Raw genomic sequence first — 242,862 nt, 5'->3', positions numbered from 1 at the left:
TGTCCAGGAGAGAACGGGGAGCCACCTCTGTGAGTGCCCACCTTAGCCAGCTTAGCTAAAATGAGAAGTCTCACCTAGTTTGGGTGACCCAACAAGGTCTTGAGAAGGATGACTTAATGGAGTCCCTACCTGAGCCAGGTTACTCTAGCACCCTCCTCCAAGCTCAGCACCTTTATGGGATTTTCAGGCAGACCCACCCCACAATGACTCGCCATGAGCCACAATGATGGGCCTGAGCTCCCCACAGCCCTTTGGGGAAGCTGAGCAGAGGGTCTCACCATATCCGTGCCCAGGTCAATGCAGAGGATGGTGATGGTTCCCAGGGGTAGGGGGATATTTGCCATGATGAACAGAAGGAAGGGGGTGATCTCTGGGATGTTGCTAGTCAGGGTGTAGGCAATGGATTTCTTCAGGTTGTCGAAGATCAGTCGGCCTGAGGAAAGGAGTTCACAGGAAGTCAGACAAAGGAGCTTGGCCTTCCTCATCCCCTTCCATCACTACCTCCTTTCCCCAATCTCCCAATTGTCCTCAAATTCTTCCAATGACCTGGCCTGAGGCCATCCCTATTCTCATGGAGGATGGGGGTGGGGGAGAGATAAGGGAGGCTCAGCCTCCTCAGCTCGTGTATAAGCACAGAGAACCCCAGAAGGGAACGGGACTTTTGGCTCATTCATATAGTCCTTCCCACTCCTTTTGACAAGGAAGGAAATCTTAGACACCCAAAGAAGGGCCCCCAAGGATTCCGAATCATAGAACATGAGAGCCAGAGAAGACCAATCTCGGAGACCACCTAACCCAACCCTTTCATTCTGCATCTGGGGAAACCCAGTGAGTCAGTTGGCAGAGCTTGGCCTCCATATCTCCAATGTCCTTACCCTCCTCCACACCCGTGACAATGGAAGCAAAGTTATCATCCAGCAAGATCATGTCCGCCGCCTGCTTGGAGACATCAGAGCCAGCAATGCCCATGGCCACGCCAATATCCGCCTTCTTAAGGGCAGGTGAGTCATTCACACCATCCCCGGTCACTGCTACAATAGCACCCTGTGGGGAATAGGGTGGGGGGGGGGAGGGAGAGGGAGGCAGGGACTCAGGCTTCCAGGGTTCAGGCCCTTGTCTCACTTCTGGACCCAGGCACCTGGACCTCCAATGCCTTCCCTCTTCAGGGACCCAAGTGTCCACTGTTGGGGTCTCTGAGGGCTTAGATACACAGTATTCAAGATGTTCTCCTCTTAGGGGTTAGGGCATTACACAACATAGCCACTATGGATTTCACTATTGACCCAACTTGTCCAGTTGCCTCAGGAATCCAGAATTCTGTTCTTCCAGCCCAAAGTAGCTAGGTTCCCACCCCCTAGTATTTAGAGCCTTTGCCTTTCTCATAGACCCAGGCATCTGGGCCCCCAGCCCATGCTCCCTTGGTGGCTCAGGCCTCCTGATCTCCCCAAGGCCCAGCTATGTAGGCTCTCACCTGTCTCTGGCAGCCTTCTACAATGATGAGTTTCTGCTGAGGGGAGGTTCGGGCAAACACAATCTCTGTGTGGTTCTGCAAGATTTCATCAATCTGTTCTGAGGAGAAATCCTTCAGGTCTGTGCCGTGGATCACACAAGCCTTGGCATCCCTGCACAGGCACAGAAGATTTGGTGAGGGATGCCCCAATCCTGGGCAAGGGCAGGAGAGGGGAGAGGGTCTGAGGAGGAGGCAGGGGGAGAGAGAAGGGTTAACAGAAACAGAATATGAGGAGGGAAGCAGAGAAAGGGAGGGAGGGAAACAGACACAGAGAGGAGGAGGTGCAGACAAAGGAAGATTGAAATTAAAAGGAAGATAAAAAGAGAGGAGGAGGGACAGGCAGATAAGGACAAAAAGGAAGAGAGTCTGACAGATCAGAGATAGAGGGAGAAAAGGATCATAAAGCTAGAGCTGGAAGTGTCCTCAATGACCATCTTATCCAACCTCATGTTCTGATAAAGAAACTGAGGCCCAAAGAGGTGACTCGTTGAAGCTTACAGTGCTATTAGGTAGTAGTATGGATTTGAGGCTAGGTCATGAGAGACAGAGAGACACAGAGACAGAGAGGAGAGAGACAGAGACAGACATAGAGACATAGAGACATAGAGAGACCAAGACAGACAGACAGACAGACACAGAGAGACAGAGAGACAAAGAAAGACAGAGACAGAGAAACAGAGAGAGACAGAGAGACAGAGACAGAGACAAAGAGTAGAGAAAGAGGAGAGAGAAAGAGATAGAAATAATGACAGAGAAAGGGGGAAAGGAGATAGAAAAATAGAGACATAGAGAGATATATACAGAGAAATATATAGAAAAGAAAGCTATGGAGAAAAAAACACTGTGTAGAGAGGAAGCAGGAGGTAGACTCAGCTGACCAAACCAAGCAGAGAGAACAGAGACATGAGGCAGATCCAACAGCAGCATCAGAATCAGTCAGAGGGGTATCAAAGGAAGATCCCAGGAGTAAAGAAAACAGGGTAGAACTGGGCAGAGGCAGTGGGTCCAGGGTAAGGGTGTTCCCTCACCTGGGATTGACTTGGCTCACGGGTATGTTGAGCCGGGCAGCAATATCTTCCACAGTCTCATTGCCTTCAGAGATGATGCCCACACCCTTGGCAATAGCTTTAGCTGTGATGGGATGGTCACCGGTTACCATGATCACCTGCATAGCAAAGGAGAGGATAGAGGTCATGGCCACACCCCTTTCCTTTTACTCTGCCCTTCACCCCAATGAACCTATCTCAGTTCCCTCCACCCTCAGCCACTGCCCCTCAGGACAGACATCCTGGCCCCACCTTGATACCAGCACTTCGGCATTTGCCCACAGCATCTGGGACAGCAGCTCTGGGCGGGTCAATCATGGACATGAGGCCAACGAAGCAGAGATTGTCAGTGGTGAAATTGACATCATCACAGTCGAAAGCAAAGCCCTTGGGGAATTGTTCCTCAGGCAAATAGTAATGGCAGAATCCTAGCAGTGGCCGGAAGAGATATTTAGAACTTAGGATCAGGCCCCACATCCCCTCCCTGAGGACCTACATCCCCAACATGCAACTTCCCACTAACCTCTCAACATCTCAACCTTCCAATCTCCTAACTCCCAATAGCCAAATTCTACAACCTTCCCACCCCCCTATCCCACTGCAGTTCTCAATATTCCTCTCTCCCATTGCTGTCTTCCAAACCTGCCTTATCTCACACTCTTGAAAGGTTTACAAGAGCTCCTTCCTCACAGCTGCCCTGTGAAACTAACTGTGTGGCTATCATCACCTTCATTTTGTAGCTGAGAAAATGGAGCATCTGAGTGATTTGTCCAGAGCAGTAAATGTCAGGACCATGATACAAAACCAGGTCTCCTGACTCCAATAGGCTAATGACCTGTCCCCTACTCCCAGGTTTCCAAATCTCTAATGCTCAACTCTTCAGTAGTCTCTTCCTCTGACTCTCAACTCCCCATCTTCTGAGTCCTACAACTATCTTATTCCTTTAGTCTACACAATTCCCCAGTCCCTTATCTCCCAACTCTGCAGCATGATCCCCTGGCCATCTCCTTAGCCCCTCAACTCTGATGCCCTCTCTCTTATTCCCCCAGATTCCCAACTCATCATTCTCAATCATTGTATTCCTCAGTTTCCTAATTTCTTATGCCTCAGGCCCCCAGCTCCCTAGCCCACCTTCCCAACTCTTCATCCATCCAGGTTTCTAATCCTTTAAATTCTAATCCCCTAGTTGCTCAACTTCCTTAGTTCCAACCCCACATTTTCCCAATTTCTCATTCACCCAGTTACCCAACACATCTCTCAATTTTCTCTCCTAGTCCCAAACTTCTCTTTCTCCAGCTTCCCAATCACTTAATTGCCAAACCCAATGATCTTTTCTCAGTCCTTGTCCTTCTCAACCTATCTGTAGTATTTGATATTGTTGACCGTTCCCTCCTTCTTGGATACTCCCTTCTCTCTGAAGTCTCACAATACTATTCTCTCCTGTTATCTGCTTAGTCTTGATCTCCTTGACTGGATTATCACTCACTAACTGTTGTTGTCCCCTAAGGCATCTCTCTCTTTTCTATGTACCATCTCTCTTTGGTGACCTCATCAACATCAATGGGTTTAATGATCATCTTTATGCAGGTGACTGACTCCCAGGTCTATGTATACAACTCTAATCTCTCCCCGCCCAGCTGAGTTTCAGTCCCACACCACTAACTACCTAATAGACATTCCAAATGGGATGTCCCAAAGACATGATAGATTCAACATATCCCAAACAGAACTCATTGTTTCACCACCACTACTGCCCATCCTTCTTCCAAACTTCCCTACTTTTTGTCAAAGGCACAACCATCTTTCTAGTCAAAGTCTTGGTGTTAGCCTTAAATCTTTACGCTGTCTCATCCCACACATCTGCCAAATCTTGTGTTTCTGCCACCACAGCATCTCCTCCCTCTCATCCCTTTTCTCCACTCACATATCCACCAACCTTGTTCAGGTCGTCAGCACCTGTCCCCTAGATTATTGAAACAACTTAAGGCTTCCCCACTTTGCCTCAGATCTCTCCCCACTCCAGTCAATCCTCCACACTGCTGCTAATGTGATTTTCCCTAATTGCAGATCTGGCCATGTAACTTCCCTACTTTACAAACTCCTGTGGCTTCCAATTGCCTCTGGAATTGAATACATCTCATTTGTTTAGCTTTTAAAGGCTTTACAATTTGCCCCCAACCTATTTTGGGGGGGGGGGGGACAATGAGGGTTAAGTGACTTTCCCAGAGTCACACAGCTAGTATCAGGTGTCTGAGACCGGATTTGAACTCTGGTCCTCCTGAATCCAGGGCAAGTGCTTTATCCACTGTGCCACCTAGCTGCCCCCCAACCTATTTTTTAACCTAATTTAACACCATTCCCTATCTCAGATTTTGCAATTCAGTCCAACTAGCCTTCCCTCTTTTCCTCATACATAGCAATACATCTCTCTTCTCCATTTTTTTGTACTAGCTGTCACTTATGCCTAGATATATTCCTTCCTCATCTTTACCTCACAGAATCTCTTTCTTCCTTCAAGATTCAGCTCAAGCATGACCTTCTACTTGAAACCTTTTTGTAAACCCCAATCTGCTTAGTACCCTCCCTCCCTAGCTACCTTGCATTTATCTCATTTGTATTTATTCTCTATATAACATGCACTTTTTTCTCCCATTAGAATGTAAGCTCCTTGAGAATCAGGGTTATTTCAATATTCATATTCCCAGCTTCTAGCATAGTCCTTGGAACATAGTAGGTGTTTGATAAAAGTTTGTTGATTGATCTTCCCAGTTTCCTAACCTCCCAACCCCTAGGCTCCCAACTTCTCATTCTATCAGTCTTCCAGTTTCCCTATTCCTCAGCCACCCAATTCTCTACTTCCTCATCCTTCTGGTCCCAAATCCCCATCCTCCCAGTCCCCCAACTTCAAAACCTCTATTTCTCTAGTCCCCCAACCTGTATCCCTCAGTCCTTTATTATCCAATTTATCCTGTTTATATCTTGTTAGTACACAGTTGTTTGCATGCTGCCCCCATTGCCTTTCCTTGCATACCCAGTGCTTTACATAGTGCCTGACACATAGTAGGTGATTAAGAAATACTGACTTGACTACAATTCACCATTCTCCCAATCCCCTATTCTAACAACCCTCCAACCCCTCTGCTCCCCAACTTCCCAGCCCCAGTTTCCCAATAATATAAAATGCATCTCCCCTGCCCCTCACCCCCAACCCCAGTCCCTTGGTGCTAAACCAGAAAGTGAAGACATGGGCTAGGCTGAGTCATACCAAGCACCCGTTCACCCAGCCCGCCCAGCTCCAAGTAGGCATTCTGGAAGGCCTCTTTGAGTTCATCATCCAAGGTCTGCTCTTTGCCCTGAAGCAGAATGGTGGAGCATCTGTCCAGGATCCTCTCAGGGGCACCCTTCATCACCAGCAGATATCGATTGTCATTGGGGTCCTCTGTCTCATGGATGGAGAGCTAGGAAGGTCCAGTGAACAAGTAAAGGATGGTACTTGGTGTACACACATTCCCCCATCACACCCTTTCCACACCTCACTCTCTTTGTGTGTCTTTCCATCCATCTACCTCTCTCTTTTTCAATATATTTTGCCTCACTCTTCATCTCCTTATCTAATTGTCTGTATCTTTCTCACTTTCTCTATCTCTCTATATCTTTGTCTCTCTTCACTTCCCTGACTTGGCACCTATCAATCTTGATCTCCCTGTCTCTGTATGTCTTTCTTGTATTTCCACCTCCCTGTCTCTGAATCTATGTGTCTCGACCCTTCTTCCTACCTCTGTCTATGTGTGTGTCTCTTTACCATCTTTGTGGAAAGAACACTGGGCTGGTGAGGGGAGAGGAAAGGGAGTCAGGACACCTGCATTTTAAGATCAGTTCTTTCCCCTTGACTCAATGTGGACTTGTTTTGTTTTGTTTTGTGGGGCAGTGAGGGTTAAGTGACTTGCCCAGGGTCACACAGCTAGTAAGTATCAAGTGTCTGAGGCCAGATTTGATTTCTTTCTTTTTTTTATTTTCTTTTTTCTTGGGCAGGGCAATGAGGGTTAAGTGACTTGCCCAGGGTCACACAGCTAGTAAGTATCAAGTGTCTGAGGTCAAATTTGAACTCAGGTTCTCCTGTAAAGCCAGATTTGAACTCAGGTCCTTCTGAATCCAGGGCTGGTGCTTTATCCACTGTACCACCTAGCTGCCCCTTCTTTATGAACTTGAATAAGATATTTCCCTTTTCTGGGTCTCTCTTTCTGTATCTATCAAATAGTTCTTAGTGGTAAACTTGAAGTAGGTTTCCCTCTTTCATTGTTGGTGAAGTTAAATGGGATTCCTGCCCCTCATTCCTGGTCACTGTTGGTGGAGTTGAAGTGGATCAATCCTCACATACCTAGTCATTGTTGGTGGAATTGAAGGAGATCCATCTTCACATACCTGGTATTTGTTAGTGGAGTTGAAAGGGATCTCAGCCACTTTTTTGTTCCTTTCCCGCATCAGTTTCACAGAGCCAGATGACAGTTCAATACACTTCAGAAGGGCTGACTCAGAAGCATCTCCTGCCACATCCCTCTGCATGAAGGGTAGGGGTGGGGGAACAGAGAAGGGGAAAGGTCATCGGAAACAGTTGCTAGGTTAGCCTGGAAGCATTGAAGATGGAAGCAAGAAATGAGGAAAGGGACTCAATCCAAGGGAAAGTGAGCAGTGCTAGGGAAAACCAGTTGTGATTGAGGGGAACTAGGTCCTTGGAGTGGAGGACACAGCTAGACAGGTATAGGTGAGCACAGCTAAAGGGGGATGGGGGGGCACATAATGGAAGGGGGTGGACACCCAGATGGACATGGGGGAGAAAAAGAATGATTGTGGAAAAATAAAGGTCATAGCCGGGAGGGAATTAGGGGCAGTGAAAGCTGTGGGAAGAACTCTGAATTGGGAATCATGGGACCTTAGTCTAAATCTCAATTCTGCCACTTACTAGCACTTCAGCAAATCACTTAACCTCTCTGGATCTCAGTTTCCTCATCTGTAAAATGAGGAAGGTTGGACAAAATGGCCTTTAAGGTCAATTCCAGTTATTTCTCTGTGAACAGTCTAAACCTAGCTATAGGGGCTGGGCTTGGGGGCTGGGTTTGAGGACCTCTAGTGAGTGGAAGAAGGTAGGGGGAGAAGATCCCTAACCCAGTCCCACCTTGAGGACAGGTATGTTGTCCTGGCCTCCCTTGAAGACGGCTCGATTGCAGAGGCCAGCAATGTGAGACAGGGCCACCCAGGTGTGGGAGCTCTTGTCGAATGAGGTTCCTGTCAAGGGTAGAAGGAGAGATGTGGAGTCAGGGTGGGGCTCAAGCCCCATTCTCCAGATTGACATTGTAGGGCCAGCCTCCCTCTAGGTGCCCTTATTCCCCCAGCTTTCTCTCTGTGTTTCCCCAGTCCCACAGCCAGAGGGTCACAATCACCAGACTGGTCCTCAGTGGTGTCTGCCTCATGGATCTGGTTGTCAAACCACATGTGGGCAACCGTCATCCGGTTCTGGGTCAGAGTTCCAGTCTTGTCTGAGCAGATGGTGGAAGTGGAGCCCAGGGTTTCCACTGCCTCTAGGTTCTTTACCAAACAGTTCTTCCGGGCCATGCGCTTAGCGGTCAGTGTCAGGCACACCTGGAGAGGAAGGAGATGCTGTGTCCAGCTGCCCAGCCCCTGCCCCTCTGGGGAGCCTAGACATCTGTTTCAGCAGCTCCTGTCCTCTCTGGGGACACTAGGGTCTGCATTCCAATGTATGCCCTTCTCGAGGACTAAGGCATTTTTTCCTCCCAAATAAGTCTTCTTATTGCAGATGCAGAATTTGCACTCTACCAAGGGACTCTGTCCCCCTTGAGAAGGGAAACGTCCTTCCTCTTCAGGAGCCAGACTGTGTGCCACTGGGGACCCAGAACACTCTATTTCCTCCCCTCCCAATCTCTTCCAATGATCAGGCATATAGTTCCCTAGACTCAGACCCTCTCAGGAATCCAGGCATCTTGTCCTCTCCAATACTATTCCCCGGAGATCCAGACTTCTAGCTGTACAATCTGACCCCTTTCAGGGACTGAGTTGTCTATTCCTCTAGTCACTCTTCTACCCAACTTCAAAGTGACCCATATGGCCTGATCCTCCAGCCCTCAATTCTCATGACTTCAGGTATTTATCTATCCCATTCTAGGTGGAATCAAGGGGACCTAGTCCTCTAGCCCCTACCCTTTCAGGAACCCAGATATCCCAGAGCCCTCAGGGAAAGCCCTTACAGTGACAGTGGCCAGCAGACCCTCAGGCACATTGGCCACAATGATGCCAATGAGGAAGATGACAGCCTCTAGCCAGGTGTAACCAAGGATTAAGGAGAGGATGAAGAAGGAAACGCCCAGGAAGACAGCCACGCCTGTGATCAGCTGGATGAAGTGTTCAATCTCAATAGCAATTGGAGTCTTGCCCACCTCCAGACCTGAGGCTAGAGTTGCAATTCGACCCATGACAGTCCGGTCACCTGTGGCCACCACCACACCTCGAGCCGTGCCTAAAGTCCAAACCAATCAGTTAGAGAATGCACGAACAGAAATAGGGACAATCCAGTGAGAAGAGAGGGCTCCACTGAAGGAGGTAGGGTCTCAGGGAAGGAAAAATTGGGAAGCTCAGGAAGGGGCAAAAGGTTTCCTGATGGAATTGGGAAGCTCAGGAAGAATACAAGAGGTTCAGGTAGAGTATGGGAGTGGGGGCATTTAGTGAAGGGGATGAAGACTCAGTTAAAAAACAGAGGATCAATGAGGGGAATGAAGCAAGGGGATTCAATATGATAATAAGCCTCCCTGAGGGCATGGAGGTCTCAGTGGGGGATGGAGGACTCAGTGAGAATATTGGAGCTCTAGTGGGCTAGGCAAGGCTCAGGAAAGACAATAGGGGCAGTGAGGATATGGAGGCTCAGTGAGGGAACTGGAGTGTTCAATGAAAAGAATGGGAATTCGGTGGGGACAGGAGGAGGCTCTGAGGTGGGCTAGAGTTTACTAAGGGGAAAGGGGGCTCAGTGAAGGGGATATGTTTCAGTGAGGTGAGGGGGTTTCAATTGGGCAACAGTGAGGCTCAGTGGTGGGCTGAGGACTTGGCAAGAGAAAGGGTGATTTGGTGAAGGATATACGGGTTCAGTGAGAGAGATGTGACCTTAGTTAAAAGATGAGGATCTGGGCAACTAGGTGGCATAGTGGATAAAGCACCAGCCCTGGATTCAGGAGGACCTGAGTTCAAATCCAGTCTCAGACACTTGACACTTATTAGTTGTATGACCTTGGGCAAGTCACTTAACCCATATTGCCCTGTCCCCCCAAAAAAGATGAGGATCAGTAAGGGGAATGGGGCAAGGGAGTTCAATGAGATGATGAGCTTTCATGAGAGCATGGAGGTCTTAATAGGGTGATGAAGACTTAGGGAGAATATTGGAGTTTGGTGAAGGAAAGGACTCAGGGAAAAGCATAGGGTACCCCGTGAGGGGGGAAGATGTTCAGTAAACAGGATGGGAGTTCAGTGGGAACATGATGAGTCTCTGAAGTGGGCTGGGGGATACAGTGGAGAAATGGGGAGTTCAGTGAAGAGGATGGAGTTCAGTGAAAGGGAGAAAGTAGGATGAGGCAGTGGTAAGGCTCAGCAGGTGAACTGGGTATTCAGTAAGGGAGATGGGGAACTCATTGAAAAGGATGTGGTTCAGTGAGGTGATGGGTAATGATGGGGCAGTGATGGGAATGATGGGTAATGATGAGGCTTGGTGGTATGCTGCAGACTTAATGAGGGAGCAGGGGTCTGGTAGTGGGCTAGGGATTTAGTAGGGGAATAGGAGATTCAGTGAAGGGGAGGGGGTTCAGTGGGATAATGGGGGGTTCAGTGAAGGCTATTGGAGTATAATGGGAAAATAGAGGATAAGTATTGGGTTGGGAACTCAGTGGGGAAGTGGGTGCTCAGTGTTGGGCTGGGGATTCAGCAGGGAAATGGGTGACTCAGTGAAGGGGATGGAGGTTCACTGAGGATGACGAGGGTTTAGTTAAAAGACTGGGGTAAGTGAGGGGAATGGAACAATGGGGTGTTAGTGGGAGGATGGGTCTTCATGAAAGTCTGAGTGGGGCTAAATAGGGGGATGGGGCTTAGTGAAGGTGTGAGACATCAGTGAGTAGGAGGTTAGCTTAATTTGAGTAACAAGGGTTCAGAGGGGGATGGTGGAGAAAGTGAGAGAGATGGATGCTCACTAGGGAGAATGGGGAACGAGTCAGAGAAGTTAGGGACTTAAGGAATAGAGAGATCAATAATAGGAAAGATTGTTTAGTGAGGAGGATAAGGGTTTAGTTAAGGCATGGGTGGAATGGATGGACAGGGGCTTAATTGAGGGATGGGGGATGAGTGAGAAGGAAAGTCATAAATAAGACAAAGTTTAGTGAGGGGACTAGAGGCTTATGAGAAGACAGGGCTTTATGAAAGCATGGGGGACCCACTGGGGAAGATGGAAGGACAATGATATGGAAGATGGGAGACCTCAGTGAAAAGTGGAGATTCAAAGGGGATGTGGTCTCCCTCAGAAGATGAAGACTCAATGAGCAGAATAAAGGTTCAGTTTATGTGTTGGGGGAGGGGTTAAGAGTAGATGAGGGGAATAGGTGACTAGGTAAGAGAATAGGCACTTAATTGTATAACTGGAGGCTCAGTAAGTGAGGAACAACTGGGGAGATGAGGGCTCAGGGAATAGGGACTCAGGAAGGAGATAGAAGCTCTGAGACTAAGATGCTAGACCAGTGGGGGTGAAGGGGTTTAGTGAGGAAGATGGAGGGCTCAGTGACATGATAGGGATATAACTCAATGGACTGAGAGTAATTTAGTGGGACATATGTCCCATGACAAGATGAGGTGTCATTGAACAGATGGAGGATTCAGTGAGAGGGATAAAGGCTCGTGTAAGGCCTCCATGAGAACATGGGGATGTAGGGATGTACACTGGGAGATTGGTAAGAGGAAGACTGGCTTAATGAGGCCATAGGAGCTCATCATGGGAGCTCAGGGAGAGGGGGAGGACTCAATGAGATGATGGGTGTTCAGTGAGGGAATGAGGCTCAAATGAAGAGCTTGGGAGCTCAGTAATGGGAATTTAGGGGTTCAATAAGAAGCATGGGAAGCCTGGTAAGAAAGGATAAGGGTAGGAGCAGCTAGGTGGTGCAGTGGATAGAGCACTGGCTCTAGAGTCAGGAGTACCTGAGTTCAAATCTGACCTCAGACACTTAACACTTACTAGCTGTGTGACCCTGGGCGAGTCACTTAACCCCAATTGCCTCACTAAAAAAAATTTTTTTAAAGAAAAAATAAGGGTTCAGTGAGGAAGATAAATTTCAGTGGAAATATGGAAGCACAGTGACAGTGATGACTACCCAACCAAGTAAATGATGGGTTCATTGAAGGCTACTGAGGTAGGGGCTGAGGAAGAGAAATGGGGACTCTCTGAAGGAATGAGGAGCTCACTGAGGAATATGGGAGTGTCAGTGAATGCATGGATCAGGCTCTTCCTCATGTCCTAGAGTAAAGTGAGGAGGACAGTGCTTCAGTGATGGGAATACAGGCTCGGTGAGTAAGATGAGGGAATAAAGCTTAGCCAGAGGGATTAGGGGCTCGCTGTGGAAATAAAGGGATCACTGATAGGGGTCAGGTTCAGTGAGGAGCCTGGGACTTCAGTGAGAGGGACAGAAAGCTCAATAAGAGAAAAGAAACTAAAGAAAGTGAATGACATCTCACTGAGAGGAGAGGGGCTCCATTAGGGGATGGGAAGCAGAGTTAGGAATTATAATGCCCTCAGTTAGGGAAGCATAGTGAATTGCATACAAGTCTATTGGGGCTTTAAGGGCCCCTTGAAGGAAATGGGTACAAAGGATGAAGTACTCAATAAGGGGTGTGATCAATGGAAGGAAGGAGGAGTAAAATGGCTGGGAGAACAGTGAGGAGGGATGGAGCATCATCATGGAGGGAGACATAATGTTGGCTCAGTGAGAATGGCAGAGGCTAATGGATAGTTGTGATTGGATGAGGGGATGGAGTCTTGGTGAAGATGATGAAGGCATAGTGATGGGAGAGTGTGACTCAGCAACTAAATAGAGGTATCCGAGAAAAATGAGTCTAGATGTGAGAGATGTAGGCTCAGTGAGGGGAACGAAGGGGTTCAGTCAGAGGGACAAATTGTTTGGTGATTGAATGACAAGAATAGTAACAGGAATAGATATTCAGTTCGAGGGATGGAAGGGCTCAACGAGCGAGATGAAAACTAAGGGAAGGGGATGTGGGCTCAGTGAAGGAAAAGTCATCTCAGTGAATAAAATTGTGGCTTAGGAAAAAGGCTAGACTTCAATTAGGTGAAGGAGAAATAATTTTGGAATCAGGACCTGGGTTCAAATTGCAACTCCAACACTTATTAAATATGTGACCTTGTAAATGTAATTTTGCCTCCCTGGGTCTCAACCTCCTCAGTGATAAAATGAGACTTGGATCTTGGCTCCTGAGATATTTTCATCACCTACGATCCCCTGTTCCTATAACTTCAGTGAATAGCATAAAGTCTTAATGAGGGGAGGTTGGAGAATCGGCGTGGGAGATGAGAGTTCAGTGAAGGAGAGCCAGGTTTAATGAGAGTTATGGGATTCTGAAGGTATTAGGATTCAGTGATTGGAATGGGGAGGCCAAATGAGAGGGATGAGAACTTTAAGAAGGCATAGGGAGGGGCAGCTAGCTAGGTGGTGCAGTGGATAGAGCACCGGCCCTGGAGTCAGGAGTACCTGAAATCAAATCTGGCCTCAGACACTTAACACTTACTAGCTGTGTGACCTTGGGCAAGTCACTTAACCCCCCATTGCCTCACAAAAAAAAAAAAAAAGAAGGCATAGGAAAGGGTTGGAGACCAAAGGAAGGTATTGGTATGGTGTTAGAATACAGGCTCAGTCAAAGCTCAGGGTGTTTATGAGGGGGATACAAATGCAGGAATGGGAAGGAAGTGTCAGGAAGTGGGGGCTAAGAGGGAGAGTGGGAGGCTCATTGATGGAGATGAGCACTTGGTAATAAGAATGGGCTTCAGTTATGGAGAGAGATTTTATGACAGGATGAGGGCTCAGTGAAAAGCACTGGGGAGCTCATTGAGGGAAATGTGGGGTTTAGTGAATGAAATAGGAATTCAAGGATGGGGATAAGGTTCATGGAGGGGGGCAGCTAGGTGGTGCAGTGGATAAAGCACTGGCCCTGGATTCAGGAGGACCTGAGTTCAAATCCGGCCTCAGACACTTGATACTTACTAGCTGTGTGACCCTGGGCAAGTCACTTAACCCCAATTGCCTCACACAAAAAAAAAGACTTCATGGATGCTTAACTGGGGTAATGGGAAGCACAGCGAAAGGATCAGAGTAGAGAGAGAAGATAGTGGTTCAGCTGGGGGATGTTTGAAAGTGGTCAAGTAAAGGAACTAGAGTTCAGTGAGGGCCATGGGGGCTAAGTGATGTCAGTAAGGAAAATAGATCAATGCCAAGAATGGAAACAGTAGGGGAAATGAGGGCTCAAGAAGAGTTATAGGGACTCACTGCGGGGATGAGAAGTAATTGATGTGGTGGGGGTTCAGTGATTGAAATAGAGGATAAATGAGGGGTAGGAAACAGTAATAGGGATGGCGATCGGTAAAGGAGTCATTGGAAAATGGGGACTCAGTGGAGGAGATAGGCTCAGTAAGGGAGATGGGGGAATATTGGGGAAGTGGGAGATCATTGGAGGCAGTAAAACTCACATAAGTGAGAGGAAAGGGGACCCAGTGATGGTAATAGGGATCAGTGAGGGGATCTGGAGTCTAAATTAGGGGGTGGGGGATTATTGAGGAAGTGGGGAGTTGGGGAGGTGATAGGGAATCAATGAGGGCATTAGAGTTCAGTGAGGTGCATGGGAACTCAATGAGGTTAAATGAGGGGGACAAGGTCTCAGTGACAGTAAGGAGAGATAAGTGAGGGAATATGTATGAGGACTCAGTGGATGAGAGAGAATCAGTAAAGGAGATGGGGCATTATTGGGGGAATGGGGGTTGGGTAAGGGAAAATGTGGATTTGCAGGGGAATGGGGGCTCAGTGAAAGGGATGGGAGTCCCGTGAGGGGGGAATAGAAGTTAAGGAATGGGGAAAGACACTCAGTGATAAACATGAAAAATCATTGAGCTGACATAGAGGCTCATTTAGGGGAATGGGAGATTATTGGGGGAATGGGAGCTTAGTGATAGTGACAGGGAGTTAGTGAAGGGATTAGAATTAATAGAGGTAGATGGGGTTCAGTGATGGAAATGGAGGTCAAGTGAAGGGGATAGGGGCCCAGTAATAGTAATAGGGGATCAGTGAAAGGGGAATGGGGGATTTATGGGGGAATGAGGACTCAGTAGGAGAGATGGGGCTGAGTTGGGGGATATGGATATTCAATGAGGAGTAAGGTATTATTTGGGGAATTGCAGCTCAGTGGTGGAGATAGGGGTCAGTAAGTGAAATGGTAGATCTGTAGAGGGAATGGGGGCTCAGTGAGGAGATAGGGGCTCAGTGATGGTTGTGGGTGCTCAGTGAGATGATGGATTAGTAGAGAATGGGGGCTCACTTAAGGAGAATTCAGTGAGAGAATATGTCTCACTGGGGGAATGGTAGCTAAATGAGGGTGAAAGGAGCTGAGTCTTGGAGATTAGACTCTGTGATCACTGTAAGAGATTAGTGAGAGAAATAATGGATTTGGGAGGGATTGGAAAACCAGTGGGGAATTTTATAGCATGAGAGAGTATGAGGTCCAGTGAAAGGAACTAAGGGAAGAAGCTAAAAGTCAGGGAGGGAGGGATGAGTATGAGGAATGATGTAAGGAGGATGAATATGAGGGAACTACGAGGAATGCAGTTCTGTAATGAGGAGTAGGGTTCAATAAAAGCATTGGAGGCTCCTTAATGAGGATGATGAAGGCTGTCTTTAGTTAGGAAGTATAAAGAATTAATTGTAATTGGTCCCCACAGAAGCCCAGTAAGGAAGATGGAGGATCAATGAAAGGAGTCCAGTGACAGGTATAGGGAACTCAATGAGGGGGCTGAAGATTAGGTATCCCTGAAGGCATGGTGGTTTTAAAGGAGGGGATGGAGTCTCAGTGAAGAGGAGAGTTCAGTGAGGGGAACACATAAAAGGAATGGGATACTCGGGAGTAAAGGAACCAAGGCCAAGGATGGGATGTTCAGGAAGGGGGCAAAGGGATCAGCGATAAGGTAAATTTTTTTTTTTGTGGGGCAATGGGGGTTACGTGACTTGCCCAGGGTCATGCAGCTAGTAAGTGTCAAGTGTCTGAGGTCAGATTCAAACTCAGGTACTCCTGAATCCAGGACCAGTGCTTTATCCACTGCACCACCTAGCTGCCCCGATAGGGTAAATGTTAAGGATAGAAGGTAGAAGAATGTTGACAATGGGGGCTCTGTGAGAGGAATGAGGACTCTGTGAATAAGAGGAGGATTGAGTAAGGATGATGAGAACTTGGTAAAGAAACATGGAGCCCGGTAAGAGGGTGGGCATTCCTTTGGGGATGTGGATAGGGAACAGAGAATTAGTGAGTGGATGGGGGCTCCAAGTAAGTAACTCTGTCAGGTGATGAACTCTCAGTTAAACATATGGGGGAATGGGGCAGCTAGATGGTGCAGTGGATAGAGCACCGGCCCTGGAGTCAGGAGTACCTGAGTTCAAATCCGGCCTCAGACACTTAACACTTACTAGCTGTGTGACCCTGGGCAAGTCACTTAACCCCAATTGCCTCACTAAAAACAAAACAAAACAAACATATGGGGGAACTAAGTGGGAAATCCTGGAGTGAGTAGGGTGGAGGTTGAGGGAGAACCCCAAGAAGGACACTGGATTAGGGCTTAGTGAGGCTTGGTGGTGGGCTGGGGACTTAGTAGGGGAATGAGGGGCTCAGTGAAGGGGATGGGGTTCAGTGAAGAGGAGGAGGTTCAGTAGGAAGTGAGGAGGATGAAGCCTCACCTATGGTGAGGCATCATGAAATAATGGCTAGAGTGCTGGACTTGGAGTCAGGAAGACCTGGGTTCAAATTTCACATCAGGCACTTCAGCTTCATGACTGAAGGATTTATTTATCCTTCAGTTTCCTTATCCATTAAATGGACATAAAAATAGTATATACCTCACAGAGTTGTTATGAGAATTAAACTAGGTCATGTATAGAAAGTGATATATAAATGAGAGTTATTACTGTTATTATCAGTGACCAGAGAGAAGGTTCAGTGAGGAAGATGAGACTTTGATTAAAGTGGGGGCTCTATAAGAGATGTAGGGTGCTTGGTGAGGGGGATGGGGCTTCAGGGAATGGGTTGGGGACTCAGAAAGGGTGATGAAATTTCAGGGAGCCAATGAGGCAGCAGTAAAGGAATAGCAAGTACAGTAGAGGTGTATGGGGGGTTAAGTGAGGGGACTAGGGCCTCAGACTGGGGCTGAAGGCTCTGTAAGTTTCAGTGAGGTGACATTCTCAGTAAAGGAGAGGAAGGTTCAGTGAGGATGCTAGGTTCAGTAAGAGAAATTGGGTCTTAGAGAGTGGTTAAGAGCTTCATGAAAGCGTAAGGATGGGGCTCAGTGATAGGCTGGCCCATCAGTAAAGGGGAATGGGGACAAGTAGATAGAATAGAGGTTCAGTTGAAGGATAGTGGCTTAGTGACGATTATGAGAGTCCAGTGAAGGACTTAGGGCTCAGTGTATTGGATGGGGGCTTGGTGTATTGGATGAAAGCTCAGTTAGGAGAACAGGAAGCTCATTGTGGGGATAGAAACTAAATGAGAGTAATGAGGGTTTATTGGGGAGATGATGGTTCCAGAAAGTGTGGGGGCTCTGCCATGAGGATGGAGGTTTGGTGGTGGGATGAGGGCTCAGTAAAGGAATTGTGAGTAGAGTAGGATGCTCAGCTTATACCAGTCCCATTTGCCTCCCCTTCCTCCCCTTATTAGTCCATGCATCAGTTTTCCCTGGAATGTTCCCACCTTCCACACAATTGGTGGAAAAGAAGGTGATATTCCTGGTCTCCAAGGGGTTGTCATGTGTACAGTCTGGGGATCGTGTCTGGGGCTCAGACTCGCCAGTCAGAGAGGAGTTATCCACCTGGAGAGAAAAGTGTAGTAAATAAGGAGGGATTAAATAGGGTCATGCCAGAACTGTTGGTGTGGGAGGTAGGCCAGCTGTCCCTGTGGACAGGAATGCCTAGAACCCTCAGGCACCAGGAAGTCTGAGTCCCTGGGTAACTAGGGGCTGGGACACTTGAATCCATGAAGGTGTTGGGAATGGGGAGAAAAGGCTTGACTCCTTGAGACTGGGGATGAGGTTCTGGCTCACCTTGCAGCCATGTGCTGAGATGATCCTGAGGTCAGCTGGGACTCGGTCCCCACCCTTGATCTCAACGAGGTCACCAACTACCACCTCCTCTGCATTCACCTGCATCTTCTCTCCCTCTCGGATCACCAGGGCTTGCTGAAGGGAGTATGGGGGGAAGGGCAGGTGAAGAGAAGTTAAAACCCTTTCCTATCTGGTCCTGCTCTTAGCTTATGGCCTCATACTGAATGCATCTCCCTCTGGGGGTCCCCAAGCCTCTATTTATAGATTCTTCCCATGTCCTCTAAGCTTCACTTCCATCTCTAGCCACCACTTCCAGGTCCCCCCATCTCTGATCAGGCTCAATTTTTAGCTTCAGCTATTCCAGACTTTCCCTTCTGTTCCCCAACCATCAAAGGCTCCAACTATCACCAAGATCAGAGCCCCTGCCCCCACTCCAGCAGACCCAACCTCAGGGGCCCCTAACCTGAGGGACCATGTTCTTGAAGGATTCCATGATTTTCGAGCTCTTAGCCTCCTGGTAGTAGGAGAAACAACCAGTGATGATAACCACAGCAGCCAACACAATGCCCAGGTACAGCTGAGGGAAGGAAGCCACCCACAGGTCACAGAGATGTCCCATTTCATATGCATGACCCATGTCCTGTGTTTGCCCCCTGAGCGTTCTATGTCTTCTGCATGAACTATATCTCTGGCAGCTCCCCACATGCGTGTGCTGTATCTTCAAGTATGTGGGCATTGTGCCTGCTTATGTCCCTCGATCATCCTGGGTCCCATTCACATCCATGTGTTATGTAAATGAACATTTCATGCTTTCTGTCCATCCTAAGTATGTCACCCCACATGTGTGAGGTACACATCATGACATTTAGAACTGGATGGGACCTAAAGGTTCCTTCTTCCAGCCCCTCATTTTAAAGATGAGGCAACTCAGGGGCAGCTAGGTGGCACAGTGGATAGAGCACCTGCCCTGGAGTCAGGAGGACCTGAGTTCAAATCCGGCCTCAGACACTTACTAGCTGTGTGACCCTGGGCAAGTCACTTAACCCCAATTGCCTCACCAAAAACAAAACAAACAAAAAAAGATGAGGCAACTCAAGCCTAGATAGTTTAAGTGAGTGACCTGTTATCACACAGTTTCTGAGTACCAGGGCTTTGCACCCAGGTCCTCAAACTCCTAATCTACTATGCCCACTTATTTTATAAGCCCACATAAGCCCATGCCCTGTCTCCTGTGCATGTGTTCTGTGTGTATACAACATACATGTAGACCACATGTATATATGCACATGTCCCATAACTTCTAGTATGCCCCACATAAGTATATGTCTCATGTCCTGTATGAGTGTCCTGATTAAGCACTTCCTAGATGTCCCCCATATCCCAAGTGCGTTACATAGCTCCAATACAGATATCTCCCCATTCCATGTGGGTTATGACTGAGTCCCATGTGTAAGCATGTTCCATGCCCACTGTCTTTTGCGTCTCTCTCGGGTCTTCCACCTTTCCTAGGCATCCCCTGTGCTAGTGTCCTGCACCTCCCTCCATTCACCTGCCACATTCCATGTTTGACCCTCAGGTGGGTCTCTTCACCCCATACAAATCTCATGTCTGTTTCATCTGCCCTGTACTCACATTGTCTCCTGCAGGGTCATCCTCAGTGCCTGCCTGGATGCCGTAGGCTAGGAAGCACAGTATAGCCCCAATCCACAGCAGGATGGAGAAGCCCCCGAAGAGCTGTCGGCAGAACTTGACCCATTCTGGGGTGGTGGGGGGAGGCGTGAGGGCATTGGGTCCATCTCGGGCCAGGATCTCCTGGGCTTTGCTATGGGTCAGACCCTAGAAGACACACATCTCAAACAGCCCAGCCCTGCCTTCAAGGACCTTCTTGTGCCCAGACCTTCAAGGCCCCAGGGTCCATACCCCAAAACACTCCATCCATTCAGGGTCCCCTAAGATCTCAATTCCAGCTTCTGCTCTACTCCCTCCCTTTCCCCACCCCGACCCCTCATGCTGTACCCAGCATCAGTCCAAGGTCTCTAAGCATCCGGGTCTTACCTGGACGCAGTCTGTGTTGTATTTTCGACAGACCTCTTCCACTGACATCTTGTGCTCTGTCTAGGGGACAGGAGAGGGCGAGGTTCCAATCAGGCCTCAATAGCCCAAGGGACACGGCCAGAGAGAAAGAGGAGGGGTCGGAGGAGGGCCAGAGGATAAGGGCGTGGCCTGGCAGGACACCAGGAAGAGCTGAACCTCATAAAGGGCGGCAGAGGTGAGGGGAAGCACAGGCTTATAGATTTAGAGCTGAACAGGACTTTAGGGACCCTCCGGTCCAAACCCCTCATTTTAGAGATGAGGAAAGTGAGGCCCAGGGAGGAAACACTTGTCCAAGGTCATATAGTTAAGTTGGTGACAGATCCGTGTCTTCTGATTCCACAGCAGCACTGGGCCAGGAATGGGGGAGACTCAGGAAGGGGAGGGCCGTGGAGGAAAGGGGGAGGGGCTCGAAGGACCGGCCTCCATGGGTCAGGGCTTACCATAGCCACCTCCTTCTTGAGGTCATCCAGGTCCCGGCGTTCCTTGGCCGCCTTACTCTTCTTGGGCGAGCCCTTGTCATCTTTCTTGTCCTGCGAGGTGGCGACACGATAGCTGTCAGAGTGGCCGCGCTGCGGGCGAGAGGAGGTGACAGGGAGGGACGCCCCCACAGCGCCCCGCGCCTCGGCTCTATCCCTCCCAGGCAGGCTTTATCTCGATCAAGATCTCTCAGATTGTCTCTTCCATCCCTTTGTCTCTCCGTGTGTGTGTTTGTGTGTGTGTGTGTGTGTGTGTGTGCGTGCGCGCGCGCTTTCTGTTCCTCTCTTTCTGTGTCCTTCTCTGTCTTTGTCTCCGATTTTGTACCTCTCTTTCTCTCTGTCTCCCTCTGTCTTTTGATCTCTCTGTCTGTGTCACTCTGTGACTCTGTGCTTCTTTGTCTCTCTTCCCCTGGTCTCCCTGTGTCTCCCTCGGAGTATCTCTGCATCTCTCCCTCTCCGTGACTCCCGTGTATGCGTGTCTCCTTTGTTTCTCCTCTCTGTGTCTCCCTCTGCCCTTTTCTCTCTACTGATGTTTTTTTCTTTCTCTCTCTGTGTCCTTTCTCCTTTCTTTCTTTCTTTCTTTCTTTCTTTCTTTCTTTCTTTCTTTCTTTCTTTCTTTCTTTCTTTCTTTCTTTCTTTCTTTCTTTCTTTCTTTCTTTCTTTCTTTCTTCCTTCCTTCCTTCCTTCCTTCCTTCCTTCCTTCCTTCCTTCCTTCTTTCTTTTCTTTTCTTTTCTTTTCTTTTCTTTTCTTTTCTTTTCTTTTCTTTTCTTTTCTTTTCTTTTCTTTTTTGTGGGGCATTGAGGGTTAAGCGACTTGCCCAGGGCCACACAGCTAGTGTCAAGTGTCTGAGGCTGGATTTGAACTCAGGTCCTCCTGAATTCAGGGCCATTGCTTTATCTACTGCACCACCTAGCTGCCCCCTGTGTGTCTCTTTAGATCCTTTTTCTCTGTGTCTGTGCCTTCCTACCTCTCAGTGTATCACTCCCTTTCAGCCTCTGTGTTTCTGTCTCTTTCTGCCTCTTTTTCTCTGTCTGTCTGTCTTCACTGTGTATTGTTCCCTTTCACTGTCTCTGTCTCTTTTACTAAGTGTCTCTGTCTCTGTCTCTCTTTTGCTGTCTCTGCCTCTAGTTGGAATACACATAAATGCCTATATTACTACCCTTTCTCTCCCAGACTAACACTTTTGGGCACATCATCCCATCTTTGTCTCTGGGCCTCTGTTTCCCCATCTGTTGGCACCCAAGCATCATTTAATGTTCTCCCCCCACCCCCAGCTCCACTGCTCGTCCTCCTTGAAAAGATATAAAGAAATATGAAAAGCTAGTCTGAGAGATAGAGACAACAGAGACATAGAGAGAGACAGGTGGTCAGAGAGACAGAGAAACAAAGAGAAAGGCAGAGGTAAAACAGAGAGGGGGTGGGGAAATAAAGGGGGGAGGGGTAGATCCTGTCTTCTCCTCTCCAGCTGGGCAGGATCCCTAAGCTGGGAGGAATCCAGCCCAGCCCAGTACTTCTCAGGCCAGCTCATCGGCTTCAGGGATGCTAATCCCTTGGTGACCTTACAGAGAGACATGGGGAGAGGGAAAGCAATCTGCCCCCCTCTACACACACACACACACACACACACACACACACACACACACACACCTAACCCTCTCCAGTCCCTCAGGTGCTGGGATGAGAGAGGCAGGTGACTCATCAGGGGCACTTCCTACTCCTGCTCTGTGCCTCAATATTCTCATCTGTGAAATGGGGTCAATGGTTGGAGGAGAAAGACTCTGACATTGTATGAGAGACATAGGATGACAAGAAAGGACATAGAAAAGGAGACACAAGGGGAGCAGAGAGATAGGTTGACAAGAAGAGGCAGAAATTCGGGAAGAAAGGGAGGGGCAAAGAAACAGAGAAAGGCAAATGGAGATACCGGGAGACAGAAAGACAGAACCAAACAAAAGAGAAACAAAAGGTAAAAAAGAAACAAGAAAAGGCAGAGATGCAGAGAAAAACAAGAAACACAAATGGTCGTGGAAAATCACAGAACCAAGAGAGATACACACAGAAGGATGCAGGGAAAGACAAAGATGGACACAGAGATAATGGAAGAGACAGAGAAAGAGGAGATAGCAATAGAAAGAAATGAAAGGGAGAACAGAGATAGATATAGAGTCAGAGAGACAGGTAGTCAGAACAACACAAAGAGAAATAGGGAGATAGAAACACACAGAAAGAAAGGAAAATGGAGACAGAGACAGACCAAGAAAGAAGAGGTCGAGATGTGATATGTTCACATTTATATAGGGCTTTACAGGAAAATGGAGACTCAGAGAGAGGCAGAGAAAGAAAAACCAGAGGGAGAAGCCAGCTGTCAGTATGCAGGGAAGAGGAGGACGAAAAGGTCCTTCCTAGAAGAAGGGGAGGTCTGGCTACTGGCCAACCCTGCAGCAATACTGCACCTTAGGAGAGTGGGGGCCCTGGAATCGGGCGTTAATGAAATCTGTGGATTCTTAGAGTCCCCACAATACACAGGGAGAGAGAGACACTGGGAAGATGAAAAGAGGGAAGGGTAAATCTCTGAAAAATGGAAAGACGGAGAGACATGGGTAGAGAGGGATTCAGACGCTGAGTGATTGTGAGAAGAAAAGACAGATACTGAAAGGCAAAGATAAAGAGAAAAGCACAAGTGAGATGGAGAGATGGAAAGGTGGAGAGAAAGACCAAGAAAGGAAAATAAACCTTGGGGATCAGAGGGACCTATAGAGAAAAAGACAAGGGCATGAGTGGTGGAAGATAGAAGACAGACACTGAATTTCAGTGTTCCATTACCTCCCAGCCCCCTAAACCTGGCCAGGATCCCTGAGGTAAAGGGGGCTGGAGGATAAGGACATCTGGAAGTCTCCTTGAACAGGGGACCCTGGAGACAAGGCTGGAGGGTAATGGGATGACTACTCAGACTGAGAAAAAGACACAGATGGAGAAACAGCAGGGTACAAGGAGAGACTGAGAAGGTGGAGGAGGGGGAGAGAGGGGGAATATGGCAAAGGACAACCCAGGGGATGCCCAGCTATACAGCTCCTGGCTCAGTGTGTGTGTGTGTGTGTGTGTGTGTGTGTGTGTGTGTGTGTGTGTATTTCTACTTGACTGCATTACTGTCTCTTCTTTCATTTTCCTCTCTGTCTCTCTATTATAACTGTCTATTGCTACAGGCCCCCACCCTGTCTCCCCACTCTCTCTGACCTTCAGATTTCCGTTTCCTGTCCTTAATCTCCTAACCTTTGTCCCTCAGTCTTTCCCTTCTCCTTGGTGGAAATGTGACTCTGGAGGCAGAGAGACTGAGAGACAGATGGTGAGAGCTGGAGAGACAAGAAAGAGGCAAGCTGATAGGTGCAGAAAGCTGGGGACTGCAGAGAAGCAATGCAGGGGGGAGGGGGAGCTATTAAGACACAAGGACACAGAGGAGGAGGAAAAGGACACTGGCCTGGAGGAAGAGAACAACAGAGACACAGGGGGACCAAGACAGGGACACACTGTGTGGTGGAGAGACTGAAGGACAGAAAAGCAAGACAGATAGAGGGGAGAGGTAGACTGAGGAATTAGATAAGAGAGACTGTGAGGTGCACAGGTACGTGTTGGGTGGTTGCTGAAGCCTGCTCTCTGTCCCTCCCACCACCCTCTATCCCAGTCTTGATCTGCATCTGTGTCTTTCTCTAGCACTTAGAGTCTCTTCCTTCTCAGTTAACCTGTCTTTCTCCCCTTGTCCCTCTGTACCTCCTGATACCTTTTCCTAAAGCCACTCTGTATCTATTTCCTCATACTCTGTCTTTGTCTAGCATTGTCTGTCTCTCTGCATCTGACTCTCTGTCTCTCTGTTTCTGTCTCTCCTTTCAGCTTCTATCCCTATCCCTAGATATATAGGGATAGATTTTATATTCTTAGATTCTGTCTCTTTCCCTGGATTTTTCTTGTAATTGTTTGTCTTTTCCTCTCAGTCTCTATCCTATGTTCTTATATCAGTCTTTTTTCTCCATTATATTTTAGTCTTATTTCATCCATCTCTGTCATTCCAGCTCTACCTACCTGTGTCTCTCTATCTTTGTCTCTCTGTATCAATGTCTCCCTCAGACCAAGCCTCTCTGAGTCTCACTTTTCTATCTCTTGTCTTTTATTTGTAGGCATCTCAGAATCACATGCCTTTGTCCCCATGTCTTCTCCAATGTCTGTCTCTAGGCCCCTCCCCAAGTATCTCTGGGATTTTCTTTCTATGTTATCTGGTCCTTCTTCCCCTCCCCACTCCTGTTTTTGTATTTCTTAAAATCCCATAATCAGTTTAATTTCTTATCCATTCTCCCGATCTCACCATATTGCCTCCCCTCCCTCAGTCCCCCCCCCCCATTTCCCTCCCCTTGTCCTGAGGTATTGGAATTCCCCAATCCAACTTACCTGGAAGTCAAAAGCTCTCATTCCCCCCCCATCCCCTAAACCCATGTTCACCTCCCATTTTGATCCTCCTCCCCACCCCCAATCCCATCTCCAAGCTCATATCCATCCTCCATCTTTAGCCCACCCTCATTCCTGTCCCCATCCTCCATCTTTATCTCAACCATGATGCAGTGGGAAAAAGACAGAATATGATGACAAATGGACCCGACTCTGCTACCTACTAGTCTTGTGACCTTGGGCCAGTCCTTTCACCTCTGTGGGCCCAGGTTTATCATCCATAACTTGAAGAGGTTGGATGAAATAGCCTCTAAATTCCCTGTTATAAATTTATGAATCTCTGATCCTCATTCAAGCTGAGCTTTTCTGCTTCCCTCCGTTTCTCTGTGCTTCTCATAGTGTCATCCACCCCCAGATTTCATCTTTACCCCATCCCCATAATTTGTCTGCATTCCCCACTAACATTGACATAGCCCTTGAGGGTGTGCAGAATGCTCTCTACACAACAACCTTGTGAGCTAGGTCATGCAGCTATTACATATTAAAGATGGGAAGACTGAGGCCCACAGAGGTGAAATGCCCAATCCAGACACACATGGTGTCAGAGTCCAGATTCAAGCCCTGGCCTCTCCTGACCCCAAGGCCAGACTCTTTCCCTTACATCATGCTGCCATTCCTTTCCTCATCCTCCATTTGTAATTCCATCCCCATCACCCTTCTTTATCCTGATGTCCATTCCAAATCCTATCCCCTGTTCCCATGCTCCATCCCTATCTCCACCCCCATCCTCCATCTTTGTCCCAGTCCTCATCCCCTTCCTCTTGAAGGCCATTTTCCCCAAAGCCCCCAGGCTGAGGATCAGACAGAATGGGATCCGGGTCTGCAGAGGGGGTCAGGAAACCGAAGAGACAGCATCTGGTGGAGAGACCCACGGACAGAGGCAAGGACAAACAGACAAGGGCACGGGGACACGAAGCTCAAGGGATCTTGGGCACAAATGCTGATCTTGCTCCTCTCCTTCCCCTTCCCTCCCTCCCCCACCCCAGGGACAGGAACTCCCCCCTCCTGTCAAGCCCCCCCCCCTCCCCCCCCCCCCCCCCCCCCCCCCCCCCCCCCCCCCCCCGGCTGGGCAGCTCAAGCACGCATGGACACACACACACACATCCCTATCAACATCGGCGCACTGCAGAGCCCCCGACCCTGACGGTCCAGGCCGCAAAGGAGAGAGGGAGGTCATCTCTGATCCTCCCCCTTAACTCCCGGACTCTGCAGTTAGAGAGAGGGATTTCACACAGATGCACACAAGGTCACCCAGACATACACAGTCACATCCGCAATCCTAGCCACAGATGTCAAAGGCACCGGCTCACATATACACAATTTCACCGAGACTCACAAATGTCTCGATGACACTATTTCACTGAATCTCACAATGCAGCACACAGATACAAAAGGATGCACAAACACACAGCATCGGGTGCAAACAACATCTCAAGGCACACAGCTCCACGGCCCCACAATGTCATACACAGACCGCCAATGACACCCAGAGACACTCGACATCACACAAGCTCACAATGTCACTCAGACCCACATCTCACGCTCAGATAACCCAGTGTCCCAGACAGGCGCACAATGTCACACAGACCTACATCTCAAACACGGGCACGCAATATCACACAGATCAGAACGTGTCACACAACATCAGACAAACAGACAATGCCACACTCAGACCCACAACATCGCACACGGTCCCAAATCCCAGGCTATGGACACATAGCCCCTCAATCAATCAATCTGTCTGTCTGTCTGTCTCTGTCTGTCTGTCTCTATCTAGCGCTCTCTCTCTCTCTCTCTCTCTCTCTCTCTCTCTCTCTCTCTCTATCTCACACACACACACACACACACACACACACACACACACCCTCCGCCCCCCACCCCGGCCCGGGCACCTACCCCCATCCTGGCGGCTTCGATGGGCCGGGGGCCGGGGAACGGGGGCGGGGATTGGGCTGGGGACTGGGGGCTCGGGACTCAGGGCTTCGGGTTCTGGGGCTGGGGCTCCGGGTGCGGGACGCGGGGCTGGGCTCGGGGCTGGGTCCGCGCGTCCGCTGCTCGGTCCGCAGTAGAGGCCGCCCGCCCCCCGCCTCCGCCTCCTCATATGGCCGGGCGCACGGGGGGGCAGGAGTCGACCAATCGGAGAACTCGGAGGAATGAGTGGCATCCCGGGCCCCGCCCCTGGCACTGCAGCTGTCGTGGCGGCCTCCGCAGGGGGGGCGGGGCGGAGGGGGACAGCTCTGCGGAGCCCCCGCCTCGGGCGTCCGGGATGCCAGGCTCCCCGTCCCCGCCTCTTCTCTCTCTCTTTCTCTCTCTCCCAACCTCACCCCCCCCTCCCCGCCCAAGGGGCAGCCCTGGGAACCCTCTGCAGTGCGGGGAGACACTGAGAACGGCCTGCCACCCACACGGGGCAGAGACAAGCACCGACACAGAGACCGCGGCAAGACATGCAGAGATACAGAGACAACTAAAGAGAGAGATGCAGGGTCAAAAAGATAAGAGATTCACAGAGACAGTGATGGAGATAAATACAGGGAAGAGGGGACTAGACAGAGGGGGACCAAGAGACACAAAGGAAGACAGAGATATAAGGAGAGAGACAGTCATGCAGAGATACAGAGACAAGACGAAACAGAATAACAAAACTGGGCTAGACAGAGACAGAGAGACACAAAGAGAATTACAGACCCAGAGAAATAAGAAAAGACAGGTAGAGCTCAGGAGACAGAGGAAGTTACAGAGATAAGAAAGGATTGGGGGGGGGGGTGTGGAGACAGACACCAAGGGAGACTAAGACTGTGAAAGAGAGAAAAGAGAGAGATGCAGAGACACAAGGACAACGAGAAGAGACCATCAGATCTCAGGAGAAAGGCACAAAGGGAGGTAGATTCAAGCAGGGGGACAGAACTTTGTAGGGTTGGGGGTAGAGAGACATGGATACATCATACAGAAACAAATCAGCACCTCAGATGATAATATCTAGCACACTTTCTCTAAAGGCCCATGATAACCTGGGGTCTGGTTCAGCACCTTGGAAAAGGGAAATGTGTGAGACTTTGTCCCTGGCCTCCTGAAGCCATCCAGTTCTAGGACACATGGGGCTAAGGCTGTGTTGTCCTTTACTGAACCACCCCCCCCCCCAGCCAGCAATGGCCTTATTCCTACTCTAGCCCTTCCCCCCAGTGTCTGTTCCTCTCCCATGAAACTTGTCATATAAGGGAAACATAGATGGCAAGGACTAGAATAGGTGTCATTGATTGATAGAACATTAGACCTGGAAGGATCTCAGAATTTAGGATATAACAGAGAATGTCAGAGCTGAGAGTGTACTTAGAACATGGGACCTTAGAACATAAAACCAGAACTTTGGAAGAGTCATTAGCAAATAAGGGGTGAGTTGGAAGGGTCCTCAGAATAAAGAATCTAGAACTTCAAACTTGGATCTCAAAGGGCATCTTAGTCCAACTCCTATCCGAATATTGAATCCTCAATATAACACCCCCACCAATGATCATCTAGCTTAAAGACATCCAAGAAGAGGGACCCAATTACCTTATGAGGCAATCCATTCCATTTTAGGAGATGTTAGGAGATTCACCCCCCCCTACATTAAGCTGAAACTTGCCCCTTTGCAACAACTTCTGCCCAGTGTTCCTGGGTAGATAGAGGACAGATAGAGCAAGTCTGGTCCTTTTTGCATACCTTTCAAGTAGGAAGAGAACCATGGGAGCTTCTCTTTCACAGGCCAAATATACCCAATTCCCTCAACCAAGCACATATGGCATGATCTCTAGGGCCTTGATCTTCTTGCCTGCATTCTGGATGCTCATCTCCTTGTCCCTTCCCTTTCCTAAAGTGCAGTGCCCAGCACTGAGCCTGGTCCTCCCAATGTGGCCTGCCTAAAGCAAAGATGCTCCTGGTCCTGATGACTCTGCCCTTCTCAATGCAGCCTGAGATCACCTTGGCTTTCTTGGCTGCCATAATGTCATTCTATGCTAAAAACAACAACAACACAAAACAAAAATCAGTGGAAAATGGAATGGAAAGGCTCATTTTTTCTATCCGAGAATCCAGATATTCTCACTGTTCTCCCTAATTCTACCAGGGAAGAGGAATGTTTGCTTTACTGGACAGGGTATGGGAGGGGTAGTGGAATCAAGTGCAGAAGCATAGACTGGAAGACGGAAGGAAATAGAGTCAGAGATAGAGACCCAGCCAGCAAAAGGCATAAAACACAGAATACACAGGAAAATGGAGAAAGACAGGCAGAAGCAGAGGCAGAGAAAGACAGGCATAGACACACAGGCTATATGGAGACATTCAGACACCCCCATCCCCAGAAAAGGCTCAGGAGCTGCTGGTTGCCCAGGTAACAGGAGGAAGGCTGCACTGAAGGGCTGGAAGATTGGGGAGGGCTGTTACTATGGAGACCAGGAGGCCTCTGTGGTCCTGTTCCAGGAGGCCTTATCACTGTCTTCCCCTAAGTGTGGGAAGGAGAGGCCAGAATCACCAACACAGTTTCTCCGGGCATTCCTGGCGTCAGGACCAACATAAATAAACACACATACAGAGTATCAAATGAATGCACATTTGGGGTTGGATTGGAAGCTTGACTCTGCTACCTGTTTACCAATGTCACTGTAGGCAAGTCAGTTCCCTTCTCTGGGCTTCAATTTATCCATTTGTTAAATAAGAGAATTATACAAAGTCTTCAAGGGCCAGCTCTAAGGTTTTTGACCCATTACACCTAAAAGGAAGAAGGGCTAGGATACACAAGTCCCTGAAAGAGTTGGGATGAGAAAGGCGAGATATCCAGGTCCTGAAGATGCTGAGGGCTAGATTGTCTACTTTCCTGAAGAGAAGAACACTGAAACATTGCTTGGAGAGACTAAAAGGCAAGAAGGCTAGGTCCCTAGGCAAGGGAAGAGGGGCAAGAAGTATAGTGTAGGGGGCGACTAGGTGGTGCAGTGGATAAAGCACTGGCCCTGGATTCAGGAGTTCCTGAGTTCAAATCCAGCCTCAGACACTTGACACTTACTAGCTGTGTGATCTTGGGCAAGTCACTTAACCCCCATTGCCCTGCAAAAAAAAACAAAAAAAACAAAAAAAACAAAACCAAAAAAAAAAAAAAAAGAAAAGAAGAAGTATAGTGTTAATGTAAGTTTGATTTCAAGTCAGAAGGATGTGGGTGCTTGACTTCAGGCAAGTCACTTCCTGAAGAGCCTGTTTCTTATCTGCAAAATGAGAGGGGGTAGACAAAGTGATCTCTATAAATCCTATGCCCCTAGAATCATCCTGGCTCCATAGAAACCATATGATTAAAATCACATGGCCCATATACTCACATGTTATTCACCTAAGATGGGATGTTCATAAAGACATACCCGTGGAACCAGGCACATGTGTAGATACACACAGTTCTATAAGAAGACACATTCAAGTTCTCACGCAATGCAGAAAACATGGTGATAACACATAGAATACAATGCCACATATACAATCACACACAGGAGCACTCACTTTCACCAAACCACAGAAGGACTGATGACTCTGCAGCTCCTGCCTCCCTATGCAGGAGCTGCGGTGGCACAGAGAAAACAGAAGGTCACAGGGACAGAACTGGGGACTTCTCGGGATCTAGAAACCCTGGGGAAAGAGACAGAGAGGAGTCACTGACCCTGAAACAGAGATAGGTATGCAAAGAGACAGTGACTGAACAAAGGAGACACACCAGAGACATAGACAAAATCCCTGCAGGATCAGACACTGGAAGAAAGCAAGGAAGACCTTGAGGTTCAGAACATGAACCTGGGTAGTGTCTGCTCAGAGGGGCGACCCAGTGTGTGTGCAGTGTCTTGTCCAATCTGGCTGAGTGTTCTAAAGCTTATAATGTTGGAGTGGAAGAGATTTATAGTAATCAGGGGGAAGCAGTGTGAGGAATGCACTGTGTGGTTGTGGTGTGTAAGGCATAAGGAATGTAGTACTCTTTTCAGAGAGGTAAGGAACACGGAGTGTTACAGGGATAGACAGTGTGCTGTGGAAGGAAGTGTGGGGTTTGTAGGACGGTAAGTGAGGCGAATCGTGTGCAGCATTCAAGAATGTATAGTTTATTGGGGGAGACATATGTCATGAGGAGTGTGTGTGGGTGATATGACACATGTAGGTTGAAGGGGCCAGATGACTAGTGAATGTCTAGTGAATAAAGGTGTCTGCTGTGGGGTTGGGGTGGGATGAAGGGTATTTATAATGTGTGTGGGTGATGGATATATAGTGGGTAATATGGGAGGTGTATAGTAGATTCACTCATTCCCAAGGTTCATATTCTCTGCAAATACTGGTCCCTGACCTGAAGCTGTGGTGCTGAATGGACAGCGACCAGAGCCTGAGCCAACATGGTTTGCCTTTTGTGTCCTTCACTCTCCCATGCTCTGTCACTGAGATTGTCCTTTCAGTCTCTCAGCTTACTCTCTATCCGACCTTTCTCTTCTTCCTCCCTGTCCCTCAGTTTACCTTCTATCCGACCTTCATCCTCTCCCTCCCTGTCCCTCAGTGTCTCCCTCTGTTCCTCAGTCTCTCCCTCCCTGTCCCTCCTTTGGTCTCTGCTCTTTTAGTTCCCCCCTTTCTCTATAATCCTTTGTGTCTCTCTGTCACTCTCTCCTTGTGTCTTAGTCTCTGCCTACATCAGTTTCTATCTTTTCACTTTTCCATGTCCCTGTCTCTCTGGTCTCTCTCTCCTTTCTTCTCGATATGACCTTCACTTGTCCTTTCTTTGCTGCAGTTAAGTTTTCACAGAAAAATACTGGCGGGTGGTGGGGATGGAGGCGGGGCCCGCTAGAGATCTCTCTCCACCCACCCCAACTGGAGAAATGATCTCTCTCCTCTTCTCCCCACCCCCTTTGCTATCAAGACACACAGAGACAGTCACACTCACACTCATGGAGTATACACGATTACACAATCTCACATCAAGCCATGTGTGGAAATACACAATACATCATCACAAAAGGAACACACACACAAATCACACCGTCACAGCTAAGTATTCATAGAGCATGGGCCAGCACATCTAGGCAATCTGGTCCACATTTTACAAATGCCTAGGTTCATAACACAAAGTCACACTCACACCAAATATCAAAAGCAGAGCACATACAGACCCACAAAAGCCATGTCACACACAATATATTACACACATCATAAAATAACAATCGTACATGTCACAAGTCAACCACATACTCTATAAACTCATGCAGTCACAGCGAATACCACAATTATGCCCAATAAATACTACACAGCCACACTCAATCACACAAAATATCATGAGCCAAGTGGACTTGAATGGACGCAAACATCTTGCCTCTAATGATTACTACCTTTGTGCCTGGTTATTTCATCTCTGGGCCTCAGTAAAAGGAGGGAATTGGACTAGATAGATTCTGAGGTCCCTTTTAGCCCTAAATCTGTGTGATCTCCCTCACTTCTCCCCTTAACATAACTCTGTTCCAACAGACACCCAGAAGAGCAGTCTATCTCTGTCTTCCTAACTCGGTCTCCCCTCCTACTGGCATGAGCCCTATCTCTCGGTGTCTCTGGGCACTCAGCACCAGGGACAGTAAAGAAGGGCGGGGCGGAAAGAGCCAGAATCTCGGTTGCCTTGGAGATGGGAGCCCCCCGCCCGTCCGTTGGTGGGAGGAAAGGCAGGTCCCATAACGCGACTGCGCAGGGAGAAGACTTGACCTGGCAACTCCGCCCCCTTTGTTTGCTTTTCTGGAGACCTAGAATATGCGACTGTGGGGGCAGCGGCGGAAGGAACCTGCATCTCATCAGCAGGAGACTCGGCCTCTAGTTCTGGCCTTGCTTCTGGCTTGACCCTGAATTAGTTTCCTCTTTTGTCCAATGACTGGAGCGGGGGAAGTGGGATGGTGTGAGGAGAGGGACAAAGTGGGTAAAGGGCTATGCGACTCTAGGGCCGAGGAAGAAGAGACAGTGACCGGAAGGGACCAGTTCTCCCTGAGCAAGTCCAGGATGGTCCTGAGCCAAGCTCCCGCTCCTCCTTCCTGGCTCCTCGGAGGACCAAGTAGCCTCATCCATCCCTTGTCCTCCATCCCCTCGGGAACCCAGGCATCCGGATCTCTCATTCTCCTCCTCCTCCGTGTCCTAGACGTCCATGTGCTCCACCACTCCCCTTCCCCCTCAGCAAAAAAGGCCCAGGCGTGTCCAGGGGTGGAAGTTTTCTTTGATTTTTTTATTCCAACGGGGACAGGGGACTCGGGAGGGGGAGGGACAGGGGAGCCACCGACCCCCTCCCTAGGGAGTGTCATAGAAATCCGGGGGCTTCTCCCCAAAAATAGAGAAAGAGACAGAGACAGAGACAGAAAGCTGGGCCGGAGGTCCTTCCCCTCCTGCCCCAGGCTAGGAGGGGCGCTCAGTTCAGAGGGCCTTTGGAAGTGGGGCCCCCGGGCGTCCCCCAGCCATGAGGAGGGATTCAAACATCCAGGCTTAGGGCCTTCCCCTCCGAGATCGGCTCCTGCTCTCCGCTATATCCTGACCAGTCCGCCAGGGGGCTCCAGAGGGCGAGACCCCACCCCCCGCTCCCATCCCGCCCACCCTCGGGCGGGTCTGGCTGCCTAAAGGGCCACTTCTTGGGAGTCCAGAGTCGGAAATTTTCTTTCCGTGATGCTCCCTTCAATGGCGAGGGGCCGGGGGCTGGGACACTTGAGTTCCTCTCCAGCCAGACCACCCGGTCGCCCGGGTCGCGTTCGCGAGAGGGGCCGATAGGCTATCCTTGATCTCCCTCTAGTTCAGCTTGCACCTCGTAGGGTCAGGGGACCGGACGCCTAGGTCCTTCTCAGTCTCGGCTGCTCATAAGCCTGAGTTCTCCCCGAAGCCTGAGTTCTCCCCGAAGCCTGAGTTCTTGAGCTGGCTACCAGCCCGCCCCATGGAATGGGGGCGGTCACTCTTGCTCGGACAGATCCCGGGGCGCCGGGGGCCCGGGTCGGGGCCTCGGGGGGCTGGTGGTCTCAGTTGGGGGAACCAAGCCCCGAGAGGGGCCCCCACCTGCAGCCCGTAGGGCCTGGATGCGCCGGCACTCGTGGCAGACGCGGACATGGGTGCAGCCGGCCGGGGCGGGAGCCGGAGGCCGGCCCGGGGGTCCAGGGTCGTCCAGGAGGCGCTGGGGGCCCCCGTGACCCCCACCCGAGTCTCCGCCACCTGCGCCCGCAGAATACAGTTTCCCGTTGCTGAGGCGCATCTCCCGGACCGCCCGCAGGGACAGAGCAGCCCGGCCCGGGACCCCCGGGTAGCGACGGCGGCGGCGGGAGCGGGAGGTCTTGCGGCAAGACACGGCGTGACGAAGTTCTTGCAGCATCTCCTGGCACACGGACACCTGCGGAGAAGTGGAGGGAGGGCCCAGCAGGAGAGGCCGGATCAGGCCTGGATCTCTCGGCTGGCCCCACCTTTCTATATTTCCTCTTCGACTATTCCGCCTCTTTGTTCGCCACCTCCTCTCCACCTCCCTTCTGCCCGCTCTCTCTCCCTTTGTCCCCCTTCGTCGGCTCTTTTCTGATTCCCCTCATCTTTCTCTGACCTCTCTCACGTCCTCTCTTTACTCTCTGAGTCCTTCATCCCTTGTTTCTCCCCAATAACCAACCTCACCTACTTCCTAGCCTCTCTGACCTCCCTCAACGCCTGCCTCTACTCCATGATACCTCTCACCTTCTGCTTCTTCTCTTCTCCTTATCTCCTCTGTAATCTGGCTGATCTTCCCCTACTGTCCTCTTCACTTTGACCCCTCAGAGCTCTTTGAAGGGAGGGACTGTCCTCATTATAACTTTATATTCTTTGGGGCAGCTAGGTGGCACAGTGGATAAAGCACCAGCCCTGGATTTAGGAGGACCTTAGTTCAAATCCGACCTCAGACCCATGACACTTACTAGCTGTGTGACCCTGGGCGAGTCACTTAACCCCATTTGCCTCACCAAAAAAACAACAAAAAAACCCCTCCAAACCCCAAACGTTGTATTCTCACTTTGTAGCACAGTGCCTGGTACAAAGTGATAAGAGTTGCTAGCATTTATATAGCATGTGCTAAGCTCTTTACAAATATCTCATGTGTTCCTCACAATGGCCCCTGGGAGGTGAGGTGCTGTGATCATCTCCATTTTACAACTGAGGAAACTGAGGCAAAGAGAGGTTAAGTGACTTGTCCAAGGTCACACAGCTAGTAAGTATGTGACCACAGGCCTTCCTGACTCCAAGCCCAGTATTTTATCCTCTATGCCAGGTAGCTGCCTTTTCTTTAACAAGATACAGAAATTATTGTTGATTGATCTTTCTGTCACCTATTTTTGGCCATGATTGTCTCTGTCATATAAAGAGTGGGATGTGATCCCAGGTTCATACATTAGAGCTGGAAGAGACCTTGTAGACAATCAGATCCATCCTTCTTTTTTTTTTAGTGAGGCAATTGGGGTAAGTGACTTGCCCAGGGTCACATAGCTAGTAAGTGTTAAGTGTCTGAGGCCGGATTTGAACTCAGGTACTCCTGACTCCAGGGCCGGTGCTCTATCCACTTCACCATCTAGCTGCCCCTCATCCTTCTTTTTTTACAGATGAGGAAACAGAGGCACCCAGAGAACCTGAGGTGCCATGCTCAGGATCCCAAAGCTAATAAGTGTAACTTGGGAGGAACTCAGGGGAACTGTGAGTGAGAAGCATGTGTCTCTGTCATTGGAGGGGGAGGGGAAGCAGCTCTTTTTTTGGAGAGGAGATAAAACTTGAGTTTTATGGGACAGTTCTTTCCACCCACTTCCACACTCTCTTGAGGATGAAGGAGGTAAAAGATTCCTTGAGATGGTAGCAAGTTTTGATGTCAAAAGCATCTGGCTATTGACCCTCAGTTTTTTCATCTGCATGAAGTTTTCTCATCAAATGAAGAGGCTAGACTATCTGATGATCTATAAGGTTCCATCTAACTCTGCAAGGTAGGAGGCACTAGGTCATTAGGCAGTTTTCTCATCATTGGCTAGAGGAGGTCTGTGTGTGTGTGTGTGTGTGTGTGTGTGTGTGTGTTGGGGGGATTGTAAAACAGATCAATGAGCTTGATCCAGAATGACCTTGGTGGCTGAATCCCCAATCAGCTGGTTGGGAATTGGAAGGAAGTTGTGGGACCACTAAAATCAGTTGTGGGGTGGGAGGCAGCTAGGTGGAGTAGTGGATAAAGCACCGGCCCTGGATTCAGGAGGACCTGAGTTCAAATCTGGCCTCAGACACTTGACACTTACTAGCTGTGTGACCCTGGGCAAGTCATTTAACCCCTATTACCCTACCAATAAAATAAAATAAAATAAAATCAGTTGGAGGGGACTCCTGGCTTGGAAAGAGTGAGTTACCTAAGCTAAGTGGAACAGTGGATAAAGAGTTGGGCTTCCAGAGAGAAAAACTTGAATTCAAATCCTGCCAAAGACACTTGCTGGTTATATGAACCTGAGCAAAATCACTTAACCTCTCTGTTTCCTCACCTGTAGAAATGGGATAATAATAGCACCTATTTCACAAGGTTTTTAGGAAAATCCTAAGACAAGGCTTTGCACTATATAAAATGTGAGTTGTTGTTACTATTATTATTTATTTGTTAGTAGCTAGATTTGGATAGAAAAGCTTAGGAAGTTTAGCTGTCACCCAAACTGTAGTGGGGGGGGGCAGCACTCCTCTAATTTGACTCTGTGACCTTGGACAAGTCATTTAATTTCCCTGGGCCTCAGCCATCCCACCTGTTAAATGAAGAGGTGGCACTTAGATAATCTCTAAAGTCTCTTCCAGGCCTAAATACTATCATTAATATATCACTAATCATTGACCCCACTTTCTGGGCCTTAGTTCCCTCATCTGTAAAGAGAAGCAGTGGAGTAAAATAGCAAGAACTTTGGACTTGTCAAGGAGACCTGAGTTCAAATCTGACCTCTGATGTTTACTGGTTGGGTGACCCTAAGCAAGGCACAACCTCTAAGTACCCCCCCGCAACTCTAAGACTATAGGCTGCAGAACAGGGGCAGGTCTTGATCAGAGCAATGTTCTCACTGTTACTTCCCTTTGTTCAGCCCCTTTTCAGTCACATTCAACTCTTTGTGACCCAATGTGAAGTTTTCTTGGCAAAGATACTGGAGTGGTTTGCCATTTCCTTCTCCAGCTCATTTTACATGAAGAAACAGGCAAACAGATCCTGTGACTAGCAGGCACAGGATCTGAGCTCAAATCCTGACTGCTCCCTGTATGAAGTTGTCCAAGTCACTTAAACTCTTCAGGATCCAATTTCCTCCTATGTAAAGTCAGGGGATTTCTAAGGTCCCTTCCAGCTCTTGATCTATGATCATAGGAATTAGTATTCCCTCTCTCTCTTCCTTTATTGAATAGAGAGCTGGTCTTGAAGCTAGGAAGACATGGATTCAAATCTTGCCCCTAATACGTGCTGGCTATGTGACCCTAGGCAAGACATATAACCTTTCAGTACTTTAGGCAACTCTCTAAGACTAATTTTCAGGGAAGATTCTGACCTGCATTGGTAGAGGGAGTTTCCTCACCTGAATGTTCCTTACCCCAACAGAATCCTAAGTGTGCTACTTATCTCTATTACTGTAAAGCATCAAGCAGATGCCACCTCCTCCAGGAAGCCTTTCCTGATCCCATCTCTCTCCCTACAGCAACGTCCTTCCCCTTGGGACCTCTTACAACACTTTGCTTGCAAGCTCTCTGGCAGTCTTTTCCTCCCTCTGTCCCCAGTTCAGACCTATGATTTCATCAGTGAAGAAAATTCTTAAGGAAACTCCCTCTTCCAATACATATGGGCAACTAGGCTGCAACTTAGAACATTGGATAACTCCCTTGAGCCCTAAGGAGTTAAGTAACTTGCCCAGGGTCACAAAGTCAGTCTGTGTCAGAAGCAGTTCTGTGTCAGAATCCAATTCATTCTGACTGTGAGGCAAGCTCTCTAGTGGATACACTGGGCTGTAACACTTGGCCAGGCAGCTAAGTAAAGCAGTGGATAAAGTATGAGGCCTCAGAGTCAGGAAGGATCTGAATTCAAATCCAGACTCAGCTACTTAGTAGCTATATGACCCTGGGTAAATCACTTAACCTCTGTTTGCCTCAGTTTCCTTAGTTGTGAAGTGAAGATAATAATAGCACCTCCTCCCAGGGTTGTTGTGAGAATCAAATGAGGTCATATTTGGAAATCACTTAGCAAAGGGCCTGCCACTATGTAAATGCTTATTCCTTTCCCCTTCTGCCTCTTGGACTTGTCATGTGACATTGTTATAGGTATCTGTCTGTGCTCCTGCACACTGAGCTCTCTGAGAGCAGGTATTGGGTCTTGCGTAAACTCTACACCTCCCCCTAGCAACTCACGGCACTGTACACAGCAGGTGCTTAATAAATGGATACCGAATGAATGATTTCCAAGGTCCAGTAACTCTCAAAAGCCCATGATCCTGAGATTCTCTCAGCACGGTTCCTTCCGTGACTGACTCAGCTCACAGCCCTCACCCTTGCCACAGTGGATGGTTTTGAGAATTCCTCGACCAAAAAACTTCTCCCCAGGAGACTATGCTCTGGTGCTGAGCCCTTCTGCCCTTAGCCAGCTTGGTCCACAGACGCCAGACGCACCATCTGTCTCTAGGCAGGTCCTCAGAGCGTATCCAGCTTGGCAGGCCCTGCTAGAGTTTCTGTTCCACGAATGTAGCCCTAAACTGCTGAAGGTCACTTCTACATCCTAAGGTATCAGATTAGGACTTCTGGGCTATTTTCTTCCCTCATCCTCTAGCCGCCTTTTTCTGTTGAATTATTTCTGACTCTGTCCCAGTGATGGAGTGGGAAGAAGCCACTCGATTTGAACAATTGCTCATAACATTTTTGTATGACCTTGGGAAAATCCCATCCCTTTTTCTAAGCCTCATTTTCCTCACCTGCAAAATGAAGTTGATTAAGGCAAAACTTACCTCCCAAGGGGGATAAGAGCTGTACTGAGGGCAACACTAATGCAAAATTAATTTATAATTAATGTAATTGATTTATGATTAGTGTAGTGCCCTACTTAAAAGTCAGCTATTATGGTTACTGTCTCTCTTCCCTGGTAAATATTTCAACCTCTTTAGGGATCTGGGATTTCATTAGTGTGAGTATTCCTCCCCTGATTCAGGTGTGAGCCCCTCCAAGCTTTAGTAAATCCCTCTTTATACTTCAGTAAATCCCTTTCAACTGGAAAATGGGGATAATAATAGTACCTACCTCCCAGAGCCAGGGTTGTTGTAGGATCAAGTGAGATAATATTTGTAAAACGCTTAGCATAGTGCCTGCTTAGTAGGTGTTTAATAAATGCTTCCTTCCTTCCTTCCTTCCTTCCTTCCTTCCTTCCTTCCTTCCTTCCTTCCTTTCTTCCTTCTTTCTTCCCTCTTTCCTTGCTTCCTCCCTCTCTTCCTTCCTTCCTTCTTTCCTTCCTTGCCAAGTCAGGGGGTCAGTTACAGTAGCATTACTAGAAATGGAGAGGTAATCAGAAGTGCAAGAGGCTGATTTCTGACTCTTGAAATACAAGCTGACTCAAGAAGAAACAGACAGATCAGGAGATTTGACCTTGAGTATGTGGGGGCATGAGAAAGGGGTGATGGCTCAAAGAAATATGTGAAAGGGGGACTCGAGGCTAAGGTACCCTGACAGCAGGATTCAGGTGTAATGATTGGAATGATGCCACCTGCTGGAGACTTACTGTAGAAAAGCTCCGCCATGAGGTGAAGGTCTCCGAGGGCAAGAATATGCGTCTTTTCTTTGGCGTCAGGAAGTGACGTTTGCTTGTGGGAGGAAGAAGGGGGAGCCTGGCGCTCTGACTCTCTTTCGTGTGGACTCTGGTAGAGAGCGGAGCTAGGAATGCTCTCTCCCTTTAATAGATAGATGAATCAGTCCTTTCTCTCTCTCTTTACCAAATTCTTATTCTCCTTAATAAATGCTTAAAAGTCTAACTCTTGCTAAAGCTTATAATTTATTGGCGACCACTCATTGGATATTTTAGACAGTATAGCTAGAATTTTAGCCCTTTACACAGGGAAGCCCAAGGAGAGAAAGATTATATCCTTGATGGAATATGAGGTAGGACTCATCAAAATGAATGGGACCTCGGTTATGGGGGCAAGGGGTGTCAAAGAGCCTGCAGCCTGGTGGGAGGAACTGGCTCTGAAGGGGAACAGAAACCAAGAGACAGGTTTAGGTAGAACTTCAAAGATAGGAAGAGAAATTGGATAGGGATCAGAGAATTTCGAGGTGAAGGTACCTTACTTCACAGGTTCAAAAATATGAATCTGCAAGAAGTCATCTAATCTAACTTCCTCTTTTTACAGGCAAGGAACTGAAGCTCAGAGGTTAAGTGACATGTCTGAGATCATATAGAGAATAGACATCAGTGGGAAGAGTTGAACCCAGGTCTTCTGCCTCCTAAGGCAGATCAGACCATGCTGCCTACTGGATCATTTAATGCCACTTCCTCATATAAAGGATGTGAGAAGTGAGGCCCAACAAGAATCAGAGAGTTCCACAGCATGTTGTAGAAGCATGAAATATCTAATCCAAAAGACATCTGAGAGACCATTTAGCCCAAACCCCTCATTTTTATTTTTATTTTTGCAGGACAATGAGGGTTAAGTGACTTGCCCAGGGTCACACAGCTAGTAAGTGTCAAGTGTCTGAGACTGGATTTGAACTCAGGTCCTCCTGAATCCAGGGCCAGAGCTTTAACCACGGCACCACCTAGCTGCCCCCTTAAACCCCTCATTTTATAGAAAGGAAAAAACTAAGGTTCAAAAGAGTAAGGACAGAATGTAAGCACCTGGAAGGCAGGACTATTTCATTTTCCCCTTGTATCTCTATTGCCTAGCACAGTACCTGGCCCAGAGTAAACACTTAGAGAGCAACTACTATTCTTTTTTTTTTTTTTTGCAAGGCAATGAGGGTTAAATGACTTGCCCAGGGTCACACAGCTAGTAAGTGTCAAGTGTCTGAGGCCAGATTTGAACTCAGGTCCTCCTGAATCCAGGGCCAGTGCTTTGTCCACTGTGCCACCTAGCTGCCCCCAGTGACTACTATTCTTCTTCTTTTTTTTTTTTTAGTGAGGCAATTGGGGTTAAGTGACTTGCCCAGGGTCACACAGCTAGTAAGTGTCAAGTGTTTGAAGCCAGATTTGAACTCAGGTCCTCCTGAATCCAGGGCCAGTGCTTTGTCCACTGTGCCACCTAGCTGCCCCCAGTGACTACTATTCTTCTTCTTTTTTTTTTTTTTTAGTGAGGCAATTGGGGTTAAGTGACTTGCCCAGGGTCACACAGCTAGTAAGTGTTAAGTGTCTGAGGACGGATTTGAACTCAGGTACTCCTGAATCCAGGGCCAGTGCTCTATCCACTGCGCCACCTAGCTGCCCCAGTGACTACTATTCTTACAAAGAAAACAGAGAGATGTGGATTTTACATTGGATGGCAGGACTCAAAGGGTAGTCATTCATTCATAGGTCAAGGGAAATGTGATGGGGGTCACTAGTAGAGGATCCCAGGGATCAAGGAATTCAACCCACTTAACATTCTTTCTAACCAATGACTTGGATCATGGCACTGATACCATGCTTATCAAATCTTTGAATGACACCAAGTTGGGAAGGAGCCGACCCACTAGAAGATATCGTTAGGATCCAAAAAAGGTCTTGACAAGCTAGTGCAGTGGGCTGAAGCAAATAAGAAGAAATTCAGTAAACTCTGGTCTTAAACTTGGCTACAAAAAAATCCGATTCACAAGTACAAAGCAAGAGAGGCTTAGTTAGGCAACAATTTGTTTGAAAAAAAGATCTGGGACATTTGATGGCCCAAAAGCTCAGTATAAGTCAGCAATGGGATGTGACCCTCCAAAATGCCCAATATGACTTTGGGCTGAATTGAGAGAAAAGCTTACAGGAATAAAGAAGTGATACATCTGTGTACTCTACCCTGGTCAGACCACACCTGGAGGATTGGGTTCAGTTCTGGGCACTGGAATTTAAAAAAAAAAAAAAAAGGACATCGACAAGCAGGATGTTGAAAGGCCTCAAGACCCTGTCATATGAAGGTTGGTTTAAGAAAGCAGGAATGCTTGTCCTGGAGAAGAGGGGCATTTGAAGGGCCATCATGTGGCCGAGAGATTAGGCTTATTCTATTTGAACTCAAAGGACAGAACTAGGGAGCAGAATCAGAATGGAAATAGCAAAGAGGAAAATATAACCCTGATGTTAAACACACCACACACACACACACACACACACACACACACCCCTAACTAGCGATGTTCAAAAGTGCAATGGGATTCCTCAGGATGTGTTCAGTTCTCCTTTGGCAGAGCTCTTTAGTCCCCTGGACGACCCCTTGCCAAATATGTAATGGTGGAAATTCTTGTCTGGTAGAGTTTGGCCAATGAGAGCTTTCCTAACCCTTAAATTCCACGATTTTGTGGATGAGGTAACTTTCCCAACGTTGCAAAGGTGATAAATGTCAGAGCTGGGATTCAAACTCAGATTCACTGAAAGGATGATTTTGTTTCCCATGGCATCACAGCTGGGCTGTGATGGGCTTTATCATCAGATCCAGGTTACTGTAGGGTGAGGTTCCTCATCTCTGTCACTCAACAATTCTGTGCCTTAACAACTTGTCTTTTTTCGGCTCCTTTCCCTTAATCACTAGTAAAAGGTCTCCTCAAAATCTCAGCCTGTGGCTTGAGGGAGACATCCTCCCAGACAACCAGGAAGGATCTATTATGGGAGATTAGAGAAGACAGAAGGTCAGGTGGCTCTAGACCTGGCTGGTCTACTTTATATCTGGGGATGGGATTCCTTCCATTCTCTTTGCTCCCCTCACTTCACCTCCATCTCCTCTCTTTCTCTTTCCCCCTCTCCTTCCCCCTCTCCTCTTCATTTAAGCTCTCTATAGTCCTTTCCTCTCTGCTCTACTCCCCACCTTTGTCTTTCCTTTTGCTCACTCAGCTCTTCTCACTACCCCCTCTGCAGCTTCCTCACTCCCCTCCTGTCTCTTTTCTACTGATTCACTTTCTGTTTCTTCTTTCCCTGTCCTTCTACTCTCACTTCTCTGTCTCTTCTTTCTATCCTCTCTTCTGCTCTACCTCTTCTCCTTGCCATTCACATTTTCTTCCTTTTCTCTCCACTTATATCTTAGTTCTCTCTTCTTGCCCTCCTTATCTTCCCACATAACTTGTCCCCCATTCTCTTGGCTCTTTGGGCCCTCACCTCCTCGGATTCTGCCGACCTCCTGGTGGACCACACAAACTCCATGACAGCGACGAAGACAGCAATGATGAGGCCACAGATGAGCACCACGAATATTCCACCAATGTTCTCCATTCCCAGCCCTGGAGGGAAATAGAGAAAGGGCAAAGGAGACACTGAGGGTTCAACAAAAGGGCAGGGTCTAGGATTGGGGTGCACTTATTGTGGATGGGGGACAGACACTGACCTTTGGCCCGATGGTCCTCCTCCTTGGGGCACCGCCCCCCCTCCCACCACTTTCGCTTTAGAATCTCCAACCGGTTGTTTTCTTGCAGTTGCAAGATAGCCAATGTGATTTCATCCCGAAATGGGGAACCTGGGAAGGGAAAGAGGTGTTTAGAGCCTTTCTGTCTTTATACACCCTCCAAGGGCTCATTCCTCTGATTCATAATCTTCTTTAACTTCAATTTCCTCCCCGGTTCCTCCCTTTTCTGTTCCCCATATCTCTAGATTCTCCTGATGCCTGATATATCCATCCCCTCCTTATGTCATATTTCTTAAACTCTCCATTCTATCCCTTTCCTTTCCTTTCCCCCATGTCTGTATTTCCCCCATCTCCCATCATTCCAATTCTCTAATACTCCATAGCTCTCTCCTCTTATAATTTCCTTTATATTCCCATTCCTTAAGTTTCTTCTCTTACTCCATCTCTCCAACCCAGATTCCTCCTGTATCCCTCATCCTTCTATTTTTCATCCCCATTCAAGTGGCATATCTACATTTTTAGTCTATAAACTATAATCTCCATCTCCATCTCCTCCATACCTCCATCCTCATATCCATATTCCCTAACCTCCCATCTCCATCCACATTCTTCCATTTTTCAATTCAACAATCACGTATTAATTATAATATGCAAGCTTCATGTGCTAGGATGTTCTATCCATGGACATCACACTTGCTATGTTATATAGAGACATTGGCTATACAGTGTCTAAGATGGCACACCCCCTTGAGAAGCTGCATGTATACTTCTCCATTTGGGAATTCCATTTTTCCACTGTTATCACATTTATTTATGGGAGACTGAATCCAAGATTTATGGGGCAGTTATTATGTTGCTATTGCTCTTACTATGTCAATTTAATAAATGTTTGTGCTTGGAGCTAATTGTGTCCCAGCTGAATAAAGTAAAGGTAAACACAGTGGTGTGGACTTGCAAGTTATATTTTTAGGTATATGGAACCACAAAGTGTCTTTAACCTGCGTTAGTCAACACTCCCCTCTCAGGACCTAACCTATGAAGGTGAGTCAGGGACTGAGGCAGACTAGAATGGAATTACAGTGTTCAGGAAGTTACAGTATCTATAAAGGAGAGTTCAAACTGTCCTCAAACATTATCACACCCACTATTATGTGGTCCTTGGATGGGTTACATATGATGAATATTACAGTACTCATCTGGCTCCCTTGACACAGAATTTCAAATCTGGAAGAAACCATACTCTCCTTCATCAAACCCACTATGACCAACATGACAAGTCAACCTCTGCTTGAAGCCCTCCATTGAGAAAGACCCCACACCCTCTTGGAGTATTGTATTCCACTTCTGGATGGCTCTAATTGGTAGGAATTTCTTTCCCTGAAACAAGACTAAAATTTCCTCTCTACAACCTCCACCCACTGCTACTGGCTCTCTCCTCTAGAGCCCAAAAGAGTAAGATCATAGATTTAGAGGCCATCTAGTCCAGAACCCTAATTTTACAGATGAATAGACTGAGGACCCCCCAAAATAAATTACTTGCTCAATATATCTTAGGTGGCAGAATTAAGATTTGAACCCAGGTCCTCTGTCCCCAAATCCATTTCTCATTCCATTATACCACCCTGTCCTTCTGCTTAACGGTCTGTGATGCTTAAGATTGCTATCTTCTTCTTCACCTCTCAGTCCTGTTACTCCTGCTAACCCCTATTCCTCCATTCCCCATGCCCTCCTCATCCATCTATCCATCTATCCATCCATCATATATCTATCTTCCACGTCTGTTTTGTAATCTCTAGCCACACCCGTCATTCATCCTCCATCTACTCTCCTTCATCTCCCCATATTTATATCTGCCCTGTCAATTCAATTCAGTTCAACATTTTTTGTTTGTTTGTTTGTTTGTTTGTTTTGTTTTTTTCATAGGGCAATGAGGATTAAGTGACTTGCTTTATCCACTGCGCCACCTAGCTGCCCCTCAGTTCAACATTTTAAAGCACCTACTATGAACTGTGCTAGGAGTGGAGAGAAGAAAGATAAAATGAAATCCAGTTCCTGTTCCCAAAGGCCTTATATTCCATTCTCAATCACCATATTCCCATTTCTCAATCCTCCATTTTCTGATCCTACATCTCTCTATTCCATGCTCTCCCCATCTTAATGTCATCCTATATCTCCTATCATTCCATTACTCATTTTCTCCCAGTAACTAATGGCTCTGCACCTGTCTTCAAATTTATCTTTGGTGAATACCACCTGTGTTATCTTAGGCGAGTCACTTAAACTCCCTGAACTCAGTTTCCTTATATGTAAAATGAGGGGGTTGCATTAAATGGCCTCTGAGTTCTAACCCTATGATCCATCTCCCCCATCCCTTCCTCATCTCCATATCCTCCTATAACTCCTATAATCTAGCTTTGCTACCTCTACATCCCCCAGAGTTCCCATCCTCAAAATCTCCATATATCCTTTTTATTTCTATCTTCAAATATCCATTTTCCCCAATATCCCTCTTCAATCCACCTCCCATCTGCGAGTACCCTATCTCCATATTCTTCTGCTTCTCCCATCCCTTAATCTCCTACCTCATCATCCCTCTATGTTCCTTATCTCCCCAACCCCATACCCCTACTTAATGCCCACATTCCTGGGTGGGTCTCCATGCTAAGGCCCATTGGGCCATGGCGCACCCAGTGGCATGCCGATGCCATAGCCCTTGGTATCGAGGAGGCCCCCAATCTGAGTGAGGTTGCAATTGAGGCGCCTGTGGTATTCATTCATGGTGGACTCCAACAAGAAAGCATATCGGGAGTTGAGGACTCGGGCGATGCCTTCCTCTGTGCTCTTCACAAATACACTGGGCTGCTTGGACTGCATGTAGTTCCACATCCGCTGGTAAGTCTGGTACCGAGAGTTCTGGATAATGTGGAAAGGTAGGGGAAAGGAACATCATGTGAATGTCATGATCCTCCATCATCTCTGCATCCCTTGTCCTGTATGAGCCCTTTCCTCTGACCCTCCTCTGCCTATCCAAGCCGCATTCAATTTCTCCACTCCACTTCTTCTCAACTAGAGGAGTCTTCTCTGATTAATCCATTCCTCTATATAACCTTTAGTGTCCATGAGCTTGTTTATATTTTGATAACTTTATTTTAATACAATTTGCTTTTTAAAAAATCCTGTGAAGGGCAGCGAGGTGGTGCAGTGGATAGAGCACTGGCCCTGGATTCATGAGGACCTGAGTTCAAATCCAGCCTCAGACACTTGACACTTACTAGCTGTGTGACCCTGGGCAAGTCACTTAACCCCAATTGCCTCACCGGAAAAAAAAATTCTTAAAAAAAATCCTGTGTATTTTATTTTATATGTTAAAAACACAAGTTGGAAAAAAAGATCCGTAGGCTTCATCAGACTGACTTCTTTTTTTTTTTTTAAAGTGAGGCACTTGGGGTTAATTGACTTGCCCAGGGTCACACAGCTAATAAGTGTTAAGTGTCTGAAGCCGGATTTGAACTCAGGCACTCCTGACTCCAGGGCCGGTGCTCTATCCACTGTGCCACCTAGCTGCCCCTAGACTGACTTCTTTTTTTTTTAAATTAATAAAGTATTTTATTTTTTTCCGTTACATGTAAAGATAGTTCTCAACTTTTGTTTATACAAGCTTTACAATTTCAGATTTTTCTCCCTCCCTCCCCTCCCTCCCCCTTCCCCTAGACAGCAGGTAATCTGATACAGGTTATATATATATAGACATAATAACATTAAACATATTTCTGCATTATAGACTGACTTCTAAAGGGGTCCCTGACTCACACAAAATAAATAAGAACCCTGCCTTATTTAGTAACCCCTTAGCAATTTGGGCTCCAGACCAGACCATTTTTTTCTCAAAATACCATACTCTGGGGGCAGGTAGGTGGCGTGGTGGATAAAGCACTAGCCCTGGATTCAGGAGGATCTGAGCCACTTGACACTAGCTGTGTGACCCTAAGCAAGTCACTTAACTCTCATTGCCATGCAAAAATAAAAATATTTAAAAATATATAAAAATCAAAATATCATACTCCTCCCAAGGACAAGGCTATATATCCCCCTAAAACTAGGGAAGCTTCCCAACAATTGTGCTACCTTTCCCTACTTCGACTGAGGGATTTCTTTCTTTCTTTCTTTTTTTTAATGTATTTTTTTTTGATGAGGCAATTGGGGTTAAGTGACTTGCCCAGGGTCACACAGCTAGTGTTAAGTGTCTGAGGCTGGATTTGAACTCAGGTCCTCCTGCCTCCAAGGTCGGGGCTCTATCCTCTGCTCCACCTAGCTGCCCCAGACTGAGGGATTTCTGAGAGCTATGATTTCCCTCTCAACCTTGGAGTTTCTGGAGAGCAAGAACCCATTCCCCACCTAAGACCCTGGAAGTCTGAGCTGTGCTGTCCTCCCTCAGGGCAAGGGTAAAGGTTTGGGCTATGTCTTCTCCTTAGATCAGAGTCTCCTTGAGAGAGGCCCTCTTTCTCAGGATGGGGAAGGGTGCTCCCTGAGGGCAGGTCCATGGTTCATTTCTTTGTCCCCCCCCTCCTGTCCCACTGGAGGTTTTCAATCCTTTCCCCACTCCTACCCCAACCCTCACCCTTGACTTATACTAGGTCCATTGTTGGCCAGGTGGGGAGGAGCTTAACCTGTCCCCAGATTCTCCAGGCATCCTCTAAGAGCTGTCCTTGGTGCTGAACCTGATCACCCAACCCAGCATTGACACAGTTCCCCTGCTCAGCCTAATTACGTTCTTTTCCAGGAGGGGCAGAAACTAACTGAAGGAAACACTGAGGAAAGGGACTGAGGATTTATGGAGAGAGAGGAGTGTAAGACATTGAGGGAAGAGACTGGGATAGTAGAAAATTAAGGACGACTAACTAGAGAGAAACTAGGGAGAGTGATGGGGACACACTGGAGGGAGATAAAGCCTAGGGAATGTTGAATTTTAAAAGTACCTGAAAAAAGGTCATGGTGGAGCCAGCATGGATGGTCCCATACTCAATATTGGTCTGGTCGGCCAAGTCATCAGCCGACTCCACTGGCACCTCCATTCGCTGCACGGTGAGAAAGGCCGCCAGGTTGGCCGTGTAGGAGGAGATGATGATGAGAGTGAAGGCCCACCTGGTGGGAGGGGGCAGTGACTCGCCCAAGTCCCCCTGGAAGCATCAGACCCCAGGCTCCTGGACTCTACTTGCTCCCTACTTGCTCTCCAATACCCTACCTAGACCCTGGAGCTTCAGGACTCATGCATAACCCATACTCTTCTCAACAGGAGTTTTCAAGAGTTGTTCCTTCACACTAACTTGGAAAGAGCTTGGGTTCTTATCCATCTGATTTTCAGATGGTTGGATGGTCTCTGCATTTCAGTTTCCTCAACACATAGTTGGATTTGATAAACTCTAAGGTCTAATCCAGCTCTGAAATTCTGTGTTCTATATTCTAAGGTCCCTTAAAATTCTGACATTCCCTGTTCTAATGGGGTATTATAAGGACCCTATCATCTTTGCCATTCTATTTCCTAAGGTTGCTTCCAACGCTAACATTTTATTTTCAAATGTCCTTCTTATCTCCAACATCCTATATTCTATATATCTTTCTCTGATCTGACATTCTCTGTTCTTAGGCCCCTCCCAATCCTAATATTATATGATGGGGAATTTTTCTAGATCCCTCTACAATATACAGGAGCAGGCTATTGGGAAGGTTGGATTCTAACCCCAGAACTGTCCCTGATATGCCATGGGTGACCTTGGGTGATTTATTCTCTCTCTTTGAGGGAAATAAACAGATTTCCCCAAATCTATAAAATGAAGATGTAGTTAATGGTCATCTCTAAGTGCCTTTCAGACTGCCAGGATCCCTCCACCCGCCTCCCACCGAGCTCCCCTGGCCCATGCCATCAGTCATGGTGATTAGTGTCCTCACCAGACCCCGCTGACACATCGAGTAGAAAGTGCCCGGGGCATGATCTCGGAGCCTTGCTGCATGAATCCCCCGACAGGGAACCATAAGCTGTTGCCAAGGGTATACTGGTTCTCCACCACATGGGGACGTGCTCGGAGGCATGGGTGAGGGTTATACCACTCATAGGGACTTAGCCTGCAGGAACATGGAGAGATGGGCCATGGCAGAGACAAGGAATAGCAGGCAGACACACAGGCAGAAAGACAGATGGGAAATAAGCAGTCAGGGGAGATGGGGGAACTGTAGAAGTGGGGAAAGGGGATAGGTGATTCTTAGTGACCCAGGGAGAGGAAAGAGACAAGAAGGGAGAGAGACAGAAGGAGATCAATAAGGAAAGAGATGAGAAGAGGGATACACAAGAGAAGGGCAGTCAGTCACAGAAACAGTAAGAGACTGAAAAGAAAGGAAAGAGCGAGAGATAGGGTGGGGAGGGAGGGAAGGAGGGAGAGGGAGAGAGAGAGAGAGGAAGAAGGATAGGGACAGAGACAGGGACTTAGGGTATGAAGTTGGAGAAGAGGGAGGCACTGAGAAGGTAGAGGCAGAGAGGAGGAAGATAAAAAGAAAGACAACAGAGAATGATTGACAGACATATGGGAAGAGAACTGAAAGGAACAAAGAAGTGGGGCTCAGGGACTGACAGAAAGAGACAAGGAAAGACCAAATCAAAAGAAATACAGGAAAAGAGAAGAAGAGACAGATAAAGATGAGAGACAGGGTCTGAGGCAGAAGAAATCAGGTTAGGGCAGAGGTAGACAGGGAGGGACTAGGAGGGACTGAGAGAGACCAGGGTAAAGGTAGAGGAATCGTATGGGGGGCAGAGGGGAGGAAAGAGGTAGATGGTGCTTGATGAGATGGGGAGGGACCAGGGAAGGGGCAGAGATGGATAGAGCCTAGGGCCAGGACAAGAGACAGAAAGTGAGGTCCAGGGAGACAGAGATACAGAAACAGGATCCAGGCCTCACCTGGCTGCCAGGAAAAGGACACAGCTAACAGCCAGGTAAGCCAAGAGCATGAAGAGCCACACAGCAGGTGAGAAGGGATCGAGGAAGGAGAAGTAGCCAGGCTTTCGACCCTGGGGCAGGGGGAGAGAGCCAGGTGTCAGTAACTCTAGTGCCCACTCCCTCAAAGATACAGGTAATTTCATCCCCAAGCACCCCACCCCACTCCCTCTAGAATACCCATTTCCCAAATCTCTCAGCTTCCATTCCCCTGGAAACTCAAGCAGCCCAACCCCCATTTTGCACCTCCTCAGAGACCCAGACACTTGATGAACTGGCCTCAGGGACCCCTACCATGTGCACTCTGTAGAGGATGCTGATCCCAAGGGTCATGAAGGGTTTAGAGAAGTCTATGACCTTCTCCCGCTCAGCTGTAATTGTGAACGCAGCCACTGCCAGGTCTGCTTTCTGCTGGGGATGTGGGGGTGAGAGACAGAGAGGAGAGGGAGTAAGGGAGAGGAGAGAAAGAAAGAGGTTGGGGGGGGGGGAAACAGGGCGAGGTGGAGACAAAGAGAGAGACAGAGGGAAAGGAGAGAGACAGAGAGATTCAAAGAGGCATGGGGAAACAGAAACATGTAAAGATATAAAAACCCAAGATGGAGAGACAAGGAAAGTTAGAAAAAAGATGTGAGGAAGGGAGACAGATACGATGTTAGACCAAGAGAAACAACCCAGGTGTTTTGGGAGGGGAGGGAGTGAAGAAGAGGATGAACAGCTCATTGGAGTCCAGGAAGCTATTTCCTTCCACATAAGCCCTAGCTCCCCCTCTGGCCTGAATTCTTGCCCCAGTCTCCCCTAATGACTTTGGTCTCTTCTCCTCCCATATCTCTGGCTCAGACAACTGGATTCTTCTCCCTACAGCTTACCTCACATTGAACTCTGTCCTTATTCAGGGACTTCCGGGGAGGTTTTTTGAATCCCTTTATAGTCATTTTCCTCATCCTGGCACTCAGGCCTCTGAGGTCACTCTCTACCCTTCTGTCAGACTCATCACCCACCTGCAATACCCTCCCCACTCTTTAAAAAAATTTCTTTTTTATTTCTTTACTTATTTATTATTATTATTATTGTTATTATTAGTATTATTATTGTTATTTGTGGGGCAATGAAGGTTAAGTGACTTGCCCAGGGTCACACAGCTAGTAAGTGTCAAGTGTCTGAGGCCAGGTTTGAACTTGGGTCTTCCTGAATCCAGGGCCGGTGCTTTATCCACTGTGCCACCTAGCTGCCCCCACCCTTCCCACTCTTGTCTGAAGCCTTGTCAAGTCATTTTCCCCTCTAAAAATGAGAAGACTGGACTTAATGGTCATCAAGATCCCTCCCAGCTCAGACATCCCCTGTTCTAAGGTCCCTGCCATCTTCAACATTCTTTGTTCCATGGCCATTTTTGCTCACTCTCTGTCCCTCTCTCCCTGTGCTCTACCCCCATTCATTGGTCCTCCCCCACCCTCCTTGGGCTCAAGAGTTCCCCCTGCCCCATACCCGGTTGATGAGTTCCCCAACCATTCCAGTCCAGGAGCCATTGGGCTCTGGGGCCCCATAAAGCCCATCTTCTACTAGCCGAAGTCGGAAGCGAAAACGGAGCAGCTCAGCCAGCTCTCGAAGCATGTCCACACAGAAGCCTTCAAACCGCTCATTTCCTGACAGAGACTGGAAGTTGGGCCTTCGCATGACGTATGGATTCTCCTGGGGAAGGGGAGGAGGAACAGGGACCTGAATGGGTAGAGCTTACAGCTCCAGGATCAAGGATTAGATAAAAGTGAGTAAGATCAGAAATGGAGAGCCCACAATTCTCAATTAAGGATTTAGGATCAGGGATCAAGGACCTAGGATCAAGGTTCAGGGACTCAAGAAAGAGCAAGGATTCCAAATAAATTATCAGGGATTGAAGATTAGAAATCACCTAATTAGAGAAATAGAAGTTAAGAGAATAGGAAAGAGCCTCAGGGGCTAGGTGGAGTCTCCCAAGGGCAGGACCTATCTCCTTCAAAGAGCAAAGAGTTCTGCAGTTTTATAGACATGCGCCCTGTTGTCCCTGGGGAACAGTTCTTAGAGATCTAAAGTTCGGTCTCTCCCAAGTTCTGTTCCTTCCCAATCAAAGTCCCCTCCCTGTCCTCTGCCTCTTACCAAGATGGTGGTGACCACCAGGGTTTTGTTGGCTAAGGTCTGGGACAGGTTGATGTCCAGGGTGGTGGCATTCATAGCCAGGGTCCGATTGGAGTACCACACCCCGATCTGGAAGGAGGAGACAAGTTCCAGCCCAACCTTGTGGAGACAGAAGTGTCCAACCCCCCCCTTCCCACCCCCAGTCCTAAATCTTCAGGGACCCAAACACCTGGGTTCCATGCCTGTTTCAGGACCCAGGCATCTAGTCCTAGCTCCACCCTTCCCAGGAATTCCAGCATCCATCTCCTCCAACCCTCCCAGTTCAGGAAACTAGGTGATCAGCCCCACTCACCTCCCGATGACCCTCCCGGGACTTCTCTAGGATCCTCAGGGTGTAGTTGGTCCGTTGACCTTTGCTGTTGAACTCAACTCGCCCAGTCAGCCCATCATACTCTACCTAGCCAGGGAGGGGAGGTCGGGGAGGGGACAGGCACGGAGGGTAGAACAGAGGAGGGCAGGAGAGATAGAGACAAATGGAGACAGAAAGACAGAAATATACCCAGAAGAAGAGTCAGAGAAACAGAAACCAGCAGGAGACAGAGAGATACCCAGAGGCGGAAAGCGAAATAGAGGGACAGAAGGGGAGGAGACAGTTCAGAGAAAGAGTTAGAGACCAACAGAAAGACAGAGATCGGTAGGGAGAGAGTGATAACAAGAGGCAAAGGGGATGGAAATGAGGCAGGGAGGAAAACCCAGAAACACATAAAGGCAAAACAGAGAGAGATGGGAGGCGGGAGAAGTGGAGAGATACCTCAAGAAAAAGACAGACACACCCAGAAGAAGCGATAAGTGAAGAAGAAAGCAGACACAGAGGCAAATGGACAGAGGAAAGAGATAGGAAAGTCCAAGCAAAAAAAATGAGAGGGACAGAGAGATGGATAGAGAAACAGAGAGACCCGCCCCCCCCCAAGAGAGAAGGCATGAGATGGAGAAGAAACAAGACCCGAAAAAGATGAAGACAGAGAACAACATAGAAATGGAGAGAGAAATGGTAAAAACAACAGAGACAGAAAGGTGTGGGCAGTTAGACCCAGACAGACCGGCAGATCCAGAGAGTAAAGTAGGCTTGACAGAGATCCTCCCCACCCCACCCCCACTCCCGCCCATAGAGATACAGAAGGAGAAGGAACCAGAGACAATCATGTAGGTGCCCACAGACTCAGAAATGTCCAGAAGGAAGTGGCAGTTTCAAAGATAGACATAGGCCAAGAGGGAGTGGAGAGTCCCCCATGGTCAAGATTAGAAATATGGATGGAGAAAAATAGAAAGAAACCCCCAAAGTGAGACATAGAGACACAGAGACAGAAGAAAAATACCCCCACATACACACATAGAGACAGAGAGGAAGTACCCAGAAAGCCCAAGATATAGGGGCTGAGGCCAGGGCAGAGAGGGGAGCAAGGATGGACACACAGTAGGTTTCCCACCCCTGAAGCCCCAGCCAAGCTTCATCCTAGTCCCCAGCCTGCCAGCTCACCATTCGAAGGTAGTTCATGAGGCTAGTCCCATGGGGCCAGATGTTGGAAGAGGTGCAGGCCAACGGTTTCACACCAATCTCCTGACTTCGATTCAGCTCTCTCACAGCACTCACAACCACATGCACAGCGTCAAACATCAGGGCTGCAGACAACTGGGGTGGGGGGGAGAAGCAATGGAGCTCAGCAAGGGCAAAGCCTGAAGAAAGCCCCCAACCCCCTGCTCATCCTCAAAGACAACAGAGCCTTTCCTTCCATCCTTCTCTTTTCCTCCTTCCCTCCATCTCTATCTCTTCTCCTCTCCTTTCATCATTCTCCCTCTATCTCTCTGTCTCCCTGTATCCTTCTTTCTTCATCTTTTTCTCTGTCTTTCCTTATAGCATCTCCTCCACCTCTGCCTCTTCCTGCCTCCATCACTTCGCATCCTTCTTTTCCCATTCCTCCTTTTGTCTGTCTGTTTCCTTGGCTTTATCTGCCTCTATCCTCCTCTTTCCCTGCATTGTCCCATCCCTCAATCTCCGCCTCTATCTCTGTCTCACCTGATATCTCTCCATCCCTCTCTTTAGTTTTATGGCTCCTCCCTTGCTTCATATCCTGGTCTCTTTCTCTCTGCCTCCATATTTTTCTAATTAATTTTTTTTCAATTAACAAGCATTTATTTTCTCTCCCTCCCCCCTCTTCTCCCTACTGGAAGAAGAAAAGGAAAAGAATGGAAACCCCTTGTAATAGATGTTCAGTCTCTGTTTCTGTCTTTCTTTCCCCGGGTCTATCAGACCAGTTGTTCTATGGTCTGAAGGGGAGGGCAGGGTTATTTCTGTGTTTCTTGGGGGTACCCATGGTGTGTATGTATGTATGTATTATGCATATTTTGTATGTTTACACCCATACATATATACATTTGGGTACATGCGTTTCATGTGGCTGGGTTCTGTCTATATTTGGGTGCATCTATTTATGTACTTCAGGAATCGTGTGTGTGTGTGTGTGTGTGTGTGTGTGTGTGTGTGTGTGTGTGTGTGTGTGTACATGCCTGCGTGTCTGTCTAGAGGCAGCAGGGAAGGCAGAGGCTCACCGCTGGACCCGGATACATGCTGGCCTCACAGTTCTCTCTCCAGGACATGTTGAGGCTCCGAACAAACTCCAGGTAGAAGGGGTGGGATGTGTTGAACATGGAGAAGCCCAGAATGTTGGATGAGTCCTCCACAATGCCATCCAGGTGGAGAATAGGAAAATCCTAGGGGCAGGGAGGGGGTGGGGGATCAGGACCCAGGGAGGGAAAGGCTCAGAGCCTGGGACAGGGAGAAGGGAGGCTCGGAGCCTGAGATGGGGAGAGGCAAGGCTCAGAGAGGGATACTTAAGACCTAGGGACAGAGAAGGGGAGGCTCAGAACCTTAGATAGGGAGAGGAAGACTCAAGCCCCATGGACAGGGAGTCTGGAAGTCATAGGAAAGGGAAAGAGGCTCAAAGTCTAAGACAGGGAAAGGTTGCTTAAGGTTTAGAATAGAGAGAAGAAACTGAGGAGCAGTGGGTAGATAACTGAGAAATGTTGGCTCAGGGGAAGAGGCAGGTGGGCAAAGGTAGGGGAAAAAAGGGGAGGACTCACCATGGTTGTGAGGATGTATTTATAAAACGCTGAGGTCATCCCCAACTCTGAGGCCTGGAGGGAAAAGAGACAGTGGGGAGGGGGGAGACAAAGACATACCAATGGAGACCCCCAAAGGGATGGAAATATAAAGACGGTAACAGAAACAAGATACAGTCAGAGAGAAAGATGGACATGGACAAAGAGATGTGGTGGCAGAGATATAGATAAAAGCAGAGACACATAGGGGAGAAATAAGAGAGAGACAAAAGCAGAGACACCGAGAGAATTAAAACCAATGACAAAATAGAGGAACCACCTATTTAGAGACAGGAACACAGGCATGGACTTAGAGGCCAGGACAGAGAGCCACACAAAAGGACAGGTAGAATTTGTCAGGGGATGGCAGAGAGAGGGTGCTAGGGCCCATGAGGCAAGTTCAACATGCTCTCTCTCCATCGCCTGTTTCCATCTCTACTCCCTGCACCCATCTGAAATTGGGAGACCAAGGAAGGAAAGCGGAATTTCAAAGCTCAAAAACCACTGGGGGCAGCTAGGTGGTGCAGTGGATGGAGCACCAGCCCTGGAGTCAGGAGGACCTGAGTTCAAATCTGGCCTCAGACACATAATACTAACTAGCTGTGTGACCCTGGGCAAGTCACTTAACCCCAATTGCCTCACCAAAAACCAAAACAAAACAAAACAAAACAAAAAAACCACCATAGAGTGTGCCGGGAGGCGAGGGGCAAAGGGGCATAGGTGGACTCACCTCTACCCCATTCCAGAAAGCCAAGATCAGCACTTACATTTGTTCCTATTTCTATTTTCCCAAGTATTCTACAGTTTGAAAAGCACCTCATCTCTCCCCTTCACGGTTCATGTCTCTCTCCCCTCCCCCTCAGGTACCCCTCTCTGCCCCTCAGTGTCCTTCTCCACAGAATCACAGCATCTCAGAATCAGAAGGAACCTGTAAGGCCATCCCCCCTAATCTGCTCCTGACCAAGAAGTCTTTCAATTCTCATTAAGTGATCATTCCGCCTCTGCTGGCAGACCTCCAAAGACAGGGAATCCACCATGCTGGGACAGCCAATTCCACTTTAGAAGAGATCTTATTGTTAGGAAATTGTTCCACCCTTCCAGCCCAAATCCATCTCAGCAATCTCCACCCGCTACTTATGGCTCTCCCCTCTGGGACCAAAAAGAGAAAGTTGTAATATCCCTTCCACACAACAATCCTTCAAGGCAGTGATCTTTGTGTACCCCCACCCCACTCTAAGTTTCACTTCTCTCATAATCAAAAGGTTTAGTGTCAAACTCAATAGAAATGTAGGACACTTAAACCCAAATAAGGACCCCTGGGGGCTGCATTTTGACTTAGAAAACTAGGTATTCGCACTTCTAAGTTCTATTGTATTTTTATTAATTTTGTTAAATATTTCCCGATTACATTTCAATCTGCTTCAGGCAGACCTCTGAAGTGTTGGAGGCTGCCAGCCTGCTGCTGCTGGAAGTGTGTTTGGCACCTCTGATCTAGAGGACTTTCACTATCCCAACCATTGCTAAGATGGCTCAGTTTATAAATGTCTTTCCTAGAATGTAGTATCTAGAACTGAGCACTTCTGACTTTCCTTCAGTTTTTTCTTTTTGGATGCTAAAATCCCTTAATCACAAAGACCCTTTATCTAGCCACAGTTTGTCCTTGAGTTCTGGACCTAGAGTTTGAAGACCCAAGTTTGAATCCAATATCAGACAGTTACTAGATTGTGACCCTGGACAAGTCACTTAACCCCTATCTGCCTCAGTTTCTTCATCTGTAAAATGGAAATAACTTACTTCCTACCTCCCAGGATTGTCATGAGGATCAAGCGAGATATTATCTGCAAAGCACTTTACAAACCTTGAAGTGCTGTATGACTGTTAGCTGTTATTATTCTTATTGATATTATCTTGATTAAATAAATCTTATAAAATTAAACTCATTATCCTAGTCTGTCTATATGTTTTTGAAGCCTATTCACTTAGCTATTGATCCTAGCTTTGAATCTTCTGCAAATTGGATGAGGATGCCAGCTATGAGTTCAGAACATTAATGGATAAAAAATAAAAATTAAGAAAAGCTAAATAGCCCAGTCTCAAGCACAGATCTCTGGGTGCCTTCATTAGAGACCTCCCTCCAAGTTGACATTGAGCACTTAAAAGCTATTTTGGGTGCCAGTCTTTAAGCAAGCTCTGAATTCCATACTTTCTTTCTCCATTCCTCTGTATTCTTCAGTCTTGCCTCTCTATACCTTATTTTCCCTAAATAGATTGTCATAAGAATAGGTAGCTACCTTTTATATTGAGCTTAGGGGGTTTGTGAAGCCCTTCACGTACATAATTTCATTTGATTCTCACAACAGCCCTGTGCTATTATAATAATACCATTTTATAGATGAGAAAACTGAGGCTGAGACAGTCACTTGACCGCTGTCATACAGCTATGTGTCTGACACAGGATCTGAACTCAGGCCCCACACTGTGCTCTGGCACCGCTTAGCTGCCCCTACTAGTAGTTCACATCTCTCCATCTTGTCCTCAAAGATATCATGACTTCATCAAATGTTTTGCTAAAATTGAAGTAAATTATTCAGCATCCCCCTATCAGTCTAGAAAACCTGTCAAAAAAACAAACAAATGAGTCTACTCTGGTGTGACCAGCTCATTATGAAACCATCGTAACTGATCACTGCTTCCTTTCCTGGGGGTGCACAAACCAACCCTTTTTACAAAACACCCTAGGATATGACCAGAAATTGAAATCAAAAGCACTAGTCAGTAATTTACAAATCCTACTCTTCCATTTTTGGAAAATCTGGACATTTGCCTTTCTCCATCTTCCAAAACTCATGGGTCACGATCTCTCCCTCTCTCTATCCTTCATCCTCCTCTCTCTCTTTCTGTTCCTTAGTCTTCCCCCTTTTTCTTTCCTTCAGTCACCCTTCTCTTGGTCTTCCTCAGTCTGTTCCCCATCTCAACTCATCATTTTTTCTACCCCATCTCACACATCAGTGATTTCATGCTCACATCAACCCTGGGAGGAAGGGGACAGCAGGCATCACTGCTCCCATTCTAAGGGAAATGAGCTTCAGAGGGGGCAGCTAGGTGGTGCAGTGGATAAAGCACTGGCCCTGGATTCAGGGGGACCTGAGTTCAAATCCGGCCTCAGACACTTGACACTTACTAGCTGTGTGACCCTGGGCAAATCACTTAACCCTCATTATCCAGCAAAAAAAAAAAAAAAAAGCAAAACAAAACAAAACAAACAAATGAGGTTCAGAAAGGGAGTGACAAAGAGAGGTAATGGGTCAATGGGCCCTGAGGGCAAAAGACCAGGATCGAAAGGGTCAGAGGGGAGAAAGTTGGAGGTTAGAGGGAGAGCACCACAGACCTTCTTGAGGATGAGGTGGGAGATGGAAGCGTTGGCATCGATGATGATGGTGGAGACCTTGTCGTCCCGGATTTCTTTGAGCAGAGGCGTAGGGTCCCGGCTTTCGTCAAGCATCCGAACTGACAAAGTCTCCTTGGAGATCAGGAAGCCTCTAACCAGCTCCTCCAATCTCAGCAGGCCTGGGGGAGAAGGGAGCAAGTTTGGGGTCAGGTTTCCTGGAGACTGGAAGAGACACTGAGGAGGTGAGAGAAGTGTCGGGAGGTAGTGGGTAGGCTGAGAACCTGAACACCTGAGTCCCCGGGGGTTGGGGGGTGGGGATGGGGACTAGAGCTCCCACGGATAGAGAGATCATAGACTGAGGAGACCGAAGCACGGCTGCCCCTCTGAGCAAGAACTCTGGACCCTTAAGAATGGTAGGAGGAGAGATCATGCTTGGGTCCCCTCCCTCACACTCCGCCTTGGCACAGATGAGGCTGGCTGAGGGGTAGTTGAAGGACTTGAGAATTCGGGAGACAGCCAGACTGACGTCCTCGTTGCTGGGGTAGAGACTGACAGAAGCAAATCGAAGGTACTGGAGTCGGGGGGTCTCCTCTGGACCCACCTTAATGTGGGGGATCTGGAAAAGGGGACAGAGAAAGGACTGTAGCCCTCCGTATTTGGCCCTGCCCTAGTCCCTCCAGCTGCCCCACTGCCCCTTACCTCCTTCTCCCCACAGATGTGGCTGACGATGGAGGCTGATGCTGGGCTGGAAGAGGGTCCTAGGACCGACACGACCCCTTTGGGCAGGATCTGGCACACTTTGGAGGGCAGAAAGGGAACCTCCCATCAGGCACAGGCTCCAGACCCTGCCCCCTCCCCTCTTCAAGTGGAGTCTTGCCATTCCCTTAGCCTTCCCTGCTCTGACATCCCTGGGCCAAGGACAAAGAAACTGTCAGGTCTTGGCTCCCGGGTGAAGTGTTGACTCAAGTTCTGGCTGTTGCTGGTGGCCATGCAGACCCACTGAATTGTCCTTTCTGGGACCCATGCATGGTTCCTTGGGGTCTCCCTTCAAATCAGAGACTGAGGAGTCCCCTCTCCCCCTCGATTTGATCTGCATTTTCAATAGATAATTGGCCAAAAGGGGACCCGATGGCAAGAGATGAGGGAAAGAAGGAAACTGGAGGACAGAAAGATGGAGGGGCAAAGAGAGGAAAGGAAAGGAATAAGGAAGACTAAGGGGAAGAGAGAAAGCGGGCCTGGGGCCCTGCCTTGTCTCCCTCTGTAGGTTGGGGGAAGGCCCCCTGCCCCCAGCCCCTGACCCCGCTCACTGGTGTCCGTAGTCTCGTACTGGCTGTCTCTCTGGAGCTCAAAGATGTCCACTTCCACTCGGGCCTTGGCTGGGACTTCGATGATCCCGTTGATCTGTTCCCGGGCGAGGGCCAGGGCCAGGCGTTCTCCCCGGCCACACACAGTCTGGTCGTCCAGGATAGCGGCTGTGGGGACAAGAGGCTGGGAGACCAGAGGCCCCTGAGAGAAGCAGCCCTCAGGGATCAGTATGCCTAAATCCCTGTAGAGGCAGGGAATGGGGGATGAGCACTCCTGGATCCCTTAGGACCAAGAACTAGTAGATTAGGGGTCCTGAGTCTCTGAGGATCAGGGACCGAAAGACCTGTACACCTGGGTCTCTGCTGTTCAGGGCTTAGGGTATCAGGGATCCTGGGGACATTGAGACCAAGGGCCAGGACATCGGGGCGCCTGCGTCCCTGAGGGTCAGAGCTGGATGCTTGCCAGAGGTCAGGATATTGGATACCTGAGGGGGTGGGAGCTTGTCAATAAGAATATCTGGGTCACTCAAAGGCAAGGGACCAGGAGGCGCAGGGCCCGAGGGATCAGAAAACTTGGGTCTGGGAGTGGGCAGGGCAAAGGAGTGAGGATGCATATGTCCTTGTGGGGTATGAGGACCCAGGGTCTCTGTGAGAGGAGAGGGGTGGGGAAGGCCTCACCCATGCGCAGGGAGGACAACACCTGACGGCTGGGGTGGGCGAAGGCAACAATCAGCAGCAGCAGCAGCTCCGCCGGCATCTTCCTCCCCTCCTCATGGAGAAGCTGCTGCCCGAGGCCCCCACGCACCACCTACAAAGGAAAAGCCATTCCCAGTCTACCAAGCAAAGACAACAGCCCCAGGGCACTGCGGAGGAGAAAGTCCAGCCGGACACTTCGCTAAAGGAAGGTCCTCGCTTTAGGCCACAACTAAGGGAGGAGATGGTAACCCTGAAGCATATCTGGGGGCAGAGAGGTCATGGGCTCGGGGGCACTCCTCCAGAACTTTGCTGGCAGACACTTCACAGTCCTGGGACTGGGGGCGGGGGCAGGACTCAAGGCCACATTGCTAGCAGGGAGCTCACAGGCTGCGAGTACTTCTGGGGAGGTGAGAAGAGGACCCTGCTGAGAGAGGGAGCTTGTGCTCCCACCTCCCACCCACACCAGGCTCTGCTAAGGGAAGGAGGCTGATGAGGCTTGGGGACGCGTGGAATGGAACGCTGGAGCAGAGCTCACAGTCCAAGGGCATTGTTAGATTGGAGGTGAGGAGAGCTTTGAGCCCAGGGTCACGGCCCCAGGGAATGACTACAGAGAAATTGGGGTGGGGGAGGAGCTGGAGATGGGTGCAGAAGCTCATAGTCCTTGTGGCACCACTGGAGAGGGATAGCTCACAGTCCAGGGAAACTGCTTCAAGTTTGGGGGAGCTCAGAGTCCCCAAAGAAGAGGTCCTTGTGTGATAGGGTCGCAGAGAGGCTACCCCAACCCCGGAATCAGAATCAGGGCCAGGAAGCAGCCCCCGCCCCTATCACTGGGCAGGCGCCTGTCACTAGGCAACAGAAGGCGGCTAGAGAGGATGCAGCGGTCACCAGGCAACAATATCCCAGCCCAGATCCCTGCCACCTCCCCTCCCTTGACGTCCAGCTTTCCCACAATCCCAGGGGGCTGGGGCCTGAAAACTAGGATACAGGGGGTGGGAGACAGAGAGAGAGAGAGAGAGAGAGAGAGAGGGAGGAAGTGAGAAGCACAAAGGTGACAAAGATGAAGAACAGAAGAATAGGAGGGAAAGATAGAGAGGGAGGGGGGAGAGACAGAGCAAGAGACTGAGAGTCATCAGGGAGAGACATAGAGAGAGAGAAGGACAAAGATTCAGAAGGAGAGAAGGAAGAAGAAAAGGAAAGAAAGGAAAAGAGAGGAGGAAGAGACAGAGAAATGGAAAATAGTGGAAAAGGCAAGGCAGAGGGCAACCTTTCAAAAATGATGTACTTGGCCCCTGTTCTCATGCCCTGGGGGAAGGTGGCAGGCTTTCAAGACAAGAAGGTACCTTAGAGACCATTTATTCCAAACCTCCCATTATACAGATGGGGAAACTGAGCCTCAAAGAAGGTAAAGGGTTCCCACCATGAGTCAGACAGAGGCAGCAGCCCACCACTGCCTTTCACAAATATCCTCTGTTCCACCCCCACCCCACCCCTACACACACCCTTCCCCCAGTCCTTCCCATCAGAAAGATACTGAGGTTTACCAGCAACCTTGGGAAAGATCAGCTCCCCCAGGGAAGAGGTGAACCTTTAGGTCATCCATAGAAACAGACCCTTAAAGCTAGAAGGCACCCTAGAAGACATTGAACCCCAACCCATGCTAAGAGAAGTCTTGAAGACAGAGTCCAAACCCTGGACTCTCCCCATTACACCTGTGTGACCTTGGACAAGTCCTCTAACCTCTCTGAGTCTTCATTTCCTTATTTGTAAAATGAGAAGTAATGACTCAATGTCCCTTCCATCTCTAAATGTATCATCTTAGTGACCTCCAGTGATAGGGACCTCACTGCCTCTCTACATCACTCTCTTCCAGACCGTTCCACCAGAGGATGGGGTTCCTGCTGACATTTTTTCCTTATGCCAAGCCAAAGGCTGCCACTCTATAGCTTCGCCCACTGCTCTTTGTTCTGCCCAATAAGAACCAGACTAAGCCATTCCCCACAGGCCAAGCCAAGCCTCCAGATATTTGAAGACAATTATCATGGTGTCCTTGAGTTTTCTCCCATCTCTGTATATACATCCCATGGTCTCCGGTCCCCTTGCCACCCCATTCGACCTCCTCTGGATGAATCCTGACATATCACTGCCTCATCTCAACTGTAGTGCCAGAATGGGGTGTTATACAGCTCCACCACCATGGTGGGAAGGAGTTTCATTAGTGAATCTAACACTAGGCTTAGGTCAACAGAAGGAGGGTGGAGGATTTTTGATGGGAGATCCAGGATCCCCTGAATTTCTTCCCCACCCCTCTCCTAGCAGACCTGAAATTCAGAGAGTATTAGAACTAGGGGTGAGGGAGCTTGTAGGCCCAAGGCAGAGAATACCAGAGCCAGGAGAGACCTTAGAGCATTGAATGACACAACTTGGGAAGGACCTTAAGACACCGAATGCTGACCTAGGAGTCAGACCTTAGAATATGGAATGTCATGTCCAAAGGACTCATGATAAAAAAATGCTATCCATCTCCAGAGAAAGAATCAATGGACTCCCAGTGCACATTGAAGTATAATTGTTTTATTTTTCTTGCTTTAAAAAAATGTGGCTACTATGGAAATGTTTTGTATGGTTTCACATGTATAATTGATATCATATAGCTTGCCTTCTCAGTGGGTGGGGAAGAGGATGGGAGGGAGAGAAATAATTTGGAACTCAAATTTTAAAAAGAAAAGAATGCTAAAAATAAGTAATCATTTTTAAAAATTTAAAGCAACATTTTTTTTCTGTTTAGAAAAAAAAAAAGGACATGGAATGATGGAGTGGCAGAACTGGGAGGGACTTTAGGACAAGAAATGCCAGAGAGGGGGCATAGGTGGTGCAGTGGATCAAGCACTGGCCTTGGATTCAGGAGGACCTGAGTTCAAATCCAGCCTCAGACACTTGACACTTAGCTAGCTGTGTGACCCTGGGCAAGTCACTTAACCCTCATTGCCCTGCAAAAAAACCCCAAAAAACAAACAAACAAAAAAAAAAAAAGAAATGCCAGAGAACACCAGACTTGGAGAAGACCTTAGAACATGTAATGTCAGAGCCGGGAGGCACTTTAGAATACAAGATGTCAGTCCTTGAAAGGATCTTAGAACAGAGACTGTCAGAGCTCGACTTGGACCATAGAACATAAAATGTCTGAGACAGGAAGGACCTTCGAATGCAGACCACAGAATGTCCTAGTTGGAAGGGAAGAATAGAGAATATATACTTTCAGAGGCTATAGGAACCTTAGAATAAATAAAGACTGTCAGAGCTGGAGAGCAGAGTGGCAGAGATAGAAGGGACCTTAAAATAGAGAATATCTGAGCAGGAGGAGACATTAGAATATAGAATGTCAGACACGGAAGAGATCCAGAAAGCAGGATATCAGTGCCAGGAGGGACTGGGGAACAGATACTGCCAAAGTTGGGGATGGACCTCACAACACAGGTGTCTGAAATGGGAAAGAACTTAGACTACAAAGCATAAGCTCTCAGGACCAAAAGGAACCTAAGAAGACAGATCATACTATTTCAGAGACTGGAGGGAACTTAGAACATAGACTGTCAGAACTGGGAGGAACCTTAGAACAGAAAAGATCTGACCTGGGAAGCCCCTTAAAGATTTTCTGCTCCAGTCCCTTCATATACAAGTTATGAAATGAAATAACGTATAGAAATGCTTTGTAAACAACAAAGTGCTGCACAAAAAGGCTATTATTGCTGTTTTTATTACTGTTTTTAGAATAACTAACAGCCAGAATTTCCCAGTATTATAGGAACCCAAGTGTCTTGACTCCCAGTCATTTGAGAAGCTTTGGATAACCTGAGGAGACTTGGATGGGGAGGACTGGGAGAGAGAAGATCATTAAAGAAACTTTGGACAGCTCCTGGGGTGACTATAGTCACAGATTGGAAGTCAGGAAGAAAACCTGTGACAATTCTAGTCTCAATCCTGACTTACTGTGTGACCTTGGGCAATTACCTTTCCCTCTCTGGGCCTCAGTTCCCCCATGTGTAAAAAACACTAGATAGACTCTGAGAGCTGACCCTTTGAGCTCTGCAAATTTGTGCTTTGTAATTCTGGGTCACACCTTACAAATGGCTGGCTAAAGGATCCCTGAAGGTGGGAGACCAAGAGGAAGGAAGAGGTCACTTGGGTGAGAAACATGAGTCATGTGAAGGTAGGAACCAGTAAGGAAGAAAAGTGGGAGGGTACAAGAGTGTGTCCAAAGGGAGACAGGGAAGAGGAGAACCCCAAGTGAGAGACATGGGAATGGAGATAGAAACAGGGACCAGAATATAAAGATGGAGGACATATACAGAGATAAATAGAGAAGAAAGAGATAGATATGGGGGGGGGAGAGAGAGAGAGAGATGGGCAGAGTAGGAAACACATGATTGACAGAGATAGAGAAAAGAGAGAGGAGAGGAAGAGTAACTGAAAGAAGGAGGTAGAGGTGGGAAGTTAGAGAAAGGGAGACAGTGGAGAGACAGAGGGATGAGAGAGACTTGGACAGGCAGAGGGACAATCACACAAACACACACATAGAGTGCTCATTGAATCAAAGCTGGAGACTCAGGTAGATGGATAAAGTAAAATCTAAAACAACAGGCAGACACAGCCCAAAGCAGGGACAGGCAAACACAGACAGGCTGACAAACCAAAATGGGATAAATAAGAGACAGGGGGGATAGGGAGCACAGATAAATTAGGCAGAAAAAAAAAAGGAGTAGAGGGAAAAGAGGTCCCAGAGAGGAGAGGGAATTAAGAAGAGGCAGGAATAGAGACACGGAGAAAGAAATACAAAAGTAGAAAAACAAGGAGGGACCTAGAAGAAAAGAGAAGGGCAAAAGAGGTGGAAATGAGAGAAATAGAAGGTGAGAAAGAGGGAAAAGGAGAGCAATGGAATAAATTGGGGTCTGAAAGGAGGCCAGGGAATGGTGAGGCCTGAGCAAGACAAAAAGGACAGGGAGATGGAAAGGTGAGGAGGCATCAGTACAAGGACTGATCGCCATGGGAGAAAGGAGACCCAAAGGAAGAGGGAGATAGAGACACCCACAGCCAAGTCTGGACAGAGGAATGGAGAAAAGAAGAGGGACAGAGACAGCCTGGGAGAAATAGAGGTAGGGAAGAAGACAGAGACACACACAGAGAGAACAAGAGATGATGAAGATAAAAAGAAGTGGGAGAAAAGCAGAGACAGAGAATGAGAGAGAAAGAGATAGACAAAGCAAGGGAGACAGGGAATGAAAGAAAGCCAGACGACATTAACAAAACCAGAGAGAGTGAGAATAAGTGCCAGAGGCACAAAAAACGAGGCCAGAAATATGGAGACAAAGGGAGGGGGTGCAGAGACACACAGAGAAACAAAGTGAGAAAGTCCAGAGCCAAGGGGTAGAGGGAGAAAAAGAGATGGAAAGACAAGTGAAAGCCGGTGGCATAGAGTAGACATGGAGACAAGCAGAGACACGATGAGAGAAAAAGGCAGAGACACACACTCTGTGTCTCGGGACTAATGAAACCAGGAGGAGTGAAGAAAGGAGAGGGGAATGAGATGAGATAAATAAAAGTTGGAAAAGAGAAATGAAAGAGATGAATGGAGACAGGCATAGGAAACACACAGAGAGATGTACAGAGAGACACACATACAGAATGAGAGAGAAAATAGTAAGACACAGAGATAGGGGCAATCAAGGAGAAAGAAGCAGAATAAGATAGAAGGAAAAAATAGAGAGGAAGAAGGAGATAAGGATGGTGACACAGAAAGCATGAGACTGTAAGAGACAAAGAGAGACCCTGACATGCAGAGTGAGAGGAAAGGGGATAAAGAGACTGGCCAAGAGATAGTTGGGACAGAGAAAGAAAAGATGAGATAGGAAAGTTAGAGAAAGCAAATGGCCTAAGAAAGAAACGCACACAGAGACAGAGACAGACACAGACACAGAGAGACGAAAAGAGACAGTGAGACAAGAGCCTGGATCAGAGAGACAGAACCAGAGGAACAGAAAGATAACCAGGAAAGAAGACAGAGTCATAGAGAGCCTGAAAGTGAGGGACATCGAAAGACAGAGACTAAGAGACACAAGGAGACAGACAGATACAGAGAGGCTGAAAGAGACAGAGGGACAGACAGACAGAGACAGAGACAAAGACAGAAAGAGACAGAGACTAGGATGCAGAAATTATGAGAGAGAGAGAGACTTAGAGGCACAGTAAAGGGAGTTGATACACAGAGAGGGTGATATAGGGAGAGAGAGAAGAGAAACAGCAGAACAGACTGAGAGACACTGGAAAAAGGAGACAGCTAGACACAGACTGAAAAACACCAGGGAAATAGAGGCAGAGATTGAGAATAATAGAGAAAGAGAAAAAAACCAACAAGATAGTGGCTGGGTCATAAAGGCAGGGACAGAGAGACATAGCAAGGCAAGAGACAACACATATCCAAAGAGAAAGGCTGAAAGACAAATGAAAAGTCGATAATGTGTCCCAAAGGTTGGGAGAGGCTGGAGGATTGGGGGGAAAGGGGAAATAGAGGAGAGAAGAAGCAGATACTGGAAGTATCTACAAAGTGATCTGGAGAAATGAAGGGATGGCAGAATGAAAGACCCTCCCGGCCCCTCCCCCAGCCCCAGCCTATGCTCCCTGGGGGAAGTCGAGTCAGTGAGGGCACTTAGCCACGGACCTTGAAGACTCTGGACAAATCCTAGGAGTCACCCCCCTATCCCCCAAAGGAGTCTCCCTCCTCCAGCGTGGCTGCGCCCAGCCCCACTCACCCACCCTGCCCCCACTCCCCCCACCCCACCATCCATACACATAGGCAGACACTCACGGATCCTGGTGGGCCAGACGGCTGGGGCTCTCTTGCCGGCTCAGGGGCCAGGAAGGGTGGGGGTGGGAAGGGACACTGAGATGGGAGTAGGGGGAGAGTCTTCTGGTCCCCAGCCGCTGGAGGTGGGGAGCCAGGTGGAAGGGGCGAGGGAGAGAGGGAGGGAAGGCTGGCGGGCAGGCCTGAGAGGGGAGAGAAGGGGGAATGCAAGGAGAAAATGGAGGAGAAGAAGGGAAGGAGTAATGGAGGGAGGGAGGGAGAGAGCTGGCCCAAATGGGGCTCCCCACCCCCGGCCCCCTCCCCTCAGCCGGGTCGGCCTGGGGGGGCTGCTGGGGGTGAGGAATGGGCCAAGATGTAACCCGTGGCCATGGGGTGAGGGGGTGGGGGAGGGGAGGGGCTGGCAGGGGGAGGGGGTTACCCCGTTCTCCCCCCTCCCCCCCAGGCCTTGCCCCTCCCCTGGGGCAGTGGGGGAGAGGGGAGACTAGGGATTCAAGACTTCAGGCCTGACCAAGGGAGCATTAGGCCCTCGGGTGAGGAAAAAGGAGAATGGAAGAGAGGGGAATAGGGGGTGTAAAAGACAGTGGGGGAGATGGTGAGAGTGGATGACGGGAAGGATGGGGAGATAAAGGAGGCTCAGAGAATGGGGGGATTGGGAAGCTGGTAGCACAGGGAGGGTGGAAAATAAAGGAGGCTGGGGGCACAGAGTATGGGGGATGGGGGACAGGGAGGAAAGTGGGTAATGGGAAAAGAGGGGCTGGGCAGAGGGAGACAGGGAAGTAAGGGGAATAAGGAGGGATGGAGAAGGAGGAGGAGAGAAGGAATGGGGAAATTAGAGAGACAGAGGAGAGAGAGAAAGGGGGGAGAGGGGATGGAGGAGAGGGGGAGATGGGGAGGGAACAGAGGGACTGAGTGAACCCAGCAGCCCGGCAGAGAGGGGATGGAGGAGAGGGGGAAGGAAAGGAGGAGGAGGAGGTGGGAGGGAAGGAAGGGGAGAACAGTGAGGGGGAAGAAGAGCCGGAGAAGGAAGGATGGAGCGTTTCTGAGTCCCTACTCGGCCGGCCTCCTGGCTCCCCTTCCTGGCTCCCCCTCAGCGCCGAGCCACCGGGCCTTCACAGGGCCCTGACTGAGGCCACCCCTCTCCCTGTCCAGCTGCCGATTCTCTTCCCTTCTCTGAGTCCGCGTCCTCCCTCGATGGCTGGCGCTGGGGGGAGGAGGGGAAAAGAGGAGAAGAGGGAGGAGGATAGAGGCAAAGAGGAGGGAGGGGAAGGGAGGGAGAGAGGCAAGGGGAGGGAGAAGAGTAGGGGAGGGGGAGGGAGAGGCTGCTATTGGTTGGCAGCCTGGTGGGGGGGCGAGAGGAGAATACCAATGAGGGGGATGGAGCTGCACTGGGCATCGGGGACCACCCTAGGCGTTCTCTCCTCCTGTGCCCTCCCCAACATCCCCCCAGAGACACACAGAGACCCATGGGCAGCCAAAGAGGAAAAAGAGGGGGCATCATGGAGAAGAGAGAGAGACCCATAGACAAATAGGAGCAGGAAAAAGGGGGAAAGAGAGGGAGGGGGGGGAAACATGGAGAAGGAAGAGGTCTAAGCAGATACAGAGAGGGGACAGCCAGAGGCAGGGGAGACTTGGAGAAGAGAAACAGAGGCAGAAACAAAGGAGGACCTGGAGACATCCAGAGACCAAAGAAAAGGAGGGGGAAGAGATCTAGAAAGAGGGGCTATATGGAGAAAGCTGAGAGAAAAGGGGAGAGAGGGAGAGGTGCCACAGGAGAGACCTAAAGAGAGGCCAAGGGAGGGAGAAACATGGAGAAGGGAGGGGTCTAGCTAGAGGCAGCCAGAGACAACAGGAGAGGCCAAGGGACAGTCAGAGACAGAGGGAAAGAAGAGATGAAGAAAAGATACAAGAAGGAGCAAGAGGCAGGCAAAGAGAAGGGCAGGGAGATGAGGAGAGGCCCACAAAGAGACAGAGACTGGAGATGTTTTTAAGAGAGAGCAAAAGACAGGGCCAAGGAGGAACACCTAGGGAAAAGGGAGAGACAGGCACAGGGAAAGACAGAAGGGGGCGGAGGAGGGAGATGGGAGACAGTCCTGGGGGGTGGGGGGTTGGGGAGAAAGGAACAGACAGTTGGAGCTGGAGGCTGAGACCGGGTGACTCATCACCGCCCCCATTGCTCGTGACTGGGAGGAGACACACATGGGCTCACGTGTGCCAGCTTCACATGTGACCTCACGCCTTACACACGCCTGCCACATGGCATTAGGGGCCCTGAGCACCTTGTCCCCTTCTGACACTACACACCCCAGGTTTCACATACCTCTAATCATGGGGGCCAATATGCCCACCCCTGGGTCTGTCATACCTTGAACATGCCCAGTCATGCCCAGTCACACACCCCTGACATGGGCACTTGTCATGTGTTCCACCAGCTCTCAACCCCATCTTTTGCTCATGGGCCCCATCATACCTGGAATATGCCAACCAGAGGAGCCATAACTTTCTGTCAAGGGTCATCAACAATGCCCAGCCCAACCCCCTGGTCCTTGATGTTGAGTATCTTCCACAAGCTTGCTCCCACACACCTTCATGCCTCCCACAACTCACCCACATTATTCCTCCTTTGTTTTCCCCAATTTCATCCCTCCCTCCTCCCCAGTAACCCTACTGGGTACCATCAAGTATAGAAGAGGAAAGAGCCCATAACGCAAGGTCATTCTATCTGAATTCCAGTTCAGGCGTGGCCCTGAACTTAATGTGTGATATCAGCCAAATCCTTTCACCTGTCCAGCCCTGCTTCCCCCTTCTAGAAAATGAAGAGATTGGATCAGATGATGCCAAAGGACCCTTCTACAAGAGCAATCCAGGATAAGGGAAAGAGCCTTGGGCTGGACTTCATTCCCATGGTACATGAGGAAGATTGCTCCATCTAGCTTCGGAGGGGCTGGGTTGGAATCCCAGCTCTGTCCCCTAGAATGCATATGACCTTGGGTGCTATTTAATTTCTGTGGGTCTCAATAGGGTAAGGTGGTTGGACTTAATAACCTCTATAGTCTCTCCCCTAATCTAAATCTATGATCCTGGGCTTCTAGCACCAGGTCTGTGTCTGATTCACCAAGTCCCCTATGAGCCTCAGTTCCCCCATCTATAAAGTGAGACTTAGAGTCCATTGGATTCCTCAAACTTTGTTCAAACCCTGGCTCTCCTGCTTGCCTACGATTATAACCTCAGTTTTCTCACTTGTAAAATAAGAGTGATTAGATGAACTCTAAAATCCCCTCTAGCTATAAATTTATAATCCTATTATTATTTTCCTTTCTCACCTGACCTCCACACCACAGGTGTTTGAGAGTATCCCAAGAGATCATGAATAGAAAAATGATCTGTAACTTAAATAGTTGTGCAGAGGGGCAGCTAGGTGGCGCAGTGGATAGAGCATCAGCCCTGGAGTCAGGAGTACCTGAGTTCAAATCCGGCCTCAGACACTTGATACTTACAAACTGTGTGACCTTAGACAAGTCACTTAACCCCCATTGCCCCGCCCCCCCCAAAAGTTGTGCAGACATATTGGAGGAGGAGGAAAAGACAATGAGGAGGAGAAAGAGGAAGAGAAGATAAAGAAGAGGAAAAAGAATGACCCTCTTCCATTTGCTCATGCTGATGCTCTCTCCTCCTAAAATACTTTCATCTTGCTCTCCTCCTCTACCTGCCCCATTCTTTACCCTGAAAGGGCTAACTCAAATGCTTTCTCCTTAAGGAAGCTGCCATCAATTTGGACCCTCCTACAAACCGATAGCCTACCTTTTTCTTTCTTCCTTGCCTTCAGCCTTATGCCCATCCTTCTTTCATGCCCTTATCACATTTTTAGACTTTGAGCTCCTTTCATATTTTCCCCAGCTCCTAGCTCAGTGTTATACTCACAGTACATATTTAATACCTGTTTTTTGCTTGTTTTTTAGTGAGGCAATTGGGGTTAAGTGACTTGCCCAGGGTCACACAGCTAGTAAGTGTTAAGTGTCTGAGGCCAGATTTGAACTCAGGTACTCCTGACTCCAGGGCTGATGCTCTATCCACTGTGCCACCTAGCTGCCCCAATACCTGTTTTTTTTAATGTACTCAGCCAGCTGTCATTTATAAAGCACCTACTATGCTCAGCATATAGGAAACACAGAGCCCTGGGTGGGGTAGGTGTCACAGGCATGTAGCAACAACCTTTGAGGTAGGTAATACAGGTATTATTATCTCCATTTTACAAATGAGGGAACTGAGGTTCAGAGAGAGTTAATAACTTGCCCACAGTCATAGAGATGGTGTAAAAGGTTTGTAAACCCCATGTACCCACTTAGAAGGGTAACAAACTCTTCATATAGAGGTAATCAATTTTTCTGATAAACTTGAAGCCCTGGGATCTGAGCTTGAATCTTGGCACTGCCAGTAACTATCTATATGAATTTGGACACATCACCTAATGTCTCTGAACCTCAGTCCCTTCTTATGTATAATGAGGTGGTTTGACTAAATGACCTGTGAGGTCCCTTCAAGTTCTAGAGCAATGTGACTCCTGGAGTGAATGGTAGGTAATTGTGTAATGGTAGGTAATACTGTAATATCTATGCAAACCACCAGATGGCTCTCAAGCTGAGGCTACTCCAGCTCACCTCTGCTGGGTATGAATGAGAAACTTCTAGGTTAAGCAATTATGTAGCAATGTAAGGTTTACAAAGCACTTCACAAATATATCCATTTCACCCTTACAACAACACTGGGATATAGGTGCTATTATTATCATCTCCATTTTACAGATAAAGAAGCAGAGGTGGACAGATGTCAAGCAATTTACACCAATTCAGTCAGTATTCAAACATTTATTAAGCACCTAGGAATAAAAAGATAAAGACAGTCCCTGCTCTTGAGGAGCTCACAATCTACTGGAGGAGACGACATGCAAATAACTATATAAAAGCAAGCTATATATAGGATAAATTGGAAATAACCAACAGAGTAAAGGCATTAGAATTAAGAGAAATCAGGAAAGGCTTCTTGTAGAAGGCAGGTCTAATGTCTAAAGACAGATTTGAATTCTGGTCTTCCTGACTCTAAGTCCAACATTCTATGTAGTAAAGAGTCCATGGACTTAGAGTCCAGCATTCTATCTCCTGTGCCACATAGTTGCTTCATTTACATTTTCAATGTAGTAAAGAGTCCATGGACTTGAAGCCAGGAAGACCTGAGTTTGAATCCAACCTCAGATACTTATCAGTCTTGTGACCTTAGGCAAGTTAGTTAACCTCTTTCTGCCTCAGTTTCCTCATATATAAAATATTATTATTATTATTTTTATTTTTATTATTATTTTTAGTGAGGCAATTGGGGTTAAGTGACTTGGCTAGGGTCACACAGCTAGTAAGTGTTAAGTGTCTGAGGCCGCATCTGAACTCAGGTATTCCTGACTCCAGGGCCGGTGCTCTATCCACTGCGCCACCTAGCTGCCCCAATATTATTTAATAATAGCACCTATTTCACAGAGTTGTTTTGTGGATCAATGGAGATAGTATATCTAAAAAGTACTTGCAAATTTTTAAGTGCTTTATGGATGCTATTACTAAATTAACAGTGTTGACTTCAAAACTCACCAGCACTAGCCACTCCTAATATTATTTCAAACCTCAATCCCCCACCCCTCCATTCTTCTGGATCTGGTTTTATACCCTAGAGACCAGTTCAGCTGACAGATCACCTTCTAAGCATTTTGATTTCAAGGGTCCTGGGTTTGAGGCAGAATCTCTCAGTTCACCATGGACTCCTCTCACCCTCTTGTTATTTTTGCTACAACCCCTACCCAAGAACTAGCCACCTGCTAGGTAAGTCTGACATTGGGCACCTTGACTAGCTGCCCTTTGGAATTTCATCATGAGGTACCACAGCAGCCCCCTTGCATCCCAGTCAGCAAGCGTGGATGCCCACTTCTCTGTACCTTTAAGGCCAATCTGGTTCCTTCTCAGTTTCTGCCAGGCTGCCAATACCACCCTGTTCCAAGTGCCTACTGTTGGCTCAAACCCCAGGAAGACTGAAGGATGGAGACTACAGGGAGAGATGTGGAGCACTGAGTTTTCTACCAGGAACCCCACTGGGGTTCATAATCTCTTGTAACCCTCTGACTTGGTCCTTCATATTAGCTGAACACTCTCTTATCCCCTACCTTCCCTTGACACCCATGGAATATTTAGTCTTAAGCAGAAGTTGCTTCAGAAAAAGGTTCTGCTAAAGAGTATTGAAGGCAGGATTTAAACCCAGGTGTTTCTAATTTCAAGTCAGTATTCTGGCCAATACATCAAAATGACTCTCATAGAAGATGAAGTCCAACTTTGCTCCTTATGACATGTGGGTCTTTTGACAAGTCCTTTCCCCTTTCTGGGTCTCAACTTCCTCATCTAAAAAATAAGGGAGTTGGACTAGGTGAGTTATATTTGGCCTATTATAGCCCTAATATTCTATGATTCTTTCCAGGCCTCTACTGGGCACACAGAGACACAAAAGCAAGAGAAAATAGACTGGCCCTGGGAGAGTTAACCAAAGTGACACCTGTCTATTCCCCTACTTCCCTCTATTTGGAATCTGTTTGTATGAGTCACAGGTCCCAACTAAAGAATAATTTAAAAACAATAGAGAGACAAAAAGGACTGTTAGGTCTGAAACTGTAAAGAAAATTTCTATCTCCTTCCCCAGGAAGTCCAACCAAGTTCCAGGCCCTTGAGGAACTAGGAAGAGGTAAGAAAGAATGCTCCAGGGTCTGATAACAAAGAGGACAAAGAAAACCCTTCTCGTGGTCATGTGATCATATAGAGTAGCAAGGAGTATTGGAGATCATCTTTAGTTGTACAGAAAGGGAAACCGATCTTCATCGAGGAGCAGGAAATTGCGAGATCAATTCAATTCAGCAAACATTTATTAAAGGAATTATGGCAAAGAATTGGAAATTGAGGGGATACCCATTCATTGGGGAATGGCTGAACAAGTTGTGGTATATGAATATAATGGAATACTATTGTGCTGTAAGAAATGATCAGCAGATGGCTTTCAGAAAAACGTGGAAAGACATGAATTGATGCTGAGTGAAATGAGCAGAACCAAGAGAATGTATTGTCTCCTACTCATTTAGTCTTTCCAACAAAATGGTCATTGTGGGGACAGAGTGGAGGAGAGGTGGGAGGAGAGAAAAGGAAAGGAGAGGGAGAATGGGAAAGAGGGGAGGGGGAGAGAGAAGAAAGAGAGGGAGAGAGAGAGAGAGAGAGAGAGAGAGAGAGAGAGAGAGAGAGAGAGAGAGAGAGAGAGAGAGAGAGAATCTCTTTTCTCCCAAGATCTATTATCTCAATTGGTCTTCCACCAGTAGAATGGTCTACTGCTTTACCTTGAAGTAACTGAAATTGTTACATATAGGCGCGGGGTATGTTAGATTCTTGTACCAATCTAAAGATATTTTCTGTGTGCTATCATCTGTCTTCATCCAATGCTCAAAGTGAATTAATCTTCTCAAATTAATTAAGGATTTATTCATACCTAGTTTTTACTTTTGATTTATGAATTGATTCAATCCAGGTGTCCAGATCTTGTGTGATTAATTGGAGTGGAGGGTGGCACCCCACATTTATTCATGCAACTAAGTAAATACAAGGTCGTTTGAAGAAGGTGAGGATACAACAGGGAGGCTCAGGGAAGGTTTCTCAGAGCAGGTGGCACCTGAACTGAGCCTTGAAGAGAGAGCTAAGGATTCTATTCTCTGCTTTGCCATTAATTTGCTGTGTGACCCAGGGCAAATCCGCCTCAATTTCCTTTGCTTCATCTGTAAAAATCAGGGGTTTGGACTCCTCAGCCTGGATTCTTTCTCCTTTTCTCTCCCCTCCCATCCCTCCCTTTCTATCCTTCAGTCCCCTCCTCTCTTTTCCTGTCTCCCATCTCTCTATCTTTTAGTCTTCCCCTAGCTCTGTCTCTTGGTGTTCCCCTTTCTCTGTCCATCACTCTCCCCCCCCTCCTTGAGTTTTCCTTCTTCCTGCCTCTCGTTCTACCCCTCACTTCATCCCTCGATTTTTCTTCTCTGTTTTGCTTTGTCACCCTCTTTCTGCATCCCGGTGCTCTCCCCTTTCTCCAGACCCCAGCCCCCTCTTTTTGTCCCCCAGGCTCCCCTTCTGTTTTTAGTTTACCCCAGCTTTGGAAGATCCAGAAAAGACAGTTCTCAACATCAAAGTCCTTGGCACTGTCAAACGGTTTCAACTCAGAAACAAATATGTATCTCCATCTGCTGCTGCACCCTAAGGACCATGGGACCATTCCATCCAACTTGTTTCTCCACGTGTTGTCGTCCCCTTATAAAGAGAGCTCTTTTTTTTGGGGGGGGGCTTTTCTATCTGTGCCCCTTGTATGCACTTAACGAATACAGCCTTGTTCTTTCCTTGAATAAAATGCAAGCTCCTTGAGGGCAAGGACTTGGGGTTTTTTTTTTTTTGGTCTTTGTATTCCCAGTGTCAGAGGACTGGAACACATTAAGCGCCTAATAAATGTGTTGATTGATCGATGCTTTAGGACAACATGGACAATCTCCCCCCCCCCCTTGTTCCCCCCCTTCAATAGAATGTAAGCTTCTTGAGGGCAGGAACTAGTTTTTTTGTCTTTATAAGCCCAGAGCCCAGCACCCTGCCAGGTACTAGTGAGAGCTTAATAATGCTTAATGAGGGGGCAGCTAGGTGGCGCAGTGGATAAAAGACTGGTCCTGGATTCAGGAGAACCTGAGTTCAAATCCAGCCTCAGACACCTGACACCTGACACTTACTAGCTGTGTGACCCTGGGCAAATCACTTAACCTTTATTGCCCGTCAAAAAACAAAAACAAATAAACAAAATAATGCTTAATGAAAGTGTTAAAGTGAGCTAAAGTTTGCCAGAGCCCTATAAATGCCCGATTAATTTTTAGTAATGACGCTCATTATGGGGCCGCATGTCATAGAGCGCTGGGCTTGGCGGCCGAAGGGGCCGGGGTCGAGTCCCGCCTCTGATTTTGCCACCCTGGGCCTCAGTTGCTTCTTCTGTAAAATGGGGGAAATAATCCCCCGTTGTGCCTCCTCTCCCCCAATCTCTCTCATTGGCTTTTGCCAGGAGGGCACTTCGCCAACCTGCGAGGGCCTTACAAGGGTGGGCTACAATTTTGTCCCGGTCATCGCCTCTTCCTCTAATTGCCTCTCTTTCCTCCCCCTCCCCCTCCTTTCCTTCCCTCCACCCCCATGCCCCACAAGATGGCGCCCGCAGCCTCATTCCTGCTTCAGCTGACGTCACTCCTAATTCGCTCTCCGCCCCAACCAGCCCTGGACGTGGGGGGGCGTGGCTCGCCGCGAGGACATGGGAGGGGCGTGCCAGCGGCGCGAGCGCCGGGGCGGGCTGGCGGAGAAACGTCGCGTGTGGATTGGTCGCTGTAGGCAGAGGGCCGGGAAGGGAAGGCGGGCAGCTCCGCTCCGCGAGCCGTCATTGGCCTCGATCCCGGCCTCGCGGGTAGCCGATTGGTCTTCCCGCCCGTCCGCCCCCCCGAGCCCGCCGGACGCACGGCCGAGGTGGGGAGGGGGCCGCCGGAGCGGCGGAGAGGGGCGGGGCGTTGCTGAGGGCGACTGGCGGCCAGAGCTAGGTTGAGAGCGAAGGAAGAGAGAACGGGGGTAGAGAGAGAAAGAGAGGGAGAAGGAGAGAGAGAGAGAGAGAGAGAGAGAGAGGGAGAGGGAGAGAGAGAGAGAGAGAGAGAGAGAGAAGTCGAGACGGAGAAGGAGATCGAGAGCGAGATCGCTGCGGGGGTCGCGTGAGCTGACGGCCGACGCGGCCCGGCCCGGCCCGAGGACGGAGCGAGCGAGTGAACCCGCGGGCCCGAAGGAGGCGGAGGACGGGCAGGGCGCGTGCGCGGGCCCGGTGAGTACAGGGCGCGAGGCGCCCTGGGCTGGGGCCCTTCCCCTCCCCTCCCCCTCCACCCGCCCCGCGCACCACGCACCATCCCGCCTGCGCAGAGAGCGCCGCGCGCCGACCGCGAGACCCCGCGGACCGCGCTTGCGTGCGCCGAACCCTCGGCGGAGGGAGCAACGGTCGCCCCCCCCCCCCATCCGCGCGTGCGTGCGGGATCGCCCGGCTCGGGGTGGGGGTGGGGGGGTTCTGAGAGCGGACGCCCTGGAGCGACCCCTGGACGCGGCTCCACGCCACCCCTCCCCCTCGGGTCAAACTGGCCGAGCCCAGAGAGCTCTGCCTAGGTCTAGGTTCCGAGGCGTTCTGCCCCGGGGCCCGGAGGCCCCCCCTTTTCCCCCCTCCGGGGAGGGAGGAGGGGGCGTGAGCATCTATTTAGCGCCTGCTGTGTACCAGGCCCCGGGCTAAGCGCCTTACAAAACGTCATCCCCGTCCTGCTCTCCTCACTGGGGTGGGGGTCCTGCCTGAGACCTCACTCGCCCCACCCCCAAAAGCACCCCCACCTGCGTCTGATCCCAGGGTCCTCTACGGCTGGCCCTCGGGCCTTTCTGGGTCACCTGGTCTCCTCCCTCCCCTCCCCTCAGTAAGCGCCCCCAGCTCCTTTCCCCTCCTGGAGTCCCGAGGGGTCTGCCGTGGCTCGTTTGACAGATGGGGAAACTGAGGCAGAGCGGGAGCCGGCCCAGGCCCCGCCCAGACAGACGCGTGGAGCCTGGACTCCCACGCACACGTCCACTTGGCGCCCTGTTAGCGCCCCGCACTCAGCCCTGGCTCCAGTCCCGCCCCCTCCCCTCTCTGGCTGCTGCCCCTCCCCGGCAGCCAGTCGTCCCGGCCCTCTTCGCCCCCAGCCCTCCCTCATTTGAGCTTTATTCCCTCTTGTTCTAAAAGCCTATAAACTGACCTCCTGTTTTCTGCCTGGAAGGAGCCCCAGCTTCCTCATCTGTCAAATGGGATAATAGCACCGACCTCACAGGTTGGTGAGGATCAAATGAGATACTTGTAAAAGTGCTTTGCAAAGGAGGCAGCTAGGTGGTACAGTGGATAAAGCACAGGCCCTGGATTCAGGAGGACCTGAGTTCAAATGTGACCTCAGATACTTGACACTTACTAGTTGTGTGACCTTGGGCAAGTCACTTAACCCTCATAGGCCTGCAAAAAACAAAACAAAACAAAACAAAAAAGTGCTTTGCAAACCTTAAGTACTAGAGAAAGGCTAGACTGGTATTAGTTTTCCCCTTCCCAGCCTGCTTTTCACACAGTTGGTAAGTGATTTCCCTAATCCTCAAGTTCAGCTCTGAAACTCAGAAAGGTTCAGTGGTTCCCCGAATTCTCAGGCTGCCCTTGATTAAGGCCCTCTGCAGCCTCTTCAGCCTTCCTTCATAACATTGTCCTCAGGTCCCACATTCCAGACAAATTAAAGGATGTGCCTTCCTTTTCCCACCTCATCTTCTCAGAAAATCCTTCCTCATCTCCCCTCAAATGACCCAGGGGCTATGTCTGCAACCCTCCATCACACTCTTCCTTTCAGGAACTTTCCACAAGTTGTAGCCCTTGTAAAACAGAAACTCCCTGAGGACAGGAAGCTTGTCATTTTTCACTTGTATCCCCTGGAGCTGTGATATTTAAAATCTAACTGTGATGTCTAAAATATCTAATGTGTGGTCGCCTTAAATTAGAAGCTTTAGCACCAGTCTTTGGGTATTAAGCATTTATTAAAGCATACTAGGTATTAGGGGGGAAAAAAAACACATGGAGTTAAGAAAAGGCCTATCCAGCCTAGTGTTCCAGCCTGGTCTGGTTCTGCCTCAAGTCCTCCACCAAGAGCCTGCTTCAGCTGCAAACTCTTCTCAAACTGAGTGTGGAAGCTTTTTATAGGTCTGGAGCAGAGGCGGGCCTTACACACGGCTTCAAGCTGATTGGTTGGTGTCATCCAAATCCATTGGTTCACTGGACTTGAAGGTGGTCTTGAGTTACGTTCAAAGTCCTTAGCTTCTGAGAACAAGTTGTTTTGTTTTTTTGGTTGGGCAGTGAGAGTTAAGTGACTTGCCCAAGGTCACACAGCTAGTAAGTGTCATGTGTCTGAGGTTGGATTTGAACTCAGGTCCTCCTGACTCCAGGGCCATTGCTTTATCCACTGATCCATCTAGCTGTCCCCAACAACAATACCTTCTTAAGGACCAGCCAGATGTGGTTACAATCTAATTAACCTTAAGTAGGTACTTAGTTTCTCATTCTCCCCAATTCAAACAATACTAAATCAGGTGGAGCCCCTGGGTGTCTGCCAAATTCCATTATTTTATCACAGAGCCAAGGGCCAGTGATCTCAACTAGTAGGCATGAAATGAAGCAGGGTCAGTGGAGGAAAGGCTAAAATATAAAAACAGGGAATCAGGATCCAAAGGCTGGACTTGGGGGTCAGGGGACCAAGTGTGGGGTTGAGAGCTCATCTAGTAAGGCTAGACCATGGAAAGGAGTCTGGGAGATGACGTAGAGAGAAAAGGGTGTGGAGGCCTTGGTGTAGGGGGGCTGAGGACTCTAATGTAAGGATAGGAAATGGGGAATTCTGGTCAGAGCACTGGCTGGAGCCGTGGTATAGATGAAAGGCAATGGACGTGGGGGAAAGGAGTTGGAGATGGGATTGAAGGGCTGGGCCTCAGGAATCGGGTGTGGGAACAGAGGGTTAGGGTAGGAGAGTTAGCGGAGGTCTCAGCTAGTGGGGGCAGGGGACTTGGCCAGAGCACCCAGAAGGGATTGGGGTGGGAACCAAGCCGGCCAAAGAGGGGGCTAGGGAGACCATTGAGGCGAAGGGGAAAGGCCCCAGGGATTCCCGGCTCTTCTTCCACAAGGGGTGTGAGGAGACCCTGCCGCCCTCTCCTTTCCTCTCACACACAGGCCAGCCAGAGCCTCTTCCTGACACCTCTCCTTTCCCGGGGGGGTCTTTTTTGTCTCTCTCCCTCCCCCAGGGCCCCGCCACCATGACAGAGGAGTCGGAGGAAACAGTCCTTTACATTGAACATCGCTATGTGTGCTCGGAGTGTAACCAGCTCTTTGGCTCCCTAGAGGACGTGCTCCTGCACCAGAACTCGCATCTCCCTCAGCAGCATTTCGAGGTGGTGGGGGTGGCCGACCCTGGGGTCTCCGTGGCCACTGAAGCTCCCAGTGGTTCTGGCCTCTACCAGACGTTGGTGCAGGAGAGCCAGTACCAGTGCCTGGAGTGTGGGCAGCTCCTCTTGTCCCCTGGCCAGCTGCTGGAGCACCAGGAGCTACATCTCAAGCTGCTGACCACCCAGGAGCCAGCCCCTCCTGAGGCGCCCCCTGCCAAGCCGGCCCCTCCCGTCTCAGCCAGCGCCATCCACTACGAGTGTGTGGACTGCAAGGCGCTCTTCTCGAGACAGGAGCTGTGGCTGAGCCATCGCCAGACACACCTCCGGGCTGTGGCCGCCGTCGCCGCCACAGCCGCCTCCCCTCCCCAGCCTTCGCCGCCCCCAGCCGTGGGACCCCAGCTGGGCCAGGCCCAGGTGGCTCTGGAGCACTCCTACCGCAAGTCTGAGGAGGCGGGGGAAGCGGCAGGCCCCGCAGGGGCTGGCGAGGTAGTGGCCGAAGTTGAGCTGCTCCTTTATAAGTGTTCTGAGTGCTCCCAGCTCTTCCACCTGCCAGGCGACTTCCTGGAACACCAGGCTACTCATTTTGGGCCGTCGGCCCCTGGCCCCGAGACTGCCGGGGCCCCGGACCTGCCCCCGACATCTGACCACAGCTATGAGCTTCGCAATGGCGGGGAGAGTGCAGGTAGCGGGGCCGGGCGGGAGCGCAGGGGCGGCCGGCGGCTGCTGCGGCGTGCTGGCGGGGAGCCCCCAGGGGTGGCCTCCCCAGAGCTCTTCTGCCCCACCTGTGACCAGCTCTTCCTCTCCCCCCATCAGCTGCAGCAGCATCTGCGCAGCCACCGCGAGGGGCTCTTCAAGTGCCCTCTCTGTAGTCGCGCCTTCCCCAGCCCACCCAGCCTGGACCAACACCTGGGCGAACACAGCGGCGAGTCCCACTTCCTGTGCGTGGACTGTGGCCTAGCCTTCGGCACGGAGGCCCTCCTCCTGGCGCACCGCCGCACCCATACCCCCAACCCACTGCACTCGTGCCCCTGCGGCAAGACCTTTGTCAACCTCACCAAGTTCCTTTACCACCGACGCACACATGGTGCGGGGGGCGTCCCCATCCCCGCCCCTGCCCCAGCAGCACCCTCTGAGGATCCCGAGCCCACGCCCGTGGAGGCAGGAGGAGCCCCAGGGGCTGCAGCCCCCACCAGTGCCCCCACGGGTCCCCCTAGTAACCTCCCTGTGGTGGCGGGCCCCCACCGCTGCCTTCTCTGCAGCCGCGAGTTCAGCAAGGCACTGCAACTTGCTCGCCACCAGCGTTTTGTGCACCGGCTAGAGCGGCGGCACAAGTGCGGCGTCTGTGGTAAGATGTTTAAGAAGAAGTCACACGTGCGTAACCACCTTCGCACCCACACCGGTGAGCGGCCCTTCCCCTGCCCCGACTGCGCCAAGCCTTTCAACTCACCCGCCAACCTGGCGCGGCACCGGCTCACGCACACCGGGGAGCGCCCCTACCGCTGTGGTGACTGTGGCAAGGCCTTCACTCAGAGCTCCACGTTGCGCCAACACCGCCTCGTGCATGCTCAGCACTTCCCCTACCGCTGCCAGGAGTGTGGCGTGCGCTTCCACCGGCCCTACCGCCTGCTCATGCACCGCTACCACCACACTGGTGAGTACCCCTACAAGTGCCGAGACTGCCCGCGCTCCTTCCTCCTGCGCCGCCTGCTTGAGGTGCACCAGCTGGTAGCCCATGCTGGGCGTCAGCCTCACCGCTGCACCGCTTGTGGCGCAGCCTTTCCCTCCTCTCTGCGTCTGTGTGAGCACCGCTGTGCCGCTGCCCAGGCCCAGGCCCCCCGGCGCTTTGAGTGTGCCACCTGTGGCAAGAAAGTGGGCTCAGCTGCCAGGCTCCAGGCCCACGAAGCTGCCCATGCAGCGGCAGGTCCAGGGGAGGTCCTGGCCAAGGAGGCGGCCACACCCCGACCCACGCGGGCTGCACGCCCCCCACCCCCTGCTTCCTTGCCTGCCACCTCTCCTGCCACGGCCCCCACAGCTCCTGCCCGGCGACGGGGATTAGAATGTAGCGAGTGTAAGAAGCTCTTCAGCACAGAGACGTCACTGCAGGTGCATCGGCGCATCCACACGGGGGAGAGGCCTTACCCATGCCCAGACTGTGGCAAGGCCTTCCGCCAGAGCACCCACCTCAAAGACCACCGGCGCCTGCATACCGGGGAGCGGCCCTTCGCCTGCGAGGTGTGTGGCAAGGCCTTCACCATTGCCATGCGCTTAGCTGAGCACCGCCGCATCCACACTGGCGAGAGGCCCTACGCCTGCCCTGACTGTGGCAAGAGCTATCGCTCCTTCTCCAACCTCTGGAAGCACCGCAAGACCCACCAGCAGCAGCATCAGGCGGCTGTCCGCCAGCAGCTGGCCGAGGCGGCGGCCGAGGCAGCAGCCACTCTCACAGTGGTGGAGACGGCCGTTGAGGGTCTACCCCTGGTGGAAACCATTGAGATCTACCCGCTGGCGGAAGGCGACGGGGTGCAGATCAGTGGGTGACCGGGGGGGGGGGGTCCCCTGACCCTGATGCCTTGTACATGTGCTCAGATACATTGTCGTTTCTCCCCCACCCCTCCACACCCCCAGGCCTGGCTGTGAGCAGCTGGTTTGGGCAGGAGGCTGGCCCAGCCTCTGTACATACTAAGGTATCTCTTCTCCCGTCTTCGATGTTCGTTCAGTAACTGGGTTTTTCTCTCATCCCGGTTAAGTCCTTGTTCCAGGGTCCCTACTATGCCCATTCCCTACCCAACAGTTCCCAACCCTGGACCCAAGGCTGCCAATAAAGACTGAGTTGGACACGTGTGGGTGTTTTCTGTGGGGCAGCCCCCCCCCCCCCCCCCCCCCCCCCCCCCCCCCCCCCCCCCGCCCCCAGCCATTTCATCCACTTGTCTCTGGTCACAAAGGGAGGTGGTTGGCGCACTGAGAAGCAGGGTGGAGGGCGGCCACTAGAGGTCCCCACAGGACCCACGGTTGTCAGGTTTCCAGCGTTGGCAAATCTGGTGTCACATCCCTGCATCATATCCCCACCTGGCCTGCCCGTGTCCCACTCCCTGCCAGACACTCCTCCGGGCAGGTCAGAGTTAGGGAGCACAGAAGGCCTGCTTAGAACCTAGTTGACTCTGATCCTCAGGAACTGTGCCTCTCGGGATGGCAACTCAGGGATTCCTCTATGCATTGGAGAGGCTGGGTACCTGTGGGATCAGAAATGACCCTTCTCAATTGGCAGCCTCTCAGTCTTTCCCTCCATGCTGCTTCCTGCATCTGGAGCCAGTTCGGATAATATTTCTGAATTTTCTAGGGCTTTAATTCCCCCTTCCCCCCCACCCAAAGCCAGCATTTTAAGTAAGGCACCTAAACTAGGGCAATTCCTGAGAAATGTGGTCTTGCCATGGCCCACAAAAAGGCATCCCTGAGCCAAAGAAGTGGTGGGCCTCTGCAGTAAATGTACTCCTCATTATTCTTTCTCTTTGAAGATAACCAAGAAATCCCAATATTAGCTCCTATTTGACCCCACCCACCTGCCCATACCATCAAGGAAGAGCCTGGTCTGAGACAGGGAAGTAGTCCCAAAAATCTGTTGTGACTGAGCAGTGATCTAACACCTCAGTGCCGGGAGAGAATAGGATGGCCCTATTGGGAAGGTCCTTCCATTCACATCTCTCCCACTTTGAATGCTTTGAAGATCATATTTTAGGCTGGGCAGATGCAGGCTAATCTTAAGCTTAGCACTGGATTACCTGGCCCCCAAACTCCAGATAGACCAACATCTGTTTCCTTAGATGGTCCTGAGCTTGGGGAAGAAGGAAGAGCTGTTTGTCTGGGCCAGGGCAGCAGTTCTGAGGCCTGGGTTCTGGGTGATGGAGGGCAGATTCCCCAAAGTCCCCATGGGAGTGTTGGGATGGCTGACGTTTCTGGCACCATCCAGAAGGGAACACTGCCTTTGGCTCCCTTCCGCTGTCACAAGAACTGTGTGCATGGGTGTGATTTGTTGTCTCTTTGGGACAAGGACCAGGTGTGACCTCCATCCAGTTCCACAGGCCCCGACTGCATAGACCCTGCACCCGCCGTGGTAGGTCAAGAATCGGATGAAACCTAGATTGTTCGGTCCCAGCTGAACCTGCACACGGAACGTGTACAACCCACCCAAGCCATCTAGCTTGGGCTCGAAGCCCTCCCAGACTGTGGCCCCCACTGCCTGTACCTGTTGTGCTTCGGGAGAGCACTGGTCACTAGCAAATATGCCCATAGGTCAACCGAAGGGTTGGTCTCTGGAGTAAACAAGCAAGTCAAGTCCCTCATCCATAGGATCCAGAGCTAGAAGGAGCCATGGAGGCCCAGAGTGGTCAGGGACTCAACAATGGGATGATGGCCCGATCTTGGGGACGACTGTCGTGTGCCCCCCCCCCCGTATCTGGAGGGCATTCTCATCTGGCATGATTTCTAGGCTTCTTAGCTATCTGAATCAGTCAGGACCCCTAGGGACCATTCTCTGGTTTGTCAGAGTCTTCTTAGTACCCAGCGCTCGATGATCTAGCCTAGCCATGGCAACAGAACCGGCCCACTGACCCCCTAGACATTTCCCCTGTATTAGTAGTACAGCCTAAGGCAGTGACTTAGAAAGCCACAAGTCAGCATTATCTAGGTTAGGGTTTTATTCTTTTATGCATTTCCCCATTACATTTTCATTTGGCTTGGTTGCTGACAGTCCACTAAGATTCAGAGATCCTTTTCACATACAGGGTTCTCTAGCACTTCCTCCCCCATCCTGTACTTGTGCATTTGAGTTTGAATTTTCAGATTTAAAAAAAAAAAAATTTTCTGATCATTTCAGTTTTTACATCAACTTTGCATTTCCAAATACAGGTTGTCCCAGACGTCTTAGTGCAGTTTTAAGTGTTAGTGTTCTCTCCTCTTTTACTCAGTAAAATGTCCTTTGTAGCAGTCGATTGATTTTTTTTTTAAATCTAAGTGTAGAACTCTTAACATTTATCCCCAAAGAACTGCCTGCAGGGTTCCCTGCCAAATGAATGGGAGAATAGCTGCCCCCCACCCTAGGGTTCTCTTCCAAAGAAAAACTGCTCCCCCCTTTTGTTAGGAGAAGAGACTTAAGGAAGAAATGCTAGCTTTCTTTCCATTCTTCAAGGGCCCTCATATGGAAGAGGGACTCGGCTTGGCTCCGCAACGCCAAGAACAAAATCTGTAGGACGGCTGATTTCAACTAGGCGTACCCCAAAACTTATTCTCAAGTCAGAAGACTGCCTCAGTTACTGTCTACTACCCAGTACTGAAGGTCCTCAAAATGGGCTACTATTTGTCAGGTGTGGGGCTTAGTGCTTTCTACAGTTGCTTTTCACTCTAAAGTCAGGGCATCGGGGTAGTCTGAGCCTCCAAATGCTGGGAACCTGGGGAGTAGCGAGAAAGGTGGCTAATTGCATGATGGGGAAAATTGCACTTTTTTTCCCCTAAAAGTGGAATCCTAAAACCTTTGGGGAAGGGAGATTCTGTAGAATGTGGGAGTCAAGCAAGCATCTGTGGTCCCGAGCAGATGTGTCAAGTTTGTGTGTGCAGCCTGAACCAGATTAAAATGTAATTGAGAAATATTTAGCAAAATAAATAAAAAATACAACATTGATAATGTTAATTTGTGGTTTTCTCAGTCAACACTTGTGGCAGGAATCCATTTTTGTTTGGGTTTGACACCACTGGTCTGGAGTGAGCATACTTCCTGTTTGGCCTTCAAAAGATGGTGATTCTGCATAGGCCATGGAGAGCCCTCTCTTGGGTCCAATATTTCTTTTTTTTCTTTTTTTTAGTGAGGCAATTGAGGTTAAGTGACTTGCCCAGGGTCACACAGCTAGTAAGTGTTAAGTATCAAGTGTCTGAGGCCAGATTTGAACTCAGGTACTCCTGACTTCAGGGCCGGTGCTCTATCTGTTGCACCACCTAGCTGTCCCTTGGGTCCATTGTTAATAATGGAGCAAACTATCCATTCTCCCATTCCCAGTCTACCACAAATGCCCCCAAAAGTGTCTGTGTAAAGGCTGACTTAGAAGAATTTACCACCCCTCAGAGAGCTATGGCAATATTGCCATGCCTAGAATCCATCCACTGATAAATTGCTAAATCATGAACAGAAATTAATGGCTGTGACTCCACCAACAGCATAAATTTGTTAAAGGGGTGTTTGTTTCACCCTATAGGAGACAAAACAATATTTGTGCTTGACTCTTCCATTTAAAATCCTCCTACCATTTGAGCTGGAAAGCCCTATAGAGGTCACCTGGTTGAATCCCTTATAAGTGGGGAAATGTAGCCTGAGAAGCCCTTGTTGGACCTTAAGGAAGCTGCTGCCTCTCACCCGTCATGCTCTATGAAAGGCAGGGATGGAATGGTAGATGACTTTTCAGGCCCCAGGATTTGCCCATGGTCACTTGGCAGAGCTCAGGAGAACAATGGTTAGAACACAGTAGGATCTAATCGCTCTGCTGGGCAAGACCTTAGAAGCCACTCCAACCCAGGCCAGAGCAAGAAATCCACTTGACATTCCCTACAACTTCTGTTCAGAAACCTAGTGATGGGGAACCCAGTGTCACCCCTGGCAGTCAGCCTGCCCCACATTGGTTGTTCTTATTAAGAATGTTTTGTATTTTTTTTCTTTGCACCTTCATGAATTCCCCCTTGTCCCTAGGTCTAGGAACTTAGACATTGAGTCAGAAAGACCCAAGTTCAAATCTGACCTCAGCCACTTAACTAGCTGTATGTCCCTGGGTAAACCACTTCACCTCTGCCTCAGTTTCCTCAACTGGAAAATCACAGGACCTTCCTTGAAATATTGTGTGGCTCAGATGAGATAATATTTGTAAAGCACTTAGCACAGTGGCTGGCACTTAGTAGGTACTATACAAATGTTAACTATGTTTTGTCACCATCTCCATCATTATTCTCCTCTTTGGGGCCAACCTCATGGTTGGCTAGATTTCCCTTCCTCGTGACAACTCTTCCAAACCCTGAAATACTTAAGCCTGTCGCTCCTCTGTCTTGATTTCTCCAGGCTAAATCTTCCCAGTTCTTTTACCTGTCCCTTACAAATCGTGGTCCCTAGTGCTGACCCTCCACCTCTAGTCTCATTTGCCTCTCAGTGCTCTCCAGCTTATCAATGTCCATCCAAGAAGCAAACACCCCTGGGGGCAGCTTGGTGGCGCAGTGGATAAAGCACCGGCCCTGGATTCAGGAGGACCTGAGTTCAAATACAGCCTCAGACACTTTACACTTACTAGCTGTGTGACCCTGGGCAAGTCACTTAACCCTCATTGCCCCACCAAAAAAAAAAGAAAGAAAGAAAGAAAAGAAGCAAACACCCCTTCTGGATGTGGGTGGCTCTCTCAGTCTACTCCACTCCCCAGATCTTTCACATGAATGGCTATCTTGGCCATATTGTTTAGTCATTAGAGTCAGTTCTGACTTTTCATGATCCCGTTTGGGGTTTTCTTGGCGAGATACTGGAGTGGTTTGCCATTTCCTTCTCCAGCTTATTTTACAGATGAGGGAACTGAGGCCAACAGTAAAGTGACTTGCCCAGGGTCACACAGCTAGTGTTAAGTGTCTGAGGTCAGATTTGAACTCGTCTTCCAGACTCCAGGACCAGTACTCTATCCACTGTGCCACCCAGCTGCCCGATTAGCCATAACATCTCCCATTTTGTCTTGTGAAATGACATTTGGACCCATGTCTATCCCTATTAAGCCTCATTTGTCAAAACTATATCCCAGTGGTCTTTCCTCTCTGTGATGCTGCCTCTTAGCCACGGATCTTTTTTGGGGGGGAGGCTTTTGGGGTTTTTGTTTGTTTTTTGCTTTGGGTTTGTGTTTTTTTTTTTGGTGAGGCAGTTGGGGTTAAGTCACTTACCCAGGGTCACACAGCTGGTGTTAAGTGTCTGAGGTCGGATTTGAACTCAAATCCTCCTGACTCCAGGGCCACCTAGCTGCCCTTAACCACTGATCTAATAAAAGTAACCCATTCTTATTCCATATTGGAGATCATAGCTACAGCCTGGAACATGGTAATAACAGCCAACATTTATATAATGCTAGGCAGCAGCAAAACCCACAGAAGAATGTGCTGAAATCATCTTCTAACCAAGAACAGCTTGGAAGGTCTGAAGGAGGGGGCTGCTGTGCTGATACAGGAGTCAAGCCCAACTCCACAGTCACCCTGACACAGATCCAGTCTCAGGAAGGCCTCACCAGAGAAGGAGACCCCCAGAGCTGAATCACCTGAAGCTCCAGTGTCATCTGGAACTAAGCTCACAGTCTGGTGAGAGGGCTGAGCCCTGCGCAGGGGGCTACAGGGGTCTATGCTGGTGCTGAGGCAGAACCTGGATTTTACACCCCTGCTGAGAACCAGGAGGTAGGATTGAGTAGCAGGGGCCCAGATGGTGGAGGGGCACAGGCTCGTCGGAGCTAACAACCACAACACACAAAGCTGGTTGATTGGCAAGTTGGTCTGGGGTCATCTAGGACCAGGAAACAGGCCAGGCAAGTGAAGAACCTGTTCCTCCTTAAATCATACCACCTGGGACTTCTTAAGCTTGGGATACTGCAGCCTGGAAACAGTGCCCCACTTTAAGGAGCTAAAAGTCAAGTAAAAGAAAGGCAAGATGAGCCAACAGAGAAAGGTGAGGACCATAGAAAGTTTCTTCAGTAACAAGGAAGACCAAGGGGCACCCTCAGAGAAAGATGTCAATATCAGGGCCCCTATATCTAAAGCTTCCAAGAAAAATAAGAATTGGTCTCAGGCCATAGAGGTGCTCAAAAAGGACTTTGAAGATAAAGTTAGAGAGGTAGAGGAAAAAATGGAAAGAGAAACCTTTATATAATGCTTTAGGCTGTCAGGGGGTGCCACAGTGCATAGAGCACTGGGCCTGGCGTCAGGAAGACTCATCTTCCCGAGTTCAAATCTGGCCTCACACGCTTACTAGCTGTGTGACCCTGCTTCCCTTGGTTTCTTCATCTGTAAAAATGATCTGGAGAAGGAATTGGCAAACCATTCCAGTATCTGCCAAGAAAACCCAAAAGGGGTCATAGAGTTGGATACAGCGAAAAAACAACAAATGATGCAGCTAGTGGTCAAACTCCACTGGAAACAAGCCGCTGACTTGTATATAAGGATCCCTGTTACCACATGTTGACCTGGTTTTAAAATGTAATGTTATCTATGTTTTGTTGCATTTTTATTCATTTTGTTAACTATTTCCCGATTAAATTTTAATCTGGTTTTATGAACTGGCCGTGTGGGCCGTGTTTGACAACTGGTTTAGTTGTTGGAGTACTGGACTTGGGGTCAGAAAGACCTGAGTTTGAATTCTGCCTCATATATTTACTCTGTGAGTTTGGGCAAGTCAATTAACCTCAGCTTCAATTTCCTCATCGGTAAAATGAGGCTGATAATGACTTCCTTATTGGGAGGCTCAAATGAGATCACCTGGAAAGTGCTTTGCAAAACTTAAAAGCATTCTAGAAATGCCAGCTAATACAAGCAAATGGAGTCTTCAGGAGGTTAAGGGATCACCAGAGGGAGACAGAAAGCAGCATATGCCAGGCAGGTCAAACCACTGCTGCCACTCTGGCCACCATCTCCCTTCATATTCTAATGAAAAAGTCCAGGATCGACAAGCCCAGTGCCTTCAGCCATCACCCTGGGAGGGAAGCAACCCCTGTGGAGATCCCATCTCAGTCACAGAAGACCCAGAAAAGAAAGGTCTTTATTGCCATAATTCTTGGTCCTGTCAAACAGATCCACATCAAAAACTGCTGTGGTTTTATCAGTAAAAATTATATTCAAGAAGCATTAACATCTGCTCCAGTGCTGCACCCCAAGGACCATCTGCACATTCCCATCTGATTTGCCCCTGAAACCTTCCACGTGTGTCGTTTCCCCCATTAGCCCAGTGCTTTGTACATAATAAGTGCTTAGTAAATGCTTCATCCATTTCTTCACTCATTCAGATAGCTGGTAAGTGTCCTGGAGCAAGATTGGGACTCAGGTCTTCCCAACTCCAAGGCTGGCACATATCTACTCTGCCAACAACCAGTAATCCAGGTGTTTTTCTTTCTTTTTTTTTTTTTTTGGGTGAGGCAATTGGGGTTAAGTGACTTGCCCAGGGTCACACAGCTAGTGAGTTTTAGGTGTCTGAGGTCAGATTTGAACTCAGGTCCTCCTGACCCCAGGGCTGGCGCTCCATCCACTGCGCCACCTAGCTGCCCCCCAGGTGTTTTTCTGATCTATGGACCTACTGGTTCACATGCACCCACTAGGTCGTGACAGCATGTTTTTTCCCAAGCCAAGTCTAGGTTAGATGGTATTTCCTAGATTTCACTGGCATTCTGAGCCAAGTTAAAGGGAGGTGGTGCCATTGTCACCATGAGTGGTTAAAATTCTACTGGGGATGGCCAAAAGAATGGGAATGCAGGAACACCCACATGGGAGCAATATGGACAAGTTTAGCACAAGCATGGAAAAGAAAAACTAGCGGATCTTCATGGTCTCCCTGATCTTGGCAATGGGGTGAAAAAGCCCACTGACAGTAAGTAGGCTGAATTGACAGAAATATGATGGTGGAAGGGTTAGTTTGCCTCCAAATAGAAACACACCAGTCAGAACCTCATTCAAAGATTATGCCCTGTTGAAATGGCTGAGTTTCAAATGGGAGGTGGAGAAAACAGGAACTCTGGAGACGAGAAATGAGGAAGATCAAAGAAATGGAAAGAAGCAAGAATTGTTTCAACTACAGAAGAGAACACCATGTGTTGGGTTACTCATACTGCCTTCAGATCTAAGGGTATAGCATAGGAAAGGGGTGGGCACTAGCTGCGTGATCTTGGGCAAGTCATGTAAAAACCCTTTCAGTTCTTTCTTCACCTGTGAAAATGAATAGTTACTACCTACCTCAGAAGGTTGTGAGCCAAAATTCTGTTAAACTGCACTGTTGAATTATTATTATCATCACGTCCCACCCTGGAGGGACCTGAGGCTCAGAGAGGAGGCAAGGTTAAGTGTGCTCAGCTGTCATTCTCAAACCTTGGCCTTTGGGGGAACCAGCACAGCACCAGACTGTGAGCACTGGGCAGGGGCAGTGGGCTGCCCTTGAAAGAAGAGGTGAATATCTATTGACCGAATGATACCAAGAAGGCACAAGACCCCCCCCCCCCATTCCTGGAGTGTGTCCAGAAAGGAAATGGATGGTTTAGGCCATCACCCACAAGAATGTTGTCTGCATTGGTTGCCTAGTGTCACTTAGCAGAGGCACAGAAAACTGAAAGAATCCCAGGCTATGGGGAGCTGAGACCCGGATGTCCCTAAAGGGAACAGGAAAGTTCCCCGGGACAGTTATGGCCCTCGTTGAGACTTCCATCTTCTAAGGGCAGGGAGGTGCTACACCAATTGACCCCTTCCAGTTCTACCCTCCTGGGTGGAGCACTTGGTGGCCTGCATCTCAGCATTCTGCTCCCGCCACCCATGTGGACCTTCCTTTGTCACCTGGATGGTTGTCTCCCCTCTTTGGTGGAACATGTTGGGAACTTGGGCTCCCACACTTCAAGAATTTAAGAGTGACCTTTGCGGTCATCTTGTCCTTTCTCTTCCTTTAACAGTCAAGGAAGCAGTTCCACATTGGGGAAAGTGGGGAAAGGACTTAGCCAAGTAGCTCAGACATAGGTCTTCTCAGTCTGCCATATTCTTAACTTGTCATTCTCCACCCTCCAGTTAGCCTTGGCTTTCTAGGCAGCCAATGAGAAGCAACCTTAACTTTAAACTCCTCCTGGATGTCCCCAACCCAAGACAGAGTTCTATTTCGAAAGCAGGATGGGTACTGATAGCCACTAAATAGGTCGTTTTTAGCCCCAGTATGAAGGAGAGGGGACCATGTCCCGCTCCCAGATGAGTTCAGATAGCTCCATGCAGTGGCTGTCTCTGGCTCTTTCCCAAGAAGGGAGACCTGCTCCCAGCTGCTTTCAGCCTAGCCTGGGCTGGATCTTGGATAGTCCTCAGGCTTAGGGTCATTAATGCTGGCCTGGGAATGGTTCAGCACATTGATAGGTACAATTTTGACATATGCTTGTAAATTTTACTGCAGTTAAGATCTCTGAGGACTTTTTGTGGCTTGGAAGAGATCCCCGGTTATACCTTCAAGGAAAGTAGGCCTTATCATAGTGGAAATGCATGTCCATGATAGACTGCAGCAGCCTACCTAAGTACCAAGAATAAGGATTTTTAAATTTTCTTTGGTCCATCTACTAAGAGATACTTTTTTTTTACTAAGTGATGGGAAGAGGGTCACAGTCTGCTTTGGTAGTTCCATTGATGAAATCAGACTTTTAGATGTTGGAAACTCCATCTTCCCTCCCGCTAAAGCCTTGCTGAATTCAGCTTCAGCATTGACAGCTTTGGGGCACTGGATAGCTCAGAGACTGTGTGATGGGTAATCAAAGTCTCCTCATTTATGATAAGCAGAATTAAAGGACAGAAGGTCCCCCTTGGGCTTGGGTATTGATATTCTCCCAATGGGCCGAGTCCTTGTTGGGGATCCCAAGTGAGGGATCTGTTTGGTGTTTAAATGACACCTTCTCTTCCACCCCCCACCCCCCCCCAGTAGAGTTCTGTCCCCTCTTTTCCCTCTATTAACACCCTGCTCTCCTTCCCCCTCCCTGGACAGACAGACAGAACCAGGGGACCAAGGGGAGCGGGCACCATTTCTCTGTACAATCTTTAATTGTTTTTGTCGTTGTTCAGATGAATGACACATTCAAGTTACAAAATTGGGCCTTAAAAGAAGCACATCATACAATGAACAAGCAGATTGAATTTAACACTGAAGCTAATCCGCTACCACGAGAAGAGAGACAGGAAAACGGGGTGGGGGAGGGGCAGGGGAGGGAAGGGCTTACAGACACGGGGTGGGATGGCCAAGGGAGCAAGAGGGGACATGGGCCTATTTCCTCTCTCCAACCACACGCATCTATAGTGGTCATTCATGTTCGTAGGTGATAGGCCAGATGGTCCTGGTCTTTGCAGGAGAAGCTAACCCCTGGGATGGGCTCAAAGGCTCTCAGTCTTTACAAGGCATGGGCAGCCATCAATGTAATTGGTTTCAAGATATCAGGCCTCATCCTAGTGCAGACCTGAGCTCAGGACAGGTAGGGGTGGCAGCAGTATGGTGATAGGAATCAGAGAGGAGCCAAACAGCTGGCCAGGCCACTCCTCTGCCCCTGTGCCCTGCCATTGACCAATCTAGTCACAGGGAGGAAAGGAAAGGGCAGGAAAGGAGAAAAACCCAGCCTTTCCCAATGCCCCCTCCACCATAGGTAATGGAGATTCCAACGCCCATGTCACCCCAAAAGGACACACAAATAAATAAATAAATACAGGGCCCCTGGGGTAGAAGGGGTGGGTGAAGAGGAGGGAGGGAAAAAGGGGAAGGGGAGTCACAGACACAGTAAATAGTTGTCTCCATCCCCAGCGACGTTTCTCTGGAAATTTTTTTCTCCCTTTTTTTTTTTTTTTTTAACCAGGAGCTAAAATTTCAAGGACAAATAGTTAAAAATATACATTATTTATTTTTTTTTTCACTTCTGCTGTCTTTTCGCTGTCTTTGATGTCTTGTTCTGGAGACTGCTGAGGTCAAAGTTCAAGCCACACCAACGGTAGAGGCTTGGGGTTGGTTTCATTTTTTTATTATCATTTTTATATTTTTTTTCGCTTTTTTCTGACGTATAAAAAGGTAGCGGAGTTGTCTGGGTTTTTATTTTTATTTTTTTTTTTGGTTTTTGGGTTTTTTTGGTTTTTGTTTGTTTTTGTTTTTTTTTCATTGTTAAAATCTTTGGTTTGGTTTTTGGTTTTTTCTCTTGGAGGCCTTGTCTCTCTGCACTGGGGCCAATGGGCCCACATGTCTCTGTCTCTGTCTCTGGAGCTCTGGACAGGAGTGTCAGGTGGGGATGGGGATTTGGCCTTTCAGTAGGGCACAAGGAGCCAGCTGGGGCAGGGTTAGCCCTCATTCAGCCAGCACCCCTCACCCCACTTTTCCTAAAGTCCACCCCAGCTGCCCTGCCTTAGAAACTGACACCACCTTCCACCCCCAACCCTTGCCATCCCTTATTGTCTCATGGTGGGGAAGGGGTCTCTGTGAAGACTTTGGTATCTGGACTCAGGCCCCTGTCTGAACTCTACCCATCCTGGGTTGGGGGCTGGGGAGGGTTGTGATGGCCCAAGGAAGAGGGTGAGCCTCCTGCACAGCCACCCTGTCCCCAACCCCAGCCTCTGCCTTCCCCCTTCCCTCCAGGAGATCACAGAGAGAGGTGGTTTGGTTGGGGGAAGGGATGATTTTTGGCACAGTTAGAGGGCCCGCCACACGGCAGGGCCCCATCTCTGCCCTCACCTGAAAGGGGGGAGAGGAGAGGCCAGAAGAGAGGGGATTCCCCTTTCTCCTTTCTTCGGTTCACCCACCCACCCCACCCCCTCTCTCCACCCCCAGACCACCCCCCCACCCTGACATCTAACCTACCCCCAAACCCCCAGGGTCTCCCCCTCCCTAACCCCCCACCCCCCACAAAAAATTCCCAGTCTCCTCGATTCTCTCTCGCTCACACACAGACACACGGGCACAGGCCCCCCCGCGCAAATCACAAAATAAAAAGGATGAGATAGTTTTGCTTCCCGGAGTCGGGGTGAGGGGGACAGGGGGGGAAGGGGCAGGAGAAGGGGAAGGGGTAGCATGCAGCTACCACCCCCAAGCCTTCCGCGGCCTGGCCCCCAGTCCCCGGCCTCCCTCTTGCTGCCCACCCTCCCACCCCCACTCCCCAGCCGGCCCCCTATGCCGACGATATTTGGTTTCTCTTAACATTAAAGTTCTATGAGGTATTTGGTGCCTTATCTCCAGTCCTGGGGGAGGGGGGGCCCAGGGGGGAGACCTGGGGCTCACCTGCCCCTCCCTCCCCTACCCCTTCCCAAAATATTTGGTTTCACAGCTGTAGTTAAAGCTTGGGAGTTTGTGGGTTGGGTTTTTTGTTTTCTTAATCCCCCGAGAATTTTTTTTTTTCCTTTCTCGCCTGGAAGTTGAGTGAAGATGAGGAATGGTGCTGCAGGAGGCCCCTCCTTCCCAACTGCCCTGGGGCAGGGCCTACACTTGGGCCCTGCCCTCCATCTCCCTCATTCCCCATCCATCCATGTCCCCCACTGCCCCCAGCAGCCAAGGCCCAGGATGGGCAGGAAGGAGACGATCGAGGCGAGGATGGTGAGTCCAGGGGGGGTTCAGGTTTGGTTTTGGTTTGTTTAGGTTGGTGGTTTTTTGGGTTTTTTTGGTCTAGAATCAAAGTTTTTGTTTTCATTTTGTTTTTTTGTTTTCCAGCGATTTGGAGTGTTCTCAGCAACGCTTTCTGTAGATTTTGTTCATGGTTTCTTTTTCCCTTTTGTATGTTGCATTCTGTCATCCCTGTCCAGGCAAGTAGCCCTTAGCCCCATTTTCCCCAGGCCCCTTCAGGGGCCCACACATTCTTATCCTGGTCCCAGTCCCCCTCCTGTGTCCCTCTCTCTCTCGGAAACAAAAACAGAAACACTTGGCAGTAGGAAGAGGGAAGGGAATCCAGTCCAGTGGAAAGGTGTACATTCTGCTGGGGAACTGGCACCAAGGGAGGGCCCAGGCATCTACAGCTTCCCTCCTCACACCTGGATAACTGGAGGGTCTCCATCACTCCCAAGACAAGGCTTCCTGGGATGGAGATCCTACAGAGGATACTCGAAGGCTCCCACAGTCCAGGGAGAGGCAGAGAGGCTGGCACAGGCTGGCACGGATCCTCCAGGGGCAGGTTGAGATCAGGGCTGGGGAGGGGAGACAAGGAAATCACAACACCAGAGCCCCAGGCCCCTGGGACATCTCTCCTCTTGTGTCCAGCAGGAAAAGGAGTATCCAAGCAGACGCCGCCTCTTATCCGGGGGTCTCTCTACTGCCCACTGCAGCAAAGGTGCCAGCCCCCACCAACGGAAGGTGGGCTCTCACATCGATGGCTCACTTCCCACCCAGCAACACTTTGGTTTGAGGAAGGAGAGAAAGAAAAGGGAAGGAGAGAGAGGAAGAAAGACCAATCAGAACCAACAGGGGGCCTTCGAAGGAGGATCCAGACCACCCCCAAATTGTTGTTTCCTCGTGGATTTCCTTCCTGGTTTTCTGACATAGTGTAAAGCTTTGTTCAGTTGATTTTGGGGGGAGGGCCCAGCAGTCAGGGCAAGAGGGGGCTCCCTCTCCGTCCTGCCTTGACATCCTCCCATCCTGCCATCGCCCATCCTTCCTGGGCGAGAGGCCACCTCTTCCCCTCCCTCCCAACCCCCGTAGAGGTCCATGAGGTATTTGTGACGAGAAAGAAGTCTCTATCCGTCCGTCCATCCATCGGCCGGAGGCTGAAGGTCCTCGCTGTCATTCTGGAGGTCCTATGCTTCCGTCCCGGATCTTCCAGTGTCTTCTTTCAAGAGTCTGAGTTCTCTTCTTCTTTCCCTTAAATATATATATCTATAGATTTTTTCTATTTTAAATTTTTTTCAGTTTTATTATTTTTTGTGGTACTTTTTTTTGTTGTTTTTTTTTTGTTTTTTTGGTTTTTTTGGTTCGAGATGTGGCCGGCAGAGGGACAACTCTGACGGCAGTGTTCCCACAGGCCTCTGTCATCTAGATACATCCCAGTGCCCACAGGGGAGCCACTGAGAGGACAACGGTGGCATCCCCCTCCCCCAACTCAGACCCTGATTCTGGGAGTGGCCATCTTGAGATTGGGGTGGGGGTGGGGTTGGAGGAGCGGGACATCTTCCTGCGAGTAGTGGGTGGGCAGGGGCGAGGGAACGATTTTTTGGTTTTTCTGGATAATGTAAAAGAGCGTTAACGATCCCACGGATAGGCACTGGAATATGAGTTTGTTTTTTGTGAGTTTTTTTTGTTGGGTTTTTTTTTTGTTTTTTTGTTTTTTTGTTTTTTTAAAGAGATGAGGGAGAGGGATGGGAAGCTGGCAGCCAGGAATGAGCAAGAGCAGGGACTGGCCTGCCCTGCCCTGCCAGGTTCTGCCGTGCCCCCACCCAGACCTCGCTCCCTAAGCACAGAACCAGGGGCCAGGGGAGCCCAGGAGATGGGATTTACGTAGCCAAGTGGCCGGACCCCCACACCAAAGAAGGGGATGGGGAAGGGCCAAGGGAAGGGGGGGAGTCTGCCCCCTTTCCCTTTTTCTCTCCCTCTGTTAAAAAAAAAAGGCAGTTACAACAAGTCCCTTTCCCCACCCCCCCAGGCCGGGGGAGGGATGGAGAGCACACCAAACGCTACAAGTTCTATACAGGCCTTTGGATGAAGCTACCGGCTATTTGATGTGAGGTTTCTCGGGCCCTGTCTCTTGGTTTCTGGAAAAGAAAGATCCACAGTTGTTCGCTCCCCTGGTTCCCACCCCCCCTTTCCCTCCCCCGTCCCGGGACCGACACGTTGTCCTTTTCCACTGGGTAGCCGGGGGCCGCAGAGCCCCGGGACGTCAGCTGCGAGAGGGAGCCGGCGGAGGTGCCCGGTCTCCAGGGAGGGGAGACGCGGCGATTTGGTGTTATAGCGGTGAGCGGTGAGCGCACTGAGGTCTGGCTCTGGACTGGGTTTTTTTGGTTTCGTTTTTTGGTTTCTTCTGTTCGCCCCGGCTCATTCTGGGCGGCTGGTTACGTCTGTTTCTATTTGGCTTGACTTTATTTTTTTTGTTTGGTTTTTTCTTTCTGGGGGTATTTTTTTTTTGGTGATTCCTCCACTCTCTCCAGCTCCCGGACCCTCACCTCAATCCCCGCCGCTGTCCCCCTACCACCGGCTTCCCCAACTGGGGAGACCAGAGGTGGGCGAGGGTGGAGGATGGCAGGGATAGGCAGAGGGGGTGTCTTCATTCCGATTTGGCCCCTGCCTCAGGCCCTCCGGGGGTCTGTGCTGCTGTCTCGATGCAAGAGGAGGAGGAGGAGGAGGAGGAGGAGGAGGAGGAGGAGGAGGAGGAGGAGGAGGAGAGGCCTGGGGACTTGGTAGAGATTGAGGCTGCCACAGCAGCTGCAGCAGCTGAGACAAGGCCCACTCCAGGAGGGGCGCTGAGCAGGGGCAGCCCGGCATGGTTCAGGAAGAGTGGTGAGGTCACGATGCCTGGGCTCCCCGGGGCACCTCCAGCTGCCCCCAGCACCAGGTTCCCGCTGGCATCAAGGCTGGTAAGGGGGAGAGTTCCACCAGAGGCCAGGGCTGGAGAAAGAGAGAGAAAGAGAGAGAGAAAGGGACAGGGCTGGAGATGGAGAGGAGACTTGCAGGCCAAGCTAGATCCCTAGATTTTCCTCTCAGAGTATGAATTTCTCCATCTTTATACTTAGGTGGAATGACCTCCTGGGTCCTTCCTGCCTCTGGTAGCTTTTTTCTAAGGGCCCTCCCAGCTCTGACATTCCCTGTTGTAGGGTCCTTCCCAAGCTCTGACTTTTCCTGTTCTAAGGGCCCTCCCAGCTCTGACATTCCACGTTCTCAGGGCCCTTCCAGCCCTGACATTCTGTTCTAGGGTCTCTCCCATTTCTGGCAGTCTGTTTCATGTTTTAAGACTCCTTCTAGCTCTAATGTTCTGTAGAACTGAGCAGTTACCCTTGGGATCTCCCAGAAGAGAGAAGCCCTTTTCTCCTACTGGGCTATTATCCCTCACCTGGAGGTCACCTTGAGCTCTTCTCTACACCCACCTTCTGGCCCTCCCCTACCTAGGACCACCTTCCTCAGATCTGGAGCTACACCTCATGCTCTTTCCACAAAAGGAGAACAGTGAGATGGAGTAATGCGATGAGCAAGGGCGGGGGCAGGGAGTGACACCCAGGGGCTGCTGAGCCAGTGTGAGAACATCCCCAAACCCAAGCCTCCATTCGGGAAGCTCTCACAGGCACACACACACACACACACACACACACACGCACACACACGCACACACATGCACACATGCACACATGCACCCGCCCATCACAGGAGCGGTCATAGGCATGCAGATGAGTCCAGCAAAAGCCTCGAGGATGTCCTCGGCAGGCACGGATGGGGTGATGGCAGAGGGGACAGAGGGAGTGGGATGTAAGGTGACGCACCTTGTATGGTGGCCAAAGGGTTGTTACCCATGAGAGCCGGACTCAACCCCGAGCTCAGCCCCACCATTGTGCTTCTAGAAGAGGCAAAGCAGACGGTTCAGTGGGGGGAGGCGGGGGGTTAGCAGGGGGAGGGGGCACGGCCTCTCGCAGCAGTAACAGCTCTCTCGCCCTCCCCTGGCCTCACACTTACCCTGTGCTGGGGTTCAGGCCGGACAGGCCGATGGCCGCGTGGCTGCTTTGGGGGCTGGGGTTTGTGCTGTTGGTGGTGGCAGGGGGTGGGGGGGTAATGGAGGGGATAGAGTTGAGGGGGGTCACAGCCCCACCCCCACTGCTGCCCCCTCCTGCTGTCCGACTGGGGTGGAGGGTCCCCACAGCTGAGGACAAGGTAGTAACTAGGAGAGAGAATGACAGAGGCATTGAGTGCCAGAGTCAATAGGCACTAAGAGCAGCCATCCCCACCCCCCTTTACAGTCGATCATGCCCAGAAAGGCATTATCCAAGGTCCCATTCCAAGCCACTAAGTACCAGGGAGAAAGGCATGCCCCTTCCTCCCACACCTCCCCTCTTCTCCTCATTAAGTCCCAAAGTCCCCCCTGCTCCTCCTTTCTTGCTCACAAGGACTGACCTGTTGTGCTCAGACTGCTGGAAGCTGGGGACAATGGCAGGGTCCCCCCAGCCCCCTGAGGTGTGACCTGGAGAGACAAGGAAGAAAGTATCTCGGGGTGTGATTCCCACATGGGCACACCGGTGAGGGCTTCTAGTCAAACCAAGGGTGACTCTCAGCATCCTCCAGAGACCCAGAATAGCCAGTTTTGTTCACCTCATCTTTGAGGAAATGTCTGGTAGCAACTGGGGAACATGAGGAAAGGGGTGGCAGGGCGTATTATGTATGTGTATGTGTGTACACCCCACATTTAATCTTCAGTATGAGGAGTCTCAGAATTCTAGAGACACAGTCTCAGAGCTGGGGGTACCTTAGAACCATGAGGTCATAGGATTTACAGATGAAAGGCGTCCTCATTTACCAAATGGGGAAACTGAGGCCCAGGCAGGGGAATCTTTGTCTCTCTCGGTCTGTCTCTCTCTCTGGCTCTGTCGCTCTCTCTCTCTCTCTCCCTCTCTCTCTCTCTCTCTCTCTTTTGGTGAGGCAATTGGAGTTAAGTGACTTGCCCAGGGTCACACAGCTAGTAAGTGTGTCAAGTGTCTGAGGCCGGATTTGAACTCAGGTACTCCTGATTCCAGGGCCGGTGCTCTATCCACTGTGCCACCTAGCTGCCCCTAGGGGAATATTTCTTCCAAAGTCTCATGATAAATTTGGTGCTTAATCCTAAAGCCCGAATAATGACAACATTCACCTGGTAACACACACAAGACCCCCAAAGTAACCCCATTAATTCTGTCATAATGGTTTTCACGGTAGAAATCAGTGTAGATTTTTTTCAACCAGGTCAGCTGTCACCTGACAGTCACAAAGTTGAAGGTGTGAACGCTTTCTGCAGGCTTCATTTTGGAAACAGTCCTAGCCCGGAGTCAGGAGACACACAATACAGTCCCACCTGGGCTCCAATTTGATTTGGGACCTGAAGGAAATCTCCTACCCCACCCCCACTCCAGGCTAAGATTCTACTTTGGTAAAACAACAATCCCTCTCAGCTCTGAAGTGCAGGAGGACCCGAGTTCAAATCCAGCCTCAGATACTTCCTGGCTGTGTGACCCTGAGCAAGTCGCTTCACCCTGTTTGCCTCAGTTTCTTCATCTGTAAAACGAGCTGGAGGAAGAAATGGCAAAATACTCCAGTATCTCTGCCAAGAAAACCCCAAAAGGAGTCATAGGAGTAGTTCACGACTGAACAACCACCATCCCTGAACATTTTAGATAGCTTTTCTGGCTTGCGTTGCATGTTTGTTGGTTAAGCTTGGAGACAGCTGCCTGAGAATGCTTCACGTCATGTAAGCTCTGTGGTGTAGACAGAAGGGAATCCCCTCTTTCAAACAATAATCACGGAGCCCTGGACTTAAAATAACCCAGTGGCAGAGCCTCCCAAAAGGGATACACCTTTCCACAAATCAGAGAATTACGTCCCCGGGCACCAAGCTGGATTTCCACATAAATCTGATTTTGTTTACATCAGGTCATAGGTGTAAGTTGGGACTGGGTTCTGAGCTCCCTAAGAGGAAGGACTGGGGCTTGTTCATTCTTTCTTCCCAATGCTTAGTATAGAGCAGGAGACTAGGGAATATAAGAAGGATGGCGAGATGGAGGGAGAGGGAGAGATGGATGGATGGAGAAAAGGAAGGAGTGATGATGGGATTGATGGAGGATGGAGGGATAGAGAAGGATGGATGCATAGATGGATGGAGGGAGTGATGGAGGGATGAATAGAGAGGATGGAGGGATGGAGAGGATGGATAGATGGATGGATGGAGAAAAAGAGGGAGTGATGGTGGGATAGAAAGGGATGGATGGATGGAGAAATGGATGGAGGGAGTGATGGAGGGATGGCTGGATTTTCTTGGAGGCTGTGTTAGGAAGCTGAGAGCTGGAGAGGGAACAAACCCTTGCTGTCTCCTAGCAAGGTCTTTTAGTAGTTGAAGAAATGCTACGAGGTCACCACCCCATGTCTGGCCCGGCTGTAGCCAAGCTTCACACCATTGTGTCACTGTGTGTCTATGGTTGCTTCTCTCAGCCATCTTTCTTCTGCACTATGCCAACCACCTCCTATTGGTGTCCTGGTCTCCAGGTTCTACCCTTTCCAAGCCATCGTCCACACAGCTGCCAAAATTCAGTCTTAAAACACAGTTCTGACCACATTACCTTTTCATACATATTTTTTATCAGTCTCCTTCATGCAATGGACATTCCAGCCAAACTGGTCTGACGCCTGATCCTCTAGCTTGACCTCTCATCTCCAAGCCTTTAACCTTGTACAAGCTGTGTCCCTCCCTGCAATGGAATGAACTCCCTACTGTCTTCTTTCAGGAAGACCCGAGTTCAAATCCAGCCTCAGACACTTATTGGCTGTGTAACCCTGAGCAAGTCGCTTCACCCTGTTTGCCTCAGTTTCCTCATTTGTAAAATGAGGGGGTTGGACTAGATGGACTCTGAGATACTTTGAAGGTCTAGCTCTATGACTGTGATCTTCCATGTGTGCAGGTATGTCCGTGGATGCCTCTGTACTTGTGGGTGATCATAGATCGATGAGACTCCCCCCCCCCATGTGGTGTGTGTGTGTGTGTGTGCTTGCTCAGGCTCCCCTGTCCCTGAGTGTCCCTTGGGGGGAGGGGGAGCACAGTACCCCAGGCCCCAGGTGGGGGCTGTAGGCCGCTGGCTTGCCCGGGCTGGGCAGCATGGGGGCAGCGCTGCAGGGGTTAATTCTCTTCTCTTTTTGGCGCCGGTTGCAGAACCAGACACGGATCACCTCCTTCTCCATGTGCAGCTGTTCTGCAATCAGCAGGATCTCCTCTGAGGTAGGCTTCTGATTCTGGGGGGAAGAGAGGCTAGAGGTCAGCGGCAGCCCCAGCAGGCCAGGCCCCGGGGAGCAGGACAAGGGTGGGCAGATGTCCTCACCGCTAGAAAGCTCTTCTCTAAGGCGAAGCGGACATTCGTCTCAATACTTGTCCTCTTCTTGCGCCGCCGGCCCGGGAGCCCGTCAAAGCCCAGGCTGGGGCTGGTCAGCTGGTTAGGACTGGGCAGGCTGGAGTCCACAGACATGGTCTCTGTGTCCGGGGAGGCAGTGGGGAGGGCCTGTCAGAGGACTCAGCATACGGACAGACCCAGGCTGGGCTGCCCTAGGTCCCTAGGCTCCTCCCCCGCATCCCCAGTAATTCCCAACAGTCCTTTTATCTCTGCCCCCTCCCAGCACCTTGGACAGCGGCGGCCCCCCAGTGCTAGGCTGGTCCCAGCTCAGACACCCACCTGCGTCGTTGAGCCACTTTTCCAAAAGGGGCTTCAGTTTGCACATGTTCTTAAAGCTAAGGTTGAGCGCCTCGAAGCGCGAGATTGTTGTCTGGCTGAAGTCGTTGCCGTACAACTTGCCCATGGCCAGCCCCACATCGCCCTGGGGAGGAGGACAGCCGAGGAGTGTGAGTCTTCTCCCCAGCCCCCACTTCGCTGTCCCTCCCCGGGCTCCCCCCTGGGCATCTACAAAAGAATCAAATTGTTGGGGTGGGCGGCAGCTGTGAAAGTCACTCTGTACCCTGTAGAGGGCTCTGCAAACTGTCTGGGGTGTGTAAATTCCAGGGTGGGGGGTGGTAAATCACACAGGATCTGTGGGTTTCCCGGTGGGCTCTGCAGATAGCACAGAGGGTTTCATCCAAGGGCCAACCTTTCCACGCTCCCTCCATACCCATACCCCACTGCCCCAGACCTGAGTAAAACCCAGCTTGATTCTCCTCTGTTTAAAGGTGCGGGCAAACTGCTCCAGTTCCTCCAGGTCGCTGGGCTCCTCAGGGTGGGAGGGTGGCTCCAGGCATTTGGTGGGCTGGGAGTGCGAGAGGTGCGGATCGGGCAGCGTGGGTCGGGTCACTGCCTGGGGGAAAGAAGGCAGGGGGAATGGGGGGTCTCCTGTGTTTCTCTCTCTCTCTTTATTTTTTTAGGCAATTGGGGTTAAGTGACTCGCCCAGGGTCACACAGCTAGTAAGTGTCAAGTGTCTGAGGCTGGATTTGAACTCAGGTCCTCCTGACTCCAGGGCCGGTACTCTATCCACTGCACCACCTAGCTGCCCCTTCTGTGTTTCTCTTGCCCTTCATCCAGTGGCTCATGCAGCTCTCTGGCTGATGGCATCACCCCATATCTCTTCCCTCCCTTGAACAACTCAACCGGCTCCTGAGCACTGTCTGAGGACTCACACACAATTTATAGATGTATTATCATCTTAAGATCAACATAAAAATCAATAGATTATATCATCTTAATAGCAAACTCAATAGATTATGTTATCGTAATATCAATATTAAACTCGATAGATTATATTATCATCTTAATTTCAACATCAAAATCAATAGGATATATTATCATCTTTAGTTTATAAAGCCTGTGGAACTCGGGAGGTAAGAAATCCAACACTGGAATGAATCCTAGCTCTTGGGAGTAACCTGTATATATTGCAGGTGTGTGACCTTGGATAAGTCCCTTTCCCTTCTCTCCCCCTCAGTTTTCTAATATAATTGGTGCCTGGCTTCACAGGGCTCTTATTGGGAGCAGGAATCATTTCTGAACAGCAATCAATCCTGGGGAGCAGGTAGTGCACCTGTTCTTACACCCATTTTGCTAGAGTCAGGAGACAACCTACCCAAGTTCATCTAACAACCCTGAAGGCTGGGATCTGATGGAACAGCACTTTCTGAGTCCCAGAGAATCTGGAAGCTGGGGTGCTTGAAGGCTTTGAGCATTGGCCACCTGGGGAGCTGGAGGGCCCTTCACTAGCTCAGGACCTCCCCCATGGGAGCCTCTCTGGACTTGGCTCAATGAGCTCACACTGAGGTCTTCCCGGCCTATTGGCATCCACTCAGCTGCCAGAGCTAGGCTCACCTCCATACCACCAACTGGAAAGCCCCATTATTATCTACCTGAGAGCCGGGCACCAGGAAAGCTGCCCCATCTCGGGCACACACTCTTGCCCTCGCTTCCTCTCAGCTGGGCTTAGGAGTTCCTCCCTTTCCTGGACCTGCCCTGTGGCTAGATGACATGGGGAACTGACCGAGACTCTTTGCTCCTAGTACAAACCCCGGTCACTTGGCTCTTTCCCAAAAGGGCAACTGCTTACCTGTGTAGGGAGCCCAGCCCGGGGCTGGGAGGTCAGGAGAGCTCCCTGGCTTTGCTGAGGTAGCTGGAACAGATTTGGTGTTGGGAGCAGGCCTGGGGGAGAGATTACAGAGGTCAGGCGGGGAAAGAGAGCCTGAGGGGGACCCGGCCCACTGCCGCATCACGCCCTAACTAGACCAGACTTCAGAACTTCTGCAAGTCCCACCCTCACCCCCTGCCAACAGGTCCGAATATGATGCTGTCCCCTTCCCATCTGGGGAGCGGTCTATCACTGGAGGTCTTCAAGTCACCCAGGGGTGGTTAGATAACTGCTTGTCCAGGATGTTGTGGCTAGATGCCCTCTGGGGTCTCTCCCTGTTCTTCAAAGCTGGGATTCTAGATGTAACTCAACCCAACCCCATCTTTCTTTTTTTTTTGGTGAGGCAATAGGGGTTAAGTGACTTGCCCAGGATTACACAGCTACTAAGTGTCAAGTGTCTGAGGCCGGATTTGAACTCAGGTCCTCCTGACTCCAGGGCTGGTGCTTTATCCACTGCACCACCTAGCTGCCCCGCCCCCCCCCCATCTTTTCTCAAAGAAGGGTTGGCCTTGTTTGTTTGACTTGGGCCCAGAGGTCAGAACTAGAGTTCACGGGAATCAGATTTTAGCTCAGTCTCACAAAGGAAGTTTTATCGAAAAGGAGCGGACCGTTTTGGGAAGTGGTGAGTTGCCTGTCCCAGGCGGTTGGTCAGCAGAAGCCCATTTGTCAGGGATATCACATAAAGGACTTAGCTTCACAAGCTGAGGTTCTAGGATTCTATTCCACAAGGGGGCACCAGAGGGCCACAGAATGCCCCGCAGGACGGTCCTCCCCAACCCCCCAGTCAGTCCAGGCTCAGCAATGTCCGTACCTGGTTGACCCTGTTGGGTTTGTGGCAGCAGGAACTGTGCAGGTGACTGGAGGTGGTGCCCAGGGACAAGGACTAATTGCTGGAGTTGAAGGAGCTGCTGGATGTCCTGGGATGGTGGGAGAGGCAAGGATGCTCTGGGTGAGAGCCAGCCCTCCCAGGGTCAGGGGAGAAGGGGGCTATGGCAGGTTATACAGGAAAACGTGAGCCCTGAGTAGGGGCAACACCCCAGCCCACCCCCGAGTCGGGCCTCACTATAGTGGGTTTCTAAGGCCCTTCCCAGCTCTGCCATTCCCTGTTCTAAGGATCCTCCCATATCTGCCAGTTTATGTTCTAAGGCCCTTCCCAGCTCTGACATTCCCTATTCTAAGGCTCCTCCCAGCTCTGACATTCCCTGTTCTAAGGCCCTTCCCAGCCTTGACACCCCCTATTCTAAGGGCCCTCCCATATCTGCCAGTTTGTATTCTAAGGCTCTTCCCAGCTCTGACATTCCCTGTTCTAAAGACTCTCCCAGATCTGTCAGTGTATGTTCTAGGTTCTGAGATTGCTACTAGCCCTGGCACTCTGAGTGTGTGAATTGAAGATATTTAAGCTGGAGGGGCTCTGTTGCAACCACCCACACCATCGTCATATCTGCACATCTCAGAAAGGCCGGCCTGGGTCAGCCATAAGGCTTGTTAGCCTAACCCCAGAAAAAAGACTCGGGTTGGGGAGGAAGTTCAGCAAGAGGCGGGTTCCAGCTCGACAGGACAGACTTTCTGAGGCGGGCAGCTATGTCCTGGGGAGGGAGGGAGCGCCCTGTTCCTGGAAGCGTGTAGGTGGCAGCTGGTGCCCCTGCTAGAGAGCTGTGCTAGGGGGCTTCCTGCTTCGGGGGGAGATGGCCTGAGGCTCCTTCTGTCCCAGGTGCTAGCAGGCACAGCTCTGGGAGATCAGCAGAGCCAGAGGAGCTGGAGGCAGCGAGAAAGAAAGCTCAGGGTGCAAGAGGAGCAGACGCGTAGGGATTCCAGGGGTTTGTGCTGGGGTTCTTTGTCCCCTCCCGGCCGGCGCTCGCTGCCTCCGCTGGGCTCGCCCCATCCGTGCTCTGGGCGGGCCGCCTTACCTGGGCCGTGAGCTGGATGGGCTGGGACAGGGTGAGCTGGGGGGTCGCCGGGGGCTGGCTTGCGGGTGGCTGCGGCGGCAGGTCACCCCCCCCAGCGGGGGCAGGGGGCTGCCCAGAGGCGGCGGCGGCGGCGTTGGCGGCGGCGGCGGCGTTGGACTGCTGGACGGCGGCCGCCAGGAGCTGGGCCTGAGCCTGCTGCAGGAGGAGCTGTTGCTGGGTGGGCATCAGGGCCGTCAGCTGGGGTGAGGGGTGGGGCCGGGTGGGGTGCCGGGGCGGGAGGGGCAGAGAGAGAGCAGAAGGGGCAGCAGGTTAGTGACTGAGCCAAGCCGAAAAGAGCCGGGTGGGGTTAGCATCGGAGCAAAGAAAGGACTTCGGGAGGGATGGGGACCCGCGCCCCAGGCTGCACGGGGGCCGCCTGCTCAGAAGAGAACAGAAGCAGCTTCGGCTGAGGTCGGGCCGGCAGGAGGCCGCACCCCTTCTCCTGTCTGGGGGCCTGGCCAGGCGGGACAAGGGCGCTCCCTTTGTACCTGTTAGCGCAAAACTCAACAGGGCTTCATCTGCAGTGACCCATGAGGAAGAAACGGGGGGACTACGGACTCTCCTTACGACATATGTTGAATAGCTAGGGCTCAGTTTCCCCTCATCTGGTGTTGTGCAGCCCCTGTTGTGGGGAGCTAGGCCCCTGATTCCAAGGGCCCCCCCTAGGATCCGTCCTGGGTCACTTACCCCAGCCAGCTGCCCGCCAGCCAACATGAGCTGGGCCTGGGGTAGGTGGGGCTGGGATGGGGGCGGGGGCGGGGGGGCCACTGGGGCCGGGTCACTGCCGGAGTCTTCAGCCTTGATCTGCACGGGGAGAGAGACGAGTTTGGGGTTCTGAAGAGGGAACCAGTCATGGCGAAGACACCTAGACCCCCTCCTTCTCCCTTTGTAAGAAAAGCTTGGTGGTTTTAGACCCTGGCCTAGAGAAATGGCGTGATTTACATGGGCTACACAGCAGGAGGCTGAAGCTCTGGCCAGCAGACTCTCACGATGGCAGCTGGGCTTGGCTGTCCTTTGGCCCAGCTCTGCCCCCTCCTCCACTTCCCATGTCTGAGTGAACCCTCGGCTGCTGGCCCCAAGGTGCAGACAGCAGCCTCTCATCTTAGGAGTCTCCTGTCTCCCCCTACGTCCTTCCATGCAGCACCGTCTCTGGGTTCAAATCTACCTCTCACCTGTGCTCCCTGTGTGACCTGGGCTCCGTTACTTGGTCTCCCCTTGGTCCTTTTCACCCTGAATGGCTGATCCCCTGCCTCAAAATCTCTCCCCATCGTCCATTCTCCCCTCTCCCCAACCTTCTCCTTCCTCTCTCTTCCCCCTTTCACAGGATTCCACAGCGAGCCCTGTGCAGGCCCTCGAATCCAAGCCCCTCGTTTTACAGATAAGGAAACTGAGGACCGGCTCGCCCAAGGTCACCCACACAGTAGTGGTCCAGGGACGAGCTGCTGGTCTTTCCTTTGTCCCTCTCCTCTCCTCTCCTCCTCTCTTCCTTTTCTCTCTTCCTTCCTCTTCTCTATCTGTCCCCATTCCCACAATTCAGTTTGGACAAAACCCCAGGCCCTAAGTGCTGGGGGCACAAAAAAGGGGAAAGTCCCCCCTCTAGCCTTAGAGAGCTTTTGTTCCTGAGGCCTGGCTCGGACCCAGACCAGAATTGCTCCCAGGAGAGGTTTCGTTCTCTTCAGGAAAACTGTGCACCCATTTCTCCGTCTCCTCTCCTCCTCGCGCCCTTTTCCACTCTACCTACTGCCCTCCCCGGCTCCTTCCCCCCCCCCCCCCCCCGCCTCTCCTTTCAGTGCTGTTGGGGGTGAAGGGAGGGTCTGGAGGTGTTGAGAGTAGGGGCAAAGCCAGGGCCAGGCAGGGAAGTAGGGATGGGGGCTGGGCCCTCAGCTTCCTGTTGTTCATACCCTGGGGCCCCAGGGGGGATTTCCCCAGCCAACTCCCCCCCCTCAACCCCAGGGGAAGGGGAAGGAGATGGGATGAGTCATAGGTTTGGGGCAGGCGGGTGGGAAGGAGAAACTTCTTCGCTGATGCCCCAAAGCTGAGTGGCTCCCCGTGAGGTTTGAGGACAACCCGACCACCACCCCAGAGCTCCCTTGCTCCCTCCAAACCTCACCTCCCTCAGGGACTTTTCCCCCACCATTCCCTAGGTATTGCAAGTTCCCCTCTCACCTTGGTGCTGGGACCCGTCGGGGACAAGGAAAACGACGAGGCCTTATTCTGGGGGTTCTGAAAGGAGACAGAAGGGTGGAGGGGGAGGTGAGTCTGACATCTGGCTCCTCCCCAGGGCCTGCTCCCTCCCAGCTAGCTGCCCTTCCTTACCTGATGGTTTGCGTCTGGTCCATTGGTTTCTGTATCTGCAAAGAGAAGGAAGAAAGAGTTAGGACCCTCCCTGTCCTACTCCCACCTGGGGCTCCTCCCCCTTCCCTTGCCCTCCTAACAAAACCTTCCTACCTGTGTGCTCTGACTGAGAGTCCAAACCTGGCTTCTCCGGCTCCAGGGGCTTAGACATTCTTATTTCTGCAGAGAGAAAAGGGAAAGGGGGACATCGCATACCATGACGAGTCCCGCTGCCACCACCCCGCCTCTTGAGGGCCCTAGCATCCTACCCTTCGCGGGAACTGGGGCTCTTAGCTCTTCCTAGACGATAAAACACTGTCAGAACTGGGAGGGGACTTCAACATCGCTTAGTCCGACATCCCCAAAGATGGGGAAACTGAGGCACGGGGAGAGGAAGCAATTCTCCCACAGTCATAGAAGCATCTCAGTGGCCCAAGTGGGGACAGGATCTGGATCTAATAACTTCTGTTCTGGGTTCCTGGCCTCTCAGCAGAAGGAGCTTGTTTTGTGTGGCCTTCTAGCCGGAGGTGGGAAGGCGAGGGCCAGGGAAGGGCTTGGGTTTGGTCTCTCTGATGAAGAGGCATCCAAAGGGGAGCTGAGCAGAGAAGGCAGTGGTCCTCCCCTGGGGCCTTGAGTGCCTCAGTGCTCTGTCCCACCAGCAGGTTTCAGGGTGAGACACGTTTTCCGCTGTGAGCAGCAAGGAGCGTGCGGTGGGATGGGGCTCTGGGGATTGGGGCGCATCAACAACTCCGTGCCTGTGATTCACCAGCCCTCAAAACGTCCTTTGGCTTTGCTCTCAACGTCTCACACCCTCATTTGTCCCTTCCATCTCCTGGCTGAGGAGCACCCCAAGCCTCAGGCCTTGAAATGGAAGTTCATCCTGCCCTTGACCTTGCTGAACCAACTCAACCCTGAGCATGACTTTGAATGGAAGTCTGACCCCAAATGCAAGAGGCCTGGGCCTCTGGTTGGAACAAAAATGAGGGAACATGGAATATCTGGGTTGGAAGGATCCTTAGAACATGGCATGTCAGAGCTGGGAGAAGGCTTAGAACATAGACTGTCAAGGCTGGAAAGGCTCTTAGAGCCCAGAAGGTCAGAATTGGGAAGACCCTTAGAACACAGCATGTCAGAACTGGGACACGCCTTAGAACAGGGAATGTCAAGGACTGGGAAGAACCTTAGAACAGGGGGTGTCAGAGCAAGGAGGGCCCTTAGAACAAGGAATGTCAGGGCTGGGAAGAACCTTAGAACAGGGGGTGTCAGAGCTAGGAGGGCCTTAGAACAGGGAATGTCAGGGCTGGGAGGGGCCTTAGAACAGGGGATGTCAAGCTGGGAGGGCCCTGAGAACAGGGGATGTCAGAGCTAGGAGGGCCTTAGAACAGGAAATGTCAGGGCTGGGAGGGGCCTTAGAACAGGAAATGTCAGGGCTGGGAGGAGCCTTAGAACAGGGGATGTCAGAGCTGGGAGGGCCCTGAGAACAGGGGATGTCAGAGCTGGGAGGGCCCTGAGAACAGGGGATGTCAGAGCTGGGAGGGGCCACTATCTATTAGGATGTTGCATTTAGAGAAAAGGGACCTTACTGGTCCTCTGGTCCCACCTCCTCGTTCTATAGATGTAGACACAGTACTCTAGAGAACTGAAAGTGATTTGCTCAAGGTCACAGAGTTGAGATTTGAACCCAGGTCCTCTGGCATCCTGCTCCACTCTACCACGTTGTCTCTTCCCATTTATCGAATAGGGAAACCGAAGAACCACGTATCAAATAGTTGACTTCCGACTTATGCAGCATAACATTTTCACTCTTCTGTACCCTACACTGCTTTTTCTATGTCTGAGGGAAAAAACCGCCATTGGGTGATAACCGGTTGAGGTAGACTCTGCTTAGCATCCTCGGAACATCAGAACTGGGAGAGCTTATGGAGTCCAGTTGCTCCATGCCGCCTCCTACTGACCCTATATTCCATAGGAGGAAGCTCAGTGTTACACAGCCAGTCAGAGGCAAAGCCCACACTAGACCCTAGGTCTCCATTCAGCCAAAAAATCTACTACTACCACTACCACCTCACCCCAGGGGTGACTTCTAGGTCTGGTCCAAACAAGAGTGGCCCCTTCCTTCCCACCCCCTGGCCCCACCCCCTCTTCAATCTAGAACCAGTCAGCCATTCAATAAACGCAGATTAGATGCTTACTGTGACTGGTTTAGACCCAGGAACACAAAGTATGCCCAATGCAAAAACACTGTCCCCCCTCTCAAGAGGCTCACAGTGCAATGGGGTGGGGGGGGGGCGGGGGGTACAAATGACAGTGTATGAAAATGCTAGATAAACTGGGAAAAAGTAACAGAGGGAAGGCACTAGAATGAAGGGGCAGAGGGTAAAGCTGCCTGCTGGAGGTGGGATTTGAACTGAAGGAAGCCAGCAGGCAAAGGTGAGGAGGAAGAGCTGGGGAAGTGCCCAGAGCTAAGAAATGGAGGGTTTGGGGGCAGCTGGGTGGCACAGTGGATAAGGCACCGGCCCTGGATTCAGAAAGACCTGAGTTCAAATCTGACCTCAGACACTAACTGTGTGACCCTGGGCAAGTCACTTAACCCTCATTGCCTCGCCAAAAAAGAAAGAAATGGAGGGTCTTGTTAGAGGAACAGCCAGGGGGCCTGGGGTGGGGGAGGGGGGAAGGGAGGGGTCTGGGTTGGAGTGTATTACGGAGCTGGGGCTGGGGGTGTAAGAAGGCCAGAAAGGTAGGAGGGGGAAGGTTAAGGAGAGCTTTGAATGCCACACACAGTATTTTGTATTTGATCCCAGAGGCAACAGGAGCCGCCAAGGTTTATTGAGTAGGGAGAGGAGGGGCAGCCTGGGCTTCAGGAAAATGACTTTGGTGGCTGATTGAGGATGCCCTGGAGGGGAAGGGACCAGAGGCAGCAGGCAGGCTGCCCCCCCCACCCCCACCCCCACCACCCCCCCCCCCCCCCCCGCCAGCAGCAGCTATTGCAATAATCCAGGTTGGGGTGAGGAGAGGCTTCAGGCTCAGTGGGGGCGGCGTCAGAGGAGGGAAAGGGCCGATTGGAGAGACGGGCCTTAGCCAAGGTTGTGAGTTGGAGGCAGTAGGGGGATGAAGTTGTCCTGTACAGTAACGGGGAAAGTGGGAGGGGGAGAGGGTTAGGGGGAAAGATCCTGAGTTCTGTTTTGGACATATTGAGATGAAGACGGCTCCTGGACATCCGGGTGGAGATGTCTGAAAGGTGGGAGCTTGGGAGTCAGCAGAGAAGAGGCGGGAAAGGTAGATGTGAGAATCATTCACATAGAGATGGTCATTAAATCCATGGAAGCTGAGGAGATCCCCAAGTGAAGTTGTGTGGAGAGAGAAGAAGACAGAACCATGAGGGGACACCCACACTTAGAGGCATCATCTGCAGGAGCATCCAGCAAAGGAGCAATTAGAGAGGTAGGAGGAAAACCGGGGGTGGGGGTGGGGGGCAGACAGAAAGAGACAGAGATAGACAGAGAGATGGGGAGGGGGGGTGTGCAGAAAACCTAGAGAGAAGAGACACCAGTGCCCAAGGCTGCAGAGAGGGGGAGGAGAATGAAGACTGAGAAGAGGCCCCTGGATTTGGCAGCTAAGAGATTGTTAGTCAAGGGAGAGCGGTTTCATTTGAATAATGAAGCCAGAAGACACAGCGGAGAACTGGGGAAAGTGAGAAGAAAGGAAGTGAAGGCATCTATTGTAGATGGCCTTCTCAGGGAATTTAGCCACAAAGGGGAGGGAAGAAACGGACGAGAGTTAGCAGAGATGGAAGGATTTTTGAGGATGGATGGGGAAGACATGGGCACGTTTGCAGGCAGGAAGGAAGCTGCCAGAAGACAGGGAGAGAGTGAAGATAAGTGAGAATGGAGGTGATAAGTGGCAATCTATTGGAGAAGATAGCATGGGATCTCTTGCGCCTGGAGGGGGGCCAGGAAAAAGGACAGGAAAAGGTGAAGGCAGAGAGAGTGGCAGAAGGCATCTGGGTGATGTGAGTTGAGGAGGAAGAGAGAAGAGGGAACTCGCAGCAAATGGCCTCCATTTTTTCAGTGAAACGTTCTTCTCCTCAAGCCATCCAATGTTATATCATCTCTGAAGAATATGGGGACCTTGGGCCCCAGTCCTGACTTCTGTCTCAACCTTCCCTTTGCTCTCAATTTCAACCCATTCCACTTTGTACAACTCATTGTTAGGAAGTTTTTCCAGACATCAAGCCTCAACTGGTCGCTTTGCAATACGCTACCCCCATCACCACCATCCTTACTCCTGGTGCCAAGCAGAATATGTCTTACTCATCCTTTTTTCATGAGACAGCCCTTCAAAGAATTCAAGACAGCCAGATTATGCCCCCTCTCCTTCCCACCTCTTCACAATATTAGCCTTCTCTCCAGGCTAAGCACCCCTCAGTTCCTTCAACCATAGAAGTGCCCTCAATCCTCCTGGCTGTTTTCTTCTGGACACACCACACCTTATTCATTTCCTTTCTGGACTGAGCACAGTCCACCAGATACATTCAGGACATGGTAGAGGGAGCCCATGCAGCAAGACCACCACCTCCCTAAGCCTGAACAGAGGGGCTCCTTCTGCAGTGCAGCTCATTGCTTCTCTTTCTTGGCTAACATACCTAATGGCTGACCCATGCTGTGTTGAGCTTGTGGCCCACCAAGACCCCCCAGAATGTTTTTCAGATGTGCTGCTTTCTAACTAAACTTTCCTCAACTTGTGAAGTTGGCTCGTTGAATCCAAGTGTGGGGACTTTATATTTATTCCCTTAAGTTTTATCTTCTTAATTTGAGCCCCCTCTTTCTAGCCTATTAAAATATTGTTTGTATGCCAATCATGTCATTCAGTTGGGTTAATTAGCTCTCTGTCCCAGCTTTGTGATATGTGTGCCTGCAAGTCCTGACCTCAAACCCCAAGACCAACCTTGCTCCTACCATTGACCTGAATTTAAACCCTACCCCAGGTCTAATCTCGGCGCCAACCATGGCCCAAATCCTGATCCAATCTCTAACCCCAACCTCAATCTAACCCTGACCACATCTCTAACCCTAGACCCAAACTTCATGGAACCTAACCAGGCCCTAATGCAGACCCTTCTTACCTCCAACTTTGACTCTAAATAGGATGCTGAACCTAACCTGAATTTTTTGCCTGTGAGAGGGGAAGACAGCAGAGTCACCAGTCATTATTCATTAGTGGCCCTTTATCTAGCTAAATGCAGGAATCTGATGGAGTTTCCAAAGGCAGACATCCTTGGCCTGCCTTCTGCTGATGAACAATTTACAGAAGACTTGGATGAAACTCTGAAAGTCACACTTAGCAGATTTGTAGATAATGTGGAGCAGAAAGAATAGCTAACAAAGAGATATTACCAGACTAGAATGCTGGGTCAGATTTAATGAGATATGACTAATATGGAAATATGTTTTGCATGACTGCACATGTATAACCTATATCAAATTGTTTGCCTTTTCAACGAGGGGGAAGGGGAAGGGGAAGGTGGGAGAGATTTTAGGACACAAAATTTTAAAAGATGAAGGTTAAAAATTGTTTTTAGATGTAATTGGAAAAGATAAAATATTTAAAATTTAAAAATTAATGAGTTAACATGTAATAAGAATAAATGTGGCAACCTACACTTGGATTCAAAAAATCAATTTCACAAACATGAGGTGTGGAGGTGTGGCTAGAGTTCAGTAGGAAAAAAATCTGGAGTTTTTAGTAGAACACAAGCTCAATATGTATCAACAGTCAATCAATAAACATTTATTAAGCACTTACTATGTGGCAGCCATTGTGCCAAGTGCTAGAGACACAAATACAAATCAACACTGTTCTATGGAAGCCCAAAAAAGAGTCAATAGGGACTTAGGTTTAAGACCCCATTAGTGCACTGAGTTGGAAGAGATGTCAGAAGGCATCTCTAAGACAGACTCCCCTCAACAACACCTCCTCCAGGTTGGCTTCCATGGCCTTGGAAAGCCTTTTCAAGCCTAGGACTGTGATTCCCAATGAAACCTCACATTGTTAGATCCGTCTCTTCGCAAGTTCCACCCATCGTCCCTGGTTCTGTCCTGTGGCACCAAGAGGAACCAGCCTAATTACCTTTTTATATGTGATAGCTCTTCAGGCACTTAAAGCCAGAATTTTTATTGGTTTTTTGTTTGCTTGTTTGGGTTTTTTTGGTTTTTTGTTTGTTTGTTTTTGTGGGGCGATGAGGGTTAAGTGACTGGCCCAGGGTCACACAGCTAGTAAGTGTCAAGTGTCTGAGGCCAGATTTGAACTCAGGTTCTCCTGAATCTAGGGCCTAGCTGTCCCCCAGAAGTCTTATTGTGTCCCCAAGCCAGCCCTGCCCAAGTCATCCCCACTTCATAAAACTCATCCTCCTGTGACATTTTCAAGGCATTTTATCATCCACTTGGCCCTCCTTTGGGTGCCCTTTCTAAAAACGGGACCCCCCAAGAGCTGACCACCACGCTGCAGCTGTGCTCTGACCTGGGCATACAGCAGAGTAGGGCTATCCCTTCTCTAGTTCTGCAGACCATGCCTCCCAGTGCTGGCTAAGGTCACACCAATTTTCTTAGCTGCCACATATAATGTCGTTGAAAACTGAGTTTGTAGGCCAATAAAACACCCCAATCTTTCTCAGATGAGTAGCTGTTTCTCTAGCTGTCCTTCCCCTCCAAGGCAGAGACTATCTTCTGCCTAGCTTTGAATTCCCGGGGTTTTAGCACAATTTATTAAATGTTGATTGACTGACTCTAACTCTGACATGTGTGAAGCTAATTTTTAAACCTAAGTATAGGGTTTTACATCTCTCTCCAGTAAAATTCATCTAATTTGATTTGGATCGGTGTTCCAGCAAAAGAGATCTTCTGCTTCATTTTCTGATTGCAGAGTTGATTGTTTGAGCCCAAGGGTAAGACTTTACATTGATACAAACTTAATTTCATCTTATTCAGTAGGGAGTCATCATGGACCAGTGGAAAGCTTTGGAATCAGAAGGTCGTAGGCGGAAATCTCAGTTCTCTTAGTGGACATGTGGTTCTGGGCAGCCCCCTAACCCCATCCTGAGCCTGTTTCCTCATCTACAAAATGAAGGTCATTTCTAAGATCCCTTCCAGCCCAATGCTCTGGGCTGTACTGATGCTTCACTCTGTTACCCAAAGGGTTAGCTGTCCCTCCCAGGCCTACGTCATCTACATAAGGAGCATACCTCCTATGGGTCACTGATAACAATGTTAAACAGCACAAGTCCCTGGGACACTCTGCGGGAGATCTGCCAATGTGACACTGTTCTGTCCAGACACTTCATTAGTTCTCAGTCCACTCAAAGGCAGTTAGAAGCCCTCTTCTATCTCCCTACTCATTCTGGGTGTCTGAGCCCTATAAGCCACTTGTGTTCTGGCCTTCCCAGTGCAGAGATCATTCTCCTTGGTAGAAAACACCTAATAGAGATGAGAGAACGCAAGGAAAGGAGGTCGTGGGACTACTCTGCTCTCTCCAGATCAGTCCATACCTAGAACAGTGCATTCAGTTCTCAACGGCGCCTTTTAGGAAGGTTGTTAATAAGCTGGGGGGCATCGAGAAAAGGGCAAGCAAGGGAGTCGGTGAGGGGCCTCAAGACTGGGCCCTACAAAGATCAGGAAAAGGGACTAGGGACGCCAAACTTATGCTAATTGGACCCAGAGGACAGGACAAAGAGCTGAGGGTGGAAGGGGCAGAGAGGTAAACCCCTCCCACTCTCTGCAAAAGCCACAGACAAAAGACCCCGGACCCACCCCCACCTCTTACACACCAGCTGCTGCCCTCCAGTCTCTAGACTCAGGGAAAAAGGACTCTCCCTCTGCTTTGGGACAATTATCCGCGATATAGATGCTCTCTCACATACTCTTTGGGGTCTTCAAAGCTCCTGTGGCTTGCAAAGTCCACCCTCGCTTACAAAGTGTTTATCCATCCATTGGTTCACTCAGATCGGTACCGCGGCCTGGAAGTTCCATAGGCCCATTTTACAGAAAAGGGAGCTGAAAGTCCAGAGATGTATCAAAGATCACACCAGCAGGTGAGCAGAGGATAGAAGCCAGGCCTCCTTACTCACCACCCATGACTCCCGGTCATATCCTGTGCACCTAAGGCGGAGTTTGTCTGGGGAATGAAGCCTCCGTTTCCTGAGTCCTGGCTTCTCTGTCTCAAAGCCTGTGCTCAAGAAAGGCCCTGAAGAATTCCCAAACAGCAAGGCTGAGGATTACAGTCGCTCACCAGGGGGACCCACATTATAAACAAAGACGGGATGCTGTCTGAGAAATTGGGCCCCAGTGGTGGAATCTGAGGCATCACCTATTCGCAAAACAGATAGTAAAAGCTAAAGAAGATCAGAGCTGGGAGGGCCCTTGGAACAGGGAATGTCAGAGCTGGGAGGGCCCTTAGAACAGGGAATGTCAGAGCTGGGAGGGCCCTTAGAACAGGGAATGTCAGGGCTGGGAGGGCCCTTAGAACAGGGAATGTCAGGGCTGGGAGGGCCCTTTGAACAGGGAATATCAGAGCTGGGAGGGCCCTTGGAACAGGGAATGTCAGAGCTGGGAGGGCCCTTAGAACAGGGAATGTCAGGGCTGGGAGGGGCCTTAGAACAGGGAATGTCAGGGCTGGGAAGGGCCTTAGAACAGGGAATGTCCGGGCTGGGAAGGGCCTTATAGATCATTGATTTCACCTTCTTCCTATTATAGATAGTAACTGCCACTACCACATATATATATATGAAGAGGGAGAGAGAAATGGAGAGGGAAGGGCAGGGGAAGGGGGAGGGAGGGAGGGAGCCCTCTCGGGTTGGTAAAGCCATTTCCATGTTATCCCATTTGATATCAAATGAGGAAACTGAGCCCCAGACATGTGTGTGCAGCCCATGACATTTTAACTTGGGCAGACAGGGGGGTTCCTTCTTGTCTCCCAGTTCCCCCAGACCCTTGAGGCTGAGCAGTACAAACTTCAGCCCAGATCCCCAGCCTGGAGGGGAGCTCATAAGCAGGGCCCGCTGGGCCTTCCCCACCCCACCCCCCCTTTGCCTGCTGGACTTTCACTTCTGCTCTTAGCTTCCCCCCCACCCTCCACTTTTAGCAGATTTACACCAACCCTTGGCCAGCACTTACCGAAAATGGGGCTAAATATAGAGAGGCTGAGGGCCTCCCTCACCCTCCCCGGCCAGTCCCCAGGGTCCCCAGGTCCCTCTCTTGTTGGTCTCTGATGCTCGGAACCCCAGCAGGCCCCATCCCCATTCCCTGGGGGGTCAGCGCCTTTCTCCTCCCAGCTGGGCCCCAGGGTGCATGAGGGTGAGATGTCACGAGGGCAAGGACGGAGATACGGACAGGTGGACACATCGGGACAGGACATACAGCTGTGAGGACAGGTCCCCACCATGAGATATGTTGACACTGATTTGTGCTCACAAGACCAGCCTAGAACCGCTCCTCCGATAAAGTTATTCACACACACATATTCATATAGATACACATAAATATTAAATTGAAGATAAACAGACATGTGACTGAGACACAGTCACAAACAATGTTGTGTGGTCACACCGTAGTGTAGCTATATATATAATCACACAAAGTAACTATAGATATAGTCACAAACACCAACACAAATACAGAATTGTGGTTTCAACTAGGCTCATAGCGAGGGACCCCTCTGTAATTATACACAACCAAACTCAGCTCACCTCCAAGGGGAGGGCTGGGATTGGTGAAAGAGGGCCCTTCTGGGAGGTCAGAAGTACAAATTCTAATCCAGACTCTATCCTTGACTGGCTGTGTGACCTTAGGCAAGTAACTACACCATTCTGAGCCTATTTCCTCAGGGTTGGGCTAGATGGTCAGTTCTGAAATTTTCTGTTCTAAGGTCTTTCCTAGCCCTGACATCCCCTGTTCTAAGGCCCCTCCTAGCTCTGACATTCCCTGTTCTAAGGCTCCTCCCAGCCCTGACATTCCCTGTTCTAAGGCTCCTCCCAGCTCTGACATTCCCTCTTCTAAGGGCCCTCCCAGCTCTGACATTCCCGGTTCTAAGGCCCCTTCTGTATTCCTGTAATTCAACTCAGTCTGTTCCTCATCACATTCTAGCCTTCTGTGTTCTTGATATTCCTTCTTCATCTTTGCTGGACCATAGTCAATTTCCCATGTCCTCTTCCCTCTTCCCAGCCTAGGGCTCTTTCCTGCACCCTCCTTTCTTCTCTCATTATATTCTCTCGCCTGGGGGTCTCAAGATCCCAGGATCAACTCTATGCACGACTCCCAAATCTGACCGTCCACCTCCTGAATGCCAGTCCTTCATGACTGGCTCCCTGGTGGAGAGAGACATCTCTCCTGAACGGACCTTTCAGTGGGAAATCTCAAACTCACCAGGTCCGACCCAGAAGAATCATATTTGCCCTGCTTAGCCAGGCCTTCCTCGAGCTTCCCTGTTTCAGTCAAAGCACCACCACGTTTCCAGTCACCCCGGTTCATGACTTCAGAGTCTCCCCCAGCGCTTGGCTCTCCAATCAGCTGTCAGGTCCGGCTGGCTCTGCCCCCACATGTCTCTGCGCCTTCTTCTCCCCAATCTTGGTCCCCACAGCCATCTGGGCCCTCTTGCCTGGACTGTGGCCACATCTACTCCCTGTCCACTTCCACTTTCTCCCTTCTCCCGACTATCCTCCCTGTAATTCCCCAGATAAGCATCCTAAGGTACAGATCTCGCTGTGACACCCTTTGCTCCCGGGCCTCTTTGGTTCCCTGGTATCCCACCCTCCTCAGCCCTCCACACACTGGCTTCTGCCAAGCTTTGCTGTCATCCTTCCTCCCCACCCATGCCCTTCCTGAATTCTCCAGTCCGGCTGCTTATTCCTTGAACTCTCTACTCCCTGAAACATGTACCCTTCTCCCCTCTGTCCCTCCCCTATGGGCTCGGCTCAGGGGTCACCCCTTCCACAAAGGAATTCTTTCCTGGTCTCCTCCTTATACACCCCCATATACATTCTCACACTCACCTTGAGCATTCTCTCAATAAACTAACAATCTCTCTCCTCAAATTACTTTGTATCACACTTATTTGTGCAAAGGCCACATTCCATTCCCCCAGAGGAACGGTAAGATCCCTGAAGGCAGGAACAGTTTCGTTTTTTAGTTTTGCCAGTAGGAGCCTAATAGATGTTCTTTGAATTAAATTGTGTGGGCAGGGCCGTGTAATGGAAAGGGTGCTTTAAAAAAGGGGGAGGGGGAAGAAGAAAGGATGCTCAATCTGAATGTCCAGGACTTGGGGCTTGGCTTGATGTGGGTTTGGCAGGACCTACAGAAACTGACTTCAACCCTCTAAATTCAGTTTCTTCACATTTAAAAGGAGGAGGTTGGACCTTGGGGGAGGGGGCAGGGGCGGGTAATGATGGTTAAGTGACTCGCCCAGGGCCACACAGCTAGTAAGTGTCAAGTGTCTGAGACCAGATTTGAACTCAGGTCCTCCTGAATCCAGGGCCAGTGCTTTATCCACTGCTCTACCTAGCTGCCCTGGACTACATATTCTTGAAGACCACTCCTACATCTGATATTCCATGCTTTAGGCCCTCCCAGTCCTGACATTCCTTGTTCTATGGGGCCTCCCAGCTCTGACAGTCCCTGGTCTAAGGGCCCTCCCAGCCCTGACATTTTCTGTTTTAAGGGGCCTCCCTGTTCTGCCATTCTATGGTGAATCTTAAACTCAGCTTGTTCAAACAGACCACATTCTCTCCCCCTCCCCCATACCCAAATCCACTCCTTCTCCTGATTGTTCCTGTTTCTCAGGGATGCCACCTTCCTTTGAGTCTCTCAGGTTCACAACCTCAGAGTTGTCCTCAGCTCTTCCTCCTCCCCCACTTATCCAGTTGGTTGCCAGATCTTGTCATTTCTAACTCCCCAGCATCTTGGTTCACACCCTTCCCTCCACTTCCATAGCCACCACCTAGATGCAAACCCTCAACCCCTCCCCCCTGGACAACTACAACAGCTTCTGGACTGGTCCCAGCACCTCCCATCTCTCCTTTCTCCACATCCTACTCATTGTCACCAAAGTGATCTGACCACGTCATGACCCTGCTCCATAAACTCCAATAGCTCCCTATTACTTCTAGGGCAAAATCCTGCACAACTGAGCCAGCCTCATTATCCCAGAGTCATTACAAGCCCACTCCCTGGCTACCCCTCCCATGTCACAGAACGGGCCTGCGCCTTTTCTCTGGGGAGCCCCAGGCCTGGAGGACACTCCCTCCTCCCCTCCTCCCTCCCCTCTCCAGGAGGCCCCAAACTGCCTTCCATTTATTTGGCATTTTACCTGCATACCCTTCTACGGAGCCATGACGCCTCTCCCAATGGAATGTAAACGCCTTGAAAGATAATGGTGTTTATCTAGTGCCTTCTATGGCCAGAAACTGTGCTACATTTGATGCGCACAACAACCCGCCCATCCCATTCCTATGCCATTCTAACAGTTGAGGAAACTGAGGCAGACAAGAGGTTAAGAGACTTGCCCAAGGTCACACAGCTAGTCAGTGTCTGAACTGAGGAGGTAGAAGTGAACATGGAGCTTGCTAACTCCAAGCCCAGCACTCTATCCACTGTGCTTTATCAATTGATATGTGCCGAAGGGGCCTGTTGGTTTGGACATTTGCTGTTTTATGCTCTAAGGTTCCCCCCCAGCTCTAAAATGACTTGTTTTAGAATCTTTTCTCTCCCAGCTTTGACCTTCTGGCTTCCAAGACTCCTTCTAGCTCTGACCCTCTACACTCTCTAGCTGCTTCCCTAGCCGCTATTCAGTATTCTTAGGGTCCTGTCAACTCTGGTTTCCTATGAATTAAGGACCTTTTGCATTTCAATATTCTATGTTCTGAGGTCTTGCCTAGCTGTGACATTCTGCAAAAAAAAAAAAAGGTAGTCTATACATTCACACAGAGACACATAGATTCAGATACACAGACCTGGGGGATATCAAGAGATGTCCCCCACACCTGCCCCAGTCTTCATTCTCATCTCTCGAGGGGACCTTCTGTCTCATGATTGGAAAACCATGGGTGAGGGTGAGGGCGTAGAGGCCGAGAGAGGAAGAAGTAAGAGGAGAATGAAAGACTTGATTATGGGGCAGGAGGTACCTATGGGAGCATCCTCTGCCCCCCCCCAGGACACAGAGACAAGGAAAGAGAAGAGGCAGGACTGGGAGAGGATGGAGGCTCCCTAGGATGCAGAATTGGAGGTGGGAGAGAGAAGTAGACAAAGAGGGGAAGCAATCCGGGATGGGGAAAGCTGTAGTGAGAGACATGGGCCCGGGGGGAAGGAGACACAGGGAAAGAAGGTGTCCCTAAAGAGAGAGGGGTTGAGGCAAGACAGAAAACAAGAGAATAAGAAAGATGCTGAAGGGTGGGGAGAAGGGAGAAGGAGAGAAATAGGCAGAGAGATAAATAGAAAGGGACAAAGATGGGAGAAGAAGGGACACACAGACAAGGCACGGGGGAAGAAACAGCCAGTGAGACACAGACTGAGATTGGAAAACAAAGGAAAAGACAAGAGAGAAAGGAGCAGAAGGATGGATGGGAATGGGAGAAGAGAGAGGCCACAGTGGAAAGGGAGGGAAAGGAGAGAAAACGGAGGTTCTCACCCTCCAAAAGGGTTAACCCTGCCCTTACCTGGGGCCCCCATGCCGGAGTCCGCCACGCTGCCCCGGCTGGGGGCGGAGGTAGACAGGAGCGAGGCTGGGGTGGGGGGAACAACTGTGTCATCTCCCCGCCCCCTCCCCAGGTCCCAGGCCCTCCCCACAGCCAACCCCAGGACAGGAAGTCACCCAGAGAGGAAACCACAGGGGCAGGACCGCCCTTTGGGGAGGGAAACTACCCCCCCACCACACACACGCAAACACACACAAACACACGCCCAACACCAAGACCAGACTCAGCACAGCTTCAGGGGCCCAGAACCCAGGTTATCATAACCCCTCCCTTTGGGGGAAGGGGATGTAGCTGGAACACGACGCCTGGGAGGCAAGAGACGTTCTGTCCAGACACTGTCCCTAATTCTCTGTGTGATCTTAGTCATGCCCTCCGTGAGCCTCAGTTTCTCCAACTGTAAAAAAGAGAGGCATGGACTGCATACCCTCCAATGTCCTTTCAAGCTCTGACCTTCTTGGTTCTAAGGCCGCTCTGGTTCTAAGGCCTAAGGTTCCACCCCACCCCCCCCAGCCCCAGTTCTAATGTTTCATGTTCCAAGGGCAAAGCCCTTCCAGCTCAGTCATTCATTGCTCTAAAAACCCTTCCAGCACTGATCTGCCAGGGGGATAAGAATTGCTGTGTTACCAGGAACAAGTTCTTAACTTTGTCTGTGCCTCAGTTTTCCCAACTATAAAATGAGGTTGAGAGGCAAGATCAGATAGTGGATAGAGAGCTACCCTCAGGAAGAGAGAGAGAGCTGGCTTCAAGTCCTCCCACCCCTGACAAGTGTGACCCTGGGCAAGTCAGTTATCTGTTCAGGGCCCATAGGCAACATGCAGAGCAGGTGTTTATCTGCCTTGGGAAAAGGTGACCCTTACCAGGAGCATTTTTTTAAAAAAGCCAAGTTCAGGTCAAAAAGGAGGAGGGGGGTCGTTGAACTTAATCATGTCTGGTGCCCTCTTGGATCTGGTGTATGAAGGGGGTGGGGGAATGTTGGCTATCTGCCCGGGAAGCACAGAACACTTTGTGTCTGTGTGTCTGTGTGTCTGTGTGTATGTGTGGGAATGTGGGGGAGCCCTGCACTTCCCAGTGCTGCCCACCAGAGGGCGACCACTACCTGTTAGTGTCCAGCCTGGCCTGGCCTGCAGAACTTAGCTCTCCACCTCTTCTCCATACACACCCAGGCAGGCATAGCCACTCTCCTGGTCCAGTCTGGAGACCAGTGAGGAGGGGACAGGGAGAGGTCTCTGAGGGTCACCAGGAGCCTGGCTCCCCAAGAGGAGGGGCACACCTGGAAAGGAAGCTTTGCTAGCTTGTCCGGGCTAATCTCCTGTGACTGGCCAAGCGTGCATCCTCCAAGCTCAAGGACAGCTCTGTCCCTGACTCACTGTGTGACCTTAGACAAGTCCTTTCAGTCACTTCAGTTACCCCATGCATGAAAGAGAAGGGACTGGCTTTAGCAAAGGAAGACCTCTTAGAGCTAAACATACTGGGTTCTAAGGACCCTCCCAGCACTGACATCCCCTGTTCTAAGGCCCTTCTGAACTCTGATATTCTCTGTTCCAGCCCTGTGATCACTTATGATCCAGGATATGTAAAATGAGGGGGTCGGGCTCTCAACGTCCCTTCCAGATCTAAATCTGTGTTCAGATGTTTCACTGAGTGACTTTGGGCAGAAGTCACTTCCCCTTTCAGAGCCTTCCCAGAAAAGGGAAATGACTTGCTCATGGTCACATCGGTTACAGTAAATGACAGGACCAGGATTTGAATACAGATCCTGACTCCAGATCCACCTCTTTCCACTACACCGCACCCCCTCTAACTCCACTCTGGTGCTAAAATCGGACTCGTCCTGGCTTAGCTCAGACGCCCTCTTTTCTGGGCAGGCTCTGCCTCGGCTGGGCCCCTCCTGGGTTGTATCTCTTTCTGATGGATTCTCTCCCACTGGCGTTCCCTGGACCTCACACTGCTGTACCTCCACCTACCTAACATCCTTCCCTGAAATGTCCTCCCCACCCTTCTCGGATTAAGGAAGCCAAAGGAAAATCTGATAGTGGGACTGATGGGGACAAACGATGGGGAAAGCCAAGAAGAGAACAGGAAGTGTGGGAGCGGGAGACTAAGGCCAGGGAGGAATGGACGAAGGTGGGGGGACGTTGGATAGAGGTCATTGCCCCGTGAGAGGGGGAGATGAGATTCCCTTGGATGTGTGAGGAGTGGGATGGGGAAGGAGTGGAGAAAGGGGAGTAGGCTGGCACAGAAAAGGGATGGAGAAGACAGGATGGCAAGCAGTAGCGATGCTGGGTGAGGAGAGCCAACAGGGCGTGGGGAAACAGGTAGGAGGCAGTACAGGACAGGGGAGAAAGGCATGGAAGGGGGCACCCAGGGGCGGTCAAGGTGGAGGCCTGAGGAGAAGAGTCCAAGGAAGGAGAGGCCTGGGGTCAGGGAGGAAGAAATTGGCTGTGCTGCTGAAGCAGGCGCTCAGAGAGACAGAGAGGGCATTGGGGAGCAGTGGGGAGCCCCGAGGGGCGCGGGGGCCAGGCGGTGGGGGAGGCCAGGCCGGGCTCAGGGCTGAGCGGTAATTAAAGGAGACGGCTGGGGCTCCCCAGGGCCGGCGGGGCCGGTAACTGACACGCGAGCTCCATTGCTTCGTTCATATTTCTCACCGGATCGATACGTTTGACTCCCGACAAGACAATAATCGCTTGTACGCGGCCGGCGAGTCGATCAAATACATTATTAGAGCTGGGTCCCCCGGGGCTTGGGCGGGGGGTTGGGGGGCGGGGGAGCCGCCAGCCGCGGGGGACGGCCAGAGTACCATTCCTCTCCCGCTGGGCGCCCTCCCCCTCAGCGCCCCCAAGCCACGATTCCCGGGGTCCCTATGGACTGTGAGGGCAGACCCCCAGGCCCGGGCCTCTCTCCATCTCTCCAGCCTCCCCCAAACTGGATCTTCAGTTTTGGGGATCGCTGACGCCTTTTCAGCCTCCTCCCTGACGGGCTCCCCAGCCAGAGGTCTCTTCCTGTCTCTTCACAATGGTCTCCGGGCTCACTGGCTCGCTGGCGCTAGCGCTCTCACTCTCTCTCTCTCTCTCTCATTCTGTCTCTCTCATCCTCTCTCTCTTTCCCTCTCATTCTGTCTCTCTCTCACATATTTTCTCTCTCTCATTCTCTCTCTCTCTCTCTCTCTCTCTCTCTCTCTCTCTCTCCCCCCCTCCCTCCCTCCCTCCCTCCTTCCCTCCACTGTGTCCTAGACCATGGATAGCTCTCCTTTTCTCCCATCTCTCCCAGGTATTTCTCTCCCCTTGCCAGCCTCTCCCTCTGATTTCTCCAAGCTCTTGAGTTCTCTAATCTCCTCCCCTATCACACTATTTCTTGGACTCTGGGTCTCACTTTGCTTCTCCAGCCTGCACTCCTGCCACCTCCAATCTCCTGGACTCTAAGCGTCCCTCCCTCAGTTCCCCCCGCCCCCCAGACGAGGTCTTTTTCTGCTTTTCCATGTTCCTTCCTTCCAACAATTTCCCCAGCTCTGGGTTCCTCGTCCACTCTCTCCAGCCTCCCCACTATAGTCTCTGCTGTGGATTCTTCCCCGTGATACTCCCCCAAGGTCCTAGGTTTCTGTCTGTCTCTGTCTCTGTCAGTCTCTCTGTGTTTCTGACTCCTTGTCTGTCTCCCTCCCCTACTGACTTTATCCCAAGGGATAAGAGAAGGAAGTGTTGTTCAGTGTCCTGGATCTGGAACCAGAGTTAGTCTCTCCATTTCTTTCCTTAATTGGCTGTGAGACCTCGGGGACTTCATCTCTCCTTTCTGAGTCTTAGTGCCTTGAGAGAGTGTTATACTTGTAGTCAGGAAGACTGGGGTTTCACTCTCATCTCAGAACACTAGCAATGCAATTTGGAGCAAATCATTTCACTTCCTCCCAGTCTCAGTTTCTTCCTCTGTAAAATGGGAATGATAATAGATCTGTAGTGCTGATATCTCACACACCATGGCTGTGTGACCCTCTAAGAAAGTCGCTTAACTTAGTGCCCTAAGAAACTCTAAGGCTGGAAGAGAACGTCAAGCAGGAGCTTCCCCATCTAGGAGCTCCTTATACCAATGAAACCATAGATTGAGTCTCCACTTCTGTTTATCTCACAAGGTTCAGAGGTCTGGAGCTGGAAGGAAACTTAGAGGCCACAAACTCTAGCCCCTTTACTACAAACAATAAGTAAACCAAGGCCTGGAGAGGTCAATATGAAGGTCACACAGGTCAGAAATGGGAGAAATGGGAAGGAGGAGGAGCAGGAGGAGGAGGAGGAGGAGGAGGAGAAGAAGAAGAAGAAGAAGAAGAAGAAGAAGAAGAAGAAGAAGAAGAAGAAGAAGAAGAAGAAGAAGAAGAAGAAGAAGAAGAAGAAGAAAGGAGAAGATGGAGGAAGAGGAGGAGAATTTGAACCCGGGTCCTTAGATTCTACAACTAACACTTTTCCCACTATGCCAAGCTTCCTCACTGTTGTGAGGCTCAAAAAAAAAAAAAGAGTGTATTTGAATGGATAGATATAGCATTTTGCAAAGCTTAGGATGCTATATCAATGCTAATTACTATTCTCCATTGCTTTCTCCATCCACTAGATGAGGGGGTTAAAAATGATCCTCCTTCTCAACTCCAAGTTCTGTGCCAGGGTCTACTAATAGCGAACCAATAGGGACCTTGAGGGTCCACTGCACAGTTTCTCCCTTCCCTACCTGACCAGAATGTATGAGGGGGTAAAGCTTCTTAAGTGGGGAGGTCAGGAACCCAGCCCCACCCCCCTGCTCTTCTGCTCTGAAGGCAGCTCCTAGGCCCTTGGGCTGGAGAGTCTGTTGATTCCAGAGGTCCTGAGTGGATCCTGAAGTCCACTCAGTGATCCTGAGGGAAAGCCCTTCATGCCCTCAACATTCACAGTCCTGATAGCCTGAAACACCCTAAAATGCCCCTAGTGACAGGGGGTATCAGAAAGGTCCATCAACATAGGAAAAGGACACCCAGGATAACCTCTCTAACCCACTGTGCCATCTCTTCATGGGAAGAATGAAGGGGACGCTCAGTGAGTGTTTCAGAAGACCACAAGGAGACTATCCTCAAAAAAGGTCAAGGGGTGACCCTGAATTCTGGATTTCCCTTCCTTTCTCTGCCACTCACCAGCTGAATGATCTAGGAAATACTCTTTTCCGTGCCTCAGTTTCCTCATCTATTAAAAACAGGATAATAATACCTGTGCTGTGAGGGAGGGAGGCATTTTATAAACCAAAAGTCATACAATAAGAAATAAACTCTTGATCCGGAGTGACTGCAATTTCTCTCTTGTTCTCTTCCTACACATCTCCCTGTTCCTTCTCCATATGCTTTGTTGGGGGCATTACCCTACTCTTGCCCACTAAGCGTGGCATGTGCTGAGGATACATCTTGGGCCCCTTGGCCACTCTCTGGATCCCTTGGTGAGCTCACTAGCTGCCAGGGATTCCTCAAGGCAGATGACTCCCATCTTCCCCACACCAGCTAGCTGCTGGACAGTGCCACATGGATGTCCCATAGGGCCCTAACCTCGATATATCCAAAGCAGAATTCACTTTCTTTCCCCCAAAACCCATTCATCCTTAAAACTCCCCCATTCTTGTTGATGGCATGGCTATCCCTCTAATAACTCAGGTTACAGCAAAGTCATCCTTGACTGTCACTTCCCATATCCAAAATCTTATGGATTCTACCTCCATGACACCTCTCAAGCTTGCCCCCTTCTCTTTATTCATACCCACCATCTCAGTTCAGGGCATCGTCACCTCTCACCTGGACTATGGCCGGGCACAGTGTCCTAGTGGTCTCCCTGCCTCCTGCCTGCCTCCCTCCCCTGCCTCCTGGTATCTCTGGTCTCTTCCTCTCTTCCTTCAATCAACCTCCAAACAGCCACCGAATTGATAATCCTAAAACCCAGGTCTGGCCATGTCAGTTCCTTAGACAAGACCCTTAGACAAGACAAGATTCCTATTGCCTTGAAGATAAAGGACAATTCAACCTAGAAGTTAAAGCTCTCCACAGTCTGGCTCCCAGCTATCTTTCTCGTCTGGTTTCCACATTGCTCCCCTTTGACAATACCCCATGGCAATCACACTGCCCCACATCTGAAAGGGCACCTCCTAGAATCCCTAGCTTCCTGCCATAGCATGGCTCAGGGTTGACTCTTGCACGAGGTCTTTTCTGATCTCCACCCCTGTTTGGTTACCACTCTTACCCTCTGGAGATTATATATTGTTTGTAATAGTATATATTTGTATATATTTACTGATACAGTAAAATCCTACACTGTGCTTACTGACAAGATCGTAGATCTAGACCTGAGAGGGATTCAGATTTCATTCTGTCCAACACCCTCAATCACAAATAAGGAAACGAGGCAGAAAGAGGTTAAGTGGGTGGTGGAGGTTCACACAGAGGGTTAATGGCAGAGAGTTTGAACTATCTTCATGATTCCACATTTCATTCCATGGAATCATGCCCTCTCCCTCACTCGTCCACATGTATGTTGTAAAATAATAATAATAACTAGCATTTATATAGTGCCTACAATGTGCCATATACCATGCTAGGCATTTTACAAATGTGATCTCATTTTGTCCTCACAATAGCCCTGGGAGGTGGGTGCTATTATTATCCCCATTTTAAAAGTGCCATCGGGGCAGCTAAGTGGCACAGTGGATAGAGCACCGGCCCTGGATTCAGTAGGACCTGAGTTCAAATTCAGCCTCAGACACTTAACACTTACCAGCTGTGTGACCCTGGGCAAGTCACTTAACCCCAATTGCCTCACCAAAAAAAAGTGCCATCAACAACAGAGGTTAAGTGACTTGCCCAGCCAGGGTCACACAGCTAGTAATTATCTGAGGCCACATTTGAACTCAGGTCTTTCTAACTCCCAGCCTGGTACCCTTTGGGCTATGGTGCCCCCTAGCTTCCTCTGTTGTCCCCACCTCCCAAAAGAATGTAACTTGTTAAGGGTAGAGTTGTTTCTTCATCTCATAGTGCCTGGCACATGGTAGGTGTTTCTAAGAACTCATTGTGGATAGATCTGGTTATCTACAAATTTCTAAAAATTCTGCTGTTAAATAAGAGACCTTTTCCTTACCACCCCATAGGGGAATCCTAGACTATCAGAGTTGGAATGGAAACTTATCTCTAGTCCTGGCCTGGGTGACCTACCACCTCTGGGAGTCTCTGAATTGTATCTTTTTTTTTTCGGGGCAATGGGGGTTAAGTGACTTGCCCAGTGTCACACAGCTTGTAAGTGTCAAGTGTCTGAGGCCAGATTTGAACTCGGGTACTCCTGAATCCACGGCCGGCGCTTTATCCACTGAGCCACCTAGCTGCCCCCTCTGAATTGTCTCTTTAGACTAAATATCAGAGCTGAAAGGGCCCTTAGAGATCATTTTGTCCAACTCCCTAACTTTTCAGATGGGGAAACTGAGGCAAAGAACAAGCAAGTGACATTTCTGATGTCCCCTAGTGGGAGTCTAATCCCAAGGAGGAAGCAACAGGGTGCAATAGGAGAAGGAGGGAATTTCGGATCAGAGAAGTTTTTTAATCTTACCTAATTAATTACCTGTAATATTCTTGCCTTCTCTTGCCTGTAGCTTCCTCCTCTGTGAAATCTGGGTTGGGCTAGGTGGCAGCCTAGATTCCTACTAACTCTACATCTATGACTGATGGGGGAACATGATGGTGTGAAAATGGGGCTACATTTGGAATTATAGGTCCTGAGTTAAAATCCTATATTTGCCTCTGACTGTCTGTGTGACCTTGGGCAAGTCACTGACTGCTAGGCCTAGCTATTCACATCTGTAAATGAGGGGGGTGGACTGTAACCTGCTCATCTTTAAAATGGGAGAATTGCATTTACTGACAGAAAAGTGATAGACTTAGGGTGCAGGCTGAGACATCTGTTTTGGGGACATGTCCAATGCAGTAATTTGTTTTGCTTGACTTGGCATATTTATTACAGTGGGAAGGAGAGAAAATAGATTTTTGTTCATTGGAAAAAAATTACATTAGAAAAAATAAAATGAGGGGGTGGGACTCCATCCCCCCCCAAAACCATCCCTTCAGTTGCAGACATGTGATCCTGTGAGCTTGAGGCATGTGGGGATTGTCTGGGAAAGAAAGAGAATAATGCCCTCCTCTCCCTCCCAGAGCACCGAAACTGGGGAGGAAGGCTGAGGCCAGGCTTCTAAGGAGGTGTGGGGACAGAATTCTATCTGCTAAAGGGAGTCAAGGAGAATTTCTGATGAAGGCCTGAGGACTGAGCCAGGTTGCAAGCAAAGGAATACAGGGACCCCAGGTAGGAGGGAAGGGAGGGGCAGACAAACAGCAGCTAGGTGGCCATTGAGGAAGTAAAGAACAGTATGGCCAGGAGAGAATAAGGAAGCTGGGCTTGGGGATGAAGATGAGGAACATCAGTGACATGATATGGGGCAGGAGGATGGGAAGTTAGGAGGTCAAAACAGATAATCACACACACGTGAACACACACACACACACACACACACATCTTAGAAATCCCAGCCTCTTAGACTGAACAATATCCCAGAATGAAAATCACACTCTTAGGAAAGACAGCATTTCAGCACCTTGGTCAGAGGTGCCTGGCTCCCCCGGCACAGAGCCCACACCACAGTTACCACTCACTCCCTTGGACAGGCTTCCAGGACAGAGAAGCCAAGGGAGTAGGAAGGCTGCCCACAGTGAGAAAGGCCCCACCAGAACACTGGACCCAGCACACTCTGAAGGTTCTGGTCATGGTAGAAGTACCAGTGTGCAAGGCAGAAAACCTTCCAGTCCCAGCTGAAACCCTGGGCTAGTCCCTCTGCCCAGCTCCAGCTCTGTTTGGTGTCAGAGCTGGGAGGACCCTTAGAACAGGGAATGTCAGGACTAGGAGGGCCCTTAGAAAAGGGGATGTCTGCCCTGGAAGAGAATTTAGAGATTGTCAGAGCTGGGAGGGCCTTTAGAACAGGAAATGGCAGAGCTGGGAGGGCCCTTAGAACAGGGAATGGCAGAGCTGGGAGGACCCTTAGAACAGGGAATGGCAGGACTAGGAGGGCCCTTAGAACAGGGAATGGCAGAGCTGGGAGGACCCTTAGAACAGGGAATGGCAGAGCTGGGAGGACCCTTAGAACAGGGAATGTTGGGACTAGGAAGGCCCTTAGAACAGGGAATGGCAGGACTGGGAGGGCCCTTAGAACAGGGAATGTCTGCCCCAGAAGGGAATTTAGAAAGAGATTGTCAGAGCTAGAAGGAACCTTAGAACAGGGCATGTCAGAGCTGGGAGAGGCCTTAAAACATGGGAATGTCCTGGCCAGAAGGGATCTTAGGCTTAATCAAATCCAGCCCCTCGTTTGACAGAATAGGCCCCTGGAATCCTGAATGGGGCAGGTGTTTGTCCAAGGTCACATGGTTCTGGCAGGCTCAGAACTAGAATCCAGCCACCCTCTCAATCCAGAACATAGAGATAAAGGCAGGGTTATGGGAGTAGCTAGAATGGATAGCTCCCAATGAGAGACAGGGATGGACGGGGAGTTGAGGGGACAACAACATCCAAATCAGGGGAGACAGAGAACAGAGCTTCAGGGCACAAAGGAATGGAAAACCCAAAGGAGGAGTATTCGGGCCACAAGGAGGGGCATGGGCAAAGGAGAACAGTGTGTTGGGGGAGGGGGCTCAGCACTGGCCACAGAAACACTGCCTTGGGTTCCCCTCCTCGGCACTTCTTGCCTCCTTGGTCAGTGCTCTCCTGGGTCCTGTCTGAGCCCTTGTCCTCCCACCTCTCAGCCCATCCCTCTTTCCCAAACCACCTTCCTGGTCCCCAAGAGTCCCTCTTTGATGGCCCCACTGCCTTTTTCTCAGGAACCTGCAGGATGGGGAAGGGGAAGCTGTGGGGAGTGGGAAAGAGGAGGAGGGAGTGAAAGGCCCATTTATGAAGTGCTTGCTGTGTGCAGAGCAGTACGGACACAAAAAAGGGCCAAAGGAGCTCACAGTCTGAGGGGGTGCGGTGGAGGGGAGAGCATGCAAAGGAGGAAGTACAAGCTATGGAAAGGCAACCTCGGGGGTCCCCAGTGAGGGGAGGCACTGGCTAGCATTAGGGGGATTGGGAAAGGCCCCTTGCAGAGAGTGGGATTTTACCTGAGACGTGCAGGAAGCCAGGGAATCCAGGTGACAGCCCCAGGGCCCTGGAATATAAGGAGGAAGAGGAGGAGGAAGATAGGTAACAAATACAGCTGATATTGGGGGTGGGGACACAGTGGGGAGTTCAGGACCTCAGGGACCGGAGCGGGACCACAGGGTCATAGACTGGGAGCTGGAAGGACCTCGCAGGCCCTCAAACTGAACCCTCTCATTTTATAGATGAGGAAACTGAGGCTCAGAGAGAATAAAGGAATATCCTCACCATCACACCGCAAGTAAGTGCCTGAGCAGGGATTGGAACCCAGGACTATTGTGCTCAGAGCCCGGGCTGCCTCTCTAAGTAAAAAGAGAACGTTCAGGCACGGAACAGTCCCAGATCCCTCCATTCCAGCAAACTGGCTCTGGGAGCCCGGGTGGGGTAATTTATCGAGAACATGGGGAACAAGGGGGAGAAGGAAGGAGAGAAGGCCTGGTTAACAAACCGGGCTGGTATCTGGGGGCCAAACCCAGAGCCCCAAGTCTCTGGAGTCTGTGGGCATAGGGACACCTACATGACTTATCGAGGTCATCAAGGCTGGGATAGAAAAGAAAGGAGCCCGGCTGATGGATGAAGATGCTGTTGTGGACCATGGCTGGAGCGGGGAGGGGGGGAGGGGGGGAGGGAATTACCAGCCAGGCCAGAGTCCCCGATCTCTGGAGTGCAGCAGGCCAACTGTGGGGGAGGGGGTACCTAGGTAGCTTATTTGAACACAGATTAGGAGAGAGGAGGAGGAAGAATGAGTGATGAAAGGAGCCGATGCTAGGAGGGTCCCAGGGCTGGAAGGTCTTGGGCTACCCATGGGCATAGGGAGGTGAGAACCTCAGAGTCTGGGAGTCCTTGAGTCAGCCATGGCTATGGGGAGCAGCAGATGCAGAATACGCAATCCAGGAGAAGGGAGCTAGGAGGAGGAAGCCTGTGTGATGGATAGAGGTGACTTTGTGGGGCAATAAGGGGAAAATGACCAGTCAGGTGGTAGCCCCAGGGCCCATGAGGTCTTTGGCCAGCTATGGGTGTAGGGGAGCCTTGGGTAGCTTATCCAAGATACAGGGACTGGAAGAGAGGAGGAGGAGGGGGAGGGGGAGGGGGAGGGAGGGCTGGGTGATGGACGGAGCTGATATTGAGGGCTGCTGGGGGGGAGGCGGATGGCTGAGAAGCAGGGGGGGCCAGTAAAGTGGGGGTGGGGGGGAGGAGAAGGACCAGGCCTCACATTTAGCATTCAGGGCAGTTGACAATAAAAATGCTTTATTGCCAAGAAACTGGATCGATCGCGGCTGGAGGGGGCCGGCAGGGGGGACGCGGAGGGCTCGGTGTGAGAGCCGGCCAGGCCTCCTCAGAGCCTGGCCACAGCCGCCTGCCCCCCTGCGCCCCCCCCTTGCTGGCTGTTGCCCTTTCTCTCTCAGCCAGCCTCGGCAGCTTACTTCCCATTATATTTTTTCCCCCGGCTTCTCCCGCGCCAGGGAATCTTCCCCCCCCCCCTTCTGAAACTCCCTGCATTGGTCAGGCTGAAGGCTGGGGACAGGGGCAGGTAGATGGGCTGAAGACTCAGAGTGCACCCGCTAGCCCAAGGAAGGGATGGGCACTGCAGGACTGGGGCCTGTGCCCAGCCCGGGATCCGGGTCTGAGGGGACTCTTACCCATCCCTTCCCATTTTCTTTGTCCCCCTGACACTTCCAACCAGGGAATCTCCCCAAATCTCTGCCCTTGAAACAATCCTTTCCCTTGACCCTACTAACACAACCCCCCACTAGAGGGTCTCCCCAGACCTCTGCACATGCCAGGATTTACCCCCTGCCTCCTACACCTGTCCCTGTCTCTCTTCAATCCATCCCACGCTTTTTCCCAGAGTTGTTCTCCCAAACCCTCCTCTCACAACCAGATGGTCCCCCCAGCCTGCCGCTAACCCCACGGTCATCTGTCCCCAAACACTCTTTTTTGCTCCCTTGAGCTAACCCTAGTCCTCACTCCCCTCCCCACCATACACACCCCTATGTCCCCCCTGGTTTACTGTTCAGAGTCGCCTCCCCTCCCCCTCCCCGGCCCCTGGCTCACTCCCTGGACCATTTGGCCGATGGTCAGAGCTGTCCATCACGTCACTGGGCTGGCGGGCCCCAGGGGACCCAGGCAAGGAGTCCGTGGGCCCACCCCCCTGAGCCCCGGGGGGAGGTGGGAGGGGGAGAGGGGTCGGGGGTCAGGATGAGGCCCCTCCACTGGCAAGTCCCCTCCCCCTCTAGTAACAAAGGGAGCTGAGGCTGGGGGCTGGGACCAGGCTTGGGGGAGGCCTGGGCTGGACCTGCAATGAAGCCAGGCCAGGGATGGAGATAGACAGCAGACATTCCCTGTTTCATTTCCCCTTAAAGAAGAGAAGGGTCCTAAGAAAAGTTAGGATTGGGGTGTCCTTCTAAGAACTCCCCACCCCTTCTCGAAGTGTCATCAACCCCTTTTGGTGACCCCTGTGAAGGGGAGAAAGGAAATACCCCAGAGAAGGAAAAAACCAGCCCTCAAAGGGAAACCCCAGACCCAGGCCAAGCTGGGGGGTTTCTGCTCCTACTTTAATAAGGCCAGACCCCACAGCTCTCGCTAGGGATAGGGGGCTTCCAGATCACCACCTACACCTACCCTGTATTAACGACATGACCCCCCACTAGAAGAAGGCACCGGCCCAGGCCAGCCTGACATGTGCTCGGTCCTCTGATGGGACTGTGACTTACAGGGGCACAAAGCCCTGAGAAAGGGAAGAGAGGGCAGAATGAGAGAGACACGAGAAAGAGATGCTTATAGTGAAAAAGGAAGCGCAGGAGAAATGGAGAGCCAGAGAATGGGACAGAGAGTCCTGGAGAAGCCAGAGCCGTTGAAAGTAAGACTAGCAGGCAGGCAGGCAGAGCTTCCCCAAGAGGAGAAGGGGAGTGAAGTGAGGAAGCCAGGGTTCACACTATTGTTCTGCTTCCTGGCTGTGGGATCCTAGTCCAGTCACCTGCCCTCATGTATCAAATAAGACACCTGCATTCAATGTTCTCTGGGGTCCCTTCCAATCTTGACCTGCTGGGAAGCACTCCCAAGGACGCGCATCATTTCCCCACTCTACCTTGGTCTCTTCCCATGTAAAACAAGGGTCTTGAAGACCAGCTGACCTCTACGATCTCTCCTAGCTCTGAATCCATATTCTATGGTCCTTAAAACCACTCGAGGCCATCCCATTGAAGGCACAGAACAGGATGACCCAACAGGACCGGATCTCACTTCTGCCACCCTCAGGGAGAGGGTCTGAGACCTTGCCCCCAAAGCGCTCTTCCCCAGCCCTTGCCCAGGGAAGGCAAGGGCACAAGAAGGCTTTTCCCCCAAATCCCATCCAACAGAGCAAGGATGGAGAGTAAGAGAATCGGGGAAGGCTGCGGGGTTAGGAGGGAGGGGGCAGCAAGAAAGGGGGAAGGAGAACCCCACAGCCTCACCTGCTTCTTCGCTCCCTCCCTTCTTGACTGTTATCTCTCTCAGTCATTCCTTTTCTCTTGGCTTCTTCCTATCTGTCTCTGACTCTGTTTCTCTCTATAAATATCTACCTATTTTATATGTCTTTTCTTCTCTGTCTCTTTGTCTCTCTTTGTGTCTCTGTCTTTCAGTCTCTTCCTCTGTGTCTCTCCGACTCTGTCTCTCTCTAGGTGTACACACACACACATACACATATATGTACACATATATGTCTTTTCCTCTCTGAATCTCTTTGTTTCTCTTTGTATCTGTCTTTAAGTCTCTTACTCTCTATCTCTCTCTAGATGTTTCTGTCTGTGTCTGTCTCTTTGTTTCTATCTCTGTCTCTCTGACTCTCTGACTCTCTGTCTCTGTCTCTCTGACTCTCTGTCTCTGTCTCTTTCCTTCCACCCCCATCTCCATCTCTATATATTTGTTTTACTCTCTGTTTTTCTCTTTGTTTCTCTCTGTCCATGTCTCTCTTGGTCTCTGTCTCTGGTTATCTCTCTCCATGCTTTTCCTCTCTGGCTTTCTTTGTCTCTCTCTCTCTCTCTCTCTGTATCTTTTTATTCTCTCTTGTGCTCTCTCTCTTTTCCCCTCTCTGTGTCTCTGTCTGCTGTTCTCCCTGTCTCTCCCCCCTCTGTCTCTATTTCTCTCTGTCATTCTCTCTCTCCCGCTGTCTCTCCCTTTGTATGTTTCTCTCTGTCTCTCTATATATACACACATATATATATATATATAATATACATATACATATATATATATATATCTTTCCCTCTTTGTCTTTCTCTGATTCTCTGTCTCTCTCTGTCTATGTCTCTTCCTCTGTCTTTCTTGGACTCTCTGTCTCTGGTTGTCTCACTCCTTTTTCTCTGTCTCTTTATTCTCATGCTCTTTCTCTTTCCCTTTCTCTGTGTCTCTATCTGCTGTTCTCACTGTCTCTCCCCCTCTCTGAACCTCCTTGTCTCTGTCTCCATTTCTCTCCTCTCTCTCTCTCTCTCTCTCTCTCTCTCTCTCTCTCTCTCTCTCTCTCTCTCTCTCTCTCTCTCTCTCTCTCTCTCTCTCCCAGCTCTGCTATCGACCGGGGCTGTGACATGGTGGATCAATACAGCCGGTTTATAAAGCCCCTGCCTCTGGCTGCCTTTCTCTGCATCTTGGGCTCTGCTCCCTGGCTCCCCGATACCAGCCCCCTCTCCCAGACTGGACCCCTTCACCCCAGGCTGGAGCTGGGCCCTTGGAAGGACACCAGGGACCTCAGGGGTCTCCCAGCCAGGAGGAGGCGGTGAGTGTGGCCTAGGCCTGGACCCTGATCTGAGATGAGGACACTCCCAGGGGGTTGGGGGAACAGGGCAGAATCCCCAAGCAGAGATCTTAGGAATAGAGATAAGTCTGATTGGGGGTAAGGGGCGGCAGAGATAGAGAGACAGAGATAACATGAGGTGGGTGGGGAGGAAACAAGAGAGCATTGAGAAAATAAACCTGGGGTTGGGTGGGGAAGAGGTCTGAGACAGAGAAAGAGAGAGAGAGAGAACATGTGATAGAAAATATTCTTGGGAGGGGGGAACTGAGACGGATAGCCTAGGGTTAGGCTGAAGAACCAAGCCTGCCCCGCCCTTCCCCCCATGTTCCATGTGTCTGTCTGTCTGGCATCTCTGTATCTCTCTGCCCTACTGTGTGGTTCTCCCTGGGTTGTGAGTTTGGGTTTGTGGTGTATGTGTGTGTGTATGTGTGCGTGTGTATGTTTGTTGGCCCTGACAGCTATGTCCTTGGTGGGGGAAGGGAGTGAGGGAGGGCTGCGGCCCCATGGTCTGTCTGCAGCATGGATGCGGGTGTGCGTAGGCGTGAGCAGGTGTGGGTCGGTGACTGAGGTGTCTCTGGGTTTCCATGTATATGTGTGTGTGCCCATATGCCTCTGTGATGGGTGTGACTGGGTGCCTGTCTGTCCTTCCGTGTCTTCAGCGACCATACATGTTTTGATGTGGTGTATGTGTGAGAAACTGTGTGTATTTCTATGTATGTCTCTCAGTGACCGTATGTGTATGTGGGGGGTGTCGGTGTGTGTCTCAGGGGCCACATATGCATTTCTGTAGTTCTGGGTGGTTACGACATGTGGTTTCATGTCATGGTGATCATGTGTGTTTCTTCATGTACTTGTGTACGTGTCAGTGCCTATGTGTGTTTCTGCATGTGTTTTAGTGACCATGGGATGTGTATAAGAATAGGTATAATGGTATGCGAACACACACACACACACACACACACAGAGATCCAGCAGAGGCTCTAAGAAACTCTGGTGGTCCCTGTTCTGGGCAGGCCCTTGCACACCCATCCACATACACATGTGTGTGTATAGAGACACACACATATGCTCACACACTCCCAGACAGCCTCAGCGCGCACACACACACACACACACACCCTCTGCCCGGACAAATGCCTGAGCAAATTCGCCAAGCGACCTCCATCCGTCCCTCCCAACCCCCCCAGAGCCCCCCGCTCCCCCTCCTCTTCCCTCCCCCCCCCCCCAGCAGCACGAGTCCAGTCCAGCCCAGACAAAAGCAATTATTTCCGAGGTGGGTGTGAGACACAGGGAGAGACACAGAGAGACAAGGGGAAGGGGGGGGGGGAGTTGAAGAAAGAGAGAGATACAGGGAGATACAGAGGCAGCCAGAGACAGAAAGAAACAGAGACAGATACATGGTAGGAGATGAGAAACAAGAAGGGACACAGAGAAGAGAGGGAAGGAACAATGGAACAAGACAGAGAGATAAGAGATAGAAAAAGAGATGGAAAAAGAAGACAAAAGAGAGAGATAGAGACAAAGAGAGACAGAGACAGAGAGAGAGAGGAGAGCAAGTACAAGAGAGAGAGAAAGGTAGGGAAGATACAGGCGCGCCAAGTTGAAGGACTGAAGAGATAGGGGAGGAAAAGGAGAAAAGGAGGGGGAGAGAGACCCAATGGACAGAGAAAGAAAGAAAGAGAGGGGCAGGGAAGGAGGGGGGGCGGGGACAGGGGAGAGATGGAGTGAGACACATTCAGAGGAAGGAAGCAATCAAGGGAGAGAGGGAGCCTGGCCAGGACCAGAGACAGAGACAGAGCAGCTAGAGAGAGAACAGCTAGAGCAGAGGCAGGCGGATAGAGAGAAGCCAGAGACAGGAGGAGGTCAGGGGGAGAGCCTCAAGTGTGGCTGGGTTGCACCTTTCCCCTCAGGTGTCTGAGGAAAAGTCGTAAGAGATCTGAGCCCCTCCCTGGAGCCCCGGGAGTCTAGGCCACCTCAGCCAGTCCAAGAAGGTGGCCTGGGGTGGGGGATGGAGAGGGGAGTGAAGAGTGGAAGGACCAGCTAGGAACAGAGAGAGGGGGCCACCCAGGGGCTGCTGGGACTAGCTTGACTGAAGATGGGGCAGGCGAGAGATGCTTGTGATGGGTGCATGACTCACTCAGAGACACCCCCCACAGACACACAGAACACCCCACACACTCACCCCTGGAAAGTGAGGACCCTGCCCAGGACTCGCCCAGACCCTAGCACTTCAGAGTTAGGGCCTTGGCAGGACCAAGACTTCCCAGGGGCACCCTGCCTGCCCCCCCGGCCCCCCTTCTCCTCCTGCTTCTGTCTTCCTCTTCCTCTGGCTCAAACTCCCTCTCCATCGATCGCTCAGTCTTCCCCTCTCTTGCTGGCTCCGTCTGTCCCTCACTCACTGTGACTTTCTGTCTGTAATTCGCCTTCTATTTGTCTCCCTCCCTGTCTCTGAGCGTCTCTCTTGCTGTTCCTATCTTTCTCCATGTCTTTCTGTCTCTTTCTGACACTCTCTTTGCTTGTCCCTGTCTCTATCTCTCTGTCTCTCTGACCCTGTGCCCATCTTCTTCTACTTTCTTGTCTTTCTGACGCTGTCTCTTTGCATCTTGTCTGTATCTCTCTGGCTTTGTCTCTGTCTCTTCCTGAATCTCTGACTTTCCAGCTAATATCGTCTCTGCCTTTAGCGCTCACTGTCTCTCATTGTCTCTGACTTTGTTTCCATCTTTCTACATCTCTTTATCTCTCTGACTCTTCATCTCTGACTTTCTTTCTGATTCTGTCCCTATCTTTCTTTCTCTTTCTGTAACTCTCTCCAGCTGACACTGTCTCTGCTTTCTATCTCCCTGTGTCTCATCTCTCTGATCTTGTCTCTCACTGATCTGCTCTATTTCTCATCTCTGACTTTGAACCTCATCTCTGCCTGTTTTTCTTAGTCTCTATGTCTCTGTCTCTTTCTGTCTCTGTCTCTGTTTCTGTCTCTCTCCGTCTGAGACAGAGGTCTCTGTCTGTCTGTCTCGCCCTTTCATTATGTTTCTGTTCCTCTGACCTTTTTTTCTCTTTCTCCATGTTTCTCTCTGCCTTTGCCCCCCTCACTCTTTGTCTCCCCTCCTTTCTCTCTTTCTCCTTCCCTCTTCCACTCTCTCCCATAAGCCCTACTATGAGCCCTCTCTTCCCCAACAGACCCCAGCCTTTCCTAGTAGGACACCCTACACAGTCCCCATTTAGTCTGTCACCCTGGTTTTGCCGATGAGGAAATTGAGGCTTGCCCAAGGTCACACAGTGACCCAAGAAGCAGGGCTAGGATTCAAACCCAGGATGTTTAACAGAAAATCCAGCATTTCCCCACTGCACTGTGGAAGAGAGAAGGAAAAGAGACAGAGAGGAACATGAGGTGAGTGGGGTCAATGGGAAGGCAAGTCACATTTGATTGGGGTCCAGGCCATGAGCTAGGATCTGGGGAGCCCTGCTGTCCCCACCAAACAGGCTCTCCAGACACGGGTGGATGGAGCCTGCCAAACAGAGTCAAGGGGAGACACTGAGAGCCCCCGAGCCTGTACCCTGACCATCCCTGTCCAGAGACTGGTCTCCTGAGAACATTCTTTCCCCCTGGGGGCCCCTGGTGTGTTTATCGGGAAGGGAGCGAGATGGTTCTCTGGACCACTCACTGCCCATCCACATCTGCCTCCCTCCGGCTATTTCTCCCAGTGCTAGAAGAAGAGACTGGATCCCCAGAAAGGCCCTGGCTGGAAGCCTCTTCGGCTACTCCAACATCCTTCAAGAAGATCCCCCCACACACATCCCTCTGCCCACCCCTCCTATCATCTGTGTCCTTGCCAATACAGCTGCAACCTATTGCCCCAGGCACCTGTATGCCTTTGGCCAACATCTGGAAGGCTTCCCTTCCCAACCCCCAACCCCCATCCCCCAGTCTCCCCCTCCAACACAGCCATAGCCTGAATATGACACGGGACTCCCTTGCCATAGGCGGAAGACAAATTGCACATCTGTAATCACCCCCCCATGACTTATTCCTTCCCCAGAATGAATCAAACCCAATGCCAGACTTCCCCCCACCTCGAGGGTCATGGCTGGGGGCCATGGTCCACATCTGTATTACAGAGCCACGGCCCTAAGAGCATCTCAATAAACACAACTAGGTGAGAATCGAGAAGGGCACATGACTGTGCTCTGCTTGTCTCATCTTCCTTTGACATCTGTGGCATGATCTGTATTTTCTATCCCAGACCTCAAACCCCAGCACCGTGAAGAGTTCTTCACATCAGGGAATGCCCCTCCCAGCATGGGGCCTCAATCCCAGTGCTGACATTCCACAATTTGGGAATCAATCTTGGAGGAAGTGACCTTGACCCATGTAAGGAACTCCTCTCTCACGACTAACAAATTACCTCTGGTTCTAGACCCAACACCTTCTTTCTCTGGCTTGGCTCTCTCCAGAACCAAAACTCACCCCCACAAGGCTAAGATGTGGATCCACCAAGAAGACTGAAAGAGATGGGCCCCAGGGACTGAATCCCAGAGACTAAAAGTGGGCAGGGCTCCTAGGACATAAAACAGAATTTCTGGGGCTGGAAGGGCCTCTAGAACACAGAATGTTGGGGTGGGGGGAACCTTAGAACATGGAATGTCAGACTAAAGAGGGACCTCAGAACAGAGAGTGTCAGAACTGGGAGGGCTGTTAGAACATAGGTGGTTGGACTACATGGTCTCTATTGTTCATTCCAGTTCTGACAGGCATGTTCTGGGAAGGAAGGCCCTTGGAACACAGAATTTCAGAGAAATGGAATATTCAGAGAACATGGAATAGCAGAACTGAGAGGGACCTCATACAGAGAAGGCCAGAGCTAGAGTGAAGGGGCAGGCCTAAGAGGGCCCTTACCACTTAGAAGGGCAGAAGTGGGAGCAACCTTAGGAAGGAGAACATCAGAACCTTTGGAATGTTGGGTGTCAGAGCTTGATGGGCCTGAGAACACAGAACATGCGTGTTAGAACTGAAATGGACATGAGAGACTATGGAGTCCAATATCCTCCTTTTAAGTCAGAGGAAACCAAGGCCCAAAGAAAAGAAAAAAAGAGGAAAAAGAAAGAAATTGGCCCAAAGCCACAGAGCAAGCCATGGCCAAAGCTGCCACTAGAACCCAAAGCTGACTCCCAGGGCTCTGTCCCAAACGCCAGACTGACCCTAGAGTCAATTTGCAGCCTCCCAAAGGAGACAACATTGAGGACAACATGCATTTTGGTAAATAAATTCTGCTTTGTTTGTTGCCAAATCAATGACACTGATTAGTTGATGTCCACACCGTGTACACTGACCCTGAAGACTGATGACAACACATCCTTCAACTTACTACCTTCCCCCTGACTTGAACCCTGTCCTAGACATAAAACATAACCAGGATTTTAATCCCATCTTTATATTCAGTTTCTTCATGAAAACTGCATCATGGTTTCCAAAGCCCTCAATGGTTTTCAAAGCACTTTATACTGATTAGAAAGCCCTCTACTATTTGCAAAGCACCTTGTAATCTACAAATCCCCTACAATTCACAAAGCACTTTACAGTTTATAAAGCCCATCCTTAATGGTTTACAAAATGGGTTCTACACGCAATGAGAGTTCTCTAATTTATGAAGCCCTCCACAGCATTGCAGAGCACCGTCTGGTTTACAAAGCTTTTATGATTTTGTAATTGCAGTGCACAAAGTTCTCTGACATTTACACAGCCCTCTATAGTTTGAGCATATACAAAGGTCACCAAAGCTTACAACATGCTCTACAATTCATAGAGCCCTTGCTGCTCCCCTTTCTCATCCATTACTGTTATTTAGCAGGACAGCTAGGGGGTGCCATAGTGCATAGGGTGCCGGGCCTGGAGTCAGGAAGACTCATCTTCCTGAGTTCAAATCCAGCCTCAGACACTTACTAGCTGTGTGGCCCTGGGCAAGTCACTTCACCCTGTGTGTTTCAGTTTCCTCATCTGTCAAATGAGCTGGAGAAGAAAATGGCAAACCACTGCAGTATCTTTGCCAAGAAAACCCCACAAAGAGTTGGTCATCATTGAAACAATAAACAACAACAACAAACAACTGGTATTTGGGCCTCACAAGAATCTTGTGAGAGAACCTTAAGTTTTCACCATATTACCCAGGAGGAAAAAGGCAGCCCAGATTTCCCGGCTCCTAAGGCAGAACCTTTTACAGAGAACTCACCCTGTTTCCCAACATATTCAGTCATGGGAGGGTGTTCTGGTTCCCCCCCGCCCGGTATCAAAGCAAACCCTATTATAGTCACTTACAAATGGCAGCGTAGGGCAATAAAAACAGCACAGGTCTGAGGACCTAGGTTCAAATTGTAATCCTGTTATTAGAGGTCTGAACTCAGTCGCTTTTACAGACTGGCAGAATTTGAGAGAGTTGGGAGGGGTCTCAATAGCCATCCCCTCCAACCCATCCACGAAAGGAACCTCTCCTCTGATGCACCTGGGAAGTGGTCCTCCACCCATTCAACTGGGCCTCAGTTTCCCCAAATGTAAAACAAGGGTACTGGACGATATCTCCAAAGTCCCTCTAAATCCTGGGCTCCTTTGGACGTCTAGATTCAGTTTGATGATCTCAGTGGAGGAAAGTCATTACCATGGAGGAGCCTGCTCTACTTTTGGCCAGCTGCGAATATCAGGAGATTTTTCCTTGTATTTGGCCAAAACGATGTCTCTGAGACTTCTAGCTATTGGCCAAAGAAAGCCTTTCGAGTACCTGACAACAGCCCTCATGCCCCCACCACGGCTTCCCTTTCCCAAAGCTAAACACCTCCAGTTTCTTCAAGAGGGCTTCCAATGGCAAGATCCCAAGGCCCCCAGACATCCTGGTTGCCCACCTCTGCGAAAATCTTTTCTAAGCTGAGATAGCCTAGACTTGAACACAGTCCTTCACCTGTGGCCTAGCCAGAGCAGGAAGACAATGGAAGCATTACCCAACTCATTCTAGACCCCGCATGTCCCAGGATTCTGTTACCTAGCTCCCTCCCATGGCTGGTTCATGTGGGACTTGTGATCCACTGAGGCCCCCTGCCCAGTGTCCCCCCCCCTCCCGCCGACAAGAATCTAATTCCATCAGACAGGAACTCCCTCCCACTACTCCCGGACGCTGGGTCCTTACCTCTTGGGCAGCAGCAGCAGCAGCAGGGGGGTCAGCTCATTCAGTCCACCAACCCAGTCCAATCGAGAACCTTTAGTCGGCGAGGGGAAGAGAGGGAGAAAGAAAGAAGTCACTTCAAGCCAACGATGTCCCTCAGGTGTCTACCCCCACCCCCATCCAGAACCCTGCTTGGGGATAAAGGAGAGGTAGCTACGAGGATCCACGTCCCTGTCCTTAAGGATTTCCTGGGCATAGAAGTAGATAAGACAGGGGCCCATATAAAGTCAGAAAAGCCTTGGAATGTATGACGTTGAAGCACAGAATCACAGACCTGCAAGGGACCATCTAACCCAACCACCTCATTGTGTATGGTCCAAAACAAAAGCTCAGAGAAGGCAAGCGATTTCCCCAACGTCACACAGCAAGACAGGGACAGAATTAAAACCAGGGCCAGGGCCTTCATTCCTTCATTCACTCGCCCATTCATTTAATGAGCATTTTCTAAGCAGTTACTACACTACGGGCACTGTGTTAGGGAGATACCTAGGCAAGTCTGCCCTCAGGGGACTTATGTTCTAATCTTCCCAGATAAGACTAAAGCAGGGCTGACAGGCTGGGAATGGGGGAGTGGAAACTGAGGCACAGAGTATTTAAGTGACGTGCCAAGAGTCATGAAGCTAGTAAGGGGAGATTTGAACCCAGGTCTTCTAACAGCAAGGCTAGCGCCCTAAGCACTGTACCATTTGACTCTCTAAACTCGAAAGGAAAGGGGACTTTCTGTACGACCCACTGTGACCTCGAACGAGCCCCTTCCCATCCCAGAGCCTCAGTTTCCTATTCTGTACAATGAAGGGGTTGGGAAGATGATATCCAGGGATCCGGACAGTAAGGGGCATGGGGAGCTCTGGGCTGGGTGTAAGCAGGAAACCTGACTCCGGTTCTTGGTCCATATCTGGTCTTCTGTGTGAGCTCGGGCAAGTCATGGGGATGCTCAGTTAGGATCCAGAAAGGGCTTCAGACCCTTCTGTCTGCCCTTCTCACTTTCCAGATGAAGAAACTGAGGCCTTCCAGGTCTCACGGATGGTCAAAGTCAGAGGCACCTCTCCCTGCTGGGGCTCAGTTTTCTTCTCTGCCAAACATAGGGCTTGGAGTTAAGGTTTTCCTAGCTCTAATATTCTGTGATCTGTGACTGGGAGTCAGGAGACCTTGCTTCTTCTAGCCCTTGTTCTGGCTTTAACTCCCTGCCCGCCCCTCCCAGTCATTCTCTTTCTTCTTTGCCTCTCCGCACTGGGCCTCAGTTTCCCTCTTTGTTAAATGAGGAGCTTGGATAATCCCCAAGTACCAAGCCCAGAGACTCGGGGCATGGAGGGGAAGGGAGGAGTCTGTGAATCTACCATTCCCAGGCTGCTTTGGTGGGATCCCCACCTGGGGTTGGGAGGTGGGGGGGGGAAACAAAAAGGGAACATGGGCCTGTTCCCCCCCCCCCAGGATCTCTCAAGGGGCGGGGGAGCTAATCAGGGCTTGTCATCTGCGCTGTGAGGTCTTGGTTAAGGAGATTTAGGGCCGGGATCAATAGGAAATTTAAAAATCGATGCAGCGCGCGGGGGGAAATCGATGGCGTTTAATCGCCTTGCCAATTCCCAGTCAAAACAATTAGCCGCGCGGAGTGTAGAACACGGCCAGACACCGCGGGCCGTCAATACTGCTGTAAGTGACGGCAGCTGGGGGGGGAACAGGGGGGGCTGGGGATTCCCCAGCTCTCAGTCTCCGAATCCAAGACCCTCGTATTACCAAGGGGGGGAAACTGAGGCCCAGAGAGGCAAAGAGATTTTCCCAAAGTCACACAGCAAGGCATGAACCTCAAAATGTTAGGACATACAACTCAGAACGCAGAACAGAGAAGCTCAGGCCGGAGAGGGGCCTTAGAACGTGGGATGTTAGTGCCTGGGATGCTGGAGCCAGAGAGACCTTAGAGACGACAAACGGACACTCTTACTTATAGAGGATAAAACAAGCCCAGAGAGAGGATGGGGGTTTTCTGAGGTCACACAGAAAGGCACAAGACTATAGAATGTCAGAACATAGAATGTAGAATGCAGAACATGAACAGTTAGAACTGGGCAGCACCTTAGAACAGGGACTATCAGGGCTGGGAGAACCCTTAGAACAGGGAATGTCAGGGCTGGGAGGGAACAGGGGATGTCAGGGCTGGGAGGGCCCTTAGAACAGGGGATGTCAGGGCTGGGAGGGCCCTTAGAACAGGGAATGTCAGGGCTGGGAGAACCCTTAGAACAGGGACTGTCAGGGCTGGGAGGATCCTTAGAACAGGGACTGTCAGGGCTGGGAGGGAACAGGTGATGTCAGGGCTGGGAGGGCCCTTAGAACAGGGGATGTCAGGGCTGGGAGGATCCTTAGAACAGGGACTGTCAGGGCTGGGAGGGAACAGGGGATGTCAAGACTGGGAGGGCCCTTAGGACAGGGGATGTCAGGGCTGGGAGGGCCCTTAGGACAGGGGATGTCAGGGCTGGGAGGGCCCTTAGGACAGGGACTGTCAGCATGTCCAATGCCAGAACAAAAGAGACAGTCTAGTCTAATCCCTTATGTTACAGAGGGTGGAGCAGGCTCAGAGAGGGAGGAGAAGTTGCCTATGAGCACACAGCCAGAGATAAGGCTGAGGAACAACAGAGCTGGAGGAGCCCTGAGCGCAGAATGTCTAGTTCCCATTCCACCTGACAAACGCTGCTTATGGGCCTGTTCTGTGGGAGTCACCCAGATGAAAGGCTGGGAACAGGACACAGACATCAGACCTGGGGACAACAGCAGAGCATGGAATGTTCACGTTTCAGAGACTGGAGCTAAAAGGAGGGAAACCGAGGCCTAAAGAAAAGAAGATGAGGCCAGGGTCTGCGCCAGCCTGTAGCGTCTCCCTGGCTCACCGCCTCCTTCTCTTTCCCCTGCTGATGCTGTGGCTCCAGGAAGGGTGCGCGGGGCCAGGCAGAGCCTTGGCCCACACATCACTGGGCTGGGTTCTCATCCCAGGTTCCATGTGTACTGTGTGACCTTAGGCAAGTCCCTTCCCCTCTCTGAGCCTTGAGTGTTTCCCACCTGTAACATGATGGTTTGGACCCACCAGCCACCAAGGTTCACCTAGACGGGACATTCAGTGACTTTGTCTCAGTAGGAGGGCATGAGGTGGGGAGGCACAGATAGTGGGAAGGGGCAGGCACAGCACAGGATGTGGGCCCCGCTGTGGGGAGGATGGGGCCAAGGCTAAAGACACCAGCAATCGGGAGCACCAGGACAAGTGAGGAGAGGGCGGGAGGCAGGGAGGAGAAGGAGGAGACGAAAGGAGAATTGATCTGACAAGCTCCTAATCGGATGGTCAATAACCCTGACCCTTCCACTTAACCTATCGATAAGCAGGCTCAGGAAGAAGCCAGCAGCCAGGACTGGAGAGGGAGGCTCCGGTGGACAGGCTACACCAGGGAGGCCCGGCCCTCGCTTCCAGAGGCTTCTCTCTGTGCTCCCCTGGAAGCAGAGAATCCTCCCCCAGGGTCTTTGAGGAGCGGGTCCTTGTAGGCCTGGCTCCCGTACCCTCGCCTCCTGGAGGCCCTCCCTAACCAGCCGAGTCCCTAACGGGCTCCCCCTCTTCTGATCTCTACTCCACTGAAGGGCAGTCCAATGGCCGGCTGGAGAGGGGAGGTCCAGGCTGGACCATCAGCACCTCACCCTCCTCCCTGGAACCCGGAGGCCTTGGATTGAGCAACAGGTTAGAGGACAGTGGAGGGGGACTGAGGAAAGCAACAGGAGAGGCAGGTACCGTGCCACAGCCTTTGGCACACGTGTGTGGGTAAACAGGGGTGTGACTGTGCTTCACAACAAACGTGTTGAAATTTCCTGGATGGGGGCATGAGCCCTTGGCCACAGCATTCTGCCCGCCTCATCATTTCTGCGGGGTCATTCACACGCGTGTGCGCCTTCCTATGCCTTCCATGGATAGCTGGGCATCGTACAGGAATATGTCTGTTTTGGGGCATGTGTGCATTTCTCCACGTGTCCACCTCGCACCTCTGCATGTTCAATTACACGTGTGTGCCTGTGGTTCCTTCCACGTGCAGAACAGCCCAGGCTAGTGTACATGTATCGTGTTATTGTGCCCATGTCCACGTGTCCCATTCTGTAGGTGGGGGTGATTTCTGTGAGTTTGTGTGTGTGCATATCTCTGTATGCTTCACTATTGGAGGGGTGTGTACGTGTGTGTGTGTGTGTGTGTGTGGTGTACACCTTTCTCTGTCCTTTGCCTGGCCAGTGAGGCTGGCTCGGGGCTGCACACGTGTATATGTGTGTGCGTTTGTGTGCGCGTGTCACAGCGGGCAGGGCGGGTGTCAGCCGCTCTCCTGTGTCACAGGGTTAATTTCTCCGCAGCCGGGCAGCCTGGGCCCTGAGGGGAGCAGTGGGGGAAGGGCAGCCCCTGTGGACTCTGATAAATATGTATTCTGGGCTGGCAGGCAGCAGAGGTCATGGGGGGAGGAGGAGGAGGGGGAGGAGGAGGAGGGGATGGGTTGCAGGGTTGGGGGGGGGGGTTAGACACCATCCGTGCCTGGCAGACCCTGAGTGGTCCTTCTTGGGGGAACACAAAGCAAGTCCCCTTATTTACCTGCATCTGACAAAAGGGCCCCCACCCACCCATAAAGGAAGACTCTGAGACCAGCCCAGCAGCTGTGAGACAGTAAACAGAAGGGCCCTGACAGATGAAGACCTCCTGAGACACTCAGAGACACCCAGCAAACAATGCAGAGACACCCCGTGGGATGAGGGGTCAGACAGAGAGGTGGGGAGACCCCTGGAAATTCATAAAGATGTCCTGAAAAGTGCAGAGATGAATAGAAAGATGTTGAGGCCCCCCAAAAGACACAGAAACAAAGACTCAAGTGCCCTAAAATATGAAGAGGCCCCTGAGAGACACAGAACCCTCTAAAAGACTCAGGGACAGCCTAAATATGGAGAGTCAATTGAGAGATAAAGAAACACCCTAATAGTCAGAGAGACTTCCCCTCGTTCCCCCCAAAAGCCCTGCAGCTTCCTTTAAAAAAAGAAACAGGAAAGGCTCAGAGGTGAGTGGCCAATGCAGAGACAGCAGTGAAGGCGAGAAGGCAGGCAGGGATAAACCCCCCAGATCACCGTCAGAGATGGACGTTCCCCTAGAAATACAGGGAGTCACCCGGACCCTAAAGGATGTTGGACACCTGTGTAAAGATGCAGATACAATTAAGGGGTCTGAGCCACGGGGACATCCAGACAGAAAGAGCCCCAGTAAATAGCACTGGCCGCCTCCCCCCCACCCCCACATCCACATTCAGAGGCCCTGTGGTGGCCAAGCGGCCGAGCAGCCTTCTGAACACGCTCCCCCCTCCCCCCAGGCACCGAGTTAACGACGACGGACACACAAAGGCTCTGCCTCCCAGACTCCCAGACGTGCCTACGTCTGCAGGCCCTGAGCCGGCCCGGACACACTCCACATCCGGGTGACCCCACAGGCCATGTTCCCAGACACGCAAACACACATGGAATAGGGATGCCTAGGGACACACACACATACATGTGTACGTGTGTTCTATGTAGGTATGCCGCTGTGACTGGGCACGTACAGAGAAACACATAACAAATCACAAACACACACACACACACACACAGACACCAGAAAACACCAAGCGCATACTTGTACATAATACAACCTTCACCCATACACAACCCTAGGCACACACAGAGATGTGAGGATTTCAGGCATCATCAGGACACCCATGGAAAATGCCCCCCCACATTTAGCCACACACACAGAGGGCCTGCCCCCCCTTCTCCCTTCCCCCACTCCAGCTGTCCAGCATGGGTGTGGTCTTCACACCCCCCCCCCAGTCTCAGCCTGCAGGAAAGAAGGAGGGCTGGTTCTAGATACCTCCTGTCCACCCTGGGGCAGACCTAGCCCAGGGGGTCTCCCTGAGTCCATGGCTTTAGTTCACCCTCCTTCAGGACCCACCAGGGATTGGGGGCAACTTCTCAGACTGGTAGTTCGAGAACCAGGGAGGGCAGCAGGCAGGTTATAGAACACTGGGTGTTAGTCCCTTTAGGCGTTTGTGTGATAGGGTGGCCCACATGGGGGTGTATGTGTCTCTGTGTACAAGCGTGACCTGTGTTTCTGGCTCCCTGGGGTGACATGAAACGTGAGTGTATGTAGATACTCATTTATACACCAGAGTGGTCTGGATGCACACACATGTGAACTTGTACATCCATATGTGTGAGCATGAACATGTAACCCTTCCTTAGCACAACATGACAGTGACGGGGTCTGAAGGGTGTGCTTGTGGGGAGGGAGGGGAAGAGGATCCTAAGGCTGCGCGATAGGCTATTGGGGAGGGGAGCGGCGGCAGTCTCCCAATTCTCAGAGGGGAGCCTATGGTTTCCCTCTATTCTATTCCCCATGGTTGTGGGTGGAACAAAGCTTTCTGGGCATTACATGTGTCTCATTGGAGGGTACAGGTCCCAGGCCAGAGTCTGGAGCAGATAACAGCTCTGCCATACAACATAATAAGCCTACATGGGAGGGAAGGGCACTGGCTTTGGGGGGAGAGCCTCAGACCCAGGCCAAACAGAACTCTTCTCTGCTAATACAAGGGGTGGCACGCTAGGTCAGCAAGGCAAACCCAACCTGAAGCCCATGATTACAGAATGCTTTTTTACATTTTAAAATACAAAAAAACTTTATTTACAAATGTAAAAACCATTCAGGCCCACACGAGAACAGACAGGGGACCAAACCGATCCCTTAGTTTGCTGACCCGTGTTCTAATAGTTCTGGCACCCAGGAGTCAGTGGGCCAGTCCTTCCTTTGTGGTTTCTGGCCATGTGATGTGGATAGGTGTATCGTAGGAGGGTCAGTCTCTTGGCCTTTGTCCACGTGTGTCCACCTCCTTTTAAACAGAAGCCTTAAACCTATGAGAGTGATGACAAACTTTCAAGAGCTGGAAGGGCCCTTAGAACACGGAACACAGAATGAAAGAGCTGGGATCTTTCTTGGGGTCTAGACCAGAGATGGAAAGGCTGATGGGATCGTAGATTTTAGAAGGGAACTTAGACGTCACATGGACAACTTCCTCATTTTACAAATGAGGAAAGTGAGGCCCAGTGACATGAAATACCCCAGGGTCATGCAGCTCATAGGAGGGAGGAGGGAGGGGAAGGCCCCAAGCCCTCCCTCAGGAATTCTATACCCAACCCCACTTTGCCCACTTGAATATATCTGTGACTCAGACATTTCGTTTAAGTCCTTTGCAGTCTTCCTGACTACAAGTCCAGCACACTAGCCACTACACCACACTGCCTCTCAAAAGGGATCTTAGAGATCCCGTAGTCCAAGCCCCTCATTGTACAGAAAAGAGAAGTTAGGTCCTGAGAGAAGAAAGGATTTGTCGGAGGATAGAACTCTGATACCTTTGACTCCAAACTCAAGTGACCATGGAAGGCTGGGGTTTTAAATGACCGGCCATCAGAGTAAAAAAAGACCTTAGAAACCACCACACATACCCGCCTTGTTCCACAGAGAAAGGACCTGAGGCTCAGAGAGGGGCAGGACTTTGCCCAAGGCCACACAGCGAGTCTAGGGCAGAGCTACTGAGTAGGATCCAAGCCTTCCATATTCTTCCACGTCTGACACCACAGAACGTCAGGAGGTATAAGGGACCTTGGAGATGATCCAATCAGGATCCCTTATATTACAAATAAGGAAACTGAGGCGGCAAGGTCAGTGGGGGGAATGACACACAGGGAACAAGTGTCAAAGCTGGGATTTGAACCCGATTCCTTGGTCTCTAAGTCCAGCAGAGGCCATTTACCCCACGATGCTGCCTCCTCTGTATATAGGCTCAATAATGTCTCCCTATTGACCTTCAGCTCTAGTCCAAAGTCCCCATCCTCGCACTTGAGGCCTCTGTGGCCCATTGCTAGCTAGCCTCCCTATCCCCTGAATTTCCCAGGCCTATCTCTGCCCCCAAACACCTTTCTCTCAATTGACCCAAATCCCAAAGGCTCTTTAAACCCCAGATCTAGAGCAACTTCCTTTAGGAAGCCTGTCTTGGTAGTCAGAAACCTGTGGGAACTTGGTCAAGGACTTTCTGTCTGAGAGGACCGCTGAGTGAGCACACTAGGAGGTTGGCTTGAAGGTAGACTGGCAGCACTGAGGAATCCCAGACCCAGGCCGACTGAACTATTCTTTTGGTTTTTGGTAAGGCAATTGGGGTTAAGTGACTTGCCCAGGGTCACACAGCTAGTAAGTGTTAAGTGTCTGAGGCCGGATTTGAACTCAGGTCCTCCTGAATCCAGGGCTGGTTCTCTATCCACTGCGCCACCTAGCTGCTCCCTGAACTATTCTTTATTCCCACTCGTTTAAATCTGTAACCCAGATCTGTAGGAAGTGAGAGGTGGCACTTCCAACCCATTTGCTCATCCTCAGAGACAAAAAGGGGCCTTCCAAGACTGAACCCCAAGCCCCACCAGGCCCTTAATATCTCACACGGAGAGACCAAACCAGAACATAACAGGGGTGGGTTGTAGAAGGAGAAGAAAGCCCACAAAGAAATCCCAGCTTTGACGTTAACAGAGGAATACAGGGAGGAAAGAAACAGAAGGCAGAGGGATACAGAGAGAGAAGCGGATACACAAAAAAGAGGGAGAAAGACGACAAACAACAGGAAGACAGGAGACGAGAGGCAGGGAAGAAAGACACAAAGAAAGAAAAGAGAGAAAGAGAGGTACACTGGGGGATAATGACATACATTAATTAGGAAGACCCTCGTCTCCTGGCTGCAGAGGGTAAGTAATGTTGTCGTGCGCTTCTGCACCAACAGACATCTCCACCATTTGAAGAGGAATGGATGGCCTTTGAACCCAGAGATTGAGCCACCCTCCCCTACCCTATAACATGACCACACATGCCCTGGAGAGGCACAAGGAGAGAGGATCCATTCTTTCTGCCTTATTCTCAATAACTCTGGGATCTAGACCTAGTAAAGTGGTAGCAGAGAACAGTTCTAGGTAGCCTGAGGCTGGGGTTCTGTGCAAGGCCCACTGGCCTCCTCTCCCATTCAGTTGTTTCTCTCCTTGAGAGACTCCTTGTCCGATAGTATAGAAACAAGATGGAGGTGACCACCCTTACTGAGGGGACAGTGAGTCCCCTGAGGAAGAGGACTCCCAGCCCTGGCCCAGAATACCTTGGGCCTTGAAGGAAGAGGAAATAAGAGATGTCTCTGGCCGTGTCTCACTTCTCCCCTTCCTCCCCAGCTGGAGGCTACCTGCAAGTGAAGCCCCCGACTTGGGACTTCAGTCATTGCAATTTAAACAGCAAAAGGGTTGAACCAAATGATTTCTGAGATGCGTTCCAGCTCCAATTAAACTCCATGATTTTGTAACCATATAGACAGACTCAGGATACAACTGAAGGAAGTTATCCCTCGGAGGGCCAAGGGAAAGACATGCTAGAAGCTGTAATGTGTGAAGTCTTGAGCCAGGAGCTGGCTGGCTGGCGGGAGCCATAGCTCCCTGTATGATGAGGGAAAAGGCAGAAAATTCCAGGGACCCTGGTTCCTTCTGGTCCTCACTGGCCCTGAGACTCTGCTAGAATAGCCCCGGCAGTGACTGGCAAGCCCCCCACACCAGGAGCTCAGTCCATTTTCCTCCATTTCTACAATAGGACAAAATTCCTTGCCCCCCTTGCTCCCAGGGCCATGGCAAGGATCAAAGGAAATGGGGTAGGATTGAAGGGCTTTGTGAAACAGCACAGGGGAAAGAAGGTGGTCAGGCAGAACAGGGGAGAGGGCAGAGCTGAAGCCTGTTCTGAGATACACCTAAGGAACGTCATAGAATTCTAGAGTATCAGATCTGGAAGGGCTCTTAGAACGCAGCATTAAAAAACAGAGGAGCCTTAGAACATAAAACTTAGAATGTCAGAGCTGGGAGGGGCCTTAGAACAGGGAATGTCAGAGCTGGGAGGGCCCTTAGAACAGAGGATGTCAGAGCTGGGGGGGGGCCCCTAGAACAGGGGATGTCAGAGCTGGAGGGCCCTTAGAACAGGGGATGTCAGAGCTGGGAGGGGCCTTAGAACAGGGAATGTTAGAGCTGGGAGGGCCCTTAGAACAGGGGATGTCAGAGCTGGATGGGGCCTTAGAACAGGGAATGTCAGGGGCAGCTAGGTGGTGCAACTCCAGCCCTGGAGTCAGGAGTACCTGAGTTCAAATCCAGCCTCAGACACTTAATACTTACTAGCTGTGTGACCCTGGGCAAGTCAGTTAACCCCAATTGCCTTACTTAAAAAAAAAAAAAAGAACAGGGAATGTCAGAGCTAGGAAGGGTCTTAGAACTTGGAATGTCAGGGATTGGAGGGGCCTTAGAATAGAGGATGTCAGAGCTAGAAGAAAATTCAGACAGGAAGGGCTTTACAGAAGATCACATAGGAATTAAGTCCCTGAGCCCTAAGTAGGACAAAAAGGTCTGGGATCTTGATGGTGCAGCGATGGGGAGGGGCAACTGGTCCCCTTTCAGTGTGCCCACTGAGAATGAGGTTTGACCAGCATCTCCCACATTCTACAAAGGAGAGGGAGGGGACTGGCCCTGGCCATCTTATGAGTGCAAACAAAAGTAGAAGCGTCTCTTTGAGTGTCAGGAACTGGAAAACGGGGGAGACTCAGGGTGCGATAACAGCCCCCAGAGTTGTTCAGTAAGCTATACCTGTCCCTGTGCTTGAAACATGCACACACACACACACACACACATACACACCACATACACATATACCCATACCACACACACACACACACACACACACACACACACACACACACACCCATGTACTCCATCGGAGGTTGTCTGACTCAAAAGCAGAGACATGTATGCATAGCATGTGTGCGCGTCTGTCTCTGTGTGTGTCTCTCTGTAACATACACACACTTACATATAGATACACGGAGTCCCTTCTATATTATACCCATCATGCCTTTCACACAAACACAGTGGAAAACCCTGCCCTTGGTCCCTTCACGAGCAAATAGCAGAGAATCCCGCTTACAACTCTCCACTGCCGACAGCCGACTGCAAACCTCCCGACTCCCATTGCCGACCCACTCCCCACCCCCCACCCCCCACAGACACCAATACTACGCACACTCCCACACTCCCGAGCCTCCCAGAACAGGGCCCTTGGACTCACAGGCCTTCCACATGGTACTCTGAGCCCTATGCAAACACTGGGCCTTCCTTGGGGTGCCCTGCCAGCTCGTCTGGAGGGGAAGGGATTGCAGACCCCTAGATTAAAGCTATGTCTCTTTGGAGCCGGCCCCGCTGACCAACGCAGGCTCAGTGGCCCCACACATCAGCTCTCTCCACAATCCTTCTTAGCTTCCTCTTTCCAAATTAACCCACCTGCCCCCTGCCTCCCAAACCCCTACCTCTTAATGGAGATGAGCTAACTTTCCAGACCATTAGCATACCTACCTGCCCTGCATCTGAATCAACACCCCCCCCAGGCTCTCCACTGGGATGCATCCATACCTCTGTGAACCCCTATTGGTGAATCTCTCTCTTCCCCATGTCCCCAAATCCTACCACGGCTACCAGAGGAGGACAAGCTGACTTGCATGTAAGTCTCCTGGCCTTAAATCCGTGAGATCATTCCCTGGGGATGCCTGTTTGTGAGCCCACCCCCACCCCCTCATTTCCTCACGACCAAACCAGTGCCCTGTGTGGTGATGGCCCCGGACCCCTAAGGTTTACCTTGGCTTCTGGATCGGGATGAAGAATTCATTTGTCTGTAAAGCCCTCAGCCGTACCTGCCCACCTGCTCCATAATCCGAAACTAATTTCTCTGCAAACCTGTATCAGGGAGTCCCCTTTCCCCTGTACCTCTATGGCCCAGATCAGCTTCTGGATGGAAATGAGCCAGCCCTCTCTTGTCCCCATAACCCTGAATTCATGCCCATATATGTGGATCCCTGTCTCTGCCCCTCTCCATAACCTGTGTTCTCCTAGACCGCCTGGCCTCAACCCTGGGAGGGACCAGTGCATTTTCCTGTGGCCCCTTCTGGCTAGCTCAGCTTCTCAATGGGGATGAACAAATGCCCCTGAGAAAGGATCAAAGCAAGTGATCCTTATCCAAAGGAAGCAGGGTCTTGGGCTATGCCTTCTGGTCCAAGGCCCAAGGTGGCAACCATCCAAAGTGGAAACATGACAGTGTTTGGGGCACATCCAGAGAGGGGCTAGGGCAATGCCATGGGCCTTATCCATCAATCACCCTCAGAAGATGGTTCAAGGTGGGGGTGGGGGTCACGGGTAGAGGAAATAGGAGAAAAAAAGGAGAGGGAAGGAGAATGAGGCAGAAGAAGAATGAAGGAGATGAAACCAGCCATCAGAGGGGAGGGAGGGAGAGAGAAGAAACACCCAGAGACAGAGGAAGAGAAAAAGAGACAAAAAGTCTGAGGAAAAGAGAAAAACAGAGACAGACACTGGGTAATAGAGAGAAGAGAGATTGAGATACCAAGAGATAAAGGGGGGAAGAGAGAGAGAGAGAGAGGAGAGAGAGAGAGGAAATTGCAGTGGTTAGAGGTGGTGGGAACAGCAAGGAAGAAGGGAAAGGGAATGGGGAGAAGAAAGAGGCACTAAGGAGGAAGTGTGAGAAAAGGGGGTAACAAAGAGGGACTGAGGAGGGAAGATCTCAAGACAGGGAGGAAAGGAGACCTGTAGGGGGAAGGATGTGAAGGGCCCTGGCCAGGCTCAACAAGAACTTTTCACTTCTCCCTCTGGACAAAGGGACTCTCCCGAGCACCACCCCCACCCACCACCCACCCTCCCCAGGGCTGATCCAGCTCCCAAATTCCACATGCCTCTCTCACCCTTAACCTCCCATTTTCTCCACACCTACTACAACTCTCCTTCCTGTCCCCTCTATCTCATTCTTTCCAGTCCCCACCCCCTCCTTTCCTCCATCAGCAAACACACCTAAAAGGGCTTCCGACTCTGATAATACCCCCACACACACACACACATATCCACACATTCATGCCCTGATGTCCCTGAGATGAGGAAACAGACACATATTCCGAAGACCTGTGAACGCCCCCTCAAATATGTCCTAGATTCCCCCTTACCCTCTGGATAACTCCTTGGCACACACACACACACACACACACACACACACACCACACACATACACCACACACCTGGACACATCACACCCTACATGCCCCCCTCACATTCCCCAGACTTCCCTTCACACACCCTTAGTCACACAAATACCCCAGCTTTCCCCTCACACCTCCACCCACCTAGGAATACCTTTATTATGCTCTGACCAACCCCTTATACACCTTGTTACCCCCTCCTACACCCCTAAACAACCTGAGTATACACTTACTCAACCCCCATCTTTCCTCACATCCTAATATTTTATACACCCTTGTACTCAGGTAAAGGCGGGGGGGGGGGGGGAGTCCTGCACATATATCCCCCTCCCATCAATAGTCCTGTTAAGCAGAAACCAGTAGCCCCCTCCATATACCTTGGTACCTCTTTAAAGGGAAGACAGCACCCCCTCACAGATAGCCCACACACACACACACACACACACACACACACACACACACCCTAGAATATCTGGGAAGGGGGAAACAGTTCCCTCTATGTCCTCTGATATATATTTAAAAAAAAATCACAGCCCCCCCCCCCCAAAACAGTCCAATTCAATTCCAAAAGCATTTATTAAGTGACTACTAAATACAAAACACCCAATTCCTGCCACAGAAGAAGGAAACAGCCTGCTGGATGTTAAATGCCTTCCTCAATACTGAGAAAAGCCCTCATCAGAAAATAGCCCAGACCCCCAAATACCCTCCACTGGACCCCCTGAATAACCCTATACTGGAGACAACCCCCACACATCCCAAGTCTCTCCCGGCCCCATTCTCTCTTTTATGTCTCTTTCCTCCTGATTTCTTTATTCTTACACAAGGATTTTTTTAAAATAAAGATTTTAAAACCTCCCCCCCCAAAAAAAAACCTCCCAGTTGGGAGGTAGTCTGGAAGAGGGGACTAAGGGAGGGCAGAGACCCTTGTCTCTTTATTCTCTAGTCAAGCTCTGGGGTTTTATTGAGTCCAGACTGGGCATCCCTGGCCCCCTCCCCTTCCTCTGCCTTGGGGAGCTGGTCCCCCCATTACATAGCCACTCTCCTCCCCCCTCTTTTCTCTTTTCCTCCCCCCTCTTCCTACTGTTTTTGAGTACCCCTCCACCACCTTTCCTTTCCCAACCCCCTTTTCTCTTTCCCTCTCTCACCTCTTTCTCCATCTCCCCTTTCTTTCCCTCCCTCTTTTTCTCCTTCTCCCTTCCCCCTTTTCTCTCTCCCCCTCCCCCTCTCTTCCTCCCCCTTTCCCCTTCCCTCCCTCCATCTATTGCTCCATCATCTCTTCTTTTCTGGTCCTTCCTCTCTCCAGTCCCCTGTTCTGTCCCCCCCCCCCAAGCTCTCTCTTCCCGAGCACCCCTCACTCTTTTTTTCCTCTCCTGTTTTCTCTCCCTCTCCATCTCTCCCTGTCCATCCCCCCTTCCCTTTCTCCTCTCCCGGTCTCTCCAGCTTCGGTCAGCCTCGGCTGTCGCCCCATCCTTGCCGTCTCCCCCGCTGTCCTCACTCTTTTTCTCTCCAAATGCATCCTTTCCTCTTCTCCTTTGCCTTGAAGCCCCCGTCTGCATCCCTCCCTCTCTCCTTCAATCTCCCTCTTTCTTTCTATTCCTCCCCCCCTCAGCCCCCCTGTTTCCCGACCATCGCTGCCTCTCATCGTCTCCATCCTCCCCTTCTTCCAATGCTCTTTTTCTTCCCTTTTTGCTCTCCCCTTTTCCCTTCTCTCTCCCTTCTCCGAATTCCTTCCTCCTTCCCCTATTTCTCTGCCTTTCCCCCCTCTCCTAATTCTTCCCCTTTTGCGATTCTCCCCCCCCTTTTCTCTCCCTTCTCCCCCTAATTTTCTCCCTTCTCCCCTTATTTCTCCCTCCTTTCTGCCAATCCTCCCCTCTTTTCTCGGCCTTCTTCCTCCAATTTACCTGCTTCTACCCCCCCTTTATCCCCCTCGCCCCCCAATTCTTTCGCTTCTTCCCCAATTCTGCTCCCCCTTTCTCCCCCTAATCCACTCCCTTCTCCTCCCAATTCTGCCCCCTTCGTCGGCGCCCCCGCCCCCGCCCCGGTCTCGGAGGCCACAGGCAGGGGCAGCCCCCCGTTTCCCCCCGCGCCCCCAAAAGCGGCGCCCCGGCGAGGCGGAGAAGCGGGGCTGGGCTGGGTGTGGGGGGGGGGAGAAGCCGGAGCGAGGCGCCTCCGCCGGCTCCCGGCTCAGCTCTCCCAGCCACGGGGGCCGCGCCGGCTGCATTAAGCCCGCTTTGCAATCAATAAAGCGCGGGGCAGATTATGCAAAGCGCGGATATTAATATGCAAAGTTTTAAAGATTTTTAAATGGAGCTGGGGGGGGGGGGGAGGCGCACGGGCAGGGGCGGCGAGGGGGAGCGGGAGGAGGAGGAGGAGGAGGAGGAGGCGGAGGAGAGTGGGGGGGGTGGGGGGGACCAGGCAGCAAGGGGAGGGCGCGCCTCACCTCTAGCTCCATCGGTAGGCGCCGCTGTCTCCGCCATGCGCGTCAGCTGCCCGGCTCAGAGGGGCTGGCTGAGCCGCCGCCGCCGGCCCCCCGCTCCCGCTCCCGCTCGCTGCCTGCGCTCCTTGGGCTGCTCCCGCCTCTGCCGCTGCTGCTGCTGCTGCGCCCGCCCGCCCGCCCTCGCTCCTCCTCGCCCGGCCCCGCTTGGCGGCGGCGCGAGCCCAGGCGCGCGCCATCCCGGGCTCTCCCCCACCTTGTCCCCATGGCAACCCCGAGCCCAAGGATGCTCAGGGAGGGAGAAGGAGGAGGCGGGAGGAGGAGGGAGGGCGGGCGGGCGGGGGGAGCTCTGGGCAGAGAGCAGAGAGGGAGGGGGAGCGCCGCGCGCCCCCTGCAGGCTAGAGAGGGGAGGGCCGGAGGGGAATGGAGAGGTCCAGATGCCCCCCTCCCCCAGGTGTGTGTATGAAAGGGGGGGCTGAGGAGTAGGTGGGCTCGATGGGCAGGGGAGCCCCAGGGAGGCAGGTGGAGGGCAGACTGCTGTACCCCCAGAGGACTAGAGCGGGGAAGTGTGGATGCGAGCGCCAATGGACCGCAGAGGAGAGAGAGCCGGGCCTCGGGGAGAGGCAGGTGGACAGGAAGGGGCAGGTGGAGGGCAGGGCGCTGCATCCCCTGCAGGCAGGAGCGGGGAAGTGAGGAAGGACCGAGGTTGGAGTGAAGGGGAGGGGGCAGCAGAGGAGGCAGGTGGAGGGCAGGGAGCTGCACCCCCTGCAGGCAGGAGCGGGGAAGTACAGAAAGACCGAGGAAGGAGTGGAGTGGAGCGGAGCGGGAGGGGGCAATTGAGGAGGCAGGTGGAAGCCCTAGGGAAGCCGGTAGAGGACCGGGCGCTGCACCCCCTGCAGGAAGAAGCGGGGAAGTGCGGAAAGGACGCCACTGGACCACCTCAGAGAGAGTCAAGAAGACAGAAGGGGCAAGTGGAAGCCCCAAGGAAGCCTCGTGCCCCCTGCAGGGCACGTGAGGAACTGCGGAGGGACCAAGCATGGAATGGAGAGGAGAGGGAGGGGGTCAGTGGAGGAAAGCAGGTAGAACAGAGGAGACCGACGGATGCCCCAGGGAGCCACGCGGGGGGGGGGGGGGGAAGCTGCGCTGCCTACAGGGCACGTGGAGAAGAGTGGATGAGCTGATCTGAGTGAAGAAGAGAGAAAGTCCTCGGGAGAAACAGGTAGATAGGAGGGAGCGGATGGAAACCCCAGGGAAGCAGATGGAGGGGGGAGTGCGCGCCCCTTGCAAGATCGACCGAGGAAGTGTGAAGGAAAGAAGGATGGAGTAGAGAGGAGAAAGACTCAGGGGATAACAGATAGAGGGATGGGGAGGTGGAGGGGAGGAGCCGCAACCCTCCGGACTGGAGCAAGGACAGATTGGAGAGGAGAAGGGGGAAGCAAGTGGGCAAGAGGAGGGGGTAGGTGCAAACGCCACTGAGGTGGGTGGAGGGGAAGGAGCTGCCTCCCTTACTGGCTGGAGCTGGGAAGTTCAGAGGGGGCGAGGATGGAGAGCAGAGGAAAGAGAGCCGGGGCCAGGCATGGGGAGGAGGCAGGTAGACAAGGGGGCAGGTGAAAGGAGACGCTGCGCCCCCTGGAGACGAGAGCGGGGAAGTGACGAGGGGCGGGTGGACGGCAGAGGAGAGCCAGGCACAAGGAAAGTCAAGAGCAGGCAGGTGGAGGTGAAAGGGCGCAGCCCCGCAGTCTGACCTGAAGTGCGGAGAGGAGAGGAAGGGAGGAAGCCGATGAGGCAGGTGGGCCAGAGAGGAGCAGGGCTGAGGGCTGAGAGGGAGATGGAACAGAAAGACCCGTGACGGGGCAGGCGTCCTCAGCGCAGAGTGCAGTGGAGGCCACCTGAACAGGAGAGCGGAGGGCAGAGGATGTTGGAGGCGGACGTACTGGGATAGGGCGCGGGGGGAGTGGGGAGAGTTTGGAGTTCAGAGCCCGGGAGAGAGGCAGGTGCGTGGGAGGGCGGGCATCCCCTTTAAAACGTAAGAGGACGCAGTGAAGGAGTGGGGCGACGGATGGGCAGGTTCAACAGGGCGTCCCTTCATTTTCCAGATGACGCAACTGAGGCCCACACGGGTGAAAAGGATTCGCCCAGGATCACACGGGTGACAGGTGACAGTGGCAGAGCCGGGGTCAAAATGAGGCCCTCCGACTCCAGATCCAAGGCGCTTTCCAAACTCTTCGTTTTACACACAGGGTAAATTGAGGCGCAGAGAGGCGAATTGCCCAAGGTTACAGGTAGTAAGTGGCAGAGCTAGGGTTTGAACTCCTAGCTCTAGGGCTCTTTTTCTGACAGTTCCCAGCATTTCCCATTTCGGGGAGTGGAGTGGAGAAGCCGGGACACAAATCTGACATTGGAAGCAGTTTGGGGGTGGGGGGACCACCTAACAGGATGTGTCTGAGAACTCGGGAGGGGGGGCAGCTAGATGGCACAGTGGTAAAGTACCGGCCCTGGATTCAGGAGTACCTGAGTTCAAATCCGGCCTCAGACACTTGACACTTACTAGCTGTGTGACCCTGGGCAAGTCACTTAACCCTCATTGCCCTGCAAAAAACCAAAACAAAACAAAAGAACACGGGAGCCTATCGACTTATCCTTTGGGATGGAGTTCCAGCTCCAACACACCTCCTAGCAGCAAATTACCAAGTAGTGGTTTGCACGTACCTCTGTGTGTGTGCATGTGTGTGTGTGTGTGCATATGTGTGTGTGTGTGTGTGTGCACCTCTGGGAAGTGTGATCTGGACCCCAGAGGACTTGAAATCAGGATCCTGGAGGTGATCAGAGGAGAGGGAGAGGGTCCGGAAGCAGCTGGACCATTCCTGGTTCATCATTCTTGCTGCATTTGTAACCTTGGCCAAGTCCCTTCTCTATGAGTCCGAGCTTCTTTCTCTGGAAAATGGGGGTGCAGATACTTGTCCAACCTTATACCCAGGCTTGTTGTAAGGAGGACAGTGGCAATTTTGAAGCACTGGAGATACAACAGAGATCCTCATTCTTGGTATTCCTCTCCTCTCTTCCTGCCTGTCTCTGTCCGACCGTCTGTCTGTCTGTCTTTCTCTCCATCTTGGTTTCTTTGGCCCTTTTCCAGTCTCTGTCTCTTTGTTTTTCTCACTTTTGACCTCAATCTCCCATTTTTGTTGAGTCGTTTCATTTGTGTCCGTCTCTTCATGACCCCATTTGGGGTTTTCCTAGCAGAGATACTAGAGTGGTTTGCCATTTCTTCCTCCAGCTCCTTTTACAGATGAGGAAACTGAGGCAGACAGAGTGAAGTGACTTGCTCAGGGTCACACAGTGTCTGAGGTTGGATTTGAATTCATAAAGATGAGTCTTCCTGACTCTAGGCCTTGAACTCTATTCGCTGTACCACCTAGTTGCCCAATCTCTCAGTAGTGAGAGTCATACTGTCATGCTATTCTTGTGGAAAAGATGAGATGTGGGTTGAAGGATACTACAGTTAGGTGGATTGGGAACTAGGAGAGTGGGGGGTCCCAAAGGGTGCTCATGAATGACTCAATGTCACTTAGGGAAGTCTCCAGTGGAGTGCCCAGCAATCTGTATTTGGGTCTATGTTGCTTATCTTTCTTTTTTTGTGACTTTTTTTTTTTAATGAGGCAATTGGGATTAAGTGACTTGCCCAGGGTCACAAGGCTAGTAAGTGTTAAGTGTCTGAGGCCGGATTTGAACTCAGGTACTCCTGACTCCAGGACCAGTGCTCTATCCACTGAGCCACCTAGCTGCCCCTTGAGACTTCTTGATAAAGGAAATAGAAGGCACTTAGCAACTTTGCAGATAAAGCCAAGCTAGGAGTCAACGAATACTTTGAATGATGGGGATCAGAACCCACAAAGATCCTGCCAGACTGGAATTGGGAGAGGAACGAAATTCAATAGAGATAAATGTAAAGTCTGACATTTTGGTTCAAAAACTCAACTTCACAAATAGTCAATGGGGGAGGTATGGCCACATAGTAGTTTGTCTGAAAAAGATAGATATATTCACAAGCTTACCAGGAATTAACAATGTAATTTGGCAGCTACAAAAATAAATTCGAGGGGCAGCTAGGTGGCGCAGTGGATACAGCACCGACCTTGGATTCAGGAGGACCTGAGTTCAAATCTGACCTCAGACACTTGGCACTTACTAGCTGTGTGACCCTGGGCAAGTCACTTAACCCCAATTGCCTCACAAAAAAATAATAATAATAAAAATAAATTCGAGCTTAAGCTGATTATTATTATGAATTAATAATAGTATTAATAATTAATAATAGCAAGCATTTCTCTAGGCCAGTGGCCGTCTGGTCCTGCTGACAGAAGAGACCACACAGGAGCCCAGGAGGGTATGATCCCAGGGGGTGGTAAAGGGGCAGGAGAATGGGAAGGGGATCTTGGGAGGTGGGAAGCATCCTGGCTATTGAGAGTGTGACTGGGGGATGAAGTTAGCAGCTGAGCCTGGGAGGGAGAGGTTGGCTCTATGCTTGGAGCAGAGCTAGAAACCAAGAGGTGGGTAATAGGGGCTGCTCGGTGGCGCAGTGGATAGAGCACCAGCCCTGGATTCAGGAGGACCTGAGTTCAAATCTGGCCTCAGACACTTGACACATACTATCTGTGTGACCCTGGGCAAGTCACTTAACCCCAATTGCCTCACAAAAAGAGAGAGAGGGAGGGAAAAGGAGGGAGGTGGGTAATGACTAGGAGAAAAGCTAGAAGATAAGAGTGAAGGTGAAGTAATGGGATGGAAAACCCAAGAGGTGAGGTACTTAGCTAGGGCAATGATCTATGAGTTCTGGATTAGGATGGCAAGAGCACCTGTCAGGGCTAAGGTACAAGGCTTGATTGCAGATCAGTCTCATTTTTAAAAATCAGTCTCATTAATAATAACAGGAACAAGGGAGAGTTAGGTGGTGCAGTAGACAGAGCACTGGCCCTAGAGTTGGGAAAACCTGAGTTCAAATCTGGCCTCAAATGCTTATTAGCTGTGTGAACCTGGGCGAGTCACTTAACCCTCATTGCCCTACAAAAAAAAAAAAAAAAAAAAAAAGGACTTCAGGAATGTTGGCCCAGACAGATGTGACTTAGCCAGGCTCTCTCTGCTGGCAAGCACAGAAGCTCAATCCCAATGGAGGTCACGTAGCAAACATTTACATAGCAATTTTGAGTTGGCAGAGAAGCAGCCTGAGCTGGTCTCAGAATCAGGAAGACTCTGCCTCCTACAATATGGGCTCACAGCCTCATGTCCTGGTACTTGAAGGTAACTCATTCCATGACTATAAGGTGCAACTGCATTAGAGAGATGGAATTACACACGTTAGCATGTTTGAGTCAGGACTAGAACTCAGGTCTTCTGATAATCAAATCAGAACTGTATCAGTGAGAGGGGGCAGCTAGGTAGTGCAGTGGATAAAGCACCAGTCCTGTATTCAGGAGGACCTGAGTTCAAATCCGAATTCGGGCACTGGACACTTACTAGCTGTGTGACCCTGGGTAAGTCACTTAACCCTCATTGCCCCACCAAAATAAAAAGAAAGAAAGAAAGAAAAGAAAAGACAAAAGGAAAAAAAGTAAATTAATTTAAGGGGAAGCCAGGTGGTGCAGTGGATGGAGCACCAGCCCTGGAGTCAGGAGGACCTGAGTTCAGATCTCGGCCTCAGACACTTAACACTTACTGGCTGTGTGACCCTGGGCAAGTCACTTAACCCCATTTGCCTCACCAAAAAAACCAAAAAAACACAAAGAACTGTGTCAGTGAGGTTCCCTGGGGGGAAGAATCATGGGCAAAATCAAGGGAACTAGAAGGTGGGAAATAGTATAAAATAAGGCAATAGGATGCAAGAGGGCTAAGACAAGGAGAAAATTGAGTGAACAGAGACCAATAGAGGAGAAAAATGAGGCAGCCAAGGAAAGAGCCTGGGACTTGTCAGTGTCAGAAGATCCAAGTTCAAATGCTGACTCTGCCCCAGGCAGAGGGGTAAGGTTAGCTGTGGGAGTATAGGTGACAATCGCTTCCCTCTTTGGGAATTTTCAGTTTCCCCATTGGAAAAATGAAGGGGGTTGGACTAGATGAGTCATGGATTTGAAGTTAGGAGACCCTGGCAGAGATCTGTAGGACTTGGGGGAAGTCATTTCACTCCTCTGGGACTTGATTTCCTCATCTGTAAACTGAAGGGGTTGGAAGAGATGACCTCCAATGGCTCCCTTTCAGCTCCAGTGTCTTGTGTAGAAAGAGTGAGATGTGGCTGTGACCATTAGGCTTGGAGTCAGGAGAACTGGGTTTAAATCCTGAATCAGACATTAGCAATCTCATCATTTATTCACTTCTCGGGGTCTCTATTTCCTAATCCATGAAATGGGAATAGTCATACTTACACTGCCTGCCTCACCAGGTTGTTTTGAGGAAAGTATTTTGTAAACTGTGAAGCATTACAGAAATGCCAAGAAAACCCTCACGTTCCTCAGAGTTCCGACCTTTTATTATTCTGACTCCAGGTGTGACCTTGGACCAGTCCCTTCCCCTCTCAAGCCTTCAGTTTTCTTGTCTCTAAAATGCAAAATTTCTGTCTTCTCCCCTCTCCCAAACCCCTACTATATCCTTTAGAAAGGATTCAATGGATTCTGACCAGAGAAAGACTGTTAAGAGTGGGAATAAATCCAGGATTTGGAGTCAGGGGACTAAGATTCAAATCCTACCTCAGCCCCCTCCTACCTGAGAGACCTTGGGCAAGCCACTTAAATTGAGTCTCACTTTCTTCTGGAAAATAGGGGGCATGAGGCCAGCTCACTCTCTTAGGACACTAACTCCCCAAATTTCCATGTGACACACGCCACCTGGTGGCCACCTCTGGGAATGCAGCAAAATGAAATCACTAGTTTCTTAAGTGTGTTCATGCTTTCCAACTAACCCTCCCCCCCCACCCCCACCCCCAGGCCCCAGGACCTCTTAAAGTCAACATGGCCAAAACCAAGCTCATTATCTTTTCCCCTAACTCTTCCTTATTCACCCGTCATTTACGCCTCCGTCATCTCTCTCCTTTATACCCCTGCCTTTCCTCTGCCACCACCCTGGGGGCAGTTCTCAGCACCCGAAGCAGCCCAGGTTGGCCCCCAAAGTGGTCTTCCTAAAGCACGTCTGAGCGTGTCACTCCTCCAGCATCCAACACAAAAGCCTCTCTTCAGTTTTTTTTTTGTTTTTTTGGCAGGGCGATGGGGCTTAAGTGACTTGCCCAAGGTCACACAGCTAGTAAGCGTCAAGTGTCTGAGGCCAGATTTGAACTCAGGAACTCCTGAATCCAGGGCCGGTGCTCTCTCCACTGCGCCACCTAGCTGCCCCTCTCTTCAGTTTTTAAAAGTCGTTTATCAGCTTCTTATACCTTCTCCATGCCCATGTGCTCTGCGATGCAGTGGCATCTGCTTCCTTGCTGTTTCTCGACCTAAATACTCTATATCCGGCTCTGGGCATTTTCACTGGCTGTCCCCCATGCCTGGAATGTTCTCTCTCCTTCCGGCTTTTTGGGTTATTTCCCCATTTATCCCAACTCTAGCTTGTTGGTATGTGGTTCGCATGTTGTCTCCACTAGACTGGGAACATCCTGAGGGCAGGGACTGTCTTTTGTCTCTTTTTATATTTCCAGTGCTTAGCAGAGCCTGGCAAAAAGTAGGCCACACACTCACACGCACACACCCATGCCTGTTAGAGCAAGAAGGGGCATTAAAAACTAATTCACACGACTCCCTTTATAGATGAGAGTCAGGGTCAGAGAAGGAAGATGAACTCTCCTCAAGGTCACAGAGCAAGTCAGAGGTAAGGTAGGGACTAGAACCCAAACTTTCTGACTCTCATCCCTCGTCCTGCCCTCTGGGACCCTTAAGATAATTTGTTTGGGGGACAAATAATCAGAAGTCAGGAATTGCCCTCCCAGCTCTGATCTTCCCTGTTCTAAGGGTCCTCCCAGCTCTGCCATTCCCTGTTCTAAGGGCCCTCCCAGTCCTGCCATTCCCTGTCCTAAGGGTCCTCCCAGCCCTGAAATTCCCTGTTCTAAGGATTTTCCCAGCACTTACACCCCCTGCTCTAAGGGCCATCCCATCTCTGACATTCCCTGATTTTTTGGTGTTTTGGTTGGTTTTTTGTTTGTTTGTTTTTATGAGGCAATGAGGGTTAAGTGACTTGCCCAGGGGTCACACAGCTAGTATCAAGTGTCTGAGGCCCATTGCCTGTTCGACATTCCCTGCTCTGAGGGCCATCCCAGCCCTGACATTCTCTGCTGTAAGGGCCATCCCCTCTACCTATTCTAACATACTCAGGTCCCTTGCATGGCCAACATGCGATGTTTTGATGTCCCCTCTCCATTACCCACTCCCAAGCCCAAAGAAACAGGACCAGACACATCTTTCATCCCTAGCTTGGCCTCTCCCAGGCCTCCTCTTTATTGATATCCGGTGGTCTTCTTCCACCTGCCAGGGTTCCCCACCCACATTCCCAAATGCCCCCTGAGGCCCAGGCGCCAGCATTCCCTCCCCTTACACACAGAGGCGGGCTGGATGTTTGGGAGGGGGATGGGACAAGGGAGTATAAAAACCCTAAACCACTTTCCATCCTGTCCCTTTGAAGATCAGTGGAGTTTCTGGGCCTTCCTCCCCTAGAGCCCTGGAGGGCTAAAGCTCCCTGGGCTTCACTGAGGTGTGGGGACCCACTGGCTGGGGTCACAGACCGCTACATGCTGAGGCCCTCTGCCAAAACGCCAAAGGGACACCGAGGCTGGACCACACATTTGGTGAGTGGCCTGAAGCAGAGGCGAGCTGGGTTTGCGGCCCAGAACTTACTCTCAGCATTCAAAGGGTGTGGGAGGGCGTCTATGTACACAACCCATTTGCCAGATGCAGAAACTGAAGCCTAGAGTAGCCTCTGGCTTTTCTGAAGTCGAGACAATTTCATCTCGCGCTATGCTCACCCAGGGGTTTCCAGCCACACACCTTTGCCCTCCTGAGCCTACAAGGCCTCCTCCTGACTCGCCATTACCAGCCATCCAAACAACTTTGGGGTCACACAACTGGTGCCCTTTTCCTGTGTGTGGGACAGAACTGGCCCAAGGTCACAAAGCCTGTCACAGAAACCAGTCGGCCCCAAACATGTGACCTCGAGCAAGTTCTTTCCTCTCTTCTGGTCCTGCTTCCTCACAGGTGGCACTTCTATGGCCAGAGTTCAACTCCCTTCTTTTATAGATGGGGAAACTGAGGCTTGGGAGGTGAGAGGTTTGGACCAAAGCCTGCTGAGCCAGCTAGTACTCCACACCGCTTCCTATGGGTCCCTGCTCCACCTAGACTGATGGAAGAGATGTGATTTTGGGTACCAGCCGACTTGGACAGGAGTCACAGCCCTGCCTCTAAACCCACATCGTCTTGATCTAATCCCTCCCACCCTCTCTGGACCTCAGTTTCCCCATCTATGAAATGTGGGAGCTGGGCCAGATGGTCTTCAAAGTTCTCACCAGCTCTAAAGCCTGTGGTCACGAGCAGGGATGACCACGGACGTTAACCAGCCCTTCCCAGAACCCTCCCACCAGCTGAAAGGCCTGGAGTCCAAAGGGGAAGGGTTCCGGGCTGGGCAGAGTGTGGAGGGCACGCTAGGCCCAGCTGGGGCTCTGCTTGGGGGATGTCTCTACAAAGGTCTGGGTGGCTGGGGCCGTGTAGGCCTAAGAAGGAAGGTCTCTAGTTGCTACTCCTGCACATACACTCTTTCCGTCACTGGGAGAGCTATCCCGTGTCTGTTGGGAGGAGGGGAGAACAGAGGGAAGACCCCTCCTCCTCCCCCTCCCCCACCATTCCTGGCTAGCTGGGTTCAGGCATCTTGGGCCCCACAGCCCCACCCCCAACAGGGATGGGGTTCTCCCTCAGGCGTCCTAGTTGGCCCAGGAAGGAGTCGGATAAGGATGGCATGTGGGGGAGGGCAGCAGCCAGCAGTGCCCTGGGCAGGGTCCAGAGTCAGCGTGGTGGCAGAGCCCGCATCCCCCCGGGCGGCCGGCCGCCCAGCAGCAGCAGGCGGCGGCGGCCGGCCTCATAATCGCCCTCGTCCACGCTGACCAGCAGGCGAATAGGTTCCCGGCCCACAGCTTCCCGAAGAGCCTCGGTCAAGAAGACGCCTCGGAGGGCCTGGAGCAGGGCCCCGCTCAGGTAGTCCCCCCAAAAAGCATCCAGGTAAGAAAGCTCAGAGAACTTGATGTCACACACCACAGAGCCCAGGTCCCGAGACTTCAGCACGGCCATAGCCTGCCCGAACAGGTCCAGCTGGCGGGCCACCGACTGAGGCCTACGGGACGCCACCCCCTGGGCCAGGGCTGACCCGTGCTCGCAGTACTCGGCCCGGACTCGAAGGCGTATGTCTACAAGGAAAAGAGGGAGAGTCTTAGCTGAGGCTGGAGACACAAAGCCTGCCCACCCACCCAATGTCCTTTCACCTGCTCTCGTGCCTCGTCCTGGTTTCCTCAATCCCCTGCCTGCCCTCCCCTCCCCCCACCAGCTTGGACCCTGCTCTCCAGGGTCTCTGTGCAGGTCTGTGACCCCTCCTGGCTCTCAAGGGCCAGTGCTCTGCCTTCCATCCCTCCTCATTCTCCCACCTTCCTTCTTTCATAATCTTGACCCAACAGTGAATCATTTCAACCCCTGCCCCCTCTGTCTTTCATGCTCCACCCATCTCGAACCTTGGATCACCCCCATCACTTGCCTTCTCCACCTCAAAATCAGGTTGCATCATCTCAGCTGGTCCCTCCCACAGAATGGAAAGCCTTGTCTTCCTCCCTTATTCTCTATCACATCTGCTCAAGCCTGCACCTCCATCCCCCCTTCTCTTTTGGGAACCACTGTGAGCACCTTCACCTCCCTTACACTGCACCCAAATCACCTCCTCTTCACACCTCTCCCCATTCTCTCCCACTCCGCTCCAGATTCCCCTGGCTATGGAGGCCCCCTGAGCCTCAGATCTCACTCCGTTCTTCATGAGCGTGGCATTCTATCATTCCATCTCTCCTTCAGTTTCTCCCAATTTCCTAACCTCTTCTCTGCTACCTACAAACTCAGGTCTCCTCCATTAAAAAAACTCCAAACCACCCCGTTCAATTCATTCTTCTCCTTCCCCCATCTCCACCCCTTGGTGAACTGGTTCAACTCTATGCAGTCCTCTCTCCTCTAGCCTGAGATTTCATCCAACCTTGGATCACTCCACACATGTGCTGCTGAACAAAGATGGAGAAAATCAGGGGCAGCTAGGTGGCGCAGTGGAGAGAGCACCGGCCCTGGAGTCAGGAAGACCTGAGTTCAAATCCGACCTCAGACACTTGACACTTACTAGCTGTGTGACCCTGGGCAAGTCACTTAACCCCTATTGCCCCGCAAACCCCCCCCCCCAAAAACAAAAAAAAAAAATGGAGAAAATCACACAACCCTTCTGCTTGGATCCACTACCGATTTAGACGACACATTTTGAGCTTTGACCGTTGCTGAGCAATCCTGCTAAACCTCCCTACTGAGTGAGCTCTCGAACTCATGACATGATCGCTACAAAAAACATCCAAATAAGGTCACAGGACAATGCCTGGAGCAGCAAAACCCACAGAAGAATGTGCTGAAATCATCTTCTAACCAAGAACAACTTGGAAGGTCAGAAGGAGGGAGCTGCGGTGCTGATACAGGAGTCGAGCCCAACCCCACAGTCACCCTGACACAGATCCAGTCCCAGGAAGGCCTCACCAGAGAAGGAGACCCCCAGAGCCTCTGAATCAGCTGAAGCACCAGTGTCGTCTGGAACTAAGCTCACAGTCTGGTGAGTGGGCTGAGCCCTTGGCAGGGGGGGAGATTACAGGGGTCTATGCTGGTGCTGAGGCAGAACTTGGGCTTTTCACCCCTGCTGGGAACCAGGAGGTAGGCTTGAGTAGCAGGGGCCCAGGTGGGGGAGGGGCACAGGCTCATCAGAGCTAACAACCACAACACACAAAGCTGGTTGATTGGCAAGTTGGTCTGGGGTCATCTAAGGACCAGGGAACAGGCCGGGCGAGTGAAGAACCTGATCCTCCTTAAATCATACCACCTGGAACTTCTTAAGCTTGGGATACTGCAGCCTGGAAACAGTGCCCCACTCTAAGGAGCTAAAAGTCTAGTAAAAGAAAGGCAAGATGAGCCGACAGAGAAAGGTGAGAACCATAGAAAGTTTCTTCAGTAACAAGGAAGACCAAGGGGCACCCTCAGAGGAAGATATCAGCATCAGGGCCCCTATATCTAAAGCTTCCAAGAAAAATATGAATTGGTCTCAGGCCATAGAGGTGCTCAAAAAGGACTCTGAAGATAAAGTTAGAGAGGTAGAGGAAAAAATGGAAAGAGAAATGAGGATGATATAGGAAAGACATGAGAAAAAAGTCAACAGCTTGAATAGCCAAATGGAAAAGCTCTCTGGTGAAAATAATTGCCTAAGAATTAGGATTGAACAAATGGAAGCCAGTGACTTTAGGAGAAACCAAGACACAATAAAGCAAATCCAAATGAATAAAAAAATAGAGAGCAATGTGAAATATCTTCTGGGAAAAACTGCTGACCTGGAAAATAGGTCCAGGAGAGATAATTTGAAAATTATTGGTCTACCTGAAAACCATGATCAAGGAAAGAGCTTAGACATCATCTTCCAAGATATTCTCAGGGGAAAATGCCCTGAAATTCTAGAAGAAGAAGCTAAAATAGAAATGGAAAGAATCCACCGATCACCTCCAGAAAGAGATCCCAAAAGGAAAACTCCTAGGAATATTATAGCCAAATTCCAGAGCTCTCAGGTCAAGGAGAAAATACTGCAAGCTGCCAAAAAGAAAGAATTCAAGTACTGTGCAGCCCCAGTCAGGATAGCACAAGATCCAGCAGCTTCTCCATTAAAGGACCAGAGGGCATGGAATGTGATATTCCAGAGGGCAAAGGAAATGGGATTACAAGCAAGAATCACCTACCCAGCAAAACTCTGCATAATCTTTCAGAGGAAAAAATGGGACTTTAATGAAAAAGAAGACTTTCAGATATTTGTGATGAAAAGACCTGAACTGAATGGCAAATTTGACTTTCAAATATAAGACCCTAGAGAACCATAAAAAACTGGAGTTGGGGGACATACCTGGGGTCATGCAGTGGGTGACTGTCTTGTGTCTGAGGATGGGTTTGGGCTGGGATCCCCCTAGGTCCAGGGTGGATGCTTTGTCCACTGTGTCACCTAGCTGCCCCATGATGACATCTTTAGGGTTAAATTGAGGGGTGAGGGGAATGCACTGGGGGAGGGGGAAGGGCAGAGGTGAAATCCTACATGAAAGAAACAGGAAAAGGCTTATGGAGTGGGGGAAGAGATGGGGGAGGAACAAGGCAGTAAATGAATTTTACACTCATCAGAAAAGGCTCAAAGACCTTAAATTCATCAGAGTTACTTCAAGGAGGGAATAACATACACATTCAATTGGGTGGAGTAATCTGTCTAACCCTGTACAAAAATAGGAGGGGAAGGGGATAAAGAGAGAGGGGCAAAAGAAGGAAGGGCAGACTGGGGGAGGGGATAGACAGAAGCAAATCCCTTTTGAAGAGTGATAGGATGAAAGAAGATGGATGATAGAATAAATATCATGGGGAAGGGAATAGGATGGAAGGGAAACAGTTAACAATAGTAATCATGAAAAAGAGAAAAGGGGGAAAAATTGTACAAAAAATATTTATAGCAACTCTTTGTGGTGGCCAAGAATTGAGAATCAAGGGAATGTCCATCAACTGAGGAATGACGGAAAAAGCTGTGCTATATGCTTGTGGTTGTATAGAATTCTAGCCAAAAGATGGGGTCATAAAAACCTCAAATAACAATTAATTCTATACATGGTGGAATGGTCTTGTGCTATAGGAAATGACAAACAGGATGATCCCAGAAAAACTTGGAAAGACTAATGAACATCGATGTATAGTGAAGTGAGCAGAGCTGAGAGGACATTGTGTGTAGTGACAGCAGTATTGTTCAATGAGCAATTGTGAATGACTTAACTACTCTCAGCAGTGCAATGATCCAAGACAATCCCAAGGGACTAATGACGAAGGTTACTATGCACCCCCATAGAAAGAACTGATAAAAAGAGCACTTGTGGAGAATACATATATAACCTGGTTGCGATCTTGTGGAAGGGGAAGGAAAGGAGAAAAATTTGGAACTCTAAAATAAAGCAGATGCTAAAAAAAAAATTAAATAAAAACAAAAATAAAAAATAAATAAAAAATAAACCTCCCTACTGACTTTCTCCTGCTCTCCACGGCGACTCTTCCAGACCTTTTCATTCCCTCCTCTGACTCTCTCAGCTGAGAACTCTGTCTCATTTTTCGCAGAAAAAAAATCGGCCACTTGTGAGTTTCCCCTTCTCCCCTTTTCCTCAGGTGCCTTCTGTTCCCCTCTCCTCCTCCACTTGTCTCACGCGATGAGGTGGTCTTTCTCCTCACCAAGGCTCCCATTCAGCCTCCTCCAGCCCTCCCTGTCATTCCCCTCTCATCTCTGCCATCCCCCTTGTCCCTCCTGCCTACAAACAAGCCCATGTCTCCCTCACTTGATCTTTCCATCCCCACTAAGCATCCTCTTTCTCTTGGGCCTTTTCTAGCCAAAGTGCCTGAAAACCCCATCTGCAAGAGCTGCCTCCACTTCCCTTCCTCTCCCTGTCTGGCTTCTGGCCTCATTGTTGATTTGAGACTCTTCTCTCCAGTTACTCATGAACTTACTTTACAGCTCCAAAGGCCTTTTCTCAATCTACGTCCCTCAGAAACAACATTCAATCGAGCCTCTAAATGGATTCTGGAGCTACAGAACCCACAAAGAGACAAAGGGATGCAATCTTCCACCTTGAGATAATTTTGAAGACTTCAGGAAAGGTCTGTCTCATTTGGGCGAAAGGGGAGCACAGCACAGATCGGAGGGGGTCTGGGCAAGTCAACAGGTGGCTCTTGGCCACAGCATAGATCAGCAGCTGAGGCCCCTTGGTCCTAGCTCAGCAGACTGGTGGTGCCCAGGACAGTTGTGAGGGCAAACTGCCAGGTAGAGAACCAGCCACAGGTCAGGCTAGAGTAGGCCAAGCCATCCCAGCACAGGGAGCCAGCCCAGAGTGATGAGAAATCCATAATCCCCAGAGGCCTCAGAGCAGAAAGCCACTGACCAGGCCCCTATCACCCAGCACAAGAAGCCTGCAACAGTGGCCCCTGTGCCCCAGGAGGAGACCTCAACTTTAAAAGTCAAAATTAGTCTAAAATATGAGTAAGAAACATAAAAGGATCCTCACCATTGAGAGCTTCTATGGTGACAGGGAAGACCAAAACAAAACTCAGATGAGGACAATACTCTCAAAATGCCTACATGTAAAGTCTTAAAGGGGAAGATGAATTGGTCTCAAGACCAAAGCGCCTTCTTAGAAGAGCTCCACTAAAAACAAACAAGAAAACCAGGGGCAGCTAGGTGGCACAGTGGATAGAGCACCAGCCCTGGAGTCAGGAGGACCTGAGTTCAAATCCGGCCTCAGACACTTGACACTTACTAGCTGTGTGACCCTGGGCAAGTCGCTTAACCCCAATTGCCTCACTAAAAAAAAAAAAAAAGAGCTCGAAAAGGATTTTAAGAGCAGAAAAAATGGGAAAAGAAATGAGAGAAATGAGAATAATGCAAGAAAATTATGAAAAAAGAGTCAACAACTTGGAAAACAAAGCACAAAAATTGCCCGAAGAAAACAATTCATTAAAAAATGCAATTGGTCAAATCAATCTACATGTTTCTTTTGTTTTTTGTTTTGTTTCTGGGGCAACGGGGTTAAATGACTTGCCCAGGGTCACACAGCTAGTAAGTGTCAAGTGTCTGTGGCCAGATTTGAACTCAGGTACTCCTGAATCCAGGGCCGGTGCTCTCTCCACTGCACCACCTAGCTGCCCCCAATCTACATGTTTCTCGACCTGTCTGTAGCCTGACATTGTTGTTCACCCTCTTCTCACTAGGTTTTCATGACATGCCTCTCTCCTGCGCTCTGAGCACTCCCTTCTGTCTCCTTTGCTGGATCCTCCACCAGATCCAGCCTCAAGGATCTGTCCTGGGCCCTCTGCTCCCCTCCCTCTATATGCCTTCACCTGGTGATCTCCTCAGCTCCTGTGTAATCAATTCTCTCCATACTGATGATTCTCTACTCCTGACCTCTCTCTTATCTCCCACTGTCAACCAGACAGATGGAACCAGATGTCCAGTTAAAGTCCACATGTCCAAAATGGACCTCATTAGCTTTCCCCAAAACCCTCCCGCCTAACTGTTGCTGGAGGGAGTAACACTGTGCCCCTAGTCCAGGTTCACAAGCCAGGAGTCAGCCTGAACTTCTTCACCATCTCTCCCCCCACCCCCCATATTCAATATGATGCCAAGGTCTGTCGATTTCACCTCCACAACATCTCTCAAATACGCTCCCTTCTCTGCTCTGAGGCTGCCCCCACCCTGGGGCAGAGCCTCATCACTTCACACCTGCACTATTGCAACAGCCCGCTGGGGGGAGAGTCTGCCTGCTTCAAGTTTCCCCACTCCCGTCCAGCCTCCAGTCAGCCACTTCAGTGATTTTCCAAATGCACAGGTCTGACCGCATCATCCCCCCCTTAATAAACTCCAGTGGCTCCTATGGCTCCATGAGCAAATACAAAATGCTCTGTCTCGCATTCAAAGCCCTTCACAATTTGCCCCCTCCCACCTTACTCATCCTTGGTGCATGGACAGCAGCCTTCCAGCCGTGCCACTAACAAGACCCTTCATCTCTGGGCATTCTCTCTGGCCGTCCACCACGTCCCAACCCCTCTTAATTCTGGTGCCGCCTTTCCACAGTCGGCTACTTCCCACCTATCCTGACTATGGCTTATTTGTACATGTTTTCGTGCTGTCCTTCCCAACCGACTGGGAAACCCCTGAGGGCAGGGACTGTCTTTTGCCTCTTTCTGTATTCCCAGTGCTTAGCACAGAGCCTGGTGCATGGGGGGGGGGGGGGGGGGGCGGGGAGCGCGCGCGCACGCGCACACACACATGCCTGTCAGAGCAGGAAGGGGCATTAAAAACTAATCCACACGACTCCTTTTATAGATGAGAGTCAGGGTCAGAGAAGGAAGATGAACTCTCCTCAAGGTCACAGAGCAAGTCAGAGGTAAGGTAGGGACTAGAACCCGAGCTTTCTGACTCACAGCCAAGGAATTTCCCATCCCCTGTCCTGCCCTCTGGGACCCTTAAGATCATTTGTTTGGGGGACAAATGATCAGAAGTCAGGAGTTGCCCTCCCAGTTCTGACATCCCCTGTTCTAAGGGCCCTCCCCACCCTGACACATCCCCTGTTCTGAGGCCCCTCCCACCTCTGACAACCTATGACTATGGGCCTGGAGAAGGGAACATGCCTTCCTCCCCATCTCTTCCTTCTCCCCGGGTACAGCGTACTATTCCTAAGCTCCCATAATTACAACATCTCTGAGCTCAAAGTGACCTCAGCAGAAGTCTGTCCTACCTCCCCCAGAGTTCCGCCTACAACTCAGTCATGGGCCGTCCCCCAGCTCGGACTGGAAGCTCTCCAGTGCTGGGGAGCTCACTCCCTCCCCCTTTGGGAGCAGCCCTTCCCACTTCTGAACTTGTTAGGAAGTTGTTCATTTTTTTTTCCTGACATCTACGTGCCTCACTTTGTAACTTCTCTGACTGGCTCTGCCTCTGCCCTGAGGGGCCGGATAGGAAAGTGTAATCCCTCCCCCACAGGACAGCTCTTCTAGCGCTTGAAGACAGCTGTCATGTCCCCCCTGGACCCCTCCAGCCAAACATGCCCAGCTCCTTCCCGAGGCCTAGGCCACCCCGCTGCCCTCCTCTGGGCTCTGTCAATGGCCTTCCTAAGCCAGCCAGGCCAACAGGAGCGGCCAACCCTGTCCCGTTCTGCCCCATTTGGGGTCCCGAGCTCCTAGAATGCCAGTGCTTGAGGGGTGTGGGAAGGAGCGCGCCCCCCTCAGCCCGCCACACTCACCACAGGTCACTTTGTTTGCAGTGGGAGACGCTACGAGATTTTTTGACCTCGAAACTCCCTGGGGGCCCCGGCGCCGTCTCCCTCCAGCACTGGAGCGGCCCAAGCTTCTCCTCTGCCTCTTCCCAGGAGGTGAACCTGCCAGACAAAGGACTTCAGGTAAAATGCAGACATCTGCCACCTGGGTGACTTTGGACCAATCCCTCGCCCCCCCTGTGGGCTTTAGCTTCCTCGCTGTACAAGGGGGAAGGACTACACAGCCTCTAGGCTGTGGTCCCAAATAGGGTGTGGTGGGTAAGATTTTCACGGGTGTCCTAAGGGAAATCTAGAGAAACAGATTACTCCTAGTGCAAAGCTAAGGCGAGAAGCAAATTGCAGGGTCAGGGGAGTGACAGGAGTAACACGTGAAGATCCAAAGTCTGGGGAAATTGGAAGTTCGGGGAGAACAGAGCCCTGAAATGAGCTGAGGGAAGGAGGATCCTTTTGGTTCAGTTGTTTTTCAGTCACGTCTGATTCTCCACGATCCCCACTTGGGCCTTCCTTGGCCAAGACACTCGAGTGGTTTGCTATTTGCTTCTCCAGCTCATTTGACAAGAGGAGGAAACTGAGGCAAACAGGGTGAAGTGACCTGCCCAGGGTCACCCAGCTAGTAAATATCTGAGGCTGGATTTGAACTCAGGTCTTCCTGACTCCGGGCCCTGCGCCCTATGCACAATGGCCTCGCCTAGCTGTCCCTTCCAACTCTGATTCTAAATCCGGGACACTGTTTTGGGAGGCTTGCAGGAGGGGGAGCTGTACCGCCCACCGCCTCAGAATCTCAGGGGAAGGAGGGGATCATGGCTATGGCTTTGGAGCCAGGATCTGAATTCCTTCTCCTGTCTCTGAGCCCAGAAATATTCCAGGGATCATCGAGTGAGAGCTGGGAGGCATTTTAGACGTCGAGTCCAAAATCCCTTCCTTTCACAGAGCAGAGATGGAGGCCCAGAGACATTCAGGGACTTACTCAGGGTCACAAAGTCTCTGAGGCAGGATTCAAACCCAGGTCTCTTACTCACCACGCTGCACCACTCTTTAAATGTCAATATTTCACTCAAAAAATCTCATTTTGGGGCAGCTAGGTGGCACAGTGGAAAGAACACCGGCCCTGGATTCAGGAGGACCTGAGTTCAAATCCAGCCTCAGACACTTAACAGTTACTAGCTGTGTGACTCTGGGCAAGTCACTTAACCCCAATAGCCTCACCAAAAAAACCCCACAAAAAACAAAAAACAACAACAAAAATCTCATTTTTATACTGCATCACTTCATTTAAGGCTGCAGAGACCTCATTACACAGACCCAGGAGGACAGACACCCTGCTCCTCTGGACTTACCTGTCTCCCACTGAGCCCGCTGGGAAGTTGGACCGGCCGGGCCCAGACAGCTAGCCTCTGGCCTCTCCACGTCTGACCCAGAAGGACTACAGCTGTAGCGCTCTGGGGACACTGAGAGAGGGAAAAGAAGATGGAGTGCCAGGGCAACTTGAGCCTCCCCCACCCCCTCAAGAGCCACCCTTGGGGCTCCTTCCTTTACCCTTCCCCATTCCCCAGATGACACCCATCTTCTTGGGGCTGCCCAAAGAGCTAATTCATGTCCCCCATTTCCAGGCAGATGGACACGATTCTGCGAGAGCAGGCCCTGCCTAGTAACAGACAAGGCCTGCAGCACACCCCTTAGGGAACAGGGAAGATGCTCAGTGGTTTGGGGATAATCACGAGAGAAGAGAACCACCGTGGGTCCCGGATTTGGGCACATTATGAAGAACGACACTGGAGTTAGACTCGGAGGCCCTGGGTTTAGACCCTGGCACTGGCCTTAACTTGCTGTGTCACCTCTGTGGGCCTCGATGTCCTCATCTCTAAAATGGGAAGATTCACCCCAGTGATCCCTCCGGTCCTTTCAGCTCCCAGTCCTAAAATTCCACAACCGGGCTAGCCTGTACCCTCTCTAAGAGAGGTCTGACCTCTTCTAGGTCAGTACCCACCCTGGGCTTTCCCCAAACGGTACCTACAAATCTCTCCTTCCTGATCCACTTGCTTCCCCTATGCCAAAAGGCAGGGAACCCCCTTCAGCCCCAAGCCTCGACAATCTTCCCAAGAAGGATCTACCTGTTCCCTTTCTTGTCTCTCTTCACACTTCTCCTCCTGCCAGGCCAACAGCTCATCCCCCAAGGCCCACCCACCACCCTGTCCACAAAGCGTCCAACTTCTCCTATTCTTAGGCCAATATCAGCCCTTTGGGGACCTTGTTTGTGCCTTTCTCAGTCAGCAGGCAGCTTCCTGCGGGACACTGGCTCTGCCCATCACTTACTCACCTCCAGGGTCCTGCCTATCCCCTTCCCCTAGGGATACCCAACCACCCCTTTATCATATATGGGCCCCAGGCATCCCCCTCTCCCAAAGGGGCCCCCCCAGGCCCCGATCCCTCGTCCGGGCCCCAGCCATCTCTCCCCCCTCCCCCGCGGGCCAGCCGGGTCCTGCACACCTGGGCGGGCCCGCTTGAGCGACAGCCTGGGCAGCAGGTCCTGGCGGGCCAGCACCCGCAGCAGCTGCATCAGGGGCCCCAGGTGGGCCTCGTCACACTGGCCCCTCCTCTCCAGCTCCAGCAGCAGCTCCAGGCCGGAGCGAGCCGGCGGCCGGCCCGGGGCCCCCGCTGCAGCCGGGCTGGGCTCTCCCTCCGGGGGCGCGGGCAGAGCTTCGTCCAGGAGGAAGGACAGTGCGGACAGCTCCTGCTCCGTCAGCTGGGCGCCCACCACCTGGAACATGCGGTGCAGGGACTGCAGCCCGTAGTAGTCCAGACACTCCTCCTCCTCCCAGCAGGGGCCGCGCGACCCCCTGGGACCCACCATCGGGGCGGGGGGGGGAGCCTCGCGGGGGGGAGACGCTGAAAGAGAAAGGGCGGGGGTGGTCGGCATCCCGGAGGCGCAGTCCCTTCCAGCCCCGCCCCGGGCCCCCCAGGGCGCTCCCCTTCGGGGAGGTCAGATGGTACCTGCCCAGGTCCCCGAGTGGGGGGCTCTCGGTCAGCCCGGGCTCGGGCGAGAGGCAGGCTCCGAACTCGCTTTAAACGGCCCCTCCCAAGTCGCGGGGGCTCTGTCCGAACTCTCAAACCCCCCCTCCCGCCCAGGCCGATGGCACAGCCCGGACGCTGCGCGCCCTAGCCCGCCCGGGAGGTCGCGTCCACGGGGGTACCTCCCTGGGTTGCAGCAGCTGGGATGTTTCTCGTACCTTCTCTGCGACTGCGACTGCGCCGCCAGAGCCCCGCCCCGCCCCCTCCTACCGCGGTCGCTCACTCGCGCAGGTGCGGGCGCCTCAGCCTGCTCTGCGCAGGCGCAAGGGGTCTTATTTCACCTCCCCCCCACACACACACACAAACCGTGCACCTGCCTGCCCCCCGCCCCCTCCCACACCTGCCGAGGAGGGTCAGCTGAGCATGCGCGTGCCGAGAGTTTCGTGGGGGGAGAGGATAAGGACGCGGCCAGGGTTTCTCAAGCAGTTCTCCAGAGCTCACCTGAGGTCAAAGTCCGCCCGCCCAGCCACAAGCCATTTCCCCCCTCTCTGGGCCTCAGTTTTCGTCACCTGTAAAATGGGCCTGATGCCACTTCCTCCCGGGGGTTCGATGACTGGAGGCCCTGCCCCTACTTGAGCCTCAGTGACACCACCCCGCCCCGGGACAGCCTGGCCCATCTCTGATCGTCCCCTCTTTTCATTGCCCCTAAGAACCCTTGGAGTTGGGACTGAAAAACAACAAAGATCCGAGTTCAAATTCTACCTCTAGACTCAGTTCCCTCCTCTGTAAAATGGGGTGAACAATAACAGCCACCTCTCAAAGTTGTGGAGGCATGCCGAATACATCCCCCCCCTCCATCCTGTCGAACACCAAAATTAATTGGCAGTTTCGGCGCCAGAAAAGGGCAGCGTTTGGTGGAGTTAGACAAAAGAGCATCGAAACGCTCCTTTTGGGGGACGGGAGGGTCCAAGAATCCCTAGGCCATGCCTCGGCTGCGTCAACAATAGTAACAGTAGGAGGCAGCTAGGTGGTGCAGTGGATAAAGCACCGGCCCTGGATTCAGGAGGACCTGAGTTCAAATCCGACCTCAGACACTTGACACTTACTAGCTTAACCCTCATTGCCCTGAGGAAAAAAAAAAAAGGAGCACAGAACAATGGTAAAGGGACACAAGATTATCTCCGTGACTCCTTCTAGGAAGCAGGTGTTGTTGTCAGCCCTGATCCGCAGAAAAGGAAACCGAGAAAGGTGGCCGTGAAGTGACTAGGAAGGGTCTGAGGTCGGATTTGAACCCAGGTCTTCCTGTGTACAAGCCACCTGAGCCAACCTAACCGCAGCAAGCCGAAAACCGGTCACGGTCCACACGATTTGGAATAGGTTTTTAAAAGGAGACAAGTTGTGTAAACAACCCCCGAAAGCAATTGGGCTCTGATAAACACCAAGAAACAAACACCTCCCTAGGAGACAAAATACTGCCTGGGAAAAGGGAGAGGAAAAAAAGAAGCCTAACAGATTTTTATCAATCGGCGTAGATGAAGCGCCTGCTGTGTACCTGGCACTCGGCTAAGCGCTTCGGACACAGAAAGAGGTGAAAGACAGCCCCTGCCCTCGAGGTGATCTCCCCCTCCCCATCAAAGCCAGAAGCCCCAGTGCTTCTCCTCCTCCCTTCCCCCACCAAGCTCCCGTCCCACCTTAGGTTGGCGGAGGGAGGGAGGGGGAGGGGGAGGTCCCCATACCTGTCAAGGCTCCGGATGTGGGGCTTGTGGCTTCTTGGGTGCAGCTGCCCGGGGCACAGGGAGGAGGGAGGGAGGGAGGGAGGGAGAAAAGTCTCCTTCGTACCCGCCCGCCCTGACTCATCCCCCTTCCCAAAGGGAGGCAGGGGGCCCCTCAACAGGGCACTCAAATTGGTCCCGGGTTTAGGCGTCAGTGTTTGGGTGTCAAAGGGTGGGGCAGCTTGTCCCCAGCCTCTCCAAACACAAACTTCCTCTGCACCTACTTCCTTCCTTTCAGGGGCTGCACCCGGGTATAGCTGTGCCCCACGTCCAAGTCGCTTCAACCGTAAGCCAATGAAATAAGCATTTATTAAACGCTTACTGTGTACCAGATACTCCGTACGTAAAGTAACGAGAAGATAAAAGGGAGAGAAGCAAATCCAGGGTCCAGTGAATTAGGTCACCTTATGACCCACATAAAGGGCTTTCCCCGCCCCTGGGCTTCAGCTGCTTCCCAAATGACCACTTAATTAAACCTCCCTTTTAAGTCTGGGGTGGGGCTAAAGGGTGGGGCGAGGGACTCTTAGATCCCGAGTTGGAAGGTCCCATCCTTTCCCGGGGTCACTTAGGCAATAAGAATGAAAGGCAGAATTCGAACCGAGGTCCTACGCCTCCGAGTCTAACACGCTCCGTAGTACAAGGCCGGCCCCTTTGGGGAGGAGTAGGGTGAGTGAGGAGGGGGAGGAGGAGAGGGGAGAAGAGAACAAGCATTTATTGGACGTGTGGCTCAGTGCTTGGCAAAGAGGATCCCCTTTGGCCCTGGCAACAGCTCTGGGAGTGGGTCCTGTTATGATTCCATTTTACATTTGAGGACACTGAGGCAAACGGGTGAAGTGATGTGACCAGAACCACACAGCTCGTAACCGTCCGGGGTCCCTTAAAGAACTCCCATCTCCCTGGCTCCAAGGCCAGCGCTCAGCACACTATGGCGCCGCCTAGCGGCCCTAAACAAAACCGACCGCTCTTGCCCGGCCTGCTCCTGCGCCTGCGCCTGGGCCCCCCCCCCCTCTCCTAGGAGAGGTTGGCGCCTGCGCCTCTCTGAGCTCCCTCGTTAGCCCCGCCCCCGCCGCTCATTGGAGCCCGCGGCGCCCAATGGGAGGCGGCGATGGTACAGGGTGCGCTCCGGCCGTGGTGGCGGCGGCGACAGCGACGACGATAACGGGAGCAGCGGTGGAGGAGGGGTCGGTGAGGGGGGCCGGGGGGGCGCCGCGAGAGGGGAGGTGGGGGGATGAAAGAGACCTCGCGACACCGAGGGAGGAGAGACTGAGGGAGACAGGGACAGACTAGAGATTCTGAGAGACTGAGGGAGCGACCTGAGAGCCGAGAGGCCCCCCGCGCTGACACCCCGTGACCCCCCGCGGTGACCCCCCCCGGGTGACACTGCCCTCCCCCCAGGTCGGACCGAGGTTTCTTGCAGCTTCAGGGCAGCGGGGGACGGACCAGGCGAGAAGAGAGCGAGGCAAGGAGAGGCCTGAACCTGCCCCCCCCCTTGGTGAACCCCCGAGGCGGCTGGGGCGCCGGGTGGAGCGGGCCCCAGGCCGTGGCAGTGGGACCCTGGGCAGTAATTACACCCTGTAAAATGGGGGTCTCGGTAACAAGGGCCAGCGAAGGCCCGCTGTACCTGGCATACAGTAGGTGCCTAATGTTTGCTCGCTCTCATTTTCGTTCTTAGGCAGAGCCGAGCTTGGGGGGGGGCAGGACCCCCGTGGGGCAGGAGTGGGGGGGTGCCTCTGACCGGGCTCGCCTTGCTTGCTCTGCAGGCCATGGCAGAGGTGGTGGCGGGCACTGCCACCCCGCTGCTGTTGCAGCATCAGTACATCTGCTCCGCCTGCGGCCAGCTCTACGACACCCTGGAGGAGGTCTTCTTGCACCAGCAGCAGCATGCCCAGCCCAGCCCTGCCGAGCCCCCCACCCCCAGCGGGTCACTGCCCGGGGATGGCCACTTCCAGTGCTTAGAGTGCTCCGAGCTCCTGCTGTCGCCCGAGGAACTGCTGGCCCACCAGGACGCCCACACTCGGGACACTGACCCCCCCATCGGCCCCCTTCAGGGCCAGGTTCAGTACCATTGTGGCAACTGTGAGGAGCTCTTCCTGTCCCCTGACCTCTGGCTGGCCCACTGTGAGGCCTGCCCTGCCCCCGAGGAGCCAGAGCCGCTGCCCCCCTCGCCCGTGGCCACGATGGACCCCTATGAGTGCCCTGAGTGTGCCCAGCTGCTGGACACCCCCGAGGAATTCTTGGAGCACCAAGGGACCCACTTTGCCTCCCTGGAGAAGGAAGAGGCTGATGGAGGAGAGGATGAGGAGGGGTCCTGCACAGAGGGGGCGGCTGCCGAGGTCGAGGAAGCCTCCCACATCCGCCAGTGCGGCGATGGCCAGGGCACGTGGGGATCTGAAGAGGAGCTGCGTCGGCCCCGGCGGGCAGCCCATGCCCCAGCCGCCACCCTTCATCACTGTGCACAGTGCCAGCGTGGCTTCAGCTCTGCCAACCGTCTTCTGGCCCATGGCCGTGCCCATGTTGGGGGCACCCACGAGTGCCCAGCCTGCTCCAAAGTCTTCAAGAAAGCCACCTCCCTGGAGCAGCACCTCAGGCTGCACCGAGGTGAGGCCCGCTACTTGTGTGTGGACTGTGGCCGTGGCTTTGGGACAGAGCTCACCCTGGTTGCCCACCGCCGGGCCCACACGGCCAATCCCCTCCACCGCTGTCCCTGTGGCAAGACTTTCAGCAACATGACAAAATTTCTCTACCACCGGCGGACCCATGCGGGCAAGAGCGGGGCACCCCCGCCACCACCTCCTGCACCCCCACCCCCACCCCCATCGCCCCCCGCTGCCTTGTCTTGCCCACACTGCACCAAGGCCTTTTCCTCTGCAGCCCGGCTAGCCAGGCACCGGCGGGCTGTGCACTCCCCGCCCGAGCGGCGGCACCGCTGTGGGGTCTGCGGTAAGGGCTTTAAGAAGCTGGTCCACGTACGCAACCATCTGCGCACACACACGGGGGAGCGGCCTTTCCAGTGCCATGCCTGTGGGAAGACCTTTGCCTCACTAGCCAACCTCAGCCGCCACCAGCTGACCCACACGGGGGCTCGTCCTTACCCCTGCCCCGACTGTGGTAAGCGGTTCACTCAGAGTTCCAACCTGCAGCAGCATCGACTGCTGCACGGCCGGTCTGCAGCCTTCTCCCGGGCCTCACGCCTCCAGGCTCGTCTGGCCACGGTTCGGAGCCTGTACGGGAAGGGGGCAGCCAGCAGTGGGACGCTGGGCCGGGCCGGGTTGCGACACCCCCAGCGGGGCCACCCAGGAAGGGATGAGCCCAAACCGCCCCCCAGACCTGCTGCACCCCCCACCCCCCCAGCCCCAGCTCCACAGCAGACCATCATGTGCACAGAGTTAGGTGAGACCATTGCCATCATCGAGACTTCACAGCCCCTTGCCCTGGCGGACACGTTGCAGCTCTGCCAGGTGGCACTGGGGGCCGGGGGGCTGCTACACCTGGACACGGCTTTTGTGTGACAGGCTGGTGGGGGAGGGGGCAGTTCTCAATAAATGAGTTTGCATCGATGTCACTGTGCTAACGAAGCAGAAATTCGCCTTCTCCAGATGATCATATTGAGAGGGAGAGGAGATTGTACCAACCCCTCGTCTTATAGGTCAGGAAATTAAGGCCCCTGGAGTCCATTGACTTGTGGGAGCCAAACTGAGCTCCTGCTTGCTTTGGGGCTCTGGCTTCTGGGGAACTGCAGCTGCTCATGCTGCAGACCCGGTTTCCCCCTTACTTAAATGGGGACAGAGGAGACATGCCCAGAGGTCGTTTCCATCTCAGCACCAGCTCATCTTGTCCAGAAAGTGTCTAAGAAGTTACCTGATGGGAGCAGCTAGGTGGCGCAGTAGATAGAGCACCGGCCCTGGAGTCAGGAGTACCTGAGTTCAAATCTGGCCTCAGACACTTAACACTTACTAGCTGTGTGACCCTGGGCAAGTCACTTAACCCCAATTGCCTCACCAAAAAAAAAAAAAAAAGTTACCTGATGGGTGGTCAGCCAGCTGCTCCTCCTGCCCTGACTCCCCAGGGCAGCCTTTTCCCACTGCCCCTTGTCCCCTCAGCCCCCAGCCCAGGTTGTTGGATGTGGTATGACATGGTTTGAGGTCCCCTCCTTGTCTCTGCTCATCTCTCTCACTAGACCCTTAGCCATTTCCAAATTAGGCACCCCCAAGGTTAGAACCTGACATGAGCTCCACCTTTGTCCTTCCTGATGAGTGACTGGGCGGGGGCCGCCAGCTCACAAGTGCAGAGGAGAGTGAGAAACTGGGCCTCAGATCTGCATGTGTGTGGGGGGGAGCCCCATGGTGAAGTCTCGACCTTACCCATCCAAGGTGGGGGGGGGGAGGGTGAACGGCATTCCCATTCTACAGAGCAGGAAATCAAGGCTTAAAGGCTGGCAACTTGAGCAGGTCAGGGTTGTGACCAGAACCTACCTCTGGCTGTTCCTGTCTGCTCTCCTGAGGGGCCCTCTAGCAGATGAGGAACCCCTACAGGGCAGAGCCCAACCACCCCAAGAATCCCCCTCATGCCACCAAGTCAAAACTCAGAGGCCAGAAGGGACCCCAGGGATCTGCCACACATGGGACACTGAACTGACTCGCTCCATCCACATCGTGTAGCCCCCTCGCCTGGCAGGGGTTGGAGGGACTTCCTTTGACACCGAGGACCCCATAGCAGTATCCTAGGACCACCAAGTGCCAGGCTGGAGAACATTGCTCTGTGTCACCCGGCCCATCAGTCTCCGAGCACTGAGGGAGCCCCTACTACATGCAGGCAGCAGCCCCTGCTCCCAAGCTGCCCAGCCTCTGGGGGAGCCACGCTTCTCCCGGCTAAATCGGGACACCATGGGGAGTCGGCCGGTAAGAACATCCCGAGCAGATGATGCAGGGTCTCACGGAGGAATGGCAGTCAGGGGCACTGTCACTGGATCCAGTGAAGGGGCCTGGTTATGAAAGGCACCATTTAAAAGCCACCCAGAGTTCTGTTTGATCCTGGGTGCGACAGGGAGCCGCCCACCGAGCTGACTGGATGGCTGGGGAGGGGGTGACACTGCTTTAGGAAGACTGATCTGGCAGGCGGCCCCCCGCCCCGCATGACTATGGCCATTGCCTGGGCTGAGGTGATGAGAGCCTGCACCAGGGTGGGGGCAGTGGCAGAGAAGGGAGTTTGGGATATGGGGGTGAGTGCAGAGTCTAGGATGTGACCCCTGGGTTGGGAGCCTGAAGGCCGAGGACAATGGTGCCACCCTCTACAGCGACTGGGAAAGGGGAGGATGATGGGGTCAGTTTGGGACCTACTGAATCAAGATGCCTGACAGGCAGTGGGGGGCTCCAGGTTAGGGCTGGACAAATCAACCTGAGAATTGTCTACAGAACTGATGAGGCCATTGGGAGAAACAGCAGAGTATGGAGGGAGAGGACCCAGGACAGAGCCTGGGGGGCTCCCAAGACTCTGGAGGAGACCAAGCTCCAAGTCAGGATAGCCAGAGAAAGCCTCCAGACAAGAAAACGACCAGACGGGGAGGAGGTGGGAGCCCTCGGGTTTGGTGATTAAGAGCTCGTTAACTCTGCATTGGGCAGCTAAGCAAACTCAACCAGAAGGGGGCGGGTGCCCCACCTGGCCCAAGCAGGAAGTGGTGGAGGTTGCTCTAACCTCAGCCCACCTTCGGGCCAGACCTGCTGCTTGGGGCCCCCAGCCGGGCCTGGTGTGTGGAGCTTGGAGGCCAGCGATGCTCCACCCCTAACACAGGCCGGTCCTCTCTTGGAGATGCTCAAGGCCTCAATGAGAGAAGGCCAGATGGAGACTCGGTTTGCCGTGGGGCAGCGAAAGGCTGGTGTGAAACTTGGCAGGGGTGCTGTGTTCCAACCCCAGCTGTGCGCCATCGGTCAGAGCATCGACATTCAGAAGGGATGAGCCGGATGCCCTCGGGTCCTGCCTGAGCCTCCCAAGGACAAAGTCTAAGAGGGACAAGGCCAATGGTTTCCCGCTCCATAGGAAGGGGAGGGAGGCAGGAAGCCGTCCCTGCCGGCTGCACGGCCCCTTAGAAAACCACGTTAACACCGCGTCTTCCTGCATCCTTCTTTATTTTGTTCCACGTTTGCCCGCCATGTCTTCCTCTGGTGGGGGCTTTGCCTGAGGAGAGCTGGGGCCCGGACGGTCACACCCAAATCACGAATCCCACATCTGAGGTCTCAGCCAGCATCCGTCACCAACCCCCTACTTTCCAAGGCTGCCCTTTCACCTCTGGCCAGCTGTTCAGAAATCACCAACAATGAGCCAAAATCTGTTCTGTGTGGGGTCCAGGTGTACTCCCCGAGGCCACGCCCAAAGGACAGTCTCTCAACTGGCCTCATACCTACAACCCGTGCCACCCTGGACAAGTCACTCGGTCTGCTGCCTCAGTTTCCTCCTCTGTAAAAGGGGAGAATAACAGCACCTACATCGCAGGATTGTTGAGGGCCAAATGAGATAAGGTTTGTAAAAGCACTTGGCACAGGGCTGGGCACGCAGTGGGCACTCTACGTGCCTATTCCCTTATTCCAACAACTGAAGATGGTCTGATCTTCTCTCCTCCGGGAGAAGCACGCCCAGGTCTTTCACCGCACTGTAATGTGGCAGCGGCTCAAGGACTGTCGCCACATCTGGCTTTCCTAGAACGTGGATCTGGTCCTGCTCCAGCCACTGGCTCCCTAAAGCCAGGGACGAGGGGACTCCCAAGTCCCTCATTCAGGACCGCACGATCTTCTCGGCTCTTGTGGCCGGCTCACGGGCCAAACACATCTAGCTATTTCTCTTCTACCTTGTACCTGAGTTTTAAAAAAACTCAGCTTCCCCAAAGCACAAGCTAACATTCATTCTACCGGATTCAGCCCTTCATTCTAGCCTGGTCTGACAAGCTTGCTTTCTCCGCCTTCATCCACATCACTGACCACTTAACGTGGGCCTCAGTTTCTTCCTCTGTGATGCACAAGCTACCTCCCCAGAGTATTCCTTTGTGGGGACAAATGTTTTCCAACCCTAAGTCGGCACTATAGGAATGAGGCCTGGTATGGAATCCCAGCCCAAGGGATCTGTGGAAAGGTGGAGGCAAAAGGCTCTCATTCCCCAAGTGGAAAGGAAGACCTAGGAGGGAAAGAGCCTGGCCAGGGTGGGGCTCCTCAGGCCAAGGACCAACAGCACCCCCCCCCCTCCCCAGCTTGCCCCGAGGGAAACCAGGGGCAGAGGCAGCTCCTTCTCATGCCAATAATTTATTGAACGGAAAGGTCTGTACACAGGCAAACCCTACTGTGGGAACTAAGACACCAGGACTCCCCCAGCCCCCCTCCCTCCCTGTCCCAGGGGGCTGGGGGGCAAGGGGAGGGAGGCTGGAGGGACAGGGGTGAGGGCAGATGGGAACACAGCTGGGGACGGGGAGATGGGCGGCGCGAATCATTGCAACATTTTCTTTAAGAAAAAAATTATAACAATCTATTTACACCCAGGGGTGGGGGTGAGGGAGGAGAAGGGCAGGGGTCAGGAAGAAAGAGGGGCCTGAGGCAGGGTCTGGTCCTATTTACAAGGGACAAACGGAGGGTGGCAGGGAAGGGACCAAGGCAGGGGTTGGGGGTAGTGCTCAAACCCCTGAGGCCAAGCCAAGAAAGCCTCTTCCTTTTCTCGCCACCACCCCCAACACCTAGTTAAAATCCTCTGTTAAAAAGCTAGCTCGGCCAGCCAGCTCAGTGCAGGGGGAGGGGAGGAACAGAGGCTAAAGGGGGGACCCCCTCCTCCACTTCCCCTCCCAGGCTCTTGCCTCTGTGAGGTAGGGGGGGCCTGGGTCTCAGCTGTCTTCTCCCCTTTCCTTGCCCCCCATCTAAAAACTGAAGCCAGCCAGGGATGAGGAGAAGGCAGGCTCTAGGACCCAGGGCTTCCGGGACGGAAGGTGGGGGGTGTCCTGGAGGCCTTCAAGAGGAGTTGGCTACAGATGTGGAAGGCTCCTGTCCCGGCCGCTCCTGGCTCTCCCCTAAAACTGAGCCAACACAGGGAAGGGTCAACGCCAGGCCCACGGACCCATCTGCGGCTGGAGAGGGCAGGCATCCGTCTCCCTCTGATCACAAGGCCCCCAACTCACCGTGTGACGACGATGGGCAGGAGACAGAGGCAGTCGGGGCCCTCAGATGGGGAGGGATGAGGATACTATTGAGGCTCGGCTGGATGGAGAGCTCTGGGGGGCACAGGGGAAGGGAGTAGAGGGAGGAGACAGGGGGGAGGGGAGGAAGAAAGGGAGAGAGAGGGGGGAGAGGGGGGATGGGGAGGGAAGGAGGGGGGAGAGAGAGGGGAGGGGAGGAAGAAAGGGAGAGAGAGGGGGGAGAGGGGGGATGGGGAGGGAAGGAGGGGGGAGAGAGAGGGGATGGGGAGAGATGGGGAGGAAGGAGGGGGGAGAAAGGGGGGAGGGAAGGAGGGGGGAGAGAGAGGGGATGGGGAGAGATGGGGAGGAAGGAGGGGGGAGAAAGGGGGAGGGAAGGAGGGGGGAGAGAGAGGGGATGGGGAGAGATGGGGGAGGAAGGAGGGGGGGAGAGAGGAGAGTTGGGGAGAGGAGGGGGAGAGAGGGGGGAGGGAAGGATGGGGAGAGAGGGGGGGAGGAAGGAGGGGGGAGGAAGGAGGGGGGAGGGGAGAGATGGGGGAGGAAGGAGGGGGGGAGAGAGGGAGAGGGGAGAGAAGAGGCACGGGGATGGGGAAAGGGGTGGGGGAACCACTTGAGCTTCTGTGCTCCCCATATCTCCTTTTTTGCCTCCCCCTTCTTCTTCTTGCACACTGCCCCCCCCCCTTCACTTATACCACTCATCTCTTACTTCCCACCTCCCCCAAGCCTCCCTGGGTCCAAATCCTTCTGTACCCCCGTTAACCCTACTCACCACCAGGGCTGAAGTTGAAGAGGGGGGGGCAGCTGCCGGCTGTTGGGGAGCTGGGCCCCGGGACTGCGGAGGTCGTCGAAGAAGCTGTGAGCACAGGCCTCCAGGGGGGACAGCCTAGTGGCAGGGGTGTACTCCAGCAGGTGGGAGCACAGTGCAATGGCCTCTGGCGGTGTCCGTGCCTTGAAGACCTGAGGGCACAGAGGAAGAAGGGGGCCTGTGCTTCCTGGACCAAGGGCAGGCTCCCAGGACCCCAAACCACCCCCCTCCGAAACAAAACAACATCTGGCCAAACCTTTGTCCACGGATGGGCTTTAATCTGGGGGAACTTGAACTCGGTGTAATTTGGGTTCATCTCCCGGATTTGTTCCCGCGTCGGCGTCCCCAACACCTGCAGGGCACCAGCGGCCGTCACACAGGGCTCAGACTCGCCCCCTTCCTGCCACTCACCCTCAGCTCACGGGCCCCACCTCGCTCACCTTGATAATTTCTACCAGTTGGTCCACCCCACTGTCCCCAGGAAAGATGGGCTGGCCGAGGAGGAGTTCGGCAAGGACGCAGCCAGCAGACCACACATCTGCAAACGGGGAGAGGGTCAGAAGGCAAAGAACCAAGCCCTGCCTCTCCAGGGGCCTTTGGCCTCCTTTCTGGACAAGGTCCGGCGGGGAGGAGAGGCCACAAGCCATCAGGGCAGGAGGAGAACCGTGCAATCAGCTGGAGGCCAGGCATACCAGTGGAAGCCCACTCTGGTTGTACCCCAGCCCCATGCCCTGGGCCTTCCGGCCCTGACCCCTGGACAGCAGGAGCTCCAATGATCTGTGTGGCGAGCGGCCAGTCAGCCTTCCCACCCCCACGGTCATCAACCCTCCCCACTGATCCTCCCTGACCCCGCCCCAGACTGAAAACCAGCAGGGACAGAGAGCACAAGGCGGCCTCTGGAGGCTCTGACCGATGGACGAGGTGTAGTCGGTGGCTCCGAAGATGAGCTCGGGGGCCCGGTAGTACCTCGAGCAGATGTAGGAGACGTTGGGCTCCCCCCGGACCAGCTGTTTTGCACTGCCAAAGAGCAGGAGGGAGGCAATGAAGGCCTCTGGGATCCCGGCCCCACTCCCCACACCCGCCGGCCCCAGGCCTGCCTCTGCCCACCTGCCAAAGTCACAGAGCTTGAGGACGGCTGTGTCTGGGTCCACCAGGAGGTTCTGGGGCTTGATGTCTCTGTGGCATACGCCCTGCGAGTGGATGTAGGCCAAGCTCCGGAAAAGCTGGTACATGTACACCTAAGGGCAGAGGGACACCCGCGGTCGAACCAGAAGCCTTCCCGCCCCGTGAGGCCAGCGGGCGAGGCTCTTCTGCGTGGCCACAGGATCCCGCTACCGCAGCCAAGCTGGTGTTCCCAGAAGAATGGGGAGTGAGCCCCCCGTCACCAGAGGTCTTCCAGCAGAGGCCAGAGAAGCAATGACTTGTTTAGAACGTGGTCAAGGAGACTCCAGCCCAGATGGCCCATGAGTCTGAGACCTCTGCTCCGAGCCCCTAAGTGACTGAGAACTCGAGCCCAGCCATAGAACCAGGAAGGAGAACCACAGAAGGGGGTCCTGAAAGGGCAGACCCTGCCCACAAGGAGTCCCAAAGTGGCCCCCAGCAGAGTGGAGACACAGGGCCAGGCCCTGCCCGTTCCTCCGAGCCAGACGCGGGCCAGGGGCCCCATTTGTTAAACAGTCTTTGTACGCGGGAGCGCACGGACGAGGAAGTCGGCCAAGACTTGAGGACTGGGAAGGAGAAGACCCCAGGCTGAGCTGAAAGGCACAAGCCAGAGCGCTGGGCACGTCAGGGCCTGTCCGGGTCCCAGCTCTCCCCTTGCTAGCTGTGGCCCTGCAGTGGACACAAAGCCACGGGCCCTTCCTGTCCTAGGACTGATTCTGCCACGGGAGCGACGGCTGCCTGAAGAGGGAGTGAGCTCCCTGTCCAGGGCGGTCTTCGAGCACATGAGGGATCAAACCTCAGAAATCCCAAGAGGATCTAAAGGCCAGTTCTGGTGCCGCCCCCCCCCCCCCGGCCAAGTCCCAAGGCCAAGCACCTCAAGGGACAAAAAGGTGAGCAGCTTCCTTGCCCTGGATGGGCTCGAGCTTCCAGCCCACCCGCTCACACCGCTGAGCTCCAGGCTCCCCTGTCCCCCACACTGACTCCCTCCACCTTTGCCTTCTAGCATCACACTCCCTGTTCGCTCCTCTGGGGGTCCTGACCCCTAGCCACGGCAGCCTAGGGGTGAGCTGGACTGGACAGCAGAGCAGAGACCCCAGCCTGGTTCTGATCCAGGCTCTGTAGTCATGACCAGGTCCCCTCTTTACCGTAGGTGCCCCTTCTCCACAACAGAAACGGACCAGGAAGAGGCAACCCCTAAATCAAGGGGTCCGTGAACTTGGGGGGAGGGGGAGTCCCACTTGTTTTCAACATCCTGTAACTGAAATTGGGCATTTCTTCCAATTATTGAAGAACGTGATTCTGGGAAGGGGGTTGGCAGGCTCCCCCTTCCCCGTCACCCCCTTTCTCTAGCACTCTGTAGCTGTCCCATGAGGCCCAGCCCCAGTCTGCTGGGCCAAGGTTCAGAGAACAGGCCCCGCCGGGGCCACACAGCAAGGACACGCTGGGCCCGAGTCCCACCTTGACATAGATGGATGGGATGGTCAGCTTGGCCTTGGTGAAATGCCGGGCCACCCGGTAGACGGTCTCAGGCACAAAGTCCAGCACCAGGTTCAGGTAGAGCTCGTCCTTCTGTGGGAGGGAAGAGGGAGAGGGTGAGGGGGTGGCCTGAGGCACCAGGAGGGCAGAGCCCCCCGGCACATCAGGGCCCCCGGGCCTCACCTTCTCCCCGCTGGAGTAGAAGAAATAACGAAGCCGTACGATGTTGCAGTGGTCCAGCTTCCTCATGATCTGTAGCTCCCGATTCTGGGGAGAGAGAAGCCCGTCCTCAGCGGGCAGAGCTGAGCCGGCTCCCCCCACAGCCTCGGCCCACGGTTACCCAACCTCCATTTCCTCCCTGGGCCCTTGCCTCAGACGCCCGGCGCCCTGGGCCGGGGATGCCAGGACTCCCTGTTCCCTTCTAGGCCCCGGCTTCACCCGGCTTGACTCCCCTCCCTCCCAGGCCCGACCCAGGCCCCACCTCCCAGCACTTTTCTCTTTTCCTATGAAGCCTCTCTCACCCAGTCTCCCCTTCCCCAAATATCAGAAATGACAGAGCTCAGCTGTGGAAGGGGCCTGAGAAGTTACAGGCCCATCATCTAGAGTTAAAGACAGCCAGCCCAGCTCCCTCACTGAAGAGATGAAGACGAGACTCAGAGACAGGAGACTTATCCAAAGCCACACACAGAGTGGCCCAAACAGGATTTGAACCCGGGTCTTTGCAAGTCAAATCCCCTTTTCTTCCCACCAGGTCAAACTGCCTCTTCCCAATTCCCTGCTCCTTCTAGGAGCTGGACCATGGTCCAGGATGCTCTGGGACACCAGGCCTCAGCCCAGAGAGCCACTCTTTTCCTCTTCCTTCTCAAGCCTCCAAACGGGAGCTCAGGCCAACTGCGTCCCCATCACTTCCCCATTCTCTCTCTAGGGCGGCACCACCCACTCCTGGGCCCCAGAAATGAGTGTTTTCTCCAGTTCTTTTCCTCCTGGGTCTCCAGACTTCCCTTTCCCTCTGGGATGCAGACCCCAGCCCATCCATCCCATCTCATTCCCTCTCCCAGGGAGGAGCCGCTCTCTTGTTCTTCCGGGTCCCCCTTTCTCTCTGGGATAGAGCCTCCAACTCCTGACTTGATCTGTGCCAGGCCTCAGGTCTCTCCTCTCAGTTACAGGTCAGATGCTTCCTGTCTTCCCCCTCTCTGGTGCAGACTCTGTCTCGATTCTGGGCTCCCTAGCTGCTCTAGAACCCTGATTGTGCCTTAGTCCCCATTCTCCAGACCCCCAGGCCCTTCTTTCCCCTCAAACCTCAGCCCTCCCATCCCCTGGATCTCCTAGGATGGAAGCCGGGGCTCCCCCCTTTAACCTTTGGTTAATCACCTGTGCTCATCCCACCCTCCAAACCAAAGAAAGCAGCCCTGCCCCAGATAGCCTAGGCCTGCTCCGCGTCCCCTCCGGGGTCATCTCCCAGACACGGTCACTCATCAGGCTCCACCCTCTCACTCCCGTGAGGGACCCAGGTATGGTGGATTCCCCACTCGGGCCCCAGATGTCCCGTCCCTGGCCTAAGAGGCTGGGAGATCCCTCATGTCCGGCAAAGCGCAGAGGAAGACGAGCCTTTGATCTGACCCTCCGGGGTCTCGGGTCTGCCCCTTTCTCTCCTCTGACCTCTACAGCTTGGGTCCTCCCGTCTCAAGCTCTGGCACCGCTCCCCCCATTCGGTACCTTGAACCTCTTGTCCTGCAGCACCTTCTTGATGGCCACCAGCTCCCCGGTCTCGGCCAGGCGGGCCTGGTAGACCACGCCAAAGGAGCCGTTGCCGATCACCTTAATGTCAGTATAGGCCACCTCCTGGGAACGCTCCGGCCCCTGCCCCAAGGTCGCCATCACCGTGGTCACTTTCCCACTGTCACCTGGAGAAGAGCACGGGAATGCCCCGCTCCACCAAACTCCGTCGGCCAGAAGGGGGAGGGGGAGACACGTCCAGCCCCGGGGCCCACCCCCTCTGCCCCCGCTGTGGCTACTGAGGAGCTGACCTGGGGTCTCTAGTCCGCTCGCCCCTTTCCCCAGACCTGTGGGTCTGTGGAGGGGGGAGACAAGGGGCTGAGTGCAGCACCCCTCCTCAGCTGGGAGGGGGGCGGGGGAAGGGCCCCTGACATTTAACCTCCAGCCCCTAGGGCCACCTTACTGTTGGGGGGAAAAGGCTGAGACAAGACTTCTGGCCGGTGACTTTTGACCTCTACAGCTTCAGCCCCCTTAGTGGCACCTGTGGGGGTTAGGGGGAAGAAGAGGGACTACGTGACCCCCGTGACCACTCTCAGTTATGAAAAGGGGCGCACCCTGACCGTCTATACCCACAGGGAACAGGCGGCTGCTCCCCACCGGGAGCTTCCCCTCAGGCCAGGGCTGGAAAAGGGGTCCTCTCCCAGTCCTCAAGAGGGGCAGGGTCTGCGGGCCCTGAGCCACACAGCCCGACCCTTAGGGGGGCTTCGCCCTCCGACCCGTGCCCCCTTCCCCCACTGGGGGGGCTTGCCTTGCCCCCGCCAGTCGAGTGCACGGGTGGCCTCGAGGGTCTCTCTGCTCAACGTGCCCGGAGTCCCCCGAAGGGGGAGGGGGGCAGAAGACGCGCTTTGGGGAGCTGAGGGGACGAAAGGTGGAAGGCAGAGCCCCGGCCCCGGCCCCGGCCCCGGCCCCCAACTCACGGCCCAGTTTCACGGCGGGTGGTGGGAAGCTCGAGCCGCCGCCGCCGCCGCCTCCAGAGCCCGAGGCCAAGGCCACGTTTACGGGCCCTGCAACACCGCCGCCGGTCCCCGAGCCACCGGGGCCGGGACCAGGAATGGGGCCGGGGGCAGGACCGGGGCCCGGGCCCGAGGCTGGCGCCGGGGCTGGCGGGGCCGGGGCGGGGGCCGGGCCGCCTGCCTTGGAGGCGACGGGGCCGGGGCCTGATCCGCTTCCGCCCGGCCCCGGCCCGGGCCCCGCCGGCCCCGGCTCTACGAACGAGCTGCTCCGGGCCCGGCCCGAGACGCCGTCGCTGCCGCCGCCGCCGCCGCCCGCCGGGGCTCCGCCGCTCATGGCGCCTCAGAGGCCGCCGCGCTGCTCCCCGGGGCCCCGGCCGGGCCGGGCTGGACTGGGCTCCGGCTCCGCTCCAGGCCGCGGCCGCTCCGGCCTCCGGCTCCGGCTCCGGCTCCGGCTCCGGCTCCCGCTGCGGCTGCGGCTCCGGCTCCGCGCCGCGGGGCTCGCCGGGAAATGCAGTTCGCGCACGCTCACACGGCCGCCCCGACTCCGCGAAGCGTACTGGGAAATGGAGTCAGCGGCCGCTCGACATCGGGAGCGAGAAGGGGCACGGCCCGAAGCGCATGACGGGAAATGGAGTCCTCGCTCTGCCGCAGAAGCAACGTCATTGGTTCCAAAGGGACTTGCGGAGCAAAGACGGGAGAGCCCTGAAGGATGTCGGGAAATGCAGTCTGCGCGCGCTCTCAGGACGCTGATACAACAGAGACCTCCCCCGCCCCCCAACCCTGCTTCGGATATCCTGGGAAACAGCGTCCACGCGCTGTCTCGGTGACTGAGTGAAGCGAGGGCGCTGAGAACGCCTAAAGGGTCCAGGTTTCTGGGCAGTACTGTGGCCCTAAGGAATGCCAGGAAGTGGCGTCCTTACTCTTGGGGGGAAGGGCGGGTACAGGAGGAAGGAGAGAAGAGAGTTCCAAGGAATAGAAAGTCTCAACTAACGCCTTTGACGTCACGGACCGCGACCGTGCGAGATGCCGGGAAATAGACTTCATTATGACATCTTGGCACCTAAAATCACAGAGGATCCTGGGAGATGGAGTTCGAGACTTCCCCTCCTGTCAAACTACGGGTCCAAGGGAGATCCTGAGAAAAAAAGTGAGGAGGCGATGCAGGCCGAGAAGAATGCGGGGAGAAGACGTATTTCTCCTCCCTCCCCCCATCCCCCATTCCGCTCTAGTTGCAAGGAGTAGGGAAGCAGTGGAATAGTCACTGCAGGTTGTGTGGTAAGGATCCTCGAGTACAGGTCACGGACCCACCCTCCTTAGGGGGAGGGGTTAGAAAGCAACAAAGCATCCTGGGAAGTGGAGTCTTCCTTCAACCGATAAGAGCAGACAACCAACGCCCTCGCGCAACGACCGTCGGGAATACGAACGTTCGACCTTCTAGCTCCTCCCCCACCCTTCAGGAATGCTGGGAAATGCAGTCCGCGTCTCCCCCCTCTGTGCTTCGTTTTCATTCCTCCCCGCGCACCCACAGAATTCTGGGAAGCGGAGTCTCTTCTAACTCTCCCCCAGAAACATACGAGTGCACGTGCACCGACACTCACTCAATGCTGTGAGAAAATGAAGTCTTTTAGGATACATTTACCTGTCCCTCCGGAAATGCCGGGAACTTTCAGCACTTCCTAAGCCCAATGAATTCTGGATATTGGAGTCCTCATCTGAGTCCCAGTCAACCCACACCCACCCCGTCGTGAAGGTGTCTGGGCTTTGTAGTTTTCCTTGCGCGGGAGGGTGGGCTAGGAACGGAAGGCATCCAACAGAGCTCAGTTCGCAACCACATGTTCTGGGAGTTTTAGGTCTCCATGCTAAGGAGAGGGCGTTCCTAGGAGATAGCAGAAGTATTGGAGAAATCTGTGTAATTTTCCAGCGGAATCGTTGATATGGGACGCAGAAAATTACAAAGTCCAAAGTTGAGATTTGCGCGCACTAGCTGCTGGGAGTTGTAGTTCCCGACCTAGGCAGGCTGCGCTGCCCCCTGGCGGCCGTCAGTCGAGAAAAGGAAGGCGCATGTTCCGACGTGGGCCACGCGGCTGCTTCGGAACGCCCCACCCCTCTGGGGGCGGGACGGGGGCGGGGAGAGGCCCGGAGGGAGCTGCCGTTACCCAAGGAGGTCTGGGAGGGGGCGGGCCGCTGCCTGAGCGCTCTGCTCCAGTTCTTAGCTGGGAAGGGGCGGGGGCAGGTCCTTTAAAGTGGAAAGAGGGGTTGCGTAGATCAAGGAGTTAGGGGATCCGCGAACAAGGAATCCTTGCAACCAGGGAAAAGGGACAAGGGCGTATTTAAAGGGGAACAGACTCCGTTAAGAAGGATCCGTGGTTCTAGAAGAGGCGGGGACTCGGGGGGCAAGAGAGACTCAGAAAGGGACGGGGGTTCACGTAAGGAGGGCTGGAGGCAGTGAGGGGAGGGGCGCTAAGTGGAGATGGGGTCCGGCGAAGAGGAAGGGTCCATTGCATGGAGAGGAGTAAGAGCGGGGGGCCGATGGGGCGGCTGGCGAGGCTCCCTGGCGGGATGTGGTCCTAAAGAGGAGCTCTCCAAGAGCGAGGTGAAAGGATACAGGGAGCTAGCTTGTCTAGAGTCGGGGGCCACGTCTCCCTGCTCTTATTGTCCTGGCCAGAGGGAGAGGCTGGGGAGCCGGGACCACTGGGCAAGCCCACCCTTCAGCGGGGACTGAGAATTGGTAGGAAGCGCAGGGTCCCAGCCCCCTCCTGGAGGTGACGACATCCTTCCCTCCCGCCACCCCCCACCCACCCCCATCACTACCCTCCTAGCAGCATCTGCGTTGCCAGGCGACAACTTCCCGAAATAGCCCGGCGCCTCCACCCCCAGCGGCCCCCACCCCAGGGAGTGACTTACATCACCCAGGAGACTGCAGTGGCCCAGTATGCCTTCTTTATGCCTCAGTTTCCTCCATCAGTCGGCTCCCTTGCTCTTCCTGCTTTGGTCTGGGTCGTCCTTCCCATCCCTGACACTAGCCTTCCCCGACTTGTGCCTCAGTTTCCCCCATCCTCTCCTGTCTAGTCACCTTCAGTAGCCTGTCACAGAATGTGCTCACTTTATTAAGTCTGTTAAGCACGACTTTGTGCCAAGCCTTCGAAGTGCAGGGAAGGTGGCTCTGAGGTGATGCCTTACCTCAGCACACAGCTGGAAAGCTGTCCTACCAAGATTCAAGCCACTCCCAGCCTCGTGGCCACTGGTTTCTTCCTATGAGAATCCAGTATAGCAGGTGATGCAGCTATGCCAATTTTTACAGATGAAGAAACTGAGGCTTCTCAAGGAAAAGTGACTTGCCCACAGGTCTCCAACCCAGGTCATTGGCAGCATGGTCGAGAGCTTGACTCACTTGCAAAGAAGTGCTCCCCCACATCCTGGCTGTGTGACTGTGAGCAAGTCACCTCACCCAGATATCCAGATATCCAGAAAGCCCAGGACCTCCCCCTACCAAAGAAATCACTTGGCCCCTTCCAACAATCATTTCCCTAATACTTTTGTGTGTTTGTTTAGACAAAGTGCTTTCCTCACTCACGGAATCAATAATGAGCACGAGGAAGCAGGCCCAGTGGTTGTTACTTATCCAAGGTCATACAGTAGGACCCTGGGAGTAGGAGGGAGTTATCTGGCCAGGTCAGAAGGGTTCTCTGTAAAGCGGAGGGGCTGGGGTGCAGGGAGCTGCAGAGGAGGCAGGACGTGGAAGGATAGGGATGGAGCTTTGCAGGCGCACCCAGACCTGGCGTGCCTCACCCTGGGGGGTGATTGAGAGGAGGGGGGACAGGTAGGCTGGAAGACACCAGAGGGGAAATGCCGAGCTGTCTGTCCGGACAGATGGAGCTGGTGAGCAGCTTTTCCTCCCTGACTTCCTGACATCTAGGCCACGCTAACCCAGTTTTCTCCAAGGTCTGCGCCATCACTCCCCTTTCCCACAGGTCTCTGAAAAGAGCCCTCTACAGCAGGCACAATCGGGCTCACAGTCCCAGCTCTGGGTCCTTCCCTTCTGACACTTACCCCATCTATAAAATGGGGGGGGGGGGAAGGACAACATCCAGGAATCCTCCAAGCACTGACCCTCACTCCTGTGGTCCTTTGATCTAGCCTCAAATGGTCTGCCAGACTCCTGCCCAAGTGACCTTAGATAAGTCACTGACTGACCCTAATTTAATGGGTTCTTCCAAAGGGCGAGGGGAAGCAGGCAAACAGCCACACACTGTAAAGATCCCAAAATTTTATTGTTTTTGATACATTCTCCAGGTCCCTCCCTCCCCCACCTCCCCTGCTATACAGAATAAGGCTGATTGAGTCCCCCCCACCCCCCCCCCAGAGTTCCAGTTCTGTTTGGTTTGGGCCCCCTCACCCAGGGAGCATGTATGTGTGGGGGGCAGGAGGGAGGGACGAGGAAGGAATGGGCAGAGGGAGGGGGGCAGTAGGCACTTGTAGAGAGAGAGAGAGACTTGTGGCCCCCAGGAGGGCAATGCCACCTCCCTCCCCACCCCAAGAAGTTTTTGGTTAAGTACAAAGTTATTCCCTCCCTTTCCCACCCCACCCCAGACCTGGTGGGCAGGGCCAGCCCCAGGCACTGACCCCCACCTCCCCTACACAAAGGAGGGGCAGGGAAGAGAGGACAGAAAGGCTGGGGGGGTGGGGGGGGACAGGGACTGAGAGACTGTGCTATGGCCCCAAAAAGGGGAAGGGGGGGTGGGGGAGAGGGGAGATCAAGGCTTCATTTCCTAAGCTGTAGTTATTTTTTTTAATTCCTGTGCACTTCTGAATCAGGGTAGGGGGAAACCTCAGTTCAAATAAAAATTGCCCCAGAGGGGTCAAGCCCCTCCCCTGCGATATGAACCCCCCTCCCTCCCCAGGGCCTAAATACAGAGATGTAGGCCCTGGGATCCCCCCACTCCCACCCAGTTTTTAAAAAAAGACAAAACAAAACTTTTATACAAAAGAGGAGGGGGCAGGAGAAAGGAGGCGAGGATTCAGAAGAGGGGACCAGGGACCTCCCGGCCTGGGGGAAGACTCCCCAAGAGCTGTCCGCTCCTCCCTCCCCCCAGCGGCCGGCCTCCTGCCTCTGTTGACCAGGGAGAGGGCAGAATTAAGGCAGCAGAGAAGTAAAGGAGGCGGTTGGGGGGGCAGGGGTGGGGGCGATCCAGGGCAGCCCCCCTCAGGAATCCCGGTGCTCCAAGGAGAGCTGGGCAGTGGCATGCTGGAGGTCAGCGCTAACCCGTCTCGGGGCCAAGGCGGTCCCGGCCCGGCCCTTCTTGTCCTCCTCCTGCCCCCCGCTGCCGCTGCCACCTACGGCGCCACCTCCCTCCAGGCGGCAATCCTCGCTCCAGCGGCGCTTGAAGCGAAGTTTGAGGGGCATGCACTGGGCTGGCCCAGAGCCCTCCCCGGGTTCCACCTTGGGGGGCGCAGGGGGCACCCGAGGAGCCTTGAACACCTCCCCATCCTCGTCATCCTCGTCGTCGCTGATGTCGGTCACCTCCACCTCCTCGGATTCCCCCTCTGAGATGGGCTCCACCTTGATCTGGGGCGGGGCAGGGCCAGGAGCTGGGGGGGCCTCCCCCACCGGGGGCTTCTCCCGCTCCCGCTGGCGCCGGCCCAGAGGAGGGGGCTGCAGCTTGAACTTGAAGGGGGAAGAAGAGGAGGACGAGGAAGAAGATGACGCGGAGGACGGGGCGGGCGGCGTCTCGGGGGCCAAGGGCGGCAGGGGACACTTGTCCGGGCGCTGGGGCTGAGGGACCACCAGTCCCGGGTAGTGCAGGAAAGCCCGCGGGCTGAGGTGGTAATTGTAGACGCTCTGAGTGTGGGCCTGGAGGTAGCGCTTCATGTCCTCCGGGCTGAAAGAGAAGTGGGAGCCCCCCCCAGAACTGCCGCCCCCCCCCGGGGTACATGGGGCTCAGCGTAGGGGATGGGCTATAGGCCAGGTGGGTAGGGGTCACGGGCATGGCTGGGGAGAGCTGGGGGGGGAGCAGGGAGCCAGGGCCAGCCAGGGGGGAGACAGGAAAGGGGCTCAAGGGCTCAGGCCCTCCGCGGGGCCGGGGATAGACCCGGAACACACCCGCGTCAGGGGCCAATCGGGCCAGAGGGGGTCCCCGGAAGGCGCCCAGCTCTGGGGGGCCCGAGGCCCGGGCCCTGGGGTCTTCCACCAGGGCCTCCTCCAGCTCTGAGGTGCCATCGCTGCAATCGCTGACGGAGCCTCTGCCCAGACGTCGGGCCACCACTGCCGAGAAGAGGGAAGAGGCCGACGAGGCAGCCGAGCAGGCCGGAGGCGAGCGGGGGTCCTCCGTGGGGGACAGCACCTCCGAGGGCGTCGAGGGGGGGAAGCGGAAATGGGCCCCCCCAGAGGGCACCGGAGGGGCGCTCTGAGGCACAGCCCCACCTGAGGGGGAAGGCGGGGCACAGGTCAGAGGCAAGAGCCCAAACTGGCCCGGGCGGCCCCAGCCTCCTCCCTCCGTGCCTCCACTTACCAGCCAGCCCCACATCGATGAATGGATAGTTCACCAGCACAAGCTTGTTAAAGTTGAACTTGTAGGTGAACCTTTTGCCCTTGGTCTTGTGAAGGATCCGCTTGTTATAGTAATAACTGAAGGGGGACGAGAGAGGCAGAGGGGGAGTCAGAGGCAGGGAGAGAGAGGACCTCAGCAGGCCCGGACTCTGGCTTCCGCTGGTCACAGGCGCAGAAGGGCTGGGTGCCGACCAGTGGCAAGACCCTCCCAGCTCCCGCTGTCCTATAAGCACTGGGGGACAACTAAGTCCCTAAGCTTTGGAGCCACCCACAAGGCAATGGGATGCCATCAGAGAGGGCCTTTGAGCGGGATGCTGCGAGGCAGGCTGGCCGCCTCTAAGGGTCTGCCCGCTCACAGACTGGGAGGAGCCGCCAGGCCGCCCAGGCCGCCCAACCTCGAGCCCCACATTCTGACAGAAGCGAGGTCGTGCAGGCCCCCACTCACCGCAGGGCCCGGCTCAGCTTGTCATAGTTCATCTGGGGCTTGCACTTGCGGACGCCCCACAGGCGCGCCACCTCGTCGGGGTCCTTGATGACGAACTCGCCATAGTCCCCCTGCCACGCGATGACATCCTGGTACTCCTCCTTTCGGAGCAGCTCCAAGATGAAATGCCACAGCTGGATCTGCCGGGAGCCTGGGGACGACTCGGGCTTGTAGGCCCAGTCGGGGAAAGCAAAGCCTGGGGAGAGGGCAGAAGAGGCAGGGCCAAGGCTCAGGAGCCAGGCTGGCCAGACTCATCCAGGCCCACCGCTTGACCACTCTGGAAGGCGCAGGCCCAGAGGGCGGGAAAGACCTGGCCAGGGCGGCCCCTGGAGCCAGTGGCTCAAAGGCAGCGCCTCCTCTCCCCACTGAGGGCTGGGCTGGGCCCGTCTCCCCTTCTCAGACCAAGAAAAAGGACTTCCCCAAGGTCAGGCAGGTAATAAGTGGATCAAACTCAGGATCCAGGGCTCCGAGTTTAGGGGCTTCCCAGCCTCCTCTCTTGCAATCCTGCCCACCCTCAGGACCCTAACCCTCCATACCCCCTGCCCCAAGGGTCAAGGGCTTGGAGGCAGCAGGAATTTCCAGTAAGTCTCTCAGGGGCAAGGGGAAGAGAAGGAAGGAAAACTGGAGACAGAGGGAGACAGAGACAGCCAGAGACTGGAGCCCGAGGCTTGGGGCGACACCGGCAGAAACAGGAAACCGGAGGCTGCCGTGTCCCGGGGCCGGTGCCAGGGGGCTGGGCGGCCAGCCAGCTCCGGGCAGGGCTGCCAGCACGGGGGAGGGGCAGGAAGAGGTGGCGGACAGACCTACACGAGGCCCGAGGCTGGGGCGCAGGGGAGCAGCCCCCACACTCAGTCTGTCTTCCCTTGCTCCCCCCCATTCCTTCTTGAGGCTTGGAGTACTTAGTGCCCGGCCCCCCTCCTACAACTGGGGATGAGTCCCATATCCCAGCTCCGGCCCCCTACACCCTTAGGGGGAGAAGTGTCTGGAAAAACTAAGAGAGGGGTGGGGTGGATGGTAGCCGATGAGGTCAGCGCACACACATTCACGCACACACAGGGGCCTCTGTCTTCCCCAGGAGAGAGAAAGCCAGACTGTCTGAGAACTGGGGGGGGGGGGGGCGCACCCAAAGCCTCCTCCCTGAGCCCTAGGGGTCCCACCTCTCAGCCACTCCCCAAGCAGGGGTGGGCGGGCAGCAGTAACCTTGGGCAGAGGTTGGTGGTGGGCTGGCTGGTCCCCTGGGGGGGGAAGAGAAGGGGGGGGGGGGCTGTGGTCGCTCACATCTCCCAAACCCTGGGCCAACCAGAGTCCATCAATAATTCAGCACCAATGTAGCCGGTAATTGAGGGGGGAGGAGGAGGAGGAAGGGGGGAGGGCAGGGGCCAAGGACAGTGAGAAAGGCAGTAAGTAGCTCGGGGATCTGGGCGGTGGGGGACCCAGGAGGCTCTGGCGCTCGGGGAGGAGGGAAGCTACACTCCCTACCCCTGGGTGCTGGATCCAGGCCTGGGAGCCAGGTGTGCCGGTCACCCCCATGGGCCACAGTGTAGATGGGGGGGGGAAACGAGGTTGTAGGAACACTTCCACCCCCTCCCCTGGCATACACCTCTTCTCCCACCCCCCCCAAGCTTCCATGTCCCTGTAACCAAGCAACCACCGCTCAGAGATGGGGCCGGGAGCGGGGGAGCGGGGGAGCTAAAAATAAACTTTGCGGAGAAGAGAAGGAGTGAGAAAGGAAGACACAAAGGGAGCAAGGGAAAGGAAACGGGAGGGGGGGGCAGCTCCAGTCCAAGAAGCCCTCGGCCCAGCCCCAGCTGCAGGCAGCTCCCTGCCCTGAGCCAGCCCGACCCAGGCTCTGCACACGGGGCTCTGCACGCCCGGCGCACCTACTGACAGGTCCAGGCCCGAGGCCCAGGCGTGCCCCCTGCCCCCTGCCTCCCGCCCTGGGCTCTGTCTGGCCCTTTGCAGCAGACACAGACAGACATACATGAGGGCCTGTTCCTGAGCAAGGTGACGTCAGGGTCTCTCAATGGGTCTCTGTTTGCCAGGCCCCCGGAGCCAGGCACGAGTGTGTGTGTGTGTGTGTGTGTGTGTGTGTGAGAGTGTGAATGTGCGAGTGTGAGTGTCTTGTGTGTACATGCTTGGGGAGGGCAGGGGAGCTCAGCTGGACACTGGGCACCGGGTCCTGCAGGCAAGGGCCCATCAGGATGGCCCATGGCTGAGCAGTCAGGAGGTTCACAGCTGGAAGGGACCCTCGCTAAGTGCTGACTTCATCTTACAGAGAGAACGAAAGAGGCTCAGGGACCTGCTTAAGGCCACACAGTGAGAGGCACCTAGTCCAGACCTAACACACGGTGGGCCTGGGGGAGGGGCAGCAAGGCAGTAAGGGGCCCGAGGGCCCCAGCCATACAATAGGAGGGAGCCGGGGTGCGGGGATGCCCGCCCACACCTGGGCTGAGCGCTCCCACTCCGACTCCTGGGGAACTTTTGGGGGTTGGGGGGGAGAGAATCTCGGCCGCCTCCTCCAGGCAGCCCCCTCCCCCCTCCTCAGGCTGGAGGCTGGCGCCAGGGCAGGACCAGAGAAAAACAGGAAGTGGGAACAGGGAGAGGATGGAAAGGCCAAGGCAGAAGGACAGAGGGACAGATGGAGTTGCTGCTGCACCCTCGCCACACCTCAGCTCACAGACACAAACACACACTGGGGGGAACGGGGGTGCCCGGGAGCCCAAAGTGGGGGCACAAAGTCCAGGACCGAAACTCCAGAAGCCCCTAAACGGCCGCTCTCTCCCTCCCCTTCCCAAAACCCAGGGGTCTCTACCACTGGGGGGGGCAGGGGTGGGAAGGAAACCCACGTGACCCTCACCCTTCGCCCCCAGCGGCCCAGGGGTCACGGACCCCGCCGATCCCCAAACAACGCTTACTGGGCTGCGGGCCCTTTAAGAGCAGTCCAGGGAGGAGGGGGAGGGGGAGAGTACACACAAGTTCTCGGGGAAGGAAACAAGTTCGAACAGCCCGGCGCCCCCCTCCCCTCCCCTCCTCCTTTCCCCCTCCCCCCTGTCCCCGCCCCGGGCCGGATTCCGACGGGGGGCAGTTCAACCCCCCTCCCCCAGCCCAAAGTCCAAGCCCGGGGGCTGCGTGGGGGAGGGGGCCTCTTGGGGGGAATCCATGGGGGGAGGGGGCTAATCCCCCCCCAGTCTGGAGCTGGGGGAGGGGTAACAGGCCCCTTAAGGTGGAACGGGCGGGGGAGGGGGCGGAGAGGAGGAACGAGCCCGGGGGGGGGGCCATAAAAAGAGGAGGTACGTCTCCCCACCCCCGCCGCCCGGTGTCCCCGCCCAGACCGAGCAGATCGGGGGAGGGTCTGCGCCGGCCCCTCCGGACCTCCCCCTCCCCCTCCCGGCGCCACCTTAAGCCGCGCGTTCCACCGTCGGAAACAAAAAGTTCCTTTTTCGAACGTTCGGGCCGAGCTTTGGGAACTTTGTGGCCGCCGCGCGGCGGCGCGGGCGGGGGAGGGGCGGCTGGCCCGGGACCCCCGCCCGTCCCCTCAGGACCGATTTCTCCCCCCCCCCAGGCACTAGCCGCCCTGAAGGTCACGGGCCAGACCACGCTGCCCCGGGGGAGGGGGCAGCTCCACGGCGGGACGCCCCCACGCACCCCTCCGAGAGCCCGGAGCCCGTTTGCCCAGGAGGCGGGAAGAGAAGGAGTTGCGCCCCTGGAACCCTTCCCCCCAGCTTTCGTCCCTCCTATTCCGGGCCACCTAGCCCCGGGAGCAACAGGTCCTGGTGCGCCGCCCCCCCCCCCCGCCGGCGTGGTTCCGTCCACGCGCCCCCCTCCCCGCAGGAAACTTTCTGGGCTCCAGGGGGGCCCGGCCCGGCCCCGGCCCCCGCACGTGCAAGCGGCCCCCCACGTGCCGCCCCCACCGCCCGCAGCCCGCTCGCCCGCACCTGTGTCCGCCGGGGTCTTCATGGCTGGGGGGCGGCTGGGGAGGGGGTGGCGGGGAGGCAGTCCCGGGTCCGGGTGCTGGCCGCGCCGCGGCTCCCCGGCCCCAGCCCGGGCTCCCCGTCCCGCTCGGCTCCCCGGCCTCCTTGCCTCTCCCCTTCCCCGCCCGCCGCCTCCCGGGTTAATATCGCACTCGGGCCCGGGACGCCCACGCCCCCCGGGCGGCGACGTCACCGCCGCGTCGCCATGGAGACGCTGCGCCCGCCCCTCCCCCTAACCCCCCCATTCCCTCCCCCCAGTACTCACACCCAGACACGCGCGCGCCGGCGCGGGCGGGGTGGTGGGTTATAGCTTGAGCCCCAAGAGAGCTGGGGGCGGGGCTTAAAGGCACCGTATAGAGAGAGAAAGGGTAGGGACCCCCCCCCCCCCCGCCCCCGCAAGCCCCCGACCCCAACCTAGTCTGAGAGGCTCGCTGATAACTTCTCTTCGGTCCTCACCTGCTGTCCTCCCCGCTAGGGGAGGCCGCAGACGGATAAGAGACTAAGTAGCCTCTGGCCAGAGGGAGTCCGAAGTCCTGAATTCTAGTGCAGCTCAGGCCACGCTCTTGTTTGGTGACCTTGAGCAAATCAGGAGACTCTCCTGGGCCTCAGTTTGCCTCTCTATAACCGGAGAGAACTAGAGTAGAAAACCCAGACCTAACCCCGGAATGTGTCAGCAGGCAGAGGGAGTTGAGTTTGGGATCAAGAGTTTCTTCCCCCCCCCCCCCCCCCCCCATGGAATCTCCTATAGACTGAGAGCCCTGGCTCAGTCCATAAAATGAGAGCGATCCCTTCTATTAGTTCAATGCCAGGCAAAGAGGGGGCTGAGCCTGTGCCATGTGGAGAGCCTGGGGCTATAGGGTAGCTGGCTTGGGCCAGCTCAGGCCCTGGCTGGATGGCTGACCTGGGACAAGGTAGAGGATCATAGGATTAAGGAGCAAAGTCCCTTTCCCCTTAATGGGCCTCCATAGCCTCCTCTGTAGAATGGGAATAATCTACAACACCTACTTCACAGGACTTAAAGGGCTTTAAACTTGAACAGAGAAAGCAGGGCCTAGAATCTTAGAACATTAGAATGACTTTAGAACTTAGAGCTCGGAGCTGGAGGATGTCAGAGCCCATGGCTGCAGGGAATGTCAGAGCTAAAGGGGCAGCGAAGTGCAGAATGTAAGATTTGGGAGGGGTCTTAGGGAACATCTAGCCCAAGTCCCTTATTTCCAGATGGAGATCCTGAGCCCAGAGAGGGGAAGGTCGCTTAGCTCAGTTGTATCCCCCACACTATGCATCAGTCCCTCAAGCAGAGGATGCAAGGACTTTTGTCTCTGAATCAAAAGGGATGCAAACTGTCTCCCCCTTCCCTACTAAAGTTTCAGACAGCTGGAGTAGGCTAGGGTGGGAGGCCTGGGCCCCAGGCCAGGGTCGGAACTTGGGGGAGGCTGCTGCTCTTCCCCTCCTTCCACCTTTGGATGGGGCACTCAGCCCATCCTGGCTGAGCTATCTAAGGGGGATGGGGGGCATCTGAGTGCGGAAGGAAGTGACCAGAGAGGTCATTGTAAGGCCTCATTCAGGGCCATCCGGCCTGGGCCTGCAGCTGTTGCAGAGAGGGGGTGGGTCCCGGACCCCTGAGCCAGAGCAACTGGATGGTGGGTGGAGGATTGGGGCAGAGGAAAGGAAGGTCCGGGGGCCCAGATGCCTGGGTCCCTGAAAGAGTGGGGCATGGAGATACGGGTCTCCAGAAGACTCAGAATCAAGGCTTCAAAGTCCCCAAAGGTAACCAGGCTAGGGAGGGGGAGGACCCAGATGACAGATGAGTCCTGGTACCGAGGAGCAGGAGCCAGGGTGGTTGGATCTGCAGGGACTGGGAGATCCAACAGCCTGGAGAGCTGAGTCCTAACAGAAGCATGGCAGATGATTCTTGAGTCCCCAAGGAAGGGATTTCTGAAAGCCTTTCTCTCCAAAGCCAGCTACAGCCTGAGGGCTGGAGAATCAGGATCCCAGGAAGGAGACCTAGTTCCTTGAGGCAGGTCTAGACTCAGGTCCCCATGGAGTGGGAATTGAGCAGTAATAGCTTGAACCCTGCTAGGGAGGCAGAGAAGGTCCCGACCAGAGTAGAGAGAGGGGGGATTCCCACCCTCTTGTTCCACCAAGGGGGGGAGGTCTGATGAGCAACCAGATGACCCTTGCTTGGCCCCCATAAAGCAGGAAACCAGAGGAAAGATACCAAGGCAGACAGAGATGTAGGGCAGACAAGAGGCATGGCATTAAGAGAGAGATGGAGAGCTGAGAGACCTGCAGGCAAATCGAACAAGAACAATTGGATGGAGGAAAGGGAGAATGATCCAGAGGGGATAGAAATCATAAGAGCACTGGAAACAGAGAAATGGGGACACAGGGGTGACCGTCCACAAACATGTGCCTGGCGTGCACCGGGCATTATGCTGAATGCTAGAGATTAAAAAAAAGGCAAAAAGACAATCTTTGCCCTCAGTTTAATGAGGAGAGACAACAAGCAAACACCATGGCAGAGATGATCACCAGAACGGAAATAGAAAGGGCTTCCTATTGGAGGTGTGATGTTAGCTGAGACCTAAAGGATGCCAGAGACCATTTGGAACAGAGAAAGACCAAAAACCCAACAGACCAAGAAAGTAGAGAGTTTCAGAAATGGGCAAGCACAGAAAGGAGTAGAGAAGCTTGAAGACAGAGAGGGGTAGGGGAACTCAAAAATAACAACAGTAAGAATAAGTCACCTTCATAAGCCCCTTTAATGTTTGTAAAACCTCTTACGTACCTTATCTCATTTGAACCCTGGTGGATGGACACTGCATGGTGGTATTATCCCCAAGTTATAGAAAGGAAAATCAACCTCAGAGAGCCTCCCCCTCCCATCAAACCTGACCAAAGGCTCCAACATGGTCTTGTGGCTACTATTAGAGGCAAAATTGGAGCCCAGGGCCTCCTTACTCTCAAATCTGGGACTCTAGAGCATTTCAGCTATTGTGCTTACTTATCTGTGTCTATATCAAACACCTTATCTTTCCTACCCTGTCCCTCTCCTCCATATGGTAAGATCAAAAGCTCTATCCCTAATGCCTAGCATACAGTGGAATGGAGGTGTGAACACACAGGTGCCCCTCAATCTACACAACTACCTTAAAAGAAAGACCAGTATGAGTATGGATAGTATACAATTTGAATCTTCTTGAAAATGTTCCTCTTAGACAACTAACTGACCTACATTTAAAAAAAAAAGTCATACCCAATGGATAGTGGAGCATCAGATTAAATTCACAGGGACAATTCTAATAACTGCCTTGGACTGCAGGAACCTTATTTTCCATAGATGGTATGGACTCTCCACATATAGTCTGTTTCTCCACGCCCCCCCCCCCAACATGGGAACATCCAAGGGGAGTGTAATTCTCTCCAAGATAAGCATTACACTGTTTCCCCGCCTCCTTCAGAACTAAATACACTCTCAATACGCAGTGTGAACTCTCTGCAAAAATATGAATCCTTGGACCACCCCCTCCCCAAAGTGTAAAATTCTAAGAATAAAAAACTTCTCTCAGGGACAATTAAAACTTCCCATGTTCTGAATGCTCCAGGAAGCTCATGATGCTGTCTCCAATTCCCAGGGGGCAATTCAAGCCCCTAAAAAGCAATCCCATGACATTCTGAAGCTCCGGGAGAGTTGGATGCCGATAAAGGAATTGTGGATACCATGGATGGTATGAATTTGCTATAGACAGTCTAATCCCTTCACTTTGTTGAAGGTATAACTCCTCCACTGAAAACATGAACTCCCTTTGGACACTGTTTCTTCCCCAATGGACAATGTAACACCATGAGTGACAAAGTCAAGCCTCAGGAACAGAGTATCAACCCCCTCCCTCTTGGACAGAACACGAAGACCACAAACAGAGTGTACATTGGATGCACATTGTAACATCCCATGGACAGTATAACTAAGCCATAGACAGTCCCCTCTACGCTCCCACAGACAATGTTATCTCTTACACCCAACAGATGGTATTTCCCCTAAAGATGTTATAACCCCACTCCACCAAGACAGTGCAATCTTTCCCCTGCCTGGAGAAGACACATGTTATATGTCTTCAAATATCTGAAAGGCTTTCATTGGGGAGGGGAGGAGAGGAAGATGATGTTTGTTCTGACTGACCTCAGAGGACAGAACATGGCACAATGAGTGGAAAATAAAAAACTGGGGAATTTTAGATGGAATATAATGGAAAACTTTTAACAATTAGAGCTCTGTAAAAGGGGAATGTGCAGCCTCTGGAGGTGGTGGGCTGCCCCTTGCAGGAGGTCTTCAACAGAGGCCAGATGATCATCTATATTGGCCATTTGGCCTCAGAAGAGATTATTCATCAACTCTGGGTTGAACTAGATGCCCAACGAGGTCCTGTCTGGCTCTGCAATTCTGTGAATATCAATTTCCATTTCTATGATGGTCTGAGGCTGTAACTCTTCATAGACTATTGGAACCCAGAAAACTATTCCAAGTCTAATGTAACCTCCCTTAATTTGTGTTCACACCCCCCACCACAATACAAACGGATCATGAACAATGAGTGTTTCCCTCCCATCGATCCTGATGTGGTGATGATACTGTCTCATAACAAATTGTAAAACTCATTCATAAAAATATGAATCCTCCCCAGCATATAAAACTCTAAGAATGAAAAACTTCTCTCAGGGACAAAACTTCCCATATTCTGACCAAACCAAAATAGTATGACCCATCCCCAGAGGATATTCACACAGATGTATACTTCCACCATTGACAAATTAGGCCAAAGGACAATGTAATTCTCATTATGTGTGACCCATCCATCAACCATATAAATATCAAATAGAGTGTGATTATTTCCATGGAAAATCTGAAGACTGCCTTCACATAGACACTATAATCAATTCCTTCCAGGAACAGGGTAAGAGATTCTGTAGATTCTGTGAGTTTCAGTACAATTCATCCTACAACAGTGCCTTTAACAGAAGTTTAATAATTTTTTAAAAATGGAATTGAACTGAACCTAATATTGACAATATGTACATTCAATGGACTTTAGGAACCCTTTTGAATCCATCATTAAAATAGGCTCCCTGGGGTGGTGAGATACTGCCCCTTATAACAGAAAGTGTGACACTTTTATTAACAGAAGGATCCTCCTGTGAACTGTGTGAATCCCTATGATCAGTGTGACCCTGTTTCTGAACACAGACCTTTTATGGACAACGAGTGTCCCATGGACTCATGAGTAAATATCATGGATAGTGTGATACTACCCAAGTTGGATTCCCTATGTACAGTATTACCCCCAATGGAGTGTGGTCTCAATGGACAGAATGAAGCCCTAAAAGAATTTTCAATCACATGGAAAACATTAATACTCCAGGGACAGTGTGACCCAAGACAGTGTGACTCAGTGGACAGCACACTGCCCCTCTCTCGATAATTTGAGACCATCCAATGGAAGACCTGACTAACCCCTTAAGAGACTATGATTCCACAGAAACAGTGTGAAAACCAATGCACAATTTAATTCCCAATGGACAGTGTGAACTTAACATTGTAACATCTGAATTCCCTTGAACACTCTCACTTCATGGATAGTTTGACACCCTCCCCCCCCCCCCAGGAATACTATGAATCTCCTCATGAATATGATGACACTTACACCCCCCCTCCCCCTCCCCAATTCCTCTAGGTACTTTGGACCTTCCAAGGGCAAAAGTGACAGTGTGAAGAGATAGTGTGAGTCCCCCTTCTCCACAGAATCCAAAACACCGTGGTTATGGTTTTCATATCCCTCTGATCAATGAAACCTATTCAGAAAGACTATAAATCCCTATGGACACTATGACCTTCCAGGAACAGCGTGAACTCAGGATAGACAGTGTAATGCTCTAAGAGGTGTGACTCCCCTCTTATGGTAGTGTGAATGCCTAAGGAGGTATGAATCCCTAGGGACATCATGGACATTTCAGAGATTATGTGAAACACAGTAAAGATTCCCGAAGTTGTGATCAGCCACAGGTAGAACTATTTGTAGGACCCTTGGTCGCCGGACCTCTCAGACTGAAGGTCACTAAGACCTTTACAATCCCATACCTGCAGTTCGCTAAATCAGTCCAATCTGAAGAACTCCACTCCAAAAAAGGGGAGGGGGTGTCACCACGGTCGGTGTGAATTACCCCCCCCCCAGCACAGTGTGAACCCCCGGGGACAGGGCTGCTTGGTAGCTCTCCTACATTCTGACTTCTTCCATATGGGGTCTATGGTGGAATGAGGAGCAATCTGGAAGACCCTCTGGAAAGGGGTACAAGAACAGTCTCCCTGCCCCCCGCCCCCCCCACCTAGTACGCGTGCGTAGTCTCTACTTCCCTCTCTTCCCCATCTCCCCCTCCTGGTGGCAACAGGGCCCTCTGCGCGGGCGCGCTGGCTTCTTCGAGGCCGCCGATTGGCCCCCGACGAGGGGCCTCGCAGCCAATGGGGAGGCGGAAAGGTGACATCACCTTTTTCTCTCTCCTCCCCTCCTTTTGGAACTTCCCCACTCTAGGCCACCACAGCCGCTTCGAGGGGGCGGAGCCTGAGGCGATGAACACGGTGAGGTCATCGCACCGCCCCTCCGTCGCTGATTGGCCGCGGCAGCTCGCGGGCGGCGGTTGGTTGGCCGCGTCCTCGCGCCTCCCCTCGCGCCGCCGCCGCCGCCGCCGCCGCGGAAAGGAGCCGCCGGGCGACGCCGAAGCCGGAAAATCGGGTGAGTCCATGGAGCCTGCGTCCGGCAGGTCCCCCATCGGGAACTGTTCTTTCAGATTCTTTCCCCATTCCCCTCCCTGGTCTTCTTCCCCTCCCCTCGCTCTCCCTCCCTCAGCCCGGCTCCTCAGAGCCCGCACCGCGTTGCCTGATGGGAGTTGTAGTCCAGACCCAGCTGCCATATATGCGCAGGCCGCCGTGGAGGACTACAACTCCCTGGAGGCACAGTGCGGCCGGCCCGTCAACAAGCTTCCGGAGCCACGCCTTCTCCGGATTTCCATTGGTCGACTCCTACTTTAGCCCCACCTCTACGTGATCATTGGCTACTGTCCCGCACTGGGGTCGATCGACCATCCGCTGGTTACTGTATGGGGGGAGGTGAGAAGGCGGTGTAAAGTTGACGTCGCTCCGGAGATTGGGGGCGGGGCAGCAAGCGCAGCTGCGGCGATTGGCGCGACCCGCCGTCGCTCGGGCCGGGGAGGGGGCGGGTCTGAGGCGGCGGCCGCGATTGACGGTGGCCCTGGTAGGGGCGGGGCCGGCGGGGCGGCTGGCGCTCATTGGTCTTGCCCGGCGCCGGTCAGCGGGGTTGTGGCCGCCGATTGGCCGGCGCTGCCAGCTGTTGCAGGTCCATTCACCATTTTGTGTGTTGGAGTAAAAAAAAAAAAAAAAAAACGGGGGGAGCAAGGAGAGGGGGAGAGAGGAACCGGAGGGGGGGCGGGCGGGCGGGAGGGAGGAGGGAACGGGCCGAGGCGAGCCGAACCGAGCCCAGCGAGCCCAGCCCGGCCCGGCCCGGCCCAGCCTGGCCCCACGGAGCCCAGGGAGTCCGGCCCGGACCCCCGCCCAGGTGACGGGGCGAGCTGCGGCGGGGGTGGGGGTGGGTGACATGGGAGACTGAGTGGGGAGGGGGCACCCAGGGATGGGGAGAAGGCTGTAGGAAGAGAAGATCCAGGAGTGGGGAGGGGACTGCTGCAGGGAGAGGGCACTCAGGGATGGGGAGGGGGCTGCGTAGAGAGTGCACCCAGGAGTGAGGAGGGGGCTGCTGCAGGAAGAGTGCACCCAGGGTGGGGAGGGGGCTGCAGGGGACCCAGGGGTGGGGAAGGTACTCAAGAGAGAGGATATCCAGGGATGGGGAGGGGGCTGCAGGGGAGAGGGCACCCAGGGGTGGGGAGGGGGCTGCAGGGGAGAGGGCACCCAGGGGTGGGGAGGGGGCTGCAGAGAGAGGAGACCCAGGGATGGGGAAGGGGCTGCAGGGGACCCAGGAATGGGGAGGGTACTTAAGAGAGAGGCTAGCCAGGGATAGGGAGGGGGCTGCTACAGAGAGAGGGCACCCAGGGGTGGGGAGGGGGGCGAGAGGGAGAGTAGACAGAAAGATGGGGCCAGGAGGACAAAGAGAAGGGGAAGAGATGACCAAGCTGAGGATGGGAGAGTGTAAATGACAGTGGGGTCACTAGGACACATGGGAAAGGGGACTGAGTAGGGTCACAAAAGTGTAAGGAAGCTGTGAAAGAGAGGTTGGGATACCTAAGGGAAGAGGAGGTGACAAGGTGGGAGGCTGAGGGGAGGGGGCAGTAAAGAGGGACAGGAAGAGCCAAGAAGGAAGGGACTGAGAGGACGGGGTGGGGGGCGATGAGAGGAGCGGGCAGAGTGGGGCCTGGAGGTGGGGTGAAAGGGCGGTGCAGGACAGAGCAGAGGCTGGTGTCAAGGCCAAGGCTTTGGGTTGACTTGAGGGCCCGCAAAGGGCTGTGGGTGGTGGGCAGGAAGACTTGGAGGTACCCAGAGTCGGATGACCTATAGAGGAGGGTCAGATGAGCTAAAAACCGGAGCCAGTGCCCCCCAGAAGGGCATCACAGGCTCCTGATTCCAAGGCTGAGGAGGCCCAGGGGCCTGGGCACCAACGAGGGAGCAGAAGCCTTGCCCCTCGGTGCTTCCTCCCCAGTTCTGAGGCTGCTGGAGGGGCCCACACCAAAGGGAGAGGCTGGGACTTGCTGGGGACTCCCCCACCCAGGGCAGCTTCACCTGGGGGCTGAAATCATGGCAGGGAGGGAAGGGGAAGAACAGAGAAAGGCCTTTCAGGGAGAGCAGAGGCCTCCTCTCCCTGAGGATGGTTGGGGGAAGCCTCGGGGCAGTCTGGCCGGCCAGCGGCAGCACCCTCCCCGGCTGCTCCTGGCACGCTTGCTTAGGCCTCGGCCTCTTTCCTTCAGCTCAGAGTAAAGTTTTTATTTTTATTTTTTTAACGACAATTCAAAAGGGGGCGGGCCAAAGTGAATGTTCAGGAAGTGTGGGTGAGGTTGGGCCGCTGGGCCTGTCTGTCCCAGCGTGGACTTGGCCTTCTTCTCTGCTCTTCCCCTGCCTGGCCCAGACTTCCTTCCAAACCTGGAACACAAGACCCTGTTGGGGGGCAGGGGGAGGTTGGAGGGTGGGCTTCTCCTGTCGCAGCAGGCAGGCCCGAATGGGTGTGGGGGTGTGTGTGTCTGTGTGTATATATGGGTATGTGTGTATGTAGGGAGGCGTGTGGGGAGGGGGGGGAAGTAGTGTCAGGATGTGTGTGTATATGGGTACGTGTCTGTCTAGGGCTGTGTGTGTGTGTGTGTGTGTGTGTGTGTGTGTGTGTGTGTGTGAGCTAGCAAGCAAGCTCATGTGAGTTCTTGTTAGTAGAGGGCTGTGGGGTCCAAGACATCTCTCAATGTCTTGTTTATGGTGAGCTGTCTGCCTGGGAGCAAGTGGTTTGGGTATCTGTTTTGTGGTCCCTGTGATGGGTGTGTCCTGTCTTCCTCATATCATTGTGTGTGGGGAGGGTGGCACACACGCATGGTAAGCCTCACAGATGGTTATGAACTTCTGCCCTAGACATGCCATGGCCTGCTCTTCCCTAGGCCTGGAATGAAGGAGGGATAGTGGTAGGGACGGTGCAGGTAGAGCCACAGAGAGCAGATTGGGCAGGAGGACCAGGCTCTCCTATCCTTGATGCCCACCTTCCCAGAAAGTGGGGTGGTGTCTGTCAGGCTGAAAGCAGCTTGCACAAGGTTGAGAGGAGCATAGCTGAGCAGGCCCCAACCCATCCAGCAGGGGATGTGGGGTGCATACACCTGGGCAAGGAGCATGTGGTTTTTGTTGCCAAGATATTTGTGTGAATGGGGGGCAGGGGGTGGTTCACAGGAATGATCAGGGTAAGGTGTGACAGAGGATACTCAGGAACAGATTAGGGACTGGGGAGCAGACGCTGGACCCAAAAAAAGCCAATGGAAGAGACCTGGGATAGAACCCTGGAGGGTAGGTGGCCTCATAGAAAGACCTGGGTTCTAGCCACAGCTCAGTCACTCACTGACTGGCTACGTGAGACATTGGGCAATGATTTTTTCTTGTCTAGGCCTCAGTTTCCCCATGCATTAAGTGAGTTAACATTAGCTTGTTGTGAAGATCGAGTTACAAAATATAGTGCTAATGTGCCTGGCCAACTAGTGTTGGCCAGGCCAAGAAACCATAAAGCCCTAAGTGGCTGTTTAAAGCAGGACAGGTGGGAGGGTTGGGGGGGTAGGGATGGTCCTATTTGGAGGGAGCAGGGCCCATTGTGGGGTTGAACTCACCAATCATTTATTTTAATTTTATTTTCTTGGGGGGAGGAGGCAGGGCAATGAGGGTTAAGTGACTTGTCCAGGGTCATACAGCTAATAAGTGTCAAATGTCTGAGACCAGATTTGAACTCAGGTCCTCCTGAATCCAGGGCCGATGTTTTATTCACTGTGCCACCTAACCACCCCAAACACCCTGAAAGTGTAGTTTTTTGTTTTGTTTTGTTTTGTTGCAGGGCAATGAAGGTCAAGTGACTTGCCCAGGGTCACACAGCTAGTAAGGGTCAAGTGTCTGAGGCCAGACTTGAACTCAGGTCCTCCTGAATCTAGGGCCAGTGCTTTAACCGCTGTGCCACCTAGCTGCCCTCTCACCAATCATTTATTAAATACCTTCTGTGTGCCAAGCACTGTGGCCAGGTGCTTGGGAGTACAAAAGCAGAAACCAAAGCATCCCAGAAGCCCCCCCCCCCATGTGGAACCCAAGGGGACCTGTGAGTCACACAGGTAGTGAGTGGCAGGCCTGGGCTTAGAGCCCTGCTCCTATGACCCCCTCAGGGCTCATTCTACAGAACCAGGGAGCCCCTGGCCTCCTACTTCAGGGTACAGGGAGGTGACCACCCCTCTCTCCCTCCCCACAGGTCTCTGTAAAAACAGGCCTAGGAAGAAGACAAAGATGAAACCCATGAAGAAAGCCAGTGGGCTTCCTGGGCATGGCAGCAGCAGCAAGTCCCCCCCAGCCACCAGGGCCAAAGCCCAGAAGCGCCGGGCAGGGGGTGACGGTGGCAAGGAGGAGGAAGAAGAGCAGCAGCAGCAGCAACAGCAGCAGCAGCAGCAGCAGGAGGAAGAGACTGGGCCGGCAGAGGAGGAGGAAGGTGACCGAGAGGAGGAAGGGAAGGCCCCAGATGTGGAGGCTGCCCCACCACAGCTGCCCCCTGCAGGCCCCTCTGAGAACCCCATTCAGCCTTTCCCCCCAGCTGAGGACCCAAAGGGCGAGGGGGATTCTGGGCGTTGGGAACCTTCCCTGAGCCGCAAGACCGCCACCTTCAAGTCGAGGGCCCCCAAAAAGAAGTACGTGGAGGAGCATGGTGCCAGTGGTGGCAGTGGACCGGAGGAGCCCCCAGCCACACCTGAGGAGGGCAGAACCTGTGCCCTGCCTGCCCAGCCATCTGCCTCAGCTCGCTCATCCTCCACAGACACTGCTAGCGAGCACTCAGCTGACCCGGAGGAGGAGCTCCCTGAACCTGGTCCTCCGGCACCGTGGCCCCCTAGCTCCGCAGCTGCCGGGGCCTGTGACCTGCACCTCCTGCGCTCCCAGAAGGTCCTGGCACGGCGGGATGGACTCTTCGTGCCAGCCGTGGTAAAGCAGGTCCGGCGCAGCCAAGACCTTGGCGTCCAGTTCCCTGGAGACAGAGCCCTCACCTACTACGAGGGGGCGCTGGCTGGTGGCGTGGATGTGGTGCTAGATGCCACCCCGCCCCCCGGGGCCCTGGCGGTGGGCACGGCCGTCTGTACTTGTGTGGACCCTGGCGAGGCAGCCTATCGTGAAGGCGTGGTGGTGGAGGTCAATGCCAAGCCGGCTTCGTACAAGGTGCGCCTCAGCCACGGGCCTCCTCCGGGGCTCCCTCTCACCCCACCCCGCAGGGACAGAGAAGCCGTCTGGGTGGCTCGCTCGAGCCTGCGCCTCCTGCGCCCCCCCTGGGGCCCTGAGGAGAGAAGGAAGCTGCCGCCAGAAGCCACCCAAGGGGAGCACGGTGATGAGGCGGTGCCGAGAGAGAGCCCACCTCCACCACCGCCCCCTCAGGCTCCCCCCCAGCTGCCCCCCTGTCCCCCCGGCCTGGAGGCCAAACAGCCAGAGGATGCCGAGGTCTCCAAGATTAGCTTTGGCCAGGCAGCCACAGAGGAGGAGGAGGAGAAGCGCCCCCCTGCCTCAGCCACTTCCAGTGTCTCCACCGCCCAGCCCCTGCTGCCACTGCCCCCGCCCCAGCTGCTCTCTCCGCCCCCCAAGTCACCGGCCTTTGCCGGGCCGGGCCGCCCAGCTGAGCAGCCCTCCCCTGGCCAGGATGGGGCAGGAGGCAGCCGGAGCAGCAGCGTGACCTCCCTGGAGAGGGGGGCGGCCCCACCAGCGAGGGCCCGGACGCCCCTCACGGCTGCCCAGCAGAAGTACAAGAAAGGCGACGTGGTCTGCACGCCTAATGGCATCCGGAAGAAGTTCAACGGCAAGCAGTGGCGGCGTCTTTGCTCCCGCGACGGCTGCATGAAGGAGTCGCAGCGCCGCGGCTACTGCTCCCGCCACCTGTCCATGCGCACCAAGGAGATGGAGGGACTGGCTGAGGCGGGAGCCGGCCCAGGGGCGGGTGGGCCTGGCCGCCAGGCCGCCCGGGAGGGCAGCGCCGAGTTTGACTGGGCCGACGAGACCTCCAGGGACAGTGAGGCCAGCAGTGTGGCCGCCCGTGGGGACTCGAGGCCCCGCCTGGTGGCACCCGCCGACCTGTCCCGCTTTGAATTCGACGAATGCGAGGCCGCGGTCATGCTGGTGTCCCTGGGCAGCTCCCGCTCTGGAACGCCTTCCTTCTCTCCCGTTTCTACCCAGTCTCCCTTCTCACCTGCCCCCTCTCCTTCCCCCTCACCCCTCTTTGGCTTCCGGCCAGCCAACTTCAGCCCCATCAACGCCTCGCCTGTGATCCAGCGTACAGCCGTCCGGAGCCGTCATCTGAGTGCCAGCACCCCGAAGGCTGGGGTGTTGACCCCCCCAGAATTGGGGCCCCACCCACCGCCCCCTGCTCCCCGGGAACGCCATTCCTCAGGCATCCTGCCTACCTTCCAGACCAACTTGACCTTCACGGTGCCCATGAGCCCTGGCCGACGGAAGCCAGAGCTTCTGCCGCACCCAGGGGCGCTGGGGGGCCCTGGCAGTGGGGGGGGCCCAGATTTTCAGAAGAGTGATAGCCTGGACTCGGGAGTAGACTCAGTCTCCCACACACCTACACCCTCTACTCCAGCCGGCTTCCGGGCCGTGTCACCGGCTGCCCCCTTTCCCCGGTCTCGCCAGCCTTCCCCACTGCTGCTGCTGCCCCCCCCAGCCGGCTTGACATCAGACCCAGGTCCCTCAGTGCGGCGGGTGCCGGCTGTGCAGCGGGACTCTCCTGTTATCGTCAGAAACCCCGATGTCCCGCTGCCTTCCAAGTTCCCCGGGGAGGTGGCCCCAGGCGGAGAGGCCCGGGGCGGTGGCCAGCCCAGCAGGGCCGGGCGAGAGCACCCAGGGCCACCTGGAGCTAACAGTGGGAAGCCGGGCCCGCCTCCACCCCTGCCTGCCCCCGTCCCCATCAGCGTCCCCCCAGCCGGGTCGGCCACCGCCACTCAGCCGGGGCCAGCTTTTGGACTGGCCTCCTCGCCGTTCCAGCCGGTCGCCTTCCACCCCTCACCTGCCGCCCTGCTGCCCGTCCTCGTGCCCAGCAGCTACCCTGGGCACCCTGCCCCCAAGAAGGAGGTTATTATGGGCCGGCCTGGGACAGGTAAGCAGCTCCCACCGAAGGGAGACTGTGGAAGCAGTGCCTGTGGGGGCAAGGAGAGGGCTCCAGGGTGGGGGGCCAAGTTCGGGCTTAGCATAAGGACACCCCCCTCATCTTGGAAACTGAGGCCCAGCTAACGCTTCCATTGGCCTTTGCGGATGCCAAAGAGTTTTATGTGCACACATTATTTAAGAGGATCCTCGTGACCTCCTGTGAGAGAGGTGCTGTTCTTATCTCTGTTTGAAAGTTGAGGAAACCACAGCAGACAGGAATGAAGTGACTTGCCCAGGGTCACACAGCGAGGAAATGTGAGGCTGGAGTTGAACTCAGGTCTCCCAGTGCCCTATCAGCTGTGCCCTCTCCCTTCCCCCAGGTGCCTCTGGAGAAGAAAAGGTCCTGCCCCCAGGCCACAGGGCCAGGCCTCAGCTCCATTCCCCACACTTGGGAGCCAGGCCAGAGGAGGTAGGGGAGGGACCCTGAGCCCCTTTTGCAGATGAGGCCTTCAAGCAAAGGCCGGATTGCAGGCAGAATTCTTCTCAAGTGTGAGGCCCCTTCCAGCCCTGAGATCCTGGCGTTCTGAGAAATGCTTTGGAGACATTAAATGGGGCGCTGAGCAGATGACATCGGAGCCTTTGAGGTTGCTTTTGCAGCCCAGGGTGTGTGTCTGTATAGGCGACGCCCCAACCCAAATCACCAGGGTTGTGCCCTGCAGAGGCCGGGTGGGTGTGAGGGCATAGCTGGGGCATCCTGACCCTCTCCGCCCGCCAAAGTCAGCAGGCACTTGTTTCCGCTCTGGGACAGGCCAGGGCAGGCAGCATGCGCCCCCACATACTATGCATTCTGGGCACGGCCCGATCCCGGCAGCTGCTGCTGCCACCTCCCCCACTCCCCCTGCCAAGCACTGGGAACCTGGGGAAGGGGGTCCGAGGCTCAACAGCCCCCCACTGCCACCTCTCATGGGTCTCCCTTTCCTTCTTTCGATCCCCTCCTGTGGTCTCTTTCGCTTGGCTTTTGTCTCTAGGCCTGTCTCTGTTTTCATCGGTCTAGGCCTTGGCTTCTGCCAAGGTGGGCTTCCTGCCTCGGGCTCCTTCTCTGGCCCTCATACCTTGTGGTGGCTCCCTCTGCCCAGGTCTGTCTGTCCCTCTCACTGGACGGCTCCCCCTTGGGGCTGCCTTTTCTCGCTCCCTGAGCCTCAGTCTCTCTATTTAGATGCCATATCTCTCCTTAGTCTCTGCAGGTCTGGGTCCTCCCTTAGCTCTTCCCCAATTCTTCCCTAAGGACAATGAAAAGTTCCATCATCCCTTTAAGTTTCCTCTGGGCCTTCTCTTACCAGCTACCCCCGAGGCTGCAAGACCTCAATTCAGCAAACATTGATGAAGCACCTAATGTGTCCTGGGCAAAGCCTGCTGCAGAAGCACAGACCATCAGTTCCTATGGGGGTCTGATCTGGAAGGCCCTTAAAGATGGGGTGCTGCCATTCTGGAGCCCTGTGGAAGTAGGCCCTGTCCGACCAGGCGCGTCTCCTTCCTCTGGAGAGCTGCCCCTCTGCCCCTCAGTGTCAGACCTCTTTGCCATCCCCTTGGCACCAGGCCTCCTTTTCTGTCCCTTTCTGGTTCCCCTGCCCCCACTAGCTCTCCTGTCGTCCCCTTCTCCTCCCCTCTCCTGGCCTCTGGCCTCCGGCTGCCTCTGTCTCCAGATCTCTGCCTGCATCTCTCTGCCCCGCTGTCTCCCTATGGCTCTGTCTCTCTGGTCCTTTCTCTCTCTCTTTGTTGTCTCCCTGCCTGGCCTCAGTCTCTGCTGCGTGCTTGGGTGGGCCTCCTTCTCTAGGTCTCTGATTTCTCAGTGTCCTTCTTTCTCCCTTTCTGGGCCTCAGTTTCTCCCTTTCAACAGTCAGCAATAGGCTTGGAAGTTCCTGTAGCCAGGCCCTCCCTCCTCCAGCCCACACCTGTTCTCCCTGTGTGGCAGGAAAGGGTGGGGGCTGCCAAATGAGTGGGCCTCTCCCTTCCCCTGCCCCCCCCCCCCCCGGGTGCTGCACCTGTGACCCTCAGCCCTGGCAGCCAGGAGATCCGGGGTGGTGGGTGGGTGACATCAAAATGCCCCGCGCCCTGGGGCCCCCACACTTCCGAGCTGCATACTTAGCTTCTGGGGTCAGCATCAGTATCCTAGATGGAGGAAGCTTAGGATGGACTACAGAGACATGTGTTCCCCACCCTCACCCCCATGCCCATGCCCAGGGTCAGAGAGGGAGGAGCTCTTCTCGGCAGGCCTGGTTTACTCCAGTGGATCTTCTTCCCCGCCCCCCAACCTATTGTGCTGGATGGAGCGCTGTCTTAGACTTGTGGCCATCTCAGACAACTGAGGCCCCCTCAGGCCTCCCCCAATACCCGCTGCTCTCTCGGGCGGGCGCTGCCCCCTGCCGGCCGACGTGGGGATGGCGACAGGGGGCCTGTGGTGGGGTGGAAGCCCAGCCCCCACCCCCACACCCCATGAGCGGCAGTTACAGCTGCCCAACGGGGGAGGGGGGGGTGCTTTGCTGCGCCTGTGGGTCGGGGGACCCCACGCTTGCCCCAGCACACGTTGCTGGCCCTGGGCACTGGGGGTGGGTGAGTCTCCATCCCTGACAGCGCCTGGGGTTCCCCCTTCTGTGGGGAGGGAGCGGGGGTTGATCTAGCCCACCCTATTAACCCTGGACTGATTGGGTCACTCCGGTGAAGGCTTCCCCCACCGCACCCCACCCAGCCCAGACCTGGATGGGGAGCTGGGCCTCCGGAGGGGGAAGGGGGAGGCCCGGCCGCAGACCAGCCTTGGTGCCAGCTGGCCCGCTCCCCCGGCGAGGCCCGCGTGGGTGTCAGGCTGGGGGCCCCGGCCGGGGCTGGGCTCCCTCCTTGCCTCCCGGCACAAAGCCGCTTTGTGGGGCCGCGGGGGGGTGGGGGGGGGCGGGGGTTGGCCAGGGGCCAGGCAGTGAGTGGAAATCTCGTGAGCTGTGGTCCCTGCCTGGGGGTGGGAGACCCAGTGAGTCCCATCCCCCATCCCTTGGATCCCCTACTCTGCCCCTTCCCCAGGACACTGCCCTCTCCCCAGTCCCTTCTTCCCCATCCCTCCCCCATCCTGCCTTTTCTCTCCATCTCTCTCTCTCCCCTCCCTTTCCTCTGGAATTACATAACTCTCTTTTCCATCTCTCACCTCCCTTGCCCATTTTACCCCCTTCTTTGCCTTCTCTTTCCCCTCCTTCCTTCCTTTTCCCTCATCTCCTCCGGGCCTTGCGGGTTTCTTCCCTTCCCTGGGCCCCAAGATCACCCCTCCACCTTCCTAGCTTACCCTCCTCCCCCCCCTCTTTCCCCAGCATCTCTCCCTCCCTTTCTCCTCAGGTCCAGGTCTGCTCTCTTTCCCTCCTGCCTTCTCTCTCTTTCTCTTCACCCCCCTTCCCTCCTCCATCCTTTTTCCCTGAGTTACACTGACTCACCCCCACCCAGGCTATTTTTAGCCCCCACCCCCCATGCTTTCCTAGCTCTACCAATCCTCCCTCAGTTCCCTGGGTAACCTTGGCCCGCTGCGTACAGGGTAGGTGGGATGCAGTGTGTGCACCGAAATGGGGATACTCGGCTTATTTCAGGGGAGCTTGGGGGTGGAGGGATCTGGCAGGAAGAAAGCAGAGTCGTGTATCTCCCTTAAGGATGTCTGCTGGAGTTAATCGTCCAAGAGCACTGGGCTGAGTCAGAGGGCTTTGACTGAGGTCTGGGCAGGGCAGCCTGCCTCGGTGCCCTAGAGAAAGCCCATCAGAGCCTTAGTGTGCCCATCTTTCAAATGGCCTGACAGGGCACCATAGAGATGTGTGCTCACCAATGGCACAAGAGAGGAGAAACTGAGGTCCAGAAACAGGCCCAGAGTCCCATGCTCTAAATGCGAGTCAGCAAGGACACCGAACTGAAAGACCTGGGCCCCTGGGACTAGGGAGATGGATGCTAAGGGGCCTTCCAGGTATAGAATTCATCCACTTGGTATAAACCCAGTGAGGGAAGTTGGGCAGCCAGAGGTAAAGGGATCTACCCAAGGTCATATAGCTTAGAAACTGCTGAGCCTGGACTAGGAACTATGTCTTCAGGGTCTGGGGTCACAGAATCTAGTCCAACTTGTCACATTTTACAGATGGGGAAACTGAGGCCCAAGGTCACACAAGAACCATGACCCCAGGCAGGGTGCAGCTGGTGGGTGCTGGGGCACGCAGACCCTGCTGCCTGGGTTTGTCTGCATCCGTGGCTGGGAGTCCCTGGGCATGTCTCTGCCTGTGTCTGGGGAGGTGTCTTTCCCAGAGAGCAGAGCGTGTTTGTCTGGGGAGTGGGGTGGGGATGCGTTTGGAGGCAAATTGGCAAGGGAGGAGACCTGGGTTCCCCTTTCCCCTCTCTGTGGTGACACCGTGTCTGGGCGGCTGGGCCTGAGAGAGCGCGCGCGCTTCTGCTGGGACTTGTCCTGCTGTGAGTGATGGGAAGAGCAGAGCTTGTCTTCCACCCAAACACGGCTCCAGGGGGGCCCCCTCCCCCAAAGACTTGTGGGAGGATCAGCTCAGGTTCTGATGCCTCCCCTCTCCCCCTAGAACAATGACTGCTAAGTATAGGTCTGGCACCATGCCCAGGGGAAGGGGGGGTGCCTTCCCGCCCAGATTCCAGCCCCTCCTTCATCCAGGAGAAGGATTGGGGAAAGCCTCCCTTCCTCCCTCCCCATCTGTACTTCCAGATGTTACACAGAGGGACAACCCTTTGGAGCCAAGTGGGGTGGGGGGTTGCCCCCTGGTGGCCCGGGCCTGAGAGCAGGGAGGGTGCATTGACCAGGCGGCCCAACCACCATGCTTCTGCAGATGAGAAAACAGGCCTTGGTCGGGAAGGAACTGGTCCAAGGGCAGAGAAGCTGCTCAATCAGTGGTAGAAGCCGGCCTCAAATCCTGGCTTCAGGCCTGGGGGGCGGGGGGGCTGGGAAGCCAGGCACAAAAGCCCTGGCCGGGGCTGAGTAATGTTGGAAACCTGGGCAGTGAGGAAGAGGTTAAACTCCAGGTGGGTGACTCACTGAATGGGGAGGGGGCTGCGGGGAAGAGACAGCCGGACACATCGATTTCTGGGGCCGCTAGTTGTCCCAGGGGCAGTGAGGTAATGCTAGCTGATGAGTCTGGGGTTGTGGAGAGGAGGAATGGAAGGCGGGGCCCCTAAGAGTGCCCCCTTTGCCTGGCCAGGCTGCTGCTCTCAGGAGGATGGCATGGCCCCAGATCTCCTGTTTGCCAGCCCTGCCCCCCCCATGGGGGAGGGGCTAAAGCTGCTCCTCTGCTGGGTCTGTTCAGGGAACCTAGGCTGGAAGCGGCCAGGTGCTCAGGACTCTGCTCCTCCCGTGTCTCTGCCTCTGAACACTGCTCCCCAAGTTCTGCTGCTTCCTGACCCATGTCCCCACACCTCTGCCAGCTGCCTTCTCCTCTGGGTCTCCCCAGCCCCACTGCCTCTGCCAGCTTTTGGCTTGCTTTCTCCTTGCCTCCTATCCCTTTCTGCCTATTGATCTGACCGTGTGCCCGAGGGGTTACACATACATGCCCCTCTCAAGGGGCACTGCGATGTGTCTGTGGCCTTGTGTCCTCGTTTGACTGTCCCTGCTGTTGTCTCAGCGTTTCTTCCTCTAGAGTTCCTATCCGGAGAGACTGAGGTGGGGAGGAGGGGTTTCACGTTCATGAACTTGTAGCGGGACCTTAATTGAGAAAGTCCTCAGTCTACTCTTCAGCAAAACAAGTTGGGTTAAACGAAGTGGTTTCTGGAAGCTGTTCTAGCTGTGACATCCTGTGTAACCGTGGAGATGCGCCCTCCCCCGCTGCAGGGCCTTGGTTTCCCCCTTTGTCCTTTGTGCTGATTAACAACCCCAGAATTTCACGGGTGGAAAAAATGTTGTTATGGTCCAGTTCAGGATTCTTAATTTGAAGGCCATAGGCCCCTCCCGCACAAAGGTTCGTGGGCAGATTTCGGAGGATCTGTGAATTCAGATGGGAAAAAGACTTTATTTTCAGGAACCTCCGGTTTCCTTTGCAATCCTCTATTTGATGCATTTGAAAGCACGATTCTGATTTGCAGAGGCTGCCTGCCTGCCCAAGGGGTCCAGGGAGACAGCCCAGGTTAAGCCCTCTCCATTCTGGTACAACCCGGCCATTCTAAAGGGCCGAGGCCGTGGGGAAGGGCTCTGCCCAGCCTCCCTTCTCCGCTGTGGGGGAAGGCCCAGCTGCTCTTGGAGGGCGAAGCCTATCTCGGCCGCCCTGAGGGCCTTGGCCCCTCCCCCAGCCTGCCCGCTCCACTCCACGCTTCTCGTGCGTGCGTGGTCCCCGGCTGGGCGCCCATGTGCGTGTGTGTTTGTTTGCGTGCGTGCGTGCGTACGCACAGCTCGGAGAGGGGAGGGGGGGCGCCTCTCTGGGCCCAGCTAGCCCGGCCCCCGCCGCCGCAGCCAGGCAGCCAGCCGCTCGCCCTGGGGGCCTCCCGGCCCCGCCCCGCCTGGCCCCGCCCCGCCTGGCTCCCTGCCTTTGCTGCAGTGCGCCCTCCCAACCCCCTCCGGCCCCGCCTCGACCGGCCCCGCTCGAACCAACCGGCGTCTGCCCGCCCTGTCCTCATTTGCATGTGACTGACGTTTCTCCTCCCCCCACCCAATGGGGGTGGGCGCGGTGGGGCCTGACCCGCGCGCGGCGGCGACGGCCAATGGGCGCGCCGCTCGGGGGCCGGGCCTGCGCGGAAGGCCCCTCGGGGCGGGCGGGGGCCGCGGGGAGGGGGGGTTGGGGGGGAGTGAGTGAGTGAGTAGTAGTGGCGGGGCGGGGAGAAGGCGGCAGCGGCTGCTCTTGCTCGCTCGCTCGCTTTCTTGTTCGCGCGGACGCCGCGAGCCAGCCCGAGGAAGGGCAGGGCCGGCGGGTGGGAGGGCGAGGCAGCAGCAGCTGTAGCGGCGGCCGACGCCGCGCCCTCCCCGCGGGCTGAGGGAGCCGTTAGCCGCGGTCCGAGGCCAGCAGAGGGAAGAGGCGGCGGCGGCGGCTCCGGGAGGAGGGGGGGGGCGGCCGTCAGTGCGCGTGCGCGCGCCTGTCAGCGCGGGCGGGGGCGGTGCGCGATGCCCCAGGCCCCGGCCCCGTGACGGCCCCCGCGCGGGGGGAGGGGGGCACGGGAGGGGGCGGGGCCGGCGCGCGCTCGCTAGCTCGCGCCGGGCCCCGCCCCCTCCCCCCCTCCCTCCCCGAAGAGCGCAGGCGCGCGCCCGGCCGAGACCCCCCGCGCGGGGCGGGCCGGGCGGGGGAGGGGGGGCATGCGGCGGCGGCCTCCCGCTCCCCCCGGGCCCGGGCGGCGGCGGCGGCGGCGGCGGAGGAGGAGGCGGCGGAGGCGGCGCCGAGAGCCAGAAGGAGGCGGCGGGCGGTGAGCGTCCCGGAGCCCGCGCGGGACCATGTACTCGGCCCCCCGGCCGCTGCCCGCGCCCGGCGCCGCCGCCCCCCGCGGCCTCGGCATGTTCGGTCAGTGCCCCCCATCCCCACCCCCACCCCTTGGGGGGCGGGGGGTCAGGGACCCTCTTGGCGCGCCCGGCCGCTGCCCGCCGCCCGGCGGCCTTCGATGGCCCGCCCTTGTCAGTGGGAACTTTGCTGGAGGGATCCCGAGCGGGGCTGGGAGCGAGCGGGGGCCGCGACCTCCGGCTCCTCAGGAAGGAGGCTGGGGAGGGGGGCGGCTGGCTCCCCCCTTCCTGAAGTCGAGCGGAGGGGGGGCAGGGAGAGGGAAGTGATGGGTAGGAAACACCTGGGCCAGGGATCCCTTCCCCCACGGGGGAGAGGCGGGCTCTGCCTGCCTCCCCATTGTCTGGTCTGCTCCCCCTGCCCCGTCTGTGCCCGCTGCGGGATGGCAGCAGGGGACAAGTGGCCCAGTCTTAAAGCAGGGACGCAGGGAGGGACTCCGGGTCTGGTATGGGAGAGCTTTCCTCAGGACACCTTAGAGGGCTGCTTTTGGGGTTCTCGGGGACCCTTGGCAGAATGAGAGTGGGCTGAGCCCTCTCGACTTGGGGGCACTTTAGGCCTTGTGATGTCCCAGATGACAGCTGTGGGAGGGGAAAGGGAGGCAGAGCCTCCTCCTCCCCCACTGTTGGGGAATGTGGCGGGGGAGGGGTTGCTGCTAAATGGGCTAAGTTGTGCTCTCCTCGGCGGCCTGCTCTGGGAAAGTTAAGGAGGCTGGAACCTAGAACGCAGATGCCCCAGGCAAGACCCCAGGCCATCTGGGCATTGTTGAACTGAGCTAAGATTTGAGGCTGGATGAGAAAGGGGATCTGCTCCTTCTCCCCCGTTTTCCAGAGGAGGAAAAGGAGGCCTAGTTAGGGTCCTGGAGGAATTTTTCTCCTGCCTGGGACCTGACTTGGATGAGTAGCAGGAGTTGGAGAGGTTGGGGGGGGGGGGGGTTGTAGAGAAAAGGCACCAGCTTTCTGAAAGATAGGAAGAAGCCAGGAGTGAGAGCAGGATCGATAAGGAGTGCCCGCCTCCCTTGCACCTCACCAGGCTCCCTCTCCTCTCTCCTGGCAGTGTGGACAAATGTGGAGCCACGATCAGTGGCTGTATTTCCCTGGCACTCGCTCGTCCCATTCCTGGCACCCAGCCAGCCTGACCCTTCTGTACAGCCCAGTGAGGCCCAGCAGCCAGCCAGCCACCCTGTCTCCTCTAGCCAGAGCAAAGGTAAGATGTTTGTGGACTAGTTGGGGGTGGGGGGAGACACTTTTTTTCTCAAGCGTTGTAACATGTGTCAGCTTGACCCACATGCTCCTTTGCATCAGGCTTGTCTTGGTGTTTTCAATGAATAGCCCAAGTCTAGTCCCATTTTTACAGGTGGGAGAAATTTTACCAAGAACCTGTCTCTCTCCTTTAAGAGCCTGCAGAGTCAGCAGCTGTAGCCCACGAGCAGTCCCCCAGCGGGGCAGCGGGCCCAGAATCTGGACGGCCACCTGGGGCCACCTGCCCTGAGAGCCCAGTTCCCTGCCCTCCCCAGGCCCCTGGGGCCTCGGAAGGCAGCAAGGTTCCTCCTCAGCATTCTGAGGAGGAAGGCCCCGGCCCTACGGGGGAAAGCCGGCTGGACAGCGAGACAGAGAGTGACCACGACGATGCGTGAGTCTGCTTTGGGAGGACCAACCTTCTGGGTGGGCTGAGGGGAAGGGGAGGGGGTTGAGACCATCATCCAGCTCTCCCCAATTCCGCAGGTTCCTCTCTATCATGTCTCCGGAGATCCAGTTGCCACTCCCACCAGGAAAGCGCCGGACACAGTCCCTCAGCGCCTTGCCCAAGGAAAGGGACTCCTCTTCTGAGAAGGATGGGCGCAGCCCCAACAAGGTTTTCTGGCCCTCCCTTCTGTCTAGCTTTCTCGCTTGCCCTGAAAGGTTCCCCAGGGCCTGACCCTGCCCTCTCTGTTGTCTGCCCTCAGAGGGAGAAGGACCACATCCGACGCCCCATGAATGCCTTCATGATATTCAGCAAGCGGCACCGGGCCCTGGTGCACCAGCGCCACCCGAACCAGGATAACCGGACCGTCAGTAAGATCCTGGGCGAGTGGTGGTATGCGCTGGGGCCCAAGGAGAAACAAAAGTACCACGATCTGGCCTTTCAGGTAACCCCCGGCTCCTGCCCCTTCTCCAGCAAAGGCCAAGAGGAAGTTCAGGCCCGGCCTCCAGAGCGGGCAGGAAATACCTCTGGCCGAGAAGGCTCCACCCAAGCCCAGGCTGGGGGCCCAGAACCTGCTCCTTGTCGCCCCTCCCACCCCCGCCCACTTCCTCTCCCTGCTCCTCCCAGGTTTGGGCTCCTCTGGGGCTCTCCTGCTGCATCTCCCATCCCTGGCCTCCTGCTTCCTCGGCCTCCTGGTCCCCTGACCAGAGCTCTTGTGTTGCTCATCCTGCCAGGTGAAGGAGGCCCACTTCAAGGCCCACCCAGACTGGAAATGGTGCAACAAGGACCGGAAGAAGTCAAACTCAGACACCAAGCCTGTGGCCCTTGGTCTGGCGGGAGGCCCCAAGGAGATGCGGGAGCGCAGCATGTCAGAGACTGGCACAGCAGCTGCTCCTGGAGGTAGGTCATGCAGTGTCCTAGCTCAGAGGGGCCTGGACCCAGAGAACATCACATCATAGATGGGAAAACACACTTGTCTTATGAAAGGGAGACTGGAAACTGAGGTCCAATTTGGGGGAGGCCCTGGGCTTGGCTTCCCGTGTCCCCAGCCTTCCTATCTCTCAATAGCTCACTCCCAGCTCCCCACCCACATCCCCTTCCCAGTGTGGGGGCTGCCCTCCTGAGCTCTCCCCTCAAGCACCCACCTCTGCCTTTATTTCACACAAACAGGCTTGTTCTCAGAGTCAGATGACATAGGTTCGAGTTTGGTTCAGGTAGATGAGTCAGGCACCTTTCTGAGCCTCAGCCTTACCAATAGAATGGGAATGAATGCTGGGCCTTTCCCTACCTACCCCACAAGGCAGTTGTGAGGAAAGGGCTTTGTTAGTCTGAAAGTGGTAAAGAAATAGATGTCCTCGATTGTCCTGTTCTTTACTCTTTCCTTCCCAGGCACAGCATTACATTTATTTCTTCATTAGAAATGGGGTTATGTGACTTGCCCAGGGTTACATAGCTAGTTAGTGTCTAAGACTGGATTTGAACTCAGGACCTCCTGATTTCAGGGATGGTGCTCTGTCCACTGCACCACCCGGCTACCCCTCCACTGCACTACCCAGCTGCTCCAAGAGTGTTACGTTTTTGTTTTGTTTTGTTTTTTTTACGGGGCAATGGGGGTTAAGTGGCTTGCCCAGGGTCACACAGCTAGTACGTGTCAAGTGTCTGAGGCCGGATTTGAACTCAGGTCCTCCTGAATCCAGGGCCGGTGCTTTATCCACTGCGCCACCTAGCTGCCCCGAGTGTTACGTTTTTAAAAGCTGGGGATGTCTAGCCTAGAAAAGACTTCAGGGGTGGGCATGTGCACGCACATATACACACACGTGTACATGTGATGGTGTTTGTCTTTTAAGAACTAGCGTGGAGAAGAGAGATTACCCTGGTTCTGCTGGGCCTCCTTGGCATGCTGAAACAGTGGGAAGACATTATAGGAAGACAGGTTTTGACTAGACATGAAGAGAGCCACAAGGGCTGTGGGGGGCCGTCCTCCCAGGGCTGAGCAGGTGGTCTCATGAAGTCTCTGATTCCCCATCACTAGAGGGGGCATGGCAGAGGTCAAATGTGACCCCAGGCCAGCAGGGCTATTGGGAAGACCTGGGCGCTGCACTGGCTGACCTGAGCCCTCTTGAGACTCTTGACTGTTCTCTTGCCCACACAGTCTCATCAGAGTTACTGTCAGCAGCAGCCCAAACCCTGCTGGGCACAGAGGTCAAGGCCCCTGCGTCTGGCCCTGGGACAGCGGAGCGGCTCCACCCAGCAGGGCCCGGCCCCACCAGGCCTCGAGCTTTCTCCCACAGTGGCGTGCACGGCTTAGACGGGGGTGAGCCGGACAGCCAGGCGCTGCAGGAACTCACCCAGGTACAGCTGGGGGGAGGACCCCTGAGGGCAGGGGTCATTAGGACTCCATCAGCCAACCCTGCCTCTCCACCCTCCCTGCAGATGGTGTCGGGTCCAGCTCCCTACACGGGGCCGAAGCCTCCACCTCAGTATGGAGGCCCGGGACCCTTTGCCACTCCCAGCGAGGGTGGAACCTTGGCAGGTGGGCGGCCCCCGATGCTGCCAGCAAGGCCATCCCGCTCCCAGCGCACAGCTAGCGAAGACATGACCAGTGATGAGGAGCGGATGGTCATTTGTGAGGAGGAGGGAGATGATGATGTCATAGGTGAGGGGGAGAGTGGGGGGCATTTTGTTAAGGAGCCTTAGAGTCTGACCCTGCCGTCCTAAGGGGTGTCATCCAGCCAGGCTGGGCCCAGCCCTAGCATGTTATCCTCCTGCTCCTGCTCATTGCCCCCTCCCTAGGACGCTGGGCCTTCTTATAGATGAGAAGGGGGTGACTGCCCAAGGGGCCAGAGCGAGCTTGTGCCTGGGGGGTGGGGGGGGGCGCATTTCCCAGCCTGCCCCTCTTCTGAATGCTCACACCCCATCCCCCATGATCACTTACTTGTCCTGACCCTCCAGAGCCCCCATGAAAAGCGGACAGGAGAGAAAAGCTCAGGCTTTTGTGCCTACTGGGGGGGGGGTGTTGGGCCAAGGTGGAGGAGGCGCTTCAGAGGGGCTCATCGGCGGCTTCTCTGCCCTTCTGCTTCCCAAGCCGATGACAGCTTTGGCACCACTGACATCGACTTAAAGTGCAAGGAGCGGGTAACAGACAGTGATAGTGAGGACAGCTCTGGTGAGGACCCTGAGGGTGCCAAGGTGAGAACACGGAGGCAGGCCAGAGAGGGAGACTGAGGCTCTGCTCTCCAGCTGGGGGGAAGGGGGGGAGGAGGGGGCCCCTGGCCGCAGGGCCTTCCTTCACCCCAAGCCTTCTTCACCCAGGGCTTTGGCAGGAAATTGTTCTCACCTGTGATCCGTTCATCCTCTCTGTCTACTGCCTTCACTCACTGCCGCCCACCCCTGGAGTCCGAACCCCCTGGAGCCCCTGACCCCTCGTCAGCTTTTCCCAAGGGCTATGGCCCCACGCCCTCTTCCTCCTCCTCCTCCTCCTTCCAGTTGGCCCCTGGGACCTTCAAGAGCCAAGAGCCAGGTCGAGGTGCAGTCGGAGGGCCTTTGCGTGCCCAGCACCCGGTTGGCGGAGGCCCACTGCCTCCTAAAGCCCGATATCCTCCTGTGGACCCAAACGCCTATCGGCGAAAGCGGCCCGAGAGCACGGGAGGGCCTGAGCCTCCCGCTTCCCAATCCTTCCCTGCTTCCTCTGTCATTGCCTCGCCCCCTGGAGGTGGGGTCCTGCAGGCCTTAGTGCTGCCCCCCGGGGGCAGCCTGTACCCGGCCAAGGAGCCCCCAGAGCGAGACGGCAGTGCGGCTGCCCGACTACCATCAGCCACAGTGCTGGTGACGGCCCCCACCTCCCTGGGGAGCGGAGGGCTTACCTACGGGGCCCCCCCGGCCCCCCCACGCCCGGCTCCTACTGTGGTGACCAATGTGGTCCGGCCGGTCAGCAGTACACCTGTGCCCATTGCTTCCAAACCCTTCCCTGGGGTGGGGCGAGGTGAGGGCTCGCCTGCTGAAGGAGGTGCCAAAGGGGAGGCGGGGGCTGGTCCCCGAGCACCGGGGGGCTCTCCACTTGGTATCGGTCTGGTATATACTGATAAAAAACAGGCAGCCCCTCCAGCCCCGCACCTGGTGGCAGGACCCCTTCTGGGGGTGGGCAAAGCTCCTGCTGCTGTGACCAACCTTCTTGTGGGTGCCCCAGGCTATGGCGCCTCTGCCCCACCGGCTGTGCAGTTCATTGCCCAGGGCCCACCTGGTGGAGGTGGGGCAGCGGCTGCAACGGGGCCCCCCACTGGCAGCGGTCCCAACGGCCCCGTGCCCCTGGGCATCCTGCAGCCCGCCCCTCTAGGCAAGCCTGGGGGCATCACCCAGGTGCAGTACATCCTGCCCACTCTGCCCCAGCAGCTGCAGGTGGCCCCAGCCCCAGCAGCGCCTGGCCCCAAAGCTGCAGCCGTGGGGGGGTCAGGCCCCACGGCCAGCATCCGCTTTGCCCTGCCACCAGGAACTACCACCAATGGGAAGGTCCTGGCACCAGCCACCCCAGCCCCTGGGATTCCCATTCTGCAGCCGGTGCCCTCTGCTGCACCCCCCAAAGGTGAGGGGGGAAGGGGGGAAGAAGGGGAGGGCAGGGCGACGAGTGTGGTAACCGATAGTGGCTGGCATGCTTGGTGACGTGGCAGGCGGGACGAGTTACACGAGGTGACGGTTCGGAGACGATTTCAGGACTGATAGAAGGAAAGCCTGCCCTTAGATTAAAGCCAGCTGCCCCAGCTCCAGTTATAGGATGGCCAAGGTGTGGCCAGACAGCAGCTCCTTTGACAAAGATCCAAAAGTCTGAGTGGGGCATAAGCTCTAAGAATAGAAGCCTCTGGCGCACTCCTCAGGCTGCACCGGAAGGTGGGCCGTCCAGGACAGGAGATGCTAGTCATCTCAAATGGTCGGAGCTGGCCCAGAGGAAGGTTGCCAGGCCTTGAAGGGCCAGTGACGGTGGGAGCAGCTGGGGGCGGCCTGGGGGGGGGGGGAGGGGGTCAGTGCAGAAGGCTCCTCCCGGAGGGCCAAGGGCTCTCCCCTGGAGCTGATGGGAGGCATGATGGGAGCGGGGAGTCAGACGGGCAGCTTGCTGCAGTCACGACTCTGGGGGTCTCCAAGCAGAGGTTTGGGGCCTGCTTGGGGGCAGATGAGTCAGCATTTGGGCTGATCCTTGGCAGGTCGTAAGGAATGAACCCGTTCGCAAAGGTGGGAGGAGGGAGAAGACGGGAAGAGGTGCCTGAGTGAGCGCAGAGGCTGCAGGGTGTGGGGAGGCTCCTTCAGCCGCCCTTTCCCTTTCTTCCCCTTCAGTCCAGTCAGTGTCTCCGGTGCAGGCCCAGTCCTCGGCAGGCCCAGCCCAGCTGCTGCCTGGGAAGGTCCTGGTGCCCCTGGCGGCACCAAGCGTGGCAGTACGAGGCGGAGGGGCCAGCCAGCCTCTGCCCTTGGTGAGCCCACCCTTCTCTGTCCCGGTGCAGAATGGGGCCCAACCATCCAGCAAAGTAAGTGACCAGGTTCCAGGGTGGGCACCAGGGGCTTGGCCGTGGGCCAAAAGGCAACTCCCCACCCTCTTACCTTCTCTAGATCATTCAGCTCACCCCAGTGCCAGTGACCACCCCCGGGAGCCTGGTACCCCCACTCAGCCCAGCCACCCTGCCCAGTCCTGCATCCCAGTCTCAGAAGGTCATTTTGCCCTCTTCCACCAGGTAGTTTGGTGTGGGGGGCTGGGGACGTGGATGTGGTAGGGCCCAAGGCCCTCGCTCACCTCTCCACTCTTGTCTTTTTTTGGGTAGAATAACCTATGTGCAGTCGGCTGCTGGGCACACCCTTCCCCTGGGCCCCAGCCCCTCCTCCAGCCAGAGTGCAGCTCCTGGCACCCCAGCCTCTTATGGGCCCGCCAGCTCCGTGGCCCTGGGCTTCACCACCATTGGGCCCAGCGGCCCTGCCATAGTCCAGCCCCTGATCTCAGGTGAGCTGCCATGTGGGTGGAGGGCACCGAGGGGCATTGGGAGGGATTCTGTTGATGCAAAGGAGTATGGGGGGGACTAAGACTGGGGGGCGGGGGGATAGGAACAGGGTTGGGGATTTGGGGGGTCAAGGAGGCAGCTCATGGCCATCTGAAGTCCTGATCATGCTTCCTCTCTCCCTCCAGGCCAAGCTCCCCTGCTGGCCCCAGGCCAGGTTGGCGTGTCCCCAGTCCCCAGTCCCCAACTGCCGCCAGCCTGTGCTGGGGGTCCTGTCATCACAGCCTTCTACCCTGGCGGGCCAGGGGGCCCCTCAGCCATGCCCCTCCCTCAGCCAACGCCCCCAGCCCCCCCAGGGCTCGTCTATACGGTGGCCACAAGTGCTGCCCCACCCGCTGCCATCCTGCCCAAGGGCGGGGCACCTGGGCCTCCAGCCCCCACTGCCTCTCAGACCCCTACCAGTCCTTTCCCCAGTGCCACAGGTGGGTGATAAACCTAGGGCGGGGTCCTGGGCCAGGGAGAAGTAGGGCTGGGGAGTTCAGAGATGGGAAAGTGACTCTGGCCTGGGTGGGAGGGGTTGTTACCTGGTGACCTTGAACCCATTTACTATCCAGCCAGTCACTGGAGTGGGATTTGGGCAGGAAAAGGGCCAGGCTTCGTAGGCTGCATCCTGAGCATCTTTTTTCTCGACAGGCTCCGTGGCCTATAGCCTGGTGACCCCAAAAGCCCAGCGCCCACCACCCAAGCCCCCACAGAAAGTGAAGGCTGCCATTGCCAGTATCCCTGTGGGTTCCTACGAGTCTGGGGTCCCTGCCCGGCCGGGTCCTGTCTCCCGGCAGGCCACAGAGCAGGGCCCTGCTAGGGAGGTGGTCCCAGAGGCTGAGGCTGATGGTCGGCCGGCCACACCTGCACCCCCCACTCCTGCAGATAATTGGGCTCCACCCCGGGGCAGCCCACCCCCAGGCCCACCGGCAGAGGATCGACCAGGAGTCAAGGCACCAGAGACGGTGAGGGAGTTGGGGAGGGGGTGCCATCCATGGGCCTTTGTCCCCTCCTGGTCACTTTGCTTTGGGCAGATCTGAGCTCACGACCCCCCCCCCCCCCAACTACTTCCTGACTCCAGGCCAGCAAGATCCCCAGCTCCCCTGATTGGCGGATTCCAGCTCTGGCCATGGAGAACCGGGGGGAGCCTCCAGCCCCACCCAGCCCGGCCCCGGCCCCTGGGGGCAGCGAAGGAGGAGGGCGGCCTCCAGGGGCCGGGGACACCCCAGAGCGGAAGGAAGCACCCAGCAAGAAGGTGAAGGTTCGGCCCCCTCCTCTGAAGAAGACTTTCGATTCGGTGGACAAGTGAGTGTAGGAAGGATGGGAAGATGGAGATGTGGGCAAGGTGGTGTGGATGGGGGCTTGACGTTGGCCATCCCCCAGCAGGGTCCTCTCTGAAGTAGACTTTGAGGAGCGCTTCGCCGAGCTGCCCGAGTTCCGGCCCGAGGAGGTGCTGCCCTCACCCACCCTGCAGTCGCTGGCCACCTCCCCCCGCGCCATCCTGGGCTCCTACCGAAAGAAGCGGAAGAACTCCACTGGTGAGGAGCCCGCCCGCAGGCCCTCGGCCTTTCCTGGGGCCCTAGGGCACCGGGGAGGGGGCGGGGCTCCCCCTCACACCTCTCCCCTCTCCCCCAGACCTGGACTCAGCCCCAGAAGACCCCACCTCCCCCAAGCGCAAAATGAGGCGTCGTTCGAGCTGCAGCTCTGAGCCCAACACGCCGAAGAGCGCCAAGTGCGAGGGTGACATCTTCACCTTTGATCGAACCGGTGAGGCCTGGGGTGAAGTGGGGAGCGAAAGAGGTGGGTCTGGCGGTGGGGTGGGCGCTGTGCTGAGACAGGCTTGGTGGTGAGGCGGGCGCCCGCATCACCTGGCCCTGCCTGGCCACAGGCACTGAGGCGGAGGACGTGCTGGGGGAGCTGGAGTACGAGAAGGTGCCCTACTCGTCCCTGCGCCGCACCCTGGACCAGCGGCGGGCTCTGGTCATGCAGCTCTTCCAGGACCACGGCTTCTTCCCCTCAGGTGAGTGGGGGGGCTGCCCCTGGGGTCTCGGCCAGGAGGGGCTGCCCAGGCCCACCCCGGCTCCCCACCCCCGTCGCTCACAGCGCTGTTCATCCGTCCCCAGCCCAGGCCACAGCCGCCTTCCAGGCGCGCTACGCAGACATCTTCCCCTCCAAAGTGTGTCTCCAGCTGAAGATCAGAGAGGTCAGGCAGAAGATCATGCAGGCAGCCACACCCACAGAACAGCCCCCTGGGGGGGAGGCCCCCGGACCTGGGCCTCCACCGGCCAGCGCAGGGGCTGCTCCCCCACCCCCCACCGAGGGCCCGGACTCGCCCTCACCCGCCCCGGACTCTTCCTCGTCCTCTGTCCCCTCCGCTGCCCCTCCCCAAGCCTCAGAGCCGGCACCCGGCGAATCCAGCTGGGATGGGGCCACCCAGCCTTCCCCCCCACCTCCTGGACCTTCCCCAGGGGGCAGGTGAGGTGTCTGCTGGGGAGTAACATCCCCAGGGGCCTGGGGTGCCCCGAGGAGGAGACAAGACCCCTGAGCTGGCCCTGGGCTCGGTGGCGGAGGGGGCAGGAAGCTGTGTGGGGAGGGTGGGTGGCCCTGTCCATGAGGCCTCCCTCCGGTGAAAGCTTCCCTCCCTGGGGACTAGGGGGAGGCTGTGGAGGGCAGAGGGGGCGCTCTGGCCCCCACGGAGCCCCTGTACATAACCTGGAGTTTGTTACCTTTCGAATCTTTTCACTCTACTTTATGCAAAATGGCTCCTGAGGGCAGGACTGAAGGAGGGAAAGATGGGAGCCCCCCTCCCCCATGTGGGGGGTACTGAGGGTTGGGGCACCCACTTCCCTCTCTCCCCTCCCTCAAGGGGCTGGACTCAGGTTAGTTTGGGGGTAGGGGTGGAGGATCGAGGTGGGGGGGCCTCCTGCACTTTGGCCCTGGGTTGGGGGGGCAGGGCAGGGTGCACCCCTTTCCTCCTTACCTGTTCCCCCACCAGGCTGTACTTTCTAAGAAGGCAATTTCCCTGTCCCCCCACCCCCACCCCTGGAACAATACATGTTGATCATGTGCAATATTTCTTACTGTGCCGAGAAGCCTCGAAGACCGAGATTAAAGCTGTTTTAACACACGTGTCTGACGGCCTGGGACCCCCGGGTGGGGGAGGACAGCAGAGGACTCTCACCTGGGCCAGAGCGGGGTGTGGGGAGCTCGGGAAACAGTAGCTTCACCCTTGGTCCCCTACACTGGAGAAGCCCCTCACCCACCCTCTGCACCTGCGGATGGTAGCAGATGGCTTGGTCCTTCCCAGCCACAGGGACCGCTGCCAGCGGCGGGCTGGGACCTCATCTGTGGGTTTGACCTGGCTCTAGCCTAGGACACAGCTGTGCTGGCCCAAGTGCTGGCCCCCCTCCCCGTTGGCAGTGGCCGCCGCCTGGTGGCCAGAGGTGGTAACAGACCTCTGGGGAGAGTTCAAGTGTGTCTGTCATTGACGCCAGCAGGGGCTGGGGTCCAAGGATCCCGGTGAGGAAGGTGGCAGGTCTGTGATGAGACTGGAGGGGAAGAGAGGGGGCCGTGCAAAATGGGGAGCTGGGCCTTCCCTCCGGCGCCCGCCTGACCCTAAGTGCCCAGACAAGTACTGCCTACAGATTTGGCAGAGGGAG

General features: G+C 53.2%; 9 protein-coding genes across 23 annotated transcripts in view; 3 read left to right on the top strand and 6 right to left on the bottom strand.

The window, feature by feature from the left end:
• ATP1A3 (ATPase Na+/K+ transporting subunit alpha 3) overlaps positions 1-27,091 on the bottom strand; it is a 31,059-nt gene extending 3,968 nt beyond the window's left edge. The window contains exons 1-17 of one of the 2 annotated variants that reach the window (XM_043992131.1): positions 26,912-27,091; positions 20,485-20,613; positions 20,006-20,065; positions 19,583-19,786; positions 18,414-18,527; positions 17,951-18,085; positions 17,602-17,719; positions 8,817-9,085; positions 7,995-8,193; positions 7,730-7,839; positions 6,979-7,113; positions 5,822-6,014; positions 2,809-2,984; positions 2,539-2,675; positions 1,472-1,622; positions 876-1,044; positions 279-433 (exon numbers count right to left, since the gene is read on the bottom strand). In XM_043992131.1, coding sequence (XP_043848066.1) covers positions 279-433; positions 876-1,044; positions 1,472-1,622; positions 2,539-2,675; positions 2,809-2,984; positions 5,822-6,014; positions 6,979-7,113; positions 7,730-7,839; positions 7,995-8,193; positions 8,817-9,085; positions 17,602-17,719; positions 17,951-18,085; positions 18,414-18,527; positions 19,583-19,786; positions 20,006-20,065; positions 20,485-20,613; positions 26,912-26,917 — 2,460 coding nt within the window. In that variant the 5' untranslated portion in view covers positions 26,918-27,091. The remainder of the gene's footprint in view (positions 1-278; positions 434-875; positions 1,045-1,471; positions 1,623-2,538; positions 2,676-2,808; positions 2,985-5,821; positions 6,015-6,978; positions 7,114-7,729; positions 7,840-7,994; positions 8,194-8,816; positions 9,086-17,601; positions 17,720-17,950; positions 18,086-18,413; positions 18,528-19,582; positions 19,787-20,005; positions 20,066-20,484; positions 20,614-26,911) is intronic. The other variant, XM_043992132.1, reaches the window with a different exon arrangement.
• A 6,156-nt stretch (positions 27,092-33,247) lies between these two features.
• Positions 33,248-68,419, bottom strand: GRIK5 (glutamate ionotropic receptor kainate type subunit 5). Of its 2 annotated transcripts, none has more exons than XM_043996320.1 (20): positions 68,041-68,419; positions 61,164-61,293; positions 60,489-60,653; positions 59,881-59,978; positions 59,632-59,797; positions 59,182-59,360; positions 55,776-55,829; positions 55,245-55,406; positions 54,175-54,327; positions 52,990-53,094; positions 52,659-52,766; positions 52,014-52,217; positions 50,826-50,942; positions 50,496-50,605; positions 49,495-49,668; positions 48,525-48,690; positions 46,236-46,461; positions 43,531-43,659; positions 43,305-43,426; positions 33,248-34,397 (listed from the first exon to the last, which is right to left on the bottom strand). In XM_043996320.1, exons 2-20 carry the CDS (start codon positions 61,240-61,242, stop codon positions 33,966-33,968), a joined length of 2,949 nt encoding a protein of 982 aa, XP_043852255.1. In that variant the 5' UTR covers positions 61,243-61,293; positions 68,041-68,419; the 3' UTR covers positions 33,248-33,965. The 2 variants fall into 2 exon arrangements, with proteins under 2 accessions (XP_043852255.1, XP_043852256.1); XM_043996321.1 differs by having other exon boundaries at positions 50,826-50,939; positions 68,041-68,418.
• Positions 68,420-77,612: 9,193 nt separating this feature from the next.
• ZNF574 (zinc finger protein 574) lies at positions 77,613-83,954 on the top strand. The gene is made up of 2 exons (XM_043998964.1): positions 77,613-77,973; positions 80,979-83,954. Exon 2 carries the CDS (start codon positions 80,991-80,993, stop codon positions 83,655-83,657), a length of 2,667 nt encoding a protein of 888 aa, XP_043854899.1. The 5' UTR covers positions 77,613-77,973; positions 80,979-80,990; the 3' UTR covers positions 83,658-83,954.
• A 13,568-nt stretch (positions 83,955-97,522) lies between these two features.
• POU2F2 (POU class 2 homeobox 2) lies at positions 97,523-162,066 on the bottom strand. The gene is made up of 18 exons (XM_043992486.1): positions 161,935-162,066; positions 146,293-146,362; positions 134,319-134,365; positions 110,536-110,601; positions 110,404-110,438; positions 110,254-110,310; positions 108,775-108,891; positions 108,049-108,285; positions 106,953-107,058; positions 106,064-106,155; positions 104,665-104,826; positions 104,214-104,355; positions 103,866-104,014; positions 103,594-103,779; positions 100,924-100,990; positions 100,489-100,690; positions 100,299-100,372; positions 97,523-99,432 (listed from the first exon to the last, which is right to left on the bottom strand). Exons 1-18 carry the CDS (start codon positions 161,969-161,971, stop codon positions 99,092-99,094), a joined length of 2,187 nt encoding a protein of 728 aa, XP_043848421.1. The 5' UTR covers positions 161,972-162,066; the 3' UTR covers positions 97,523-99,091.
• Positions 162,067-170,361: 8,295 nt separating this feature from the next.
• On the bottom strand, positions 170,362-183,303 carry DEDD2 (death effector domain containing 2). 3 transcript variants are annotated; one of them, XM_043992491.1, is made up of 5 exons: positions 183,274-183,303; positions 182,534-182,932; positions 181,384-181,494; positions 180,014-180,148; positions 170,362-172,345 (listed from the first exon to the last, which is right to left on the bottom strand). In XM_043992491.1, the coding sequence occupies exons 2-5, from the start codon at positions 182,895-182,897 to the stop codon at positions 171,948-171,950; spliced, it is 1,008 nt and encodes a 335-aa protein (XP_043848426.1). In that variant the 5' UTR covers positions 182,898-182,932; positions 183,274-183,303; the 3' UTR covers positions 170,362-171,947. The 3 variants fall into 3 exon arrangements, with proteins under 3 accessions (XP_043848426.1, XP_043848425.1, XP_043848427.1); XM_043992490.1 differs by lacking the exon at positions 183,274-183,303 and adding an exon at positions 183,038-183,264; XM_043992492.1 differs by lacking the exon at positions 183,274-183,303 and adding an exon at positions 183,238-183,256.
• A 2,616-nt stretch (positions 183,304-185,919) lies between these two features.
• ZNF526 (zinc finger protein 526) lies at positions 185,920-188,384 on the top strand. 2 transcript variants are annotated; one of them, XM_043992489.1, is made up of 3 exons: positions 185,938-186,012; positions 186,223-186,286; positions 186,588-188,384. In XM_043992489.1, exon 3 carries the CDS (start codon positions 186,591-186,593, stop codon positions 188,334-188,336), a length of 1,746 nt encoding a protein of 581 aa, XP_043848424.1. In that variant the 5' UTR covers positions 185,938-186,012; positions 186,223-186,286; positions 186,588-186,590; the 3' UTR covers positions 188,337-188,384. The 2 variants fall into 2 exon arrangements, with proteins under 2 accessions (XP_043848423.1, XP_043848424.1); XM_043992488.1 differs by lacking the exon at positions 186,223-186,286 and having other exon boundaries at positions 185,920-186,012.
• A 3,713-nt stretch (positions 188,385-192,097) lies between these two features.
• GSK3A (glycogen synthase kinase 3 alpha) lies at positions 192,098-200,263 on the bottom strand. The gene is given in 13 exon segments (XM_043995902.1): positions 192,098-192,871; positions 192,974-193,066; positions 193,758-193,785; positions 193,787-193,945; positions 194,050-194,145; positions 194,234-194,331; positions 194,704-194,810; positions 194,901-195,031; positions 196,413-196,523; positions 196,614-196,697; positions 198,147-198,334; positions 198,610-198,687; positions 199,124-200,263. Coding segments are annotated over 13 exon segments (1,608 nt in total). The 5' UTR covers positions 199,494-200,263; the 3' UTR covers positions 192,098-192,806.
• A 3,148-nt stretch (positions 200,264-203,411) lies between these two features.
• Positions 203,412-210,286, bottom strand: ERF (ETS2 repressor factor). Its single transcript, XM_043995027.1, is given in 5 exon segments — positions 203,412-205,083; positions 205,085-205,580; positions 205,669-205,784; positions 206,152-206,386; positions 210,126-210,286. Coding segments are annotated over 5 exon segments (1,590 nt in total). The 5' UTR covers positions 210,148-210,286; the 3' UTR covers positions 203,412-204,362.
• Positions 210,287-216,842: 6,556 nt separating this feature from the next.
• On the top strand, positions 216,843-242,330 carry CIC (capicua transcriptional repressor). 10 transcript variants are annotated; one of them, XM_043995024.1, is made up of 22 exons: positions 220,069-220,209; positions 221,147-224,020; positions 232,563-232,712; positions 232,904-233,138; positions 233,213-233,360; positions 233,452-233,634; positions 233,924-234,089; positions 235,342-235,541; positions 235,623-235,845; positions 236,275-236,378; positions 236,502-237,171; positions 237,676-237,768; positions 238,512-238,699; positions 238,782-238,903; positions 238,991-239,166; positions 239,350-239,643; positions 239,855-240,168; positions 240,285-240,508; positions 240,587-240,741; positions 240,839-240,970; positions 241,092-241,223; positions 241,327-242,330. In XM_043995024.1, exons 1-22 carry the CDS (start codon positions 220,179-220,181, stop codon positions 241,680-241,682), a joined length of 7,170 nt encoding a protein of 2,389 aa, XP_043850959.1. In that variant the 5' UTR covers positions 220,069-220,178; the 3' UTR covers positions 241,683-242,330. The 10 variants fall into 10 exon arrangements, with proteins under 10 accessions (XP_043850957.1, XP_043850958.1, XP_043850953.1 ...); XM_043995022.1 differs by lacking the exon at positions 220,069-220,209 and adding an exon at positions 216,843-216,943 and having other exon boundaries at positions 236,502-237,768; XM_043995023.1 differs by lacking the exon at positions 220,069-220,209 and adding an exon at positions 217,707-217,783 and having other exon boundaries at positions 236,502-237,768.
• The last annotated feature ends 532 nt before the right edge of the window (positions 242,331-242,862 follow it).

The sequence above is a fragment of the Dromiciops gliroides genome, chromosome 3 (assembly GCF_019393635.1).
Source record: "Dromiciops gliroides isolate mDroGli1 chromosome 3, mDroGli1.pri, whole genome shotgun sequence".
Lineage (NCBI taxonomy): Eukaryota > Metazoa > Chordata > Mammalia > Microbiotheria > Microbiotheriidae > Dromiciops > Dromiciops gliroides.
This window is presented reverse-complemented; position numbering and strand designations above follow the sequence as displayed.

Excerpts from the sequence above, each read along its gene's own strand:
- GRIK5 (XM_043996320.1), bottom strand. The coding sequence starts at position 61,242 with ATGCCGGCGGAGCTGCTGCTGCTGCTGATTGTTGCCTTCGCCCACCCC. Across the intron at positions 55,830-59,181 it reads CCCACCTCATCCTCAAGAAG|GCCTCAGAGTTGGGGATGAC; the intron begins GTCTGTGGTGCT and ends TTTTCCCTCCAG. Across the intron at positions 43,427-43,530 it reads GGAGGACCATCGGGCCAAAG|GGCTGGGAATGGAGAACATT; the intron begins GTCAGTGTCTGT and ends ATTTCCCTCCAG.
- ZNF574 (XM_043998964.1), top strand. The coding sequence starts at position 80,991 with ATGACAGAGGAGTCGGAGGAAACAGTCCTTTACATTGAACATCGCTAT.
- ZNF526 (XM_043992488.1), top strand. The coding sequence starts at position 185,920 with ATGGGAGGCGGCGATGGTACAGGGTGCGCTCCGGCCGTGGTGGCGGCG. Across the intron at positions 186,013-186,587 it reads CAGCGGTGGAGGAGGGGTCG|GCCATGGCAGAGGTGGTGGC; the intron begins GTGAGGGGGGCC and ends CTTGCTCTGCAG.
- DEDD2 (XM_043992491.1), bottom strand. The coding sequence starts at position 182,897 with ATGGTGGGTCCCAGGGGGTCGCGCGGCCCCTGCTGGGAGGAGGAGGAG. Across the intron at positions 181,495-182,533 it reads GCTCAAGCGGGCCCGCCCAG|TGTCCCCAGAGCGCTACAGC; the intron begins GTGTGCAGGACC and ends TCCCTCTCTCAG. Across the intron at positions 172,346-180,013 it reads TGCAAACAAAGTGACCTGTG|ACATACGCCTTCGAGTCCGG; the intron begins GTGAGTGTGGCG and ends TTTTCCTTGTAG.
- CIC (XM_043995016.1), top strand. The coding sequence starts at position 220,179 with ATGGAAGAGACCTGGGATAGAACCCTGGAGG. Across the intron at positions 235,846-236,274 it reads GGGAGATGATGATGTCATAG|CCGATGACAGCTTTGGCACC; the intron begins GTGAGGGGGAGA and ends CTGCTTCCCAAG. Across the intron at positions 240,742-240,838 it reads GAAGCGGAAGAACTCCACTG|ACCTGGACTCAGCCCCAGAA; the intron begins GTGAGGAGCCCG and ends CCTCTCCCCCAG.
- POU2F2 (XM_043992486.1), bottom strand. The coding sequence starts at position 161,971 with ATGGCGGAGACAGCGGCGCCTACCGATGGAGCTAGAG. Across the intron at positions 110,439-110,535 it reads CTCTCAGTCAGAGCACACAG|ATACAGAAACCAATGGACCA; the intron begins GTAGGAAGGTTT and ends TTCTCTTTGCAG. Across the intron at positions 100,991-103,593 it reads GCCCCCACCTGGGGCCTGGG|GTCACACCTCAGGGGGCTGG; the intron begins GTACTGTGCTCC and ends TTGTCTCTCCAG.